The sequence below is a fragment of the Chaetodon auriga genome, chromosome 2, assembly GCF_051107435.1.
Source record: "Chaetodon auriga isolate fChaAug3 chromosome 2, fChaAug3.hap1, whole genome shotgun sequence".
NCBI classification, from domain to species: domain Eukaryota; kingdom Metazoa; phylum Chordata; class Actinopteri; order Chaetodontiformes; family Chaetodontidae; genus Chaetodon; species Chaetodon auriga.
Window position 1 is genome coordinate 11,005,386 of NC_135075.1, and position 215,572 is coordinate 11,220,957.

General features: G+C 43.3%; 12 protein-coding genes and 1 long non-coding RNA gene across 21 annotated transcripts; 6 read left to right on the forward strand and 7 right to left on the reverse strand.

Moving 5' to 3' along the window:
• Positions 1 to 15,654: 15,654 nt before the first annotated feature.
• On the reverse strand, positions 15,655 to 20,134 carry myorg (myogenesis regulating glycosidase). Its single transcript, XM_076743383.1, has 2 exons — positions 19,755 to 20,134; positions 15,655 to 19,580 (listed from the first exon to the last, which is right to left on the reverse strand). The coding sequence occupies exons 1-2, from the start codon at positions 20,015 to 20,017 to the stop codon at positions 17,789 to 17,791; spliced, it is 2,055 nt and encodes a 684-aa protein (XP_076599498.1). The 5' UTR covers positions 20,018 to 20,134; the 3' UTR covers positions 15,655 to 17,788.
• Positions 20,135 to 26,548: 6,414 nt separating this feature from the next.
• On the reverse strand, positions 26,549 to 31,652 carry LOC143331562 (BOS complex subunit ncln). Of its 3 annotated transcripts, none has more exons than XM_076748585.1 (16): positions 31,579 to 31,652; positions 30,972 to 31,154; positions 30,237 to 30,427; positions 29,900 to 30,044; positions 29,695 to 29,792; positions 29,496 to 29,573; positions 29,270 to 29,373; positions 28,847 to 28,935; positions 28,582 to 28,721; positions 28,319 to 28,497; positions 28,108 to 28,195; positions 27,947 to 27,985; positions 27,393 to 27,565; positions 27,238 to 27,291; positions 27,079 to 27,157; positions 26,549 to 26,906 (listed from the first exon to the last, which is right to left on the reverse strand). In XM_076748585.1, exons 2-16 carry the CDS (start codon positions 31,114 to 31,116, stop codon positions 26,850 to 26,852), a joined length of 1,659 nt encoding a protein of 552 aa, XP_076604700.1. In that variant the 5' UTR covers positions 31,117 to 31,154; positions 31,579 to 31,652; the 3' UTR covers positions 26,549 to 26,849. The 3 variants fall into 3 exon arrangements, 2 of the variants coding, with proteins under 2 accessions (XP_076604700.1, XP_076604691.1); XM_076748576.1 differs by lacking the exon at positions 31,579 to 31,652 and adding an exon at positions 31,246 to 31,334; XR_013078150.1 differs by lacking the exons at positions 26,549 to 26,906; positions 31,579 to 31,652 and adding an exon at positions 31,246 to 31,334 and having other exon boundaries at positions 27,101 to 27,157; positions 27,383 to 27,565.
• A 1,577-nt stretch (positions 31,653 to 33,229) lies between these two features.
• On the reverse strand, positions 33,230 to 43,869 carry fam219aa (family with sequence similarity 219 member Aa). The gene is made up of 6 exons (XM_076753967.1): positions 43,611 to 43,869; positions 39,335 to 39,431; positions 38,427 to 38,520; positions 37,690 to 37,770; positions 36,562 to 36,616; positions 33,230 to 36,094 (listed from the first exon to the last, which is right to left on the reverse strand). Exons 1-6 carry the CDS (start codon positions 43,668 to 43,670, stop codon positions 35,936 to 35,938), a joined length of 546 nt encoding a protein of 181 aa, XP_076610082.1. The 5' UTR covers positions 43,671 to 43,869; the 3' UTR covers positions 33,230 to 35,935.
• A 463-nt stretch (positions 43,870 to 44,332) lies between these two features.
• Positions 44,333 to 76,079, forward strand: dnai1.2 (dynein, axonemal, intermediate chain 1, paralog 2). Its single transcript, XM_076753981.1, has 21 exons — positions 44,333 to 44,585; positions 44,776 to 44,835; positions 45,003 to 45,101; positions 45,331 to 45,411; positions 45,674 to 45,800; positions 46,016 to 46,071; positions 46,179 to 46,334; positions 46,550 to 46,609; positions 46,719 to 46,847; positions 47,055 to 47,139; positions 47,292 to 47,409; positions 47,605 to 47,648; positions 47,820 to 48,067; positions 48,400 to 48,489; positions 48,776 to 48,863; positions 49,021 to 49,100; positions 52,575 to 52,723; positions 56,581 to 56,680; positions 59,809 to 59,994; positions 63,647 to 63,787; positions 74,741 to 76,079. Exons 1-20 carry the CDS (start codon positions 44,544 to 44,546, stop codon positions 63,746 to 63,748), a joined length of 2,100 nt encoding a protein of 699 aa, XP_076610096.1. The 5' UTR covers positions 44,333 to 44,543; the 3' UTR covers positions 63,749 to 63,787; positions 74,741 to 76,079.
• Positions 63,784 to 69,608, reverse strand: LOC143334945 (uncharacterized). Its single transcript, XR_013078373.1, has 2 exons — positions 69,388 to 69,608; positions 63,784 to 67,041 (listed from the first exon to the last, which is right to left on the reverse strand). It is a non-coding gene; the product is annotated as an uncharacterized LOC143334945 (long non-coding RNA).
• A 1,077-nt stretch (positions 76,080 to 77,156) lies between the features above and the next one.
• LOC143327210 (transmembrane protein 233) lies at positions 77,157 to 78,323 on the reverse strand. Its single transcript, XM_076741441.1, has 3 exons — positions 78,230 to 78,323; positions 77,955 to 78,136; positions 77,157 to 77,378 (listed from the first exon to the last, which is right to left on the reverse strand). Exons 2-3 carry the CDS (start codon positions 78,129 to 78,131, stop codon positions 77,157 to 77,159), a joined length of 399 nt encoding a protein of 132 aa, XP_076597556.1. The 5' UTR covers positions 78,132 to 78,136; positions 78,230 to 78,323.
• A 2,657-nt stretch (positions 78,324 to 80,980) lies between these two features.
• On the reverse strand, positions 80,981 to 101,553 carry LOC143334951 (RNA-binding protein Musashi homolog 1-like). Its single transcript, XM_076754000.1, has 14 exons — positions 101,388 to 101,553; positions 100,836 to 100,876; positions 100,008 to 100,089; positions 99,747 to 99,831; positions 91,613 to 91,654; positions 90,972 to 91,064; positions 85,776 to 85,824; positions 85,025 to 85,107; positions 84,694 to 84,811; positions 83,593 to 83,673; positions 83,076 to 83,132; positions 82,064 to 82,120; positions 81,687 to 81,841; positions 80,981 to 81,516 (listed from the first exon to the last, which is right to left on the reverse strand). Exons 1-14 carry the CDS (start codon positions 101,450 to 101,452, stop codon positions 81,475 to 81,477), a joined length of 1,050 nt encoding a protein of 349 aa, XP_076610115.1. The 5' UTR covers positions 101,453 to 101,553; the 3' UTR covers positions 80,981 to 81,474.
• A 7,050-nt stretch (positions 101,554 to 108,603) lies between these two features.
• LOC143337704 (protein unc-119 homolog B-like) lies at positions 108,604 to 113,464 on the reverse strand. Its single transcript, XM_076757420.1, has 5 exons — positions 113,084 to 113,464; positions 112,120 to 112,233; positions 111,807 to 111,912; positions 111,458 to 111,630; positions 108,604 to 110,041 (listed from the first exon to the last, which is right to left on the reverse strand). Exons 1-5 carry the CDS (start codon positions 113,313 to 113,315, stop codon positions 109,929 to 109,931), a joined length of 738 nt encoding a protein of 245 aa, XP_076613535.1. The 5' UTR covers positions 113,316 to 113,464; the 3' UTR covers positions 108,604 to 109,928.
• Positions 113,465 to 115,849: 2,385 nt separating this feature from the next.
• tnks1bp1 (tankyrase 1 binding protein 1) lies at positions 115,850 to 135,061 on the forward strand. The gene is made up of 10 exons (XM_076754011.1): positions 115,850 to 115,978; positions 118,157 to 119,170; positions 120,149 to 122,468; positions 130,951 to 131,051; positions 131,584 to 131,668; positions 131,863 to 132,007; positions 132,121 to 132,257; positions 132,347 to 132,546; positions 132,666 to 132,751; positions 133,824 to 135,061. The coding sequence occupies exons 2-9, from the start codon at positions 118,167 to 118,169 to the stop codon at positions 132,739 to 132,741; spliced, it is 4,068 nt and encodes a 1,355-aa protein (XP_076610126.1). The 5' UTR covers positions 115,850 to 115,978; positions 118,157 to 118,166; the 3' UTR covers positions 132,742 to 132,751; positions 133,824 to 135,061.
• A 214-nt stretch (positions 135,062 to 135,275) lies between these two features.
• crybb3 (crystallin, beta B3) lies at positions 135,276 to 137,579 on the forward strand. Of its 2 annotated transcripts, XM_076748678.1 has the most exons (6): positions 135,276 to 135,729; positions 136,149 to 136,230; positions 136,351 to 136,466; positions 136,604 to 136,736; positions 136,816 to 136,958; positions 137,113 to 137,579. In XM_076748678.1, the coding sequence occupies exons 2-6, from the start codon at positions 136,156 to 136,158 to the stop codon at positions 137,423 to 137,425; spliced, it is 780 nt and encodes a 259-aa protein (XP_076604793.1). In that variant the 5' UTR covers positions 135,276 to 135,729; positions 136,149 to 136,155; the 3' UTR covers positions 137,426 to 137,579. The 2 variants fall into 2 exon arrangements, with proteins under 2 accessions (XP_076604793.1, XP_076604785.1); XM_076748670.1 differs by lacking the exon at positions 135,276 to 135,729 and having other exon boundaries at positions 136,114 to 136,230.
• A 1,424-nt stretch (positions 137,580 to 139,003) lies between these two features.
• cita (citron rho-interacting serine/threonine kinase a) lies at positions 139,004 to 176,318 on the forward strand. 4 transcript variants are annotated; one of them, XM_076754052.1, is made up of 48 exons: positions 139,004 to 139,077; positions 139,350 to 139,472; positions 139,615 to 139,756; positions 140,156 to 140,331; positions 141,272 to 141,373; positions 144,010 to 144,152; positions 144,506 to 144,599; positions 144,685 to 144,891; positions 145,097 to 145,250; positions 146,576 to 146,765; positions 151,076 to 151,181; positions 151,754 to 151,897; positions 152,087 to 152,206; positions 153,620 to 153,790; positions 154,895 to 154,948; positions 155,049 to 155,102; positions 155,325 to 155,465; positions 155,598 to 155,726; positions 156,245 to 156,340; positions 156,594 to 156,710; positions 157,399 to 157,508; positions 158,433 to 158,607; positions 161,013 to 161,210; positions 161,439 to 161,492; positions 162,115 to 162,312; positions 162,674 to 162,867; positions 162,995 to 163,130; positions 163,267 to 163,371; positions 163,672 to 163,812; positions 164,037 to 164,144; positions 164,261 to 164,453; positions 164,943 to 165,104; positions 166,395 to 166,532; positions 166,881 to 167,061; positions 167,164 to 167,255; positions 167,386 to 167,490; positions 167,702 to 167,871; positions 170,325 to 170,405; positions 170,520 to 170,655; positions 170,902 to 171,041; positions 171,176 to 171,268; positions 171,401 to 171,509; positions 171,684 to 171,812; positions 171,970 to 172,050; positions 172,169 to 172,247; positions 172,496 to 172,678; positions 173,600 to 173,987; positions 174,689 to 176,318. In XM_076754052.1, exons 2-48 carry the CDS (start codon positions 139,371 to 139,373, stop codon positions 174,710 to 174,712), a joined length of 6,345 nt encoding a protein of 2,114 aa, XP_076610167.1. In that variant the 5' UTR covers positions 139,004 to 139,077; positions 139,350 to 139,370; the 3' UTR covers positions 174,713 to 176,318. The 4 variants fall into 4 exon arrangements, with proteins under 4 accessions (XP_076610167.1, XP_076610139.1, XP_076610160.1 ...); XM_076754024.1 differs by lacking the exons at positions 139,004 to 139,077; positions 139,350 to 139,472; positions 139,615 to 139,756; positions 140,156 to 140,331; positions 141,272 to 141,373 and having other exon boundaries at positions 144,118 to 144,152; positions 155,601 to 155,726; XM_076754045.1 differs by lacking the exons at positions 139,004 to 139,077; positions 139,350 to 139,472; positions 139,615 to 139,756; ... (4 more) ...; positions 144,685 to 144,891; positions 145,097 to 145,250 and adding exons at positions 165,857 to 165,880; positions 168,272 to 168,316 and having other exon boundaries at positions 146,420 to 146,765.
• Positions 176,319 to 178,984: 2,666 nt separating this feature from the next.
• Positions 178,985 to 181,697, forward strand: myl2a (myosin, light chain 2a, regulatory, cardiac, slow). The gene is made up of 7 exons (XM_076747406.1): positions 178,985 to 179,019; positions 179,636 to 179,728; positions 180,323 to 180,398; positions 180,490 to 180,594; positions 180,702 to 180,780; positions 180,984 to 181,032; positions 181,256 to 181,697. Exons 1-7 carry the CDS (start codon positions 179,017 to 179,019, stop codon positions 181,358 to 181,360), a joined length of 510 nt encoding a protein of 169 aa, XP_076603521.1. The 5' UTR covers positions 178,985 to 179,016; the 3' UTR covers positions 181,361 to 181,697.
• Positions 181,698 to 186,611: 4,914 nt separating this feature from the next.
• On the forward strand, positions 186,612 to 215,268 carry pxna (paxillin a). Of its 3 annotated transcripts, none has more exons than XM_076754066.1 (11): positions 186,612 to 186,837; positions 202,718 to 202,893; positions 202,978 to 203,063; positions 203,357 to 203,496; positions 203,691 to 203,886; positions 203,982 to 204,129; positions 209,843 to 210,001; positions 210,499 to 210,672; positions 212,049 to 212,130; positions 212,253 to 212,401; positions 212,485 to 215,268. In XM_076754066.1, the coding sequence occupies exons 1-11, from the start codon at positions 186,825 to 186,827 to the stop codon at positions 212,749 to 212,751; spliced, it is 1,590 nt and encodes a 529-aa protein (XP_076610181.1). In that variant the 5' UTR covers positions 186,612 to 186,824; the 3' UTR covers positions 212,752 to 215,268. The 3 variants fall into 3 exon arrangements, with proteins under 3 accessions (XP_076610181.1, XP_076610196.1, XP_076610189.1); XM_076754081.1 differs by lacking the exon at positions 186,612 to 186,837 and adding an exon at positions 201,053 to 201,074; XM_076754074.1 differs by lacking the exon at positions 186,612 to 186,837 and adding an exon at positions 201,485 to 201,564.
• The last annotated feature ends 304 nt before the right edge of the window (positions 215,269 to 215,572 follow it).

Sequence of the window (215,572 nt, forward strand, 5' to 3'; positions counted from 1 at the left end):
ATAGAAGTGTTATTAAAAATTCAAGCATGCGGTGGAGAAAAACACGCCCCACTGTTCAACACAAATCTAATTGTGCTGCCTGTTTCCTCTACTATCGTATTACCTGTTGGTGGGATGACGGATCGCTGAGTCTAAACAATGCTATTAGGATAGGATGTATGTGACTCAGATCCTGGCTTTAGTTTTGCAAGTAAACAACATTATTGTGATACTGGAGAGTGTGATTAATTATGATTATACAATTATGATTATAACACAGGCAATGCTATACTAATGCCTCAGAAAACTTGTGGTGTCTGGAGTCTTTGATGATAAATTATGTAAAAAAAGGGGAGTGGAACTGAGAAATGACGCCTTTCTAATGAACTCTGTCCATTGTAAACTTATGTGACCTAAAAATTAATTTGAGATCAGGGTGATTTCTTGCACTGAAGCTTGATTAAAGTGACAGAGGTACATGTGGCTCGTTAACCAAAAATGGTGTATGGTAAAAACAGATCAACTACCAATCACGTAATATAGCATAAAAACCTTTAAGGGAGAACAATTGGCACCAGAGAGACAATGAAAGACGATAACAACTCTAAAATCCTACAGTATATGTTTGACAAACCAGACTGATCTTGCATTTCTGTGTGCAAATGTGAAAGCGCGTCATGTGATATGATGAAAAGTCAACACCAAACCTTACAATGCACATAATCTACTGAGAGTACATAATGTCTCTATGTATTTGTGCATGTGCACATGCTGTGAAAAGCAGTTTGTTTTTTCTTTTTCTTTTTTTTCTTTTTTTTTTTTTGCCTGCTGAGTGTGGCAGATGGAGTCAGGCTCAAAGTGACACAGCTATAAAGCAACACCTGGTGGAGATGGGCTGGTCACTGCTACATCTGTGGCCATCAGGACTGAGTGTGTGTATGGGTGCGCATGTGCTTGTGTGTGTGTCCTACGGCCAGCAGAAGTGTTGGCACACCGTGGCCGGTGTGGGTGATGGTGCCAACCTGAATTCTCTGTGAGAAGCGCCAAAAAAGCAGGAAAACACAGCAGCTTCAAGATGCAAAAGAAGAAAAAAGATTCAGGCAGCTGTGGAAATATTTATTGTCTGTACGAGCATATTTTACTCTTTTAAAAGTTTTTTCATCCCCCACATTTTGTGTCCAAAAAGCATTTTATAACTGTTGGATATTTGCCTTTTTTTTTTTTTTCTTTTCAAGAAGAAAAAGAAGTTGTATTACATTCTTGTTAGAATGGGAAATGAACAAGCTCCTCATACTTATGATGGGAAATGTGACAAAGCTGAAATATCTGAACTCTTGCCATGACTTCTTTACCCTGCTGCCATAATCCCACTAAGAATAAATGTCTGGTTTGCCATCAAGTAGCTGCCACATTAATTTTTCATGTCATCTTTGGGTGAAACAGGGCCCTTCAAATATGCAATGGAGAAAGACATCAGGCTGTAGAAGCTTTCAAGTATGGCGGAAATGTTTTTATGTTTCAACATCAAGCAGCTGTCGAACAACAGATTTGATATTACAGCATGGTGAGTTAGGGAATGTGTCAATGTGGGTTTGGTGGGATAGGTTGTAGCTAACAAGAGCATAAACTGACAGTAAGATAAGATGGCATAAGATCTAAGAGCCTTTTCCAGCCCAAATGAAATGTCAATGATGCTGAGTAGAAATACCCAAATAAATGCACACGTAGTATTTATACATACCTTATATAAAAAAATTAAATGACATACTAATAATAAAGGGATTTATCGTGGTTAATGTTCCTGTTCGTCAGCCCTAAATATCTTGTTAAGCTCTCAACATAACAGTTATCAGTGGGCCCATGTGTTGTGTTTGCTGCCACTGCAGAGGAATAAATCTTTTTCATGTTTTCCCATCAGAGCTCATCAGGCTTGCTAATGCTAACACAAGCAGCTATGTCTGAGAGGCACATCCTGGAGCTACAGTTAGCCAGTGTTCTGCTTTTTGTACTGGGCACGCAGCTGCTACCACAGTCGGGGGACTCAGCATAGGTGATAAAATACAAAGTCTCTCCTGCTACAGCTAGTGAGGAATTCAGCTGAACCAAACTTTGAAATCCAAGCCGACACATACGGGCTAATTTTGACCAGAAAAAGACGTTTTTAAATGTGTCCTGTTGAAAAAAATTGTCATATGACGATCAGTGTTGGGGGTAAGAGTACCCATATTACCTTTTTTATTGTAATGACTGGCGTAACATGTGTTGGACCTTTAATGATTTTCCCCGTGCTGTTTGAACAAAATCCCAGAAACAAAGTCCCAAATGCATTTGCACTATGTTTCTGTTTCTCTCCTACTTCTTGGGTGTGGCTGTGTACTAATGGAAGGTATCCAGTCCAAGATGGCGGAGAGGACAGCCTTTACATCGTCAGGGTATTTGTTATTTTGAATTTGTAGGTGAAAGGGGCATCATAGTGAACTTGTGCCTGGGTGTTAAGTATACCTTCTTGATTTTCTGTTCGCTTGTAATCAAAGATAAATGTTAATGAAGAGCTGTAAGGGGAATATTGCTTTTGTTATTCCTGATATTAGCCTTCAGAGTTACAGATTATGGGCTAGTGTGACAGTAGTCACTGCATAGCCTATACAGTCAATACATTCAGATGTGCAGGAGATCATGCACAAGAAATGAAAGAATCATTTTTGGTAATGCCAAAGTATTCCAATGAGTTACTTTTCTCTGTAGGTAATGCTGTAATTTAACAAGTGATAATGTGTACAGCACAGAAAAATGAGTTTGTGTTCATTTCCTCTTTAAAAGGTACATCACGCTGTACCTGTATCTCAGATACACTCAGCCAGACGAAGCAAAGTCTGCATTAAAGATGAGAGTTTATCTACCTTAATAGAGTCACATCCGAGTTTTCATCCTGTAAGACACCTTAACGTGGCTGAGCTGTCCTATTGTGTCAGTTTTATGTGTGATACTTTCGTCATTTACTGCATTGTGAAACACTTCATGACGTCTGATCAAAACAATTGCTGCACAAACTTTACTTACTTGCCTGCAATAATCTACCATGCCTGCTCATAACATAACAATGGTAATATAATCTTTCACAGAGGCATATGTGCAGCAACACACACATGAATTGCTGAGCAAAGTTCCTTAGAGTTGTCTGGAGAAGTGAGTTCAGCTTCCTCTGCTCTGTCACCCACAGAGTGTTTCCATACCTGCCTCTGCCCACCTTGCTCCACAGTTAGCCATTCGAAGCCTTTCCTGTCCCAGCAGCCCACAGTCCAGCCAGTCAGAAGTCATTACACCCGCTATTAACTCCTGCTCAGCTTCATTAGGCATGCAAATTGAGGAGGGACAAAGACTTGAAAAACTTTACTCTGTCTGACGCCTTCCTCCCCCTCTTTCTTTCTCTTTCTCCCTGCTGCTAAACTCTCACCTGTGTTCAATTAAGCCTGGATGTGCATTGAATGGTCTGACGTGAGAATTTGTGTCGTGTCTCCAACTATGGAGACCCTAATTGGCAAATACATGAATACTGCAGGCTCAAGCCTAAAAGTCTTAACAACAAAAACTTCCGTGATCACCAGGTGACGGCCTACATAAATGCATTTTAGTGCTTCTCTTTCAAATATTCCTCAGTTTGTTTAATTCTCTTTTATGAACATGAATAATTTGAAATGTTAAGTGCCACTTTTTCAGAAGGCTGATACTACAAATAACCTCTTCAAATATTCATGAAGATCACTCTTAACTCACACTGTCGTAATGGAATTTCAGTGGCTTATTATATGTGATCATATAATCTTGCAAACTAACATGAAGCTCCACGATTCATTAATGCGCTGACTTGTCATGACTGTAAGTGGAGGAGGTTTCTCTTTTCACACCATGACCTCCATACCTCTTTAGTAACCCTCTTTGTCCCTGCTGTCTAAAGCCACCAACATCAGAGGCAAGACCAACGTGGGTCAGGGCCAATCCTTTGCTCTGACAGAGCATAAATGTATTACCAGCGGGCTGAATTACCAAGGGATAAGACAGTGTGCTGTGCCGTGCCACTGTGCATCACACAACAGGTTCAAACAGGTAGAAAATGTATTCAGAGGAGGGGAATAAAATCAGCTGCTGTCAGTTTTCACAAAAATACACCTTCTACATGATCTGGATTTGACGCTGTGAGACAAGCGTTGAACAGTGGTTTTAAGATTCGGACCAAGATTAATTTCACGTCTCTAATAATGAGAACTGCTGAACTGATGTGACATCATTCAAGATACAATGAGGTCTGAATGATTCTGAAGGCTGTCACTGGGTTAGAGTTATCATACAAAAGGGGTCATGTACTTAAAATCTTCAAATGTTAATATCTTGATGCATCAATACTGTGATCTTAGCAAAAGGCAGGAATCCAATCACATTTGTCATCTGAGCAGAAGCATTAAGAGCTATGACTGTTCAGCAGTCAGCTCAGCCGTGGATCAGCTCAGGTATTCTGTAGTAAACAGTGCCTTCCACTGATTCATAAAAGAACTGCACTAACATGACTTTCATCTGAAACTGGAGAAACTGTTTGGAAACTGGAGTAAAAATCTGTTACTATGCTCATCAATGAGCTCTACACTCTTTTTTATTGTTGTTGTTTTTGTTGTTGGGTTGGTTGATTTCTGCAAACTTCATCCATAAACCTATAGAATCGTGACTCTGACATATATTTTTTCAGAGACAGATGTCAATAAATAAAACCTGGGACCAAAAAAATGGTTTGATTTAAAAGTTGGCACTTTTTCAACATAACACCTTTTTATGAAGCATAAGAATCAAAGCATAAATTCCTGCTTAAGTTCTGAGCCCTTCTTTCCATCAGGTCCACAGTGATGAAGCATGTCTCACTGAAAATCTTGCCAGTGCTAAATGGTGCCGTGACGCGGACGGCCCGGAGGGCAAGGGCCAGCCGGAGGACAGGTGGTAAGCTAATCATGTGGAAAATGAGAGCCTGGAAGGCAAGTGTAGGGGTGGGGACGGGGGCTGATGAGGGGTGTCCACCTTGTGCTCACAGGTCCTGGCCCGACTGGGAACAAGACCAGCGCTGTGATCCTCCATTCTGTCTGCCAGCTCGCCCCCTTCCCACCCGACACTCACACAACTCTATTTTCCATCCAGCATTTCTCACACTGTCTCCTGAAGGCCAACCTGTTGCTCCACTAGCCTTTTCTTATCCTCATTAAACAAATTCATAAGACACTAACTCATTAAGTCATTAGACTGAAATAAGGAGGATGAATGAAATGTTAACCAACCTGATGGTCAATGTACTTCTACAGTAATGTCCCTTTGTTCATTATGTAAAACAAATCAACAAGTCATTACACAAAGCCCACACAGCACAAAGACAGAGTGACCGGCATTGATGCTAAACCTTCACAATGCAGCTAATTGCTGCTGATCTGTTTCTGGACAGAGCTTTGTCACTGTCTAATAGAGGTCTTGAGCTTGTAGTGATGTTAGGGCGAGACCATGTAAACTTTGCTGAACAACAGCCACTGTTAGTCATATTGACTGAAAGTTTGCTCGCATTAAGCTACTGGTCATACCAGACCAAGTAAGTCTGCTGCAGGAAAAAAACCCTGAGTGTGTTGAATTGAGTAGCATTTCCTGTTAATGCTTACTGCAGGAATTCAGCTTTGACAAAGGAGGAATGTGTTATTTCCTCTTTAATAAATGGCACAATTTCACTGTAAAACAGCAGCAGAAGACACGATTGAACTTGTGTGGTTTATTGCAAGGTTTGAAAGAGTGAAACAGTTGTACATTACTGTGACATAAAGAAACATTTTTAATATATGGACTCAATAATTTAATGTGAAAGAGCTGCTAGTACTGCTGTTACAACTGAGAATCAACACTTTCAGCCAATGTTTTAGTACACTGGAGCAACAAAGCTCAATCATTTGTGGGTCACTCACCTACAGGCACAGACAGACAACACCACAAATTTTGGTTTTGATCCAATAACAAATCACCAGTGTAGGTCTCAACAATATTGATGATACAAGGCAGGAGTTTTAAGCCACTGGTTCAGATATGAGGATGGCACATGGGTGGAAAAAAAGAACCTGCAAGGTAGTGGCTTTCACAAAACACATCAACCCAGTGAATGATAACATCAATCTTACAATGGAGGGCATGTCAAACAACAAACAGGCATTCCTAGACTGTATTGTCTGCCTGAAAAAGGGGGAGGGAGTCTTGAAATTGTGAACTTGCACCAGGACCTTCTGTTTGATTCGCACAATCCACTTCATAAATTAGTTGCAACAGAAACCATGCATCACCAAACAGACACAAACACCGACTCTAACAGCTTTCACATGACTACCATCTGAGAACAATTATCATCTAACTTCGATAGCTGTCATGTGACAGCACTGTGTGACTGCAGCACAGAGGTTTTAAATGCCTGGGACCCCCTCACTTCTTCAATTGCCAGACTAATTCTGATATGTTTCAAATAACATTTTGGTATTAGCGCTACCACTGCGGGCTGGAGACGGTATTGATTCAGTTAGTGGAAGGCAATTTGGTAAAGCAGGGCATCGTGGATAGGTATAAAATGGACTAGCTATTCTCTTCTTTGACCACAGGTAATTATGTGATTCTGTAACAATTTAGCAGTTAATGGAAGTAGAAAAAGGATCAGTTTTTCTGTGCAAAACAGAGGAGGGTGGCTGCATTTATTGTAGTTCTCATATTGATCCCACTCTTTTGAAAATCAATGGTTTGCTAATTGACACAGGTTTTACTGGATCAATGCTTTTGCTATTTATTTGTTCATCACTACCTGCAAGCTCACACAAGCCATTTATATGTTTCCTGTCCGTCTCAAAAGGGCAGGAGCCAAAGTAAACAAATAACTGAAGGTTTTTGCAAGTATAACATTCGAAAAATAACTAGAACGTGTTTTTATCTTATACAATTTTTTTGTAAACAAAAAAAGTGTTTCAGTGCTCGCCCTATCTTACTTGTGAGTTCTATGGATCTTTGTTGCTGGCTGCTAGTACCCAAACAGACTTGTAATATAAAGGTAATGAGTAGAGCCTGTTCCTCTGTAGAATGTTTTCCTGGAGCTTGTGGACCAGATCAGAGCTAAAGGTGTGTGAATATTACACTGAGACTGAATCACAAAAGTAAGGTTGAATAACATAAAGCCAAAACAATCATCTTAAACATGAAGAAGCTCCACCGAGCTGAGGGGAGCTGCAGAGTCGGGTGATAATTATCTGCGGGGTTGTTACTGCAAGCTTTCGCATTCAGTCATTTTTTCCATTTCTTCCATTGCCATAAAATATTGATTAGCAAAGCATTACATCATTTACACCAGTGCAGATTATACCATTCATCACTATGGATGAGATGCTGGATTAACAGTTCGTTACATTCAGCAGTGAGCCACGGCGTGCAGCAACACTGATAAGTCACAAAGGACAGAAAGTGTGAGTGTCTGTATTGGTTTTCTTCTATACAATTGCAAAACGATGATGACTGCAATGATCATTCCAGAAGTTCCCAAAAGCCTTAAGTGCACTTCATTTAAAAACAAGTGGACTAACAAGCTCCGTTAAAACACCTACAAACAGACGGCCCCTTCCTTTAAAGCTCTCTTAAATGTCTGCTGTACAGAATGTGTTGCAGAAGTGTGCGAGGGCTTTGAAGAAACTGTGACAGAGAGCCATGGAGCCATAAAAGCCAGAGAACCTGCACAGAACAGAGGGCCACAACAATGTCTGTCTCCTGGGTTACCCCTTCTTTGAGAAAATAAGAAGGGCTGCAGGGCAGGAAAAACGGGTCAATATCACGGTGTTTTTCAGGAGAGAATATTGCTGTATGTGTGTTTGAATAACATCCTGAGGGGAATTATTGATCAACACTACAGCATGAAAGAGAAAGGTGCCTCAATGGCTTCAAATTGTTCCTAAATTGCTGTCAAATGAATGCCGCTCACATTAGGTTAGCTGCATCTGGAGAGGGGAAGAGTGCCTTAGGTGAAATCGAGTGTGTTGCATTTGCACATAATATTAAGTATTTGTTTTAATGTGCATAGGAGTACCAGTATACAGACTATTAAAATTTTACATCAAATGTTTTTCTATAACTGTGTAAACCTTCTTGCACTAATCGCTATAAATACATGCATAATTTAGCTCCTCTCCAAACTAAAATACAGCCTTCATTCATTAGCCAGTTCATATGATTGTCATGTTGGTGAGAAAATGAGCTTTGTTAGCACTATTTGTGTTATGATCAACACTGATATGATCGTTGACAACAGAAGGTCTATCTCATCTGATCTGCACAGAAAAAAAAAAAACAATGCAACACTGATGTGATGACACAAATTGCAATTTAGAAGTAGTTTTGCCAGTGTGAGTGTGTGAGTTGTGTGTGTGTATGTAGCCCTGCGATCGGCTGGCGACCGGTTCAGGGTGTACCCCGCCTCTCGCCCATTGCTAGCTGGGATAGGCTCCAGCCCCCCGCAACCCCGAAATGGGATGCGCGGGTAAAGAAGATGAATGAATGAAAGTAGTTTTGCCCCCCCATCCCCCGACATGAGAAAGCAGAGGAAAATTAAATCCTGTAACTCAGAGGTTCTCTTTCAGTGCAGAACCCAAATTAGAAATTTAGTCTCTCATCCTAGGATACAGACTCATTAATATTTATTGGTACTTTTACTTTTTGGGACGACACTAAAAGTAGAGCCGTGACCCACTTTGTGCCTGATCTGCAGTTTAAGAATACGTATTGTGCTCCATTTCAGATGCGACAAAATATCCTGGTATTAAAAATAAGAAATAAATTGTAAAAAAAGTAAACCTCAATGACATTAAACGCCTTTTAGTGGACACGACAAGCAGAATATGAAAGTCGGAGAGTGGGAGATGCAGCGAGGCAGAGACTGATAAACAGAAAGAGAAGATGTGTTATCAAACTTGCCAGAAGCGGAATCAACTCCCCTGTCCCTATCCATATGTTACTAAGGTGATGTTCCATGACATCCATCCTGACTCAGACACCTGCCAGCCGGAGGTTCTAGCGCTGTTCCCCTGCACGTCCATCTGGAACTCTGCTACCAGTGGCAGCTGGAAAACAGGACAGAAAGAAGGGGTAAAAGTAAAAGGCTGCCAAATATGAAAAGAGAATAAAGAATAGTCTTCGCTGGTTGGGTCTTTTTCCCTTTGAGAGTTCAACAGCATTGTTACAGCTATCATATCGCGAGCTACGCGATTGTTATGAAGCATGCAAGGTGTTCTTTTTGAAATGAGGTTTAATGGTGTATTCATTCATCCCGGCTAGAATAGAGTGTTTGGCTGTACTCTAAGCAGCTCCCTGTCTGTTAAAGATAGATCAGCAGGCGAGACAAGGAGAGAAATAACAGAGGAAGAAAGAGAAAAGCCGTTTTGTCCCTGTCGCCCTATTAATTTGAGGAGAACGAGGAAATGCCAGCAGGATTAAATGTGTTACTCCCACGGCTTTTTTTCTCCCCCTTCTTATTCTTTCTCTCTGCGAGTTCAAATTAAAGGATGGGGTGGAGGGGGATGGGGGTGTTGGGTGGGGCAAGGAGGAGGGTGGAAAAAGAGAAGAAAGGTGTTAATTGCTTGCCAATCGATAATTCTATAATTACTTTGTGACAAATGGCTGGCTTGCGGTGCTAGGGTAGGTTCAGAGGAGGGTGGAGGAGGAGGGTGGTCAGTGGGTGGGGATGTTAAAAGGGATTGGCCATGATCAGGAACGGAAATATTTGCTTTTGTGCCTACAAGCCTGGCTGCCCCAGGGATTTGTGACAGGGAATTTATGTCAGGTTTAAACGTGAAGCCAAGCCCCCCTGGTGGTTGGGGGGGGGGGGGGGGGCTGTACGCACATGCTCATGGTGACACTCGTGCTACATAAAGTAGTTTTTACCTCAGCATACTTCACCTGGTATTGCTCCTCAGGTTGAATGAGTTACAAAATCCCTTTATTCTGCAGTGCACGAGACAATAGCCACGGTGGGTATGAGAGCATATTAAAGATAGACTGGCAGATTATCATTTTTGCACCATTAAATTGTCAGACCGATTCGAGAGAAAAGCGGGCTGTAAAAGGAAACCTGGAGCGAGTGGTTTTGAATTTGGCAAGAAGACTTTGAGTCTACTACTGCCTGTCACAGTTCACTATCTTCCAATCACAGTTTCATTATGCCAGCCATGCGTGAAGTGATGGGAGTCTCTTCTAGCCGTAGGGGGAGCTTTAGGCAGACAGCAGGTGGGCTATCTGGAGACCTGTGCAGGTCAGGGCACCGTGACACCTGGCGCCCCCTAGCTGCTACGGCTGGGCGGGGGAGGGTCATAAGGGCCAACAGGAGATTGATGGCCCACCTTCACTCATGTCAAATCACCTGTCAGCACGCCCCTGGCACTGAATCCATTTTGTTCCAAGCCACCATTAACCTTGGACCAGTTGGATTCATTCCCCCTCTCCATGGACCAGGCCCCCACAACCTTTGTCTACTACAGCTGCCAAACTAGTTACTGGGCTCAACTTTTATCATGTTCACTGAGCTTCTATCAACATGGCCGACTTTTAAACAGTAAACAAGGAAATAGTTGAGGCGGAGTTGTGCTCCCTCACCAAAGTCTTTTAGGCACAGAGAAACAATCAGCGAGAAACGGTAAGATGACAAACAGCTTCACGTGACATTTTGGCTTGAATGAGCCACAGTGAGCCTTTAAAAGCACGATGATTCTGTTACTGATGAAATCTGGCCCAAGTCCCCTTCTACCCCTAATCTGCCACTGTGCAGATTTCTGTATGAATGTACTGTATTATCATTGTTACATCCTGTTGTGCAGCGTGATATCGTGCAGAATTTGATATTGTATGTATGATCCATCTATATATGAAGCATGGTTATGAGCAGATGTTTGATCATTTCACAGGCCTATAAAAGGGCGATTGGGCTGCCAGTGGCCGCTGTAATATTGATTGATGGTGGGCAGGTGGGGGCCACAGTGCCGCCCTCAGACAGACTCTGTTTATTTATACAGTCCGCCGTCTGCCCACCTTACCCACCACAGGGCTACATTCACTGAATTTACAGTCCTCAGGAGGGAAAAAAAAATATGCTAATGATGCCACGTAGGAGAAACAAAAACATTTTCAATCCAAACTTTCCACACTCGTATCAGTTCTATCAGAATGGATCTCGCATACGTTCACCACCAATACAGCTCGTACAGTATCTCAGCTCTCCACAGTACCAATCCATTATTTGCTCCTCTGTCCCCTGGGGCATACATAAATTGGATCCAATAATGAGAGGCAGTAATGATTGTCTTTGCATATTTGGTCTTGATTTTCAATTATATATCGCTGATATTACTGCTGTGGATGCTGTGCGTTGTGGTATTAAATTGAACTTGTCTGTAAAAAAAAAATGGACTCGGCGTCTCATTGAACATGCAAAGGAAGCATTGTTTTCGGGCAAGGTTTTATCACGGCCAACCTTCCGACAGGCTTATTCGGCTCAGGAATCTGTGTGACCACTGCGTATACATTTCCCTCATCCTCAAGGTGTCACGATAACTTCCGCGTCTTACCTTGATCAGATACCGAACGCACTGTAAAATCTTGATAACAGATCGAAAGTCACGCAGTGCGAAAATAAGGATAAGCGTATATTCCATTGCTGTGACACACACAGAGACAGAACAAATGACAGAGGGGGGATAGTCCTCTCCACACCATTAAGGATGCTGAATAGTGAAGTCCTTGTTCCATTCCAATTTTCAAAGCTTTGAAGGAGTCAGTGGCTGGATGTGGGCTGCCTCACAGAGCGTGTCTTCTGTTCCACTGAGCACACAGTAGCTTAGGGATCAGCCTGTGTCCCTGACAGGAATGTGTGCCACTGAGTGTTGGCCTGTCCACTGAACAGAGCTGCAAGCCTCAGATCAGTGGCATTGGCTGGCCTACGGGTTGTTCTTTATGGCTGTGTTGCTGAGTGGCTGGCTCTCCGCTGTGCACACGGCAGCCCTCCAGATGGATGCTGGGACAGCGGAGGCCACAGGGCTGAAAATCCCATCAAGCAGCAGTTCCAGGCCCTTGCACTGAGAAGATGAAGCGCACCGGCACGCCAGGGGACACGGGCCAAACCCTTCTGCACCTCCATCACCCCCCAACCCCAATCCCTTCATGCCCCTCTTTCCTTCCTCCCTTCATCCCTCTCTTCCCCTTTTTTCTTCCTTTACAGGAGAGGACTGCAAGCCCAACCAGCCAGAATATGGAGTGTGGCCCTCGGGGTCTGTGGCCCTCGCTTGTTAAATAAAGGAGCTGACTGGTTGATTGATAGACCCTCAGCAGTCCCTGCACCTCACATGTTTCCCGGTTCGCTGCCTTATATACGAATCCTTTGTTGGCCAGGCCTGCGTTAGCGTTTGTTAAATGCAGTGTTTGATGGATGGCACCAATTTTCCTCCAAAACCCAGATGAGCCACCTAAGCACCTTTCCCCCTCCCCTGGTTTCTCCTCAGGTAAACCCCATGAGCATGAGGGGACAGGAGTGTTCTAAAACGGTATCAATCAAACAACCTTGTGCACGGCTGCGGGAGCAACGCAATGTTTCAATTATGCATCTGTTCCTCGGTGCCTGACACTTCGTTCAACCTCTTACCCCCACCAAGGCACAGAGGAAGTGCCCTGCCTGTTGTTCTCACCTAAGCCCTTAATTTTACTGTTTGAGTGTATCTGCATATCTGTTGCCATTTTCCTTTACTATACAACATATACTATCGACATAGACCCAAGGTTCAAGAGAGCTTTATTATCACTGTCTGCAACAACAAAATGGCTGCTGCAACCAGCAATGGCTACAAATAATGATTTTCATTATCAAATCATTTGCCAATTATATTCTCAATTTACCAATTATTCATTTAGAAAATGGTCAAAAATCCCCACAGCAATTACCTGAAGCTCAAGGTAGGTTGTTTTGTCTAACCCAAAACTCAAAGTGGTTCAGCTCAGAAAAGAAAGGCAAAAGAAAATCTTCATATTAATTTGCTGGAGCAAAAGAATCTTTAGCATCTTTGCTTGAAAAATGAACCAATTATCCAAATATTTTTTCTGTTGATGAACTAATGAATTAGTCAAACTTTCAAAATTGTTGTATAAAAATGCAATTGTAAGTTCTTAAAATAAATATGTTAAGTGGACAAACTACATTATCACGCCCCAGTCACAAAGTTAACAAATGGTGCTACCAGCCAACAGCGACTATCTCTGTTCATGTAATGCCAGAGGCATGCTCTGAAATCCACAAAGGCTGCAGAGGAGTGTAAGCCTGATGCAGTGCAGCGAACCGACAGGTGAAAAAGATAAACAGATGCGAGACCAGTCTCTGGGGTGTTGGGTTCATTTGTTACCTAGCGAGGACAGACATATTCCTGTCAGACAAGCCATGGCAGCACCAGATGCGAGGTCATTCTAGTTATGGAGTGAAAATCTTGGGTTAAGGACAAAGATTCTCACTTCACACCAGAGATGGCCATGGGGTTTTATTTCCCCTGTGGTCTTCTACAATAAATGCTCATTCCACACTTAGTTCCAAGAAGCCGGAAAGCTTTTTTAATAAAACTGAAGCTTATTTATCATTGTTTGTCTCTTGTTCATTTTCAGTTGCGATCCAGCAGCAGTTTTGATGATGGATTCAGTCGTTTTAATGTTCACCTTCAATTATTTTAATGATAATGTTGATGTGTGTAAAAACAAGTGCAATATATTTTTCATTAATAAGCTTATTTGTAGAAATTGTTAATTAAGTCTAGCTGAGTTTAGCTGTGCAAATCACAACATAAATCATGATGTAATGTCAGATCTTTGGCACTATAAACATTCACCACAATACTGTATTTCATTCTTTTTTACACTAATTCTTGAGCATGGCAATTATTTATCTGATTATCGTCAGCTGAGAATATTAACCACAGTTCTGATTAGAAAAGTAGTTGGTAATTGCAAAAAATGCATTTATTCTTATTAACTTTTTTTAGGAGTCAGCAGTGTTTTTATGGTTTTTGTTCTGAGCACCACTTCGCTCTCTTTGTGTAATATATATGCCTTACTGGGGAGGACAGACAGCAGACAGACTCGTAGATGGAGAATATGGGAAGGTACTTGAGACACACTGGCTCCTAACCAGAACAACTGGCGTCTCTCCTCTGCAGATGGACACACAGGTGGGCTCACAGGTGGGGAAGGAAGGGGGGGAAGTGCTCTGCCAGTTTTGTGTCCTGCTTGGTGTGTGTGTGTGTGTGTGTGTGTGTGTGTGTGTGTGTGTACGCACCTACAGTAACATCTGGACCATGGTCCACTAACATGTCAGAGAGGGAATTTATCAATGAAGCTACACTGCACCCTTCTGGACGTCTGAAGCACCACATGGTCAAAACAACCACGCATTTCATTTCATTCTTTGGTTCTCGATATCTGTTCAAATGTTCGTGTTGTTTTACTAAAATACTTAAAACATGTTTAGCCTTACACTCTGTATTATAGTTTCATATTGTTATCTCCACTCTTACTGCAAACAGCACTGGGTAAATATGCATTTAAATCAACAAGCTAATAGTGAAAACCATAAAACATGTGCCTCCAAATGCTGTACAAAGCACAAATATAATTAATAAAAACCCTACTGTTTTGGCATAAAATAACCCCGTTTCAGCCCTGCAGACAGAAATCTCCAAGTCCCCCTTAAAGCTCCTACATAAATGAATTGTCCAGTCTGTGAAAAGATGGGCAGAACCGAACATGATTGCAGAAAGCAAACTGACAAATAATATTGATCGTTGCAACACACAGACAGCTAATCAATGAATGTATGTCCTCCGCGCACAGACTGCGGGTCAAGATCAATTCTGAAGAAAGATGAGGCATTGGCAAATAACGTGAAGAGATTCTCCAGCATATCCCGCTGTTGTGAAATGGAATAAATTCCCCAAACATATGAAAGATTGACTATAGCTGTAAGAAGTGGTCCAGCCAGGCTGTTTGAACTCAGAATGAACAATCATGCTTAAAGCTGTAATTCTCTTAAATATCGTTGCTGTTTTCTCCTGCTGTTTATCTTGTTTTTATTCTTGCCGTCTGGTCGTACATTTCTCTATCACTGGCTCTCTGGCCTCACATCATGAACCATCAGATGATGTATTGATCTGAACACGGCCTCCAAATAACCTGCACAATTGTTTCATCACCTTGTCATTATTGCCCCATGATGAGCCAGACGCCAAAAGTTGGAAAAGTCCCTCAAGGGTGTCTCTTTCAATATCGAATTGATAGGCATATTAGTTTTCATGTATGGCAGGCTCATGAGAGGTTACAGGTTGTTATTGGCTCACTGGTTGCACAGTCAGCTTACTGACCTGAATGTGTCTTTTCTTCTTCTGTGTTATTTGTAGGTGTGTGTAAAATGTAAAAGTCTGACATACACAGTATTGATCCCTCCTAGAGGATGTTAAATCAGTCTTCTGGTGATGGTAGTACCATGTGATGTTTATTTTCAAAACAAAGATTATTGAGTGTTCCATGCAAATTCAGCACAACAAAAACGCTAACAAACAGCTGAAGTCAAACTTGATTTCTTTTAATACATTCACAAAAAAATTACATTAAATATGCGCTCTTGCTGAAATTAGTGCTGCCCTTAAGTCACATGCAAATGTTGCCAATGTTCAGTCACAATAACTGGAGGCAAACAGCACACGCTGGGTCATAAGAGCCGAAAGCAAAGAAACGTTCAGTCTGAGATACAGCCTCGCAGTCCTGTCATAAAGCCAGACAGTCTGAGACAGAAATAGCCTCGGAGGTTGGCCTGGCCCAGATGCTGAGTGAGAACTGTTATAAATAGGTAGTGTTGTTATGATGAAACTATGTCAAAAGGCACACATAAATCCCACTGAGGTCCACCTGCAAGCCACATGTCAAAGCACACACACAGACAGCACAGAGCTGCATGATGAGTGACAGGTAGACAGCATTTACATGTTGCCAAATGTGAAAATTGCACCAATCCGCTGGACCATGAAAATCATGAGAAATGGTTTTTAGACAGCTGCAGCTACATAATGGAAAATTCTGTTTTGTGGCATTCTTTTTACACTCTGTTGACCATGGGATATCCCATAAAAGAGTTAACTACACCACACAGGGTTAAATTAGCAGTAATATTACATAAAAAAGAACAATATGTAACAATGTAACAGTAATAAATGTGTAGCATAACAGCAAATCACACATAGTATGTGTCAACATATGGCACATGAAGATATCACTGCGGTTGCAAAATATTCACAATCAACAAAACACAAGGTGAGAAAACACACTGTACCATTTAATTTGATCATTAAATGCTGCTAAATTCATTGCATCTATTGACTTCCACGCTGCATAACAATAAAGAAATAGCGTTTGAGAATTACAAACAACAGAGGCTTATTTTGGATGTGGAAGTCAATTACAGTATTAGCTGTTTAGCTGCATTTGGAGGTCAACAAAGCACAATAAAGACAATTAGCAGACACTTCGGAACACACAACAGCCAGAAAAAGCTGTTACCTGAGGAAGAGCATAAAATATTTAGTGCCTAATAAAAGGCATCTTCTTCTGGTCTAAGAGTAGTTACATGACACTGTTACACAAATGAGAGCACATGCTGTTTGTAATGATTAAACTTCAAGCATTCATCCTGGTAAGTGAAGCATAAAACCTGACTTCCTGAGAAGTATCTCGTACAGACGAGTAGAGGAGTCATTAGTGTCAAATGACAGTAGGATATCTCAGTCAAACTGAGATGGTTTTATTCGTTCTTGTTTTATTTTTAATCGATGCAGAAGTTTTTCCGTAGCCTACTATCTGCTTCATGACAAAAATGACACCCCTGCAACTGTCCTCCCATGATACAATCTGTTTGGCTTAAATTTAACTTCCAAGTGCTATGACACTCAAAAATTAACTTCATGGCACACAATGGCAATTATGCCTTACACAGTTCACAGTTTGCATATTCCCTTTTTGACAAATGTTTCACATATCTGACTTAGTGAGACTAACTACGAAGACTAAATAACACATTCTTCCTTGTAAAAATGAAAATCTGTATTCATATGCATTAAACTCACTTCAATACCAGCTGGGGTTTTGCAAAGCCTTATTTGGTCTGGTATGACCTAGTAGCTTATGGTGGCTAATGTTAGCTAGCTTTAAACAGATGTTGCTGTGTGACTGGCATTACTGAGTTAGTCTGTTGACATTATGCCTCTTCTCTGCTTGTGCAACTGTTGTGTTAGGTTTGCCATTTATCATTAACCCATGACTGTCACTTGTGGCCACAGTGGCTAACAGTCAGCAAAGATAACATAGTCTCTCTTTAAAAGGACACTACTTAACTCACTGTCCACTAAACCACAAAAAGATGCAAAAAGAAAGCTGATGACTTCATTAGCATAAGTGAAATAAAATATTCAGGTGAGGTTTTGAGCATTTCTGAGTGAAGTGGTTTCACAATTGTGTTATAACGCTGTGTTAAAATCGTAAATATTTTTAAAAAGTTATATTTTGTTATAGAAAAGTCTTTCCATAACAAACGATCTTTTCATGCGATGTCCCTCCTGTCAAGCATAAAAACGACATTTGTTAAGCTTGTCTTACAAGCAAATTGGAGCACAGGCTAATCAAGTCTGTTCAGCTTTATATTCCCTTCCAGCTACACCCAAACAAAGTAAGCAATTTCGTCCAGATCTACAGGATAGTCTGTGAGGTGCAGAGGCTCCTTGATATCAAATCTCTCCCCCTTGTAGCTTCTCCAACGGCCGGCGGGGAGGTAGATGTCACGCTCTTGCTTTCCAGGCTCTAAAACTGGGGCTACCATGAGGTCATCCCCAATCAAGAACTGGGAGTCGATTTTATAGGCTGTCTCATCACCTGTGGCAATCCACCACAGGGGCCGTATGATTGGATCCCCAGTGTCCAACACCTCACCAGCCAGCTCCAGGACCCGTGGTGCCACAATACTCTCATGGAGGGCTGTGTATTTCCGAGCAATTTCAACCACCTCGTTGTCGTATTCCCACGGCGGAATAGAAAACTGCATGGAGGGCATGAAGGCCGACAGCTCCAGCCAGCGGATATAGAGTTCTCGATCGGGTAACGCACGATTTCCATCTGTGCGGTTCAGATAGGCATTCCCTCCGATCATGTCTGGTAGAATGAACTGATAGCCAAGAATGCTGATGGTGAGCACTGTGGGGATAAGAGACTTGAGACCCAACTCATAGCCCCACACAGAGTCTCTGTCAATTGGTCTGAAGAAGCAGGATATGTTCTGGGACTGGTAGCCACTGCGCAGCTCAGCTCTATCATTATAAGGAATTGCCATTTCTGTGTAACGTCTTGTGAAAAAACTCGGGTCCCGAATGGGAGTTCTGGTACTAAATTTCCATGGTAAGTAGTTGGTCTCCCCTGCATCAAATTTGAAAGACGACACTCCATACCTGGAACGCAGTGAACGTAGCTGGGAGGAAAACCAATCACGAGCTTCTGGATTTGTGAAGTCCAAAATGCCACCGATGCCATTCCACCAGCGGACCAAGGCTGGCAGCCGGCCTGTAGGCTCTCGGACAAACAGCCCCCTCTCTACACAAGTGTGGAAGTTTTCTGAGTCATAGTTAACAAAAGGGTGAATCCAGAGTGACAACAGAAATCCATCTGATTTCAGCTTTTGGAACATGGCTGAGGCATTGGGGAACTTTGTCGGGTCAAACTCAAATTCTCCGTAGCGGCTGGTGTAGCGGTCATCTAGTTCCAGGTGGCTACAGTTAAAGTTATACTTGCGGATGTTGGCGGCATACTGCAAGACTTTCTCTTGGTCAATGTCAGTCTTATGTAGCGCCCAAGTTGACCATATAGGATGGCGAAACATGACTTTGGCAGGTACTTTGTTTGGTTTGTTGAAGTACCTGCGCACCATGTACTTGTGTATGGATGTTACATCCAAGCCTACGCACACTCTGTAGCTAAGTTCAGCACATGGTGCCTCTCCTGGGTTTGGCTTGAAAGGACTGTCATTGTATCGCGCCTGGAAGTACATGGTCTTCTCGGTGTCATTCCAGCCAAGGTGGAAGGGCACAGAATTATTTATCTTGATAGCCGTTGCATTGGATGAAAGCCAATAACTCTCCAAAATTCCACCAAATTCATTGCGGTTTGAGTAGATGTCACTTGTGACAAAGGGTTTGGGAGCATGTTGGCCAGAAATAGAAATAGGCCAGTGCTGAATTGCTGACACTGCGCCACCATACCAGTGTGCAAACTTGTATGTCATGGCATGCTCAACCGGAATGTCAGGAACCAGTTCCTCCCAGCGCACGCGGTAGCATTGTACCGTGTCCTTGGGTCGCACTGTCTCGATGAAGAAGTTCAGCTTTCTATCAGTGGTGCTTCCACAGCTCAGAATCTCTCCTTCTTTGGAGCATGAATCCAAATCCAGCGTACCTGACCTGCCAAGATTTAAATATAATTACATTTTCAAGCAATCTCTCTTAACACTCACCTCACATTTCTGCAGTCAAATAACTGGAATGACTTGTGTGTATTTACAATTTACATTATTTTTCTGAAATGTGTGTCATTACACAAACAGCAAATTTCAAAGACCGTAGAAAATTACCAACCTGAAATCCATTCTGAAAACAATAGACCCTCCCTGGTTGCGGATAATGTAGCCATCTTTATTCAGATCCAGCAGCTGAGTCTTAAGCAGCTCAGCTTTGCGTAGAGAGGCTATGTAATAACACCATGCAGTCACCGCAGCAATCACCAGCACCAGGCCAATTACTCCAGCTCCGACTAAGGGTCGAGTGTCCTTGTTGTGTTTCTGCTTGGGGATAACATCTGTAATTGTGCCTCCCGCTCCTCCTGGTACAACTTGGTACATGACTTGTGCTGTTCAGTGGGCAAATCTGGGAGTTGCTGATCTAAGGATCGTAAAAATGATTTCCAGGGATTCGTGTTTGTTTCACTCTGGCCCCGTTGTTATGTGTGTTTGTCCTCCCTGTCATGAGAGAGATAACAGGCTTTAAAAAGTCAGTGTACACGTCTTCCATACATCATTTGCTCCTCTCATATCAACACTCTTTTTTTCAAAAAAAATGTGTTCAAAATAAAATGACAAAATAAAATTACCACAAAAAGAGGCTTTGTATAGCACTTTCACCTTATTTTGCTCAACCGTTCTGGATGGTCGAGAAATATTGATTTTAAAATCACTGAACTATCAGAGACATCCAGGAAAAACGTCCCAGCCAGATCAGCAGACGAGATGTCAACCTGTTTCTCAGTCTATCTCGTTTCCTTGTCAGTTCAAAGCCTTCATTACATTTCTAGCATTGTCTTACATGATCTGCATTGCTGCACAAAGTGATTTCACAGCACTTAGAGGTATTACCCTGTCAGGATGTAAACTTTAAAGATGTGTCTGAGATTTAACAAAACAAATCTACTGCCAATTACCCATAAGAGGATAAAGTGGATGTTCCCAGCAGTAATTCTAACATATGAGTTCAACAGAAAGAAGACTCATTTGTATGTAAGAAAGCAGAGGAGCAGAAAAGGGGATTTTGGCCTTAGAGCTCCGCCAGTACTGGGAAGGAAAGGAGAGAATACTAAACTTTGTGCTCCATCGAGCCAGACCGACCCAAAGTGGAAGCAACCTGGTTCATTCTGGCCAAAAATCTGACATTCTGACAACCCTGGCAACATATTCAACAAAAACAGAAAGACATATGTTCATTTCTTTTGCACTTAGACCTAACTGTCCCTCCCCGCAGACATACAGCAAAAACTCTTATGGGTAATGAACTGGTTGATATTAGTTATTGTGACTTTAGCTAATCAGAATAGATTAGATTAAAGTGCACGGCCGACCGAGGGGAGTTCAGTCCTCTCCAGATTCCCTGTTTGCTGACTGGACCTAACTGCAATTGACCCTCATGGTCTGCCATGGCAGCAAGGGTCGATAATAAAAAATGCTTGCTATTAATTAGCAATCTAATTGACTAATTCTGTGTTCAACCACCCTTAGTATAGATTTCCCCCAACAACAGGAGTGATAACATAAGCCCATCATTAATTAACAGAGAACTAACTGTTGGTTCCTTGGAGATCCACTCAGGCTGCTGGACTCAGGAAGAGAAATTGACCCTGAAAGTCAGGGGAAGATTTACCGTGTATTAGGCCGATTCTATAAAAATGTATGGAAAAGTGCAAGGACTGATGTAAGAATTTACCCTGTTCCAATCTATGGTTTTATATTTATCATATCAAGCTGCAACTAACAATTATTTTCATTACTGATCAATATGGTGATTATTTTATTAATAAACTGAATAACTGTTGAATCTATAAAATGTAAGAAAATGTAAGATGTGTTCAAACTGCAAGTTTTGATCAACCAATAGCTAAAAACCAAAGATATCCAGTTTATTAGCAAATTAGAGCTGCAACTATCTATTTTTTTCATTATTGATTCAACTGCGGATTTCTTTCTCAATTAATCTTTTTGTCTATAAATCATCACAAAATAATGAAAAATGCCCATTTTCCAGAGGCCAAGATGATCTGTTTAAACAGCTTGTTTTATTCAACCAACCAAAACTCAAAGATGCTCAGTTTACTTTCATATGTGACAAAGAGAAGCATCAAATACAGACTGTTTCACAATTTCACTTGAAAACTGACTGAGGCAATTCATTTTCTGTGGATGGACCGACTGATTAGTCGATTAATCATTGCAGCTTGTGGAAATATTCACATGTAGAACCAGAGACAGAGGAAATAATCGATCTGTTTTCTCTTACACTAGCACCAGCACTAATACAATGACTTAATGTATATCTAACATGAAGATGCCCACTAATTATTAAAATCATTTGCAAGAGTACTTTCTGTGACTGATTCAGTAATCGACTAATCCTTTAAGCTCTGATCACATTTCCTTCAAACACATAGATTTTTAAAAATACAGTTCTTTAGTTTTTTTTCCCTCTCTCTGACCTAAACTCTGTAACTCAAACGTGTTTCTCATTGAAAGCGCGTGAACAGACAGAAAATGTTCAGACTGGGGCATTTCTTTGTTTATGGTGTGATCAGGGGGTCATATTTGCCATTTCAGCCGATTCACTATCTATTCTGACATGGAGAAAAATAAACACAGAAATGCTGACACGGCCAGAACTGAAGTCTGAGACGCGCGCGCGCGCGTGTGCGTGCGTAAAATGCGTGGAGCGCGTGTGTGTGCGTGTATGTGTGTGTCTGTGTGTGTGTGTAGCATTCTGATTATAGTTTTATACTCGGCTGATAAACTCGAACATATAACTTGTTTGCAGAGCCTTGACAGCAGTCATCAACAGAGACGATCTTCACTTTGGACGCGTCTATTTTTGTTTGACCGCTCAAGAGTTCAACTTTCTACGTGCCAATTCTTTTTCACGAAATAAAAACGTAGAATTCATACCAAACACTCGTTTATGAGCCAAAAGCCTAACAGTACAGAAAAGACAGCCTTCTATGCTACTGTACCAACAACTTCCACATCCAGTCAAGTCAGACGCAGAGAAAGCCGTTGTTGTCGTTTGTTGGTGGGTGGTGCAAGAAAGTTAACGGAGGGAAAACAACACGGAATCCGTGCGACTAAAGTGCCATTTACTATCATCCATGCTTCTCCTGTTTTCTTTTCATCTGTTCATTAAAATTAGTGTTTGCCTACCGATCAGTGGCAGCCCCCTCAGCAGCTCCAGGCACAACTTGTTTGCCACCGTTCACAGAGAAAGACCAAGAGGCATCAAGGCATGTTGTTGCGTATCCGTCTGGTCGACGCCCACCGCAGCATGGGAAATGCAGTCCAGGCGATGAAAACTGACCCCTCGATGTTCTCATTGTGCACAGACTGCAGACTCTTTTACATGATTTGAGCATATCCCACAAGTTGAAAAGCTTCACAGTACACGCTGGTTGTATAGTGAGAGGCAAATGTGCAAAAAAAAAAAAAACATGACAAAAAAAAGCCTAGAGCAAAGTCAGAAAACACACTTTGATATTTCTATGGGGACTTGAGGTCTATCTGTGCTATGCAATATGATGACTTTATTAGCACCGGTGGTGTGTTTTGTCTGTTATATGGTATCAATAGAAAGTAGCTGTAATAATCACCATGATAAGTCTGTAATACCCCTGAGTGAAGTTTCATTGTTTGCAGCACTGTTTCTGTTTCAGCACTCCAAGCATGCAATGAAGAATTCCTATATCACATGTAGATGATCATCTCTCTAATAGTAGGATGAAAATTTAATGTCACTGACAGATACACATTAGGACCACAGTGCCTCATTCAATGTGATCACTGCAAGCCCCATTATGGGAAAATGTTTGCTGCTTTTTGAACTGAATTCTAAGTGTCCCAGCTGTACGTGGGGAGATAATAGTGGTGTTAGTGCAGCCAGCAGTCGCATTATTCATTCTTACACCTTGTCTCACAGGGTTAATTAGTAGAGAATTAAACAATAGTGAAGTTAATGATCCCCCATTTTGCTGGGAAACCTCCAGGGCCCCCTCAAGGACCTCTCCAGGTCCCCAATCCCCACTTTGGAAGCCAGTGCTCTAATAGTCCTAACGAAGGCACTCAGACACAAACTCTGGGTGTATGATGTAGTGTCCTGCTTGGTAGGGCTTCACCACATGGAAGCAGCTGTAGCACCCGCTGTGGAGAGACCATCAGAACAAAAATTAGACCTCAGTGGTTATTATTTATGGCACACTAAGACAACTTTTCATCAACACAATACGTCTTCTTAAATGAAGTTCAATATGCACCTAGAATCCAGGCTGCCATTGGAACTAGACCTCCAGTTTTGTGTCCGCGAAAAGTGGAAAGCTGGGTTGCTGGTTCGGGGTCTTGTCCTAAGCTGAGCATCCGCATGTTGCCTGTGAAAAACACAACACAATACCAGGACGCAGTTATCCCTCAGTAATGTTCATCAACTTATCTGGTGTCTTCAGGGTTTAAAGGCCACAAGAAGAGGTCAGAGGTCGTTCTCTCACCTGAGCGGCTGTGCTGAGATTGGATAAACATTTCTCTGATGGTCCATTCTAATGCAAAGAAAATCAATCAGAATCAGTGTGTATTTAGAGTGATCTTTGGGCCATAGATTAAACTGACCAACCACTACCTTTCTGGGTTCCTCATAGCTGTGCGGAGTTTCAATCCAGGGCTCACGGGAGGCTCAGTCAGCTGCAGTCTCTGCAGTCCGTCAGCAGAGGGCAGAGCTCGCACCATGGATGGGTTGACAGGGGGCATGTGGTTTGGTTTGCCTGTGTCCACTGTGTTCGTATAGTTGTCAGGGCAATTCGTAACTGGACTGTGGAATGATAAATGGCTGACAGGGGGGAAGATAGGACGGCCAGGGTCCACGGGGGGCGAGAGGTGTGGAAGTGTGCAGTGTGACCTATAGTTGGACTGGAGACTCCGGGGAAACAGAAAGTCCTGGGAAAGAGGGACACACATAGGTTGGAATACAAGAAGAAGAAGAAGAAAATAAGGGGAAGAAGAAACTGGACAGCACTGTCACAGATTATCTCTCGTCCTCACTATCTACTAGATTGAACATCATTACTTGTACTGTGTACGGTATCTCACATTTTATATGGTCTCAATATGGCACATGTATTTTATATCTTTTGTACTTTTTCATTATTATTTTTTAAACCATTTGGACGTCTCACACATGACTTTCCTCTTTGTAATATTATCATAACACACTGAAAACTGTACAACTTCTAAAACCTGTAAATTTCTTTACATTAATGTCACCTCTCTTGTGCAGTCATTAGCTCGCTTATTTTTCTCTACAGTAGAGTGACTGTACTCTCCTCTTAGCTCTGTTTACTCCATGTCAGGATAAATAAATAGGCATGGAGGAAGTACTGAATAATAGATGGGACACAGCTTTCACCAAGCACAGGGAAATGTAAACAACCAGCCGCCAATTAGTGCAAGACACCTTAGTCTGGCTAGATGAAGAACAATAAAGAGAGTGCCAATAATAAGTGACCCAATTAGTCTTGTTTGACCTTAAACACACCACCTGGAAATGCAATGTTTTGCTACATTATTTTGGTAACATTATTTGCTAAATTACCTCGATGGAAGGCCTATCATTTACAGAAATTCATTCATTCTGGAGACTCATTTTCTCTCTCTCTCTATTTCTTTGCACAATCATAAATAATTGCATCGTCCTTTTAAACTCCTACAGTCCATATGGCTGTGCCTCTTACCGGCCTGGGCTGGGGGTTGTTCCGCCGGTGGGCAGAGGTGGGTCGAAGTTGTTCTCGTTTTACTCTGCCGGGAGAGGTAAACTGCTCTTTGTACATAGTGATGTAGAGCTGAGGAACCATCTTCACTTGTTCTCTTCTTTATTTTCCAGTGCTAACCTGCAGTCCTTCTGAAAGTCATGAGCATCCTTCTCCTCCCCTGTCACCTGTTGGCTCCTCCCCTTTTCTCATGCTTGTGTAACTGTTTTACTTCCACATTTTGTCTGCAAAATTGCCAAATATGTGTGTGTGTCTGTGTGTGCGTGTCTGTCTGTTTTGTGTTTAAAATTGTTGGTAGGCTGTGCATGCCACCTATATTGCTAGTACATATATCACTCTTTCTGTGTTTAATGCATCACAGCATAGTATTTACCTTATGCATGTGCTTTAATCCTGCTTGGATCCTATAGCCAAAGAACAAATAGATGGTAAAAATGTTGTATTCTACTTGTAGCTATTGTGATGAATGTGCTGTTGGAAGAAGAGACAGGTTAAGAGCATCCTTGCTGAACCAGAACAACTCTTTGTTGCTACCTGAGCACTCAGCCACTAATCCTCCTAAGCCCCAGGCCCCCTGCAGAGACACACATACCTGGGGTCACAGTCCATGACCCACTTCCCTCCCAGGGGCCCTCACAAACTAGCTAGCACAGATCTCAAACAGTAATGTTCCACTCCCAGCTGCTTAGCTGCCTTCTAGTTAAAACAGAATCAGTCTTATCAGATCTGCAGAACTGGTGCAAACCAAGAGAGGGATGGGATTTTTAAGAATCTCCCACCACCACCACCACCCAGGGTCACCTCTATTCACTGTCAGCATGCCACATGAGCATCAATAATTCACCAAGCGCTGTAGGGTGCCTTTGTGTCTCCATCGCTCTCTCTGAGTTATCTGTGACAGGAACTGGCTGTTCATCTCGCTGCAGTGGCTGGGTCTTGTTTGACAGCCATGTTAAGCCCAGTCAAATCCATGTCAACAGATGCAGAGCAGAGGACATGGAGAATCATGGTAATCATGTGGCAGGAACGTCCTTCACGGGGCCTCAAATCAAATCCAATCTTTGCTTTGCCTTCTTCAGTAAACTTAGACGCAGGCAAATCCCAGACTTCTCCTTTATTTATTTTGTTTACTTCACATCTCCAAATAACAAATTCCAGTTTGTTTATATAAGAAATGGTTCACAGTACAGTGGATTTGCGAATAATGAAAGGTACAAAAAAATCTGTACAACAATGTACATTTCAAAGAAAATGCATACTTTTTAAGTTGTGCATATGATCAGTCTCTGAAGATTCTTGTTGCATTGCTTTCATGTTATGCACAGCCAGTGAAGCAGAAGTCCAACATGAGCAATGCAGACTTCAAACCCTTGTCACAGGCTCAGCGCTCTCAGTCTTATTTACTGATGCTTGTATTTCACTGCTGCTTTGAGCTTTGTGTAGAGATAACCAAAATTCTGTAAGAGAGAAAAGATAACGTAAGAAAACAAACCTGATCTGTCAAGTGTTGTCTACCTATCTGTCAGTGCTTTAAGGTGTAAGACAACGCTGAAGGTGCTATGCTGTTTGCAAGGAAGTCATGTAACAATGCAACATGAATGGACAATATGAAAGGTTTTGTTAGCAAACCTGAATGGCATAGTAAACAATCCCCAAATAAGCAGCAATGCAGCCTCCAAGGAAGAGATCAAAGGCTGCAGGCTTCACTCTGGAAGGAAAAGTGTGTCAGCTTTTAGAGGTCTTATTGAAATGACAATGTGCACAAAATGCAATTGGACACATATTTACCTGTACATCACTATGGGTTGGTTCATTTGATCAAAAAAGGTAATATCAGGGTCCCTGTATGAAGGAATACAGTTAATCACCATTGTTGTATTTCTTCCTATAGTACAACTGAGAGCCTGTCTTAGTATGGGTTTTCTTTGCCCACCATGTGTTACCTCCTGTCCTGTCGGAAGGTATGTCTGTGAACCTGCTGCAGGTAACGTTTGAACTCATGCTCCAGTGAATTAACCAGCAGGACGTGACTGGGCTCCTTATCCAGCAGCTGGGTGGCCCGAGGGACTGAAGTCAGGAAGGACATCAGGCTGGACATACGACCATCCTGAAAGTCCTGAAACAAGGAATTGAGAGAAAAATGTAGGAAACGTCTTCTGTGCCATCACATAAAAATAAAAGTCATTGTATGCCCAGGAGTCGCAATTTTTCCCCATGAAAGACCCAATTTGGAATTCACATTACTTTTTCAGTTACCATTAGAAATTAATCTTTTAATAACTCTGACATCAAGCTGTAGTTAAAATACTTAACTTCCCCCCCTTGAAATCCTTTACACTCAAAATATACTCAAATAAATGGTTTTATTCAAATGCTCTCAACCTTCAAATGAATCAAATTAACAAGCTGAAGATGCAAACACTCTGCAGTTCCTATAAACTAACACCAGAGGTCAGTATTCATCTTCACATATTGACCAAGAGAACAGGGAACTCACCATGTGGCCCTTGAAAACCTGCACATCTTTCGGTGAACCCTTGTGTAGGATGATAAAGATTGATTACACATTGAAATGCTGCTGCTAGAAATAAAACTTAAGAGGAAAACCAAAGTTTCTGCATTTAGATACATGCATTGAGGTTTCATGCGTGTCATCACCTTGTCAGAGAGATTGTACATGTAACGTGCCAGCGCCTCTGCTACGATGACGCCATTACGCCTAAGTTTTCTGAAGTCCACTAGTGACCTGTGGGACGACACAAACACAGCTGAGATGTGTCACTTTTCATCATCCTTTCTTGTCATTTCATAGTAAACAAAGCCTTCAAGCAGCCAGTCATAATAATTGTGAACAGAATTTAGAGCTCACATGGTGTCGAGTATGGACCCACGGAGCTCAGATTTGGGGTCTTCCAGATGAGACAGGGTGAAGCTTGGTATCCTGCGCAGGCTGTAGCGCTCATGCTCCCAGGCTATCGTGGACTCCACAAGATTGATTTTCTTATGGATCAAGCCCAGCTTCACCCAGGGGAATCTGGAGGAAACCACCTAGAGGAGTCATCACAAATTTAAGGCCACAATGACTGAAATATGCTCATTCCATATTACGAAACCAGCAGTAAAGTTTGTTACCTCCTCCAGCTGCTGAGTGAAAGCATGTATGGGAGTGTCGGGTTTAGGAGGGCGGGACACGTGCATGTACAGTTCATCACTGTAGGCCAGTGTATCCAAACAAAGAACAAATGCCACATTGTCATGGAGCAGGCTGGACTCTGGAAAGGAAAGTAAGTATAAAAATGGATCTAACTTGTTCAGATATGCTTGTACCGTAGTATTACTTTACTCATGTTTAACATAGCACAGGTCCCAAAGCCCAGCGACTTAAAGAAGAACTCACCAGCATGGTCCAGGTTCTCCTCAATCCATCTCTTTGTGCCAAGGAAATTGTACTTCCCTCCTCCAGTTAAAGAGAACATTAAATTATATCTAACAGACCAAAAAGAAACAATCAAGCATACAGTGGTACGTTAAGTACCTAACAACATGATAGGAGCCAGTTTTTCAGATCATGACGTAAGCATACATTTGTACATCTAGCAGTATCCACTAGAGCAAAAGGTGATAGTGTACAGCTGTTTCGAAAATAGGACCCAGCTAGAGTTTCAGCCAGGTTTGGCATGCCATTTTCTTCACCCATGATAAAAATGCATGCTCTCATATCTTTTAGAGCTTACATGATTAGCATTACTGATGCTTTGGATCCAGCATATGTATGTCTGATTACATTAAGAGGCTCCTCTGTAAGGGAATTATAACTCACGGTGGTCTGGTGCTTGAGCTACTAAAAAGCTTCTGGAAGAGACGCGCCAACTCGAGCAGGATGGTGACCCCGCTGCCATTAGAGTCTGCTCCATATGACAACCACTGTGTTACACACCAATACAAACGTATGCATGAACATATATTATACCTGCACGGGCTGATATAATTAATCAACATCAAGCACAGATTTGTTCATAATGTTTCATCATTCCCATGTGACTCACTGGTGCCAGCCCATAAGAATCGTAGTGGGCAGTGATGACGATGGTGGGTGCATCCTCCCCTGCTCCAGGCAGCACTCCCTGAAATAAACATCAGCCGTTGTACAATGCAGAACTGATGACCAATCACAAGCCAAACTAATCAGGTTTGGCTGTCAAAGGCTTTTACTCCTCTGCTCTGCATAGAGAGTTCCATACTCACCTCCAGCGTGACTAAGTTGTTGTCAGTGATGGCCTTAATAGGAACGTTGTTGCTCACTAAGATCTGAAAGGCTGTAGCTGTGACCATGCTTCGAAGGACTGACAAGAAGGGAAACATCCAACCCTCAGTATAGACATGCTGTATTGTTCTTTTTCAGCTTTCTTACAGTACAATGTAAATCCATAAATCCACTTGCTCCTCTCACCTCTGATGAATATAGATGAGGTCCGGGTGGCTGCCGCTTGCTTGACCTCCTCATACATGTAAAGCAGCTGTTCATCCTCAGGAGCCACATACACGGGCATGAGAGTCTCCTTCCTCAAGGCTTCACTCTCACTCAGCATGAAGGACTGAGATGGGGAAAAAAAGATACTAGTTCACAAAGCACAGATGATTAACATTTTTCCATCATAATGCTTCAGCGATGTGTTACCTAATACTCTGGAGCACTAAAATATCTAATATTCAGAAACTGTATTCTGAATAGCATCTCATGTATTTCTTCCCTTGTTGCCCTACAGCATGCATGGATGACGTGCTACCTGTACAGACTCATGGGGGACACTGGAGATATTTTTGGGCAGCAGGATCAGTACGGCAGCAGCATTTTGCCTCTTGGCCTCGAGGTATCTCTCTGTGGTGAAGTCAAGCACCTTCATGATGACACAGCGGCGAGTCAGCACCGGCTCGTCCGCTGAGCGAGCCTCCGCCACCACAATGGCTCCACGGCAACCTCAGCGGACAGACAAGGGACACATGAACACCTCTTGTTGAAAGTCTTTAATTCCACATTGATTGTAACATGTTCTTCTGCTCAGAAAACTCAGTACATTTACTCAAGTTCTGTGAATTGGCTCCATGGCAATCAGCAGCAATATTACAATCTTTCTTAAATGTTGGTAAAACCACCAACACAACAGTGTACAAATACTCCACTATCTATCTATCTACTCCAATAATTAAAAGTATCAACAGTAAAAGAACTACGTGGTACAACAGACAAAAAGGGTGTTGACTGATACATTATTAATAAACTATAATAAACAAAGTTGTACTCATTTCATTCAGACTTTTGTGGTAACTACAGCTGTCAGGTAAATATAGTGGAGTAGAAAGAACAATGTTTCCCTCTGAGATCTAGTGGAGTACAATTATAAAGTAGCGGAAAATTGAAATACTCCAATAAGCTACCTCTGCACTGTACTTCCTGTTGGCACAGAGTAGAAATACCTAATTACTGTGCATCACTGCAGTGAGGTGTAGCTCTCTGAACTTACCATGCTTCTGCTGTGCCAAGTTGTACTGCTGCATCCTGTAGGCAGTGAACTCATAGGAGGACACAGCAGGCAGAGCAGAGCCGTGCAGACACTGGACACAGAGCAGCAGCAGAACAGCGGCCACACTCACGTCTCTCAGCAACATGGTGTCACGTCCCGCCCGGCTTCTGTTATGGTCTCAATCTACGAGGGGAGGCCGATGTTACAGTCAACTTCATGCAAAGCCAGATTATGCATATTCAAACATCCTTTTGGGCATGGGAATGTTCCTCACCTGTCGCTAGCAGTCCTGTCTCATGAGCTCCTCTTACTACAGCCTCCTCAACTTCAGTGCTACTCTTTGCAGCGTGGACACAAACTGGCTCCTGGGACTCAGGAACATGGTAAGCCACCATTCACCATCTGCTCCCAAGGGATCAACTCAAGGCTAATCACAAATACCCAACCCCCCACACCTCACCCTCACCCTCACTCCTTCCCTCTCTCCTCCTCCATCTATCTATCTATCTATCTATCTATCTATCTATCTATCTATCTATCTATCTATCTATTTGTCTACCTATCTCTTTGTCTTATCTGTCTGTCTCTTGCCTGGCTGCACACTTACATCCATTCACTTCAGTAGGTAATCACACATCACCAGCAGAGACTCTGTGTGGGAGGCAGGCAGGCTGCTTCATACAGTCGCTGTTCGCTTCATCTCCTGCAGAGACAGCAGTTTGGAGCACTGTGGAGAGCTGGTGGATTGGAGCGATGGAGAACTGAGGCTTCAGAGCTGAATAGAACATCCAGACTGTAATGCGGCAGAGCCTGAGTTTGTGTGTTTGTGTATGTAAAGTTTGAGAACATGCTGGTAGTGGGTGATTTGATGTAGTCTGTCCGGTTTGATGCATTTGTGTACTCTGAGGTTATACAGAAGGTGGAAACATTTTTTCTTGCAGAAGGACAAATAAATAGAAATCAGATCTCATCTTCTGTGTTGGAAATTACACACATGACGAGTAATCATGTGTTGTTATTGCGTATGTTATCATGTTGAATGTCTTCTTGCACATGTTTGCACCACGGGCCAGTTTCACGCAAAGCGGTAACTTGCTGGACCGGCGTAGAAACTAATTAAAACAAATTATTTAAGATACAACTGAATGTAGTTGTTGTAATTAGTGGGAGCCCTGTGCTTGTTTCTCTTCAACGAGAAGGCTTCACAAGCCTGTCACCACATATTCTGATCCAAGGTCGAATCACGAGTAAGTCCCGGAACTTACCCGGGACGACCCGGAAATTTCATGGGACATTGCCGGGACCAACCCAGAACTTTCCCGGAAATTTCCCGGGTCGGTCCCGGGTAAGTTCCGGGTGCGTACACACAGGTACTGATCTGGCCCGGGTTGTTGATATTATTATTATTGTTATTAGTAGTAGTAGTATTATTAGTGTGTGTCTCGGGTCAGTCCCGAGTAGTGACCTCATTCACACGCCACACCTTGTCTTTCTCATGCAGAGAAATTACCAGGCCACCAGGTATTTTTTCTAACAGTGGAACAGGTAGAGGAATTAGTGATGTGTCTGTCGCGAACGAAACAGCTCTTTGAAGTGAACAATCGGAGCCACACGTGATTGGTCAACTACATGATGTGTGGTGGTCTCTGTGTGTACGCACTGAGCAGGATGGGGTGGGGCGGCGTGTGTGTGTGTGCACAAACACACACACACCTGCACTAAGAAATGCTGAATTAAATAAATGTTTTTATTTATATGAATTTATGTGTCATTTATCAGATCAGACTCCTTTGTCAGACAGTCAGACTAGAAACAAAGGCGCCTCTGAGAGAAGCTGCTGGTCCCCTGGGAATGTTCACTGAAAGGACGAGCTGGGCCAGGGAGTTCCAGCAGAGGGTTGCTAATTGGTAGCAGCCAGAAAGGCCAAGGCGTGTAGTGACACAGAGCTAACAGGACAGAGAGACAAGACCTTTCCAAGGTATAATAGGAGTGAACAACTTCTCTTCTGTGTGCACATTATGAACTAACCTTTGTCTTCCTGTGTACCATGCTCTGAGCATTAATAAAGTGTGACAACGCTGGAAGACATTTTTGTCCCATTCCTCTTCGTCAGAGCTGAATTGCTAAATATCATTTCTTATATACATTAATATTGTATCGAAGTTTAAAGTTCTGTAATGCAATGTTTTAAAAAGAAATGTCTGTTTTAAGCAAAAATGTACTATTACCAACGACAGAAACACGTGGCACCATCAAACTTCAGATATCTAATATTTATTTTCTGATATGTTGCACTATACACAGAACTTTTAACACTGTTAAAATCTAAATGGAACCAGTTCACAATCATCATAATAAGCACCTGACAAACAAAAAGCATCTGCCTGCATTATTTTCCATTCTTGAAAAATAAATTAAAAACGCACATATGCAAATAAATAACTTGTGTTACAATGCATTACTTTAGACTCCCTAAGTGAGACGACATTGGCCAGAAGTAGTGCACTCAACAGAAGATGGCCGGTGAATCTATTAGGAGGAGGATGATGATGATAGAAAAAGAAAAAAAAAGAAAGAAATCAGCACCATAGTCAACCACACAGTCAATCCCTCAGGATTAATGTTAACTGTACACAGCTACAGGTCCTACACACACCTCAGCTAGAAGCTGCATTAGTGACATATTACCTGACCTACTGTACTGCTCAGGTCTTTTTTCTACTTAATGCAAGTCATTTAATTATTTACACACATGGCACCTTATTTTCAAATGAAATGTTTCTTTATGCTTATTTTGTGACTCAAATTCTGTAGAAACATTGAGGCTGTTAATCAGGTATGCCAGTGATAGGAGAGAGGAGACGCCCTCTTCCAGGTTAATAGATGGAAATGAGATTTTGTTTTCTCTTAGGCGTAGGTTTTAGCTCTGGTTACTCTCCACATACAGTACTTACAGACGTACAGTATGCTCTGCAAACAAGAAAACTCTTAAGAGTCGTTTGAAGTCATACAACACACACCGTATCTAACTCAACACGGCACCAATTATAAAAGATTAACGCTAAGTTTCCCAAAAACGCTGCAACATGTCTGCAACTGTAATCAAAGTGAGATTGTTCAGAGTTGACACACACAGTATTTCAGAAGTAACTCCACATCCTGATCTCAAATCCTCTGACACACATACTCACAGCTACCTTTCCCATCAGCTGGGCGTACCTTGCTTCTAGCTATTTTTAAGAATAAAGGTTTTTCAGGTGTCATACTAGTCAAAATGTGGATGATCAGGGAGTCTTTCACTTTTTAAAATTCTCTCACTGTTGCTGTGTTTTTGGGAAACCCAGCCTGATCTTCCACTGTCATTTGTTTGAGAGCAGATTCACACGCAGGTGACTTCTTTTTATCTTCAACTAGAAAGTACCTGATGTCTGCAGAGCTCTATAGACGTCTTTAGATTGACGTAAACATGAAAAATCAACAGTATGCATTCAGTACTTACTGACAGCAAGGACTACTTCCTTTTCAACGTCATGGCAAACATCCATTGGCATAAAGCAGTGACAATACACAGCTGTGTCCGGTGCTACATATACAGTCCTCATCCCCAAATCAGACAAATTGGTTATATTAAAACTCAAGGGCAATATGCACAAGTGTACAACCATACAAAACAAATACACTTACAACTAAACTATAAAGAAAAGAAAGCATTGTATACTTTCCGTGAGTAGCAAAAAAAATCCCATTTCATTTCCATCCAATGATATGGAATCACTTTACAAACATTCTTCAGAGCCCGCGACAGGCATGACCAAAGTTGACCAAACTTCCTATGCATCTGCACATGTTCTAAGCATTTTCATTTCATTTATTCCCTCAAATATATGACTTCCTTTGTAGCCACATTCACTGGTGGTGATCCTCTTAAACATCCACTGACATCGGGGGCCAACATAGACAAACACAGAGGAAGTACACACTGACTCGTGAACTGTTCTGCCGTTGTTCGATTAACTGTTTCTCTATATCTACCGATATTACAGAGGGTGAACCTAAATATTACTAACTTTATGTTTTTCAAAGCACGCCTCACATAATGTCTCATCGGCACAAGGATGTGTTCAGGGGTCAGTAAAAAATTATCTGCACAGGCTGGTCGTTAGGACACAGTGTTAGCAGGCAACATGCAAACCTATTTGTTTTCAGCTTCTTTTAACTGAATGTGAGACGATCAAGCAGTACAAGCTTGGTGTTACGTACAGACTTTAAAGTAACGATCTGGACTGGATGTCTTAGCGTAAGCATTAAGTGTTTTGTCAGCAGCTTGATGGTTTAGCACTATTCTCCTGGATATATTAGACACACGCACGTCTTTGTCATGTTTGACACATATACACAGGGAGATGAAGCAAACTGGCTGAAAGAAATGAAAGAGAGAAAACAACGGCCATCACAAAATCTCTTCTTGTACATCGACCAGCAGAAGAAGTAGAGTCCATGGATGATGCACAGTAATGTCCTCTTGTCCTTATTTCAGGTATTTTGGTCGAATAGTTCCTGTCCTCTCATTTTGTTTCTCTTCTTCGGCAACGGTGCCTTCATGGTCCTTGTAAACCAAAATATCCACAAGCATGACATGGAAGTCAAAAGAGGGAGAAGCAAAAGTAACATGTTTTCCTTAGAGGTAAAGTTTCTGCCATCAGTCGAGTGCTTCGCTGAACCAACAATGCAGAAGTAAGATGCACAGACCCTACCATAGGAGGAACGTGCACAGATACTGTACATATTGACTCTTTTCTCAAGACTTGACCTATCTCCACATCTTCTTTTTTGCCTTAAACCCTTGTTTTCCCTTTGTGCCATCGCCAGTTTTTCCCCTATGCTGCCACTCTGGTCAGTAGTTGGCCTCAGTGCAGGTGGCAGGCAGGAGATTTTTTGGGGGGAGGGGGAGACGGGGAATGGTGCTACTGGATTTGACAGGCTGTGGAGGGAGCAGCCTGGCAGCACATGCAAGTGGGGTTGACTGCTTTGGGGGGGATCAGATCCAGGTCCTCGTCATCCGGGATCTCGTCAAGCCGGTATCCGTCCTTCAGGAGCTGGATGTTCAGGTCCTGGTTGATCTGCTGTAGAAGCAAAAAGAGAGGAGATACAATATGAGCCAAGCTTCAGGACAATCTGGACAGATCCTTCAACTAGGAACAGCCTTGTTAGTTAAAATAGTCACTATGTTGGTTCTAAAAGTATCGATGTTCAAGAACATGGTGATTCAAATCAATAAACTTCTACAGCCATGGACGGCGGCAAAGCAGAGCAGTCAGATCACTGGTGGAAACAGGGTGAAGCAAGAAGGAGGGAGGAAATGAACAGGACTTTGGATGAGAGTTATGGGTAAACCATTACACATGATTGACTATGAATGCTTGGAGGAGCCAGTATACTTCTTGTTTTTTCCAATGGATGCACATGTACCTGGTGTGGGTGGTGTGACAATGGAACTGGGTGATCAGGTGGTGATGTTTGTGGATTCACCAAATGACGCTGTGAAACAGTATAATGTGTGTATAGATACCTGGTCCCTCAGACATCTCACCTCGGCTGAGGAGTATCCTGATGAGGAGTATCTGGACATGTCAAAGTCGTCATCACTGAAAGACAGGAGACATCAGCAGTGAGACACGACGGTCTCAAAAGACGACGGTCCAGACAGTTAAATGATATCTGAATGTTTAAAGGGGTCGTTAAGCAATAAAATCAAAGTGGCAGAGGTTGAGATATCCTGACTTTTAGTCCAAGTATGGGTCAAGTTAAAGACATGCTGGATCCTACATTTCCCATAATGCAACTGTGTGTTTTTCTGTTCTTTGCGTCCTGCCTGGTAAATACCCGCCTCTTTCAAACTCTCTGGTCCCAGTTTAAAAAATGTGTGGCCTCTTTTAATTAAAGTTTATTCAGTCTATGGATAATAATGATGAAGAAGATAATAACCCTGATGACATCATCATCTTTAATAATGAGATTGGATGAACAGACATACTATAGCACACAGGACACTAGAAGCCTTTTTCATACAACATCTGACCAAGGATAGTAACATCATGCTAATGCTCGCTGGTTGACAGCCTTTTTCCTCCCACATGAGTAAACTGCCTTTTCATACACTGTACATGAACAGAACAGAGCGACATTGTGCGAAGGCTGCGCATGCGAACCTAAAGTGTGGACAATAAACAAACGGGTGTCCCGTGTGTCTGAGTCAGAAAGCCTGTCAGAGGGTGTGTATGATGCAATACATGCTAGAAGCTGGGTTGGCTTCCAGCGAGCTCATTTCACATGAGAGCGTTTCCCGCACGTCGCTACATACGGAGGGCACAAAGGGTGGGACTCATCTGTGTCAAATGCAGACCTGCTGGTCCAGAGTGGAAGCGAGCACTCCCTCTGAGCCGCTTTTCCCTGTCCAAATCCTCACCCCGCTATCCTCTAATCCTGCGCCCTGGGAGAGGCTTTGCCCTTTTTTAGGATCCCTTCTGTTAAGAACTCTCTCAAGTTGCTCAGTGGATTAATGTGCCATCATGACAGCGTGAGCCCTATAAAACTAGCAAGTTAGCCAATTTCTCCTTTTTTCTCTTCTTTAAAGGTCAGCCTGAAAAGTTCCTCTTCTGACTGTGTCATATTTTAGCATTACAGAATTTGATATGAAGAAACTAAATAATGTACACACCTGTCAGTGTCCAGCGCCACCAGGGGCTTCTCGTCCGGGCTCTGGTCTAAAGAGGAGTAGCCTTTGTTTGGCACCACCAACCTGAGGACGAGCACAGAAAACAAGACAGAACACAAAGAGGACACACAGAGGACAAAACCTGAAAAAGCGTTCGACACAACAAAAGTACAATTTCCGCCAAGTAGTACAATGCATTCTTCCTGAAACACCCACAAAAACACTTCCAAGTATTGTAAATCATGTCGGGAGTGCAAGAGAGAAATGCAAGTCAGCTTCACACAGAACAGGATGCTGTTCCGAGTATGGTGCTCGCTTCACAGGCTGCAAAGAAACAAAATTTGGGGCTAATCTGCAGCCTTCAGACTGCCGGCGTTCCCAGATTATCTTCCCCCCTCGGAGACTCCGGTCCAGACCAGTCGGTAGCCTTTCTTATGTTTCCACTAATCCACCAGAGAGCGGGATTAGGCTGACGAGCCAGTTGTCAATACTGTGGGTTGTACTGGGTTTCTGCTCAGTGCTCTGATGCACCATTAACATTGATGAAAAACATGCAATTGGCCCCCCTCTAAAAGGCCTTGTTGTAACATTAGGAAGTCTGACGGTGTCTCGCACAGGCACAGTGTGGAGCAGGGGAGACAAAAACATATTGCTCGAGGTGCTAATCGATGCAAAGTGTAACATTTGTGGTCGAGCTGGTCAACGTGACGGAGACACACACAGGCAGAGGAAGCTGTTACCTTGTCCTGGCATTCTTCTTTGGCTGCTGATTGACAGGACTTCCCACGGTGCCATTTTTCACTGATCCCTTCCTGGCAAGGTCCCTCTGTTTCTCTGGGAAACCACAGGATGTGAGGTCATCAGGAAATGCACCAATAAACCTCAACTTCATGACCATCAGTGGCAGATTTATTTATTATTTAACAAGGTCTCTGCCAGTGGTGGTGCTTATTTTCATGTTGTTGCAGCATTTAGTCAGTGAGTCTTCATTAGCATATATAGATATGAAAACATGTCCTTTAACTCCAACAGGAATTGTACAATTGAATGCTCATCTCCTTGAGATACTGTGTGAAAACATTCAGGGCTGCCACTGAAATATGAGTTCATCTTAGGACCCTTCGTTTCGATTTAACTATGTTTTCTTTAGAAACAGTGCATATTCTTGAAATATTGACTGGTGAGTTTCAGGAAACAATATTTTTCAGCAAGCTTTTTGAAACGGAGCCCTTAGGACTAAATAAAAATGAGGAATTGTGAGTGTGGCAAAGGCTTCCGCAGTGTTGTGGTGGCACAATAACAGAGGCAGCTCAGAAATGCTCTGACACCTCTGAGAGCAGAGATAAATTGCAATGCTGGGGAATATGATTTCACTGGCATACAGCATTTCTGGTGAATGTCATACTGAGTTGGCTATGAACTGATGCTGAACAGAATGTTTGTGCTTATTTTGACCTTGTACAGTGGAGTTTAGAAAACACGCACACTGTGGTAGCCTATGGCAAGTGAGCACAGACATTTTTCTTATGTGCTTTTATATGCAATCTGCAGGGGCTTGTCATTATTTGCTACTGCTTACTTGCTTAATTATAGAGTGTGAAGTGAAGCCTTGTCATGTATTGATTTGCGTTCTGTTGGTTTGTAATACCTATCTGGACTTGCAGAGGTGACGGCTTGTAGTTCATGGCCACAGTCTCTCCCTTGGTGTCGGGGTCTGCCTCCGAGGTGGAGGATGCTGCTGGGTCCTGGGAAAAGAGGCGCAGTACAGAGCACGTTAGCTCTGATACAGCCAACCAACAACACTGATAACATGTGACATCTCACTTTAGCACAGGCTCATATAGATCCCAGGGTGCTGTCTCTTCACAGATAATCCTTGTTGTGTTACGGCTGCAATGTTTGCTAATTCACTATCTGACAGGGATTAAACTTGGACCCAAGCTGTTTTCTAGTAATACAATTCCAATCAACTCGCGCTACACTTCCACCCGGCACCTGAAATTGAACACAGTCCTGAGGGCACGATCAACTCAGTACCGAGAGTGACCCACTGAGTTATCACCAGGCTAACACAGACCGGAAAATCAGCTCTTTCACAACCTGCTTGCGTCAAATACCCTGCTGAGATTTCCCAAGCCTATGTGCTACTATAGCTGCCTGCTTTGCAGCTCAATAAGCTTGAGTGTTCAGCCTATGTCGCCGCCTCTGTCTCTTTTCTGTGTGAGCAGTGACGGCATGGGGAGGAGGCCGTGGGAGAACAGAGGGGGTTGCTGTTGGAGCTACGGTTTCCCCAGAACGAGAGAGGGGAGCTGGGCCCGCGCTTGGCCTGCTCTGCTGACAGAGCTCCACATTATGTTGATCCGACAGGCCTCCCCTTGTTGCACTCTGAGGGACTCCGCAGGCCACATGGACGAAGGCTACCAGGCTTTCAATAACTCTGTATTCTCTCCGGAGAAATGGCTGCTATATTTAAAAGGATACTCCAAGCAATTAAATAAGTGGAGCTGAAACCTCGAACTTTACAGCTGAAGTTGAAAATACATATAGGCCACTGCTTTGTACTGAGGTACAGGATGCTGTATGTAGAAATATCTTTTAATAATGAAAAATAAAACACAGTTAACAGGCCCTGGCGTGTTTATACTTCATAAAAGCTTAATGACAAAAAAATGATAAGAACTAAAATGTCTTTGAAGATTGCATGAGGGGATTACAAAATAAATAGGTCTAGACACAGATATGCCTGAATCCATTTCATCAAAACCCTTTCATGGTATTATTGTGAAATACTATAAGAATTTAGGCCATTACCATGAAACCAATAGAGCTTATCCACTCTCACAGGACCTCATGAAAAATTCATGAGTATTTAGCAGGGATGGTGAGAAGCTCATTTTGCATATCGATTTTCATGTAACACGTTTAAAAACAAGCTGCCAATGACACGATGTGGTAAAACAGCAAAGCAAAGCATGACGTGTGTCGACACATGTAACGTCCAGTGAACGCACGAGCAAAATTCAGAGCACAAAGTTATGTCACTGTCACCCGAGCAAAAGGCTAACACTGCCTTTTTAATGTTTCTCAGCAGCCAATCACAGCAATCCATCTCTTATTGGGGAAGAAACGTCACCTCCTTCTATTTCTCAATAGGAACAAGACTTAGTGATAAACAACAGGCTGATGACAGCGAGTCTTATTTTTAAAGCTGTGGTCCAATATGGCTGAATACACCTTTGATGGATACAATGGTCTCATCCTCCTCTGGTGATGAAGCATTGTTCACTTGGCTGGAATAATTAATGAGAGCTGCAACAGTGAATACGTTACACACACTAGTACAGATGAGGTATTCCCGCTTTAACAAGCAAACATGAGCTCCTTCTGTTCTGTGACAGGCCCTTCCCTTGGATCACTGGGCTTACCCACTGGATGGCTTTCTTCTTTCTTTTTTTTTTAATTATTGTTTTTCACATCTTCCTTCCATCATGGAAAGATACTGTGACGAGGTAGGGTCATATTTTCTGTCAAAAAAAAATCCCTTTGAACATTTTTCAGCAGAGCTGGCAGTGAATAATGAAAGGGATTCAGTATTAAGCTGTCTGTGACAGAACCCACTTCTTACACATAAGAAAGCACAATTACTGATAGCAAGGTAGCCCACAGTAAACAAGTTAAAACGCTGCTTAAAATATAATAAATCCACTATATCAGTGTGAAGTTTGGTCCAAAGAAATGCTACGAAAAGTTCCCAAACCTAAATACATTCCAAAATAAGTCCTTAAATGCATCTGCTATATTACTACCTTACTTTGCTGAACTGTCTTGTAAAACGAAATGAGTGCTGACAGCCACTAACAAATGATTAAGGCCTGACCTATGACACCAAGAGGTGACACATTGATTCTGATGATTTAAAACTAAAACATGGCCAGGGGCCCTGACCTTCAAGATACACTCACATAAACCTACACTCACTCATAGTCATACACACACGCGCACACGCACACGCACACGCACACACACACACACACACACACAGGCACGCACGCACGCACGCACGCAATCTGTTCCGCTGTTAGTGACTCCTTTACTGCTTCTGATGATGAAGAGCCACAAGGTTGCTGACACAGCACAGACACCAAGCGATTGGTAGGATTACACATCATGGCCTCCCACTGGCCAATAGCAGTGCAGACCGATATATCAGGTGACCATTAAAACGGCTGCATGCTGTCCTTATGACAACAGCAAATGGACTTGACTGCAGTCTCAATACGCTGTAGTATATTTAGCCTACAGTAATCATTCTGAAACGCCCCTGTGCTTAAAGATGGGCCAGCCTGTAAAAGGTTATTGGAATAATGGGTTTTATTCAAGAACTAATTTCAGCTAAAGGTTAATTAAAAATACTTTACAAGTTTACATTCACAATCTAAAGCTTTCCACATCGGACTGATAAGACAGCAACTCCGTGATTCAATCATCTCAATCCTATATAAAGCTGTTTCATAATTCATTCTGAACAAGGAGGCAGGTGCCAAGCGCATTCATGCGGTTTAGGAATCACAATGAAGTTATTAGCATTAAAATGCACGGCCATGTGTGCCACAGCAACCGCGATCCTGACACAATCAGGTATGGTGGAAACGTAACATGGGGGTCTGTTTCAGGGGCTGCAAAAGATACGAGGGAACATTTAGTGTTGTTTGAGTCTGGCATGATAATTACACGAGCTGATACGGAACAAAGTGCACGGGTTCAAGAGGTTTAGGACACACGCTGACCACAGAGACGCTGCAGCCACAATCCAAGTTTCTCTGATGTTGGATTCAGAACAGAAATCTCCCAGGATGACACATGACAGCATCAAACGTTTATAGGGAGAGGCGATTGCTGCTGCATGAAAAAGAGAAAGTATGTTCTTTCTGTGACTTCTGCTGGAGTTTAGCCTCAGGGGTAGTCGGGTTGGGAAAGCATGGGTCTGATAATGAAGGCGAGAACTTGGAGTTCTGCTTTTGCCCAAACCCCTGAGGCAAACACTTAAAAAAGGGACAGCTGTTTGAGGCTGCTTTGTTTGAAGTGTGGAGAATAAAGCTGGCGAATGGTCGCAATAAGCTGTACTATCAACTCCAATGAAATGTAGGGAATAAGAGCAGTGGATCAGTTAATCATTGGTGGCCATGATTTATCATTTCAGATCGTGTCCAGTTTGCAGGTGTGGCCTGTATCATAATAGCATTTCAAATACAGAGAAATCCCTAAACAGTGCAATGGAGACTGGAGCACAGAAAACATGCATGTGATGCCTGGCTGCTGCTGGAGTGCATCTATTCTAAATCACGGAAGCAGGGGCTTTTCTCTTACTATGGGCCTGCTCGGGCCAGCCATCATCAGGGTTGCAGTCTGCAGTATCAGGTTTGGTCAGACCCCCTGTTCACGCCATTATTTGGGCTCCCAGCTCATGCAGCCATTCAGACCCCAATAACACGTCACCAAATGACGAAATGTAAAAACAGTGGGCTGTGTCAGCTATTGATGTAAACAAGCGCATACTGACGTGGATTTTTTTTTTTTTAAATCACGTTTTTTTTTTTTGGTCAAGTGCGCAGTTTAATCACTATGATACAATAAAGTGAAGACTCATTTATTATTTAATTATCATATGTATTATTGATGGGATCATTCTGTGAGGAAATACATGACGTTAGCCGCTATCCGCTTTCATCTATAGAAAATCCATCTACACCCTTTCCAAGGCTCCACTTTATGCCGCAGCTGTAGATTGCTATCGGTTAGCTCTCGCACGCAGATTACGTGACACAGCTGTCGCGATAAACCGCACAAACGGGACAAAATTTTCTGCCGTCTGCGTTCAATAGAAAATATTTGCATAAGATGTGTTTTTGTCTTTGCTTTCTTACCAAAGGCTGTGTCTCTCCGTTGACTGGAGGGACTTGGAACCGGTCGATTTCTTCCATCATTTTGGCAAGGCGTTACAGAAACGATACGGCGGTGAAGATAAACGATGACTTATGTCTAACTATCCCGGTTTATGATGCTCAGTTGTCGGGATCCCTCGTTTTTCAGCATGATAGCACCTCGTTTTCCTCCATCCTGACAGAGGTGACTCGACAGCAAAACAGCAGTACCGCCCCACTTCCGGGTTCATGGAATATTCATGACAAGTCTGTCCAATCACAGAGGAGATCATATTGAAATGCGTAGTGAACCAAATTCATGTGTTGACGGTGAATTTAAATAGCTAATAGAGATATTGTATCTGTACTTGTAAATACTGAATATTTTGATTGAAATCTTGGTTGTTTTTTTTTTTTCACCGCAGTCTACTGTCATTTCTCATTTGTTTGTGCCACAATAGTTTCAGAGTAAATATAGTCACTCCCTTTACCTTCAGTATAATACACCGTGATGTAACACATTTTTGGCAGCGTACTGTTTTCCTCACTCAAACACACTGGACAACCAGCTTGCCAAGGAACAAAAGGCTGTTGTTAAAAAGTTAACATTAGTGATCGGTGGCTTGCAAAATGTCCTCAGGACACGGTAAACAAAGTGTGGGGGGAAAAACGGACATTTAGCTCGAGGTGCCGACGTGTGAATTCCGAGTGGTGAGAACTATCTTGACTTGATGAGGATCTTTGCCCTCTTTGTGACCGACGGAGACGACTGGTCGTCTTGGCAACCAATATACAGCAGCAGACAGGCCTTGAAGACCGACTTGTTTTTTTTGCTTCTAACGATATAGAAGTCTGTCCATCTGTTGTTGTACTGCATTTTGACCAGGCCACACACCTAAGTTGTTTGTTAAGTACTTCAACCAGTCTTTTTTCACAATGCCCGTGGCTAACAATAACGTTGCAGCATCTGTGAGAAAGGTAAATGTCAGCTTAGTTTAGCTAGCCTTAATGATAACTAGCTAGCAAAGTGACAAAGCCACCTCACAGCAGTCGTGTAAAGTAGAGGCAGTTGCTTCAGTTAACATTAAGCAAACGGGCAGTGTTTTTCGTTATGCTAATGTCATGTTACAGCTAACCTTTTTGTTGGTTTTCATTTGTTTTCACACAGGGCTCAATTGTTCAGAAGGTACCTGCTGCTAAGTCAACCAAAGCAGCAAGTAAGAAAAAGGTAGGCGCACTTCCAGCTCACAAACCTGTGACAAAAATCCGCAAAAGTTAGGATTTTTGGCATCTGACAGTTGAGGAAGAACTATGAGAAACACATGTGCTGTCACAACGTGATGTAATTTTTTCATTTAACCAAGATATAAATCTCTTTTGTATGTAACGTTGCAGGATGATGAAGAGGGTGTGGATACGGGTGATGGATGGGATGAGTGGTCTCATGGGAAAGCGCTTATTAAGCCGTCAGATCAGCTGGAGCTCACTGAGGCTGTAAGCGGATGGGGGTTTCATTGCTCAAGTTTGAGGCATCCACATGGGCTTTGTCGAGGGGATTGGCTCAGTCTTTGCTGCTATTGCTCAATTCTCCCCACAACTAGACTAGTTCATTATCATCTTTTGGTCATTGTTTTCACAATCAATTAATATCTCTGCCAAACTAGTCAGGTATGTGTAACCTGTGCTGTTATGCGCTCTGCTTTATCTTTAATGTTATCATTAGGAGCTGAAAGAAGAAATCACGAGGATCCTGACTGCAAACAACCCACATGCCCCCCAAAATATTGTCCGCTACAGCTTCAAGGTACAGAAGATCTATCTAGGCTCATAACTTCAAATCACTCATTGTATTAAAGGTTATTTAATGAGAAAGGGAGACATTCTCGCTTACCTGTCAGGTATTCACCTTTAAAAGATGAAAGTCAACTATTCCCAACCAAGGTTGTTGTGCTTTTTTGTTTAAAAAATTAGTTTGAGACGATGTAAGGAGCTGATTAACATAGATTTTCTTCATTCTTAACCACAATCGATGTGTTCCTCACATCATTGCCTCTTGTGTTTCCTAGGAAAGTTCCTACAAGCCTACCAGTGTTGTGGATCAGCTGGCTGTTCACTTTGTGTTGGAAGGCAGCCTCCTGCATCAAGACTGTGATGAGGCTCGCAGGCTGAGGGCCAAGGAGGATCTTCCTGAGGGTAGTTACTAAAACTTAGTGCAATGATTTTTTGTGTTTCACTGATCACAGAAAAAACTTCAATTCAGGTCTAACAATGTTACATATTGTGTGTCCTGGCATGTAATGTTTGTTTCTCTAGTGTAGTGCATATTTGGTGCCACAAGGTGTCACTTTCAACATGTGCCATAAAATTGATACTTTATACTTGAAACTGCATATTTTTAATATGTCCAGAGATTGCAACAGTCGACACAGGAGCAGAGCCTAATGAGGAGAAACCAGAAACCCCGGTAAAATAGGTTTTGTTGAACTTAAGTAAGAGTACTGGTTTGTGCTGGACTGTCTGTTCCATTTTAAACAATGCTTGACAAGGTTCTATTGATCAACATTTCCACAGGCAACACCTCTAGAGGATGGAGGGGAAGTGGAGGAAGCTGGAGAAGAGGACAGACCGGACAGTGTTGCTTCCAAAACTGACAAGAAGGAGCCTAAACTTACTAACCAGTTCAACTTCAGTGAGAGGGCCTCCCAGACCCTGAATAACCCACTGAGGGTAGGAAGAAGGATAACCTGTCCCCTGATCAAGGAGCATGTTATGTCTTATCACAACACATGGCTTTTACAAGCTAGATGAGATAACTAACATTTAAAAAAGCATTGTTTTAATATAGGAGGCTATGAAAAACGTAATATTGATGTGTGTATAATAAAATATTCATAGCCTAGTGCCTCAAGAGTTTCATTGGAGTCATTTTTATTTTCCTCCAGGAGAGAAGCTGCCAGACTGAACCTCCACCACGAAGCATCTTCTCTGCCACTGCTAATCAGGTACTGTATTACCTGACTTGTTTAGGCCAGGCTTGTTTTCACACAGCATTAGTGAACATACAGTATGTGCTGTCATGGGCTGACCACAATTACTCTATTCTCTTTGCAGTGGGAGATCTATGACGCGTACGTGGAGGAGTTGCAGAAACAAGAAAAAAATAAAGAGAAGCAGAAAGCCATGCCTTCAAAGAAAGATAATGACAAAAACAAGAGGAAGATTATGCTGATGGAGACTCAGGTAAATTGAGACCTCACCAACTTTCCTACCTAATTATCTTTGTACCTGTGTATGTATTTGCATCTTATAATGCAAAGATGCAATGCATCTGAAAGTAATGCTATTGCCAAACATAAATTGCCATACGACAAATGTTTGACCAGGACTTGTGATAATACTAATGTAATAATGTACTTATGTTAGTCTATAATAATGTCTCTGTTATAGAATGATGATATCACCAGAGTGGCCAAGGCATCCAAGATCTTTGAACGGATGGTCAATCAGAATACATTTGATGACATAGCACAAGGTATGTTCAAGTAAATATCTTATGAAACTACAGTCCCGCTTGATATTGAGGTTGTTCCATTCTCTTTCTACTTCTCTTCTCTTCTCTTCTCTTCTCTTCTCTTCTCTTCTCTTCTCTTCTCTTCTCCTTGCCCTCCTTTCATGCCCTTTCAGATTTCAAATACTTTGAGGATGCATCTGATGAGTTCAGGGACCAGGAGGGTACTCTTCTCCCTTTGTGGAAATTCCAATATGACAAAGCCAAAAGACTGTCTGTCACTGCCCTCTGCTGGTAGGTTAGCTCATCGATTCTGCTGACGTTGCTTGAAAATGATTATTATTCTGGGGGGAAATATGTTGCTGCTATTGACACACATTTAAAGATAATGGAATTGATTATATACCCCAACCATCAGTGTTTGTATGTCAGTGTTTGTACATCCATTCTGCTGTTACAAGAAGGGATTTCTTATTTCTTATTCAACAGGAATAAGAAGTATCAGGATATTTTTGCTGTGGGAATGGGATCATGTAAGTACACAGATTAAAAATGTGGGCTCATAGGTGAAGATTTAAGTTAACATTGCTATTTGATTTTAACTATTTTGATTCAATTTTTAATTGTTGCTTTCTATATGTGGTATTTGACCTGATATTTTTTGCTTCCTCACGTCCACTCTCCTCTGTCTCTCCCCTGGTCAGACGACTTCAGTAAACAGGGGCGTGGCATGCTTGTCTTCTATTCACTGAAGAACTCTGCCTTCCCAGAGTACATCTACCCCACCAGTTCGGGCATCATGTGCCTTGACATCCATGAGCAGCATTCCTACCTGGTGGCAGTTGGCTTCTATGACGGCTGTGTGGCTGTCTACAATTTGAAAGAGGATGGACTGGAGCCTATGTATAAAAGTACAGCCAAGACCGGCAAGCACACTGACCCAGTCTGGCAGGTGAGGGTAGAGGACAATGATAGAGGTGATGGGTTCAGGCTGTCTGTTCACTTCCAGTCTCCATTTGTGTGAGTTTAAACTAAAGTTTTGCCATTTTAAGAGCTCTCCCAGACCAGTTTACTTGGGAGTGGAAGTGGTTTGATAAAATCTCTAGCATCACGCATGCAGCGATGCTGAGTTATGATGTCCATCCCTCCATCCATTATCATTAACCACTTCTCCTTCCTTGTCAGATGTTATTTTGATCATGCAAATTCACTTATTTCTCATTCACTCAAACCAACCATATTCTTGTTTTCAGAAGATTTATTTATTGATTGATTTTAACTCAGGTGCGCTGGCAACACGATGACATGGATAATAACCACAATTTCTATTCTGTATCATCTGATGGCCGAGTTGTGTCCTGGACGCTTATCAAGGTTAGCCAAGCAATTATATTTCCATACATATATTCTCTCAGTAACGTGCACTCTCATATGGTAATATGAACGGTAATTTCCTCTTCTCATGTTATCTCAGCCATATGCAATGTAATGCAGTGTTCAATGCTAATTGCTTGCATTTTGTGAGCACTTTGTGCCTGTGTTTGTTCACATTTGCATGTGATGTGTGTGGTGGTTTTCATTTGCATGTGTGTATATCTGCAGTGTAATTTGCAAATGTCTCTATCTATTACTTCATCACAGTGTGTTTGCATGCTTGTAGAATGAGCTGGTCTTTACGGACATTATCACACTGTCACTGAACGGTGCTGTCTCTGAGGGGCCAGAAGGTGCACAGCAGCCCAACATCGGTAAGGTCTCCACTCCTCTGCATGGCATCTTGCACATGTGTGTAAGAATGTACATATTTCATTTTGAAACTGCTGTTACTCATGCAAAGTACTGCAGCATTTGATAGTATATTACAGTGCGTGTCTAAATTATCTGCTCAATGCCTCTTGTTCACAGCCTGTGGAACATCGTTCGACTTCCATAAACAGATCGACTATCTCTTCCTAGTTGGTACAGAGGAGGGGAAATTACACAAAGTATGTATCAAGGATTCCACTAATTTGGGTTTGGCTGGGTGACATATAGGCCACTTCTACAAGTACTTTAAACATTATATTAACATGACTCACTCAGGCCGTCAAATGTCCAGTAGGGAGGGGAATCACAGTATAACTTGTGACACCATAACATCAAGATGCTGCACATTGGCCACAGTACTGATTATATGATATAGACAACTCTATGATATACAGATTTGTCTGTATCCTGTTCTGTAATCATCTATTACTGTAGATGTTTACAGGACAATCATCTATAAGTAATACGTTACAATGCAGTGTGTGTAACCAATAAAAACATAACCCTATAAAATGGAAAAAATACTTCAGAAAAAGCATGAATTAATAAGGTACTTTATTATTCACCTCATTGACATACTTTAAAATAACATTTAATTTAATACAAATTGTGTATAATTAGCATTATTCTATAAATGTTTAGATTTTCAAACACACAGTCGGTGATGGGTATTAGATCATCTCAGCGGAGTCTGAAGAAACTTGCTTCAGATAATCCTGAACTGAGACAGATGTGTCCCAGTTCCATACTATTAACTACACACACCATGTGTTAATATTGATACTGCGCTGTATTAGCAGGTAGTATACCTTGAATTAATTTATTTTTAGTCAATTGAACACTTGTCTTAATTCACTCTCCTCCTCAGTCTTTAGGTAGTATTCTCCAACTGTCATATTGAGTGTAATTTGAGGTTTTTGTTTGTTGTGGTCGGCAATGCCACAGAAATCAGTTAAAAACAGAGCCAGTGTCAAACAAACAGCAAAACTTGATGTCAGTGTATCTGTTGTGTATCACAACAGTGGTGCTACCCACAGTGCATACAAATGACCTCTGACAAAGGAGCGAGTCAGAAGACAGACAAAGACAAACAAAACTGGAAATTTCAACATATTTCCAGTCAATAAAATGATGAACATTCCTATGGAAGCCCAGTGTTCATGTTAAAAGATGTTTTGACCTATCACTAGGCCCTGCAGTGCCCATCAGGCTGTGCCATCCTGAATCTACTGGGTCGTCTGACATTTGACACCAGCTCTGACCTTGTGTACCTTTAAGCTGCCTTTAAATCCTACTCCCACCCAAGCAAACATATCTACATTGTATCTGCTTAGACATTAACAACCGTGGATGGCCCAACTTGTTTGAATGGCAACTTCATGTCAACCACCATCTCCGTATACCTGGGTCCACAAGACCTACCCGATTGCCACTAGCTAGCACAGCACTCCCACTGGTATGAGTACCTTTTCCTGAGTAAGTTTAAGTATGAATTATACAGCCAAAGTTACACCTTTTTACCAATTTTGACAACAAGGCACTTTAACTGTAGAACCAAAACAAAGGTTTTGCAAAGTTAGGTGGATGACTTTTGAAAATTACATTCAGGAAAGCCTCATCTCTAAAATGTGTTTTCTCTCTGTACCACCTCTAAATGACTTTAGGATCATCTTGGGGCGTTCCACTGTCTCCATGAAAAACGCAAGCTTATTTTGTTTGTGGTGCACTCTCACATATCCTGCTGGCCTTGCACTCGGGAGGGTACAGAAGCGAGAAAGTTGCCATTAATAGTGTGTGTGTGTGTGTGTGTGTGTGTCTATGTGTAGAATTATGCACGTGCGCTTGTGTGTGTCCATGTGACCCGTCGGGAGCCCCTCAGGCTTGACGTTAAGGGTTTAATGAGTCTCCTTAAGCAGAGGAGCAGAGGCTCTTTCTGTCCACATCAGACAGCTGCTAGTTTTTGGCTGGCCTCCCACCTTCTCTGTGCTTTTCTTCCTCTTGTTCTTGTTACTGTAGGCAGAAAGACACTCAGCAAAGTCTCATTTGTTGGCAGTTACCCTCATTCTATTGATTTAATAACATTAAAGTGCAGCTCCCTGAGTAATGGCCATATCATTTAAAGTGCCTGATGTTTATAAAATTAAACCAAGTGTTTGAGGTAAGTCTATCTTACATGAACATTAAGAGGATGTATTCTTCATTAGTGAGATGACGGGAGTTGAGGCTGCTAGTAATGTATGCATGCAAGAGCACACGCAAATGCATTAATTTAAGTACACAAACCGGCAGGTGAATTCATGTAATGATACTGTTAAGGACAAAGCTGCATTATTTTATCTTTTAATCATTATTGGCATTTGACCCTGAGGATCCAACCCTGAAATAACCAAAGCCAAAAGCTGATTTAACCTGCCAGCAAGTGTGGTCTGTGTCGCTCCAGGCTAATACCTGAGCTCCAGTGAAAAACTTCACTGTCAACTGTTCAACAACACTTCCAATCATCTACAAGAGATCAAACAATCATGCTGAATATGATGCATAAACAGTATTTAATACACTCTCTAATGTCTATTCACTTCTATAATCAATAAAACCACTGTCAATTTCTTCTCACTTCAGACAATTATCTTTGCGACCTTAGAATTCCTGACTTAGACAATTTGAAATGCACCTCTTTGCAAATCCCTGATTATCTTACACATTGGACCTAATTGTAATCAGACACTTTTGAAACATTTTGATTGCACTTTGGGGGCTTTGTTCCTGGCAACATGATTGAGATAAGGCCACAAGTGAAGCAGCAGACTGATTCTGCTACAGTGCGTACAGAGGACACACACCTTCGTCGTGCTCTTATGAAATCACCCTCCTTGCAGACATATAGGCGGACTCACACCCTGTATGTGAGATGAAATATGTTCTGTCTGTCACCTCAAGGTTTAGCAGCATAGAAACCCCAGGAGAGGAGAGATTAAGAATCTTTCACCTAGCTGCAGGTCAACAATCAAAATGTCAGCGCTTGAAAGTGCAACAGCTGTCGCCACAAGCCATGCTGTTTTGTCCTGGATTGTCCAGTTAATTTATCCGTGCAATCTAACTCAGCTACTATGGTGCTTCTCTGGTAAACCCTATTTTGTCAACTGCAGACAAACTTTGGAAATTTATAGGGTAATTAAACATTGATTCACAGTGGATTACATTACTTTCCTTGGATTAAAACTGTCAGGCATATTAGACTTCTAGCCTCTCTCCAATCAGCAATGTCACAGCTAGACCTTTTCAGCTGTCAGTGGAAAATTACTCATGCCAAGACACATAAGGCATTCTCAAGAAAATGACTTGCATGGAAATATTTGTTTACAAATTGAACTCAAGTCATGTTCTCATCATTTTATGTGTTTATTAGTCATGAAGGCTACTACTCAGCTTGTGAAAATAGTGTGAAATAATGTCTTCTGGGGTGTTGGAGGTGATGCTTAGTTAGGCCTGGTTTCTGATTTCTTTGAACGTTCTTTGTGTCGTTTGTGGTTAGATTCTTACTTACTAAATACACTAACCCGTTTCCAGTCACTAAACACTGTGCTAAATAGTAAAATACTAAGAAAAATCTTTCACACAATCAACTTAGGTCCAAATTTGCCTTTATTCCATAGTGCTCCAAGACCTACTCAAGCCAGTTCCTGGATACCTATGATGCCCACAGCATGGCAGTGGACGCTGTAAAGTGGAACCACTTCCATCCAAAGGTTTTCATCTCTTGCAGTTCAGACTGGACCGTCAAGATCTGGGACCATACCATCAAGTAAGACAACTGATGAGTGTGAAAGAGCACATACTTGCAGCTACTCTAGATATGAAATCACTCTCGACACTTTATATTGTACCACAGCTATAAAAATTTGTCTAATTTTGTCGTTTACGCTGTTCAGTTTTGTTTTCCTTTATCATCAGGTGTTATTTCCATTCCTGTGTAGTTTTCCAGTTCAACATTATTTTCATTTCATATACTGAGAAGTACAAACACTGTTTCCGTGACAAACATGTTGTGGTACATGCTGGAAAACAGTAGCACAGGATGCAGTTATTATTGAGTAATAGCACTCTCCCACCATCGTGAATAGATGTCCACTTCTGACACTGCTGGCTGAACCGTGGGTCCCATCAGATACAAGAGGGAGTGTTGGCTGGTGGGAAGCTGTTGAAGGATCATGTACTTGTTACTGCACTATTGACTCCTACTGGTTGGCTGGAGTGAATTTGAAGGGGAGGGTGACATCTCCAGGGGAAAGCTTGAAGTACTAAGTATTACAGTCTCGCTGTGACGCTCTTCAATGCTGGGTGAAAAGAAGGCGCTTATGACTCCATATGTGTTGGAGTTGACACATGGCTGGCAGTGGGAGTTAAGCAGTGACAAGAATTACAGTGCATTTGGAATTGGCCATGTCAAAGAGAGGAAAAAGGAGAAGAAGTGTGTGTGTGTGCGTGCGTGCGTGCGTGCGTGCGTGCGTGCGTGCGTGCGTGCGTGTGTGTGAAAAATGATTTGTCAAATGGGTATTATTTATTTCAGGACTTCCCAATAGCTGCAGCATTTATCATTATTTCAGTTGTGAGTGGACTGTTTCTTAAAATATAGTTCAGATTTTAGTTTTAGCATTTTTCAAGAAGATGAAAGATAAATAAATGTGAGCTTAGTTACAGAATAGCAACTGCAATTTTATTCTGTATTTATATTTTCATGGTTCGCAACATCACTAATGCTCTGTGATCAAATGTCTATCTCTGTCCAACAAAGAAGGCACAAGATAATCATCAGTCCTATAATCTTTCCATAATATTAAAGATATCTTTAGTCTTCATTACCTTCTGAAATTCATTATGGAACCTGCATAATTTTCCTTGCTTATTTGACTAACCCACAGTGCCTCCCACTTCTTGTCAGCACAGGCAGCTTGACTGACTAATGATAGTAATCATCCGCCCATTATGAGAGACAGGGTTTTCAAGAATGATCCAAAGCATCCTAGATGCACGACATATTGTTTCCAGGAGAGCGTCTGACTGGATCAAACAACTTTTCACAAACTCTACCACATTGCTCAAAAGTGTGTGAAAGCTTTACACTGAAAATTGCCACTTTTGGTGCACGGCTGAGTCTAATACTCTGTATCCTGTAAAACTGCCAGACGACATTCAGGCCTGAATGAGCTGAAGGGTTTGTTTCATTGAGTCTATCAATCACTCAAAACAGTTAGCTTGATAAATTTGCACCTCAGCCAAGTGATAAACTTGGACATAATTTATGAATCCTAATAGCTCTAACTCTGGATTTACAACATGCGCAGTATCCTTCTGCCGTAAAAAGCCCTCTCTTTAAAGACTCTGCGCCAGATTTATTAGCCTTTTACACCTAATTTTGGACATATTCTACACCTACCAGAATGCATGTTATTTATCTAACGGGCACAGCAGCATGGGAGCGCAGTTTATCTGGCATCTGGGGAACATCTTGCACAAAATCAATAAGGACAAATGTGAAAAATACCAAGAGTGTACATAGTTGATTGTATATTCTGGTTTGTTTGCTCAGGTTCATGCAATTTGTGAGGGTTTTGCACAGAAAATACCTCATCTCTTATCCAAATTATCAATATTTGTGAGTATACTTTTGTATGTAAAATAGGATGTTGTGGGAAAGAGAAAAATGTAAATAATCGGTATTCTCAGCCTCACTGAGCTGCTATATGAAATACAATCCCTGTCCATCAGTACTTCACTTGACTTGGGTTGTGATGTTGGCGGGGGGGGGGGGGGGGGGGTCGACCACCAGAGGATCTTATTTGTTGGGACACATCTTTACTTGTGTGCCTTGGTGTTCTTGGGCGTTTCAGCCTTTTACACCTCATTTAGTATGTACCTGGTATTAAATAGGGATCTGTATCCAGAAACAATACGATCTTGTCTTTACATTTACACCTGGTATTTTTAATGTCTTCTTGTTATCCTCATTGAGATCTGATCTCTGTCCTCCAGAGGAAAACCTGAGTGAGTAATTTAAGGTGGCAGCATATCAGCTCCAGACTTCCTTAAACGAATCTCACAAAAGAGTTTTGTGAGTTATTGAGTTGGGTGAAACTTTTTAAACTTTGTAAAACGCTCTCTACAACAGATTCTTAATTATTTGTCCGATCTTGTAAATGTGTAATGGAATACATTAAGTTTTTCCTTTCTTTGTATAAACAGTGGGCGCAGCAGGTAGTGCGCGTGCCTCACAGCAAGGAGGTCTCTGGTTCGATCCCCGGGTCGGGCAGGGCCTTTCTGTGTGAAGTTTGCATGTTCTTCCCGTGCACGCGTGGGTTCTCTCCGGGCACTCCGGCTTCCTCCCACAGACCAAAAACATGCTCATTAGGTGAATTGGTGACTCTAAATTGTCCATAGGTGTGAGTGTGAGTGTGAATGGTTGTCTGTCTGTGTGTCTGTCTATGTTGCCCTGCAATCGGCTGGTGACCGGTTCAGGGTGTACCCTGCCTCTCGCCCATTGCCAGCTGGGATAGGCTCCAGCCCCCCGCAACCCTGAAAGGGATATGCAGGTATAGGAGATAGAAGATGAATGGATAAATAGTGTTGTTTCAGTTTGTCCTGGTGTGTTGCAGTACCAGCAAGGCTGCTCTGTGACTTGATAAATTATATGCCTTGTTAACAGCTGATCAGCTGCACAGATGAGTCCAATGAGTTGCACACAGTCAAACACAGTTATTTCTTACTGTATATTATTCATTTCCCACCTGTATTGCTTTTATTTTTCACACAGCTCTGCAGAATAAAAATGGCACAGGATAGATGAATGATCAGCAATCAAAACGGTGTCTCTTTCATCCATCTTGGTTGCACGCTCATTAAACTTGAAGAGCGACTTATATTTTATGTGAGCTAAAAGTAATGATCTCTATCAATGTTCTGTTGTGTGTGGATGCCAGCACGTCGTATGGGTTGTGTTTACACCTGATCTACAGAATTCGATCCACTCTACCTCCAGATGTGGTCAGGCAGATCCGATCACATTCCGATCATGACATGCATTTTTCCTTAGCCAAATGACATGTTCGGACACAGATTGCATTTAATACCAGGTGTAATTTGGATGTGTCTCACAATACACCCTCTGCTGAGGCGAACCCACCATAGGAGGTTTTCTTCAACTTTGTCTCTCACACTCACACACACATTCCCTCATTAATTTTCGAAGAAGACCTGTGTGCGCTTGATTTCAGCTCTAAGAAAGATTGAATTTCTTCATCTTACTTCCAGTGGTGTTTCAAAAGTAAATAATGAGAGGAAATAGTGTGCAGATGACTTCTGTTTCACCTCCACCCCCTTTCAGTGCCAGGCTGTGATGAGGCATCAGCCTTAACCATAGAAATATAACGCACTGTCGTGTACATTGTGTGCTATAATGCAGAAGAAACTGAGAAAACATCTCAGTTATACAGATGATGCTTTTCAGACTCTAGACTCTGTAGAAAACACCAGCTTAAGATGATGAGTACCTGTTCTTTTTCATTTTGGATGAAAAATCTACTAAATATTAAATATAGGCAGATAGTATTCCATGCAGTGTAATGCAAAGTTCCTGTCTGACCTTGGATGTCTGTGTTTTTCCAGCACTCCAATGTTCACCTTTGACCTGAATGCAGCTGTTGGTGATGTCGCCTGGGCTCCGTACTCCTCCACCGTGTTTGCGGCTGTCACAACAGATGGAACAGTAAGTGTCAGTCTAAACTTACATTTTGCAGCCCACAGTTTGACTGAGGGGTCAAGCAGGTTTGACTGCACTTCAAGCTGTAGTGTGTCGTTTGTGGTTAGATTTATAAACTATCTCACATCCACATCCACAGATGTATTGCAGGTGTGTTGTATTAGATTATATTAGTTAGCTAGAATTGGAAGAAGGGACACATTATTAATGATCTGCATCAAGATATTCAATCAAAAACATATGAAATATAAGATATTTTCAGAGCTCCAAGTGATCTAAGCTGACTGTAGAACCAGTCTCAGTCCTATGTGAGGGCCTATAGGATGCTTTGTCTGAAGGCTATGATTATCTCCACCAAACATTTGAAATCACAAGAAGCTGCAACATCTACCACCTGCCGCCCACTTCATTATTATCCCTATAATATAGTTATGGATTCAGCTGACTAAACCCTTACTATATTCATTAAGCCTCAGATTAATGCACAGCCTCAGGCAATGGAGTTTGTTCAAACACAGTTTCTTGTAGCAAAGGCGGCTTCCTGCCCCTGACCTGCCCTGCCAGTTATTGATTCCAGCCAAAAGTAATTTCAGTGGATGCCGTATTGCTTATCTCCACATATTTTCTTAATATGGCTGCAAGCTGTCCCCATCTGTTCATCTTCGCACCAGTGTGCACCGTGCTATAAAAGTCCAGTGTGTTGTGTCTGACACATTTCCTGTCCAGTGTGCCAAGTGAAGTCGAGCGAGAGTGACAAAGAGGAAATGAGAGCCGAGCAATTTGAGAGACACCTTATGTGATAGTGTGTGTGTGTGTGTGTGTGTGTGTGTGTGTCTGTGTGCCCTGTCCTCTCTGATGCCAGGATTCACCACAGGCACAACACATACTGTAGTATACTCACAATTATGCAAATTATTTCACAACCAAACATATCTGTCTTGATAAGATATGGGACAGAGGAAACATCAGATTTCACAACAAATTCACAGCTGTAGATCAAATGTGGCCTTTATGGTAAATTACACATTACTAACTGACAATGCATACAGCTGATGTTTAAATCCAGAATAAAACCAGCAGTCTGCTTAAGTGTAAACGTCTTCCACAGAAAAAAAAAAAATTAAATGACTTTGCTAGAAAGCATATCGAGTCTCAGTTCTTTTTGTAACTATGGTAATTTATTCTCTCAAACTGGATCAAAAGCAGTTTTCAGCAGCTATTAAAAAACTCATTAAAATCTCATCAGTTGGCATACATTTTACAAGCACAATATCCTCTCCTTTCTAAGCAGCAGGAAGGACAAGAATATTAAATTGGAGTGGATCAAGGTCAGTGTGCCTGCTCCATTTTTTCTCAATGTGCAGAACTCAAAATTGAGCTATCATTCCACTCAGATTTTAACGATGTGCTTTGGCAAAAATAGCTTAGACTAGCTGGTGATTATAAATAGGTATACTAGTATTTACTGTAATGGAATATTTTAAGGTAGAATAAATGTCACCTGTAAAATATCAGAAGTTACATCCAGTAAATGACTTTTCTACATCGCATCCAAGGCACGACTGAACATTTGGTCATTGTCACTGATTTTGAAGATTGACAGAATATTGTCAGAATTCCCACTTTCACTGGTGCGGTCCCAGTGCATGATGTTAATCAGCATAATCTTCCCCAGGAGAGGAGATTCTTTGCAGTACATTTGTCGTTTTTGATGACAAGTGCCTGATAGAGCTTCAGTGACTCAGCATGAGTTGTGCGCTGCTTGACGTGTATTTACTGTTGATGACAACCTGGCCTGCTGCTGCTGCTGCCACACTGCAAAATGTCAGAGACACAATGGCCTATGTGTGTGTGCGTGTGTGCATTCATGTATACGTGTGTTCATAAGGATAATGACTTGCCAGGCCGGCTGAAGTGTAAGAATGACACTGAGTTATGCGACTGCAAACAAATATGTCTTCGTTGTCTCTCCATCTGAGCCGACTGTTGTGGAAATAAAGTGACAGAATGAAGTAATGAGAGGTCCAAGCGTATCCCCCCATGATTAGTCTCCAAATCCATATTTGCTCTCTGTGCAGCTCTTCTTAACCTTCTGCTCATGGACTGCCACATATTTCAGTTAGTATACCTGCATCAGCTCATGCTAGATTTTTAGATCTGTATACTTAAACGTCAGCCTAAAGCAATAAAAACTAAATAATTCAGCTAATATAATAAACTAAAATGACTGAAAAGATGTAATATGTATGTAATATGTACAAAAATGCTTGATACATTATAGGAAATCATTTCAACACAGTAAAATGTCTCTGTGCTCCAAGTTCTTGCGTGAATGACAAATATAGTCAGTGTTTACTGCAATCAGTCATGACTAATGTTACATTAGTGCTTATTTATCAAAAGCGAAAACACTGCCGCAGATAATGGCTGTAGTGATGGAGGTTACAGAAAGTCATACCCTTGTAGAATATGATGATTGGTTGCAAGCGATGACTGCGATGCTTTCTGTGGCGCTGGTACACATAGACAGTGTGAATCCTCGCGACCTGGGCACAGTCATCTTTCTGGTAAAAGGAGTGGGCTGTGCTTTGAAGTGGGCTCATTTGTGTTCGGCAGATTGTCTAAATGCACTTAGGCTGAAAGAAGAATATCTGTGATCTGGTTTCTTTTGGATGACGATGACTGTGATTTTGTATTGGGGCTGCCAAACACACACACAAGCACACATACATACGCACATATGGACAGAAGTGCACACTCATTGAATTACCGGGAACACCCCTCCTTGCACCAGATGGTCAGGCTTGCATCCCTGCAGAGGCTTGTGCTCCACTATTCTCCTTCTCGCATAAAGGACAGCACAAGCAAAAGATATGAAAAGGCAGTCTGTAACGACAGATTTGGCCTTTACTTACTTACTGTCTTCAGACATACATCCTCCAGCCTAAATATGGTGGTCAATAAAATTGGTCACTCTTTTTACTGGACTTCTATTTCAATCCTCGCTCAGTGTTAAGTAGTAGCGCCAAACTCCTGAAATGTCAGTTCAATTATAGGGTCAGTCTTTTAAAAAAAAATAAATAAAAAACAGCTTATACAACACACTAATTCTTTTGATCACTCATCTTTTTCAGGTTCATGTTTTTGACCTCAGCATCAACAAATACGAGGCCATCTGCCAGCAGCCTGTAGTAGCCAAAAAGAAGACCAAGCTGACTCACATTGAGTTTAATCCCATCTATCCTATCATCATAGTGGGCGATGATCGAGGCTATGTCACCAGCCTCAAACTCTCCCCTAACCTCCGCAAGAAACCCAAGGTAAGGGATGGTTATCCAGATGCCAGAGAGGGACTTCTAAGTACATTAAAATCTTTTGAGCTAATTTACAAATGCAGCTATTTTACCATTCCATGGTTCATCTTGTGCTGCTTTGTCTTCAGAATTAGCATCTATTGGCACATACAAATGGACTTGTACACATTACAAATTAGGTAGCAGATCTTCCATCACTTCTGCAGCCTTACCATTATACTTGAATGGCTATACCATCATATTTGTAAACACTGTGGATACACGTGTGCCCTGTTGCATTAAGGTCAGATGATTCATTATACGTATAGTCCTGACCTCAAGCTAATTTCACCAAATAACAATCAAATGCCCCCCCCCCCCCCAGCAGCTCATTATCAGCATCACTAATCATGTGTTTCTTTCTCCCTCGCTCATTTACACCAGTTAACTATTAGCCACAGAGAAGTCGAGTGTTGTTTGTAATTGAATATGCTTGTTAGAAAAGGTAACAAGAAGGAGAAGCAGAACATTGTTACATTTTGGAACTTTTACGTTAAATCAGTAGGAAAAGAAAGAGAAAAGATAAAAGAGAGTCTTCTGGTGGCTCAGTGGTTTAAAAGGCCTGTCACTGAACTGCCAATCTTCCTGGGCATCCCCCGTCTGTCTCCTCATAAATCCTGTCACTCATACTGTCAAATTGGCAACAAATGCCAAAATGTAATGGGGGAAAAAAAAGAAAAGAAAGCTAAAGTAAATTTCATATTCAGAAGACGTGTTCTACTTTAGTCCATTCACAACTGATGAGTCACTGAAGGCTCTGTTGCCACTCATGACAATGGTTAATGAGCTGCGGAGTAATCACAGCGATCCAACTAAACACAGGAGGAAACCAAATGGCACACTGAGTCACAACACTTTAATCAGAGCCCATTTACAGTCAGCTCTGCAGCCTCTTCAGTTTTCCTCTGTGTTGCTCACATCTGATGCACGTAAACTAGAAGAAATTCTAACAACTCGACTAATAACGTATTTATTTTCCCAACATGCGCGTTATACATGGCATTGAGTGCAACACACACAAACAGTTCTCCTTCAACCACACACACATCGTTGTTACGGCATAACAACGCGTACACACACATCCAGCGCTACCTCATTAGCGACCTCAGACTGTAGCCCTTAAGCGTACAATTGGGAAATAATTGCACAGTTCAGCACCACTGACAGTGCTCAGAGTGTTTTGGTACCCAGTGTGGCAAATAAGCATCAGACACAAACACCCAGAGCAAATATTATCAATAATATGTCTTAGAAAACTGCACAGCAGCCCACTAAAATTAGCACAATGGGCATGGTGGCCCATTAATATGCCTAAGACATTGGCACAGTGGCTTAGCAACAATACAAGTGTGTTGTACTCACCTATTTAAAGGGCATTCTGTAAGGCTGTCAAGACAACATCTTGGCTTGTTTACTTTCACGAAACTAGAGCAGTCCACTTGACCTCTCACGTCCTGTGGTGTTAATCAAAGGTTTTTAATAAACTGTTTGTAATAAACAGGATTTTCTTTCCCAAAGTATGAGCACTTTGAGCCCTCTCCGATATGCAGAACTGAACAGTTATTTGCCAGTTGTAAGCCAGAGGGCTACAGTCACTAATGAGGTACTGTCAGGTGTGCGTGCTGTTCTGCTGTACGTACAGAACTGTGTATGCCTTTGGGTACATGGCGTTATAATGGGCCACCAGTGCTGAGCTCTAAATGTTTGAAAGTGTGAGGTGTTGAGAAACAAGAGTTTACTATGATAGAAAAGGTTTGTGCAGTCATCACTTTCTACTTGAATCTGGTCTGAAAGTGTGTCATAATATTAAGTACCTGAAAGTGCACATAACAGTGTACTTTAGACTCACACTCCAAGTGCTCATCATCTTTAGATGTCCTCTAACATGAAATGAACCCTCTCTGCGTTCGACACACTGCTCTGTTCAACTGTGTGCAGCATGAATGTGTTCATCTCATCTGTGGCCTCATTCTTTGATGCCCACAAACCACAAGTAGCGGTTGCAATATAAAAGCCTTACGCAATGTTTTGTTATTGTCTCCCAGAATATAACGTCTATCATAACATTTACATTTATATTAATGTGGGGTGTCAGAAAATGAGCAGACATGAAATTCTGGGCCTTACAACACAGGTGTGGTTTCCTGTCCGTATGCATTACTTTGTACAGAACACGACATGTGTTGCTGTAAGCAAAGCAACAAGGAAAATAAGGATTGAGAAAATAAATCAGAATACGGGTTGACATCTTGAGAGATAATGAATTTTTATGATGTTGATTAATTCTGAAGTTTTATTAATTTTGTGCGTTCATGTGTGCGCAGTCAGCCTTCCTCTCCACTGCGTTATTGAGTCATTCATTGTGGAAGGGATATTATGTTGCACGGAGATTTGATGCTTATTCGTTTAGGGAACGCAGCTGTCTGTCTGGATCAGCCCGCTCACTGTATCCATTTCACATTTCAAAATAGCTACACCAAAATACAGCTAGAGATTTTCCAAGCTTCAGAGGGCTTAGCAACACACCCCTCGTTTTGTTTTTGTTTTTTTCAACCGTGTTAAGAGATGAATCACTCTGTGTCCTGCATCCATACTAACTAAAAGTGAAAATTGGTAAAAAGTGCACAGACAGACGTCACATTAGGGCTAAAAGTGCATAATGTTTCAAAGCCATAGCACCAACCACCATGCAGTTTTTTGTGGTTTTGTATTATCGTTGTTTGTTGCATTATGCAATGATTGTGTCCATCAGCACCACACTCAAAAATGTAATATATTTTAGAATGCATGCTGGGATTCGTATCCTTCATATGTCATTAATATCTAACTATGCTGCTTATTATTAGTAACCTGCCTCTCTTGAAATGCACAAGACAAGTTTATATGAATTACCTCCCTGTTGGTGAAAATGAAAGTCCATCATATTTGTGCTACATATGTAGTAAGTTGTAATATCATTATATTAATGTCACATGTTGCTCTATAGCAGTGTGCAACCTGTAATCCACACTGCCTTCTAAATTCCAACCATGTTAGTTCCTGATGAAGATGGTTAAAATCAAGTGAAGCTCTGTTGAACTAGAAAATTGTATCGGGTCCCTTTAATCAAAGTCCAATTCAGTTTGAAAAGTCTGTAACAATAGTAAATGGGCCTGGATAACGATAGGCCTGTTAAACGTGCTTTAACAGAGGTAGAATCAGCTCTTGCAGCAGGACAAGAAAAACGTGTAGATATATGATGCAGCTCTTCAACGGCTGAGCTCTTTTTCACCAAGTGTATTTAATGTGCCAATGACAAAACCTCACCACGAACTTCGGAAGGTCTCTTTAAATTTGCCCTTTGCAATTGCGTCCTTTAGGCCGCAGCGCCATGTCTTTAAAGCACATTTCACAATAGAATGGAAAGAAATGATTATATAATGGATGACGTAATATAACCACTCTGCTTCTCCCGACCTTACATTTCAATCTCTGTCTGATTATGTTGTGTTCTCCTCCTATTAACTGCCTGCCTGTTGGGTTTGCAGTCTCCCCCAGTGCTTGGTAAGTGTGAGGTCAAGTCATCTCTGATTCCTCTCTCTGTCTCTGTGTGTGTGTGTGGGTGTGCGTGTGTGTGTAGGGCAAGAAGGGTCAGGAGCTACCTAAGGGTCCAGAAATGGAAGTAGCCAAGATGGAGAAGCTCCTCAGTCTGCTGAGGGAACCAGAGCAAAGCACAGTTTAACGTGGCCAGCGTGACTTTCCTCCACAACACAAGAACATGGTACAACCTTTTATTCTCCTTCTTAAAAAAAAAAAAAAGAAACACTTCTCACGCTTAGTGTGCAACAGTAAACAACATCGACATAACCAGAAAACAATTGTTTATTAAAAATGGTTTCTTCTGATCTCTCTGAAGCTGTTAATGATGTATTCATATTCAATTAATAATGCATTTATTTAGACTGCAGTACTTGATACATATTAAACAGGCAACATTGGAATTCCTTCGACTTGACTGACCTCTTCTGCAGGGATTTATTAAACCCATTCCACATGTATTGTACAAGTTGATTAAGCTGAAAAGTGAGGGGGGGAGGAGTTGCTGCTAGTGAACAGGGAGATAAATTAGCGTAATAGATTGAGCATTTATGGACCATATCCAGACAACTTATCTTGGCTGGCACACGCCGTTCTGGGCGCCCATCCAGGGATGAGCTAGGAGCCTTTTAATATCCCATCTACGGCGAGAACTTTGCTTTGAGTCATACCGCTGTCCGTCTTTATCTTGCCTTTTGCTCCATTCCTCTCTGTCTTAATGATCTTGTCCTTCAGTAAAGTACCACCCAGTGTGCTGATGCTCAACTGGAATCAAATGCTGCCTCAGTATCTCCTCCTTTCTCTCTCGGCTACAGAGAGCTCCTCTGCCCCTCACATCTTCCTGCGAACACGTGCAGCCCTCTCTCCCTTAAGTGTGATTCATTACTTCATCTCCACAAGTTTAGTTAGAGAGGGCCACTCAATCACCTCATTTTTACAGACAATGCGTAACAAATGATTGTGGCTATGGGGTGGTAATGAGAATACAGCTGCAACAGTTAGCTCATTACTGCAGTAATAGGGAGCATACTGCAGGGTCGGTCAAAGAACTGTCACATTTGTTTATGTTGTGTTTTTGGAGATTGCTGTAATCACATTCATCACGTTCAGGTTGGGTGGTTTAGTGGTTGCAGAGGGCAAAACAAAGGACACAGTTTCAGTGCAAGAACTGTAATATTGGAAAATTTCACCCTTGTGTACCATTACTTTTATGTGTCATCAATATGTGATATCCAGTTGCTTTATTCTATATCCACCGCTTCTTTTCTCTTTTTACTCAAATGATTCCCAGCAGCCTCCTCAGAGGGGATCAACTTCTTTTCAAGGGTTCCTCGTAAGACAGAAAGTCACCTTTTACTCAGATCAGTAGTCAACATGTCTCATGGTTATATTATATTCTGGTCTCCCGGGGCTACTGTCAGTGGACGCGTTGGTGTTTCTTTTACAGTGAATTTCAGTGAATGTTCTTTAATTATGACATCCTCAAACCTGACAAAATGGGCCTAGAAATCCAAGAACAGTTCCATCAGTTTATCTTTTTAGTTTAAGTCTTTTTGGATCCTTTCTATAGAGCTGCTATATGTTCTGTAGAATATATATACAGTACTTTTTATATTATTTTGATGGCTTTAGTTTTTGTTTGTAGAAAAACGAGCCAATCCCAGTGTCAGTTGTTACAGTGTATGTATTCCTCTGAGTTTGCCATGGTTGTGGTAGTTTGTTAGACTGTACATTTCTGTCTGTCACAGTACTTTTTTGGTATTACCCCGAGGTTGGAGATTTTCAAATAGTCCTTACTCAGTGTTACTCTGATATCAGCTCAAAGCCTGGGAGGTATTATGAACTTTAAAATACACATCATAAAATCTTTAAACTCAACAGCATGCCTTGTTGGGTCTGAAGCTGTGGCATAACAGGTTAAATGCTTAAGTACAGATCATTTGTGGTGGGATGTGGGGAGGAAGCGTGGGCAGTTTCTGTCTGCGACCTGTAAAATTCTATATGACGCAATCTCTGTATGTGAGCGTCCTCTGATTTGGTCCAGAGTGAGCCATCGTGGACGGCCACGAGCAGATGTCAGCGTCTTTATGGTCCATATTGAAGAGGACACAAATCTCAACTAAGCCTCTGTAGTCCTTATGTAACACCCTCAGCAAGGCGCTATGCCTCACAGATCGCTGGTATTTATGAGTGACAGTGACACACACACTCCACACAGGCTCAGGTCCCTGTTCTCAGCAATAGACTGGTTTTCTCTTTTTTTCAGGAGAGTATGAAATAAGAGGATATATTTAGAAACCTCCAACAACAGGCCAGCCGCTCTTTATGTACTGAACACTCCATTTTCTCGGTCTCTGTGGAACCTGAATCCATCCGTGCCGTCCTCTTTCTTCAGCCTGTGTATGTGTGTCTCTGTATGTCGGCATCCCTCCGTACGCTTTGTCAAACCAAGGACAAGATGTGACAAGGGATGTCTGCTTAAAAATAGTCCCCTCACCCCACCACAATTCATCCTTGCTGTCCCTGTGTGGCACAGCCATTTCTGCCATCAGATCAGCAGCTGACTTTAAAAACTATGAAGGACAAGCATGATTATTGCTTCAGTGAGTCAGTCCCAGTGCTCCCGCGGCCCCCCCTCCTGTGGAGGAGCACACCGAGGCCATCACTCATTGCTACGTTTGACTCATCCTTCTGCAGTCAGGAGGTCAACAGGTACTTGTGCTCGTTCATCTGCTGGGTTTCTCCCTCACTCGGAGCCAGCACTGGCAGCCTCTCCGGGCTGGAGGGGACCCTGCAGGCTCGGTAGAGGATTAGACAGAGAAGAAGGAGGAGGATGGCAACAAATGTGTTGCAGGCGATGGCCACCAACGCAGCTGTGGACAGTCCTGTCATGCTCTCTTCAGATTCCATAATGAAGGCTGGCCTGCAGTGTCGAGTGTTGGTCAACTTAAATATTGGTGTTTAAGCTGGTTCCATGACGTCTTTAGTTCAGTGTTAGGGAGTGAGTGAGACTGAGCATCACCAGCCTTGATATAAGACTTATTTGTAGAAGCTTGAATCCATAGGATTATGATTACACATGTCCACAGATGGACGTCACTGACTGTATTGCTATCATATAGCCTTAGGTATTGTGAAGCACTAAAATCAATATGTATTGTGAGAGAAAAAGAGGAGTGTTCCTTGGCACAATGCACATTGTGTTTTGTTGAATATTTAAATTAGAGAAGAGCAGGGAAGTCTGCCTGTGCCTCGTACGCCACAGATGAATGTTTACTCCTCAAAGCTCTGATTTTCTTTTGAGCCTCTTTAGGATGACACGCCACCAGTCTGCCATACAGATGAGCCTCGCAGCATTTTCTGGCAATGTCGATTTCACAGTCGCGTAGATGGACTATCAAAACACTGCTTACGATTCCAGTAAATTCCTACCAGCTTCTGTAAGAGAGGAACAAATACAACAATTAGGAAAATTTGAGCAGACGCAGATTTTCTGATGCTCAGAGGAACAAGCTTTGTGTTCGTTAGTGAACACATCAACCTTTCTAACATAATGTATCCACACTCATCAGGTGCACAGCGAGACGGCTGTGTCATTTATCTTTTCACATGGCTGCATCTGAGCTGGTGTGTCCTGCGTGTCATTTGGTTTTGGTAACTTGATTAATTGTAAATTTGTTAGGGAATTTGTACCACTTTAAGTTTATATTGTGCTCATACAGTGCAAATTCCAATTAAAGTTGTGTTGAATCAAGTTAACACAAATGACACCTCATTCCAGCACAGTTATATGACGGCCTTCCCATCCAGTAGATTGATTATACAGTCGTCTGAAGGGAGATGATATATACTCCATCTGCAGTTTGTAAATGGAGTAATTTTCAAAGCAGAATTAGGCGCACTAGATCCACTGTGGTTAGCTTCATTAAATTTTACACATGCACCATGAGGCTGCTGTAAAATAGCCACACAACATTCATAGACTGCTGTATTTTCACCCATAACTCTACAAGCCTCACACAAGAGTATGCTTTCCTCTTTCAAGGTGTTGATCTGGACTCTTATTTCCATTGCCACAACTGTCAGTATGTACTGCTTTTAAAGCAATAATATCAATATCTATGATTGGTACTCGCTCAAAACCAAATCCTAACACACCCGCCCACCTGAAAGTAGCCCAAATTCTGTGTCCAATCAGATGTTTCATGGCTTTCGTTTCACATGCACTACTCCACTCTTCCACACACGTGTCTGCATACTCGATGTGCTCATCTTTCTTCATAATCCGTCAAATTAACATCTACAGCACAGACGCCGCTCATGCTAATACGGATGCACAATGTCAGGAACTAAATTGAAAATTCGCTTCCATTATTGTCCCATTTGGTACATTAGCATAACCATGAATTTACATTGGAATAGCACTCGTAGTGTGAATAGTTAACAATGAATTTGTGCTGCGGTTTACCTGGAGAGTGCTTATCGAACCTCATCATTTTGAATTCAAAACGCATCCAAACATCATCAAAAATAAACCAACTGAATTACTCTGGCCAGTTAGCTTCAGACGATAGAATGGAAAAACATCGCGGGGTAGAGTATCTGGATGATCTCAGATTTTGTTGTGATTTGCATCCTTGTCCCGTGATGGATTTATGGAAAACAATTGACCATTTACTCTTGAATGTACCTTCATCTTTATGCAGTAAAGACACTCAACACTTAACCTCCTGTCATTTCATTTTGTTTTCTGTCACCATTAATGCCATAAACAGATGACAAGCAGTGACCTCTTCTCATGAAATTCAGCCAAAATTTGCGTTGTTTTAAAGTCACTTTGAATGAAATTCAGTGATCCTGTTAGTCCAGGCAACAGTTTGTTTAGAGGATTTGAATGGTATAAAACACTGGAGATAAGGTAAACCTGCAGCACAGCAAAGAGTGAGAGCTTTTGATTTTGTTTTTATTGGCTTTAATGTGCAATAAGAAAACTCTCCTTGTTGGCCCCAGTTCTCAGTTCAGGAGTTTTGTTCTTAAACAAGTGGCAAATAGCATGAGTCCAGTCACTCGCCGTGAGAAAAGCTTGTGAGTCATGAGGATGTAACCCCAACAGAATCACTGACTTCCTTCAGTCAGTCTTTAATCTTTCTCTTTCTCTCTCAGGCTCACACACTGCTGTCACACACAAATGGCTCTCCTCGGTACTGCTGGGAAACCCCACTAGAAAGCTTTACTCACCAAAAACAAAAACAAAAAAAAGAAAAACACTCCAACATCTGCATGCAAGTGACAGCACTATCACAGACACCTGCTATCAATCAGTCCCATCATGTTAATCAGAACCCCCCACACACACATACACACAAGAAAAGAACACAGCTAATGGCGAAACCAGCTGAGCGAGAGCTGAGAGTGTGACAGGTGGATTTGATCAAGTCACAGAGCGTTTCATCTGGCTTTGGTGCAGCCCTCAACACTCAGGTGGAGAGGAGCCTCCCTGCTTTCACTCTTAGGAGAGTAAGGACGGTTGTTATTCATCACAAATAATCCAAAACTTCTCCCGACAGCATGAGGGTCACAATCACAGCCAGAGAGTGTCGTGGCTTAATTCACTGTGTAATTCTGTGACATTTCAAGAGCCTCGGGTTGCCTCCAGTCCTGTGGGGAAAAAAAAAAACATCTTGGGTGTTAACTTCAGCTCCCCAAGATGCTCAGACTTTCTGGATTCTGTGTGCTGTCACATGAGAGAGCAAAGTCTTCGATTCATACTAGTTGCTCACTTACCCCACAGCCAACAGTGTGTCTTCTGAATAAATATCCCACGGTATCAGTCATCCTCTGTTCTCCGTTTCATGGATAACAGTTCCCCCTTCGGCTGCCTGCCATGCTCTTTTCCCCTTCTCTCATCTCTGCCTCTGTCTCCCCCTCTTCCTTCCCTTCTCCATCTGCTTCGCTGCACCACACACACACAACTGAAGACGAGGCAGGACTGCACACTTGCTAGTGAGCGAGCTCTCCAACAGCAGGAACACAGAGAGAGAGAGAGAGAGAGAGAGAGAGAGAGAGAGAGAGAGAGAGAGGAGGGGCTGTGCTAGTGGATGTCAGCAGTGATATCAAGCGTAGGGGAGAGGGGAATGGGTTGGATGTAATTACACAGGGCTGCTGCTGCAGACAGGAGTGTGGGGGGGGGCGGAGGGTGGAGGTTGTTACGGAGAACAAGCAAGGCCGCCTGTCAGACAAAAACAATGACTTCTGCCTCGCATCGCAGTGCAGAGTACGGCCAAACAAGTGATTTCAGCTGTTCAACACCACACCGGGAGGCACGCTCAGCTGTTATGAGAGGAGCGCACATTAAGGCTCAATCAGTCGGCTTTCTTAGAAATGCTGAGACAAACAAATTCAGACAATTTTGCAGAATTGGAACTTTCTTCTGTCTGTTGTTTGTGTTTTATTCTTCCATCCTAACGCCGCTCCTTTCTCCAGCCCCGCCCCTCTTCCTTTGGCTCTACTGATGATACACCCTTTGGGATTTGACGGTGCTCCATGACTGGACAGTAATGAAACCTGTGGGCGGAGCATTTTTCTATGAGATTTTAGAAGGCAATGAATTGGCAGTGATGTAAGCTCACAGATAAACTAGACTGCATGTTTAAACTTTGTCAAGTCATTAGACCCCATAACCTTTAGCTCCTCTAATTGATCCTTAATCTAAGTCAGCAGCAAAATGATCACTGTGTCAGAGTTCCCAGTAAGTAACAGTGTCATATGAACTGCTTCCAGTATGAGTTCAGCACAGAGTTGTCTTCAAGACAGCTGACAAAACAGAGTGAAGCAATTATTTCTGCAGTTTTTGAGGAATGTACTGTATACCCACACAAAATTGCTCCACTAGGAGATCGTGTTCTGTTCCAAATGAAAACTCCAGATTGTTTTCATCTGAGGTTTCTGCAGTAGATTGATGATCCTGCTTTGTCACTTGCTGTGATCTCTCTTGTGGGATCTTATTGTTGTTATTTGGTGGGAAAAGAAATGGCACAATAGTATAAGCTCCGTGTGATGCCTTGAACCTACAGCTGGAGTGCAAGAAGGAGAAAGACAAAGATTTTTTTGTGTGTGTCAATAAAAAGTCAGCTAATAACTTTCGGGAAAAGAAAAGAAGTTCAATCTACTTGTGTGCAGTTATTTTAAGAAAATAATAGGATTAGTGATGTTTCAGGTGCAGGTGAAACGAGCAAGACACTGAGCAGGGTCGCATTATGGACGGCTGACAGACAAAACAATATATTGAGGAGTAACTTCAGTTTTCAAAATCAGACCGTTTATTCCAACAAGCTATTAGCATTTTTAGCAATGTCTTCAGTATGGACAGTTGGTCTTTGCCGAGGCTGACGCTGTCAAGCACAGACGAGCTGAGCAGTGTGTCACTACCATGTTACTTTTTAAGACTTAAATAATCTTTATGTAATAAATTGTTGTGATGTAATCGATAGAGCCGATAGCTCTATGTTCTGCATGAACACAGGTGTTTGTGTTGTGGGTTTGATTTGTTCTAACCTTTCTTCTGCTTTCTTAACGATGACACTGACACCATGAATAGATAGTCGGCTTGTTTATACCCATATCTGTTTGCTGTTTAACTTACTGGAAGGCAGGATCAGTATGAAGGAAAACATGGAACATTTTGCTTGAGGCCCCTCTGCAGGCCAAAAATATTATTACTGGCAAGTGTAGAGAGGTCCAGTCTGTAACTTTGAATTGACTTTGGAGAACAACTTTGCAAACTAACAGCCTTCACAGGAAAAGTCAAGTCTCCAGTGGGACTGCTGGCGTGCAGCGAAGATAGAAGTACTGTTAGCAACGTCCATCACAGACTCATCGTCTTACATCATGTTACACCAACTGTGACAGTTAAGGCTATCGGCTGATCTCCACACACACACATACACACACACACACCTCAAAATACCAGGATTTGGGATCAAAGTCAGTTATTACTTTGAGAGAGAGAAGCTGTTGCGAACAGACTGGCACCTTGGCTGAGCGTAGGCAGGACATACTGTAACTCTCTGTTAGCTCCCATAACGTGACGGCACACACACATATTCTGATAAGCAGGTCTTCCCAGAAGCAAAGACGGAAGAGGAGCAGGAAGAGGAAGAAAAAAGCTGCTCGCAGCTGGAACCGCAGAAAATAAGACTTCTAGCACTTTCATCTGTCATCTGGTTGCCATAAATCTAAATTCCATGCACCTGTGGAATGATATTAAAATGACTGAAAATATGTGGGAGGGAAACCTTTCTTCACGCATATTCTGCTGGCAGATTTAGACAGATGCTGAAACTCTAGTTTGCTAAGACTGCAGGCAGAGAGCTGTTTTGAAATATCAACTCTTTATTGTTTTCTGGAAGTGCACCGACTCCTTTATGTGGGACAGATTGACATGTTTTTTTCTTAAGACAAGTGCTTCACTTTGAATACAAATGAACATTTAAAGACAATGTTAAATCCTCTTTAGATTACATCATTTGAGACTTCAGTTGCAGTGAGAGCTGTGCCATTTATAGTTCAGCAACTGCAAATAAAATTCAAACGAGTACCTGGAGAAACTCAGTGTTGCACATGCATACAAAAAAACAGATTCCTAGTACCAGCACGATTCCCTGGTTTTTATCTGTGGCCTTCTAACCACAGCTGAAGGCTCAGCACAAACAACATGGCAGAAATGGCTGCAACACATTTCGCAATTATGTCAGTGACCTCCCTCCCTGAGCGTTATGTTATCAAGGGAGGTATCAAGGTGTAAAATAATATGTGGTAAATTCTCAAAAAATCAAATGGGATTAAGTTCCTAAACTTGATGTGCTGCTGTTTCCCATCATCACAAACATACTGTGTACGCATGAAGCTACTTTTCAAACATGGCGAGAGGCTGGATTTGTGATTGCTGTGTCTCATTTTTCCACTTATTCATCATGTAGTGGAATATTTAAGTAACAGTTTGTATTTGATAATATAAGTCTTGTCTGTTTCATATGTTTGCAGATCCAAACTGATAGTCTAGTACTAATATTTGTTTTACTAACATTAAACATTCGACAGTGGTGATTTCATTTGCTTTCAGCTGCAGCATCATGTGGAATTTTATTATTGCTCTTACAAGTCCCAGAAGTTTATTCTCACATCCTGGGACAAAATGTTCCAGATGCTTCGTGTCATATCAAACCTAAAATGAACCAGCAGCAGTGTCTGTCTGCTCAGTTATCCCTCGCCTGATTAAATGTACACATAAACCTTCAATGAACGCATCTCAACACATGCCTTTTAAGAACAATTGTTGATTAATTTATGACCCAAACTGCAAACAGCTGGGTTATTTTCCATTCATCTCCCGTTCTCTGTGCTCCTCACAGATAAGCCTGCTTGTCTTTTCTCTGCAGTGTTGGTAATCTCCCCGGCGCACCACGCACCGCTGAAATGCAGATATCAGCGGCTGCTTGCAACGGTTCCTCCAGCTGAAACACACCCCCGCACACGAGAAGTTGATAAGCGTAACGTTTCAGAATGGAACCAAAGAACTGCAGCATGTGTAATTCACAAAAAAATCTGGTTTCAGTGCAGTTTTTGAATCCAGTAACGTCTTACTCGAGCCCACACTGCTGACATAGCAGGCAGGGGTGTGTTGATGTTGGCAAGTTCAATCCATGACATCTGGGTGTCCAAGAGAAACTAATTCAGACTTTTCTCTCATAAAGTAAACAGCACATGATATCCCTCATATTCTATGTACACACATGCCTGTACAGTAAATGTTAACAGCCATTATTTGTGCGATGACGGCGTACTCTACAAGACGGATCATCCATGCTGTTCTAATGTGTGTGAGCCGCAGTCATGACCCAGTTTGAGGCAGCGATTTCTCTGCCTCATGTGTATTCCTGTCATACAGCAGGTCAGAAAAGGGCATTTCTTATAGGTTATTCTTTGTGATACACTGATTTCTAAATATAGACTGTGATTACAATAGGGTGAACAGTTATAATGTATTATTGAAGGTAAAAAGATGAAGGAAACAAGGAAATAAGTAATAGAGCAAATACACCAACGGTGCACATTTTTTCTTTAAATGCAGAAATCACTGAATATATGACTAAATGATGTATATAAATATAGGCCTTATTTCTCAGTTCATTTCTGAGTCAGTTAAAGCTTTTCCATTGTTAATTATTCCTCAATTAATCGATGATAGAAAAGCTTGTCAGCCTTCAACAATTTATCACAAGCTTGCTGCTCAGTGTATTCTCAGTAATTGCACGGTCCTCTCTGTAATTGTAAACAGCAGTAAATTGTATAATCACTATAAAGTCTTTTATCCCTCCTGGTTTCAGCCCGAGGCTCACGAGAGAAGGATCAGTCAGTATTTTCACACAAGTGTTCAAACATAGCTGTCAGTGGAAGCAGACACGCCGCCCCCTTTTTATTTAATTCCACAGTACGCCAATGACAAAAATATCAAGCTTTAAGAAGAATTTCTTTGAACGCAGTTGGCTTCTCAGGCTGCCCGTGCTTCACTACCCATGGTCTCAATTATGGACCAAAAAAAAATGATTGTGGTTCTCTAAATTCATATGAACAATAATATTTGATGAGGGCAAAAAAATCTGTTGGACCGAGACGTTTTTTGAGAGCATAGCAACACTAATGAGGTTCTTTTACATAACGTAACACAATAATCAGATCTCTCTTGACAACCATCCAGCTACACTGCTATTAGCGTCTATAACAATCAGTAGTGGGCACCACTTCAAGTGGATAAAGATATGGGTCGACATAAGCAATATCAGTGTAGACGTGGGTGTCAAAATAGCGTGTTAACACATTTATGAACAGAGAGGAAGGCGTCTCAACAGCAGGCAGCTGCGAAATCCACGATGACAGTTTGTCAAATGACTGTCAAAGATTTTCACTGACCCACTGCATCATCAACAACAGGCAGTATCAGTCGAGTTCTGTTCACGATGGATCATATAACTTAGCACATGTGAAATGGGTCACTTGCAGGAATGAACCCACAGGTTATTATCACCCAACTCTCTACTGAGCATTTTAGCAGATTTCAGCGTATTGTTTTGTTTTTCAGGCTCGTCACTTTGCTGTTCACTCCTGCAGCTCTCATCAGCACCGTTTCCAGATGCAGGCAACAAAAGAGCTCCGAACTCCCGATGCGTACCACCTACCTGATCCAAAGAGTAGATAAAGGTAGCAGCTCTGCTGAGCGTAGTGGACCATTTAGCTGCTTGAAGAGCCACATTGTCATCTCAGGGGATGGTGGAGACCAACAGCAGAGCAAGAAGGAGAGCAAAATACTGGACTCAAACATGACAAATGAATGCTAACGTTGTTCCATATCTGCTAGCTGGATAAAAAGGCAACTGAACAGCAATTCTATCCAGTGACGATATGTTGATGTGTGTCTACAGCCAAATAATGCAACTTCAAACCTTTGGGGGCTTTTAGGTTGGTGGATTTCAGGTATCTGAATGCATGTTGATGCTTCCGTGCCTGCTCTGCATCATTCCCACAGTTATCCCCTTTCATTTATCCAAAGTGGATCAAACTGCTGCACCCTGAGAGGAATGTGTCATGGGATATGTAGGTATGGAGGCTCTATCTGGTGCTAATGGAAGCGGCTGGTTTGAGTGGCCTATTTATGAGCACTTCATGTGAGTCATGGAGAGCTCTCCAAACATGTTGTCTATAATGCAGCTAGCAACACAACAGCACAGCTTCAGGTGAGCCGACGCTGTGAATGCGAGCTGGAAAAGAGTATAATTCATTATTCTGGTACAGAGGCAAAGAGAAGCAGCTGGAAATCGGCATCTCTTTTTAATGTGGAGTGCAAAATTGAATGACAACTACATTAATGAATTTTGTTTGTGTGAATTTTCACACAAAGCAGCTTCATTATGTGGCAAGGTAATCAGGTTCCTGTCACAAAGTCTGCCTTGATCCCTAGATAATCGTGCTAAGTGCTTTCAAGTCACCTAATCCCTGCACTCATTTCATTTTTCATCGTGTTCTCTCGAGTTTTGCTTTGGTGGGACATCAAAGAGGTGGCACCACAAACACGTTGCATTTCTCTTTCAAGTAATGGGAGATGATGGCACAAGATTACTGCCAAAACTAATTTGTCCAAGTGCAACAGAATAACTGCAGAAACTTGGCAGCAGGCCTGTTACATCAGAGGCACTGCTTTGGATCGCATCTGCGCACGGAAGATTGCTTTGACGGAAACGCAAACAGTACGCTTTGTTTTGTTTAGTGTTTAGCATGTACGTATAATTGGTCATTGTTATCCCCGTGGAGAGCTGTGAAAAGAAATGTATGAACACAGTCTGAGAGTACTGTTCAGCAGCAACAATGAAAAACTGTGAGATTAAAGCGGACACACGGGATCAGGACTCTCCTGCTTGAACCCACCTGAGTCATCACTTTATTCCCTCCCACCTTTCATGACACTTTTCATAATGTTTCATGTTACCTTGCAACAGGGTCACTTCTGCTTGACCACATGACACGCTGGGCAACCTGCACCACAGAGGGGCCGTCTTCTATATTTAGTTGGGGATATAGTGTGACATATCTAACAACATGAACATTACCAAGCAAGGCAGGTTGTAGCTCAAGGTTCAGGGAGGTTTCGAAGTGACCAAGGGTGAAAATGTGTGTGAAAACAATTGTGCGTTAATTCCTCATTTCAAACATCATTTAAGGAGTAAAAGATGGAGTGTGGGGTGAGGGTCTAATAGGTAACAGATGAAGAGACTCTCAAAGACATGTAATGTCTTTGATGCCTAATAGTCTGAAGCCATGTCACAGCATGTCAGTCCACACAGGAAACACTGCAGCACCAGTCAGATAACGCCCTTCAGAGCCACAGACGACGTTATACTGCATTCACAGGCTGAGTCGTACTCTTGCTCCGAGGACACGTTTGTTTATACAGTATTTCTTAGACACAATAAGGAGTTATAATGTAAGAGCATCAAAACACTCAACTGTCTGTTACCAATGAGAAGAACTCCATTGTTATATTGGAAATATGAATGTTAATTTATTATTCTTAGCAGTGACAGACAGAATAAGATAATAATGAATGAAGATAACTGCTTAGAACATCAGAGTATTAGCAGAAATAAGAGTGGTTATGACTGTCTTTTTCTTGGAATATTTGTCATCGTTCTGGATAACGTAGGTGTTCTTATCAAGTCCTAGCCAGACTGTCGTCATCACTGTAGTGCTAGCAATGTTTTGAGCAATAAATAATAGCAAATATAAAATTGTCACATTGGCTTCACAGCCACACAAGCTTGCTGTAAACCATAGCTTCCGCACACATGGAAGGCTGCCTCTTTAACTCTACAATCAACATTGAAACATGTACATTCACCTGATTTTATAGTCCTTGAGTGTCCATATGAACAGTAAACATGAGAGGAAGTGATGCACAGGCTGCAGTAAACATGAGTCAGAGTCTTTCACTGGCGGCTGGTACCTTATGACCAATCACCTGAGCCCATCCACATATCATAATCTTCAATAATGTGATAGGACTTCCTGTCATATTGCGGTGGTGGTTGTGCAGTGGTAAAATGAACGATGCAGGTGATAGCGATGATGAGAAGGCCGATGATGATGGATGCGACAGCAACATAGAGAGCATTCCTGCCCAGCCGCTTCGAGCCGTCATAGTCATGGCGATAATAGCTGTTCCTAGACTGGGAATAAGAAATCACTGTTACACATAGAACCCAGATGATACATTTGAGCATTTTACTTGTAAAAACTGTGACACAGGCCAGTGACAAAGCCAATAAATGCCTTTACTCCAAGATTTCCAGATAAGTAGCTTAAACTAAGCATATTTTGGAAAGGTGCAAGTGTCACCTGCAGGGATCTGTTCACAGGGTTTAACGGGTAACTCCTATTGATTGTTGGTAAAACATTCTGGTAACAGGATGCAGTGTTGACTGTCTGCTTTGTAGTTTGACCACGAACTCAACATTCAGATCGTCAGTTTGCAGCATGTACATTTTGTGTCATTTTCCAGGATGTGAGGCCAAGTGAGTGTGTTTGATGGGCAGAGCAGGTGTGTGTGACTGGGTTACATCGAAGTGTCCAACACACTGACTCACAACACGGCATGTCTGAACACTCTGTACCTGAAACACATTAAACGCCCCGCGGAGAGAACACACTTCATGTCTCTCTGTCCCATTTTTTTCTTAATGACACACAGCAGCACATCTGCATTCCACAAGATGACACATATTCTGTGCTCAGGCCGTGCTCACCATGATAGAGAAGACCAGGGCCACAATGTTGACGGGGTACGCAGGACAAAAGCAGGTGAAGATAGTCAAACAGAGGTAGCTGCGGAGTGGAGGTGGAGGTTCCTCTGTAGAACGGACAAAATAGGCGCTCCCACTCAGGGAATTTTCCACTGGGGAATTAAGTACTGCAAGAGCCATTGGACCTGGAGCAATGAAACACAGTCAGGGGGTGGAAAACATCCAAATTAGAAAGGGTGGAAACAAATAAGCAGAAGCTGAAACAACAGAAATCCAACCGGAGGAGATGAAGTCCCACTTTTAACTAGAAACCAGAAGTTCAAAAGTCTGGTCAATAAGTCTTATATGTTGCGTAGTGGTTCTAGTCCTCTTTCAAAGCTGGAAAAAAAAAAACGCCGTTTGTGGGTTGAGAAGGAGCTGGAGAGACATGGGAGAGGATCAGTAACGCTGCTGGCCTCCACCCAGCACACTGCCCGGAGATGAAGTGTGAGGGATCAGACTGTTTACCGCTGCTGGCACCTCACGGAAACACTCAACATGCTGATACATGGAAATGATTCCCGCCAACAGTTCAGCGCAATGTAACATGTATGAATGTTTTCAGAGTATACGAGGGACAGAGGTTTGCTGTACCATGCACCCCTCTCTGTTTTCGTCCTGAAGTGTCACCGCTCAGTTTCACACTGTTGAAACTATCCGGCTGCGCATGGCAAACACTTCCTCTGAGGACGTCTTCTTTAAACTTGTCACTGTCTTTTAGATAGCTAACAGTATAGTAGGAAAATGATCCTTTATGGACAAACATGCGCTTTTAAACTTTGAAATGTTTGATGCCAGAGATACCTCTGACAGCAACAGCAGGGAGAACAACACCCATTTTCCAAATGTCAAAGATTTCTTATATGTGTCAGCAGCATGGACAGTTTCAGAGCAGGTGTGAAAACAAATAATGGAAGTCCAGGTCGTAGAGGCAGAGGCATCAGAGGCATGTGAGCCATGAGGAAAACTAGTAGATGTGGCAGCAGGGCCACAAATGGTGAGGACGGGGTTCTCTCCATTAGCGCTTTCTCCATTAGAAATAATGGCCTTGTCCTGCTTTTGGTGTGGAAGAAACCAGTTTGCAGATATTAAAGGGCAGTTCTGTACCTAATGTTGCATACTGTCGCTGTCAACTGCATAACAAAAGTAGCAATCACAATCAAATGCTTTAGAATAATTTATTAGGATTTTAAAATTGAAATTATCAGAAAAATAAAACAAGGAAAAAAGAAAAGCATTGCTGTAAAGCTTGGCGGGGGACAGCCCAAATCTTAAACTTTAACTGAGCTCATGTAGAGCTACAAGCTCCATCCAAAGCATTGGCCCTTTTCCTTACATCAACACAACAAAAGACATCATTAAAATCAATATACAAGGGGAACGAGATCTCAAAACAGAAAAATATAGTTTCTTTTTTTTTTTCTGAAAATAAGTCTTAATGCCGCAGAATTATCCACACGTCGTCTGCTATTACCAATAATAGTACTATTTTCATTTGTAAGGTAAAAAATAACTTATTGCTTTATTGTAAGTTAAAAAGTTACAGTGTTGGTGTCCAGCAGTAGTTTTATGTTGTGTCCCAGGCGCTCTGACAGAGGAACTCCTGGCTGAAGCAGGAAGTTTTCTGCTGTGCTGAACATCAAACAGGCTGCAGCAAGAAGGCTGAACAAACAGGCTTCTTGTTTTTGCAAACGTTGAATTTGTTCCAGCTTTTTGACTTTTCCTGCCAGCCAGTGTCGTCTGTACTGAGGTCCCGTATCAGAGCCTACTGGGAGCGAGACCCTGTTCCATTTCTGGTTCCCTGCCCAAACCCCCTCTGTTCACCACTACACGGAGCAGCAACTGTATGGAAACCATAATATGTCGGTTCCAGAGGAGCACAAATTTATTCAAACTAAATATGAAATGGGAGGGAGGCGAGGGGGGAGCAGATGAGCCAAAATGGAACAGAGTGATTTTTTTTTTTCAGTACCAAAAAATGGCAATCGAAATGCTTCTTCGTTGCCAAAAAGTAGTTCCATATTACACCTTGATGTATGCGCACAAACACTCACTCACACACTCAGACGCAATCACATGCACCTTCAATAGTGATACCAGGACAGAACATGATTGTGATGTTTTCTACAATTGCTTCTCTGAGAATGTCCTTCATTTTGTTTTCGCGGCGCAGAACGCCGCATAAAAGAATTTTTAAAAAAGAAAACAATAAACAAAAAAATTAAGAAGTGAACTGCGCAAAAAATATATATAATATTTTCAAAAAAAGAAGAAGTCAAGTCAACCCCCGACCCCGTGAACCCCTGATTTCTCCTGTTTAAGGTTGTGTTTCTTCCAAAGTCCATCGTCCTAAATCTGAAGTAGTTCTCATGAAGATGCAAGAAATCTGGTTCATCATGGTGTTCAAACTAGAGAGTCAAAGTTGCTTTTTTTTCAAGAAGCAAAGCAAACAAAGTGATGACTTTGTAACAAAAACTGTTGCTTAGCTGAACGAAAATGCCAGACAAACTCCCGGAAGTTTGAATTCTCGACAGCTATCGACGACGGCGCCGCGCTGAAGCGTCGCCGGAGCAGACTGGCCAACAACGTACACATAGACCGTATGCATACTGATAAAAGTAGTGAGATGACCACACATAGTAGTAGATGACATCCAGTCAAATTGCTGTTAACCCTTTCCAAACCAACCAATGACATGCCAGCCGGTTCAGTAACCCCTCCACCCTCCCCTCACCCCTACGTTTATGTACAATATCTTACAGGAAGACATAAAAACATTGCTTTAAAACCAATTACAGAATAAAATACCTTACAGATTATCATTATTATGTCAATATTAATAACAATATTACAAAGGTTTTGTTTTTAAAGACTACCAAAATATACATTTTAGTTTGTTTTTTTTTCCCATGTTTCCGTGCTCGAGTTAAAAAAGGACCTTGTTGGATTTGTTCTTCCTTTGTTAAAAATGGTTTTCAGACAAAGACCCATCTCGCACGGCTTTTTCTCTCCCCGTTCACATCAGTAACAGCTTTGAAGGATTTCATGATGAAACGACGAATCACATTGAAATAAAATAATACAAAAAAAAACTCAAAATAGTCCTCTGTGTCTTTGTCAAAGATGACAAATGTTTCCTCAGAGATTTTCTTTTTTTTTTTCTTTTTCTTTTTTTTTTTTGCAGTTTTCTTTTCTCAGCTTCAAAAGAAAGTAATGGATAACGGAGGGGGAAGATCTAGTTATTAGACTACATGAGGACAAAAGAGGAGAGACGGGGACGTTATGTTGAAGTGAGATTAGTACAGCAAAACAGAGTTCAGGATTTAAAAAGATATTCAGTCGGTGGGTGGAGCCACAGGGAGCCAGGAGAGCCCGGTAGAGCCTGTGGCTGGCCAATCAGGTTGTGCCATCAGTGGGCAGCCAGCATTTTGATTGGCTCATCAGCAGAGGAGAAGCCCTCCCGTCTTCAGTGACCTGAGTCTTCTCAGTGGTAGCCATTAGTGAACGCAGTAGCAATCAGAGGACCCTGAAGACACGCGGACAAGAGAGGACACACTTTCTGTTAGCTTTGTGAATAATACGTCCATCCATGCATGCATTCAAGTGTGTGTGTGTGTGTGTGTGTGTGTGTGTGTGTGTGTGTGTGTGTGTGTGTGCGCGCGTGTGGGTGAGTGGGGGGATGGGGGTGTGACTTACCCCTAGACCGTGGCCGAACCCTGTGCTGGGGGCGGGGCTAGCGGCACTGATGTAGCTGCTGACTCCTGAGTCCTGATTGGCTGCCGCATATAGGTCAGCCATTGGTCCAGGGCTGCTGGTTCCCAGGAAACCAGCTGTGCGTGAAGGGGTGGAGCCTGAGAGACAGAGGAGACGAGTCACGCTTCAACACTAGAGGGACTCTCACACACACACACACACACACACACACACACACACACACATCTAAAAATATTCTTCTATTTGTCCAAGCAGGACATTGTACACACTTGCTACCTGAGGCAAGCATACAAGTAGCTGCACAAGTGCACATATTGTTTGTCTCAGCATGTCTCACACACACACACAGACACACATACCTCTAACTACTGCTGCTGCGGCTGCTGCCATTGGTCCATAAGCAGTCAGGGGAATGGCTGAGGGTGAAAAACACAGACGACAGTCATTGTGGATCTCACTTCAGATCATGAGTAACGATCTACAGCACTGACTCCACATCTGCTCGAACACCTGTCATCTGATTTCAATCCAACTGGTGGAAGGCTTGAAACATAAAAACCAACCGCATCAGTGATATAACATCCACCACAATCTGACTCTTCAAATAAGGAACAAAATGATGCCAAAAACAAGAAGGGTGGAGATTCAAAGATCGGCCACTAGGTGGCAGTGTACCGAAAGAGCTGCAGCAGCTGCTTGTAGATGCAGGGCCGTATTCACTAAACATCCTAAGGCTGTGAGTAGCTCCTAAATGGCAGAGTGAGGAGGAACTCCCTAAAAATCAGTCAGTGTCAGTCCTGACGTCAGGACTCCTACATTTTTAGTCCAAAGGTAATTCACAAAGCATTTTAGCATTAAAGTAGGCAGTCCAGACAACTCATGAGTCAGTGCAGACATTTCATTTTTACTCCGTCCCTTCTCGCAGCTTAGGTAAAAGTTGCTCTCAGCAGCTTTAGGAGTAGCTCTGAGGAGGAAACTTCAATGCGACCTTTCAGCGGCATGTAGGAGGACTCCTAACAGTAAGATAAGGCACTTTGTTAACACAGCCACAGGATTCACAGACAGAAAGCCTTTTGTAGGGTTAAAGGATTGTAGAGTCACAGGATCACACACTTCTCCAACGACTGGAATAATTGCAGGAAGCTACAAAGCTTGTTGTATTTTATGCCCATTTTATCAGCAGAGTAAAATGGCTCATTGTTCTGGCAAACTACCTGACTCTTCTCGTCAAAGGAATAGTCTGTTTACATGACACTTCAAGGAAAAGTCTGACATTTGGGAAAAGAGGCTTATTCGCCTTCTCGCCAGCAGTTTCATTTTGACTCTTCTGCTGAAAAGCTTTTACTTTTCTCCCGGTGAGGAGCCACTGACCTGCCAGCTCAGGGGGGTGGGATGATGTCAGGAGGGGGGTCCGCTCTAAATGGAATTCTAGAAACAGAGAAGGTCAAGAGAGAGAGCGCTTTGTAAATACAGTCACCATCCACCGGCCAGACTACAAAGCCACATACACGAGACGTTCAGCCACAGCAGAAAATTCAAAATCCACTGTGAGGACGGGCAGGAAGGTTGGAGCGAAGGAAAAGGAGGGGCGATACAGCCAATGAAAGGGGGTTACATAAGCAGAGAAAATAAACACAATATGAGGGGGAAACAGGCAAATAATAGAGAAGACATAAGGAGATGTTTTAGATAAGGAGGGTTTGGAAACACAACGTCAAAATCGCACTCTTAAATCTACAAGCAGCGACTTTGCTGAAATTAAGATATTAAGTGAGAGAGATCAGTCCACGTGACGCATGTCATGACCCCAGCGTTTCACAGCTGAATCAACTCCTTGCTGCAGCCTGGACCCGTCTCCCCTCCAACACCCTGATCTACATGGACTGACCTGGAAATTGATAAGTGTAACCAGGAGCGATTCCAGAGTAACTGCGGCTGGTGTAGGTAGTAGTCTGGAAGCCCGGGTAGCCTGTTAGAAACAGAAAACATTCATCACTTTAGTTAACTTGGCCGAACAAAGACAGCTTAAAGTAGAACCCACAGCGAAAACATCAGCATGTAGTACATACTCAGATATTATGATTAGTAATAGCAGGCAACCAGCTGATCAGCAGTTTCCAGTTGACCAGCTGGGGGCATATGATTGTTTGAGTGTCTGCCTTATCATATTACGTATTTCTCTGCATTTCTTTAAAGGTCAGGATAACAGAATCACAAACCAACTAGGCAGTATGAAGTAAAACATCCAGTAGAGGGAGCCAAACAACCACAAATGACACATGAGTCTCTCAGTTTGTTTTCTCAATGGGAAAGCTTTGAGGTTTTACTCCAGTGTGTAGAACTCTATTGCCCTTCAGCCTGTGACCTCTAAATTTCTCATACATCTTAGCTCCATTCGGCGGAGGCGCGCACGCCAGAGTCACCTCGGAGAATAATATCAAGCACATTAGGAGGCCAGTTTCAGTGCACGTCAACAGGATTTTTTCTTCTTGCATGTTTTATGGGAGAAAGTCAGGAAATATTACATGTAAGGAGCCATGGATGACATTCTTAACACGGTGCTGGCTTTTTATATTGCAGCATAAACAGCGCTTAATTGGTCTAGACGAAGATTTATAAGAAACCGAAAGGTGGAACTGGTGACAGGTGTGTTCAGGAAAAACGGCGTTACATGTGGAACGTTTGTAGAATGGTGATTTTTTTTTCCAGCAATAACTCGAGCTATTTAATTATACACAGTATGTGAAAATGCCCTGTAATTTCTACGGTTAAATACATTACTGAAGTTTTATTTGATAAAACTGTCATTAAAAGTGTTTCTGTTGTGTTAAGCTTCTGCTCTAAACCACAACACCCACTGCTTATGAAGTAAACCTTTAAGGAGACTTCTCTGTGATTGGTGGATTTGCTATGTATATATGTACATACACTGTATTTATACTTTTGGTGCAGTGTATTTGCTTTGGGTGTATCTGATCTTGGATCTCACCCAGCATGCCGATTCCAAGCATGAAGGCGTCCATCCCGTAGGGCATCACTCTGGAGCGGCCTCTGGCTGAGCCCGTCGGCGTCATCACCTCCTTGGGCTGGGCTTTCTTACACTCCACCTATAAAGAACAGGAAACCGGTGTTCATTAATAAATACTCTACAACACGAATGGTGGACTCGCAGCACACCCTGGCAGAAAACTGAACGCAGCTCGAGCACATTCTTACATCGGCGAGTCGATGATGCTGGAAATGTTTTTAAACTACAGCGCGATGTGACGTAAACGCTGCAGGTTTATTGGTGAAATGCCCTGAAACGTGCGACTGCGTACCATTTTGTTGTTGATCTCATGGAAGTGGATCTCACACACTTTTTCCACCACGTCTTCATTCTCAAAGGTAACAAAGCCAAAACCTGGAAGACACACAGACAGACTGTTACTGCAACGCTTGGCCTCGGAGGTTGTTGGTGTGTGTGTGGTGGGACACCTCAGGACCCCAGAGCTCAGCATTTCTACTGACAAAATAATGCTGTAAAAACACAGAATGTTCCTTTTGAACGTTCCCTCCGGAGAGCATGTCTTCACAAACATGTTACCATCTCAATATGCCTGGACCTCTTAAAAACGAGTCACCCAGAGGGCATCAGAACACGCCTCACGTGGCTCGCCTGTCAATCAGCTGTTGGTATCATGGAGGAGCAGCTATGGGGCGTGGTTCACCAAAAGCTGCTCCCAGATTTACATGCTTCTACCAGTTATCTCTCTCCACCGCCACCCTGCTCTCTTCCTTCTCCCTCTTTCCTCACTTGTCTCATTAAGTTACATCCTGGCCCGTAAGCATCCAGGCTCTGTATGGAGACCCTCAGCACTTCCAGCTCACTGACAGAGGACAGAGATAGATGAAACAAGGGGAGGCGAGAGAGCAGCGGGAGGAGAAAAGAGTGCCGTTCAGCTCTTTCGTGCATGTGTGTGGACGTCCACCCAGTGACTCCATCGTCTCCCCTTTCACTTCTGAGGACACGTTCGTAGACGTCCTCGCTGAGTGTGTTGATACCTATTAAGATAATGTGTGCGTACGTACCTCTGTGCCTGTTGGTTGTTTTGTCAAACATAAGCATGGCATCATCAACCTGTGAGAACAAAGCAAAGAAAAGACATATTAACACACGCACGCACACACACACACACACACACACACACATCATTACACAGCATGGGGTGCCATTGTCCCTCTTTAGCATTGGAGTAAGAGGGGAAAACAGATGGAGAGGGTGGAGGGGAGAGAGGGAGGGGTGACAGGTGACAAAGGAGAAAAGAAAAAGAAAGAATGAGAGGGGGAGAGAGAGGAAGAGAGCGGTGGGGGGGGGGGGTGTATAAAAATAAAATGAAATACAATCTATCAAGGTGAAAAAGAAGTGAGCGCTCCCCGTTCACGAGGCGCTGGAGGAAATTCTTTCCCATTCTTTGCTCTGTCTGTCTTTCTCCAGAGTTCTCACAAACGGCTCTCACTCTCCCTCTTTTTCCTTTCATTCGTTCACCCTCTTTCTTCCCCTCTCCACAAAGTTTACTATTCCCATGGAGACCCTGTAAAGAATTTCAATTAGAAGAACTCACCCCCCCCCCACCAACCCCCACCCCCAACTAATTTCAATGAATAGAATGGAGAGACGGGTGAAAAAGAGAGGGAGAGTACGCATGTGACAGAGAAGTGGAGAAAGGGAGGCAGATATGAATAATGGGGGTGATGGAACAACATGAAGTTTTGATGGAGGATAGAAAATCTGTCAGCGAACATTTTGGATCAGGGTGTATAGAACAAAGTGAACCGGGGTCTTTGTCAACACACTCTGCTTTTATTCTCCTTCTCCCTCCACTTTCCTTTTTGCTCTCACTCCACGGCCCTATTCATATTCCTCCTCCTCCTCCTCCCCCTTTGCACCCTCTATCCTCCCTCCCTCCCTCCCTCCCTCCCTCACTTGTCCTTCACTGGCAGGAAAGTTAGCAGCTTCTGCTCGAGCTCTGACGGCATGAGGAGGGAGAGAGAGGGCCTGGGCTCGCTGTGGAAGCAACATTTGTGTTTTCTGCCGTTCACCAGGAAAAAAAAACACAACATTGTGACAACATTTGCAAAAATCTGCACCAGAGCCTTCCTCCATCACAGAGCGAGCCGACTATGACTACATGGCTATTTTCATTAGGGAGCAAGCACTGAAACTCAAACCAGTGTAACATGAGTGGCAGAGGCCTCTGGATGACTAGGCCATCCGATTTCTAACCTTTACCTCACATGAAAAACACATCCTCGTCTTCTGCTCTGATTCTCTGATTGAGATTACGTCCGTGTCTACACGAATTTTTTGATTTTCTTGGCCAAATGATGAATATGGAGACGATCGAGGCTGCTTCTACAACCTCCCTGACCCTTTCAACTCTCATCCTTGTCAACATATAACTTGGACACACACAGAGTCCCCCCCCCCCCCCTTTCTGTCCTTCATTCAGTTTTTACCCCCCCTTCCTCCTCCTCCTCCTCCTCCTCTCCTCTCCCCTCATGCGTTCCACCTTTCCGGTCATCCAAACTCAATGACACAGCAGAGAGCAAGGGAACAGGACAGTAAGTAGACAGCTGCAAGCCAACATGTTATCATAAGAGTAGAGTTACACTCTCAGCTAGCCCTCCTGTTAGCATTAGCAACATCTATTCTGGTTAGCATTACCAGGCCGGGGAGCTTTTGAGCTGCGCTGCTCTGAACCCAGATTTGAAGCTGGGGAAGAGATAATATGCTGTGCGCTCACGTTAATATGGTTCATCTGATTGTCTGGAATACGACGGTGTGCTGACTTGAGAAGTATTCTGTCACGTGTGTCAGCTTATGCTGTGGTCGCGCACCAGCCCCTTGCCCTTGCCAAAACCAATAAGAAGACGATCTCCGATGTCCACTGCCCAGGGTGCTGTAAGACAATCTGATTGGATAGCTGTGGGGGTCTGAGATTGGCTTAGCTGCGGCTCAGTCGCTAACTAGTCTGCATGCGTGCAGAGAGTGAAGAAAAGTTAAGGTCATATTCTCATGAAGTTCTGGCATTCTCAGATGTGCCGAAAACAAGGGTCATCTGCAGCTTTTCAGAGCGCACCATTGAAAATATCCAGTTTTTAGTGAAGCGTGCTGCTATTGTCTGAAGAACAAGCGTTTGCTGACAAGTCCATTACACTATTTGCAAGATTATGAAAGGTGGCATTCACATTTTTTCCCTTCTGTCTCCTCACATCTCCCTCTTTCATTCTCTCCTCTGCCTCTCTCTCTCTCTCTCTCTCTCTCTCTCTCTCTCTCTCTCTCTCCGGCCATCTCTCTCTAAACAGGCCAGCAGACAAAGTGTTCAGTCAAGCCTCCTAATCGCCAGCTCACATGGGTGAGTGGAGTCCCAACTTTTCCCGTCTGCCCTGTCCATGCTGCATTTTTCATCTTATCCACTCCTTCCTTTGCTTACTGCTGTGGCCTATTCTCTCATTTGATTTCAGAGGGCTTTCAAAAAACAGGGCTTTTAACGGTAGTTTGTCGTGTAAGGTACTTTCAGGAATGTAGTGCAGGATAAAAAGCGTGAAAACAGGGATTTCCCGTGGATTAAACATAATTGACAGTATGACCAAAATGCCTGAAATGCTAATTATCAAATTACCTAACTGCAACACATTTCTCTGCTTCGCACAGTCTCTGCGTTCAGCCTTGGCCAAAAAGAAGGGGGGCGTCCTCGACTCTGCACCAGGCTGAGGGGGATTATGAGACCTTCACCTCAGGATTCAGACTTATTCCTCACACAAACATGGCTGCTGCGGTCTTATTGGCCTGGGGACATTTAGCAACAGTAGCTCAGATTTGTTCAGTTCGGAAACCACACGTTAACATTTTCCTTTGACTCCTCATTTGGTCCAAAACACCTGACATGTCAGCTGAGCATGAAGTTTGTGTAGGTGCGCCTTCAGAAGTCCACTCCAAAGAAATAAATGACAGCACGTATCAAAGCATTGCAAGAAATGCGTAGTGCATTCTGTGTTTTCCTTTGCGAGGCGGTGCCACACTATGAAAATAAACAGGACACTGACTCCTACACCATCCTAACCTGCAGCTTGTAACCAGGCTCAGATAATAAACAAGAAATACCTCCCGCTCAGCAGGAATGCACTGTGGGATTGGCCCTATCCTTGATACAGCTTTGGTCTCACGTGTCCAAACAGTCCAAATATTCCCTCGTCCTGCGGAGGGAGTGTTGTCTTAGATATGAGTGTCTGTGATCACCAGGGAGAACTGATTCGGCACAGAGCTGCCATTTTCTAAAACACAGCCAGAGAGCGTGACACATGTCACAACATGCACCTTACAATGACTTCAGCCGTGTGATGGTCTCACATGTAATCCAGGTCGACCGGGACCCAGAATTAGAAGACACTGTTCAAATTTGAACTAGCACCTGAAATATGGTAATACCCCAAACATGAGTCAGAGGCCAACTGAGAGAAAACACAGCCAGACACGAGGCAGGAGGAGGTTCGCGCTGCTAATTTCTTCCAACCCATTAGGCCTACATCCTGAAGCCATGTTCATTTTCAGACTCTTTCCTGATCAGGGACAGCAGAGGCACACGCTTAATGTTTGTGACAACTGGATCACGGGCTGTGAGGCGTACAGCCGGTGCAAATGTATGCAGGCTGGCCTCCCTCCGCGGCGAAGGCACTGTCACACGTTCATGCGCACGGACACACACCCCTCTTTCCATTCATGCAAATACACACTTCTTACACATTTTTTTTAAGGAAACAAAAAAAAAAAAAACACTGGATTACAGCGGGACAATGGACGAAAGCAGGTCACCACGGCAACAAGCTGAGAGGGACTGGAGCAGGGTGTGTGTATGTGGGATGGGAGGGGAGGTGGTGTCTGAGGTACTGATTTTGGGTAAAGTGGGGGGGGGCCTGTTACAGGAGCAGCTGTTGCATTTGATTAGTTAATACTGAAGAGTCTGAACTCTACTCAAACACACTCCTAACACCACCACCCCCCCCCCTCTCCAAAAGGAGTAGTTAGCTAAAAAGTAACCCCACATTTCATGCATGGTGGATGCTTTGATACATTTATGGCCCATCAGATTGCTGTTTTTCCCTTTCACAGCCACTTTTCCTCCTCACTATCTCAACATTCCTCCTTTTCTCTGCCCTTCAACCCTTCTGAGTTCCCCTCCTCTCTCTCCATGGGGGGTTGCTTCTTCCCTTTCAGTCCCCTGCCATCTCCCTTTTCTCTTCCCCTCCTCTCGCCGCTTTTTTTTTTTTTCTTCCTCCCTCTCCCCGGCCACTCATCTGTCTCCACAGCATGTGTTTGCCTTTCACCAAATTTCATTCAAAGGAGCTGAGCAGGACAAATGCAGGAGCCAAAAACACTAAGATGTGATCGGGAAAAAGCAAAACAGCGAGCAAAAGAGATAAACTAACAAACCAACTAATACTGCAGCTGGCAGAGCAGACCATCAATGACCACACAGCATCTTTCTTTCCTTTCTTCTCGTCCTTTCTCTCTTTCAGTCCTCGCTTTCCCTTTAAAGGTTGCTTTTTTTTTCCTCACTACTTCTTTTCTGAAATTTTGCACTTTTTGTTGTGCCTCAACTCAAACGAACAGGCAAAAAGGACTAAAACAAGACGAGAAATACGAGCTGAAGCTGAGAGATGTCAAAGGAACAGGGCCAACAGATTAATATAATCTATCAAAGGCGCACAGTCCATTAGAGCAATGATTCCCAACCAGGGGACTTGTACCCCAGGGGGTACTTCTGCAGTTGCCAGGGGGTACGTGGAAAGATTGCAGAGTAGCTCGAGTAATTTGATGAAATAGAAATCTTGATTTGATTTTAAAAAATATGCCCACTTATCGAGTCTGCTTTAACACCTGAACACCACAGGCTGTGCCTAAGAGAGCATGACAACTAGTTAGCAACGCGTGGAGAGGAGCTTAGTGAATAGCTAAAAGGGAAAAGGAATTAAAAAGTAAGTCGTAAACTGGGGAAACGTTGGTAATTGGATAAGTGACTGACAAAGCTAATAGTAATGGACACAGAATTGAAGCAGTTAGTGTGAAGCAGTGGTTAAGGTTGAAATAGCTAATAGTAATGGATGAAGAGTTGGGTTCATCTGAGACAAAAGGTTGGGAACCACTGCACCAGAGAACCCGAAAGGAAGGCGCTCATCACAGAGTGGAGCAGCTACAAACAGATGCCAGATTTGTGTGTAGTTTACCTTTCCAAACTGGTCGAAGTAATGCTTCACATCTTCGATGGTGGTATTGACTGACAGTCCTCCGACAAAGATCTTCTTTGTCCTGGTCACCAGCTAGCAACACAGAAGAAGAAGGCATCGTTTACCGCTAATCACATTAAGCGGGGGTAGATGGCTACGATAAAGAGACTTGTGTTTGTTGGTGTTTATCTAATCTCAGCTGTTTTGAAAGCTCCTCTAAGCATTCAGCCTGTTTCTCTTCAGTTAAAGGTTTCTTACATTTATGGAGGGGAGGTGTGTGAGTGTGTGTGTGTGTGTGTGTGTGTGTGTGTGTGTGTGTGTGTGTGTGTGTGTGTGTGTTCGTACAGGTGACTACTGTGTGTAGGCATTCATTGATATGTGTGCCAGCACAAAAGTGTGTGTGTGTGTGTGTGTGTGTGTGTGTGTGTGTGTGCGTGCGCATAAGATGCTGGCTGTTGATGGTCGGGGGTTGGGTGGGGTCAGGGTACGGGGTCACAGTGTCAGGACAGACAAGTGGATTGCCGCTCCTCTTTGGTCACTGCCTGACTCTAATCCCAGCCAACCAGGGCTGAGTGATGAAGGGTGACAGATGACATCATCGCTACTCCTCCTTGCTGTTAACCCTTTCGGGGTGCACTCACCTTCGGCTGAGCCCGACGGGGAAACGCCACCTTTGGGTCGATCTGTGGGGGAGAGATGAGCTGAGATGAGCTTTAAAGTGGTAAAAATGATGCACACATGCTAAGACACCCTACAGGGGGTTTGGTTCCAGTCCTAATGATTGATGAAATGGGATAATTGTGAGAGGATATTATTACAGTAAGATATTAGTAAGCTATTTGCTTTACCTTCTCCTTGTACACAGACTCACAGACCCCACCTCTCTAAGTACCTTAATAAGAATTCTATTAACAATATTTTTTTCTTAATTTTATTCTGGTCTTATTAAAGCCCAATTTATAGGAAAGTGGTCTATTAATATGGCAACCCTTGCCCAAACAGAAATGTATTGTTCTTAAACCAAATAAGGAAATATTTCAGATTTGATCTCTCATATGGCTGTGCACGGATGAATATAGATTTCTTTACTTTGCAACACATATCACAGATACGGAGCAGATGAAAATCCATCAAACGTAACGTCTCAGAGTCCCCAAAAAGATGTAATCTGTCATTTTCTGCAACATGTAACTAGTTCAAAATCTGTTTATAAGAAATGTTTAAGAAATTAGGAAAAGTCATGAAGTATCCATGTGTAAAAACAATGTTTAAATGTTTCTGAGCAACAAATATTGAGGTTTAAAAAAAAGGATTAAACAGAGAACAAATATTTTCCTGTCTCTTCTGACACCCACCATTAAAACGCCCCCCATCCTAAGTTTCTTAGAGCAAAGGCACCAAATCTCTACCTGCCCCACATGTGTTGTTCAATCGCTGATCCTGTGCTTGTGTAAACTGAATTTCATTCGGGGTGCCAATGAATCATCACACTGTTAACTAACTAGAATTAGTTACAACACAGAGTCTCTAAGTCTGAGCCCATCTGAAGGCCTGCAGGTCCAAAAATAGAACATATGCTAATCTGGGAGTATATGTAGTAGACCCTTGTTTATGCAAGTCCCAAAAAATCCAAACACACCAGCCAAACAAACAGGCGTGAGGAACAAAATACACAGTGAGACGAGAATATGTACATCCACAAACTGACACCACTAAATGCATCAGAGGCACAGAACCAGACAGAGCGTGGCCGTCTGGAATCCAAAATGAGCAATTTGATATTCTGAATACATTTCAGATGGATATATATATTTTAAATCTCACAAATCCAGACAACCTCCATTTTGGATTAGCCAGATTTGACTGCATCCATATTTCTCCCAAGTGGAATGTCTCAGCAGTGGTCAAGGTTACAGATAAAATTAGAAGCAAATGAGTTTTGAATGAGCTGGCCTTTAATAATGCTAAATATGCAAAGCCTGGCCTGGCATTTTAAATTTGTGAGGAATCTCGTGTTATTCTCACTCAAGCCAACGAGAGAGATGATTTTAGGTCACAGGACCTCGTAGTGTATTATGGTCTTAGAGTTCCATCTTTGTTCTAATAATTGGATGTGTGAAGCAAAACCCCTTGTGTCTCACACAGCCGCCATCAGAGGTATTGAATTGATATTGGCAACTAAAAGGAGCCTATCAAATGGCCAGAAATAAGTACTTATTATGTGAATAATACACACAATACAAGGGAGGGTGTTCATTCAATATTCAAGCAATCCTTTCATCTCTTTCCTGTGATAATGCCCTGCTTCTGATGACAAATCTACAGACAAAAATATCCCACGAGGACCTTTAAGAACCTCAGATTTAACACTACTTCAAGAGCACAGCGCTGTGTAACTAAGATGCAGCTGCAGCGTCCTTGGAAAGGATTGCAGAAGGACTTTGCACCTTGAAGTGGGACACAAAGACGAGGAGAATCATGTCACCTCCAGCTGGTCTGAGCACAAAGACAAAGGTGACAAGGACACGCGAAGCCACCGGCGAATATCGGCAACAGCAGTGCAGCAACAGAGAGCGCTCGCAAACAATGACAACACAGCATTTCTTACAGGATCTGTGCTTCGTGGGCCAAACGCTACATTATAGATGTGTGGCTTTATACTGTAGGATTACTAACAGTGACTTTTGTTAAACCTGCTTTTCACCCAAATAAAAGATGAGAGCAAATGACACAAATACTGTGAATGGCTGGTGCAGATGAAGCCATTTCTATGTAAGACCTCTGAAGCATAATACAGTGACAGAGTCACTAGAAGACTACTACAACAGGCAGTAATGTACCTTGTCATGATCAAATGTTGCATTGTGCCACATTTTCCTGTAAATACTGTATATATTTTTCTAATAACACATCCTAGCTGGTCTAAAGTGGCAGGAAAATTCAGGCAGCACGTCCAGCGTTTCCTCCAAACTGAAAGTGCGGAGAGGAAACAGCCTCTTGTGTGCAGGTCAGCCCACCTGCCTTTAACTGTTTTAACTAGAGGGCAGGTGCTGTCCTGAGGCGATTATATGGCAGACACACAGCCCATGAGCTGACAATGACAGCAGCCAGAAACCAGCTCTCATGTCTGACACAAGGCTGCAGTCACGTACAGTGTATACAGTGTGTGAGGAAGGTGGTAGAATATTCCCAAAAGAACCAGTTTCTACAAGGTGAGTGCGTACGAACACAAACAACCAGCAGCCCTTTCACTAATTTAACAGTAAATGTTTTGAAAAGCAGTCAGCGCGGCTTTGTAAGATCCATTTCTTCTTCTTCTGCTTGGAATCTGTCATTTTTATGTTAGGAGCAGCCAATCAGTGCACCTGTATTACATCACAAAATCCATATATATTATGATTTGTTTACAGGAAACTTTTTTGTCCCAAGCAGACAATGAAGCACCTGACAAATCTTGGTATGAATCTTGTTAATACAATGTAATCAGAGACATTAAAGACACAGATACCATAACGAACGTACACGTCTCTTGGCACATTTCCCACCCATATTTCACATGCTGTCAAAACATCAATATTTAATAGTTTTTAAATGATCAAGACCTCTTACAAAACAGCCTAAAATACAGAAGGTTACCAGCTAGACTAGGTTAGGCCTAATGCAATATCTGTAGTAGTGCTACTACGGCTACAGTCATGCCATGCTGTTAAAAAATCATTCCACTTCAGCAGAATAACAGAATATATCTAACATGTAATTTCTACATCTGGCTGTACTGAGAGGAAGGCTGTAATAAATGAAAACTAAAGCATCTATCAGACTGGCGGATTAGCCTCAAGGAAGACAGATAGGCCACAAAGCAAAAAGTAAAATGACTTAGCCAGGTCACTGTTTGCAACACTCAGAAATAGCTCTTCAGAGGCTTGACATTGAGAAGTGGCTCTGCGATGTACGTAACAGTCCCAATCAGCAGCCCCAAGCACTGGTGAAAATGTGACTACTCAAGAATAATGTTAAAACCCTTTCTAGGACGAAAAGATTGCTCTTCCCAGACTGACAAAGAAGAGTTATGACTGAGTGTTCGTGAAATGGTCTGACTAACATCCTGCTTCATGACATCCAACCTCCGCTCCATCTAGGTAGCATAGTGACGGCAGAGCCTACAATATGATTTAGGTGGTTTAGCTTTTGAGACTAGACTAATCTACGACCAATAGTCACCTCACGTGGCCCAGCTCGTCCACCAGTGTTACAAACTGGAAAACAAAAATAAAAAAAACGTCAAATCAATAGATAGAGAGAGAGAGAGAGAGAGAGAGAGAGAGAGAGAGAGGGCGGAAAAGAAAAAGAGTGTGAAAATGAGAAAGCACAGGGAGAAAGAGAAGGCATTCATTTGGAAAACAGAGTCAGCCCATGAGAAAGTGGGCCTGTCCAGTGTAGCGGTGCAGCGGGGCCGTCCCAGCAGGCAGCCCCTCTGATTTCATTAATTAACAGGACAAAGAGTACAAAACAGATGGGCCCGTAGAGGAACTGGGGCTCCCGTGCTACCCCCACAGGCGCACATACACTCCCGAGCACCCACGTAATGTAGCACAAACATAAACACCAACACATGTGCACAAAGTGCCACATCTATGTAAGCGAAAAGGCAACATGAACAACACGCACACACACACACACAGAGACTGATCCACCTCGCCTGAACGACCGACAACAAGTGTACCGCCATCATGCATGTAGTCGTTGAAGCTCTGACGCACGGGCCAACCTGCCAAGACATTCTTGCAACAAAATGGCAAACACCCACGCTGATAAAAAGGCACCGCGGGCTGCCCCATTATGGCAATATAATCAATATAAGCTAAACAAAAAGCTATAAACAGAAGAGCAGACAAAAGGACTTGGCATGTCAGTGCATGCACACAGAGTGAGAGGGAGACTTGGTTTGGGCTCAGGCCAGCAGGGTCAATCTGCACAGCTGAACAATGGCACAGTAATTAGTTAACGAAGCTCACTAATGAGGACCCCCCCCAACCCAACCCCACCCCTATCCCTGTAACCCTGCTAGGGTGCCTCGCCAGGGCGGGTGTGTGTGGCGGCGGCAGGGCGGTGGTGGGGAGGAGGGGTTGCGCACATGTAGCACGGAGAGAGAACCCTGTATCCACCTTGAGAGCAAGTCCAGGCTTTATCCCCGGATCTGAGGCCGCGCATGGACCTCGGAAACCCAATCCAGTTTGTTTCCTTCAATCCGATTAGTTGCTTTTCAGATCTATACTAATTACAGCACGGGAGCCGGGCCTCCCTCTCTCTCTCTCTCTCTCCTCTGCTGCACCTTCTCCATCCCCCTTTCCAGTTTTGTCCACGTCAGCATTAACAGCTAATCTCCAGTCAGGAGCGAGGAGCTAGTGCTAGCATCTCCACTAACCAGGTGTTAGTAGGCATGGCAGACTGTGGTGCCGGCGGTCCACAGAGGCCGGTGCTAATATGAGTTGAAAGAGACGAAAGCAGCTGCATTAGCACCGTGCTGATGACTGCTACTGCTCCATCACATGCATTCGTGCAATTACCACCTAATGTGACACACTTCGAGAAGGCGATTCCTGTTAGATTGGTGTTAAAAATGAAGCACAGAATCTTGCCTATATTCCTTATTTTTGCCTTCTATAAAGGGATTTCCCTTTTAAGCAATGTTAGCTCAGTCTTAGCATTTTAAGAGGTTATTTTAGGACACAGCCCTTTCAGACATAACAGTTACTAAGTTATAAGACATTACTAACACATCGCCACTGAACGCATCATTTGTTAGCGCTGTTTACTGCACGGCGAATATGGCAGAAGTTTATTTATCAGAATGAAAACAATGCACGACAGTCCATCATGCGCCTGACTCAGGAAAGCAAAACTGCGCTGACAAATTTGACATCAAAAATCACATAAATGGGCTTTTGTCTCATCTGAAAACTCTTAGAACCACGGCACAAATAATAACTCGGCAAAATCTAAACTCGCCCCGCACTAATCCCAGCGAATGAGAAGCGGTAACATTTCAGAGAATATCTGGCCTCCTCTTTTCTTCTTCCCGTAACTGGTTCCAGTAAAGTATCTCTCAGAGAAAACAAATACCAGTTGTGCCCTTCTTCTCTGTCCAGGGAAATACAACAGCACACCACTGCCCTGGGGCCATCCTCGGCCCCGACAGGAAATCTAACCTCCAACCAAAACAACAGACCTCACTCTAAAAGCAACAGACGACCTCTTATTTGTCGTATTTACATGTTTAACCACACAGGTACTGACAGTAACTAGAACTTCTAATCAGCATTTGGTGTGTGTTTTTTGCTTTCTGAGGGTGGATGAAACCATACTGGATGTGAGAGGACTGTCAATGTTTAATACCACATGTAACCATTGGCATGGACCTTGCACCAGTTACTGTAGTTTACTTCTCACCCTGTGCGTCTTCACGCAGCACCCTGTTGCTCAGCTACACCCCTTTCATTCACCTTCCTCGTCTCTCCCCTTCCTGCTTCAGGCCTTATTGCGTCTACTCTCACAAACCAAAGGCTCGGTATAAAAAGAAATCAGAGCATTGAGTATTCTTCCTCATGCCAGGGAGGAATGTCTTTCTCACATCCCATGCTGATCAAACAATAGTTTTCCTCCTCTCACCGTGGAGGGAGGGGAGGGGAGTGGAGGCCAGGTGTGAGAGAATACAGGAATAAATACATTTAGATAATCATTTAAATGGAGCAGGTGTTGGGAATGTTGGAGAGTTTGGTGCCATAAAGCTACGCTAGTTATTACAAACATTCAGTCCAACACCACAGAATTTGACGTAAAGCTGCTGTGTGTTTTTACACAAAATCAACTCTTTAGCTTTAGCTGTAATGATTTACAACCCAAAAAAAGTGGAGCCATATCAGCTAACACAGCGGTTGGAGGTAGGAAGGAGCCGCTTTGCTGCTGCACAACGCTCGCTCATTTTGCATCAGTGATATTTCATGTATTGTGGTAGAATTAGGCTAGAAGCAACAAACAACACAGTCTAAGTCATTGTTGTCTTTAACGGCACAGCCCTTGTAAATCTGAGAGATTTGCAAACATACGGGAGTAAAAGAAGGAAAAAAAAAAGCATGGGCTCTCATTTCCAAAATGGAACGACAAAATGGCAACCATACCCGTGTTTAAACCGCCCGGTTGGATAAATGGTACCACGGCGTGCTTCCCCCACAGACTGCTGCCACAACAACCTGAGCAACCAAAGCTGCACTTGAGTGGGGCACATTATTATTGTTTAGCCTTGTGCTGTATTTTGGTTTATAATAGGGCAACGCCTAACCCCACCAGTGGCCTGCCAAGCTGAGCTTCCAAAAGCCTCTGCCTCTAAACCAATGGTCACATCACATACACACACACACACACACACACAGTCTGGCTCTCAAAGACTCAGGCAGCACCTAGTTTTAATAGGTAATATGACTCACTGAGTAATACTTTACAGTTGCTCTGAACTTCCTTCCAAGCTACCTGAAAAATGGACAGATTACCAGCAGCAACGCTCATTTCGTCATGAAAATTACGGCAACCGTGCAGAAAGATCCAACTTTAGAAATGCACCTAAAAACACACAGATGCACACACACACACACACACACACGCTGAGGATAACGGTCTGTCATGACATTATCTGTGTGAGCGTGTCAAAGCTCTGCAGCCCAACCGAGCAGACTGTCTTAAGTTAATGCAAAATAGCCGAGAAGTTGTTATGGAGACATAAATCCCATCAGGCTGTGCAGCTACGACAGTGTCTCCAGTGGCCGGCGTCACCCCCAGCAACAGGCTTGCTCCAACAACTAACCAACTCTACCTTTCTCCACCCCTGAGCTCTGCTGCCTGCCTGTGCCACCCATTTTCACTCTCAAATGATCCTATTGTGTGTGTGCATGTGTGCGTGTGTGTGTGTGTGTGTGCGTGTGTGTGTGTGTGTGTGTGGTTAGCAAAGACCACAAGCTGGCGAAGACACACCCAGTCACCCATCTCTACAACCAATCTACATGACCAAGACAGCAGCATTCACACCTTCATAGACTTTTAAATCTGAGTCAGCAGCTTTGAAACTCACCAAACCTACGAGCCGCAGGGATCCACACACACTTTCACGGGGCTGTTCGTGTATCTGTGCTCTGACCTCTGCTTGGTGACTGATTTGTCCCATTTACCACATTTGAATTTTGCAGCGTGGGAGGGGAAATCACAGAGAAACCCCCTCCAGATCACAGCAGTTCAAACAAACCTCAGCATCACTATTTAAAATCAACTCATTTTGGACCTCACAGGCTTCCCTCCTGACATCATTTGCCACAACTGGTTCCTTCCCTCCAACTTTTTTTTTTTTTAATCTGCCACTAGAAAACGGTTGCTGTTATTTTCTATGGAGGAAAAAAAAAAACTTGCTTGCTCTCTTCATAAACCCTTTGAGGGTTTTGCAGGGGCTCCTACCCCATTCAGGTCCCCAGGTAACCATGGTAATGAAGACCAAGAAAGAACGCTTTCATGTTGGCGCCCTGAACCGGGATTTGGAGGGGGAAATGAGCAGAGAGAGGGGGAGGAAGAGAGGAGAGGAGAGTAGGGGGGGGGGGGCACTCCTCAACTTTACAAGCCATACGGTGGGAGGCAAAATGCACTGAGGAGGGAAAAAAACACGCTGCACGGAATCCGAAAAGTTACCCCAAACAAGTCCCTGGCAGCATCCAGCCCTTCTGAGGCGCAACTCACCGTTTTGGAATCCAACTCGTGTCTGTTTTGCGCCAAAACCTTTTCCACGCCGGCTTGTTCTGCGTATGTAACGAACCCAAACCCCCTGCAAAGGCAAAAAAAAAAGGGGAAAAAAACGAGACAAGAAAAGCAATTCAGCTCCCGAGAAAAAAAAATCAGAATGCAAACTCACGGCACCTTAAAAACAAGTCTCATGGAAAAGCATGGAGAGCGCGAGGCATCCAGTGATAGGACGGCGGAGCGCACACGCCTCCTTCTTACCTCGACCGCTTGGTAACGGGATCCCGCATCACCATACACTCCTTCACCTCGCCGAATTTACAGAAGTACTCCTTCAAGCCCTCTGCGAAGACAGCAAGGGGGACACGGTTAAACACATCCAGACATTAGACGCGAGTGTATCCCTACAGGCCGTGGCGAGGTGATGTGCTGGCAGTGGCTGGAGAGAGACAATGGGGTCGGGCGGACCACGTTGTGTTTGTGTCCCTCCAGAGATCGTACACGGGCTATCTGGCCATTCAGCATAATAGCCCATTAGGCCCTGCGGACCACAAACAAAGCTGCACTTGGTGACGATCGCTGTTTTGACACGCAGCAGCAGCAGCGGCGGCGGCGGCGGAGTAATAACACGGGCCATCGCAACAAGAATAAACTGTATTCACGCACCAGCCTGCGCTCATGGCTCCTAAAATAAATGAATGGATTCATCGGAGTGCAACAATAAGGAAAACAAGACGCGAGCGCGGGCATCGATACGAGCCGAACTTCTGCTTTAACGCTCAATAATCGATCACTTTTACTATAAATGCTGTTCTGTAGCGGCGCACAGGAAAAAGGCAGACAAAGTCGCTGAATGTGCACGCGTTTCCCGTGTTAATCTGCTGCGTCTCGGCAAGTCTAAATCCTGAGAGCTGATCCTTATTGAATAGGAGGCTTTGATTTAACTATTTACAGTGTTTCCCCTTAACTTCATGAAGCCTCACGGGTAATATGGGATGTATTATTACGCCGAAATGTGGACAGAGGAAAACAGGAGGCAGCCAGAGGCTTTCATTGAGACTTATTAAAGTAGCGTGCGGGACAGCTCACCTTGTGTTGTCTGCCAACTCAGACCCCCGATGAACATTTTGCTGAATGAGAGAAACACAAGCCGTAAGTCACACAGAATAACACGCGTCTTTCACAGCACAACACGGGCACATGCAAAGGGGGGAAACTGGGAGGAATTGTGTGTAATACAGCATCAATAAAGTAAGAAGAAAGCATCGGCCATGTTGCGAAGTCACCAATGGGCCAGTCGGGCCGTTATAATCCCCTAGAGGAGGAAAAAAAGGAGAGGATTTTCCAGATGATGCGGGAGAAGTTGCAATGTGGCCTTCTGGAGGGAAACCGAGACAAATAAACAAACAAGAGGGGAGAGGGGGGGAAAGACAAGCGGAAAGCGGCGGCGCGTCTGTGTCTCCTCCGCTCAGTGGATCCATCCTACACGTACAGACACACACACACACATACACACACAGCGTGCTTGTCTTTTGTCTCGGCGCGGCTCCGCTCCCGCACTGAACTCAACTAAAGTCCAAGGTGAACTCAAACCGGGCCGAGAGGCGAGCTAGAGGCAGGCGGGCGGGCTGAGGCTGTTACCAGGGGTCGTGGGGGGAGTTGTCCGTGCTGGAGGACAGGCTGCTCTGGCTCCCTTCCGTATCCATTCTGCTCTCCGCTGGTATATTCCCGCACTGTGAGGCGAGGAGAGGCAGTGAAGCTCCACTGCTGCTGCTGCTCTCCAGACTCAGGGGCGGGCAGCCGAGGTTGGGAGGGAGGGAGGGAGGGAGAGAGAGGGGGGGGCTGGAGAGGTGGGGGTGGGGTGGTTAAAGGGAGGAGGGGTGAGCGAGGAAACACACATACACACACATGCATGCATACACGCTCAGAGAGAAGCTCCGCCTCTACCTCGCTTTCCCGGAGCCTACCCGGGCCTCGGACCTCCCTCCCTCCCTCCGCGCTGCACGTTGCCTGCCTTTATTCACGCTGCCACTGGCGCTCTCTCCGTAGTGTTTCCCCGCCGCGCTTGCCATTGGTTGATCACATCAGCATGGCCCATTAAAGCGTTTTGAATGTTTGGTGACCTGCAGTAGCTTTTTTTTTTTTCTTTCTCCTCTCTGTCTCTATTCCGTGTCGTAAAATTGCAATGACAACAGTGAAAAGATGGAGATATTAAAATTCAAACATGGGAGGTAAATAAGAAGATGCATGTCAGGTCGGTGAGATGAGGCATCTGAAACCAGGATACTTGCTCCCTGACCTGGACACCAGATTACATAAAACAGCTGGATGGATAGCAAGTCACATCTGTAGCTTCAGACCGTAGAGGTCAACAGTGAGGTCTGTCCTTTGAAAAGGTTACGTCATGTCATGCCATGTCATGTTATGTTACATTATGTCATGTTATGTTATGAAGTTAAATGAGATGTGATGTGATTTAATATGATGCAATATTATGTGTTCATATATGATGAAATGTGATGTCAATGTAATGTGCTGTGACATGTTCTTATGTGATGTAATATGATGGGATGTGATTGTTACATATGATTCGATATGAGTCGTGATGTTATTTTATGTGATCTTAAGATGTAATGCAATGTAATGTGATGTTATATGATGTGATGCGATCTTATTTGACGTGACATATAAGATGTGATTGTTTATATGATGTGATTTGAGTTGTGATGTCATATTATGTGATCTTCTGTGATGTCATGTGATATGAATCTCACATGATGCAGAGTGATTCTACATTATGTTTTGTGAGATGTCATATTATGTGTATTCATTATGTTTGCTAAGTCCAGCCCTCACTGCACCCGGGACCAGATCCAGCTGTCCACCACATGTATTAAATTATTTTTTATATGAACTTGTTCTTAGTCACCTCCTGGATTCATTTTCATCATCATCAACATTAACCCCATATCCACAAAGCGTTTCAAAGCCTAATGCAGCCCTCCCATCCATCAGTCATCTTTGTCTGGTCCAACCCTCGGCCCACCTGTTCCTGCAGCCCATCTCTCATCCCTAATCCATCACATCCAAGACAGCTGTGATCACGACCCTACATACTTCAACCAGTTCTTACCCAGTCACAGCTCTGGCCTCATCTAAACCTGGTCTTACCCACTCTCCCTCTCTCTCTCTTCACCCCATGTGACAGGCCGTCCTAACCAGCTAAGTGGAAGATTAGCAGCATTACCTCTCAGCCAGGGCAAGCCTGGTCAGCTGAGCAGGTTCGTCACATACCTCAGCTGCTCCATCAAAAATGAAACAAGTGCTCAGACGGTTACATGAAATGCACTTGCTTAATTCACCAGATTGTGACCTTGATACATAAACCAACATTCACTCAGAGCATACACATAACACAGTCAAAAACAATTTCTTACACTAATGAGATCATGTGGGTTTGGGGGCCTTTTGGGGGCCAGATTAAATGTAACAAGATGAGATTTGTAATTGTCTGTAGTTTGGATACTGTAATCTGATTACAGTAGTGCAGAATTATCCTCATATGTGAAACAAGTTAGAAGTGAGACTGAATCGGAGACAGAAATGAGGCCCAAAAAGTCTCATTCCCTCTGCACCTGACTCAAAGTTTTTGGTAATGATGAGTTAACATTCCCAGCACCACATGATTATCTGTGCATGTGCTGGTTCGTAGATGGGCCGCAGGGTGTTTGTGTGTCTGTGTGTGAGTGTGTGTGGCAGTGGGGGGGAAGTCAGTGAGGGGAGGCAGATCAGGGGGAGGGTGTGACTGTGGCCTGGTGGACCATAGCGAGAGAACAGTATGTAGGACAAGGCCTTGCACTGGCTAACCTATCCTGGCTAGAGCCATGGTTGGGCGTGCTGAATTTCTGCATGCATGATCAATGGCACTGAATAAAAAAGAGAGGAGAAAGACAGCGGCGTGGGGGAAGGGAACAAGTTAGAGCGATGAGAAAAGATACCGGCAGAATGAAGCAAAAACACTTGGCTTTACTTTTGATGATCAAACTAACGTAAAGCCAATTTTTGCAAGTGTTTATTCGTCTAAAGCAACAGGAGAGAGTGAAGAGGACGTGGAAAGAGGCAGAGGTGTCTGGCTTTGGAGAAACCTCGGCTAACTTGTTTCTGAGACTTAAGCAACAGGTTTTCAGCTTTTTAAATCTGGTACAGTTTGTGTAAGAGCAAAACTGATACGGTTGTGTGTGCATGTGGGTGTGGATGGGTGGGTCTGTGTGTGAGAGAGAGGTTTTCAGTCTGCTCACACTGCACGTTTTATTTCACCCCCTCTCCCTCCCTCTGTCTTGTTGTCACTCTGCCACCTTAAAACACTGCGATAGTCTAAGTCTTCACCGCTTTTGTTTCCTTGACCACAGCTGACCCAGAGTGGGAGCCCATTGTCTGGGAGCAACCTTTGACCTGCCAGGGCCTGGGACCTGCTCTCCACCACCCTCGAGGCGGTTTGAAAGAGAGCTCAGAAGAGGAGTCAAGAGAAAAGATTTGGAAAGGCAAATTTTGACTAGCTAGAAGCTGTGGCTCTGTCTGCCTTATGCTTCAGTTTTTAGAGCCAGAAACCATCATTTGCATGTGATGCAAAATGTAAAGGAGCAACAAGTAGTTCCAGGAAGACCTCATTGAATTAAATGCCAATGGATTATGAAAAAGGATATAAATGGAATGTTTGTCGATGGATAAAGACTAACAGCAAAGACAAAAAAAAAAAAAGTCTTTTAAGGCGGAAGCCAGGAGGCCATTTTAAGGCACTCCATTTGCTGTGGGTGTTTTTTCCACCTGGCAGGTGGCGAGCCAAAGAAATCATTACATGAGAGAGGTGAAGGGAGGAAACAAGCACACCTGTGGTTGCGCCAGGAGCCCCACCTCCGTTCTCCGATCACAATCCCTCATCCCCCAAGGGAAGGTGTGGCAAAGGTAGAGAGAGAGCGAGAGACAAAGGGAGGAGAGAAAGGGAGAGGAAGGAAGAGATTGTGTGGGAGATTTACAGGCCTCTTCAACAGTTGACTGAGGGCTGAGTTAACCTTTTATTAATTATACGCACACAAAACAAACTGGACTGATGGTGGTGGAAGGATCCCAGAGGCTTCCAAAGGCGGCTGTGGGCTTCCTGCGAGCACAAACAGACCACAACCTATTTACCCTGATGACACAGGACTATTTCTGTCTGTCGGCTGTACGAGTGTAAGCAGCAGCAGCAGCAGCAGCAGCAGTACTGGTGGAGATCTACGCTGTAATACCACACAGACGGTTGGGCGGACAAACGCAGGGAAACACACACACACACACAGGAGCCACACAAAGGCTTCTGGTTGCAAATCAGCAGAGACCTAACACTTAAAGACAGATTGTCAATACTGCACTTGCCACCATGGAAATTGGTATGGGAATCACAGTTTGTTAAAGGACTGTCTATCCATCACTGCTGTACTGAGTGCATTATTAACTCCCAGATAGCTAATTATCTGTTATCTCCTGTCACATCTACAAAGCTCTGCATGGCATGACATTAAATTACAGCATCCATTCAATCCAAAACGAGATGTTCATTGAAAAGTGACACATACATTTTTCTTGTTTGCCACTAAGAGTGTTTTAAAAGGCAGCAATGATGACGAATGAGTTTTTGTTTTTACCTCTACATCGATCCTTATTATTCATATTTACCCCCATCCTCTGCGTCTGCTGCTGCACATCTGCCCTGACCTTTTTTTTCACGGGTGAGATGATGTCACTGAGCAATTGCTGGAAATGACATCATGACACATACAGATGGAGTCACGACCATCTTTGAGACCGTCGTCGTGCCAACCTACAGGAGAGGGCTGCGCCGTGACTCATCATCTCTTTTTCGGAAGACGTGGTGTGGCTAATGTAGTGTTAACACATGATGGGTTTCACACCGGGGCCTCAGAGCAGGACGGAAAGAGAGAGAGCGAGAGAAGGGGAAAAGGAAAGGAAGGGAGAGTGAGACAGAGGAAGAAAAAACGAGAGGATGAGGACGTGTGTTTATGTAGGAGAGTGGACGAAGTCGTGAGGGTGGTCCGAGAGAGACACTGTTGTTGGTAGCAAGAAATCCATACCACCTCCCTCCAAAGTATCTCAGACACACAAACTCTCCCTCACACACAGGAACAAGTAGAGTTGCACTGCGTCCCTGTATCTCTTTTAATCCTTTTTCCACTCCCCCCTCCATTTCTTTTCACAGGACCTATCAACGCCATTCCTGGCTGCTATTTATAGGAGACCACTGTCCCCCCTGTCCCCCTGCCTGAGTGTAGATCTGTGTGTGTGAGTGAGTGTGTGTGTATGTGTTTCAGGGGAACCTCAATAAACCTGTGCTTCTCACTCCTAATCTCAATGTGGTGTTATTCACTGAACAGGATATATGGGAAAGCCAGTTACAAAGATAGGTGTGTGTGTGCGTGTCTGTGTGTGTGTGTGTGTGTGTGTGTGTGTGTGTGAGCGCGCAGGGGAGGGGGTGAATGAGGCTGATTTATCCCACCTGTCCAGTTGTTTCCGGTGCTCGCATGTCAATGCACGACTGACTGCTGAAATGTATTCCACGAAGGCCTGGGAACACACAAATCATCCCTGGAAAGTTGGAAAATGTGTGTATTTATGGCCGCGAATGTGTCTGTGCACGTGCATATGCTAATTGTAAACACACAAACAGGGTATGTTGAGATTTGTGTGGTACCGACACATGGTTCAGTACAGTACAGCTGCTTTACTTGCGTGCTGGAGTGTGCAGGCCCGACAGCCTGATGGAAGGCTGTGGTCATTGATTTATGAGCTCACAGTTAAATTGTGCCCTGCTTTGCGCTCTAATCAGCTGCAGACGTATTAGATCTTCACACCATTCATTTTGATGCATTTTAAAGGGTTATGTCACTCGTTGTTAGATCCAACTTATGGATGCCTTTTTTAATGATGTCTGTTTGAAGCTTTTGATGATCAACTGGGAGATTAGCGTAGCTTAGCTTTGTTGCTCAAGGTCTATGGTAGGAAGTTCAAACTTGTCTTTATACTGTCCCTGTTCATAAAGGTGCTAATGTCACTATTAAAGCTGCATTTATCAATATTTTTACATAAACAGCAGATCAAATGTGACGTGATAATTAACAAACACACACAGATCATCTCCACCCAACTCTGCAGTTCCCCTCATCTTTACTCAATATTTTAGCATATTTCAGCTCATTGTTCTGGTTTTACAGCCCGTAATGTCACTATTTTCATTCAGCCTCCTCTCAGGCATCTGCTCTAAATGAAAAAGCTCTGATGAACCCTGCACCCTGTACTCCACCTGCCCAGCATCAAGCAGCAGACAAATAAAGTTAGCAATTAGCTGAAGCTGAAGCTAAGAGTCAGATGGTTTTCTCAGGTGTTGGTGGAGACCAAAAACAGAGTGTGAATATGGGACTTACATTTGTCTGGTGATCACAAACACAACTCCAAATGAATGCTAATGCTGCTTCATACCTTCTACTTCACCTAAGTTTCCCACAAAATTATTATTGCTGTAAAGAAACAAATTTATATTTCTGACCACTTCCTGTTTGTATGCGCCCACCACAGATGCAAAAATAAAGATTCCCAACTGTGTTTTAACATTTGAAACCTCATCAGGCCATTAACAGCATTCTCACAGCAACAATCTCATCATGCAATGTTTTTGATTGATGAGTCATTGATTTAATTTAGGTAATTAAATCAACAGTGTAACAAAGAAACAAGGGTCTCATTGTAAAGAGGAAGTGACAACTGATACTTCTTGACTACATACGACTGGACGTGTCAATGAGAACACCAATATGTGTATGCAGACAGAACTGAAGCAGGAGGCAAACAGAAAATATTTAGTTGGAGAAAAGATGAAGGAAAGCGACACAGAAAGAAAAGGAAAAAGAAACCGAATGAGGAGGTAGACAGGGGAGAGCGAGTAAAAAGCAGAGGGTTTATGTACTCTTATATAATTCACTGTATGTTTCTGTATGTGTGTGTGCAGCTGCGCAGCGAAGTGAAGGGAGGAGAGAGCAGAGGGGGTCCATTGTGGGTCTTTGTGTGGCTCAGATTGTCCTCTTCTCTGGGAAAGTGGAAACTCAACACTCCTCTCCAGAGGTCTGGTTACCAGGTGAGAGAGGAGGAAAGAAAAGGGGAAAACAGAGCGAGGCAGGGAGAGCAACATAGGTGTGGAGAGAGAAACAGAAAAGGAGAGGCGAGGGAGAAAAGACCAGGAGGTTTTGGGCACGAGAGCTGGAAACTGAGAGAGATCAAGAGATGAACACAGCGATAGAAAGAACCAGCCTGAGAAAGAATAAACAGAGAGAGGCTCAGATTTTGGCTTAAATCCCACAAGACTCCAAAAATGGATGATTAAAGTGTAACAATCCCGGACAAATTTCAAAATGTGATGCGTGCTATGCTAGCTCATCGCATGTGGCCTGTAGATTAAGTAATGATGAGGAATTAAAATGGTGTCAGTGTCATGTCCTCTCTGCAGTGAAACCACAGCCATAGACGAACAGAAAGGGATCAGACCATGACCTCATCTGCAGTCTGAAGCAAATATCAGATATGAATGTCAACATGTCACAGCATAATAAGAAAAACCAGTGCTGGGATCTCTTCCCACAATCAAACATGAAATTACATTGAAAGCAGAGGCACTCATTTATAACCCAGTTATAACACTACTCCTCCTAGTGGCCACTTTTGGAACTTTTCTTCTTGTCCGTCGACCAAGAGCAGCTCACCTTCCTTCAACTTTCATCATCCTTAGAAATGAAACAAATACGACGCATCTTTTATCTGAAAATGTACATTTATTTTATTTTATCACTTTTTACAAACTATATATATATATATATATTACAAACACCACCTTTTACCCTGAACACCAAAGTTTACAAAGTACAAAGTACACTATCTAGCTAGAAGAAAGACCACTCGATTTCCAGACGTATTCCAACTTGATTTTGATGTTTTAAGACATGCGTGATAAAGGAATGGTTCAAAAATACAAGTAATTCAACTTAAGCGGGGTAGAAGATCACCTGATGTGGCTTTAAAATAAGGGAGCCTGATCTTTTAAGTGGAGCAAATACACCTCTGCTCCATTTCTTCCCGCTTTTTTTATTTCTATCATCACATGCATCAGGATATCAGTTCATTTCTGCAGCTCTGTGAAATTAAGTCTTTTCATGTTGAAATTTCCTTTTTGACCGCTCATTATATGAGGTCATCGTCTTGCAGCTGAAGGTCACAGTCACATCGTAGGCAACAATTCACCTGATCGACCAGAGATCAACCAGACAAAAACTGTTAAACAGACCAAAAATTTAAAAAAAATAGCAGTAATCTCTGAGACCACTGATCAAAATCTTATACAGTACTTGATGTGTCTGTGTGTATGAGAGCGAGGCAGCAGAGGGAGGGAGGGAGAGAGGGAGAGAGGGAGATGGGACGGGGATTGCAGGAGTGACCATGTGTGTTTGACAGGAGTGTTTTTGTGGATGGTTTCTCTCTTTCTCCCCGGATATTGTCTGGAGTGGATTGTGGAGGCGGTAGCTCTGAGAACAGCTGCTTCTGACAAACACTGCGTAAACACTATGTGTGTCACTTGGGGATTGAGTGTATGTGTGTCTGTGTGTGTGTGTGTGTGTGTGTGTGTGTGTTGAGGGGGGTAGTGGGACACTTTTTGAATTGCTAAGAGGAGACTAACCTTCTATCTAATAACCGTTTGGTCTGTTTGAGACACGTGTCACATGGCCACTTGAGTGATGAGTCCTCTTTGGGCATAAAGCAGGTCTGTCCATAATTAAAAACAGATACATTAAAACCTTTTTGAACCCTTTTCTACCAGAAGCTTCGTGTTTGGACACGGGCGCAGAGACTGATACTGACCTCCTCTGATATCAAATACACCCCCGGAGAATGGATGAATGAAATTAATCTTTACAAACGTCAGAGGCAACTGTCTGTAGCTGCCTGTGCTTGTATGAATGAATGAACTGTATGTGTGTTCAGCCATGTGCATGCACGTATGCGTATATCTAGAAATGTGAGCACGTGTGTGCATGCACATGATTGTGTGTGTGTGTGCGTGTGTGCTTGCATGCGAGCAGGCAGATATCACTGTCCTCCATTATAAGCATAGTCTGCCTTGTTGTGCATGACCAGCCTGTTCTCGACGAAATAGAAGCTGTCTGACCGGGTCTCATAAGGACACTCCACCATCTGACGGACTGAAAAACACACAACACATGCACGTCATCCATCCCAACACAGGCTTTTTAAAATATCCAAGCAATTAGAACCGACTGCATATAAGCTAAAATACCTGAAATGACCGAGGCCATTGTATTGATTAAGCTCTTGAAATGTCCAAATGCTTGAGTGGCTCTGATGCCCAGAGGGAAGAGCTTTGATTGGGGCCAAACAAGTGGCACTAATGTCCCTCCAGCACTAACAATAATATCACGACACCACCAGTGACACTGGATTGGCAATTAATCAGGAAATGAGTGAGTGAATTAGCAAATATCACATAACAGCAGAGGTCTTATATTAAATGTTTATAAGACATCACTGAAGGTCAGCTTCACATTTATTTACGTCTGTCTTAACACGATACTCACATGCACATTATGAAAGAGTTATTAGTTACTGAGATTGTTCCTCCTCTCCATATTGAACGTTTCCTAAAGCAACTGCACTGTAAAACATAGAGGTCCAAATCTGCAGTTCTTGTTCCACGCATAACACTTTCTAAAGTTCAGCCGAAGCTAATATGAGGCGTTAGCAGTCCATTAGCCAAATTTAGAGGGTATCATCCAATATGAGACATGTCAGGGTGAAATTCCCTCTTTGTGTTTTCTCCCAGCAGTGTTTCCTGCAGCCCAAGACTTTAGGCTTTTAGACTGACTGCTTCTTTATTGATCCCAATCTGGGAAATTGTTTAAAAGTGCTTAACAAAACAAAAAATAAACTAAGTTAAAACAGCAATTATAACCGTAGCAATAAGAAACAAAGAAAAAAACAAAAACACACTGATCACAACACAATACAGCATTTATAATGATACCAGCAAAGTTAACCCACATTAAAAGCCAAATTAAGCACACAGGTGTTTAACTTCGACGGGAGCGAGATGTGTGATCTAAGAGGAGGGGGCTCCACGGTTCAGGGCCACAAACACAGAAAGCAGCTGCGCCTGAGTTTTTGTGGGACGTTTCAGGAACTTGTCAAAGAGTTGTTGTTGGGGTATTAAAAGAGGCAGTCACTGATATGTGAAGGTGCTGGAGTATGTCAGGCTGTGTATGTAAAAAGGACTTTAAAATCACCTGTAAAAGATACAGCTAGCCAGTGCAGTGATGCGAGCACATTGACCATTTCCTACTGGTCACCTTGGCAGCTAGTAATAAAAGCATGAATCAGCATTTCAGCATTGTTCTGAGTTAAAAATGGTGACGCCTCATATTAGCCTCATATTAGCTACAGCTGAACTTTAGTCTGCATTGTGTGGATTTTGTTCCACATGTTTTTCCAGCATCTGTCCGTGGTCAGCGCGGAGAGGAAGAGCGATCGCACTGGCCAGTAACTCTTCCAGCTCACACACAGCACACACACATTAAACTTTTCCTTTCTTAAAGACGACTCACCCAGGCTCTCAGACAGCTGAGGGAACTCGTAGATGTGCTCACAGGTGTTTCGGCTGTTTGGGATGCAGAAGCCAAAGTCGAAGTCAAAGCTCTTCAGCAGGTGATCGCGGAAGTAATGCCTCTCAATCATGCGGAAGTTGTTCAGAGGCCGGTTTCCGACCGTGAATTCCACCCTGATTGGATGATACAGAGAGAGGGGAGGCTGAGATGTATTATTACATTCGTACAGCCCCGTTGCAAATTCTGAGCGTCTAGCTGACGGAGACAATGGCGCAATTGTTTTCATTGTTTGCATATGGGGTGGGTGGGTGTGTCTTAGGCGTGTGCTGCTGATGCGTGAGTCACTCACGTAGCTCCCACAGTCCTCAGCTGCAGGAAGGCCGGGGTGAACTGGTAGCGTACAAATCGGCCTGCGCTGGCGTCCACCTCTCGGTTCTCCTCATCGTCCTCTGAGGCTAAAACGTAAGACATTTGGTTGATGGATCCAGAAGGCGGACAGTTCTGAACCTGACAACACGCTTCGAGAGGTTCATTTGAAGCTAATGATGAGAACAAGTTGTCAGCAGGGTCGGTAAATTCGTTTGTCAGATACTTCGCAGCCATCAGCCTCACAGAACAAACACTAACATAAAACAATAGAGGAGTGGGCTGATGCAGCGTACCTGTATGAGGGGGCTTGGCGATCTCAAACAGGACAGTGCTGGTCTCCAGGTCTCTGATCTTAAAGCGTACGAAGTCGATGTTATAGATATTGTCCTCAGGTTTACAGAGGTACCCTGCAACGATAACACACATCGTCAAGCCATTGCAGTCAGCATGTAGAGCAGCTGCTTCGACAAGCACAAGGATAACATGCAAAACACTCATCTTGACTTAATACACACACATTTCGCCTGCACAGACACTTGCAACTTTGCATACATGTATGTGCATGTACATGCACCCTAACCATACAATAAAATAAGACAAAGCCTTTTATTACAGCATCAAACTGCAAAACAGACACACACAGAACAATATGACGCATTAAGTGTGCTCTTTTGAAAAAGGCTTTAATGAGTTAATGTCATAAACAAGCAGCCCCTCTCTCATCAGCGTTAAATTGAAACTCTACAGTTTCATTTGCAGTCCTTACAGCACTGAGTGGACTCTACCATGCTGTCCTTACCATTTTTAGTGATTTAAGGCCACAGAGGGTCTTCTGCTCAGTCCTGTCGGTGATGTCACAGTGATGTCACAGCAGTGCTCTGTGATGTCATTTTTTAAGTTTGATGTCATAACAGGACCTCGGTACAATTAAAGTGACAACACACAGGAGCTGTATTTAACTCCTCTGTGTACATGGAGCTGCTTCAAAACGGAAACAGCGTTTTTCCATGAGTGACAGATTGTCATATGACGCCTGACATTCGTTCGTGCTGTCGGATATGTGTTTTCTCAGATATCATAACAGATTTAATACCACACTAGTGTCAAATGGCAGCCACGGAAGCCTGCTCTACTTCTCTGTGATGTGTAGATGTATGTGCAGGTCGTAGCAGCTCGGTTGGCAGTATTCAGCACACAGGCAGCACATGAAGCATCATGGCTCCACGTAAACAAGAGGCTTTAGAGAGGGACTCAAACCTCGCGTAGCCAGCCGCAGTCCGAGCACGTCCTCCGGCGTGATGTGTCCGCTCTGTGTCCGCAGGTCTTCCTCCGTGACAGGCCTGCTGTCCACTTGGCTCCTCCGGGACTTGAGCCTCTTCAGAACCCCTCCGCCAGGCTTGCGGTCCCGCGGAGGAGCCGCAGTGCTGTGGTCGCCGCCGGGGACGTTGTCAGCAACAGGCGCGTCGCTGCGGGCTTTGGCTCCGCTCATCGTTCACCGCGCTCGGCTTCCCTCCGGTTCAGCGACGACCTCCCGTCTCCTCCTCTGATTAACGCTCGAAGAAGAAGAAGATGGCGTCGCAGATGTCGAATGTCGAGAGAAGTGTCGGCGGACGGTCAAGCTCTTGTTTTTGTAAGCACATGCTGTACAGTTGCCATGACAACTCGTCCTGTGAGCCAGAGGAGGGTGTGAAGTGGTTCCTGGAAACGTCCACCAGGGGGCGATAGACCACCCCTCAGCGCTCTGAGCCTGCCTGAATACACTGATATACTGGATTAATATTGGTGTATTATGACCACTGATGCACTAGCATGTAAGCAGCATTTTAATGTTGCAGAGGGTTGAAGTATTCAGATGCTTTACTCTAGTAAATGTATTAGCCCCGAGCACTATTGTTATTATATATCATTTACTGTTGTAGTTGGCTGACATGGAACTAATATTGAACTATTTTACTTGGGATGATTATTTTCATTCAGGATTGAGCTGCTGATTATTTTCTCCATTAATCAGTTGGTTTACAAAAGTTCTGAAATTAGTGAGAAATGCAGTCATCAAGAGCCCAATGTGACATCTTCATCTCCAGCAGTACAAAATTCAATATTGTTACAAATAAATTAAAATCGAAAAAATAATTAAAGGAAAGGCAGAGCATCCTCAGATCTTTGAGGCTGGAACCACAAAATACTTTTAAATGAAAAACGACTTAATTAGTATCACAATAGCTGTCACATTATGATAATTTTGTGTCAGCTGGCCTGTTGATAAATCTACTAATCGTTTCAGCTGTACCTTAGTTCCCTTTGGGCTTCCATATTTATTCTGTATGCACAAATCTTAATTTATGAAGTAACTAGGAACTAAAGCTGTAAGATAAATGTCATGAAGTAAAAAGGACAATATTTCCCTGTGAAATGTGGTGAGCTGGAAGTAGAAATGTCATGAAAAGAAAATACTCAAGTAAAGTACAAGTACCTCACATTTGGACGTAAGTATAGTACTTGAGGAGATCAACTTAGATTCCGTTTCTCTTCGCCCTATTGTTTGTTATATGTATGACAACCCCCTCCAAGCCACACACACACACACACACACACACACACACACACACACACGCACGCACACACACACACGCACACACACACACACACACACACACACACACAGAGGTTAATTGACTTAAGAAGGTTTGTCCCTCTGACTTGCTGAATGTCAAAGATCATTTCACTTGTTTGTGGCGTTTCCGCAGGCAACGCAAATGACGTCGTGAAGGCCCAGGTGTTATGCAAATGAGTGTTGAGTGTGTGAGAGCCTGATGGGCACTTCCTGCTGTTAAGATGTCCCTGGTAGCCTCGGTACTCTCCGTCAAGCAGTGAGAGCTGCGTGGTTCCTTTTCACTGAATGTAAACGGGATTCACCTCAGTCAGAACCGGTTTATCCAGTCAATTGAACTGCGCTCCTCCATCAAACTACAATCAACTTATATAGCATTTCCGTTTGGGCATTTCAAAATAAAAGAGCACCAACTGCAGAATTTTCAGACATAGTTCTGCAGTCATTTCAAATTAATGGTGAGTGACTTTAGCCCGTTCACTGAGTTTTTTTAATTACCTAAGCATTACAGAGAGGCTTAGCTTTTTAAATTGCTTACCCACCTCAGATATTGCCACAAACCAGCAGTTTTAGTCCTAATCCTCAAATCCAGAGCTTCCACTATTTTTATGCTTGTCACAGTTATTCAGTTACCCTGAAGGCCACCGTGGTGTCTTGACAAAGGTGGTATACTGAAAAGTAGGCTCCAATTTTCAGAAAACTGCGTGCAAAGCATTTAAGGTAGACATATTATTTCCCTATAATAACTAACCCCTTTTACTGTGAAATGTGTTAGACCCCCAGATTGAAGTCAGGCAATTTATCTCCACGTCTGTGGCTCCATGTTTGACAAAAAATAAACAGATAAATACATAAATAAAATACAATGATAGTACCGTCTTGGTTGCCCCTATAGTATAAAAACATGATAAAACACGATAGTCCTCTCTACAGTGGCCCAATGTTCAAGAAAACCTGATTACGTGCCCTCCAGGTAAAATGGAGAAAACCTGATGCAGGAAGTATTTCACCATAAATGCATAATGTCTTTCTGAACACTGGTGCCCCACGACCCCTCGCTGTTGCCGCCTCTGCTGCAAGAATTAAGTCTTTAGTTGAATTATCAGTCCAGTTAAGACCTTAATACAAACCCCTGTACTGCCCAAACTGAATTAGATCTGAGGACTCCATTTGTAAGGCAGTACTGACTCTGTGGTACACACTGCCTTGTTTAATTTTGCAAATTCAAACGTGACTTTCAAAAACTCTTTTATTTTGAAGTACACACAAGCGCTTCCTGTCTAAACGCGTCTTCCGTGTATGACTTGACCTCGGGGCAGCGTGGCTGGACCTGAGGCGGGCAGAGGGAGTGTCTGCTGAGTGTATGAGCAGTCTGACGTCTCGTTAGTGTGAATGACTTGGGAAAAAAAAAAAAAACACTCTCTCAACAGCTCAGCAGCCGAGACGATCGCGGAAAACTGAGGAACAATTTTCTTTTGTAACTTCTTCCCGCTTCCTTCCCTCCTTCCTACACCACCTGTATGACTGCGTGAAGACAAAAGGTAATAAAACAACAACTTTATACTGCTAATGAGGCGTAAAGGAAAGTTCTTAAAGCTGATGTTAAGAGCAGGTGCACCAGCTTTATTCTGGCCTTTGTCGCGTAAATATTCTGCGTAACGTTATATGTTGATTGTGAGCACACGCGTGCACGTGGACTGTCCTTACGCAAGTAACAACTTGAATTAAACGTAAAGTGAACTTCGTTCGTCTCCCTTTCCTTTGTACAGTTGCGGAGGATCCACTGCTGGTTCAACGACTGGGAGTTCATTGTTGACGCGGTTATAAGTGACTTATTAACAGCCCGCACTGAAACATATGTACTGATGTAACGTTTAAAGTCGGTCGTTACATTGCGAAGTTTTGCTCTCTGAGGACTGGACTGGCCTCAAACTAAGCGGTTAGCTTCTCTCAGCATCACTCGTAAACTGATAAATAGGATGGACATCACATCTAAAGGCACTGAGTGTAACATCAGCGCAGATAGGGTAGAAAAAACGCTGCTGCAGACTGATCTTCACTAGGTCCTACAGTCCGTGAATGTGTCCTAAATAGGCAATAGGAATAATCTGTCCATTGCCTGACACTGTTTGTTTCTCAGGGATCTCACTGTTAGGCAAAGAGTGAGGGGAGGCAGATACGGAGAGGACACATCATGTCACCTCGCCGGGTGGTGAACGCAGCTTTAGGAGTCCCTCTGATCCCATTACACAATGTCATGCACACCCAGAGGTGTTGTGTTGTCTGAGCGATGCAGCAAGAAGATAATTGCAAAACACATCACATGCAGAAATACCTAAGTGCACACACACCGCCTGTTGTCTGCAATCAGAACAGTTTATGTAAAGCAGATGTGGGCTGATAACGTGAGGGTGACAGTGAGCATTTTGCTGACACATTGAAAAGCACAGTATTATACTGTGAGGCATGGAGTGACTGGTTTACGTCGAAGTCTTACAGGTCAAACCGGATAGTACAAAGCCTGTGGTATTTGGTGTAACAAATTTGGAAACAGTACTGTTATCTTGTTCACACGCTGTGTCAATTTGGTCTTTTGGGGTGTGAACGTTCACTGTGCTCATGTGACAATGCTTGCATGGGAGCTTGTTTGCCTTTCAGTGGTTTTCGGATCAATTGGAGGTCCGGTGTGATTGTTTCTTCCCTGCACACCGTCTTGTTGTTGTGTGGATGACTCATCAGGCCTGCTTCAGTCTCTCACAACATGTCTCCTACGTGCCTGTTTTCATTCCTCTTTTAGTCTTTGATATTAAGTGTGGTTTAAAAATGTCAAGACTGTGTGGCAGCTGGCTTCACTGCCCCTGTCAAAATCACACACTGTAACAGTGTCATATCACACATCATGTCTGCAAATATTTGCATGTAGTACTCCTTGTATTATCTGAGACTTTCCTACATTTTTCAGGTATAATAGATCATCATCTTGTGTTGAAGAGAGTAGTGTTGCCTAATCACATGAACACAGCTGTTTACTTGCAGGCTGCACTTTGAAGTGATAATGAAGCTATCAGAGATCCACAGCAGAGGGTTAATAACCTGTCATTAGATATGGCAAAGATTTTTGGGAGATACAATCCTTAAATAGTCTAGTATTGGCACATTATTTCATTTAGTCTATGTTCTAGTTGATAAAGACATAGTTTGTCCTTCATAATTGTGATCAGTCATGACTTGAAGATGCAGGGATTGCAGCCTACACCCACAGTTCGTTTACCCATCCTGAGAGTGACAGCTCTCTGTTCATTTACACTGACTTTAAGTCAAGCGTTGGACATCCTTACATGACAGATGAGCGCCCACAGGTTACTTTTAACATCACTCTCATCCCCCAGGCTGACAGAATGACAGTGACAGGTCAGACCTTGACTATGACGGAGACACTGGCAACTGAAACATATTTTTTATTATTCAAAAACTAGAGTGAGGGAGAAAACTAAGGAAATGAATCCCAGCAGGAAGACTTGTCTTAGTTTCGAGTCTTTGTTTGTTTAGTGTGAGTGATAAGTTTCTCTTTGCAGCTGTGCTTTCAACAATCTTGACCGACCAGACTGATCCGGTCTTTATTGCAGCAACACAACCAACAGGCTGCGTCTTGAGTGAGAGTGTTTTTTCAGTGTGAATGTGGAGTGTGCTGTATGTTAACACCTCCTCTCCTCTTTCAGCGACTCAGTTATGGAGAGCTCCATCGAGGCTTCCCAGACTGGTGACATCTCAAAACCCAAGCCGGCTCTGTGCCCCAAACCTCGGCTCGCTCCCAAGCCCTTCTCTCTGCAGAAGAACACCAGCATTCGCTCCATCCATGCCCCGAAGACGTTCGCCGCAGCCTCGAAGACGGCGCCTCAGCAGGCCGAAAAATTTGTGGTCACAAGCGCACCCAGAGTCAGACCGGCTTTGCCCACCCTTGTTCAGCAACCCGCCACCTCTGATTCCAAACCTGGCTCTGTGAGCGAGCTCACCAAAGAGCAACCAAAAACAAGCAAAGAAAGCAAAGCGGTTCCACATGGAGAAGATACTCTTGATTCTAGTGTAGCAAAATCAGATCCAGCCCCACAAACCGCTCCACCCAAAGAGACGCCCAAGTCCGGGCCGATCCAGAAAGATGACGTGGTCCAAACGAACCACAAAGCATCCACGGATACTAACTCAGAACAGCAAGATGGAAAAAAGGAGGAAGATGAAACTCAGACTTCTGTGGTCCAAAAGCTTGAAGAATCGGGTAGTGACATTACCTCCTCAGCCAATCCAGCATATCCGCGGGGCAGCGTCAGGAAGCGGCTGCCCACAGAGCTCACCTCCAAGTTTCAGTCAGGTGGCCCACCTCTCCTCCCCCAGCCCACTATCACCGTCTCTACACCCAGCACCAAGGCCGATGCGAAGAAACCGGAGTCTTCAGATCCAGAGCAGATCCAGACCACATCGGAGCCGTCGAACACAGCGAGCGATGAAGGCGGACTGAAGGAGGATTACGGTGGAGGAAGCAGCATAAAACGCAGGATCAGCCTCCTGTTTGACTCGTCATCAAGGCCAGAGGTCAAAACAAGGAGAGAGGACCCAGAAATCCTAAACGGCACAGGAGGTGTGAAGGCGAGAATCAAAAACTGGACCACTGAAACAAGCTCCAAGCATCCAAAGGCTGAGGGGAAGCCTCAGGCTGTACCCCGATCTCACTCTAAGAGGTGAGTGAACCTCGTTTCACCTGTGCTGTTTGTGTCCAGGAACCTGTTAAGACATGAGTAAAAGAGAAAGTACCTTCTCTCGCTAGTGCAGTCAAGCAAAAGCAATCAATCAACGCTTTTAAGGTTAACGGCACATACGGCAGTTGACTGTCATTGGAGAGATGCGAGTTTAGAACTGTTGAGGCAGGAACGTTTGAGTGTCTTCTTACTGCACTTTGTGTGAACCTTCCTAAGGGTGTGGTAAAATTTATGTCCTCAAATAGCAAAGTTTAGATAAGAGTGCAAAGCAGACTGCAATTTGTTTACATGGCTCACAGCGGTGAAAATACAAAAACAATGATGTCACTGTTGAAGTGAGCTGGAAATCTTACAGATGAATTTCTCAAACCCTGGCAAGTGACACCAAAACAATCTGAATGGTTAGAGACAACTAGAGGAAAGTGAGAGAATGTGGTTTTTTGCGGGGGAATGTGGGTGAACCAACCCTTCGAAGGAATCGTTCGACATTTGACATCAATACATCTGAGCACATTTGATCGCATCAGGTCACATTGATGCATTCTTTTTCTTTACTGCCAAGAGTTCGATAAGAGGATTGATACCTTCTATGTGGTATTTATAGTATAGAGACAGTAGGCATTAGCTTAGCATGAAGACCGGAAACATTGGGAAACAGCTAGCCTCATCCTGTCCAAAACCTTTAAAACTCAGAATAAACACTGGAGTCTCTGCTGGTTTCTGGCATCCTCACTGAAATGACAAGACTCTAGGATTCACAGCCTCAGGCCAAGAAAGAGATCCAGCATGCAACTCCTCATCAAGCCACAAATTTTCACATTTCATTTTTTGTGTAGTTTAAACAAACAAAAAAGATGTAACACCTGACTTACTGAGCTTTAGAGGTGCTGGGAGGCAGATTTCTAATCTAGCAGGATCATCAACAATTTTCATGTTGAACTGCTGTTCTGTCTTCCACAGCTCTGAGCCAGCGACTCCTCCAGCAGCAGAGAAAACACCCAAAACGCCACCTGTTGAACCTCCTGCACCCGGGACATCGTCCGGTCAGGCGGTGGAGCTTCATTCAAAGGACTCCCCTGCTGAACAGCCCACAGAGACCCCAGTGGAAACATCTAAAGATGCTCTTACTGCAGAAAAAGCACCAGAACGGCCAAAAGAGGTATCGGGAGAGCAAATGGAGATCAGATCAGAGGGTGATGTCCAGCTACGCAATCGCAGCCCATCTCCAAGCCACCCTGCCACTGACGAGGAAGACTCGGCGAGCGAGAGTGCTCAGCACGCTGTAAAGAGGGACAATGTCAAACGCCGCTCTGTTCGCTTCGGAGTAGTGGAGAAAGATGATGGAGGGCCTCCAGTGATCCTGGGCTCAGAGTCTGAATCCAGCGAAGGAGAAGGAGAAGAAGAAGAAAAAAATGCCTCTGAGGATGAAGCCGAGGAGGACATCGCTGTGCCTGTCTACAAAAGAATAGGAATGTTTCAGAAGAAGGATGAAGAGGTGCAAGAGCAAGAAGCAGAACGCCTGAAACATTTTGAGTTTGAAAAAAAACGGAGAGCAGAGGAGAATGAAGAGTGGAGACTTAAGCTAGAAGAGGAGCAGAAACAAAAAGAAGAAGAAGAGAGGGAGAGGGAAAAAGTAAGGCAGAGGAAAGAGGAGGAGGAAAGGGAAAGAGAGAGACTGAAGGAAGAAGAGATGGAGAGAGAGAGGAAGGAGGAGCGGGAGAGAGAAAGGCTGAAAGAGGAGGAGAGGGAAAGGGAAAGGCTGAGAGAAGAAGAGATGGAGAGAGAGAGGAAGGAGGAGCGGGAGAGAGAAAGGCTGAAAGAAGAGGAGAGGGAAAGGGAAAGGCTGAGAGAAGAAGAGATGGAGAGAGAGAGGAAGGAGGAGCGGGAGAGAGAAAGGCTGAAAGAAGAGGAGAGGGAAAGGGAAAGGCTGAGAGAAGAAGAGATGGAGAGAGAGAGGAAGGAGGAGCGGGAGAGAGAAAGGCTGAAAGAAGAGGAGAGGGAAAGGGAAAGGCTGAGAGAAGAAGAGATGGAGAGAGAGAGGAAGGAGGAGTGGGAGAGAGAAAGGTTGAAAGAAGAGGAGAGGGAAAGGGAAAGGCTGCGAGAGGAAGAGATGGAGAGAGAGAGGAAGGAGGAGTGGGAGAGAGAAAGGTTGAAAGAAGAGGAGAGGGAAAGGGAAAGGCTGAGAGAAGAAGAGATGGAGAGAGAACGACAGATGGAACTGATGTGGCAGAGGCAGAGAGAAGAGGAAAGAGAGAGGGCGAAAGAGGAGAGACTTAAACATGATCAGGAGGAGAGGGAAAGAGAGAGGTTGAAGGAGGAGGAGAGGAGAGAGGAGAGACTGAGGGAGGAAAGAGAGAGACAGAGGCTGAGAGAGGAGGAGGAGAGGTCAGTTCACGAACATGAGGAACACAGATTGGAGGGAAAACTGCGAGAGGAGGAAATGAATAAAGAGAAAGAAAGAGAGGAGGAGTGGGAAAAGGAGTGGGTGAAGAAGACAGCAAGGTCGGGAGGAGAAGAAGAAGAAGGGGAAGAGAGCAAAAGAGAGAAAGAGGAGAGACTCAGACAAGAGGAGAGGGAGAAAGAAAGACTAAGAGAGGAGGCGGAGGAAGGAGAGAGGCAGAGGAGGCTGAAAGAGCAGCAAGAAAAAGAAGAGGAGACGGAGAGAATGAGGCATGTGGAAGAGGAGAAACAGAGAGAGGAGGAGGAAAGGAAGAGACAGATAGAGAAGGAAAGAGTGGAGGAGCTGGAGAGGAAAATGCAAGAGGAATTGGAAAGAAAGCGAGCACAAGAACTGGAGGAGCAGCTCAGACCGGAGGAAGAGAGAGGAAGTGATGGGTTGACCAACAGGGAAGGCGAGAGCATGGTGGACGAGCCAAATTTAATCAGCTTTGACTCTGAAGATGTGCCTCAGAAGTCACAACCACCATATTCCCCCTTTGCCAAAGAGCCCACAGAGAGCTTGGTGGACTTTGACGACTTCTCCGTCAGACAGCCTCCGCACGTGGACTTTGACGATTTTTCGGTCAAAACAAAGAGATGGGGCTCACACGCTAAAGTGGAACCCTCTCCGGTCATCCATATTTGGGCACCTGACCCTGTGGATAAAGAGGAAGTGGAGTTGCTGGTGCCCCTGGATGTTAGCCCTCAGGAAAAACAAGTGCCTGAGCAGGTGGAGGAAGCAGACAGCTCCGAGCCCACGTTAGCCCAGGACAGCCTGGAGAGGGAGGAAGAGGAAGAGACGAAGGAAGGTGAAGCCGCAGAAGAAGAAGACGAGATGAAGGTAAATGCACCTGGATTTGTTATTGTCAGCACCAGCACAGTTCTGTGCGAAAGAGTTAATAGTTAGTCAGAGAGGGCGAGGAAGGGACAGAGGCAGGAGTGTACATGCGAATGTGGTTATTTCCCCACTGAATCACATCAGCCTGGCAGCCGCACACACACCTCACCTGCACCAACACACTGAGCATGAGGGAAAACATCTCGCCATACTTGCTTCAGCCTGGTTCAGTCACAGCCTAAGAACTCATGTTTGTGTGTGCGTGTGTGTGTGTGTGTGTAGGTGTGACATTGAGTAGTAAAACAAGCACGGCCTGATATCTGCATATACATGCCATGTGTCAGCAGTGTCATCTGACAGCGAGAGCTTACGTCTTAGAGTACAGAGTGTTTGAGGGAGGAAAGTGTTGACGGTAAAAGGACACACATGAAACTGTGAATTTCTTCTCCGTGTTGCACATTCATTTAGTTTGGAGCGTGGGTCAGTCACTTTACTCCCAGTTGGTTTGAATGCCGGAAACAAGCAGCGTATGTTCTTCTGACCTGTTCTTTGTCACTTAAGTCCTTCAACATTTTTCAATGTAAGATGAAACATGAAAATATTCAGCTCAGCCAGTCACTCTCCTCATCCTTACCTTTCATATTTTTCCGAATTATTCCAGGTTTTCGTCACTCAAACGAACTCTCGTCTTCTCATTCGTTCTTTCAGCTTGACACTCAAAGTTCAAAGTTTCAAACGTTCGCAACAATTTGGACTTTCTCACGTTAGTCCAGCTTTTTCGTTTTGTTCATTTCGTTTCACACAATGGCAGTGTTAAAGTTTAACATTAAGTTTCAGCCCCTCTCAGGTCTTTACATGAGTGTGTGTGGGGCGGAATGTTCCCAGCTCCACTGGGTGACATCATCACTGGAGTGGATGGAGCTTTGAGAAAGACCTCACTTACACTTCCGCTTACACCCACCAATTTCACATTATTTTTACATCAAAACACAGGAAAACGTGTGCTGCTTCTACACATGAAACTGTGGAATCACACTGACTCACACATTTGGCACCGTGAGCCTCCGAGTGGCAGGAGTGCCACACAACGGCCCCATAAGCTCCAATGCAAACTGAAAAAAGACGTTTGAGGTCGGAGGCAGAGACGGCGATGTTTCTACACATTTTTGACGCTACATGCACAAACGTCACGCAGTCCCTTCAGCAGGGTCTTCTCTCTCTGACCGGATCTCAACTTAGGGGATAAGATTCAGGTGTTTGAGCGAGGAGTAGGAGAAGGAGAGGTGCGCCTCAGGGAGACATCTATGAAATGAGCTCTCTGAGCCAGGAGTCAAACAGCATGGCATCACCATGGCAAACTTTGGCTGCAGTTGGAGATGAGCTAATTAGTGAAGTTTGGGACGCACACACACACACACACACACACACACACACACACACGTACACACACACACACACACACACACACACACACACAAAGGAATTGTACATTACCATACTTTTCATGTATTTCTCAAGTGTCCGCTCATTCAGACTTTCAGCCAGAAACTCCATTCAAAGTTGCAATGCTCCGTATCGCTCCTACGTGCTGAGTTGTATTGACGTGAATTTAGACCCTTTCCCTTTCTCTTCATACTCCTTCAGCTGCTCCTTCATACAAAGTTAAGCCAGCTATGCAGTTTAGCCTCCAGCCATTAGTGAAGCAATCCGGTTTAGCTCCCGTCTTACACAGTATTATATTTTTCATCCTTCATCCCTTTCCTACTTTTCCAACTGCTCACTCTCCTTCAGCTGTTTCTCCATAGAAATTAAAGCTCAGTGTAGAGTTTGCTTTTCAAAAAACATAAAATATTCCACGTCTTTAATACTTTATTGCTGTTATTCAACTGTAAAAGCCAGGATGCAGCTTAACGTCACTCTCATCATCCAGCATTCACACTGCAGTTTCTTCAGAAGTTGACTTCTCTAGTTGCATTTTCTGAAACTTTCAGGCAACCGACGTCAAACCATTGGTATATGTATGCACGTGTGGTTATGACAGTAACAGGAAGTGAGGTTACGACTTCCTGTGCATGTGTCCCACACATTTCTTTCTTCTGCTTTCGTTTTGTTTTTATTTTTGCATAAAGGACACATTGATTTCAAACTCAACGCCAGTTTGAAAGGAAAAGACATGCTATGAACGTATGAATGAGTCATGGATTATTTCACATGGGCGTCCTGGATGGGTTATTTCCAGCAGCTTTGGGTGAGTCTTTGCAGATAGCCCGGTGTTAGCCTGTTATGTCCTAGTTTTTGTTTTTTTTCTTTTGCAAAGCCAGTTCAACAAGCGCAGCAAAACCACTCGAAAAGTTAGCTGCAATGATCACCGGCTAATTAAAGCAGCACTGAATACACCATATGAGTATCATCAACGTGATGAACTGCTTTGTAGAGATAGATTGACATTTTGGGAAATGTACTTACTCGCTGTCTTAGTTTAGTTTAGAAAATCGACACCACACTCATGTATGTATGATAAATTCAAGGCCTGGAAACAGGAAACAGCTAGCCTGGCACGGTAACAAAACTAACAAAATCCACCAACCAGCACTTCTGATGCTTCCTAATCAGTACATTATATCTCATTTAGACAGAGCCAAGCTGGCTGTTTCCTTCTCTTTATGATAAGCTATGCTAGCTCTCACAGCAAATCAGCATATTTCCCAAAATGTTGAACTAGTTTAAATAACTTCACTCAGCAAAAACTGACCTTCCTGATTCTTTTCTGATGACACTGGAGAACCTTTGAGTGCTGGCGACTTTGACCACTTTTATCTTCCTAATCTGACAAGTATTAACTTTTCACTAGTGCTCTTGTGCATGTGATAAGATACATAAATAACATAAGGCTGTGTGTAACAGAAAGCTTGTTTTTTGCTTCAGTTGATTCACATTCAGATTCTCCTTGGAGTTATAATACACATGCAGTCAACAAACCACGTCTGAGTGAGCTTCTGGGTGGAACACAAATAAACCTCTTCTGCATTGTCTGAAAGAAACAGTCATAATCAGCTGGGAGTGTCATAGTCAGCTGATGTTGCAGGGAAATTTTAGTCACCTTGGCAGCGTTAGCCTTGTTATAGGTAGCAGAGTAACAGACGGTGAAGAAGACTGCCTTATAAAAAGCTGACACAAAATTTAAAGTGCAAGGTCAAGTCCATTAAATGTCCAAATGAACATCTCGCAACAGGAATGAGTAATAAAAATCAGATAACGGCAGGGAAACATGATCGCACTTTACCCTGAAGAGACAAGGAAGGCAAACAATTCAAGGTGAAGGCAGCAGAGAGCGAGCTATTAGAGAACATGAGCGTGAGCGAACAGCTGACGGGGCCTGCCAGTCAAGACAGATCGGCCCGCCGCCTGTTTGAACATGCAACATTTTTGCAGAGTTAATGAAAACACTGAACCCTGCAGCCCTGAACACTGGGAGTGCGTGTGTGTGTCTTTGTGATATCGTGGTTCTGTTTGCTGTGTGGCGTGCACGCTTCAGCAAACAAACCAACCCACAAAAAGCTGTGAGCTACTGTAAGGTGCACTGTACATGGCGACTTAGCTGCTGTGAGGCCATTAGCACTGAAGCTTTGTTTGTCACTGTGTGAGCACAGCCCTGTTTTCACCACTGAGAGGTGCTGCTGCTCTTAAAAATCACACTTCCTGATTTTGCACCACAGACGCCAGCATGTTTATTTCATTACACCGCTATAATATGACTAGTATAGCACGAAACAGTCTATTTTAAGAAATAACCTTTTTATGCTGCAAGAAAACCTGCAGAGCAAAGACACGCTTGAACGGCAGAGAAAAGCTTTTTATTTTGACAGAGCAGAATGAGGAAAGTGTTTACTGAGCAAACACAAGCTGTGCAGCCAATGGTGCAGCAACATTCAGACTAGTGAGTCACAGACAGGCAGACAGACAGACAGACAGACGGATGGACAGATCTTATAGTGAGAAGAGCCGAGGTGCTATGTGGTCATCGTGTCCTCATTTGGAGTCAACAGGGCAGCGTGTCAGAATGACCATACATGGTGATCGTCTTTGTCTTGTCTCTCTACTCAAACTCTCCACCCCGTTTTGAGAGAGCCCATCACCCTCTCTACACACACACACATGCACACACACACACACACACACACACACAAAAGAGGATGGGCTAAAGCACGGACAAGAAAGTTGTCCACTGCCCGTTCTGTCAGTCATCTGGCGCTCCCTGTTGCTCAAACTTTCTCTCAACTTTCCAAAAGTCTCCCTGTTTTTTTCTGCTCTTCCGTCTGCCTTCACAAAGACCTGCTTCATTCACTTACCTGCGTTTACCTATGGGAAGAGAGCAGCGGAGGGAGGTACAGAAAGCACCTTGGCCCAGCCTGCCGCACCTTCCTTCCCTCGGGATTTTCCACATCCGAGCACAGACCTCCGCTTTGTTTTGACGTTCTCTGAAATCACTCAGGTCTAGAGGAGATAAAGGGGTGATCTACCTCTCTGTACCTGGCTTTGGATGTTTGGAGTGGGGCATATTTCCCACGCTGCTTCTTTTTCTTTTTTTTCCCCTCCTGAATGGAAAATGGAGTTGTGATGTGAACTGGGACGTAGGTACACAGCCAAACAGGCTTGACTGTGGCAGATCAAGTCAGCAGGGAGACAGAGGGGGCACATGAAAAGAGGTAACCGCTCAAATTGTTTCGTTCAGGACGAAAAGCTCCTTTGCTGTTTTTTTGTACTTCCAAAGCTTAGGCGAAAAAGGGAATTTTTTGATCTGGTCAGTGTCTTTTAAAAAGATGATAATGTGATGATGGGAAAGTCTTTCTTCGGGACACTGCTGTTTAGGATGATACATCCATCACACTGAATGCTGCAGTGGAATACTGTTGTCACAGTGCAAACACATGGCTGCTCAGAGTATTTACCTCTTGACAGCAAATAATAGACTATTCCCGGATGTTTGTGCGACCTGAACCACAGAAACATGGAGAGAGGATGGATCCCGCTCAAATGAACGATGGACTATATCTCATTTTGTGTGCCGTCAGAAACCTTCTTACAAAAGATAAATTGTGCTCTCGTTACCTCCTGAAAGCAAGACCACAGACCCAGCCCTCGAAATCCCTTCATCTCTAACAAAGCACAATCTCAGTTTCTCTGGTGACCCAGTTCCCATGGTGACCCTGGTGTCTGGACGACCAGCTGTGTGAACCATGCAGTACTTGGGAGGGAAACTGTCGGCCGCCCAGCTGCAGGTGGCGGGCTGGGTGGGCAACGTGCGTCGCTCCTTGCAAGGGGCTCTGGAGTTGGTGTGGGGCCCTGCGGACGAGAAGCAGGAGGAGGAGGAAGAGGAAGATAAAGGGGAAGAAGGAGAGGGTGGAGATGGAGGAGGAAGGTTTCAGAGAGCCATGTCACCGCTTCGTAGCTTCGCCAGACGCAGCAGGAGGTCCCTGCGTCGCTTCTCCATCAGGAGTCGGCAGACTCTGCAGAGGAGAGCCAGTGAAAGCTGCTCTGTAAGAGCTGATGTAGTGATGCAGTAGATGCCAGTGAATGCTTAAGAATTGCTTAATGACAATCAGATTTTACACGAATGGCCTTTAAAGGCACAATGATAAATGAACAGAGCAGCTTTTAGAGCCTGGGTTCGTCAAACTTAGATTCAGGGGTTTAGCTGCTCTTAACAGTTTGCACCAAAGCTCCATGTAGCCCAAATAACTCATTGCATAGTCTAATATTCCCACGCCCATGTGTTAGCCATGCAAATGTAAAAAAGGGAGTGCAGCAGGAATTGGCTGTCTGTTTCAGGAAGGACGCCGTTATCTGATGAAGTTGTCTAAATGTAGTGTTTTATCAGTGTGCATGCATACTCTTTCCCTCTGACTCTGTGGTGTGTGTCAGAGATAAAACAGAGGACTGTAACAAAGTGTGACACGGACAGGGCTTATCCAAGTATGGCTGTTTATGTCTGTGCCCTCTGTATCTGCTGCTGCCGTTTGTTCTACAGGAAATATGCTGCCAAAAACAGCACGATAGCAGATATATGAGATATTCTTTATTTAATCCCTTGCTGAGAATCTTATCATCATCTGCTTTGGAGACAGAACAAATGTATCTCTGGGTGCCAGCTGTAATTACGAGGCAATTTTTGAGACATATGCATGCTGAAGTATGCCTTGTTAGTCTTGAGGCCTTCACTGTGGCTGCTGCCTGCATGTGAGTGTGAAAGTGTGTGTGTTTGTGTGTGCGTGTCTCTATGTGTGCGCACACGCATGGGCCCAGAAGGCAAATATAACCTGCAGGCTATTTCCACTGTTAATTTGATGATCCATCACTTTCCTTTGTTAGAGGTGATGTTTTGTTGACAGTCTTATTTGTCCTTGTGGCATCTTTAGGGTGTTTTCCTCTACGCTGCGCCGTAAACAAGCTCTCTTACACATTCCATTGACCGTGACAAAAATGTGATGGGGGTAAACTATAATAAAGCCGACTCTGTTTTGACTTGCACATCCTCCGCCCTCCCGAGCACACTGCACCGGCACACTCACTCATGCACAGGTTTACTGTAGGTTAGAGGTGTTTGTTGTGGGGAAGTTTTTAATAGCTTACGTCTGCACTTATAGAGGTTGTGGAACTGATCGTGGTAAATGTTTAGTTATTATTATAGCATGTATGTACCTCTGAATCTCTGTGTACATGCAGATTAAAGCTGCACTAACAGATATTTTTATATCAACAATGACCATGTGAAATGTAAAGGTTACTACTCACAGTGACAAATTTAGAGGGTCCATTTTAGCATCTTTCAGCTCACTCTTTTGGTTTTATGACCAAACTTTGCTATTTTGGTTCAGTCTCACCTTCATCAAGTGCGTTTCCAGCCACAGCAGACATATTTTTTAACCCAAACTGATCCAATAAAGCCTCTGTTCGCTACCTGCCCAGCATCAAATGCAAGGCAAAAAGTGTTAGCAGCTAGCTGGGAGTGGAGCATTAATGTCAAATGTCAAATAATTCCCTCAGGAGTTGGTGGAGGCCAAAACAGAGCTAAAAGGAGAGTAAATAATGGACTTTGTAGGGTGATCAGACACAAAATGACAGTACAAATGAATACTGATGTTGCACAAAGGCAACTCTTTGCTATCAGCTTTATGTGGTGATAATTGAACATATGTCATTGTGGTGTTTAAAGTTCCTTCTGCTGCCCCCAAGTGATCAAAAATCTATTCTTACTGCTTTAAGGCATAATGTTTTCATTCCAGGGTACTTTTGCATTCCTGAAACATAGACTTGAGACGAGAGGATGGCCCGTTTCATCGCAAATCTGAAAATGACCCTGAGATACACCTGCCCATTGTCTTATTGTACTGCTGCCAAGGAGGAAATATACAGAAAATGAATTTAGTTTCTCTTTGAATTCACTGGAAGCTTGGAACAGTATGACAGGGAGGTATCAGAGTCACGTGATGACAAAATATGTGAGTGAACATGAGCATGAGAAACGTTGTGAGCTGCAGTGGCTCCTTGTGTAATAAAGGTAGGGTAGATTCAGACTGTAATTTTACCACCTGTCGACTGTGTCTCCGTCAGAACAGACTTTGTTTCTCTCTAAACACGGTCTGTGGCTGTAGGAAAATCACTAGAAGGCCTATTCATTCATGCTGCGATGTTGCCAGATAACAGGCATTGTGCAAATGAAGCTGCTCCATGAGTCCTAATAAATGTACTCATGGAGGAGATGAGATGTGTGTGAAATCCTGCGGAGGCCAGGGGTGTTTACTCGAGTGTTGTGTTGTATCCAGGTAACAATACGAGACAACGCAACATTGGGATGTGCCCCTCGATGAAATGTGAAGTGAGCTTAAAGGAATGTTTGTGAGGAAGCGCACACTAGCTGCTTTTGTTTGGAACCTGTGTGTGTGTGTGTGTGTGTGTGTGTGCGTGCGTGTGCACCCATACATTCCAGCACGTGGGCGTGACTGCATGAGCGTGTTTGTCTGTGTGTAGGCATATAGGTGTGTAAGCCAGCGCGTGTGCGTGCATACACATGCTTATGGTGTTTATTGAGGACAGCCCAGCCTCTGTGACCTGCTCATTAAAAGATGCATGCTTGGCTGGTCCTCAGTCCGCTCTCCCTCTGTCGTTAGTGATCTTGGCTCAGCACACGGTCCACTTTCTCCCTGCCTCGGCTCCACAATGTGAAGTTCCAGTGTGCAGATTTACAGATCAAAAGAACACTTACGTCACATTGATTTGCTGTGATGAAGCAGTTGATCCAGCAGAGAGATAGGTAGAGATGTATTGGTAGATATCCACACATGCTTAACATGAAAATGAAATTGAGTTTTGGCAGAATTTATCCCACAATATCTAATGCTTCCTTTAAGTTTTCTCTGCTTCTGTTGCATCATGTTTTCTTGTTCATTTCCCAGTTTAATTGAATGTCTGTCTTTCTCTCTCTCAGGCCCAGGTTAACAGTTATTGCACAGACGGTGAAGACAAAGACACTGATGCTTTGATAGACCTGCAGAATGAGGCCTGTGAACCAACACCTGAAATTGACAGGTAGGACAGAGGTCTGCCTGTGACACAGAAAAAACCCAACACACTGAACTGCACACTGACGTCAGCCTTTGTTTCTTGACTTGGCTTCACGTCTGATGGAGACAGACAGGACGAAACAGGTTTAAGTGTCATTCTTTGTGTCCTGTGCTGAAGGTGTGGCTTCACATTGAGGTGATTTTATTCAAACTGGGCACACCTGCAAAAAGAAGCCCCACAGCTATCTGACATTCAAGTCTTACAGAAGGTAGCCCGAAGGTGCAGTTTGGAAGGCCTACTTTATCTCTGGTGTCTCAGTGCGTGTCAGCAGAGCATATAGTTCATGTTTGTGCTTTTAAAGCATCAATCCTTTGGCTGCATAACCAGCAGCGCACTCAAATGTGTATTTTCAAGAGTTGAGCTCCCTGTGCCCCCTTGTGGTTAACAGAGCACAACACAGAAGCCCAGAGAAGTGAAACTTTGTGAAGCTGGACTAAAATTACTCCTGAACCTGAACTGAAGCATCCAAACAATAACTTTTTCCTTCTCATTTCAGTCCGGTGTCCATCCCTGACAAAACTCCTGAATATGTGGACACCACAGATTCTCACACAGTGGCAGAGCTGTTTCCGTTCCCTGAGGTCAGTCATTCTTTCTTTCTGTCCTCCCGCCTCTGTCAGTGGTGACAGTTAATATCTGTAACATTCGTTTCATACATCAATGTGTGATGTTTGTTCATTGCTTTGAATGTGTACCTGGGAAATGTCTTTTTTTCTGTCTGAATGCACACCTGTGCACTCATTGGATGAAATGTTTTGTGTGTGTCTGTGCACAGAGCTCCACTCCTCTTCTCGACAACAGCGCTCAGAGATCAAAGGCAGATCTGGGCAAGAGGCGAATTCGAACACGTCCGTCACGCTCGTTCCGTGCAGGTTTGGATCAGAGGGGAAGCTTGGACTGGAGGACCTGTGACTCCATAGGTCAGAACTCCGTCCATAATGTTATTTAATGTACATGTTTCCATCAAATAAACCTGTTACAAGAGAAACATGGTCTGGAAACGATATGCTGATCTGTTTAACTCTGTTTTTAGATGAAAAGGAGGCACCCTCCAAGCAAAGAGACTCAGACTCTGAGGAGGATCAGCCTAAACCGAAGGTAGTCTGTTCTCCTCCTCCCACCTCTCAGAGAGTCCCCGTGTTCCCTGGGTTGAGCCCAGCAGCCTTACTTGTAAGTGCTCTCAGAGTTCCAGTTTGTATAAGTTGGTGTGAATGGATGGCATTTGAATCGACTTAAGTGTGCTGAACTTGCTCCCCAAGGCGCAGCTAAAAAGGAAAACAGGTGGAGGAGGACCAGGAGGAGGAGAGGAAGCAGAGGAAGACAAGGGAGCAGACGAGAAGGACAGTCAAAAGGAGGAGGTGGCGCCATCTCCCTCGCAGCCGTCCCGCTCTCCTCGCTCCGCCGCTCATCTTGCGGGGGCTGCACGTGTGCTGCCACCTTTAGGCGGCACGGACGGAGGGTGAGAAACGAGCACGACAGCAAACAGAATACACAAATCCCAGAGACGATGAGACAATTATTGAACACTGGAGATGCTTTTTTACATATGACACCGAACTGTGATTCTGTGTCATTCAGTGCTGTCTCGTCTCCCGCTTGGTTGAAAGAACTGAAGTCTAAGAAGCGACTGAGTCAGTACGATGGCGAGGCTTAGCCGGTGACAGGTGAGTGACATGGAAGAGGTGATAATTGAAAAAATGATAAAGATTTTCTACAAAACATTCATCTATATAATAAAATACAAATAAAAACTCCTTGCTATACAGAGTTTTTCTTGCTGTAGAAAAGGAGAGTTATTTCGTAGCCCTTTATTGACTTATGCTAATTATTAATAGAGAGCACCTGTTATCATAGGTTTTCTTTCTCCAGTCTGTATTTGTTTATTTTTCTGTTTTAGAATCAGTACAACACATCAGGCAAAGGTTCCACTCCCACGTATCTCATTTTACCAGCAGTCTGAGTTTGTAACAGGCACATATTTTAGCTCCTTATACAAAGTTAATAGAATATGTGCAAAAAAGCATCTTTTGGGTGACTTTCCTATTTAGCAACAGAATTTTACATAATATTATAACAAGCACATAAGAGCTTTCACATCCAGTGAATTGTTCATGACATGCAGAGCATTACAGGACTTAACAGGATCAGCCATAGAGGGGCACTGAGCGTGAAAGTTTGAACATTTTTGACATTTGGCTTATACCCTGAATTACCTTAGGAGTGAAGGCATTATTTAAAAGGGCTAATTTGCTTGAGTCATGAGACAGCTTAACAGGTTTTATGATAATAGAAAGTGAAGGGTTTAAACTTCCTGGCGATGCTGTCAGGAAGACTCATGTTACTTGAGGCAGACGCTGACTCAACTGACAGCAAATGCAAAAACAGGAAGTGGGCCACGTCTCTGCAAAGCTTTCTCACTTTCTCATATCATGGTCAGAATTGCGTAGAGGGTAAAAACATCCTCATCGCACCTGAATACAGTTCGCCTTGCCTCACTCTCTTTCACTTGTCTGTGCTGCTTGCGGCGATATTGAGCTCTTACCTTTACGCCAATGGTCACGGATTTGAGTGCCACTCGGGCCGCCCGTGCTAAAAATGAATACACTCATGGTAGTGTAGAGTACTTGCAGAGAAACCCATTCAACAAATGACGTGATAAATGTTGATATATTAATTAAAATGAAGGCCTCCTGTAGACTGTGACTTGGAAACTTTTCTCTCTTTCCTTCCCTTTAGGAGACACTGTGCCCCTGCTGTTCAGTAAGAACCAGACCATCTCAGCTGCTGCTGCTGACAAACACCTTGCTGTGGTTGCTCCATTTTGAAGTTTGAGTGCCTTATTTTGGATGTTTACTGAGATACTGAGGCCATTGAGAGCTCATGTATCATTTAAAAGAAATATGTTGCCAAGGCTAAGTGCCAAGACTGCGATGTGTTCATGCCAAGTACATGTTTTATCTTTTGTTGTACAGAGGCTCAGTGGAGGGGGGACACCCCAGTGTACATTAGAGCAAAGCCATGGACTGTCTTATTGTTTGAATGTGTTCATCATATACTGACAGGGACTGATGACACTAGGCCTTCAGCAGGGTATCACACACACAGGTACAGAAAATGATGAATATAAATAATGGATTGCACCTTGTGTGTATTTAGTTGAAATTGTACAAAATGCCTTACATTCTCTTTCCAATCACAGTAAACCTTTAAGCACTTTAAGAAAAAGTATAACAAATTACCGTCCATACAGGACCTCTAAGCAATAGAATCATCAAGTACCTACTGTAGTCACATGGTCATGGTAATTTTTCTTTTAATTACATCATGAATGTCTGTTGTCGCTTTCAAGGTCCAGTGTGTAGGATTTGGGGGGATCTGCTGGCAGAAATGGAATATAATAATTATGCTTTCATTATTACCTAACCCATTATTACCCTAACCCTTACCTTATAATCAGTGAAAATAAGAATTGTTGTGTTATTGTTACCTTAGACCTCTTTGTATCTACGCAGAGAGCGGGTCCTCTTCCACAGAGTTTGCCATGTTTGTACAGTAGCCCTGAGCAGACAAACCTAACACTGGCTTTCGAGAGCACCTTTCACGTTTGGAGCAGCCACCTTGTAGGAGGGTGAGGCGAGGGGTGCTCAGTTGGTGGCAATCTGCAAAATATCCACTAGATGCCACTAAATCCTACACACTGGAACTTTGAAGTAAGGTTCCACAAAACTTAAAGATGCCCTTTGTGGTCTCACTAGAACGCCCAAATATCTGCTCAGAACATCAACAGTGACCCGGGAGTGAGTTTTGGCCGTGCAATGACAGAATCAGGCAGAGTGTTTTGCAAAATCTTTAACTCATAAAAATGCATTAATCTGTTCTACATTCTTTCCGGTGCCTTTTTAATGTTGAAGAATGACATGTCATCAATGCTGTAATCGTCTGTGATCAACATAATGTATGATAAAAGGAAATTGAGGGAGTTTTATTAAAAGTTTTTCTATGAAATATAATTGAGAATGTGTTTTGTTTTTTTTTATGGGAAACTTACACTCCATGGTGCAAAAGGTAGGCGGAAATGGAGCATGACGAAGCATATGCATATAAGCATATAAAGTCAGTTTAAGACACAACTTTGAAATATTTAGAGCATTTGTGTTTTATACGCAACGATGTTGGATGCAGCTTTTTGGATACTGGATGAAGAGAAAGGTAAAGAAACAGGTAGAAGACAGGAAGCTGGAGAGCAAGATAGCTGGGTGGGGCCAATACTGCTGAGTGAGACTGATCTCTGTTCATTCTCTTGGCAGGCAGTCAGTGCCTGTGCCCACTATAGGATCATGGTCAGGATGGCAGCATGGGCAGAGCTGGGCAGCGTTTGCCAGTGTGCCAGGGACAGAGGGGCAAGCCTATTGAGAAGCAGTGTGATGGACACAATGGGCGCGACAGACTTGCTGCATCAACAGGCTTTTTGCTGCTGTGGCCAGAAATAAACCATAAATACCCCCACTGGCCTCCACCGACCGCTCGCCAGGCCTCCACACCCACACACACCCTCACACTGAGACAGACAGAAAAGAGAAAAGAAAGAGGAAAGACGGAGAGCGTGGCTCGTACGAGGTGCAGTGAAGCACAAGCCATTCAGGTAAAAAAAAAAAGAAAAAAAAAAAAAAAGAAGAAGATCGTCCCTCTCTCTGGCAGGCCTTTCTCTTTTACCCTCTTCCTGTCTCTTCTATCTGCATCCAAATGCTTGTTTCTTAAGTAGCATTTTGTGCATTATTAATGTGCTATTCTTACATATTTATGACTGACACAACTAGGATTTGAATGAAATAAACTAGTGAGTGTGCAAATGCCTTGCTGATGTATTTGATTTGTGGAAAACAAAACTGTAAGCAAGCAGTTCTGATAAAAAGGTGAAATTTCTGTCTCAGCAAGTCCTTCCTGTGACCATGTTTTAAAAGAATGATAATGTTTCTTCTATGAATTTAACAATCTTTGAGGGAAAAGCTATGTAATGTAGCCACCTATGGCACTAAACAATGCACTTGCTGTGCTTTGTAGAGGGAAAATGACAGAACAGCAGGGAACCCCAGACCAGCTGCCAGCAGAAAAAGGCCAAGGAGGGGCCGGAGCCACATATAAGGTACCAAATTGAACAAGAACTCTGCATCTGTTGAAAATGAAATAAGTCAGAAATAGCCAAATTTGGACTTCTGCTGATGGTGGAGATCACATATCACCTGACTCTCCATCTGTCTTGCAGTTGGCCGTTTTTGAGTTTGAGAACTTTCGTGGAAAGAAGGTGGAGCTGTCCGGTGAATGTAAAGATGCGTATGAGAAGACACAGAGAATTGGCTCAATCATTGTGGAGTCGGGACCGTGAGTAATCCAGTGTCCCTTTATCATGTCTCATCAATTTTTACTGCATCTGCATCCAGTTTTCTAGTCGTTAAACCTTTCTTGAGATTACTGTGTGCATTTACTGTGTATGTAATGCATTTTCTCTGTGTTGTCAGATGGGTGGGGTTTGAGCGTCCAGGCTTTGCAGGAGAGCAGTTTGTGCTGGAGAAAGGAGAGTATCCTCGATGGAGCACCTGGACCAACTGCCAGAGTAGCTACAACCTGAGCTCATTCAGGCCTCTGAAAGTGGTCGGTATTATCAGTGTAACATTAATAGATGTAACCTCCTGTCAAAAATGCTCAAACCTGGTGTTTTTTCTCTCCCCAGGACAGTGCAGATCACAAGCTGCACCTGTTTGAGAATGCAGGCTTTGAAGGTAGAAAGATGGAGATTGTTGATGATGACGTCCCCAGTCTGTGGGCTCATGGTTTCCAGGACCGTGTGGCTAGTGCCAAGGCTATCAATGGAACGTAAGCTGCAACCTTCCCAGTGATAAATGTTTTTCTAGTTGATGTAATTGTTTTTAAAGAGAATTCAGTGAATGTGTATTTTTATGAGTATATTACGTAACCCTGTCCACTCTCCCAGAAATGTTGCACACTACCTTTTCTTTTCCCTCTGAAGGTGGGTGGGATACATGTATCCAGGCTACAGAGGGCGCCAGTATGTGTTTGAGCATGGAGAATTCAAGCACTGGAACGATTGGGGAGCCACTGCACCTCAGATCCAGTCCGTCCGACGTGTGCGGGACATGCAGTGGCACAAGAGAGGGTGTTATATTGCCCCTGCCCCTGCGCCTGCCCCTGCGCCTGCCCCTGCACCTGCCCCTGCCCCTGCCCCTGCCCCTACACCTCCAAATCCCAATCCCACTCCCGCTCCGGCTCCCAATCCTAACCCAACTCCAAACCCCAAATCCCAGACTCAACCCCAACCTTAATACCAACACCTCCAGCACCTCCTACACAAACTGGGGCAGGCTAAAGGCAGCTGGCCAGTCCCCAGTCTCTCCACTACGCCCCCTGTTAGTCTAGAGTATCTGACCATGCAATTTTGGAAAACTGGAACTGACAATAATGAAACATGTAAATCTGTCGGAAATAAAGGTTTCGGTCCTGATTTTGGTTACGTGCAATTATTATTGAGTGTTATTTATTATGTACAGAGAAATATCATGGATGAGTTATATAGAGAGTGTTGTAATGATTGCATGATTGTCTGTGAAGCTAAAAGAAGCAATAGTGATCATGGAGACTGGGAAACAGCATTAAAAAGATTGTGGTAATTATGGTTAAAGAGGCACTCCACCAGTTTTACAGATAAAGGTCAGTTTAGGGACAGTATAAAAATGATTAGGGTGGGGAGGGCGGCTAAATCTTGCATTCAATTTTATAAAAAGCAAGACCTTGCCCAGACTTAATTATATTTTCACAAATGCTAATAACACACGCTATGTAAGTGTCTCTTAGTCCAGTTGACTGGCACAAATTCAAATCAGCACAAATTGGCAACTGTCCCACAGTCTCATGCATATGCAAAGCTTTCTAAAATAACATTGATGTTGGAGACGTCAAATCTCATCAGCCATCAAGCTAAGATGTTCAACAGAGCAGATCTCTATTTTTTGTTTTTTTGGATAAATTAAATTTAAAATGGACTTACATCATCGTACTGACTGAGGACATTTCCGACATAGTATCATCAGATATGGGACACTTGAAATTGCATAAATACATTAACCAAATTTCAATATTTAAAAAGAAAAAAAAGAAAAATCTACACTTTAAATCATTTTAAGACGGTTCAATTAGTTTGATGTAACTGAACTGCTATCTAAAAAAAATAGGGGTTTTAAAAATGTAAAACCAACCAATGGTTGAATGGACTTCAGAAAATTTGTTCAATAAACTTATTGAGCTGAATCAACAACTGTCCAAGATAAGTTGAAGAGGCTGCAGGACAGAGAAAAATGATGCACTCAAGCAAAAATAACTAATAACGATCTGCATGTATTATGGTCATAAAGGACATTTTAATGTGGAGGAAAATAAAGCCTTTACACAGACACAGGATTTGATTCTCTGCATGTAAAACACACCTTTATGATCCTTGGCACACATGAAAGCCATCTTTTTGATGTAACTGTTTCATCTGCTTTTTTTATAGAATAAATCTTGCAAGGGAAAAGTGAACTAAAATAGATTTATGGAGTAACAAAAAAACAAAAAGACCCTCGCGTGCACCCATAAAATAGGTCAGACAACCCAAAAACATAAACTGCAACAACCTGCTCCTCCAAGAGTAGAAACTCCTTTCTGAGGGCTTTCTTGAGAGTCTTTCCTAGTGGTGAACAAGGGACATGGTGAGACATCAGTCATTGGTTTAAAATAACAGTTAGGCCCGCCCAGGAACTTCCATTGGCCCAATCAAGCGCCTCCTCCATTCAACAGGCTCGAGAGGTAGGCGGCAAACGCGCAAAATTTGAAAGTTGACCGGAAACAACGTTGACGGGGAAGGCAACAGTGTATCCCTTACCACGTCAATGTTCGTGTGTATTAGAAACAAAATTATAGTTACCTTCATGGCAGGCTGGTAAGTAATCTCGTACCGTACTGTTTTGTCTCCGTAAATTTACCTGAAAGATGCTCATGCATGTCGCGTTAACGTTATTTTTTGTTAGCAAAGTTAGCAAACGCTAGCTAACATACACTCAGCATGCTAACGGGACGCATTGTTGACATTTGTTGACACATTTTTCTCCTTTGTCTTTCCACATACCGTCTTCGTAGATATATTTCAGCTTACACATTGCATGTAAGCATTTTCTTCATTTCACTTCGAGCTACTGTGTGACATTCGCTCAGGTTATCTGTTGTCAAGAAGCCATGTTGAAGTTCAAATACGTGAGTCAGGGAAGCCTGAAAACCCTGCCTACGTCTGCGGACCCCATCACCAGCCGCAGCTCCCGACTCAATCAGGTGTTTCAGGTAAAGTAGTGTATTTGTCAGATGACCCAAATGCCACTAAGTGTACGTATGCCTCACCTCAGACGCTCTGTACAGTTTAAATCCAGCCGCACTAACTGACAGTAGCTGACTTCCTTTTCCTGTGTTTATGTGTTGTCCTCAGGGCCGAGTCAGCCTGTGTGGGCAGCAGGGAGGATGCACTGGAGGTCGGGAAGATTTTCTGGAGGCTCTGCTGCTGCTGTACCAAGAGTGCACGTCTCCAGAGCTTATGAAGATACATAATGTGGCAAACTTTGTCAATAAGTGTTAGTATGCATTTTACACGTGTACGATTTCTTTTGATCAATCCAGTATTTTTTCCTCCACATTAGTTCATACCTATTTATGGTTTTCGATGATACTTTTATTCTGTTTCTAGTTTGCAGTTTTTACAGTATAAAGTTAATCACAAAAATTCAGATTCCACAATTACCTAATATAAGCAATATAAACAATATTGATCTGTTACTCTAAGCACAGCAGGTTTCAGAGAATTTATTTTTATACATATACCAGTAGTATGTACATGGAACTATGTATCTCTAATAGAATATGGTCTTGTTTATGTGGCGCATTAACATTTTATATCCTAAAAGTTTTCACATCTTTCCTCAGAAACAGTGGGTGTAAAACCTTTGTGTTTTTGCATGTGTCTTGCCAAACAGTTTCTGAAGTGGTCTCAGAGCTGCGAGCCCTGCTGCCTTGCGTTCAAGATTTTGACATACGTGCAGTGGTGGGTCGTGGTCACTTTGCCGAAGTCCAGGTCGCCCGGGAAAAGGCAACTGGGGATGTTTGTGCACTGAAAGTCATGAGCAAGACTGTTTTACGCACTCAAGAAAATGTAAGAAACTGATTAGATTGAAACTGTTCAGTTTAGGGTCCTGGTATTGTGCATGCTAGCTCACTGTTACGTAGCCACGACTTACTGGGACACATAGCCATCAATAATGTTATTAGTGGCACCTGTGCTCCTACTGTGACAAATCAAAAATGTCTGCAATGAAGAAGGTCTGTTATGTCTGGGCATTTCTCACAACCAGTAAGCCAAGCTCAGTTACTGCAAAAGTTAGGATTTAGACATTGTGAATTTTCATGAATGAATTTAGGACATATTTCATATAACCATGATGTAGGCATTCAAATGAACTAAAGATTGTGTTGTTCATTACCAAATAAACATGAAGAAGGCAAATTAAGAAGAAAATTTTGCGCTACACCTGCAGCTGTAGGACTCATCAAGTTGTGTTTTTTATACCATGCTCCTTGCAATCATTAACCTTCAGTATTTGGTGCTCCAAAGTAGCAGTCTGAAAAAGGCCCACTGGAGGGTACTGTAGGGTTGAATACGACAAAACAAAATCTGGGGACATTATTTCACAGCTGTGCATGCTGGCATGTGACTAATAGAGCAGATCTGATTCAGAAGAGTACATGAGCTGCGACATGAGTCTGAAGTGAGTAATACAATGAGCAACTTGTATGAACAAGAAATGTTTTGTTCATGCCACCTGTGATTACTTGACCTGAATTTTAAATGACAGCCAACTTACAAAACTAGCGACTTGTTATTATTGTTGTTATTGTCAAAATTGATGCTAAATATAGAAGCTTAGATTACTTTTAAACCCCACTGAAGCACTGAAGATGGTAGCTTTTCAGTATTTTCGACAGATGAGCTCATGTGGCTAAAGAATTACGCATCATAAAAATTTGTGCAGGACTGCTGTTACATTTATTTAATGTATATATACCGATTGCATACCTTTCCATTTCTTCTCCAGGTGGTTTTTCATGAAGAGGAGCGGAGGATCCTGGCTCTGAACAGCAGTCCCTGGATCCCACAGCTTCTCTACGCCTTCCAGGATAAAGAACATGTCTATCTGGTGAGGGGTTTTTTCTGAACTTGAGCATGGACTGAAATAACTATTTCACATATATTTCTCTTTGTCAGAAGAATGTTTTAAAGGTCTTTTGCAAATTGCCACAGGCCAAAGGGGAGTAACGGGGTAATAAACATGACAAGCAAATGGCACACACTATTTTGTGCCTGGGGGGAGTAATAAACAGTACATTTTAAAAACTAGGGTCATAGTGCAGGCCTTTATGTTGTAGCATAGGTCCAGGGGTGGTCTTTTAACTGAAGTATACTGTCTCAAAAAACTTCATTCCAGTCCCAACTCACCAATTGTTTACAGGAGAGGCTGTTTTAACTGCAGAGTTTTGTCTTGTCTGAAAGACCTGGAGTCATTCAATTCACCCTCAACAGTGACAGTCATGTTGTGGTTTAATGCTGTTTGTAGTAGAAAATTAAATGAATTGCCATGATGTTATTTTTTAGGTGTGTTGTCTTCACACAGGCAATAACACATTTTATAGGGAGTTGTTTTCAAGGTCAACTTGTGTGTGAGTTGATGTCGTATTTGCTCAAAATCTTTACTCACATTTAATTTATTTTTCATTTAAACCTGTGAAGGAGCAGTGGCATAAAAGGATCTGCTGAGCCTCCCAGTTGTGACTGTTAAAGAAATGTTTTTTGGTGCAGTCTTTATATTGGTTGATAGTTACTTGAGTTAAAATGGTACCCCTTCATGTTGCCTTCTACATATGTGTAATACATTATTCTTCCAGCACTTTGGTAAACATCCTTGTTTGCCAGCAGCACCACAGTTAGGTGAAAAGAGAGGCATAGTCAGGATGTGTTTAGTTAGTAGCAGGGGCTGATGTCCTTCAAATGTGAAAAAAATGCACCTCCCAGCAGCTCCAACACTGCAGTCACTGAGCCCAGTTAATGTTGCTCAGAATAGTCACTAATGTGCATAATTTCCCTGCCTCTACAACCACAATGCCTTGTTTTAGATTCCTTTTTGCTTTTGTCTGTAATGACTTAATTTCCCCTATGTGGGATAAATGAAGTCTTATCTTATCTTATCTTATTTTATACATTTTATGCACAGAGTACAACATAGCTTATTTTTATCTAAAGTAGTGTACAAGACAGCTGTAATGGAAGGTGTTTTTTTCTCCCCCAGTTTCTTTCGCAGCTGTTTTTTCTACAGCATGACTAATGGAACAGTTGGATCAATCAGAATAGTACATGAGATGAGCTACAGGAAGGGATCTGAAGTGAGCAATGAAATTAACAACTTGTATGCAGAGGAAATGCTTTGAAGTGGTGGGTGGGGGGGTAGTTAGCCTCTTTGAAAAGTGGGGGGAAAAAAATCACCTTCCAGCAACTTCAAAGTTTTGTTGTGTTATCATGTTAGCTTCCACCAGCACAGGCAGGAGTCACCAGGGTTTTGTTCAGATTAGCGACATTATTCAGTGCTGGCAACTCCTCTGAGTGGGACCTCTGGGCTGCTGTGTGCAGCCTTGGAGCTTAGTTGTGATGTAGAAGCAAACTGCAACTAAAATCACAATGTCAGTCTTTGGAAACTACGACTAGAAAATACTGAGAAAAAGCTGACAGTCAAGAGCCGAGCCTGCATTTCACCTGTAGGTCAAACACCCTCTGGGTCTCTGGTTAAGGAGGAATATTTCCTAAAATGTTAGTGTCCCTCTAATAGTCTAATCTTCAGCCCTGAAGCACACAGTGTCAGTTTTGTCCAAACCTCACAAAGAATCTAGCTTTTCTCTGATGACCTGTTAGACTGACTTCGGGTGCAGGAGAAATCATACTGTCTCCTGCCCTTTGTTTTTCTTTCACCCCTCCTTATACCTCCCATCAAGCTCTCTGCATGCATGTCTCCATTCTTCCCCATCCTCTCTTTTCACTACCCCTCTGTCTCACTCTGCTCCCTAACTGAGCATGGAGGAAAATAAAAAGCATCCATCTTTATCCGTGTGTCAGAGAGGCACCCAGTCTCCCTGTTGCTAGGTAACACTGGAGAATGCTCCTGTTCATTCAGACTCGCCGACCATTCATGCACCGGGGGCTCTCGCATGTTAAGGCTGTATGGCTGCCACCATATAGCTCAAATCAGCCTGACCAATGCCTTTCATTTCAGATGCAGACAGCAGAAAAGGGAGCTTGAGTCAAACATGACCAAGGTTGATTTGTTGATTTGTGTTTCCAAACTATAAAGATGCGTATTGAGTATGTTTTGTTTTTTTTTCATTTGCATTGATGTGTATGTCTTGTTTTAGCCCATGATCTCAGATAAACAATGCTATCACAGTGATTGTAGGTGTATTTTTAGCTGTTGAAGATGAATCCTTTGACTGCAGTGTCATAGATAAATCTGCAATAGTGCCCTGTGGTGCATAACTGAATCTATAATGAGGGGAACCACCCTGTAAGATTAATCTGAATAGAGCTTTGATGTGAGCTCAAACACATGTGCTCCTACACTTTGTTTTTCTTTCTAAATATAGGCCTAATTATAGGCATCCATAAACGTTTCAACCGCATGTGATGCCTCTTCGTTTTAATCCTATTCAAACACACATTCATTCAAATTCCAAGTGTTGGCCATAATTTTATACTGTCATTTTCTGACTCCATACAAACGTGTCTTTGTAGGCGATGGAGTACTTGCCAGGCGGTGACCTGATGTCCCTGCTGAACCGATATGAAGATCAGTTTGATGAGTCCATGGCTCAGTTCTATTTGGCTGAGCTGGTAGAGGCCATTCATGCTGTCCACCAGCTGGGCTATGTCCACAGGTAAGCCACGTCAGCTACTGAAGCCAACCTCCATAACACAATTAAAGAGGTAGGGCCAGAGAGCCTAACTTGGTACTTGTGCTCTTACATCTTTACTAAATATCATTTTTTGTTTGCCTTTTGTTTCCACTTGAAGGTCAAATACTCATAATTCAGGAAAACATTAACTGGGCATGAGAAATGTAGCATTCTAATTTAACCTAGAGCACCGAGTGTGATGTTATGTAACACAAAAACATTGCTGGAGTTTACAAATGTGTTCTATTATCATCAGAGCAGCAGACATATTACAGTACAAAGGCAACAGCTCTGTAAAAGCGGTATCAAATCCCTTCTAAACTATCCACTTGCAGAGATGTCAAACCAGAGAATGTTCTCATCGATCGGACTGGTCACATTAAGCTGGCAGACTTTGGATCAGCAGCCAGGCTGACTGCTAACAAAACAGTAAGTAGATTACAGAGTTTGCTCTGTGTATTAACTTCAGTATGCTTGATGGTGACATCATCGTGTTTAATGGATGTGTTTCCAGGTGGCAGCTCCGACAGTGCCTGTTGGGACCCAGGACTTCCTCTCCCCTGAGGTCCTGGCAGCCATGAATGGGGGCTCTCAGAGCACCTATGGGGTTGAGTGTGACTGGTGGTCTCTTGGGGTCATAGCTTATGAGATGATCTACGCCAGGTCACCTTTTTCTGAAGGCACTTCTACCAAAACAATCCACAACATCCTCAACTTTCAGGTACGTAGACCATCATCTTGACACGTGCACTGACGTTGGTCACTGGCTGTATCTGATGTAATGTCTGCAACTTAAATTCCAGGTTAATGAAGAAATAAACTGTCTCCTTATCATTCGCAGTGGGAATGTGCAGTCTGATTTACCTGAAGTATTATCTAGTCTATGCATTATGTAATGAATCCTTGCCCATGTTGTTTGCCCCCAGCGTTTCCTTAAGTTTCCGGAGGAGCCGCGGGCCACTAAGCAGTTTGTAGACCTGCTGCAGAGATTGCTGTGTGGAGCCAAAGAACGACTGGGCTTCCAGGGACTCCGCTGTCACTCTTTCTTCTCCAGTGTAGACTGGAACAACTTAAGACAAGGTGAGAAGATCCTCTCTCTTGAGACTTTGTTCTTCTGTCTTTCCAGTCAGAATGCTCAATTTGGCTTGAATTGACACGGTGTGGCTGTAATAACGTTACTGGACAGATGATATACGACGAGTTGCCACATGTTAATGTTGTTTAGAATATACATAAGTGTACTGTGTATGTGGTTGCACATAGACAACACACTGCAATTGTGTTGCCAGTGTTGTTGTCAGTAGTAAAATAATGAGATTCTGTGTGCCGTTGGCAGTAGGCCAGCTCTTTCCTGAGGAGGAGAATGGGAGGGAGGCAGAGACAAGTAGCAAGGCAGACAGAGTAAAGATCTGCAACTCATCCGCTTCTCAACAGACGCAGCACAAATCTTTTACACTAGCGACACGCTCTCTGTGGCGGAAATGCATGTGTGTTCATTGGACGTCATTGCTGCTTTCAAATCTGAGACTGAATGACAAAGAGTTTGACATTTTCAGCAGACCAGCTGTTGGAAAACACACCCATAGCGTTCACATTAATGGACATTTTCCGTGAAGCATGGTCACATTAAAGAACTGCAGCTTTACAGTGGCTCTGTAATTCAAAACGTATTGCTGCAGGGGGGCAGCGTGTTTATTTTGCTGTGCAGAGTACCTTGTGTCTTCAGATGAATAAACCCTTGTTTTTGTTATTCTGAACCAGTTATCAAACATCGCCATGCCGGTCAGTTCCTCTGAGCTGTTTTCAGTCCTAATATTCCTATCAACGCTGAATATTAATTAATCTAGATGTTTGTTCAAAATCCTCATGTTATCAGCAGATGAGGACATGGTGTTTGAAATGCCGGAGCTTTTTGTGCCTGTGTGTGTGTGTGTGTGTTGAAGAGAAGATATATTGATTTTTTTCTCAATGTTAATTCCATTAATTGATTGTCTTTGAGTAATAAATATCAAATACAATATAAAAAAGAGAGTCACGTACATAAACGTTTGTATTAAAAATCCACAATTGCTTTGTTGATAATTGGACACAGACAGAGCTTTATGCTTTGGCTCCAGCTGATTAGCTTGCTCTGCTGCAGTGAGGTAGAGCGAGTGAGCATGTGTATATGAGAGAGAGAGAAGGAGGGAGGGAGGGACAGAGAGGCAGCATGTGCATCAACGCGCGACTTACCGCACTCTAGGCTCCCTCCGCTCAGCTCCGTTCCTCCTCCCTTCCTTTCTCTCCCCTTTCTCCTTGTTGTGTTTTTTTTTTATTTTCTCCTTCTTTTTTTTACTACTTCGGCCGCTGCTGCTTCCTTTTTTCTTGCCCTCTCTTACTTCCTCCTCTCATCCTTTCTCCTACAGTTCTCCCGCCTTTTGTTCCTGCGTTGCACGCTGAAGATGACACCTCTAATTTTGAGGAGCCGGAGCAGGCAGCCCCCCGGCCAGCCTCAGCAGCCCAGCGAGGAGCTCTGCCAGTGGGCTTCCAGGGCCAGGATCTGCCCTTTCTAGGCTGGTTCTTCAGCAGAGCATTGTCAACATTGGCCAAAACTGAGTAAGTGCTATGTGTTTACTATGTATTGTTTGGCTTTTTGTCTTCTTTTTTTTTTAAAGATGACCCCTCTTTTTCCTGTAACGCAGAGACCTCATGTATACACCTCTCTAGCACACCTTTGTCAGTTTAAGACCCCTTGCTATCGTTGGCTCATGTTCTGCCATTCAACTCCTCATTACCATGGCAACAAATTCCAGGTAGCCTTGTTTCAGGTGACCTAGTGTGGTGCCCTGGGCAGTTGGTGTTGTGTCTCTGTCATTAGTGTTGTGCCTGTTGGGGCCAAAACGGGTATGGCCATATGCTGTGTCAGACAAGGAATGAGGGAGGGGAGGGATGTCCCTCTTCTCTGGTGCTCTCTCTGATTCCTGATTTTGTGCTTTGGGATCACGCGTAGTTGATCTGATGCATAGATAGATGAACTGAATGGACCAGAGGATGTGAGCTGGCATTATCTTGCCATTGGCGCTGATTGGTATGCGGCTGAGTGTGTCAATGAGGTTTGCCTAGAGGTGGAACCCCAGACATAGACACACTCCCACCCTTACTGCTGTTATTGTGCTTTCGCTGTTACTGTGCAGCATAATGGGCTTGTGACTTTTATAGCATGGGTTTTGGGACTGTAATTATCCCTAATGGTGTTTGGCTTCTTAACCTCTGATAATAATGCACGAGGATGGGTTTCATCTCTGCAGCCCCATGGCAGTGCTCTAGCAGGTTAATGGTCCTGGAGACTGCGGATCATGACAGCAGCAGCAACAGAAAGGGAAGAAAAAGCGTTAGCAGATTAGACAGGGTAAAGGATGAGAGCTCAGATTGGGGGAGAGAATCTATTTCTATGGTTACTAACGTGATGTTTTTTTTTTTTTTTTCTCCCAGTCCCCACCCCCATCTTTACCCGTCTCCTCTCTTCCTCTTTTTTTTCCTCCTCTAATGTCTCTGTCCCTTGCTGTTACACCACCAGTCATCTGCTCATGGTTTTTAACTGAAGCCAGTCATTTTCTTTGCTGCGTTTGATTAAGAGGAGCTCCGAGCTCATAGAATGTGTCAAATCTGTGTGTGGGTGCATGCATATGCGTGTACGCATTCTTCATTACAACCCCAAAAAGGAAAGAGAAATGAATGAACCCAGAGCAAGGCATAATGAAATGCTAATCATGTGTTTTGGGGGGTTCCTGCCATTCATTCTCTGTGAACTTGTCTGTCTGATTCCTCATTAGTAAAACTCAACAACACGTTCCCCTTAACAGCTTGCCTCAAATTCGTAATGTCAGAAAATCATCTTTGCAAAGTGCCTTCAATATGTGCTCATAAACTTCTATCCTTTTGTTTCCTAAAAGGTCCTCAAATATCTGCCTCTGTGGCAGATTTTGATGTAACCTAGGGCAATATCAGGGTGTTTTTTATAAAATGTATACAATGTTTTTTACAAACTGAGTGTATCTTTGGTTTTTGTGTCAGATAGTCTGTCTGTCTGTCTGGTCAGTCATCTAACACTTTGCCCAAGAACAGAATATCTTGATAAGTACTGACCAGATTGCCGTGAATGGATACTGTCAGATCGCCATTCATGTTCAAAGTCCCCAGAGGATGAATCCTAATAATTCAGATGACCAACTGACTTTTCATCTGGTGCCATCATCTGGTCAAAATTTCCCCCTGACATGTTATCTCAGCAACTAATACCCCAATTTTTAGGTAATCAGCTGAGGAGTTTCATAGTCTTTGGAGGATGATTCTTCACATTTTTAACGACCCACAGCCTTTCCTTTAGCGCCACCCACAAGACAAGAGTGGTATTTTGTCCATATGTGTAATTTTTAAAAAAAATATCTGAGTTGTTCATTTGTATTTAAATGATTTAAATTTAAAATGGACCCATTTGGTTTACTACATATGATTTTCACAGATTGTTGGAGTGAAATGTCAGTCAACATGATGTTGCTCTGCAAAAAGCATAATTAATAAGAAAACATGCAAGAAAATGTTTGAGACACAGGTGACTGAAACGTATCATATGATCACATCACATCACATCACATCAGTTTTTCCCATCCCCTTTGGAAGCCATTTGTTACAGTGTCCTAATCTACATTCTTTGCATTTGGTTATAGTTTCTCCTGCATTGTTGGTAATGTTTTATTGGAAGGGGTGTGCATAAGACTGACATGACACTGTCTTAACCCTGACATGACACCTGTCATGAAAAAGAGGGACTCTATGATGTTAGTGACTGTGCCATTCAGTCAATTATGTCATTTTTAAAGTGGGTTAGGGTTCATTGACTGAATGACACTTAACGACAACAGTCATAAACACTCGTAAAGATTCCTTCATGTTCATTATAGTGCCGTGGCCGGTCTTATGCATAGCTTTTTAAAGAACGTGTTACCATGTTGTTTTGGTGCTTTTATCAGTTTGGTTTAAGCATAAGCCTGAAATGACTAATTACACCAAATGGTGATTTTTTTCCCTTCCTACAAAAACAAAAATGAAGGTTCTCTTTGCAACTCTGCGTGTGTGTGTTCTGATCTGTTTGTTTGCATTTTCTTCAGCGTGTGCATGCTTGTGTGAATGTATGTGTGCTATTCTTCTTGTTTACCTGATCAGTGCTGCAAAGCCTTTAACTTGCATACTTTCTCTGAGTCCCCCATCTCTCTTTGATTGTCTTCAATAATGCAGTCTGCACTGGCTACTCATTTATTTTCCCTCCACAGTACAAAGAGACAACAACTACCACATTCCTCAGATAGGAAAAGAGTAGCCTGGCAGTTTCTCCCTTGCAAAAATATTTCTTTTCTATTTTACCAACACGATTGTTAGAACAGTAAAAAAACATTACCCATGCCTCCCTCAAAACATTATTCATGTTCACTCCAGCTTTCAATTTAAAGCGTACACAACAAGAAATGAGTGGGGGGTGGGACAACAGAAGAGGGTGGGGAAGAAATGCATCCATCCTCCATACTCACTTTGAGCCCATATTCGCCATCATTTTTGACAAAGACACAGATAAATGGGAAAACCATGCGACTGGATGCATTAAAACCCCAGCTGAGGACATTTTAATTGTCATATTATCTGTTCAGAAGCCCCCAAAACTGTTGAACTAGGCATTGGAGAACTTAATGAATTTTTATGTCTAACATCAATTTTTAATTGGCAGCAGATTCAGCTAGCTGGAACACCTCCTCATTTAGATCCTGTGAAAAAAAGCCGGTTGGGGTGTTGCAGTGTTGTTAGTGATACGAGCCAAATGTGCGTGCGTGTGTGTTTCTGTGTACTCTCTCTGTATTTATACATACAGTATATGTACTGTATGTGTGCGTGTGTATGTCAGGGGGATGTTTCTCGATGCAGAGAGGCGAAGGGAGCAGTGCTTGCTTTCGTGATTATTTTTAACACTGTGACTCAGTCTGAGTCAACTTTATTAAAGATCCCTCTGCGGTATTTGTGAACTCATTCATACAGACCCATTCATTTATTTAGAAGACTTCTGTTTCAGTCTTTTCTGTGGTCAAGAGAAAGCTGGAAATTGACTATGTGCTCTCAATTATTCCCAAAGAATGGAAACAAAACAGGACCTCACCTTACATAAACAAGAAAATGAGCGAATCGGACTCACTACGGAGCTCCGTGTAGACCAACCCCAAGCAAAAGCATAGCCCGAATTCTCCTGTCATATTATTTTGTCAGGCAAACAGCAAATACTCCCAGGTCTACGTGGCTGTTTTGTTCATGTAATCTGTTTCGACCTGAAAGTACCGCAATGAATAAAACATACTCTGCTCTTTCTCGCTTCAAAAATGCTCTGTTGAATGCTATCCCAGTTGTTGTCAGTATCTGTATTGTTAGGATTAGATATCCTTTAGAGTACTTTTCTGTCTGCTGCTCATGTATGATGTGTGGGTGTTGCGTCTTCATTTCAACCATCTTAACAGCTACGATGCTGTCAAGGCTTGCCATTACATGATGTGGCTCTATGTCATGATGAGGCTTTCAGTTATCCTCTTTTTGGTTTGCTGATATATGATTTGCGAATATGTGATATTTTGAATATTCTTCATCGTCTTGCACAAAGCTGCATTCATGTATGCATACTTAATCTGAATTTGAGTTATAAGCCTGTCCGAACAGTGGAAGTGTAACGAAAAGTTCTGCAAAGAAACACACTGGTAATACAAACAGCATGTGCACCATCTTTATTTTGATCTTTGTCATGTTTTAAGCACTACGCAAATGAGACATATAGTATTTGTGTGAAATATTTGGTTTAAATAGAACTAAAGAACATCTATATGTGTTGTCATCAGGTCAGTGACTGCAGGCCTCAACTCTCCTGCTAAGACCAACTCCATGGAAAAGAAACTGCATCTTAAAAGCAGAGAACTACAAGAAACTCAAGACAAATGTCACAAGGTGAGGGGTGTACCATTTAAGGCTTTTTTGCTTTTATTTATGTTTCAGTATCTCATCATCAGCCTTTATGAGAAACAAGTCAGTGGTATTTTCAAATGCAAGAGCAGCTCGATCAAACAAGCCAGAGATGACTGGAATAACACAGCTGATGGCTGACTGGAAACTGTAAAACTGCATTTTTTTTCTGTCCATATTGCAGAACATTGTTGTGAGCAAAAAATGATTCCATCATGGGTTTTATTACCAGACGTCCAGAGTTTATTCAGTCTGTCTGGCTTAACACAGATCAAACAGGCTTCTGGTGCTCCCGTAAGGAGCCAAGTTAATCGTGTTGTCTGTACGACACTACAACTGTGTTTTTTTCTTGAAGCATTCTGAGTTGGGTGAAAGTAAGGTCAAATAAATCAGCCATCAGTCGAATCTGTGGCTGACGAACCATTCTCGTTTTTTTAAATCACCACTTTGAGTGCTGTAACGATTCTGTTGCATTTAAGGCAGCCAATGCAACACAAAAAAAAAATAACCTAAAGTTACAATGAAACTAATTGTGTTGTTTTCTTCGGTGGATCCAGATGGAGCAGGAGATCTCCAGGTTCCAGCGTAAAATGACTGACCTGGAGTCAGTGCTCCACCAGAAGGATGTGGAGCTGAAGGCATCCGAAACTCAGAGAAGCATTCTGGAGCAAGACCTCGCCACCTACATTACTGAGTGCAGCGTGAGTCATAATAGCAACTGTGACCGTGTGTGTGCAGAATTTAGAGAGGTGTTTAAACATAATAATGCTGTTAGGTTTGTGTTTTTTCACATATTGGTGTACTTGCGTGTCGCTGCCCTCGACACCTCAAAAATCAGTATTGATTTGAACGAGCAGCAGACTTGAATTTGTGTGCGCATGTGTTTGCAGAGCCTAAAGCGAAGCTTGGAGGAGGCACGTGTGGAGGTTTCCAGAGAGGATGACAAGGCCATGCAGCTGCTGCACGACATCCGCGAACAGAGCAACAAGCTGCAGGAAATTAAAGAGCAAGTATGTAAATCTTCTCATTCAAATGATCCTGTCTCCTCCCTCTCATCACGATAATGATGTGGTGCATTTTGGAGATTTTTTATAAACACTTCAAGGTATTTATACTAAAAATGTGTGGTGAAAGGGAAAAATGTCTTCATACTGCATCCATGAAGCCATCTTAACCATCTTATTGGAGGCGATTATTCTGCCTTTCATAGAGTGGTCTTTTGCCATCATATCGGTTAAAAGAGTAACTGAAGCAGGCAGGGCTTCCCCTCTGAGGACTCCCTTGTCCTCAACACTCATAAAGGTCATCCCTGCAGATGGCATCCCTGCAAGGTACAAAAAGTGCAGGAGACTTTGATCATTACTCAAGAGATTTGCCCTCCTCCTCCCCGGGGGAATGACACACAGCATTGACAGTTTTTTTTAATCAACATCTATGATTCAAATTACAGATTAAAGCTGAGCTCAGAAATATTTTACAAACAGGAACACTGACTGGCATGAACCCCTCATGATCAAAAGTCGTTGTTCGGTGTAACATGTTGTCTCTTCAAAGGATTTTAAAGGCACAAGCGGTTATTTTTGTTTTCACTGGTTGTCTCTGCAGTGCAAAGTTTCCAACCACAGCTTTAAAGTGGCATTCCTTGACTTGCTATCTTTGATTTCGATGCTTTTGGCGATAAATGGTCATTGCTGCAGTGCACTGCGGTTTCTATAGAATGCTGCACAATGAAACGGTGTCAGCAGATATGTGAAGTATATCTTTGTCTTTATAGCATTGGCAGCAGTTGTTGCCTGTGCTAAGAGCACAGTTCTCTCTTTTCAGGCTGTGCCAAACAAACTTCTGCTGCTCTTTTATCCTGTCAAAAGCTGCACATAAAAACCTAAAGCTGAAATAAATGTTAGATTTATTTACGAAACGCACGCTGCCTATACAAACTTCTTGAAAGTTGGCATATGTTGAAGCATCGCTGACTTAAATAATTTTTGGAGCACAGTGTAACACAATGAAAATGTCATGGCTTACTCCGTCCTTAAAGAAGGTTTTTAAACTAAGCACTTTTCCTTTGCTGAGAAAGAAAAATACGTTTCCCAAGAAAATAAAAACTCATCTTCTCACTTTGAGGACAACAGTGATTTATCTCCAGCTTGTACAGAATGAGTGTGATCACAGCCTGAAGTCTTTGGGCAGAATTCAAAATATCAGTTATATGCAAACAACAGTGCAGGTCAATACACAACACTGTGTTATATAAGGGATATAAAGTGCTATATAGGAGACATACTGTAAGATGATAGTAGTGGTAGTGATCATGACTTCACTTGATGAAACTTTTCCTCACATGTTCATGAATATACAGTCAGCTTTCAGAAGTCAGTATTTGTTCCATATCGATGACCACTGTGTGCCGTCTATGGACTCAGGAGTACCATGCCCAGCTGGAGGAGATGCAGGTTACCATCAGGCAGCTGGAGGAGGACCTGTCAGCAGCCCGACGCCGTAGCGACCTCTATGAAGCTGAACTTAGAGACTCCAGGCAAACAAGTGAGGATCTCAAAAGGAAAGCTGTGGAATACCAGCAGAGAATCCAGAAGGTATGTTTGCACCAGAGGTACTTATACATGCATGTACATGTACTTTTACTTGTCGAGTAACAACACTATTACTGCCTGAAGCATAACGTTTCTCTCAGACTCTCCTGTATGCTTTGAGCGGCTGTAAGTGTGCCTGTTTAAAACATCAAGAATCAGTTAGATAAAATGAAGGTATTACATATGAAAGTATAAATAAGGGCGCAACCACATTCATACTACTACTACTACAGTGAGGCGAATAGCGATGGGTGAATTACATATATGACAAATGTGTCCGCTCACAGAGAAGAAGAGGTTGATTTGTGTGTCACTCTCCTCTTTGAGTCTTCCCCTTGTTTCAGTGAACTGCTGAAGTCATAGTTTGTAAGAGCCAAACACAAAGTCTGCAGAGCCCATATACATGTGATATTGTCCTTTCCTCTTTGGTTTGTTTTGCAGTGTCTGAAAAAGCTCGATGCCATCAATCCAGCATTATTGAATATAAAATTGCAGACCACTTAGTTAATCTGACAGACTAATAGACTTAAATGCCAAGTGTTTTTTGTAAATGTAATGGAAACCCATTACATTTGATGCTGCTCCACTATTGTGCTTGCTGGTGCCTCAGAGTGACCTTTAAAGATCTGATAGTCATTTTTAACGTGAAAATAAAAACATGTCTTTATGTGCAATTAATCAAAGCCTCGGATTTACAGATTCTAACCAGTAATCATAGTCCAAGTAAAATATTAAGATATTTGAGAGCAATATATTTTAAAGTCATTGTGCACACATATTGCATTCACAATAGAGCAAGCTCTCATTTACATTTGAAACACAACGACCATAGTTTGATAGTTGTGTGGATCAGAGCCCAAACGACCTCAGTTGAAATGGTTTGGGAAGCCTCCTGGATGGCCCGCTGTTGGAGGTGTTCTCACTCAAGGTGCACTGCTGAATTGATTACATCTCCCTCGTTCCCTGTATGCTCTGGGGGATCCCTCAGGAGGAGCTGGAGGAAGTTCGTGGGAAAAGTGCTACATCGACTTTGCTGCTTCAACGACTTGAAAGTGGATGGGGTCTGCTGTGTTGATTAGTCTCTACTGTTTCCTTATTCATTTTCAGGCTAAAGAGCAGGGCAAAGCCGAGGTGGAGGAGCTTCTCTCCAAACTAGAAAAGGTAGGTAACAGATCATACTTGTCACATTAATCTGCATGATTGGAGCCTCTAGCCCTCCTCGAGATTCTTGAACTGAGCTCACTGTGCTGTCTTTTTTCAGACCAATTCTGAGCAGCAGATCAAAATCCAGGAGCTCCAGGACAAACTGTCCAAGGTAAATTAATTGTTGTCTTGGTTGCTAATATTATGTAATAAGAAAACATTTATTTAAATATTATTGAAGTAATCTCCAGTCTCTGCAGCCTGTTGCAGTTACCCATGTATTCCCTAGGGTGACTGTTTATTTCAGTGTCTCTGTGAGGAGGAATTGCCCAAGCATATCGAGAGGTTTGTCTTGGGATCCACTAACAGCCTTTGACCTCTTGACCTCCCTCAGGCAGTGAAAGCGAGTACAGAAGCCACTGAGTTGCTGCAGAATGTCCGGCAGGCTAAAGAGCGGCTGGAACGAGACCTGGAGCGCCTACGAGGCAAAACCGACTCTAGTGACACTTTAAAACGCCGCCTGAGAGAGACGGAGGTACTAGACTAAACCCGCAATGCTAAATCATGCAAATGTGTTAGATAATACTGGCTTATTAATACTGTACTACAACACAAGCCACTCTTTTCTGTGTGGTTAGTCTTATGTTACTGTTTTTTGCCGTGTAAGCAGGAGGGCAGGAAGACCCTGGAGAACCAGGTAAAGAGGCTCGAGATGGTTGAGCGGCGGGAGAATAAGCTGAAAGATGACATTCAGACCAAATCCCAGCAGATTCAGCAGATGGCTGAAAAGATCCTGGTGAGAGAGCTACAGATAAGGCTCGCTAATACTCGGACCCACTCAACCCCTAATTTCACCCCCCTGCCCACCCCCCTCCCATTCATTCAGCCCTCTTCCAGTCTGTCCTCATCAGTTATTTTAGAGCACGCATGTATGCATGGCACACACTGCTTCCCGCTAGCTGAGCCCTCACACATGGCTAATAGGCAAACTTTGTCTTTACATACATAGATTTTAACATACACATAATTTCACCAGTGTCAGCATGAGCAGGCACCGCTACAGCCGTCTTGTGGATTTCCAGCTGTTCAATGCAAGTTTCTTCTTTTCTTTTAATTTTTTTTATTATTCTGATATTAGAGGAGAATTATCAGAATAGTTTTCAGCCTGTTTTTTAGTAGGTTGTGCTGTCAAGTCTTTAGGGTTAGTTGTAGTAGTAAGTAGTAGTAATCATCATGGCGATAGTGTGTTTTTATTGTAACATACAAAGAAAGCTATTTTTCATATTGACATCAATGTCATGTTACTCCCTCCAGGAACTGGAGGAGAACCTGAGGGATGCCCAGTCGACAGCCCAGAGGATGGAAACCCAACTGGTTCAAAAGGAGAGGCTTTATGAAGACAAGATCAAGGTGGGCCAGCTTTATGTCACCCAGACTACTGTACTTCTGCTACTACAACTAGATAGATAGATAAATAGTCATAGCTGTAAATACTGCGTCCACACCAGGTTGTACATTTACAACCATTTCAGTATGCAATGTTTTTTTTAATGATTAACGATTTAATGCTTTATCATTTAGCAAATTACGGACTTCAACCTAAATGTGAATTTGTCAAATCAACATTGACAAGTGTAATATTCGCTGGTTCTGTCGGATCAAGGTTCTGGAGGCCCAGATGAAGGCAGACCTAGCTGATAAGGAGAGCCTTGAGGCCAGAAGGGCCCAGCAGGAGGAGGAGTCCAGGGAGAACTGCAAACTCATCAGTGAACAGAAAGCAGTAAGGAAACACAACAGGCTCTTTAAAATATATACCCACTCAGCCATTTGCCAGTAAATTTCTAATTGCATATAGTCACTGTCTAATGCCACAGTTCATATTACTGAATTACTTTGCAACATTAGAAACAGCAGCAATATATATATAATCGTCTGATTTTAAGTTTGTCCCCCCTCAGTTATATTATGCAAAGTTAAATATGTACATCTCAGTGGCTTAAAGTTGTTTGTGAACATGTGATGCTTTTCATTCTCCTCTCAATTTGCTGTCACAATTTGACAACTAGACTCCATCAATGTTTTTTTGTTTCTTCGCAAAGTAATTTGTTATAGTGGTTCAAATGTATTGGAACGTACATTTGGATTAAATTGCAGTATACTTCGTGTTGTACTATAAAGCCCGGGCTCAAGTCCTAATCTGGTTAATGTGGTAGAATTGAGGCACTAAGAAGCTTTTAGAAGCAGTCATCTGACATTGACAGTAGAAGATTCAGGCAACACCTTAATGGACTCTAATAGGATTTCACTGCAGCACAAAATTCTGTTTCCTTTAAAAAAAATTGTGCTGCTGTGCACCATGATTCTTAGTAGGATTTGGCCATCAATCAAGGTGGAACACATCCTTGCATTTGAGCCTGTTAGTAGGGATGTGATTTCCACTGTGTTATTTTGTCTCACTCTTCCTACAGACCATTAATGCTATGGATTCCAAGATGAAGAACTTGGAGCAGCGCATCGCCGAGCTGTCAGAGGCTAACAAGCTGGCCGCTAACAGCAGCATCTACACCCAGAAGAATATGTGAGTTAACTAGACCTGCCCACACTGTGCTTTTATGAGTACCCCCACCCACACTGACTGTCTCCTTGAGGCTCCAATTGGTTCATTAGCATGCACTTACATTTTTATACACCACGGCTGATCTGTCTCCCCAGTGAGTAAACTGTGTAGCTATGACCAATATTAAATATTAATAATATGACAACAAATCTAAATGAAAATGACAAAAAAGTATGACAATGTGAAACAAGTTGCTCATAGTAGTGAGCCTACTTACCTACTTATCTGAACCTGCACCTGCACCTGTTACAGGCCTTGATAGTGAGTTTTAGCCATCAGACCCGTATATTTACTGTATTGGTTCACTGTCTCTGGCAGCTGGAGACTGCAGGCAACTGTTTTCAGCAGAAAAGCTTTAAAAACCCACTGTACAGTACCTGCTCAGCACCAAACAGCAACTACCTAAGTAGCTTAACTATTCCGGTGGGTACTGGACCTACAATCATCCGTTGGACAGCAACATGACTCCAAATGAATGATGATGTTGCTCCGTGGTTTGCTCCAAGTTTGCCACATCAACTTAAAAGGTGACGACACTGTTGTGCTCACAACATGCGTCCACTTCTCCCAAGTGGCCAAAAATATCATTTATTGTAGGTTTAAACACAGACAACTAATTTGAACTTAATAATGTGCTTGTTTAAGGAATATGAAGATACTTGTGTCGGTATAATGTTCAAACATTTCCAAGGTTTTGTTTTCTAAGATGTATTAGCTACAGTACATCAGGTGACTTGTTAGCTCACATGAATAATTTAGTGTCTACTTAAACTTCTAAATGCTTCTATGTTAGGTAAATGTTTTGAAAACTGCGAAAGTTTTTCAAAGATGTCTGCTTATAAATAGACAGTGTAACAAGCATCTCTGTGTGTATATTTTTGTCAGGAAAGCCCAGGAGGAGATGATCTCAGAGCTTCGGCAGCAAAAGTTCTATTTGGAGTCTCAGGCAGGCAAGCTGGAGGCCCAGAATGCCAAACTGGAGGAGCACCTGGAGAAGATGAGTCAGCAGGAGCAGACCAAGAGGACCCGGCTGCTGGAGCTGGAGAGTAGGCTGCGGGAGGTGAGGCAACAGGAAGCAAGCAGGAAGACACGGCTCAAATCTGTCAGCTCAAGATTAAGTAATTCACTTTAACTAGCACACAGTGTAACCATTTGTTATTACTCTCCACAAAAGGGATAAAGGCAGCTGATCAGCTGGTGAGCTCAGATCCCTTTCAGATAAACAGCTAATTAAATATTGTAGGTCTATAATGGCATTTCTACGAATTTGCCATAGGGGTTGCACGCAGGCTGTGTCTACCGATCCAATGGAGCTGACAGCCCTCATTTGTTATCTCTGTGACAGAGTAGTTGCGTTGACTGACAATAGGTGAGGATATGTTCAACCATAAGACAATAAAGCAGACCTCGTTGCATGGACAATGAATAGTTTACCTTTAAAATGGAGGACCAAGGTTAAACCCATATACTGTCAAGCGAGGTGCTACTTGTGTCTCAGCTCTGGTCTGCAGTCTGACCCCCCTGTGAAAGCTTTATTCTTCTTCTCTGCAAGATTCGATGAAGTCTAACATTGATACATTAAAGTTAATTAAAGACAAAGAAAGTGGTTGTTACTTTTACCTTTTTCCCATGTTTGACACTCACTGAATGTTTGATAACTCGTTAACCTAAACAAAATCTATATGCTCCTGTATATGTGCATCCAATGCAAACCCAGTCCATAAAAAGACATTTTGACATAATTGAGAAGCACCACCCCCTCTTTCTCCTGTTTGAGAGCTCTCACCTCTCTGTTGTGCTGTCTGCAGATGTTGTTTGTGGACAGCCTGCTGATTGGATGTCATATCTACCTCCACACACTCTTCCCCACTGAGACATGATGCACAGATTGGCACTAATTGGTGGCCTTTCTTTGCCCTCACATACAAATGCGCACTGTCCTCTCTCACACACACAAACATCTACTTTTGGATGAGATCTTTTGTTCCATCACTGTGGTAGTGGGACACCTATGGAGAAGCTAAACGCACGCTTGTGTGTCTCAACTTGGTACACTTTACCAGCACAGACTGAGGGTACATGTGCTCTTTTAAAAAGCTTGAAAAGGTCTTAGATTATTTTATTTTTAGTTCTTAACATGTGTGACAGTTTTAAACCTAATTACCAGAGGTCTTATTTTTCACTGTGCACTTTTAGCTCTCTTTGTGCTGTCCAATTTTTGCACTTAGAAGAGTTTGCATCTGCAGTTCCGTATCTGCCGGTTGCACTTGTGTCCCCCGACATCCTCTCATTATTCTCCCTTTGTCTCTGTTCTTTTCTGCCCATTCAGCCTGAAAACCTTCAGATTAATTTGATACCTTTTCAGCTTTGTTTCATTACTTTGTTCTTTTAATTGGCCTTAAATTTCTGTATTGCATTTAAAAAAAAAAAGTTCCTGAAACATCTTGAAATTTGCAATTACGTATTGAAAGCAAAGGTAGCCTATATGTAGTCAACTTTCAAATGTATATCAATGTATATCAGAGTGTCTCACCATGTAGTGGATGAATCAAATTTCAGCAATTAGAAAATAGTAAAAATTTTATGAATATCAATGAATTTGATGTAACACAACATCATTTTTTAACATTGGACAGCCTCCATATACAGCTCAAACGAAGCTGGTAAGAGGGTCTGATGGAGGTTACTTTCACATTCGGGCAACGCCGCTCCTTGTTTACGTTGTTTGACCAGAGACAGACGTAGCTTTTTCATTTTCTCCAAGAGAATATCTGACTCTGTGCATACAGCCGCGAAGTCTTCAACTGGCTTGCGTCTTTCATCTGCCGCTGTGTTTGCACTTCAGAGAGTTTGTTGAAGTGAGGAGCTCTTGCTAGCGCGCTGCCTCTCTCTCTTTCAGAGGACCTCTTTGACATGACTGTGTGTGTTTGTGTCTGTGTGCGTGTGTCTGGTTGGCTGTGCGCATGTGTGGGTGTGTGTGTGTGTGTGAGTGTGAGAGAGAGAGAGAGAGAGAGAGAGAGAGAGAGAGAGAGACACCAAAAGATAGCAGCTTTTTTTTTTATTTACTCGGCTCAGGCACTGTGGAAGAAAGAGTTGTGATGGCAGGAAAAGCCCTGATTTTTGTAAATTGTATCCACATTTTGGCCATTTCTGCTATTTCCGTGTGTTGCAGGATTCTGTTTTTATTATCAAATTCCACGATTCATCCTTGTTTTCTGCATCACGGAAATCATAGGGCCCTACAAAAGGTTTCAAGCAGTCGTCTATGTTGATTTGAACCCAGTTTTAGATTCCCTCCCAATTTCAGAATCACCCTGATGTCCTAAAACGACTACCATCTGGTGCTCTGAGCAGGTTAAAAAAATGATGAAAATTCTGCAAAAACAGTCTGTTTCATTTCTGATTTACACTGTGATACACACACACACAGCACACAGCATTCACCTGAGTCCTCTTTCCTTGTAGATGGGCCTAGAACACGAGGAAGAGAAGCTGGAGATCAAGAGACAGGTGTCAGAGTTGACCCTTTCCCTGCAGGAGCGCGAGTCCCAGATTAGCAGCTTGCAGGCTGCGCGTCTCGCCCTGGAGAGCCAGCTGCAACAAGCAAAGACTGAGCTGGAGGAGACCACCGCAGAGGCTGAGGAGGAGATCACCGCCCTCAGGGTAAGGCAAATGTGCAAGCACATATGTGTGCAATCAGAGTCACTCATAAAAACACAGGTGCACATACGTTCAGAACAAATGTATTTAGATATAGGCAATCTGTATTATGCATGCAGTCCAAAGAAAAACAAATTTAAATAACGCTGTCAGCTTCACATCATTCTTCATTTAATGTAGCAGTCTGTTGTGTTTGTATTTTTGCTATTCATTTGCTCTTGTTTCTCACAGAATCACAGAGATGAAATTCAGCGCAAGTTTGACGCCTTGAGAGACAGCTGCTCAGTAAGTGCTGCCACAGCCTTTTGTCTCTGCTTTCAGCAGCAGCAGAACAATTTTCAGAAGGTTTCAAAAGGCCTTTGAATGTATAGTGATTCATGTTCAACTCTAAAGCTCATAATGTAGTAATACAGTCAGCTGAATCAAGTACTTGTGAAAGACAGAAGCACAGCTTGCTTTCAGAGGGCAATTTCCAACCTTGCCCAAACACTTACATACATACACATTTTTTTACATTAACACATTTACTGTACATAAATGGATGACATTAAGAACACCTACATGTAACAATAATATAATGCACAACGTTCAACAAATCACCTCCTTCAACTTTCAAATAGCTATGAGGTGCAATTTGATGTTTGGCTCATTTCGTTTAATATACTTTTCCTAATTCCTACATGGCAAACATAAGTCTCTTGGGTGGGATTTTGGAAGCAACTTCACTATCAGTGCACACATTAATTAGTGTCCTTGTCAAGCTGTAAACCTTTAGTAGGCCAGTTCTGTTACTTGATATGATCCTCTCTCCCTGGCTCTTGTGTCCAGAACCAAAAAAATACTGTCATATCTGTTCACTTCCAGAAGCAAGGCTAACACCTCGCTGTACCTGTCTGTTTTGCCTCAGGTGATCACTGACCTGGAGGAACAGCTAACACAGCTGAGTCAGGAGAATGCCGAGTTGAACCGCCAGAACTTCTACCTGTCCAAGCAGCTTGATGAGGCGTCAGATGAGCGGGAGGACCAGCTGCAGCTCAGCCAGGAAGTGGACAGGCTGAGGAGGGAGGTGGCTGACCGCGAGATGCACCTCAACAACCAGAAACAGGTATCTCACACACACACACACACACACACACACACACACACACACACACCAATGCTTGAAAGCTCTTTCAAGCTCTCCTGCAGTATTGGTAGACATAGTGGAAATGTTAAAGCTATTGTGGACAATTACATTTTTTTCAGTGTGTTATGTTTCAGCTAGACGTCAGACTGTAATAAGTCAACTTGTGTTTCTTGTTATTTATCCTCATGTTACAGACCAAAGATGTGATGAATGTTTAAACCTCATTATACAGAAACTGCGTGCTGTCCATGAAAATGCCGGCGAGACAACAGTCACGTGTTTTTTCCCAAAAGCTGTGAAAGATGTTCTCTTCGGTCTGCTCTTTCGTTTATCATTCCAGAACATTGAGACATTGAAGACCACATGCAGCATGCTGGAGGAGCAGGTGGTGGAGCTGGAGTCCCTAAATGACGAGTTGCTGGAGAAGGAGAGGCAGTGGGAGGCTTGGAGAGGTGCCCTGGAGGATGAAAAAAGCCAAGCCGAGAGACGCACGAGAGACCTGCAGAGACTGTTGGACAATGAGAAGCAGAACAGGTAACATACAAGCATGAACACTGTGTACTTACACTGTCATTATACACGAGACTGACTGCAGTATGCCGTTCCATATATGCATTAAAATGTGTTGCTGTTGTAAGACTTGTTATTATGCTGGTCACAGGCTGCGTGCAGACCAGCGCAGCTCTGAGTCTCGCCAGGCAGTGGAGCTGGCAGTCAAAGAGCACAAGGCTGAGATACTGGCTTTACAGCAGGCCTTGAAGGAGCAGAGACTGAAGGCTGAAAGTCTGTCTGATACTGTGAGTTACTTACTTAAGCGTCTTACTTATGGTCCAACTATAACCCCCTTAAGTTAAACAACAAATATGTCTTTAAATACATTCTGTGTTTGTGGAATTCAACTTTTAATTGTGACAATTTAACATGCTCTCACAGCTCAATGATCTGGAGAAGAAACACGCCATGCTGGAGATGAATGCCCGCAGCTTACAGCAGAAACTGGAGACGGAGAGAGAGCTGAAACAGAGGCTGATGGAAGAGGTAGAAATAATAAAACACACATCTGTATTCATTAGATTTAAGTTACATTTATGTGATGGACTTGTCCCCTATAACTGACTCATTCAAAAACACAAAACCAAGCCGACTGTTCAAAGAAATATATTTGAAATACTTTCATGTAACATACATTTCTTTAAACATCTGGCAAAAATCTGTTTGGTTTGTTTGAGACACATCTTCTCTTAATTGATTTGATTATATTTGCTACCACTCTGAAATGTGCCTGATTTTTAAATCAGATTTCCTAATATAAATATCTGTGTGCTGGTGTCCCCACAGCAGGGGAAGCTGCAGCAGCAGATGGACCTCCAGAAGAGCCACATATTCCGTCTGACCCAAGGCCTGCAGGATGCCCTCGACCAGACAGACATGCTCAAGACCGAGAGGACCGATCTGGAGTACCAGCTGGAGAATATACAGGTGCTCAGTACAATAGCTTTGCAATTTGATGAAACACAGCCGTCTCTAGGGAGAAAAAGAGTCCTAGTTAGACGTAACAATAGAGCGAATAATGTTGGCAAGTAACAAGGTATCTTGGGGACAGAGGAAAGAGGAATCCTAATTCATGTGCTCTCAAAGGGAATTCTTTTAATGTTGTATTCAGAGGTATTTCCTTCTCTGAAAATCTGTTTTCCTTCCTGCAGGCTGTCTACTCCCATGAGAAGGTGAAAATGGAGGGGACCATCTCCCAGCAGACCAAACTCATTGACTTCCTCCAGGCCAAAATGGACCAGCCCACAAAGAAAAAGAAGGTCTGGGGACCTTTAAGCCAGATTAAATTGCTAAACAGCTCCTATCTAAGAAAAAAAGAAGAAAAAATGTGTGTATTGTTTTGATCTGTATAGTAAAACCTTCCCTTTGCGAACAGGGTATATTCGGGCGGCGGCGGGAGGATGTAGGTACCACGACTAACGGGGCGCTGGCTCCACAGGCCCAGCCAGCGGTTCCCCTCCAGTACGGTGACATGAAACTGGCTTTGGAGAAGGAACGCTCAAGGTGTGCAGAGCTGGAAGAGGCTCTGCAGAAGATGAGAATAGAGCTGCGATCCCTCAGAGAAGAGGGTAGGTCCTCGAGTCAGACAGCACAGTTACTGCACCAGATGTGAGACAAGCTTTGTATCTTATTGAATTCTTCGGCAGCAAGGAATGAGATGATCCTCTGAAGCTGGATTACCGTCCATCCATAGAGAGGGGCATAGTGTGGGTAATGGTTGTTGACTCAGAGTCAGAGGTGTTGAATTAACTCTGGAAATCATGTGTTTTAATCAGAACTCATACCAGCATACAGTTGGTTTGGCCATCTGAGATGAGAAATGACAACCTAAGTCATCTCAGGAAATCCTGTGTCGTGCCTCCTCCCTTATCTGTTCCCAGACAAATTTTCACAGAGTTGCCATGGCAGCATCCTGCTCTATTACCTACACCTGCCAGGTCCTATGAGATTCATTTCAGAATCTGTTGATTTTTCTGGTAATGGAGACAGATTTTTTTGAGTTTATTAGCTGTTATTTATCTAACACTAGGACGTTTTATTTGTTTATGGCGACACAGCAGCTCATTTCAAAGCCCAGGAACATGTGGCTCCCTCCACGCCAGCCCAGGCTCGACATCAAATCCTCATGTCAGCCATTGTTAAATCTCCAGAGCATCAGCCCAACGCCAGCAGCTTGCTCAATCCCTCCACCCGCTGCAAGGAGACCTCCACACCTGAAGGTCAGTCACATACACACGGACTAGCAAACAAACACACAGGGAAACTCACTCGCTGCTGGCTCCAGCCTACCAACCTGAATTTCAACCCAGGACCTCCTGTTTTGAAGCTGGTGTTCCCCCCCACAGGAAGTCCTCACCTTATGCTATCACTGTCAACACAAATGGACTCTCGGTTCACTTATTTTGTTTATGTGGTGTGTTTATGTGTGTGTTCTCTGTATGGCCTGTCTCATAAAGCAGGGTTACAATGTTAAATAAAACTGGATAACTGTTTTCAGTACATGTTAAACCTGGATTTCGCTCCAACCAGGGACATGGACTGAAGTTAAAAAACACAACACCACACAAACTGTTTTTATTCAGTGTGCATTTATCCAACCAACATTGTAATCCTGCTTGGGTCTGTCTCACAAAGTAAGAATAGTGGATTAGCCAGGTAACACTGGTTTTAATCCAAGCTTATTGCTATCATAAAGCTAAACTACCCTTTTTATGAGGATGATCACCATGGAAACTGAATCTTTGCTGCATATATCCTAGCGGTGTAGCAGGATCAGTGGATCATATCAAAATGTGTAAACAGCCCATCTCCAAATAAAACACTGTTTTAGCAGGTGTTTAGATAACAGTCGGCTGACTGAGAGGAGCTTGCTTTGTGATTCAGGCTCCTGACTGTCCGTGTTCCTTTACTGTCACGTAGCTGTCGTTAGACTGCTCTCTCCTTTCTGTCTCTTTCCTCTTGCTCCTCACAGAAAAGAGGAGGGTCACCTTTGAAAGTAAGTTAGCAGTCAACACAAGGTGTCTTCTCACATGCATGAGCTCATCTACATGCATGTCATGCTGTATACACACATGCTTATATCAAACTGTACATGTGTCTCATTGTGGCGTCATCAAGCTGACTGTAACTTGAAGAAAGACTTTATTCTTTAAAGTCAGGTTTGACGTGATGTGCTTATTGTTTTGTTAGCATTGTTCCTGGAGGCGTGATTTAGATAGCATATGGTTGGATATGGAGCTTTTCAAACAGAAGCATTTTAATGCATCCCATGCTCATTGGCATGCATAATCTGACTCTGACTGACTATATACCTGAACATTGAGATGCCTAAAACCTGCTCTTAGAAATAATTTATTCATTACTCAAATTGCCCCCATGTTGCTTGAAAAAAACAAATCTCATGAACTTCCTGCTGACTTCTGTAGTGATTTAACAAAATTATCATGGTGTCCAATTTCTTTGTCAGTAACGCCTATCCCTGCTCCTCTTCTTCCCTTTTTGCATTGCAGAGTTTGGTCGTCGTGTGAAAGAAAGAATGCACCACAACATCCCTCATCGTTTCACTGTGGGCCTCAACATGAGGGCTGCCAAGTGTGCCGTCTGCCTGGACACTGTGCATTTTGGACGACAGGCTGCCACTTGTCTAGGTTTGTTTCCCGCACTGCCGCTGAATATGAAGATTAGTCTCTGAAGTTGGAATCAGATTTCTCTTGTTTTGGCTGTCATTAAAATCCCTACCGTTATGAGTCCTAGAAAAGAAAAATATGCTGTTTTATATTCCCAAAGCGCACAGGGCACGCATGATGCTGTGAAAAGCACAGTAGCCTTCCTCTTGTCATTGTCAGTTGTTGTGATAACAGTAATAGAATTGATGATAGTTGTTTGTGCATTTTTGCTATGTTAACCCCGAACGCTCTATACTCTGCATATAAAGACCTATTCAATAAACTCAAATTAGCATTTTTTTTCACCCCCCCTTTCTTGTTGTATTATAGAATGTCACACCCTGTGTCACCCTAAATGCTCACCATGTCTTCCGGCCACCTGCGGCCTGCCAGCTGAGTATGCCACTCACTTTTCAGAGGCTTTGTGCCGAGAAAAGGCAAACTCTCCTGCGCTGCAGGTCAAAGAGGCCAGTGGGCATGTTCGCTTGGAGGGGTGGATGAAGCAGCCTAGGTAACCTCTGACCTCAGTTGCTTGCTACCATACAGTGGCCATGTTTTATATGTTTTTGCACAGCTTTGACAGAAGTGTGCTTTTGTGTGTTTGCTCACACAGAAATGGCAAACGAGGCCAGCAGGGCTGGGAGAGGAAGTATGTGGTGCTGGATGGAACCAAAGTCTCCATCTATGATAATGAGCCACGAGAAGGTTGGTGCTTTTTTTTGAATGGCTGTATTTTCACTGGTAATAGAACAATAAATGTTAAACTTCTGGGTTACCGTGTTGATCAGTACAGCAGTTGCCAGTATGAACAAAAATGTTAAATAATGTCTTCCAGACTGTATAAAGGTTGAGGAGGAGTTTGAGCTCTGTCTGCCTGATGGAGAGGTGACTGTTCATGGAGCTGTTGGAGCCTCTGAACTCATCAACACTGCCAAGTCAGGTACTGGATCAATACCAGATAATCCTGCTGCACTCAGCCCGTTGTAGGATTTTAAGTGTATCATCCTCTCCCCAAAATTTTAACTGGATCTGCAATTCCCATCAATACAAAGTATTCAAAATACAACAAAATGTTGACAGTTCTGCTCAGCCGTGGAATTAAGCTGTTTGTAAGATAGCCAACCAGTCAATCTTTCTGTGTGTGTACGCAGACATCCCCTATGTGCTGAAGCTGGAGTCACATCCCTACACCACCTGCTGGCCAGGCCAGTCCCTCTACTTCATGGCTCCCAGCTTCCCTGACAAGCAGCGCTGGGTGGCTGTACTGGAGTCTGTGGTGGCTGGTAGCCGTGGATCGCGAGACAAAGTGGATGCTGATGCTGTAAGTATTGTGTGTGTATGTGTGCGTGTGTTTTGTATTTTTCTGCTTATGTCAGGCCTGATTGGGTTCAAAATCTGAGTTTGCCTGTCGGATATATAAGAAAGTCAGCCCAGTGTCCCTTTTATACAAGAAAAACTCACTTATTATTCACATTTCAAGTAGTAATTTTACCCAAGGGTGGCTGTATTGTATGAGGTGAAAAATGGGTAAAATATATTGAATGCCTCCATTAAACATCGAGCCAGTGCCTTCACTTCTTTTTCTCTCCCTCCCTCTTCTTTCTCTCTGCATGTTCTCAACATCCACGTCTCCTATTTGTGTGTTGTCATCGTCTTTGTTGATGTGACTATACTGTGCGTTTGTATCTCCATTCAACTTGGTTGTGTGGATCATATTATAGGCAGGTGTTTCTAAAAGACAGAAGAACCTTTCCCCTCTGGTTCAGGTACAGTAAGTAGCTGCATGAATGCTTGGGCTTCAGGTGGCCGACCGGCTGAGCATGCAGTAGCTGTACACATCAACGCACACAACACTGATGCTGTTCAGTGCAGGTCAACGCAGTCCCAGGCTGAGTTATTGAATATGTTCCATGGAAGGAGCTGGAACACGGAAAGCCCTGTGAAACACAGCTCCATTCAGTGATCACACATGCACATCAGTTATATCACACACTCATAAACTTGCATAGTGCATGGATGTGAATAGTCACTGCTATGCACCTCTGGCCTGGTGTCACATGCTATGTCATCATGCATGCTTCTGCAACGGCCGTGCACTGCTGGAGCCCCCTTCACTGAAGCGTGACAGACACTCCTTTAGCAACCTAAGCTTACCTTCAGTCTGCAGGCTTCTGCTGTTGGTGTTTGTGTGTTTATTGCTGTTTTGGAAGCGGTTCCTCATTCTACTTAAATTCTGTGGTAAATGAACCCGGGAATAGTGGCACGTTTCTCAGAACCGTATGTCAGCGTCAGTGTTATCCCTCCCTTGATAATTTTATTACCTATTTGAATATGCTTTTAAAGGACAGCTTTTTGCTACACAGCAAAATACACAACATGGCTAAAAGTCTTTCTGGGAAAGATTTTCTCCAATTCGTCCCAAAGTTGTTTAATCGGGTTGATGTCAGGGCTCGTTGCAAGCCAGACAAGTAAAGTAAGTAACTGGGGAAGCCATTTCTTTATGGACCTTGCTTTGTGCACAAGGGCATTGTGATGCTGTGACAGGATTCAAGGAATTTATTGTCATATTTATTAAAATACCACCAGTTCATTTCAGTATAATGAAAAATTTGTGTCCTGGCTGCAATCTAATCAACATGTATATACACAGTATACAGTCGCTATCACACCGAATTACACATGCTCTATAGTGTTGCAGTGTAAACTAGTACATGAAAATGAATATCACAGTGGGCTAGTAGCGACCTGCCCCTGTGCCCTACAGAGAGCTGAAAACTCTTACTTCCTGAGGGTGAAAGCCTCTTTAAAATGAGTGAGGTATGCCTTGATGCTACAATCTCTGCCACGATGGTAGCAGTGAAAATAAGTGATGGCCTGGATAAGTGTGATCCAAAAAGCCTTGTCCAGACTGCTGTCACAATGTTTGAATCACGTTATTCTCAAAAATATCTCAAGCATTAATGTTTTCCTTTATTGGAAACAGCTCCAGACAAAAAGTATGTTCAAGTATGTGGATGTTGTCTACATACTTTTGGCCACATGGTGTGTGCATTTTTAGTCTCACCCTGTTTCGACTCAATTGGTCAATTTCACACTGCAGCACTTAATCAGAATTAGCTGTCTGGAATAAAATGGTCATCCATACTGTATAGCCTGAGGTGAACAGCATCCATGAAGCTTTGAACACTGATAATAACCTAAAAAAGACACTTTATGAACTAAACTACTTTCCATCGCCCAGAAAACAGTTGCACATCTTAAACATGCTGACCGAACTGTGTCCGCAGCCCTGAGCATCGGGAACTCTCGAGCACCAAAAGTTTGCATCGAATGCTCGCTCAGTTCCATGTCTTATTTAGGCACTCTTTGATTTGATATTGTAATTTAGGTTATTTTTTTATTTTTAAGTTTATTGTGCATTGTACTGTATTTAGAAATGGTTTTATTTATTTGGGGTTGTTTGTGTTAAGACAACATTAAAAAAATTAAGTCTGCCCTATTTGAGATCCTTTTTTTGTGTCAGTTAACTGGTTCAGACATCCCAGCTTACATCTGAATTTAATTTATTAATAGTGAAGGATGAATTAACTCATTCAACGGCCCTCTGGCTGTCATCCTTGCAGGTTCACATTTTGTTGCTCTGAAGCAGCTGATTTGTGGACGATCTGCCTAACCTGCCCCTCCCTCTGCTCCGTCTCTCTCTCTCTCTCTCTCTCTCTCTCTCTCTCTCTCTCTCTCTCTCTCTCTCTCTCTCTCTGAATCTTGTCTTAATAGAAACTTCTGGGTAATTCTCTGCTGAAGCTGGAGGGTGACGACCGCTTGGACATCAACTGCACCCTGCCTCTCACTGACCAGGTACGAGGACAAGCCCTGCACCATCAACAGGATCATGATGAAGTTGCCTTTTTATGCTTTTGTTACTCTGCTGCACGTTTCATATGTTAAGCTCTTATGAATCCTTTCCCTCAGATTGTGTTGGTCGGCTCTGAGGAGGGTTTATATGCTCTAAACGTCATAAAGAACTCTTTGACCCACATCCCCGGGCTGACCTCGGTCTTCCAGATCCAGATCCTGAAGGAGCTTGATAAGCTGCTGATGATCACTGGTCAGTGCATGATATTACATGGAGGCCATTGTACTCAATCAGAAATCAGTAATTTAGTCCTTTTATTACATTATAGCTAGTATAGCTTACTCTAGACAAGTAGGATCATATTATGGTTCAGTCTTAAATAGACCTTTAGCTGGTAACAGTCGTGTGTTTGTGCGTGTGTGTGTGTGAATGCACTGAAGTAAACAGGATATTGCTTGCGTTCCTGATCGTACGTGGTGTGTTTGTTGTGTCATCCAGGAGAGGACAGGGCCTTGTGTCTGGTGGAGATCAAGAAGGTGAAACAGTCTTTGTCTCAGTCCCATCTCCCAGCTCAGCCTGACCTCAATCCCTTCATCTTTGAGACTGTCAAAGGATGCCACCTCTTCTCCTCTGGAAAGGTGGGTCAGGTTGTTGTCACTTACACAGAGGAGAGTCCTTCGACTTCCACTGTTCAGCCATTTAATGAGCTTAACATCACACTAATGGCAAGCAGCGTGCTCTTACTGACTGCAGTGCTGTTCTTTCTGTACAGATCGATAATGGGACCTGTATCTGTGCTGCTATGCCCAATAAGATTACAATTCTGAGACATAATGAAAGCCTGAACAAGTTTTGCATCAGAAAGGTGAGTGGGCCTTAAATATTGATAGCTGAATGATATCGTCATGAAGATGGAGCAAAGTTTTAGCAAAGGAGATGTTCTGTTTTGCTTCAGGAAGTTATGGATTTGGAAACAAACTTTGGTTTGTATATGCAGGAGATCGAGACATCGGAGCCCTGCAGCTGTATCCACTTCACTGGCTACAGCATCATCATCGGCACCAACAAGTTCTATGAGATTGAGATGAAGCAGTATGTGCTGGAAGGTAGGCCGCCCACCACTGTGATTATTTGTACGCATCCTGTGCTGATATTACTTTTTAAAATGATGTTTCCTGTCAACCAGACGGTGTTCGAAGCAAGTCTACACGTTTGTGCTTCTGTCGCTGGGCGCTTTCGACATTCACACCTGAACGAGCTGATGTGATTTCTCTCTACAGAGTTCCTGGATAAAAATGACGTGACGCTAGCTTCAGCCGTCTTCGCTGCATCCTCCCACAGCTTCCCCATCTCCATCATCCAGGTCACCACGGCTCCACAGAAAGACGAATACCTGCTCTGTTTCCATGGTTAGATGTTTATTTTCTGTCTGTGTGGGCACACATGTACAGTATGTTGTGTATGCAGTTGAGCACGTAAACACCAGGACTAGTGAAGGAACCAATCTGGAGAAAATCTTCACTCATTATCAACGTTTGCATATGATATGTGGAACTCTTCTTGCAGAGTTTGGTGTGTTTGTGGACGCGTACGGCCGCAGGAGTAGAAGTGACGATATCAAATGGAGCCGTCTGCCTCTCTCATTTGGTTAGTGCCAATCAGAATTTCTTCCATGTCACTTTCAAATTGTCTTTCTTTCTTTCTTTCTTTAATGGTCAATTTATGATATTTCTAACATGATCTTAAATGGGTTTTTGGTATTCAGCCTACAGAGAACCCTATCTGTTCGTGACCTACTTCAACTCTCTGGACGTTATTGAAATTCTGGGACACGCTGCTTTGGGGTAAGATTGCCTTCTGCCTTTGTCAGTACCAGAGCATCAGTTTTTCAGGGTTTAGACTAATTTGTTTTTTCCCAGTAACCATCATCATCATTTTATGGATCTTTGCTTAGCGTCATTACATATTATAGTGATTGAACTGTTAATTTCCCATTACTGCCAGGGCTCAGTAACCACCTCAGTGAGAATCATCCATTTCAGTCACTGCTGTTTCAAAGCATAAACTGTCTGATGTTCTCATCTCTTTCAAGGCCCCACTCATATGCACACCTGGACATCCCAAACCCACGCTACCTTGGCCCAGCCATCTCCTCTGGTGCCATCTACCTGGCCTCTTCCTACCAGAACAAACTGCGGGTCATTTGCTGCAAGGGCAACCTGGTCCAGAACCAAGAGGGTCCAGGAGAGCTGCAGCGGAACGGCTCCGGACGCAGGTGAGGACGAACACTATTTGTTCAACCTGCTTCAGGTGACACTTATGTCTCTTTCCTCAAATACATAAATGAATGAATGAATTAACAGAATGCACAAATAAGCTGTACCCCTAATCCATAACTCTGAATTCATTCTGTATTTAATTGGCAAATCAAGAATTTCGGACATCCCGTCAAGGTTTGATTGACACCTGCGTTATTTGCATGTTGGTACATAAATGTGCATTTTATTTATTTTGCAGTTTACTTGAGCATTTTATTTATTCATTCGTTTATTTTTTGGTGACGTCTGATCTACACTGGTGTTGTCGAAGGGTCAATGGGATGAGCTGGCACTGCTGGGCACAGGTTGGCATCAGGTGGTGATGGTTAAATTGTGGCCTTTGTGTTTGATCTAGTTATAAAACAGGAGCATAACACACTCATTCTGCTCTTTACAGGAGGAAGAGTTCATTTTTTATCTGTAACAAATCCTGAGATATGCCTTTTTAAATTCAAATGACTTTTTAAAATGCCTCCTGTCAAATGTACTGTGGAAAGGAAAGTGTTGAATAAAGTCTGACTCCCTGCTTTTACGCCCTGAGACTGGTCTATTACAGTTTGAAGCTCACTAACAACTGAGCCGTTATTACTCACTGCGCTGATTTGAAACGTGGCTTTGTAAGCCAGTCAAAGCTTTGCTCTTTAGTCACTCTATTCTCATTTAGAAAAGCAAAATGAGTAGGTGGGCTCAGTATCTTCTAATTATGAATAACAGTGCGCTGCAGCTCATCACATGAGCTTGATTGTGAGTCCATCATCCTCTCCACTTCTGCTGACTGACCTGACGGTGCCCAGCAAAGCCCATGACCCGATCACAAAATCCCTTTTCCTTTGACCAATGCTCTCCTCCGTCTGTACGCCACGGTTCTTCCCTATCAGCCCTAACAAGCGTGGCCCTCCTTCCTACAATGAGCACATCTCTAAAAGGCTGGCAGCCAATCCTCTAGTTCACGGAGATCCTGGAACACCTCACCGCTACCGAGAAGCTCGCACGGAGTTTCGGCGGGACAAGTCCCCCAGTCGTCCGCTGGAGAGAGAGAAGTCTCCTGGCAGGATGCTGGAGAGTCGGATAGTGGGGTCTCCAGGCAGAGCAATGGCTGACCCCCGGTTAGAGCGCTCCCCGGGCAGGGCCATGGCAGACCCCCGAATGGACCGCTCTCCCGGCCGGATGATGGACGTTCGTAGGGAGAGGTCCCCCGGGCGATTCGAAGAGCGCCAGAGGCTTCATACTGGCTCTGGCCGTACGCCCATAAACCCTGTTAACAAGGTTTGTCAGTCATTTTTCTTGATTTTTACTGTTCTGCACTTCCTGTATGCAGTTGATGCCCTACTGTTACCTCTCAATGACAGTGATGGGGACAAAACTCAGACATTCGATCGACCTTTTCCGTCCAGACTGAAATATGCAAACATCTCTTGGTTGAATAGCCGTGAAATTTTGACAAGACATTCGTGATCCCTGGAAGATACATTCTGATGACTTGATTGTGACCCCACCTTTGTTTTTTGTGACATGTTTTGACAATTATTTGATGGATTGTCAATAAATTGGCTACATGTATTTATGGTGCCTAGAGAGGGAATACGGGGGACCTTTGATGTAGTGCTGCCAGCCGGCTGACGTTGCTGGTTTTGAGGCAAACCGACAGCCATTGGGTGGATTGCTGTGAAATTTGCTACGGATATTCAAGGACCCTCGAGGATACATTTTAATAACTCAGACTTTTTAATCCAGCGCCTCAATCAGGTCAAAATTTCTGTTTGTCTACAAAACTACTGACATTCTTTTCAGCCTCAGCTGTACTTTGCATCAGTGTTTATGAGCAAATGTTAGCAGTAGGCTAAGCAGGCTAGCATGTCAAAGACATGTTATCGTGGCTGTAGACTCTTTGTTTTATTATTGTATGTTTTGGTTCCAGTTTTCATTTAACATATTTCAATTATATTGTTTTTAACTTTGTCCCACAGGTATGGGACCAATCATCTGTTTGAGAGGGAGAGAGCAGAGCCACATGCCCAGCATGGACAGAGAAAATTCATCTTTGAAAAGGGATCGAAGGGAGCAGAGAGCCAGTGAGAATGTCACCAACTTATGATGAAACACTGCCACACTTCAGTTAGGCCTGACAAACCCACGGAGGAAAACAACCGCAGCCGTCAGAGCAGAGATACAACGACAGAAATAAATAGATGTCATGAGAATCAGGTTCATTTTCTCTACGAACTGACCCCAATCAATAAAGGTCAACAAAATGCCATATGTAACAATCTTTTGAGCAGGGTTTTTTGAGATATATGTGAGTATGTGCTCTGATAAGGGTTTAGTATTGAATTCGACTTCTTCCTCAAAAACAAAATCGGGGTTATGAGCTCTCAAATTTAGACCTAACTCGGTGGGTTTTGCTAGTTCCAGACAGTAGTGACTATGATAGATAAGCACAGCCGTAGCAACTTTAGCTTACAAGTCAATGCCAACATATTTACAATGTCAGCCTCCAGTGAAAATGGCAGAATTTCACAGCAGTATTAATGCATCTAGCTCCTTTCCACACTCAGCCCCCTCCACAGTAGCCACAGACCAGGGCAGGAGAGTACTGCAGATCGAAAAGCGTTTCCGGCTCCTCTCCTCCTCCTGCGCCAACATGTCAACACACAATCATTCTCAGCTGCTTACAATCATCCTCCGCTGACCTCAGTCTTCTGTCGAGACTGCGGTCAGTCACGGTGACAGGACTTGGCTGGAGCACACACAAAAACGAAATAAATGCACCCTCCCTGCCCTGTAGAACCACACACCAGATGACTGTCTGCCCTCAGATAGGTCGACACTAAAACTGCACTACCCACAATCCTCAGCAGGACTTTCTAATCCTTCAGAACGCTATCTGACTGTAAATAGACAAGACATAATTTTATATATATTGAGAAGGAATTTCAAGGCTGGATAAGCCGTGTCTATTTTTGTTAAAGAAAAAAGTGATTATGTGTCCTCTTGAATGTCCAATGAGTATTCTTTTAACATGTCCAAACATCCTTTATCAAGTGAGTGATTGTATCTGGATCCAACTCGTGTATGCACTTCCATCTGTCAAAGGCGAAACCTCAGTGCTGAACTATATGACAGGAGGGTAAAAAACAAAAGAAAAAAGATCATGTTTGAAGCTTACAACATAGTACTTGAGCATTTCTTTTTGTACAATGTCCCTTATATTGTATATAACCCAAAACTGTTCAAGGTGAAGATGAAAATAATCTTTGTTTTTGTTTTCTTTTTCTGATTCGTAAACGGCATGGAAATGTATATCTGAAACGAAACGGAGTGTTGTCTTCTGCTTCTGCCTCATTTGGGTTATATTTTAATTCCACGATTCTACAACGAAGCACGTGAATAACCTCTCCTTTCTTTCATCTGTTATCGATTTGCACAGTAAAAATCTCTCTTTCGTTCATTAGGGCGCTCTTGGCAAGTTAAACAGCCAGTCTGACCTTAAAAGACAAAATCCATCCAAATATTTGGCTCATTGTCCAGGTGCTTGCACTTGACTAAGCTGATTTTATTTCTATACAAAATATCATAATTTGATTTATGGAAATAAAACTTTTTTTTTGGTCATGTTTTTAGATTATACACAGATGACGTGCCACACTTTAACAGTAGGCGCTCAATAGGAAGACGTTTCTTCAACTTTCTGAATCCTCTGTGGATCTTTAGATGTAAAAATCTTCCTGAATGTATTTAAGCCAAGCAGATAGATCCATTGGTCACTGAACAAAAAGCACTCTATGCTACAGATTGCACAAGTTTTCCACGGGCCTCGAAAGGAATCTCCACAACAAAGGTTTCCCATCCTGTTTTATTTTTCTGTTCTTTTTCATTTGTTTCTTTTCACATGATGCTGTAACGCTGGATATGATATTGATGTCTGCTAACAGATGTTTTATTAGCATTCCCTGTAGAGATTTTGTCACAGAATATTAAATATTATAACCATTGTCTTTCACTTCTACTTTACCTCCTTATGTTGTGCTTGTGTGTTTCTGAATAAACATCATCTGTCTTTAGATATTACAGATTACAGACAGAAGAGAAAGCCATTTCCCCCTCTTGCTCTCACTTGGGGCTGCTTGTGAATTGACCATTTGTCCACATCCATTGTGTTACAGGAGGTTAGTCTATTTATAGGTGTCTGATCCCAGCGCTCAGCCAATGCGGCAAAGGCCTGCCATTCCTGTCACGGTAGCTGCCGCCACTGCTCGGATCAGAAACTGAGAAGAGCTGAGGGAGAGACGTTTTCAACAACAGCATCTGCTCCATCGGTTAACAATAACTCTTCTAATTCTGACCTCCGTGTGCACGTGTGAGACGACACCACTGACTTCTGCCGTTAGTTCATCAACAGCATTTTATGCCACAGTGGGTGCAGCGAGGGAGGCTCTCAGCGCCTCTCTTTATATAGATCAGCCACTTGCGGCTTCACCTCCTAACCCCGGCCCATTCAGCTCATTTTCACTGACTCACTTGTCTTGACCCGGGAGCCACAAGTGATACTGGATGACTTGTTAATGGTGCAGAGACATAGCACATTGTAAGGATGTGTTCAGTGTCAGCAGTGCTGCACTTGAGAATGTCACACCTACTGCTGTTGACAACACTGAGCTTAGTACTTCCACAAGCTCTTTAAAGCTAACACTCAGCGTAGCACAGAAGTAGATCGGAGAGGTCCTTTGATGCGGCTACGTCTTTGGCCCCTTTTATGAAATTAAAGAGTCAGTGTTTTACAGGCAGAGTGAACAGCTTGAGCCGTGGTCTCATCTGCAGGTTCCAATGGAGGTGAGAAAGTTTCCAGTCGAGCATTTCATTGGCACAAATCTCAGCCAGTGCATTTACCTTTGAATGAATAAATGAGGCCTCACAAATAGTGTGTACTATTTGTGCTGTGCCATACCGTGCTGTGACAATGTCAGGGAAAGGTAAGCTGGTGCCAGTCATGTGAAGAAGCATGAGAGAAATGTGACAAAGGTTGGCGGTAACACAGTCCTGACAGGTCAATGAATTGCACTAAATGAGCTGCTGATGTTCACGCTCTCTCATCATGTCTTGTATCCAGTGAGGACAAGAAATGATTGATATGCACATAACATTAAATCAAAGGCTGATTAAGATTTTGTTGGTGAAAGCAGGTAAATTCACTCTGAAAAATCCACTATTTGGACACAGACTTTGAGTGCTTGGTTTTCAAAACTATTGTGGGTTAAAGATCTTTGAAATCCAGTTCTTCAGACTGACCTGTTTCTTATCATCTGTTGGACTGGTAAATGTTTTTACCTGTGAACCACATACAAAGCACAGTATATACTACAATAATTTATCATTTTTCTGCACCGTTTATTCATTAATCCAAGGACCTTTTAGCATTTTCATTCTATATTCAAGAGACCTATATATAATGTTTTTCACCCACATCGACTCCAGTTGCATCACATTGTCTGCATTACATCTGACACATTTGTTGGCCTGAGCCTTGTTCAGACGGCCTGAAATATTGTTTTAAGATGGGACTGGATCACCCAGTTAAAGCCCTGCTCAATTTCAACTGAATGGTCACAGTTAAATGTTTTAAAATACCCAATTTTCAGATTTCTTGAAATTCTGTACAAAAATGTTTTAAAGGGCTGTTGTAGGGATACGTTCAAAGGTCAAAGATTTGGTCAGCTCCAAGAAACCTACCTGATTTCTGCCATATTAAGAACAAATGTGTGACTTTACCCCATCTATGGTCGCAGTAACACTCAGGTCATTTCGACAAAATGAAAGAGAGACTGCAGACTTTAAAACCAGCTCAGCAGATTTCATATTCTGTCTTTTGTCTTTCATTTCTAACATCACTGTCGTTGAGCTGATACTCTGCTTGTCCATAGTTTTAGACAGGCAGTGGTCTGCGGACAGAGGGAAGTATAAAGTGATTAAGTGCTTTCACCTTCAGTCTGCTCTTGATATTCTAAACCAGTTATTCCAATCTCTTTGTCCACTGTCAGTCATGAGAACACGGAGCGAGTGGCTACTGCAGAGGGGTGTGTGTGTGTGTGTGTGTGTGTGCGTGTGTGTGTGCACATTTCTTGCGAGCATGCAATACTGTATGCGCTGTATGAAGCATCATTTACCTGTCACTTCCTAAAGAGGACATAGTTTATAAATATCGTCCAGTGGAACTGAGGGATGGGCTACAAAAGGCTGCCTGCAATCTCCCCATTGTTCACTGGCATCATTGTTGGACTGACCTCCCAGCTGCTCAGCCATGGTAAGTCTGTGTGTGTCTGTGTGCGTGTTTGTGTGTTTGTGTGTGTGTGTGTGTGTGTGTGTGTGTGTGTGTCACGCTTGATGGTGCAAGGACAGAAACAGGCCACTTTTTTTTTTTTTTTAGCTTCAAGGATGCTAACTTCATTCTGGACAGATGAGTGCTACAATTCAATACTCATGATTGATCAGCTTAATAAGATGAATACCAAGTAAAAACTAAAACATCTATAGATGGTGACATTTTTACCAACTTTTCACCAGACATTCAATGTGTTACTATGCACATTTAATGCATTCTACATTGCACAGACCATATTTTATTTTTTAGGGAAAAGTAATCTCAGTGTTTGACTTGCTAAAGGATACTGAAATGACAAATGTCAAATTGTTTTTGTCTTATAGCTCAACTCATTTTTGCACATTTTGATCTTGTAAGCCTAAAATGTAATAAAATCGATGCTCTTGCGTTGTTGCTCAAAAGCATTTCCCCATTTTTCACCACAATATTCAGTTATTAAGCCATTCAGTCCCTTTTATTTATATTGCCCGACATGTAGCTTCACCTCTACTGTCGTACTGAGTCTGCCTCATCTCTGCTCCTGTCTTTGTGCTAAAAGGCCCCCAAGAAAGCCAAGAAGAGGACAGCAGAGGGAGCCAACTCCAATGTGTTCTCCATGTTTGAGCAGGCTCAGATCCAGGAATTTAAAGAGGTGAAAGCTGCTCGACTAATCTTTATTTCACTCATTTAAATTTGGCTGAGAACGACGTGAGAAATGTGGAAATTGTGCATGAATATGCATGTAAGGTATTATGGTCCAAGTGATTTCTGTCTTAAAAACACCCAGCGACACATACAGAGGTCTCAGTCTCCTCTTCCCTCTACGTCCTCGTCTGTCTTTCCGTTTCCATTGTTCGTCCTTGCAGTATGTCCACCTGTCTATTTTCCTGCCCCTGGCTTGGCAGCAGTGAGGCTTGCGGTATGTTGGTATGAGCGTCAATGGTGCCCAGACATCCAGACTGTGTCATCAGTGATTAGGCTGCAGATAAACTGCTGGGCATGCCCTGGATGCCGGGCTAAACCCCGGAGGGCTCGCAGGTTATAAATACTGAGCGGTGTTCACCTATAAAGATGTCACCCAAAATATTCAAGGGAAGAAAGGGAATGTAACACCATGTGCAACAGTGCTCGGGTTTTTACTCTCCGAGATGTGGGCTGAAAGCACGCGGCTGCAATCTGTCTGCAGATATCGCCTCTCAGAGCCGAGAGACTTATTTATATGTACTGTCCTGTGCACTGACCTCAGGCCTTCACCATCATGGACCAGAACAGAGATGGCTTCATCGACAAGAATGATCTGAGGGACACTTTTGCTGCTCTTGGTATGTTGACATCACCTGTTCTCAGACTTGCAAGATGTGAGTTGACTGAATCTGCTTCATCTACATTTATGTGGACTGTTTGGTGCCGCAGGAAGGCTCAACGTGAAGCAGGAAGAGATCGATGACATGCTCAAAGAAGCTCCTGGCCCAGTCAATTTCACCGTCTTCCTCACCATGTTCGGTGAGAAGCTGAAAGGTAAAGACACACGAGCTACAGATGAACATTTAATCACAAATCTTGATCCAAGTCATGCACATTGAAGTATGTTTGGAGAACCGTACTGACAGCTTTAATGTACGTAGGTGCTGATCCGGAGGAGACCATCCTTAACGCATTTAAAGTCTTTGACCCTGAGGGGAAAGGTGTGCTGAGGAAGGACTAGTAAGTGATATAACACGCTCCACTGCAACACGATCATTTAATGCAAATGGTGTTTTGTAAGCTTTTCCTCAGTTTACGACTGCGTCTGGGTCTGACTCATTCATCCCTGTACAACTCCACAATAAGCAAAGCCATCACTTCCTCCCGGTGTGAGCACAGGCCTCGTCATCTCATCCAGTGTTTTCTCTCTGTCTCCTGATCAGTGTGACACAGATGCTGACAACACAGGCAGACCGATTCTCCCCTGAAGAGGTACATTGTCGTGCTTTTATACTAATTATCGTTATTATGTCTGATTGCTTTGTCTGTGTGGGTGAGGGACGAACGTCATCATGACGACCATCAAAATCCATGTCAGAAAGAAAAAACACCTCAGTGAATTATCAGCGCAGCCTTTCATGCACGCTGAGCTACAGTATGTGTTATGAGTAAAGCTCTGATGAAAGTGACGGTAATATCGGCTCTTTGTTGTTAGATGGAGCAGATGTTCGCTGCCTTCCCCCCAGATGTGGCAGGGAACCTGGACTACAAGAACCTGGTTCACATCATCACCCACGGAGAGGAAAAGGACCAGGAGTAAACCTTTTTTGTCAGCACGTTCAGCAAATAGAAAGTCCACCTTTTGCCTGTACATGACTTGAAACTGGCCCACTGCCCTTGAAGGAGATATGGACTGTGGTGTATTTATCCATGTTTATGTTGGCTGCATTTTCTCTGTACAGTACTCACGCAAGAGCACAAGAAGGTCAGGACAAGATTTTCTCTTCCAGGCCCCAAAAATGGACAGCATAGCGAACTGTCTCAGATTCAGCTTTGTCCACATTCAGCTGAGACAAATCAAATGATTTTTCCTCGCCATTTTCTACACTCAAAACCACTTGCCTGTATTTTTCTTAGAAAATATATATTTGTTAGGTCCGCGCATGTTCGTCTAATAAAAGTTTTCAGACAGAAGCAAGCCTCTCAGTCTGATTTTTATTTACAATTTATCAAGATGGTGAGATGTTGGGTGGTGCTCATCTGTTCATAGGAGAATCAAATCACTGCTGGAAAACACCAGCTAGTCTCTTCATTCCATGTTAGGGAGTGAATGTGTGTGTCGACCACAGGGGAGGTGCAGTTGGTCCTCAGTATCCCAAGAATTGTTTGTGTGTGTGTGTGCCTGTGTGTATGTTGCGTGCATATCACAAAGGAGTAGTGTGTGTGTGTTGTGTGTGTGAGCATTAAATTGTTTGGCTACTGAAACAGAGGAGTTTAGTGAGACAAAGCCCTGTTGTTATTTTAGTGCTGTGATGATGTGAGGAGGGTAATGCTATACCCTGAGTTTGGGTGACAGGCACACAATAGCATACCACTAAGTGATCCTCACCACCCTCACCTACCCCACTTCTCAGACCTTGGCAGGGTGATAAAAATCCCTGGTTGTTCCAGCTGGAGGGTCTGAGGCAGGGGGGAGCCGGCTTGTCAAGCCCAGACTAAAGTATTGCCTTCTGGAGGGGAGATGTAGGGAATGGGTGGGGATAAGTGCTTGGATCAACTCCGATATTTGAGCTCACATCATGCCCCCTCTAAGCAGCTGCCTAGCACTCTGAAAATTAAAATAATTGATGCCTACAGAGCAGGAAAAGGCTATGAGAAGACAGCAAAGTGTTTTCATGTAGCTGTTTCCTCAGTTGGTAATGTAATTAAGAAATGTCAGTTAACAGGATCAGTGGAGGTCAAGCCGAGATCTGCAATGCCAAGAAAACTTTCAGAGAGATCTTCTCGTTGGATTGTTAGGAAGGCAAATCAAATCTTCAGAAAGACTTTTATCTGGCTACAAGAAGCCTTTACGAGCTGTGGTGGAGGTCAAAGGAGGATGTTGTGTTTTCAGCTTGTCATGGAGATCCTCTCCCCCATGTGGCCAAAACAAAACATCAAGCAATGGATGCAGCTTTAATATTACTGCTCTCACGTGTTAGATGCAATCCAGCCTGTGTCAGTATGTGATTAAAATGCATCTTTAATACAAAACTCTCCATGTAATTATGAAGAAAGAGATTACTGTGTAGTACAGAACCATGGTACGGTGCTGTCATGTGTTGTTTATTGCCATCAGAAGTATGTAAGCAGCTGTTTTACTGCAGTGGAAAGAGGAAGGATGTGACAGCAGCATGCTGTGCTCTGTTCAAACTACCGCCTCACACTGTAACAAATACACACACAGTACACAGTTTATGTATTTATATACTGTATACAGTCTTTACAGTTTGTTTTTTAAGTCTTATCGTAAAGTTTCACCGCAGGGTGAAAGATTAGGTGTTTCATACCTGGGAGTGAGTCAGAATTGGCCAGCAGCAGCTTCTGAGGAGGCGGCGGGTTTAAGAGGTTAAGAGTTTCCTGTTCCACCTTCGAGTGAAGTGTGTGATGTTGTCAGAAATAACAAGGGCAAGTTTGTGCATTATCTCGTCTAAAAGGCCACCGATGGCAGTCTTCAGTGTCCACAGTCCTGCTTACTGTCTACAGTTGCGTGATATCTGAAAAATACGGTCAGAAACATGTTTTGATCTGTATGTTAACATGAACTCCATAAGAACGAAAGGAGACCTCATATGTTTGGATATGTGACTCAGATGCAGCAATATACAAACTGAAGATGTCTGTCTGCAAATGCTGCTGTTGGCTCAGCTATCTTCATATTTGGTCATTTTTCAGGTTTTGGGATGAATCCGTGGCTTGAGAAAATTCCCTGCTCTGCTTGGCTCATTGAAGTGGGCTGGATGGTGTCAAACGATCATTTTCATCGGGGAAACAAACCTGTTTTCTTTAGTCCCATAAGAGCTGAGATGATGGAGATACAAGGTTTGTACCTGAAAACGTGTTGCTAGGAAACAGCTCGGATCCAAGTTCATTTCTTGGGAGCTACCTAGCAATAGACAATAATTATAAGTAATTATAATCCTAGTCAGTTACAGACACTAGCAAACACTGCATAAGAATATGAGCCAGTTATCACAGTATGTTTTAAAGTGTGCAACGGTCTGTACAGTGTCATGTGTCATGTGATGCTGCTGCTGTTTCTCTGTAACAGTGAAATAAAGTTCAGAGTATTAACACGTCACATTATGTCTTTTTGGGGTAAAGATTGGGATAAAGACTGTTCAAGCCTTGATGAAGATGCTATTCTATAATGAGCAGTGATTATGCATGATTCCTTATGGAATAGTATACTTGTCTTCTTGGAGTCTTCATCGTTTCCCAAAGGTTTCCTCTCCTGGAGCTTCCTCTGCATGAAAGGGTGCAGTTTGGTGTCATGGTTGATGGCAGTCTCCATCTGTCTCTTGGTGACTTGCTGAACTGTCTCCACCTTCATGCACTCCCTTCCCTCCAGCAGTTTGGATCAAGATTATATAGTTTTATTGGCATTACAACTGTAGAGCCTGGTTGAGTTTGTCTTCTAAGATGTGGATATGTTTGCTGTGGTGTCTGTGTCAGCCTTGTAGTTTGAGGATGTCTCCTGGGACTCTTAACTAACTGCTAACTGGAGCCATGCCGGAACAGCCACACAGTGGTTGGGAAACACTGCCTGAAAATCAATAAAACATGTTGGAACTAAAAGTAAGTACAACATTTTACAACAAAACATTTCTGAAACCTCTAGGCATTGAAATAAAAGTGGAAAGCCATTTATTCTGACTCAGACTGAATGAAACTGAGTTTGATCGAAAAGAACAGCATCAGTAGTGTTGTGAGGTCAGTCTGAAAGTCTGCATAAGTTTACACAGCAGCACCCCCCAGTGGCCATTTGGGAAAATGAAAGATGAAATAAATCAAATGGGAATCCAAAATGTTCAACAATGGCTGCAGTCCTCAATGTATCCACAACATGCCCTTGTGAAACAGAAATTCTACAGGCCGAATAAACCTCAATTAATTCCTCAAAAGCAATCATATCAGTCATCATGCAGCAATAAAAAAGATAAAAATGATAGCTTCAACAGAAGTCGTGTTTAAATTGCTTAAAAGCTTATGTAAAGCCACAATAAAGTCACTATATCTCACTGCTGAGCACCACACACTGGACCTCCCTGTGGGATTATTATAGAAATATTACACCAATCATTGATCAGGAGCTCATTGATCACAGTGAGCTGAGGTTGCAATTAACACCCTCTCACAGACATTTGTATTGAGATTTAATGCAGTTCATAAGTGGCATTTAGTCTATATCCGCCACTGAGAAATATATATAGTAATATCTATTCGTGCTGAGTGTGTGTTCAAGGAGGAAAGCAAAACCCGTTTCTGGCCCTTTCTATTTCAATTTACAGCCATTTTAAGGCTTTAAATTGCAAAGCTTTTCAAGTGGACGCCCGCCCTCACTGGCCCACGACACCTTAGTAGCTCGGCAGTAGGACCAGCATTCGTGCTCCACCCCCCCAAGTCTTCCCACCCCTTAGCTCTCCGTCCCTCTCGTCTGTCAGCCTGGTTGCGTCATTGCTCACTCCTTTAAAACCAGAGCCACATGGATGCTATCTCCACCCTCCTGATGATGTCTCTGACTAATTTCGACCATCTTGTGGGCTGAACCTCTGACCCTGAGGACTGCCAATGATCCCCACAGTGACTACACTGGGAAACCCCTGTGACCAACTTCCACCGCGAGGTTCCAGGCTCTCCATCCCCTCTGCTGGCTTTCAAGGGTGAAGGACTGATATTACCCAAGCTTTTGCTCTCTTGTACCTCCTCAGTTCTTTCCTTTCAGGGTAGGGTCACCTTCAAAAGGACCACAGCTGAAGTTTTGTGTCTGCACGTTCCTCTGAAAGTTTGACTTGGCGTGAGGACCCCTGCATCTTCAGCCCCCTAGCCTACCTTCTTCCCTGGCCTGAGAAGCTGGTGAGGTGAGGACCTCTGGCTTGGAGCTTGATATTCTTTTGCTTCCTGTCTTCCTCCAAACCTTCAGCCAGCTCGACCAGCACCTGATCATGCCACCATCTGAAACTCCTGTCCATCATGCTGTCATGAAATTATGATTATGCCATTTCACCTATAGATGGCACTATGGCAACAGAATACATTTAAGATGCACAGAACACAGAGGCTGTGAGTCTGGTACAGTCTCTCCTGTCCTCTACACAGGACTTAGGTTGTCTCCAGAAATCATGGCCTCTACCAACCAAATGTCACCTACAGTGCATTATATATGTTTGGTTGTTTTCCCATGAATACATTTAAACAACTTAAATAGCCAACATTTTCTTTCATTTGTTTAGAGTTTGTCTAAAGCTTTAGCAAACGCAACCTTGAGCAGGCGCCTGCATAAAAAAAAGAAGTGAAAGAGAAAGCATTAGACAAATGTCACTGAGTCCTTAATACTCTGTATAAAGGGCTTATGTACCTGTTTCCTATGTTGTGTCAGTCTACAGTAACTTTAGTCACTGAAATGTTCAACATGTAAGTTCCTCCATAGGCCAAGAGGTGGGTTTATCACAGTGTGGTTCTTAATTATTGCATATTTTATCTTTAAGTGCTCCACTTTGGTGATCAGCAGGGTCAGGGATTTGGCAGTGTTGCTGTCCTAATTGTGACAATATGGACAAGAATATGTTGGGGCCCCGCTGATACAAAAACAGGTTTGTGGAAGTTATAAAAGCTTTGAGACAATACAGTTTACCTGCACATTAATGCTGTTCTAAGGATGTTCACCTATAATCTTCTTTGTATCACCCCTGGCTGACATGTCCTGTACGCTCAGCCTCTCCAGTGGCGCTCTCTGTCGCTAGATGTCGCTGGTCCCTGTGCGGAGGGGCTGGTGGGCCGGCAGGGGGCTGGATGTGGACTGCTGGAGACTCCAGGGGGGCAGCGGGCTATGTGTGAGTGTGTTTGTGAGTGTGTTCGAGGTTCGTCGGGCAGCAGGGGAACTTGAAAACTTCACTGCGCTCAGCGACGGTGATCCGCGATCGGAGATTTGACGACTGGGAGCTGAATCGGCTGCTTACAGTCCCGCTGTGGTCGACTGAGGAGGACCGGTCCGGTTCTCAGCATAGGAACGATTTCCGGCCAACATGGATGATTTAGGTAAGTTCGCTCGCCGTGAACGCAACATTTCTACAGCGCGTGTGTGCCTGTGTATGTACTGTTAGCGCTAACACACGCGCTGCAGTCAGGGCTGGCGTTAACGTGAGGGGCATAAAGACCAAACGAGGGTTTTCAGGGGGTTGTTGACCACAGTTGTCTGTCTGGGTCAGCGGGATGTTCAGGTAAGGTTCAGGTTCAGCTGAGCACAGCGCGAGGGTACGTGCCCAGAAAGGCCCCGCGTGCTGACACCAGGAATCACTGGCACGAGGCTCATTGCGATAATTAGCCAAATGAAGTGTGTCCCAGCTGTTTTTTGTAAAGTAAAAATCGTCTTTTAGAGGACATAGAGCGCTGGTCGTGGTGTTTGTGGGCGAGTTATACCTCACAATTCCTCCACATCACTTAACGAGGCACGATGGCTGCTGCAGGGCTCCTGGAACTTTTTCATGCTCAAAACTGCCAGAAAAAATCTCTACATTCACCCGTTAATCACCAGTGTTATCTGACATTAGACAAGGTGATTGTCAGGATTACATAACTGACATAAACAACCATTATTGAGAGACTGGCTCCACTCGTTGTATTATCAAGAGCCCATTTAAAGCCCATTGCAACTAATTTTCACATTGAATTCCGCCCTGGTCTCAGCCGATTGCTCCACCGGGGCTGTATTTGCCCACATTTACAGCTGCAGATGAAACCAGAAGAGCTGTGCTGTTCTTCTGCCTGTACAGATGAGTTTAACTCAGTGAATTATGGCACACTTGGTGACAGCAGAGTATGTAATGCCTGAGGGCAGCTTGTGGTGACAGGGAGGGCTTGTAGAACTCAGCACAGTGTTCTTGATGCACACAAGAACCCGGTTCTCCAGATCCCCTCTGTAAATGTTCCTTGGCTGTCATTGTAGTAGAATGCAGACCCTCTCCAGTGATGTGTAAGTGTGCAACGTAATTCAAACCAGAGGGAAACCTCTGATTTAACACTACAATGTGCTCAGGATCAGAACTTTACATATTCATTTCCACCCACTGACTGTGTTTACAAGGCTTTGAGTTTACCCTGGCAACTGTAAGGTTAAGTTTAGCAGGACATTTGTGTAATGCATTGGAGGAGTCGGGTTCATTGGATGCTAAAAAAACAGCCCGAATGCATTCAGAAAGTCAAAGATGATAAATGTCTTGCAAAAGCTATCCAAGAACTATTACTGCCTGTTTTCTGTTAGCTGCAGGTGGACTGGCTGTCAGATAAGAGATCGGGCTGTGTTCTGCAGTATGTTAACATATCATTCTCATTCCAGGCAGGACAGGACTATTCAGACTGGCTCCATTTTTTTGCATACTTAACGTTATGTTAAAAAGCTGTTGGGGTGTTTTCGCACTCATAGCAATCATGTGCGCTCCACCGCAGGACACCTGGATTTATCTCATTTGAGCCAGATCCCAGCTCTCTGTTTGACGTCTCGGTGGTGAGAGTGGGACTGTACCAAGAATATCGGTCATTCTATATCCAGTCAATATTTATGGATACCTTCTCAGCTTACATGGGTGAAGGGCTTTCCTTAAAGTAGCTGCTTAAAATAAGAGTGTTGCACAACCCAGAGTAATTACCATGTCACAGGGTTGTAAATTCTGTCATTGATTTAGCAGAGACCTGGAAAAATGTGGCACACAAACTTCAGAGAAATGTAGACTACAGATGCTCCCCTGTCCGTGTTGTACGCTCTGTCATTATGGATGGTCCTGGGACGGGAGGCGCAGAGGGACGTTTTATCGCCATGTGTTTGCAGAAATTGAAAGTGTTGAAGTTTTAAATTGGTTTAAATGTGAGGCAGTGCAGGGAGTTGTCTGCCTCAGACCTCCGAGAGGACAACGCAACCTACATGTATTTTTAGCAGAGGAGTCCTTCCTCTCAAGTGCAGAGCCACCAGCACCCAGAAGCCTTCCACCAACCAGCAGTCACCTCTCCTTTCACCTTTCCCTTACTTTTCTTGTTCGCTTTGAACAGTCCCTATTCCCATACTGCCCCAACCCCCGTACATGAAAGCAGTGACTCTGACAGGAAGCTTCGCTTTCTCCCCAGAAGGGTCTTTGCAGTGATCCGCACATGTGCACACACTCAATTTGCTCTATCCTCATGCTTCCTTCGACACCGGCCGTGGCAGCAGACTAGCGCTGCGCGCAGGCAGGGCGTCGGGGTGGATCAGGCCCACATGCAGGGATTGGGCCTCAGCCAAAATCTCTCCTCCTTAAACACTGCACTGCTCCACCCTCTCTCTCCCCACTCCCCACCATTCCTGTGGTGAACCACGCAAGAAGCTGCAGGCTGCAATCTATTGACAGTTTAAAGCTGGCTGAGTTTGCAGGAGAGCAGATTAGCCTTTAGGAAGCCTTGGGTGAAGGCAGACTGGGATGCTCGATAGCCGGCAATCATCAGGTTTTTAACTCCAGTCAGTAATGAAAGTCAGTATTGGAAGTTGGAAACAGAAGCTTTCTTTTACTATGCAAGACATGGATTTCTGTCACTCGTGTCTCATTGTATTTATGCAGTCTTTGCAGTTTTCGATGCTGTTGCATGTTCTGAGGCAAACTTGCATTGACCTCCCCTCCTCAGCTATCAGCGCTGCCAAGCGTTGCTCCTTGCTTCACTGCTCTGGGCCTGCACCAACAAGACATGAATGTCAAATAGCCTCCAAAGTTACTTCCTCTCTCTGACTTTGAGCCGCAGTATCTTTCAGTATTTCCTTTCCGTGTCTGCAAATACAGTAACTGATTTGCTTTACTCTCACCTTGGTGGCATCATTTGAAGTGAAGTGATTCCCCAGAGCCTTGTCGGCACAGGAGCCGCTGTGTTGGAAATGTCGCTCATGGAGTGGGCGTGGACGAAGGAGTTCTTTACTAACTGCAAATGAGATCTGATGTAGCCCAGATACTCAACCAAGTCTAAATTTAGGTTGCTTCATTGTTTTGATACCAAAAGAAACGTTAGACAGCTCACATGTGGACATTTGACATTTCCTCTCTTCCTCATACTCTACATTAGACTGTGACACAGATATCATTTATTCTCAGTGGAACCACTCAGTGGTATTTTTTCTTCTCGATGAGGGAAGCAGTCCATATGATAATCTGATTTCCTCTTTGCTTTCAAACAGTACTGCCTTGTCAGTCACGACTGTTTTCAACAATAGTCCACCTTCTACTTCATTTGAATTGTGATGCCGCGGTGGATCCGCTCTGCAGTGCCTACATTGTAAAAACTAGTCAATTAATTCAAGTCTGTTTGGAATCAATGAAGTAATTTTGTAAAATGCATAACCCGTGTTTAGAAGTCACAAACATGTGTTTTAGGGGAAATCATTATCAAGAAAAATTGGCTATATGACTTTTCCATTTTATTAATATGAACCAATTTTTCCCATGATCTTTTTTAGAGGGAAGGTAGGTAAGAAGATTGTTACCACTCTTGTGTGTGTGTGCATGCTAAATATGCAGCTAAAGCCAGTAGCTTGTTAGCTTAGCTTAGCATAAAGACTGGAAAAAAGGGGATATGACCAGCCTGGCTGAGTCCAAAGGTAACAAATCTCCCTACCAGCAGTTAAGACGTTATTTAACTCAAACAAAAAACAAAAAAAAACAAACTGTTAAAGTCACAATTCTCTGCCTATGCGCCGTTTATATACCTGACTGTTCCTTCGCAAGATAGCCAGTAGTGACTCAACCACTCCCAGCCAAAAAACAGACACACACACACACACACACACACACACACACTAAACCACAACAACTTGTTTTCACACTGGTTTCTAGTTTCTATACAGATGAAACAATCAAGATACCAACAAGTCATCTTTAGAGGTGCTTGTGGGCAGATTGTGTTACCCTTTGACAGGCAAGCTATTTCTCCCTGTTTCCAGTCTTTTTGCTAAGCTACGCAAGCTAGCTACTGGCTCCAGCTACATATTTATCATGCAGACCTGAGCAAAGCCAAGCAAGTGAATGAAGTGTATTTACCAAAATGTTCAACTATTCCTTTAAAGGGAATCTAGACTTGGGCTTGAGGTCTACACATTACGCTACTACACATTTTAACTGAAAGGCTTAGTTACAGACTGGGGGTGTACATTTTTAAAACACAAACCATTCACTAGACAGGACGGCTTTAACAAAAGATGCTATTGTGTCACATTATGGAAAGCATAGGATCAAATGTTTTTGGTGCTTGATGCATAATGAGGAATAAGTGTGTCCCGTTTCAACTGGGAAGTCAAAGTTTCAACTGGATGCCCCCCGAAGGTGAATTCCCAAATCAGAAAGTTGGAAGAACCTTTCCATCTCTGACCTGAAAATCCAAGATGGCCGCTCTGTGCACTGCAGAATGACCCGTCAAAACATTTTTTACACAATATACTCAACCACAGATAAACAAGCACACCTTCTTCTTTTAGGGTGATTCTAAGGTGGACCTCATATTTGTTCTGTAGTTTCAGACAGAGCTAGCATATCAAAGGTTTTCCTGGAGGTGTCCATCTTAGTTTTCTGATTTGTAGCACTGGAACAGTCAACTTGGTTGTGATGTCATTCCCGGCTGCAACTTCTAAGGTTGATGGAACGCACCAGAAAATTCAGCATATCTCTGCGTCTGCTGCTTCAATTTACAACAGTTCTATTTAAATCCGTCTCTTGCAAGTTCCCAAACTTGATGGAAATGTAATACCAAATCACTGGAATATCCTTTTAAGTCTGAACGTGGAAACTCCCATTTTCAAAAATTCCCCTCCAGTTAACTTCCTGTTCACTCGAGCTCAAAAACCTGGCAAGTTGTTGCTGCAGATTACATCTGCAGTAACCCTGGGCTTAATGCAACACACGGGGCAAGCCTACACTAGATGCTAAGTCTCTTGTGTGTGACGCATACATATAAATCACACACAGAATCAGTGTAGCGTCTGGAGGCTTGAGAGAATCCCCTCCATCTCCTCCAGCGTTTGTCCATCTGTTTGACTTTAAGATGAAGGTGCTGCAGGGCTTGCAAACATATGGTGTATGCGCACAAACAAAACACACACAAACACAGACACACAAAACACTCACACAGGCTCCCGATCACAGGCTGCTGGTGTGGACAGACAGCTCTGAAGGGGAAGCTGACTAAGCAGCGACAGCTCTACACTCAGCCAACCGTCATGTCGTCTCTCGTGGGCCCAGCGCACCATAACAACAGCCTGCGGGGTCCAAATCTGAAGTGCTGCTGCTTTCGGAGCCTCGCTTTATGTGGAAACAGACCATCAACTGTTTGAAAAAATTGGTGCCGGTCTGCGTGCCCTGGAAGATGTCAGGGCCCCAGACAAATGGGAGAAATTCAAATATCTATTATTATCAGTGAGAGCAGAGATTATCATGTTTGTGGCTCCTCTGCTGAATCCATTCTTCTTGTGGCGCAAACAGCCAAACACACCTCAGCCGGGGGAATTTGTGTTTCCTCTGTTCAGGCCTGAACGCTGCACGTTTTTGCTTCTTTTCGGCTGGCTGGACCATCAGCAGTCTCCGTGACTTCAAACTCTATCTCAGGCTCATCTTCGCCATTGCCATTAGACCTGTGTGGTTTCAGAAAGCAGTTTTTTTGTTCATTGCCTATACATTCATCAAATCAAATCAAATCAAATCAAACTTTATTTATGTAGCACTTTTCATGCATGATAAAATGCAACACAAAGTGCTTTACAACAGTTAAAAACATTATAAAGGAAAACATAAAAATGGAGAAAACCCATCCCTCCCACCCTCTGTATGTACATATGCACACTCACAACTACACACACACACACACACAGTAGTCAGACATGGCAAGGCACTGAGGATCAAGGACAAATGAAGAGGAAAGGGAGTTATTTCCACCGAATGTCATGACCCGAGAGACTTAGATATGTCGGACTTCAACATATTGTCCTGGTAGAAAAAGGGTAATTACTGGATAACGGACACCCTGGCCTTCAGGCCAAAAAACAGATTTAAACTCATAGCAGTTCAAGCAACATCAGGCTGTGGTTAGCATCTGTGTATCTTTAACTATAGACCAGTATGCTGGTTGTGCCGGTCATGTTCCTCTGCCCTGCTTTTTGTCAGCTGAGCTCTTTTATTGGACAGCCTCTTGTCCAGTGAGACACATGTGTCATGACAGGAAGTGCCCTTCGTGACCTCTCTGTTTGAGTGGCAGTCAGGAGGACTTTCTGCTGCTAACCAACAGAAGAGTCCACTGTAGGTCACAGGCATCATGTTAGTCACACGAACTTGTGGACATGCCTCATCCTGTCCTATTTTTGGTGACTTCCTTCATGTGAGTAGAAGGAACTGGTTTGCTTTTGGTCTTATTAAATTGGGACTTTTCTTTCTTGTTTTTTTGCTGTGTTCATTTGGTTTCCAGAAAGCCAGAACACCTCATTAGATGTAGCATGTTGTCACTGCAGAAATGGAGCACAATGCTGAGGAAATGCGGTGCAGTTGCAACACATTTTGTATCATGCACAGGGTGTATCCAATATGTGTACATGCCTAAAGCTGTTATCCACCGCCCTGCTGTGCTCTGATGAATTGAGCTCCCTCCTGACTTTGTGAGATTCTCATAACGATGCTCAGTCTGACAGTGACTGACAGCTTGGATGATGCGATGCTGCTGATTCTCTGATACAAGCCACAATAAGAAAACAGCTGGTCTGACAGTTTTACATAGAAGATAAAGATGCCACAGTCATTTTAAAATGCGATTGGTAGCACAGACATGGTTCAGCCACAGTGTTTGAAAAGGAAATGGCTGTTAAAATAGCGACTCTCTGCTCCAGTTCAGTGAATGCATATTTGTCATATGAAATGGAGCTCTTGCAATGTCAGATGGCCTTTCAAATACACCTGCATGGTTTTCCTCTAATTGGCTCCTAAATGTCATTTTTCGAAGAGGTTGTGGGGTTGACGTGGCTGCAGGCTTAGATAACGCGCCGCTGTTTTATTAGGGAATGGGTCTGTGCCCAGCAGGTTTCCTCTGGCCTTGGCGCAGGTTTAAATAGTCACTAACACGCTGCTGCCACTGCCCTATTTGGAATATAAAGCCACCACAATGAAGGCCTTTGATGCATTGGGAAGTCAGAGGGGGTGGAGAACAAGTGAGTGTGCGCATGTGAGCAAAAGTAAGCGTGTGTGTGTGTGTGTGTGTGTGTGTGTGTGTGTGTGTGTGTGTGTGTGTGTGTGTGTGTTTCTGATTGCTTGTGCTTTAGTTGGATTTACAATCAGCATCTGGCTTGTTAAAGAGGATCATTCAAGAAGCCCAATCTAGACCCCACTCGTGTTAATGGCAGCATCAGTGATGCTTAGGTCGAGATTACTACTCCACAGGTCTATAGGGGTGTGGGCTTAACAAGAGTTTACACACACACACACACACACACGGGCGTGCTCACCGAGCTGACTGTTTTCCAGTGGAATGATTTGGCTTGCTTTGCCGACCTCACAAGCCCTCCTCTCCATCCTCTTCCCTCTGTCCTTGTCCTGCCGGAGGGGGACAAAGAGCAGCTTGTTTCTGGTGCTGTGACCTACTTCAACTCAGAAAAGACAGAAGCAGACAGAACTGATTAGGGGAATGGGGAAAATGTCCATCCATCCATCTAGCTGTCTGTTTTCTGCCACTTTTCCAGGCCTGGGTTATGGTCGTAGCAAGCTAAGCAAAGAAGCTCAACAACTGAGCGTCATTCTTGACTTTGGAAAATGTAGTTTGACAAAAGTCTTGGCTCGTGATTTCTAGGCAGAAGGCCTCCGTTGGTGTAAACGGTATGTCATCACACCAGTAGGTGAATTTGTCTTTCAGTAGGTGGAGGGGCATCGCCGCAGGACAAATGATGAGGATTTCCTGTCAGGCAGTATTGCTGATGAATGGAAAAATGGCTTCAAAGTAACAACAGTTAAGTGGATAGTTTTTCGTCCACTTGTGTTTGGCTTCTGTTTTCCTTTCGGCTCTGCAGTGTGTACGATATTTTCAGTCAGAGTACCAAAACACGTTTTGCTTTTTTATGGCAGTTCAGAGAAACGCTGCAAAATGAGCAATTGTTCATACTGTCTTTAATAAATGTACCCTCAGTACCTCTGAAAATATTCTTCATATGCTTTCACCACTGTTGAGAGCACACAGATGCTCAAAATAACCACAGGGCCAACATGTAAACCACAGGAAAGCTTTTGCACCCACAAACTGCCTCTGTGTTCCTCTGTAAGCCTTCCACTGTGGGGAGTAAAAAAGGGGAGGTAGGTGGGAGGCAGCGCAAGGAGAGAGCGTTTCATCTTTTGACTCTCGTCTCACTGTTATCTCACAGTCCTTATACGTACAGGCTGATACATTATTCATGTGTTCAAAAATCCTTTAATTAATGATTTTACTCAAATGTGAGTTCACCCCGGTTGTTATTTATCGTCCCTGTGGGCACGTGGTTTGCTGCGAGGATTGAGAAACAGTATAAACACGACTCAGAAGCCGTAACAGAACGATAAAAGCCAGTTAAAGAAGAAAAATGCATGTTAATAATGCAAGTTCTTCAGTGTGATCATGAGCTTGTTTCTCTCTCACACCTCATTACAAGTAGCTGTGTGAAGACTCTTATTAGGGTTTATTGATGAAACCTGAAACCTCGAGGAGGGATCTGAAGCTTCTCTTGACAGCTCGTAGGCTGCAGCTTTTTTATACATATTTGTTGAAGTCAAACACAAAATAAGGAAGCGGCATCATCCGCCTGAAAGGGTGCTACTTTCTCACGTAGGGTGTCAGGATTGTGGCCATTTCTGCTGTCAGCTGTCACTTGTGTGAAGGCTTAGTTTCATTAAGTGCCACGTGGTCGGTTTGATTATTTGAAAAGAACTGGGTGAATGCAATCTTCTACGTCTGTCACTATGAAAGTGGCTGTTCTGTGAAAAGCATTGATGTTATCCTGTAATTTGAAAAACATTTTGGCAATAAGCTTATTCATTGCCTTGCTTGGAGTTAGATAAGATCACTACCTCACTCATGTCTATGGCTCAGGAGGTGGTTAGCCTAGCTTAGCTAAACCTTAAACCTCGGGGCACACAGCTAGCCTGTCTCTGACTCCAATGTTGAAAATTAAGACTATCAACACATTTCAAGTTCACTAATTAACACATTTTGTCATCTTTGTTTAATTTGCACGCCAACAGAAGTGTGGAAACAAGTTGTGTAGATGCTGGCAGGCCTATGTTTTTAACTTTGGATAGAGCCATACTAGCTTTCCCCCTGCTTCCAGTCTGTATGCTAAGGGAGGCTAGCCTCTGTCAGCTAGCTCCCACTCAACTCAGACATCATCTAACTCTCTGCAAGCTCTTCCTTTGAATGATTTTTTGCCCACTTCAGGACAGTAGAACAAGCTGTCAACACACTGCTGACATGTATCACCTCTTAAACTGATATGGGGGCCTTTGCTAGCAGACAGTGGTTTATTTATACATCAGCAGATAGATGGAGCAGCAGTCCTTTGGAGTCCTGTTTCTGGCCACCAGGCGAATCTAAGTCCAGTATACTCTCTGTTGTAGCTCTGTTTTTGTTCTCTACCAACTCCTGAGAGACGGATCTGGCTCTTTAGCTGCTTCACCAGCTAGTTGCTAACTTTGTCTGCCTGCCGTTTGGTGCAGGGCTGGTAGTGTATATAGTTGATTTAACACAGCTTTTCAGCTGCCAAAGGCTGCAATCATGCCTTTGTCAGAATCTAGTCTGTGTGATACAGACAGGAAACATGGCGAGTTAGAGAGTTAGAGGTCTCCTGGCTGGAATCAAACTGCGAAGGATGAGCTCATATGGAGTACAGGGTAACCACCAGGAGGGCCCCTGCTTTTTGAAGCCCATGTTTTTTGTTGCAGTATCTGTCATAAGCTGCAAATTTGTGTCAGCCTGCTCTCTGTGCATGTCTTCTTCGGCTACACACACAGCAGTGCCATTTTTCCTCATTCGGAAATTGTCCCGCTGTACTCTAACTCATAATAATGTGACCATATTCACAACACCACCAGCAGTGTCTTTCATCAGGAATCTCCCTCTGTTTAACACCGGATTCGATCAGTTTGCATTACGCTGACTTTTTCTTGGCCTGAGTGAGGTATTAAGTTTTGGATTGCGTGTGTCTAAACAGACTTGCTGTAATTGCATCGAATAGTTCAGGGTGGAGTGCAAGCTGCTGTGCAAGCAGCCGTAGTGGTGCCATTTACATTTAATAGCATTTGTAGCTCTCCATCGATCTTAACATAAGGAAAGTCCAGTCAGGCTCTTCTTCATCCTGTGTAGAAGTGTATGAGACAGTATTGTAAATGTAATGTAATACTTTGTATAAGCTGGTTGGGTGGTCTGTAATGTCCCACTGTTGCTTTGACCAGCATAGCCATCCATCAACTACTGTACTCTCACAGGTCAGGGTTGATGGGGGGGAAGGTATTTATAGTGGGCCTAGATGCCTCAGTCTGTCTCTGGTATGTGTAGAGAGGCAAGCTGAGAGGCACCTGTGTTGCAGTGTTGTTGTTTTATGTTACACCTGTGTGTGTGTGTGTTCGTGTGTGTGTGTGTCGTGTGATTGAATTTGTGTGCCCGCTGAAGCGCTCCAAATGAGCACAGGCACAGGCCTTCTGCTGTCTAACAGGAGCCCAGAGGGGAGGAAAGTGTAAGTGCATGTGGACCCATCTTGTCCTGATTTTTTTCCCCTTCTTCCTTCTGGTGGGAGCAGTGAGAGGGACTCGTCATCGCTGTGATGGTCTGTCAGCTCGTGTCACGTTGAAAGGCCATCTCTCTCCCTCACAACAGAACATGAAAGGCTGTCGCTTCATGTCGACACACACACTCGCAGACCAGCAACTGGAGGCTTTCCCCGACGGTCAAGATTGTTTTTACATTCATTTCTCGAATGTAAAATCCAGACACTCGAAAAAAAACTACGTGCAAAATGTCTTTGTCTAACAGCTGATGTTTTGTTTTCTTTCATCTGTCCCATCTTGCCTTTAGTTCCTCCTTCGCCGTCTTATCTTCTTCAGCTGGTGTGCACCTCGCATTTCCCTCCAGCTCCCACTCTTTCTCTCATATTTTGAAGACGAGCTGTGGCATGTTAGGAATTCATATCAGCCAGCGTGCACCTTGCAATACATCAGATACAGAGGGAAGAAGGTAAAGGAGTGAGGGTAGGGAGACGCAGAAAGGAGGTCAGGGCACAGGTAAACCTGCTGCACAGACAGAATCTTGCAGCTGATATTCACCCTGTTAGTTTCTCTTTGGTGTCAGCTCATATCTCAGTAAATGCCTCGGCATTTCTGAACTCTCACAGATAAAGCCTGCTCTGTGTATCAGCCCTGAGAAGAGAGAAGCTAGGTGTGTGCTCGGCTCTCACCCACGACTCAACATCACCCCCTGCAGTTTGTTAAAGGCTCTGATTCATTACATTACGTTTGGAGGGACCTATTCCTTTGAAATGAACCACTAGCAGCATGTGTTGACTGGTAGACAGCACTGATTCACTCTATGCAGTGGTCAGCACTGATAAGACCTCCGGCTGTGTGTGCAGTGTCAAGCAGGCAGGATGTCCTGTCAGGAATAATGGAAGACGCTCAGGACTGCCATTGATCAGACCTCACAGAATGAAAGTAGAGCTCCAGGATTGCTTTGTCTCAATTATACTTATGTTTTCTATCTAAATTTTGTCTACAAAATGTCTCAATTTAAATACGGATCCAACATCCGTCTCTTCCCTTTGCTCTGCACATACTTGACTCTTCAAATGGTTTCCTTTCCATACTCTCATTTTCCTGCGTCCCCCTCCCTTCATTTCTAATTTTCCTGTCTTTTTCATCCCTTCCTCTGCCACCCCAATCTTCCCAGTCCCCTGTTTTATCTCTCTCCCTCTCTCTTTCCTGTAATGAGACCCATGCGGAGCAGCGTTTGTGTAATTAAAATGCACACCATTCATCTGGGAGGAAGGGAGGCTCCTTAATCTGCGTCAACCCACATTCTAGCCTCTGAGGATTTGCCTGCCGCACCACACACATGCACACACACACGCACTCACACACACACACACACTTCCCAGTTTCATTCGCTATCTCTCTCTCGACACTCCCACCGCCATTCCTCATTGTTTGAGCCCAGCTGTGCTCTGCCTTGTCACATTTGGTGTCGTGGACATGGAAGCACACAGAATGCTGTGTGTTTTTCATAGTTTGTTAGCTGTAAATAAAGAGGCCGCACTGTTTTTAATTGATGTAGGCAGTTTGTTCAATCTGGATGTAGCCTGTTTTAGGTAGGGAGGAGTTGATCCGTCACCCTCCCACAACTGCCTGCTTCTCAGGAACTTGGGTATCTCAAGGTTTTGCATGGCTTTGTTCTCATAATACATCAAACAGAAGTTTTGTCCCATTTGAACATTGTTCAGGGGATCCCCATCCTACATGCATTTCTCAAAATGTGCACCAAAAGATGCTCACAAAGAATGATTCTGACGGCTCATTTTTAAGATTGAGCACTTGGATGTGTCATGCGAGTTCCTCATTTTATTGTAGTTCCATTTTTGGTCACTGGGGAACTGGCCTGTGCTCTGCACTCCAGTCTGTATGTCACGGTATGTTCCCTTGGCAGAGGAGGCTGACACACCTCTGTGTGTTTGTGTAGTGTTTGGATGGGTCAGAGCATGCCTAGCACAGAGTTTTCACTGAACAAAGGTAACCCTCAAGCTGCTAGTTTCTCTGTTTTATGTTTTGCCCATGTCCTCTAATTACAGGAATGTATTCCAACCACTTTGGTGACAGAAGTGAGCTGCTGATTTTCAATTAACTTGCCTCATTTTAATGCAAAACCTTGTAGATGTTGAAGTTATTGTGCAGATCTCCCACAAGCCATTGCCTAACAGAATATGTGTTTCATACAGCTTTGAGGTTAGTGCTTTAGCGTAACTCTGTTTTGCAGCAGCAGATTCTTCATAACCAGGGTTAAAGCCAGTTCAGCTGCAGAGCTAAGTTGATTAACATCTCTTGTGTAAACCATCTGGACTAACATCTGTCGACGTGAGGTCTCCACCAGCTGCAGAGAAACTTTGTTCTGACATCAGCAGCAGATATGTACTGAGCCTTCAGATGTGCCTACGTTTTATTTATGCCGTATCTCAGAGATGTGTCTGATGAAATCTGAATTCTGTTTTCACGTCATCCTAGATGAATGTCTGCACTTGTTTTTGCCTGATCCAATTTTTTTGTAGTTTGTACCTCCTAATGTGTAAATTTGTAGTAAAAAGTAGCAAAAGCACATCTATATCACCTTTTCCATTTCTTTCTAAGTCAGGGGTAATATCATTGCGATCATAGGGGAGATGTTGCAAAGACGAACAAGTCACAACCCTACGCTTTAAACACAGGAAGACCTCTCACAATAACCTCACACTCTGGTTGACTTCCCCATTTCCTGGGCCTGAAGCTGAGCCTAGAGACTGCAGTATTGAGGGCATCTGTCTGCTGGTTGGTGATGATAACTTTGCACTGTACTACACTGAATACTGACAGTTGTCTCTTTACTTCTGCGGGTGCGTTTTTGCCACTACCAAGCTCAGAGCTGGCTGCAGTAGTGTAAACAGTGCGCTGTGCTGTGTCCATAATGAAGCTCTGTGGAATGCGCTCGGGCTTCTGTGTCCAGACAGGAGTCTCTGCTGTGAAACCTAGTCAACTGGCATGTTAACCATGCTAATCATGCTAATGCTAAAGGTTCGGCCAAGTGGATCTGGAATTGATCTGGCTCTGCTTCTGCTGTGTCTCCTCTCAGTCTGGGAAACGCTGCGGTTTTGTGTGCTACACCTGATGAACTCTAGTTGTGTTTAGAACCTTGACGTTGCAAAAGGGATCACAATTTGGTAACTTGATCCTCATTGGACTTTTGGACTAAATTTAATGTACCACAACCTCAAACATGTGGTAAAAGAGTGTGTGAGTCATGGGTACCCTAAGCAGTGTGTGTGTGTGTGCTGACAGTGTGAAGGAGGGGCTGATAATACCTTTATATACCTTTGTGATACCACTCCCTTTCTTGGACAAGCCTCTGTTGATAAGAGCTCTGCTTGCTCTCAACTTTCCTCATTTCACACCGCCGTGTACTCCCTCATCTGCTCTGACGTGCTCAGCCTGCCAAAGTTGGACAGCTCCGTCCTCAGAGACTGTTTTCAGTGGGTCGTCATCTGTGTGAGTAGTATCTCTTACGTGGGCTTTCAGGCAGCTAGGTTGGAGCTGGCATAGCGATTGGTGGGGTGGGGGGGTGGTGGGGAACCTGACCCGCTGCCATGAATTTTAACCCCTCCTTCACCGCTCTGCCCAGACCCTCTCCTCTGCTCTCAGTCGCACCCCCCTCCTCCCCCATCCTTGTCTCTTGCTCTCTTACGCTGATGGTAGAGTTAAGAAAGGCAGTTCCTGCCTGGCAGACAGTCTGTTTGGGTTGCCCTCTTCCTCCTCCACTTCTCCTTTCTCTGTATTATCTCCTCTTCACTCCCCTGGGTCATCTTGCCTTTTTCTAAGGTACGCCTCTTCCCGAGCTATAGTTAAGCTATAGTTTTCTGTTTGTTGCCCCACTGCTTCATATTAGGATAGAGCTTTGCAGCAGTTGTTTTTGGTACATCTTCTCCACTCTGGCGATGTTACAGGATTACCTGCAGAATACTGAATTTGGAATTTGAAGGTTTGAATATTTTTCAGTAAGCTTTTCGGCGTATTACGTCATTGTACTTGCTCTGTACATTTGCTGTCTCTAACTATGGTTTCTTTGGTTTTGCTTTATTTGGTTTTATCTAGTATTGTACATTAGTTTGTGAACTGCATGTTGACACCATCATTGTCCTTAACAGCCTCTAAAATATTGGTATAATGGAACATGTGTGATTATGCATAAACATTAATTTTGTAGTGATGGATTAGAGCTCTCTCGTTAGAGCAAGTTTACTAAATTGAGGGTTTTATTTTTTAGGACTTGTGAAATTCTGTGAGAGAAATTAAACACTGCTGCGGTGAGTGAGCGCGCTAAAATAAGCCCAAGTATTCAGTAATACAGTCCGCGCTCTTCATTAAATCCCCTATAATGTTATGTGTCCCTCTACCTACTGGTTAGGCCACCTAAATTAGTAGTTGTTTCCTTGGCGTGTTCCTCCCAAGATACTAAATAACCCCTTCATGCAGGGATGGTGGCTGTTGGTGTGAAGATGGTAAATGTGAGCATGTATGACCTGCTCACAAACTTGACAGTGACTCTTGGATTTAAGACATGTCAAGACTCCTAGCAGACGAGGGTCAATGAGTAACTAAAGGAGTGGCTGTGACAGTCTACATGATTCAACTTTTACAGCTCCACCACCCCTGATGTCATGTGCATGTGTGTTGACCCATTGCGAAAGACACTGTAATTATTTAATCATCTGTGTATGCAAACGTAACTTGCGGTGCTAAATAATAGATGTGCTGTAGAGGATGCTACGCAGGAAAAGGTGGATTTTGAACTACTGCAATGCTGATTAATATGATGTAGTAAATTTCACTGAGAAACCAGTGATTGACACCAGATGAGAGTGTCTGTCTCAGGCTGATGCAATGAGTTAGATACCTGAAATATGAACTTCATCCCACTGAAAACATGTAACTGTAATACTGTTGTTAAGCACTCTGTTTATTGATTTACAACGTTGTCCACAATGGCCTATACAATGACAGATATTAAACCATCTCATGATGGCGAAATATATAGTATATAGACAGTATATACTGTCCTTTCACCCAACCCTGTCTGAGGATATAATGAGCTTCAGACCCATGATAATACTCTTTCTTTGTTATGTCCATAGATGCTTTGTTGGCGGACCTTGAGTCCACAACATCCCACATTTCCAAGCGTCCGCTCTTCCTGTCTGACGAGACCGCCTACTCCTTCCCTGTTGGGGGTCAGACCCAGCAAGAAACCTGCTCTCCACCGCAAGTCCCACCCACTCCCTCTGAGCAAAACGGAGTAGATGAAACAGAGGTAAATGTACAGGTGCGTGTTGAAATGTATGGACTTGGTAAAATCTTCTTAATACTTTACACTGACTACACCTCCTGTCCGCAGTCTCTCAGCTCGGCTCAGAGAAGTCCCTGGTCCAGAGACAGCAGCAGTCCAACCCAACCCACTGGTGAAGAGGACCACGTTTATAGGTAGGAACTATAGATAACTAACCTCTGCCATATTATGATAACATAGTGAGGACATTACAAGTGGGAGCATAATGTTTCTATTGACACACACACATACACACACACACACACACACACACACACACACATACACACACACACACACACACAATACATTATTCTAGAAATCTTTTTGATTTTGACTTTTGACTCATCAGCGAGCAACAAATACAGTCCAGATGACCACATAGCAACATTACTAGTCCAGAGCTCTGTTGATGGTAAATATTGGTTCTTCTGTCTTCTCTGGGCAGTTTCCCTAATAAGCAGAAGAGTAGTGAGTCATCAGCTGTTGCCATGAACTCATCCTTGGGCAGCAACCTGTCTGAGCTGGACCGCCTGCTGCTGGAGCTCAACGCTGTCCAGCAAAGCACCCCTGCCTTCCCAACAGAAGGTACGCACAGAGATTACAATTTAAAACATGCTTATATTTCCCTGAAGGAGCTTAGATGTCAACTTTTCAGCTTTGATTTTGTACCACTGGCCAATCTCTCCGTTGTGTTTTGGTGTTTACAATCCAATAAACTATGCACTGTGGATGCATGAAGGAAATTCATTGAGTATTTTTTTTTTTTTGGTCTGTAATAGAAGAGGCAGCTCCACCACTGCCTGCCAGCAGCATCATCCACCATATCCAGGAGAATGGAGTCTCTACTGCAGGCAAGGCTGCGCCACCTGTACTGGAGAAGCCAAAACGAGGTGCGCCAGCTCGAGGAATAGAGGATGTACGACCAAGTGTAGAGAGTCTTCTGGACGAGCTGGAAAGCTCCGTGCCCTCACCCATGTAAGCGGCAAGTAATGTTTAAATTAGTGGTCAAGAATTAACATTTAACACGGAAAGCCCATAAACGTCAACATTTGCGTTCTCATCTTCCTTAGTCCTGCACCGCTGGCTGTGTCAGACGAACAGACGGACGGACAAGAGGAAACAGCAGCACAGCAGCAAGCCAGAATGTCAGCCTCCTCTGCCACACGAGAGCTGGATGAGCTGATGGCCTCCCTCTCTGACTTCAAAGTCCAAAGCAACGTGAGTGGGGTTCACAAGTGGGTAGATGTCGGGTCAGAAAAGTTTGCACACTTCATGAAGGATGTTTTATATTTGGCATCGTGTTTCTGCTTAGACTGTGCTGCAGATATTTAGAGGTTTGGATGACTGTTAAGTTAACTGTAGAAAGGCATTGCACCAGACTCATTTTATTCAGTGTCTCTTCCATATTTATGGTTTTGCAATATCAAATGGATTTCCTGCTGGCAGTGTTGCACAATAGAAATGGTGAAGTTTTTCTGCTTGGATATTCTGCTCTTCTACAGTTTCCATAAATTTCCACTTACAACCGTAAACCTTTGCAATCTTGAAATGACATGTTGATGTTATTCAACACAGCTGAAAGAACTGTTTTAACCTTTAACTTTAGTCTTTTCTTTAAGCTGGTGTCACGCATGACCAAAATCTTATGCCAGATGACATTTAGATTTTTTGTGCTTTATTTGTATGACTGCACAATTTTGTCACAAGCTTGCAATCATAGACTTAACATAATGCAATCCAATGCAATTTCCCATCAAAGCCCATTAACATAGTATAGCAATGAAGGTTACCTTTGTGAAAAGTACAATATTCAATTTAGTTGACACTTGTGTGACACAGTCAAATAAATGTTATTTCTTGTAATTTTTTAGATTTAACGTGATTCTATCCACCCCCTGTATGTCTGAAGGCTAACCCTAACTGGAACAATGGTTATTTTATTTGTTTTAATTTTAGCTTTTAGGAGCATGTATTTTAAGTTGAGTGAATTCTGCCCCTGCTTGGCTTTGTGTGTGAGACAGCTTTCAGTTCATTCCCTTCATTCTGAATGTGTTTTTCCTGGTCTCTTTCTCTTTTGTCTACCACTGTGTATGTCTTATGTTTGTTTGGACATTGCAATCTTTACATTATTCCACCCACTTCAGTCTGGCTCTCAGTTGTCTGTGAATCAGGAGGCAGTAGACCCTTCTTTGGTTGCCGGTTCACCAGTTGTACAAGCAGTAACCGCCCCATCGATAAACACTAATATTGGTTCAGTGGATACTCTTCTACCTTCTAGTCACACCACTCCCTCGTGTACCCCTCTTCCATTGGAACTCCATATAGATGAAGACAATTGTTCAGCCCCCACATCTTTGGCTTGTTCCATTGTCGTGGAAGAGTCCAAGAGCCTTAAGTACTCCCAGATTCAAGAAATAGATAACGGCGTCAGTGTCACCTCCTCTGAGATCTCTCATGTGGAGAGCCTCAGTATCTCTAGTACCTTAAAGCCTCCTAGTCAAAATGAAGTTAACAGCTCTACACATACAGCAGTAACTAAACTCTCTGTTGCTAAAGTCTCAAATCCACCTGGAAAGAGTTCAAGTCCAGTTACTGTTGGCAGAAGTTCTAGTCCAGTACCCACTGCCAGGAGCTTCAGCCCAGTAGTTGTTTCCAAGAGCCCTAGTGCTGTCACTGCATCTGTAAGCCCTAGTCCCATTCTTAGAGCCAAGAGTCCTGGTCCACCTGATCTAAAATACTCCAGTCTAAGTCCGTTTTATAAGAGTCCGAGCCCAATCCCTAAAAACAACAGTCCAGTTCCTGTAAGTCATGGTCCAGAGGTGAAAACTGCTAGTCCAGTCACAGTTCCCAGGCTTTCAAGTCCAGTTCTAAAAAGTGCAAGTCCAGTGACAGTCCCTTTTATCTCTGTTCCAGTAACCGTCCCAAAGAGTGCTAGTCCAGAAACAGTTCCCAAGAGTGCTAGTCCAGTGTCAATTCCAAGACTTTCAAGTCCAGTCCCAAAAATTTCAAGTCCTGTGGCAGTACGTAGCATCTTTAGTTCAGCAAGCGTACCCAAGAGTTCTAGTCCTGAAACTTTGCCAAAGAAAGCTGACCCAGCCATACTCCCAAAGCTTTCAAGTCCAGTAACGGTTCCAAAGAGCGAAACTGCAGTTCCTAAGAGTCCTGCTTCAGTCACCAGAAAAACTTACACAGTTCAAGGGACCAGCAGTCCCAGCGCATCACCAGTTCAACTTCCTATTGCACCATCAAATAGCTTCTCTTCCCCTCCTTCAGATAAGCAGGGAGGTGAAATACTGGATTTAACATGGCCATGTCGGGAGCCTTTATTGGATGATGCTCTAGACAAACTCTTGTCCCCCGACCCCACTCAACCGAGTGAGAACCAGCCACTTACTTCTGTTATGCCTGGAGATGAAGACAGGTCTTGGGAGGAGGAGGACGGAATCGACCCAGATCTCAGCCGAGAGGGAACCCTGACACCCATGACTGAGTCCAGCTGGATGGATGAGTGTTTCACCCCCTCCACCTGCCCTGGGACACCAGATGCAACGCTGGACCTGCCCACACAGCAGCCCTCTGCTGTTGAGCGACTATCTGCTTCTGGCCAAGTAGGACGCTCAACTTGACTCTCCCAAAATAAGCTGCTGGCATAAAGCTAGAGAGGACTGTGTACCCCATGCAGCCTTTCTATTATTTGGCCACATGACCAAAGATATTAATTATCTCTGACAATAATGGTACAGCAGCTGTGTCAGAAAGTTGTTCAAACAGAGTGCATCTCTAGTTGGTGAAATAAGCTTGTTTTGGGAGAGGGGCTCCTACAGATATGCAAGGAGCTGTGCAAATGTACAAAAAGTGTCTTGATGAAGAGACATTCCTCCCTCTGTGTGGTGTGATGCATGTGGTGTCATTGCATAGCAATTGCAAAATGGCTTGAGGGAGAAATCTCCCTGTAGGGACTATTTGTGGCTGATGTTGAAAGCTTTGCTGAAAGGATGTTTCCGCACGCTCCTACTTGCCTTAGCCGACATTGCTGTGTTAGTCACGGGGCCTGGCCTGTCATGTTTAGCCAGCGAATGGATGATGCAAAAAATGTGTTGTGATGAAATGTGATGGTATCAACACAAAAACAGTATGGTGGATATTTTTCTTTTTTGCTGCTACATGCACACACCAAGAACGTGCGCATGTAATTAAAAAACATACAAGAACTTTGCTTCTTTTGGCCTTGCCTTGGCATGTGCAGACTTATGTGCAAGCATTTTTTGACAGACCTGTGTTGTCTTGACTTCAGCTATCCAGCATGCTATGCTACAGATACCTGAGTAATGTTAAGTTGACTTGACATGGAAGGCTGCACTTAGCTTCTGCAGGTAAATTTGATTGGTGTGCCTGGCAAAACCTCCAGAACATTTTGGGTACAGTATATTCTGCAGTGGAGCCAGAGGTTGAGCATTTCTGCCTCTTGAATGAGACATCCTGTGCTGGGCCTGGCCTGCTTGTGTTTGTAACCCTACATGGACTTTCTGGTGAATGGCACAACCCCAGCTTCCCACACCTCCTTGTATCATCTGCTCTCCAGCTCAAGTCAGTTATCCGCCGTACCAAAGAGACCCCCAATGTGCATCCGATGTACAGGGAGGGAATGTTGCGACGGAAAATGGGACCGATCATTGTGAATAAGAGCAACTCGCAAGACCGCCTCATTGAGGAGCTGCAGGGGAAACTAGGAATTGGGCGAGCGGAGCGGAGCATCCGCCGTAAACAACAGCCAGATGATTGGCTGACGGAGGGAGTCATCGTTATGTCCAACCCACAGCGAACACGGGAAGAAGGGGCCCATCCATCTGTGGATAAGGTAGACATAAGAGGGCCGCAGCAGGAGTCACTGCTATTCTGGGACCACATTAAACTGACAGTCAGAAACTATACATCCCTCTGAAGGTTTATCTTGTGTTTGTTTGGCCTATGGTCAAGAAATTAACTGGCAGATATTAAATATATATCATGTGTCATCACATTACCATAAAAGTTGTCTTCGTCTTTGGCAGTCTGTCTAAACATTTTAGTTTGTGGTGCCCGTTTCGCGTTTATTACCATTTTTTTTTCCTTCATTCTCACCCCTGTTTTTGTATGTTATGTTTGCTCTCCTCTCTTTGCTGTTTCCTTTCTCTTTCTTTCTCCCAGATTGTCCTCCCACCAGAATCTCCTGCCCCACAGAGAAAAATCCTCCCCCCTCCGCAATCTCCCCCAGCACCCAAAAAGCCACCCCCAGTCAAGCAGACTCCTCCACCACTACCTCCTCCCCCTCCAACCCCTCCCCCTCCTCGGGATCCCACCCCGCCACCCCCGAAGGAGCCTACTCCTCCCCCCAAGGAACCTACTCCTCCCCCCAAGGAGCCCACGCCTCCCCCTGTCCAACCCCCTCCATCACCTAGCCCTCCTCCCAAGCCCATCACGCCACCTCCGCCTCCCAAGGTCTTTATATCAGTGGGTTGTCAGACCGAGTGTGACCCCATCTTCCCACCAGTGCAGGCATGAATCACCTTTCTTCACCTCTCCTTCTCTATGACCTCATACTCTCCTTCCACTTTCTATTGGTCTCTTTCTTTTACACTTTGAGTTGTTTTACTTGAGCGTATTTTTTGGTCACCTGCTTCCAATCCAAGCAGCTGCACCTCTGTCTTCATGGGAGCTATTTTGCAATTTGTCTGGTTGTTGACTGTTTTAGACCTCTGGTGTCTATTCATGCCAAGTTGCAGCAGGTAGCCTCGTTAAAGCTTTGTCTGAGATCCAGTCAGTCCAAGTTATGAGTGCTGCTGACATTCAGGCTGGAGAGACTGAGCCCCTTTTCTAAATCTGACATCTGACGGCGCCAAGGGCTGTGTGTTCAGAGTGGAGTGGAGAGTTTAAGAGCTTAGAGGCAAGAGGAGCGTAACCCCCCATGTTCCCAGTACACTAACAGTCCTGCCATGTGCAGGAATGGGAGACTCGCAGTCCAACTGAAACCTAATCTGCCACATGACAGCACAGTTACCACCACAGTTATAGCATCCCCCACAGGACGTCCATCAACAGGTCCCACTAGGTTAGATACCATCAAGCTGCTGAATGTCATGTACCATCACCTCTTTTAGAATCCACAGTTTCTTTATTGAAGTAGATTTCTTGAAGACTTGTGGAGTAGGAGATGGATAAGACAGCTGGAGTACAATTGCATTCAGATCAAACCAGTGGCTATTTTATTTGGTTAAAGGTAGGCTGGGTCATTTTTGTGTGTGTAAAGAGTGTGTGTGTTTGTGTTTGTGTGTGTGTGAGAGAGAGAATACATGGAGCACAGATGCTATTTTCTCTCTCAGAAGAATCTAAGAGTCATGAAGCTCCAATAACCACATCATCTGAGAAGGTCTGTGTTTGCTTACATTACAGTAGTCAGACACATCCCAACACATACACACTCATACACGCACCTTTGATATTAGAGCATTGTCATCAAAGCCTGCAGATGTGGATTAGGGTTGATAAGAAGATATTTTGTCCCATTTAATGTGGCTTGTCTTGGTATTTTTCCTGCATCTCGTCTCCGTCTACCTGACAGAGGAGACAGCTGAGCAGCATTTAGGTTGTCCGCTCGCTATGCTATTCAGGGGGAGACTAATGCTATATGACATGGAGGTAAATCCAAAAAACAATGAGAGCTTGTGCCAAACACAGAAACACTGATTTAGTAAAGAAGAACAGGGGTCATAATATACACACAAACAATGTCATTACAAACTATGACTACAGAACTAACCATGGTTCTGATTGAAGACTGACTAAATGTCATTAGCGTCTCCTAACTGCAACACTACTTATCATGAGGGTTTTGTCAACCCGTCATACATCTGAATGGCATCGTGAAGTCACTTTGGTCTTCCGTCTCTGTCAGATCCAGTCCCAGGGAAAGACTTCTCCCACCAGTCCCCCCAAACCAGCCAACAAGCTGGACAACATGCTGGGAAGCCTGCAGTCCGACCTCAACAGACTCGGAGTCCAGACGGTGGCTAAAGGTGTCTGTGGAGCCTGCAAGAAACCCATTGTTGGGCAGGTGATGATAACGCTGAATATTACACATACAAGTCAATACACATACACAAGACTTCAGCTGGGGCACATACGAAAGTTACATTTGTGCACACATTATTATTAAGTGTGACATGAGTATTTGCCCAGGTTGGAGGGATTGCTTAAAGTCTAAACCAGTCAATCTTTCAGTAATTCAGCTTTTATTTAATTGGCAACAGTAAGTTGAGAAATAGAAATCTTGAAGCTTTTATTCTGTCTTTTATTGAATTTACAGTTCGCTCATACATATTCTTTTCTGTGATTCATGATCGAACAGAAATGGGCTGGAGTTACTTTGAATATATAAACATAAATGTTTAAAAATTCATTGTTATATTTATTGTCGAAAGAGCTGCATCTGCAGTTTGCAATATCCCCTTTGCTTCTTGCATGCAAAGCTGCAGTGATTGTCTCTGCTGAGCCAGTTCTTTCCCTTAGAAGCTCATTTAAATTTAATGCACTGTGTCTTCCCCACACCAGGTGGTGACTGCCATGGGCAGAACGTGGCACCCAGAGCACTTTGTGTGCACCCACTGCCAGGAGGAGATCGGCTCCAGGAACTTCTTTGAGCGAGAGGGGCAACCTTACTGTGAGAAGGACTACCACAACCTGTTCTCACCGCGATGCCACTACTGTAATGGACCCATACTGGATGTGCGTAGTGCATACATTAACACACACACACACACGAGCATGTTTACCACGGAAGGGTGGATAATGATATTTATTTATTCATAACTTAATGGATTAATGCCTTACTGGAAAAATCACTACATGTCGGAAACTGCCTTTACACTATGTGTCAAGCAGTCATTGACAGTTGATAAGACGGACACGCACATGTATGTTTGCACGCACCACACACACAGACACACACACATACACACAGATTCCTAGAGGCATTAGAAGTGAAGGGACTTCTAGTTGCCTTGTGCATGCAGACTAACTCATATGTCCGTGTCACTGCAGGCTACTCTCCTCTCATTTGACAGCACTCAGCCTTATCCTCATTATGACACACTCTCATGTGGGGGTTTTCAGCCTTTAGACACACACACACACACACACATAAACACACACACAGACATACAGTGCCAGAGGTTCTGCAGGGGAAGTCGTCAGCGGACATTAAAAGGCCAACATGAGTCACTGCCAAGGCCTCCTAGTTCACTACTTCTTTCTTGTCTGTCTGACCTTCTGCTGGTTTACAGTCATACTTTGGTTTTGGGGGTTTTACCAGGGCTAGTTGTGGGATTGTATCCTCTTTGACTTTCTAAATAAAGAAAATTCTTAAAGATATTTAATCCTACACTGTATATATCAGACATCAGAGGTGATTGTGAATTGGGCAGTTATTTTATCATTTTGCACCTGATTTTCTGATTTACTTTGTTGATGCTCATTTACATGCAGTATTTTTGTCCCGTTGTTATATTTTTTATTTTGTTGCTCTGTATCCATTTATACAGATGGTGAATGTTAAAGTTCTCCCCTCCCAAAAAAAAACCCCATAACAAAAACCCAGCCCTTTTTCAACACTGCACCCCCTGGTGGCCAAGCCAAGAATCACATGAGCTCTCAAACATGATGGGGTTTGTAACAATGATTAACAACAATTAATTCTTGCCCTGCAGCAGGAACTCAGCAGGTGTGGATGTTTTGAAATATTGCCTGACATGGACAGTCAAATCATTTTAATTTGATTTAATTTGCCCAGAATCACGCTCTGCCTCACGAGGCTTTAGATTCTGTACAGGATATAACACCCTGGATGAGTGTCCTTCCTGCTATCAGGCCTGGAAAACATGAGCTAACAGTCAGAGCATTCCAACACCTCCCACACTGACTCTGTGGACTTTGCCTGCCCTCTCCTGGCCTCTGTTACTTTCTCCCACAATGACAGACATGCATGATTGTACTATGTGTTGACTTTATTTCAGAGGAATCCCATTTTTCCTGACGGTTTAAGGGTCCCACCTTTGAGCAGACACTGAACGTCTGACCTTTTGTTTCTCTTTTTTTTTCCACAGAAAGTCGTGACTGCTTTGGACAAGACTTGGCATCCAGAGCACTTCTTCTGTGCCCAGTGTGGAGCCTTTTTTGGACCAGAAGGTACCAACTGCTCATCAATTAATAACAACAACACCTGGCTTGGTCAGAAAAAAACAGCAGTGTTGAATTTTCATTACCAAAAGAAATATACAGTGGGACGGTGTGTCTTTGCTGCCCTCTAGGCTTCCATGAGAAGGATGGAAAGGCGTTCTGCAGAAAGGACTACTTTGACATGTTTGCCCCCAAATGTGGTGGCTGTGCCCGCGCCATCCTGGAGAACTACATCTCTGCTCTCAACTCACTCTGGCACCCCGAGTGCTTCGTCTGCAGGGTGAGTCACCGGACTCTATCTGTCATGACTCTGGACATTTTCTGTCAAACTGTCAAATCCTAAATTCTACCTCTTCTCCTCAGGAGTGCTTCACGCCATTCATAAACGGCAGCTTCTTTGACCACGACGGCCAGCCGTACTGCGAGTCGCACTACCACGAGCGGCGCGGCTCGCTGTGCTCTGGCTGCCAGAAGCCCATCACCGGCCGCTGCATCACGGCCATGGGCAAGAAGTTCCACCCGGAGCACTTTGTGTGCGCTTTCTGCCTCAAGCAGCTGAACAAAGGCACCTTCAAGGAGCAGAATGACAAGCCCTACTGCCAAGGCTGCTTCATTAAACTCTTCAGTTAGACTGCGTGTTTGTGTATAAATGTGTGTGTACATGCGTCCACGTGTTCATTTACATGTCCGGATGTTCGTGTGGATGTGTGTGCACTCACGTGTCTGGCATGTATGAGTCAGTGAAGTGTTTTTTTGAGACTGAGGCCGTTGATGCGCTGGTGGATCACATTATTAAGGGTGAGAAATGTCTCTGACGATGGTTGACCCTTGACACTGAAGGGACTTCCTGGCTGTCCAACCTCTCAGGCTTGGCATTTCACACTTTTGCTAAAGACATTTTTAACAGAGCCCAAAGAGATTTTCATTTGGAGTTTTCTTCCTGTGTGTAGCAAAGAAAATCTGTTCATTTCTCCTTGTGTGTGTGTACATATATAAGCATATGAGGGTTTAATTAAGAGCCCTGGTTTGTAAATGATTTTATTCCCACACTGCGGGGCAAGACCTTGCACCATATGGTGGTTTTATGCAGATATGAGACAGCTGCTTGATTGCATGGACCACAGAGAGTTGACTAATGCAGTTTTAAAAAAAAAAACAAAATTGACTTAGGAGTCTTGAATACCCAGTGTTTGGCCAATGAGTGTTGGAATAATCTATGAAAAAGATGTTATTTTTCTAGCTTTGGAAACTGTTGAGGTGCCATTTAATAGAACCATGAAGACACTCCATATGTACACGCACACAGACACACACTGAACTCTTCCTTCCTCCTCCTCCTCCTCCTCACTTCTTTAAAATACCAGTTCAAACTCTTTGCACACACTAACCACAGATCTCTTGATGAGACCGTCTTAAGGTGCATTTTACAGGTGTTGGCAAGATATTAGCTAGTCCTTATTTTTCTACTCTTTTACTATGAAAATGAGCCCAGATGTTTTCTCCGTTTCAGCATACATTGCATTCACATTCGTGCTCTTCTAACTTCAGTCAAGCATTAGAAAGTAACCTTTTTTTCCCCTTGTAGCAACTTGGAACTCCGTTTTTGCTTTCCTGCTGCAATGTGTGTGTTTTGTCATTTACAGCAATGGTGTTCAAATAAAATGAAACGGTTGCGACTCAAGATGACAAACAGTAGGTCAATAAGAAAAATGTATGTGCTGTGGTTATTAATGTTGAACCTGTGGGGCAATTTAAAACGAGCCAAAAGAAAGGTGATTGTCTTTACTCCCGTTTAACAGTGGAGGTTCTACTGCTGTACGTACCCACGCAGAACACATTCAGAAGAACTCAGTTCACAATAAATAACGCCTCAGCTCAGCATCTTCCCCATATTTTCCCATCGCTTCTGTTGTGGCTTTTATCACAATATTAAAATGTATTAATATGGCTGTTTCTACATTTAAGATATGGTTGGATTGGAAGCATGCTTTCTTTTATTTGGAGTTCTTCGTCAGCACTAGCTGCCAATTGCTGTTACAATCAGAATCTAAATTTCTATACCTGTAATACGCTCGACTTTGTGACAGAACTGTGTTTTGTCGCTGTTTTGGTGAAAATATATATATATATTTTTGAGCTGTTTGGGCTCACACTGATATGCAAAGAGCTGGCTCTATCGGCATGTAGGCTAACAGTAGGTTCCCCCGTTCTCACACACATCTCGCACCAGCTTGGATTCCAGTGTGTCAGATTTCCACGGAAACGCAGCCCTTATTATTTTTACCGAGTCGTGAACTATGATCCTGCTGTCAGAGCTGATATCAGCGCTTGGCTCACTGATGGAAGCTGGATGTCAGTGTTAGCTGATCAGGAATCAGAAGACAACACCAAGCCAGGGCCAAGCCTTAAGCAACATCTGTGGAATGACTCGTTTCATCTTTATTTTACTTGTAGCTCTGTTTTGCCACATATATACGAGACAATGTGTGACTTTTTTTTTTTTTTTACAATATTGCTTGTCTTTAATTTTGATCACTAGGTGTGCAAGGAGTGAAATGTATCCGCATATCCACGTTAAGATTATTTTTACGTCAAGAAGATGTTTGCTCTTGTGCCAAATGTGTCAATGCAATAAGGTCTTATACACTGTGGTGTTCTCAGCCTTTCCTGTGATTTGACTCTTTCTGGGCTGAACTCTGGGAGAGGCTTCTTCTTCTGCTGTGGATGCATCTAAACTCACAACACCTAAATGTTTACACTGTATTAGGCAAAGCCAGGGGGAAACCTTCTGCACTGAGTCATTCAGCAGACAGTGTGGCGTACGCTTGTAGCTGATTCAGATTTACAGGAAGTGGCAGAGGAAATTGTGAGTTAACTTTTCCCCATGTATATTTATCTGCTTATAGTTTTTGCTTCTGTCGAAGAGTTCATGGAAAAAAAAAAATCAAAGCCTTTTACTGTTAATGAGATTAAGTGAACTTTGCTTTGTAAACGGAGATGTTCATGTGATCTTTTGCCATTTGAATTTTCTCACGAGCCACAAATGTTACTGGCTCTTTGTTTGGGTGGGGTGTACGCCTACGTGGGTCCTGATTACTGACTGATTATTATAACTGCTGCAAATAAAATAAGTACTTGATTTCTGGCATCGCTTTGTCCAATAATGTATTTTTTGTGGTTTCTCTTTTCACCTGTACCTTTACTGTTCAGTGGTTAGCATTAAATCAGATTGTTTACACACAAGATCTTCACAAAGTATTGACACACACACACACACTTAAATATGCAGATTGATTTAAAAAAAAAAAAAAAGATTTGTAGGATTGCAGAAAATAGTTTACAAACACTGGACATTTGACAGAGTTTAGTACAGCACTTATGTTGCCTCCCAGTCTTTTGGCTTCTGACTCCTTCTGATCAAGTCATTCAATAAATGATCTCATGACTCCTT

What these genes read in the sequence shown, in the direction of transcription:
- myl2a (XM_076747406.1), top strand. An exon ending in GGACACTTTTGCTGCTCTTG is followed by an intron (nt 180,399 to 180,489) that starts GTATGTTGACAT and finishes TTGGTGCCGCAG; the next exon opens with GAAGGCTCAACGTGAAGCAG. An exon ending in GTTCGGTGAGAAGCTGAAAG is followed by an intron (nt 180,595 to 180,701) that starts GTAAAGACACAC and finishes TAATGTACGTAG; the next exon opens with GTGCTGATCCGGAGGAGACC.
- dnai1.2 (XM_076753981.1), top strand. Translation starts at nt 44,544, where the DNA reads ATGCCCGTGGCTAACAATAACGTTGCAGCATCTGTGAGAAAG. An exon ending in TTATGCTGATGGAGACTCAG is followed by an intron (nt 46,848 to 47,054) that starts GTAAATTGAGAC and finishes TCTCTGTTATAG; the next exon opens with AATGATGATATCACCAGAGT. An exon ending in CTGTCACAACAGATGGAACA is followed by an intron (nt 56,681 to 59,808) that starts GTAAGTGTCAGT and finishes CATCTTTTTCAG; the next exon opens with GTTCATGTTTTTGACCTCAG.
- LOC143337704 (XM_076757420.1), bottom strand. Translation starts at nt 113,315, where the DNA reads ATGAGCGGAGCCAAAGCCCGCAGCGACGCGCCTGTTGCTGACAACGTC. An exon ending in ACTGCGGCTGGCTACGCGAG is followed by an intron (nt 112,234 to 113,083) that starts GTTTGAGTCCCT and finishes TTATCGTTGCAG; the next exon opens with GGTACCTCTGTAAACCTGAG. An exon ending in CGCCAAGCCCCCTCATACAG is followed by an intron (nt 111,913 to 112,119) that starts GTACGCTGCATC and finishes CTTACGTTTTAG; the next exon opens with CCTCAGAGGACGATGAGGAG.
- LOC143327210 (XM_076741441.1), bottom strand. Translation starts at nt 78,131, where the DNA reads ATGGCTCTTGCAGTACTTAATTCCCCAGTGGAAAATTCCCTGAGTGGG. An exon ending in CCCTGGTCTTCTCTATCATG is followed by an intron (nt 77,379 to 77,954) that starts GTGAGCACGGCC and finishes TCTTATTCCCAG; the next exon opens with TCTAGGAACAGCTATTATCG.
- pxna (XM_076754066.1), top strand. An exon ending in CCCTGCCTTCCCAACAGAAG is followed by an intron (nt 203,497 to 203,690) that starts GTACGCACAGAG and finishes GGTCTGTAATAG; the next exon opens with AAGAGGCAGCTCCACCACTG. An exon ending in GTAATGGACCCATACTGGAT is followed by an intron (nt 210,673 to 212,048) that starts GTGCGTAGTGCA and finishes TTTTTTCCACAG; the next exon opens with AAAGTCGTGACTGCTTTGGA.
- fam219aa (XM_076753967.1), bottom strand. Translation starts at nt 43,670, where the DNA reads ATGATGGAAGAAATCGACCGGTTCCAAGTCCCTCCAGTCAACGGAGAG. An exon ending in GTGGCGCTGGACACTGACAG is followed by an intron (nt 36,617 to 37,689) that starts GTGTGTACATTA and finishes CCTGTCTTTCAG; the next exon opens with TGATGACGACTTTGACATGT. An exon ending in CAGGATACTCCTCAGCCGAG is followed by an intron (nt 36,095 to 36,561) that starts GTGAGATGTCTG and finishes TTGCTTCTACAG; the next exon opens with CAGATCAACCAGGACCTGAA.
- LOC143331562 (XM_076748585.1), bottom strand. Translation starts at nt 31,116, where the DNA reads ATGTTGCTGAGAGACGTGAGTGTGGCCGCTGTTCTGCTGCTGCTCTGT. An exon ending in AGCTCAAGCACCAGACCACC is followed by an intron (nt 28,936 to 29,269) that starts GTGAGTTATAAT and finishes TTGGTCTGTTAG; the next exon opens with ATATAATTTAATGTTCTCTT. An exon ending in TTGTTTACTATGCCATTCAG is followed by an intron (nt 26,907 to 27,078) that starts GTTTGCTAACAA and finishes TCTCTCTTACAG; the next exon opens with AATTTTGGTTATCTCTACAC.
- LOC143334951 (XM_076754000.1), bottom strand. Translation starts at nt 101,452, where the DNA reads ATGGATACGGAAGGGAGCCAGAGCAGCCTGTCCTCCAGCACGGACAAC. An exon ending in AACAACCAACAGGCACAGAG is followed by an intron (nt 85,108 to 85,775) that starts GTACGTACGCAC and finishes TGTGTCTTCCAG; the next exon opens with GTTTTGGCTTTGTTACCTTT. An exon ending in ATGAGATCAACAACAAAATG is followed by an intron (nt 84,812 to 85,024) that starts GTACGCAGTCGC and finishes TGTTCTTTATAG; the next exon opens with GTGGAGTGTAAGAAAGCCCA.
- myorg (XM_076743383.1), bottom strand. Translation starts at nt 20,017, where the DNA reads ATGTACCAAGTTGTACCAGGAGGAGCGGGAGGCACAATTACAGATGTT. An exon ending in GTTTTCAGAATGGATTTCAG is followed by an intron (nt 19,581 to 19,754) that starts GTTGGTAATTTT and finishes AAATCTTGGCAG; the next exon opens with GTCAGGTACGCTGGATTTGG.
- tnks1bp1 (XM_076754011.1), top strand. Translation starts at nt 118,167, where the DNA reads ATGGAGAGCTCCATCGAGGCTTCCCAGACTGGTGACATCTCAAAACCC. An exon ending in CCCCGATCTCACTCTAAGAG is followed by an intron (nt 119,171 to 120,148) that starts GTGAGTGAACCT and finishes TGTCTTCCACAG; the next exon opens with CTCTGAGCCAGCGACTCCTC. An exon ending in TTAGGCGGCACGGACGGAGG is followed by an intron (nt 132,547 to 132,665) that starts GTGAGAAACGAG and finishes TGTGTCATTCAG; the next exon opens with TGCTGTCTCGTCTCCCGCTT.
- crybb3 (XM_076748670.1), top strand. Translation starts at nt 136,114, where the DNA reads ATGGCACTAAACAATGCACTTGCTGTGCTTTGTAGAGGGAAAATGACA. An exon ending in CATTCAGGCCTCTGAAAGTG is followed by an intron (nt 136,737 to 136,815) that starts GTCGGTATTATC and finishes TTCTCTCCCCAG; the next exon opens with GACAGTGCAGATCACAAGCT. An exon ending in GCCAAGGCTATCAATGGAAC is followed by an intron (nt 136,959 to 137,112) that starts GTAAGCTGCAAC and finishes TTCCCTCTGAAG; the next exon opens with GTGGGTGGGATACATGTATC.
- cita (XM_076754052.1), top strand. Translation starts at nt 139,371, where the DNA reads ATGTTGAAGTTCAAATACGTGAGTCAGGGAAGCCTGAAAACCCTGCCT. An exon ending in ACCAGCTGGAGAATATACAG is followed by an intron (nt 163,813 to 164,036) that starts GTGCTCAGTACA and finishes TCCTTCCTGCAG; the next exon opens with GCTGTCTACTCCCATGAGAA. An exon ending in CCGTCTGCCTCTCTCATTTG is followed by an intron (nt 172,051 to 172,168) that starts GTTAGTGCCAAT and finishes TTTGGTATTCAG; the next exon opens with CCTACAGAGAACCCTATCTG.